Source organism: Myripristis murdjan, chromosome 9, assembly GCF_902150065.1.
Source record: "Myripristis murdjan chromosome 9, fMyrMur1.1, whole genome shotgun sequence".
Classification (NCBI taxonomy): domain Eukaryota; kingdom Metazoa; phylum Chordata; class Actinopteri; order Holocentriformes; family Holocentridae; genus Myripristis; species Myripristis murdjan.
Window position 1 is genome coordinate 3,111,859 of NC_043988.1, and position 263,358 is coordinate 3,375,216.

General features: G+C 40.6%; 10 protein-coding genes and 1 long non-coding RNA gene across 15 annotated transcripts; 3 read left to right on the top strand and 8 right to left on the bottom strand.

Moving 5' to 3' along the window:
* Positions 1-33,058: 33,058 nt before the first annotated feature.
* LOC115365710 (C-X-C motif chemokine 6-like) lies at positions 33,059-34,324 on the bottom strand. Its single transcript, XM_030060836.1, has 4 exons — positions 34,224-34,324; positions 33,629-33,752; positions 33,438-33,518; positions 33,059-33,297 (listed from the first exon to the last, which is right to left on the bottom strand). Exons 1-4 carry the CDS (start codon positions 34,276-34,278, stop codon positions 33,210-33,212), a joined length of 348 nt encoding a protein of 115 aa, XP_029916696.1. The 5' UTR covers positions 34,279-34,324; the 3' UTR covers positions 33,059-33,209.
* Positions 34,325-54,302: 19,978 nt separating this feature from the next.
* Positions 54,303-55,786, bottom strand: LOC115365754 (C-X-C motif chemokine 6-like). The gene is made up of 4 exons (XM_030060900.1): positions 55,677-55,786; positions 54,989-55,112; positions 54,798-54,878; positions 54,303-54,657 (listed from the first exon to the last, which is right to left on the bottom strand). The coding sequence occupies exons 1-4, from the start codon at positions 55,729-55,731 to the stop codon at positions 54,570-54,572; spliced, it is 348 nt and encodes a 115-aa protein (XP_029916760.1). The 5' UTR covers positions 55,732-55,786; the 3' UTR covers positions 54,303-54,569.
* A 4,783-nt stretch (positions 55,787-60,569) lies between these two features.
* On the bottom strand, positions 60,570-61,816 carry LOC115365844 (C-X-C motif chemokine 6-like). The gene is made up of 4 exons (XM_030061036.1): positions 61,713-61,816; positions 61,027-61,150; positions 60,836-60,916; positions 60,570-60,695 (listed from the first exon to the last, which is right to left on the bottom strand). The coding sequence occupies exons 1-4, from the start codon at positions 61,765-61,767 to the stop codon at positions 60,608-60,610; spliced, it is 348 nt and encodes a 115-aa protein (XP_029916896.1). The 5' UTR covers positions 61,768-61,816; the 3' UTR covers positions 60,570-60,607.
* Positions 61,817-66,734: 4,918 nt separating this feature from the next.
* On the bottom strand, positions 66,735-67,948 carry LOC115365913 (C-X-C motif chemokine 6-like). The gene is made up of 4 exons (XM_030061125.1): positions 67,839-67,948; positions 67,154-67,277; positions 66,963-67,043; positions 66,735-66,822 (listed from the first exon to the last, which is right to left on the bottom strand). The coding sequence occupies exons 1-4, from the start codon at positions 67,891-67,893 to the stop codon at positions 66,735-66,737; spliced, it is 348 nt and encodes a 115-aa protein (XP_029916985.1). The 5' UTR covers positions 67,894-67,948.
* Positions 67,949-71,578: 3,630 nt separating this feature from the next.
* Positions 71,579-80,684, bottom strand: LOC115365579 (uncharacterized). Of its 2 annotated transcripts, XM_030060663.1 has the most exons (5): positions 80,583-80,684; positions 74,370-74,611; positions 72,546-72,655; positions 72,236-72,460; positions 71,579-71,856 (listed from the first exon to the last, which is right to left on the bottom strand). In XM_030060663.1, the coding sequence occupies exons 2-5, from the start codon at positions 74,570-74,572 to the stop codon at positions 71,720-71,722; spliced, it is 675 nt and encodes a 224-aa protein (XP_029916523.1). In that variant the 5' UTR covers positions 74,573-74,611; positions 80,583-80,684; the 3' UTR covers positions 71,579-71,719. The 2 variants fall into 2 exon arrangements, with proteins under 2 accessions (XP_029916523.1, XP_029916522.1); XM_030060662.1 differs by lacking the exon at positions 80,583-80,684 and having other exon boundaries at positions 74,370-74,911.
* Positions 80,685-93,675: 12,991 nt separating this feature from the next.
* On the bottom strand, positions 93,676-96,419 carry LOC115365920 (homeodomain-interacting protein kinase 2-like). The gene is made up of 7 exons (XM_030061139.1): positions 96,216-96,419; positions 95,892-96,083; positions 95,615-95,796; positions 94,879-95,002; positions 94,666-94,785; positions 94,095-94,178; positions 93,676-93,810 (listed from the first exon to the last, which is right to left on the bottom strand). Exons 1-7 carry the CDS (start codon positions 96,417-96,419, stop codon positions 93,676-93,678), a joined length of 1,041 nt encoding a protein of 346 aa, XP_029916999.1.
* A 19,644-nt stretch (positions 96,420-116,063) lies between these two features.
* Positions 116,064-146,192, top strand: mamdc2a (MAM domain containing 2a). Of its 2 annotated transcripts, none has more exons than XM_030060427.1 (14): positions 116,064-116,192; positions 116,409-116,534; positions 130,599-130,849; positions 133,419-133,503; positions 134,054-134,191; positions 134,825-135,081; positions 136,282-136,375; positions 137,388-137,534; positions 139,425-139,690; positions 139,792-139,888; positions 140,716-140,871; positions 142,233-142,492; positions 143,585-143,669; positions 145,523-146,192. In XM_030060427.1, the coding sequence occupies exons 1-14, from the start codon at positions 116,165-116,167 to the stop codon at positions 145,579-145,581; spliced, it is 2,049 nt and encodes a 682-aa protein (XP_029916287.1). In that variant the 5' UTR covers positions 116,064-116,164; the 3' UTR covers positions 145,582-146,192. The 2 variants fall into 2 exon arrangements, with proteins under 2 accessions (XP_029916287.1, XP_029916289.1); XM_030060429.1 differs by lacking the exons at positions 116,064-116,192; positions 116,409-116,534 and adding an exon at positions 119,807-119,875 and having other exon boundaries at positions 130,599-130,695; positions 130,772-130,849.
* Positions 146,193-148,972: 2,780 nt separating this feature from the next.
* On the bottom strand, positions 148,973-149,549 carry LOC115365921 (uncharacterized). Its single transcript, XR_003928794.1, has 3 exons — positions 149,338-149,549; positions 149,105-149,184; positions 148,973-149,006 (listed from the first exon to the last, which is right to left on the bottom strand). It is a non-coding gene; the product is annotated as an uncharacterized LOC115365921 (long non-coding RNA).
* A 4,701-nt stretch (positions 149,550-154,250) lies between these two features.
* Positions 154,251-173,516, top strand: mtmr12 (myotubularin related protein 12). Of its 2 annotated transcripts, none has more exons than XM_030060524.1 (16): positions 154,251-154,527; positions 157,127-157,184; positions 157,799-157,938; positions 161,144-161,216; positions 161,306-161,442; positions 161,658-161,748; positions 162,357-162,480; positions 162,711-162,786; positions 162,991-163,088; positions 163,384-163,508; positions 163,969-164,047; positions 164,157-164,227; positions 165,381-165,550; positions 166,537-166,713; positions 167,442-167,603; positions 169,598-173,516. In XM_030060524.1, the coding sequence occupies exons 1-16, from the start codon at positions 154,459-154,461 to the stop codon at positions 170,198-170,200; spliced, it is 2,253 nt and encodes a 750-aa protein (XP_029916384.1). In that variant the 5' UTR covers positions 154,251-154,458; the 3' UTR covers positions 170,201-173,516. The 2 variants fall into 2 exon arrangements, with proteins under 2 accessions (XP_029916384.1, XP_029916385.1); XM_030060525.1 differs by having other exon boundaries at positions 167,445-167,603.
* Positions 173,517-175,911: 2,395 nt separating this feature from the next.
* golph3a (golgi phosphoprotein 3a) lies at positions 175,912-191,590 on the bottom strand. The gene is made up of 4 exons (XM_030059768.1): positions 190,853-191,590; positions 185,047-185,178; positions 184,214-184,328; positions 175,912-178,376 (listed from the first exon to the last, which is right to left on the bottom strand). The coding sequence occupies exons 1-4, from the start codon at positions 191,060-191,062 to the stop codon at positions 177,952-177,954; spliced, it is 882 nt and encodes a 293-aa protein (XP_029915628.1). The 5' UTR covers positions 191,063-191,590; the 3' UTR covers positions 175,912-177,951.
* A 9,055-nt stretch (positions 191,591-200,645) lies between these two features.
* On the top strand, positions 200,646-212,182 carry sub1b (SUB1 regulator of transcription b). Of its 2 annotated transcripts, none has more exons than XM_030059769.1 (5): positions 200,646-200,781; positions 206,164-206,233; positions 209,334-209,453; positions 210,363-210,471; positions 210,767-212,182. In XM_030059769.1, exons 2-5 carry the CDS (start codon positions 206,165-206,167, stop codon positions 210,844-210,846), a joined length of 378 nt encoding a protein of 125 aa, XP_029915629.1. In that variant the 5' UTR covers positions 200,646-200,781; position 206,164; the 3' UTR covers positions 210,847-212,182. The 2 variants fall into 2 exon arrangements, with proteins under 2 accessions (XP_029915629.1, XP_029915631.1); XM_030059771.1 differs by having other exon boundaries at positions 200,696-200,781; positions 206,161-206,233.
* The last annotated feature ends 51,176 nt before the right edge of the window (positions 212,183-263,358 follow it).

Sequence of the window (263,358 nt, forward strand, 5' to 3'; positions counted from 1 at the left end):
TAGCCTACTTCCTTCTCCAGTTTTTTGATTTCCATATCCCGACGGTGTCGCGCCGGTCAACAATTCTGCTTCCGGCGCCCCCCTGGCCACTAGCGGCGCCCCTCCAGCAGATGGCGCCCTAGGCAGTTGCCTATACCACCTATGCCAAAATCCGGCCCTGTTTGTGATGATTTCTCTATATTCTTCATACAGTCCCATCAGCAGTGTCTGCTCCGCCGCTGAAAATGTCGAGGCTCTCCTTTTCCCCTCCTTTTGAGACAGTTGTACGTTCGTTTCGACAATCGACTGTTCTGGGCTGCTTATGTGCCCCGTGAACGCGCGCACTTGAGGCTTGTTCAAACGTGGCTAGAATTAGCGCTGACTTGACGCGGCTGAATCGCGTTAGTGGAACGGGTGGAGGCTTTAGAGAAAGTTGACGCTAATTCAAGCCAGGCTATATCACGTAAGCGCAGCTTTCTTTAGCTACTTTCATGGAATAGGCCCCTGGTCTGTAGCCGACTGCCTGCACCAGAGGAGTAGAGACGGACGAGAGGATACCAGATAGCGCACTTGGCGACCAGGTAAAGCCCTGCTGCACCTCTGGCGACGTGGGAGGAGAGACTTTCTACATCAGCGCGGAGGCCCTGCTGTACGGAGCTGCCATTTCGGGACAGAGGTCTGCAGTGAGCGGGACTTTTAGGACGTGGCGGAACTTCTGGTAGGTCTACTTCTTACTGTTTCTCCATTAGTGATGGGTCGTTCGACGTTCAACGAACCGGTGTTCTGCCAAATCGTCCTACTTCCGCGAAACGTCCTACCGTAGGTTGAACTGACAGACTTATCTGCCGATGTGTGCTACCCTCTCAGAAAATCCTACCCTGCACTTCCAGTTTCATTTTTGATATAGCTGTTTTATAAATAAAAGCTATTTTTTTTAGGATGATCAAACACTGAGTGACCTCGTCAAAAATAAAATGTAGATGCAGGACGTTTTGACAATTGAAATTACCTTGTCAGAATATACTTCTACATTGAAATATGCGGGTAGGACGGTCTGACAATTGAAATTACCTTGTCAGAATATGCTTCTACATTGATCTCTACAAGTAGGATGTTTTGACAATTGAAATTACCGTCACAATATGCTTCCACATGGAAATATGCAGGTAGAACATTCTGACAATTCAAATGACCTTGTCAGAATATGCTTCCACATTAATATATGCAGGTAGGATGTTCTGACAGTTGTAATGACCCTGTCAGAATATGCTTCCACATTAATATATGCAGGTAGGATGTTCTGACAATTCAAATTACCTTGCCAGAATATGCTTCTACATTGATCTCTACAAGTAGGATGTTTTGAAAATTGGAATTACCCTGTCACAATATGCGTCCACATAGAAATATGTAGGTAGGACATTCTAACAATTCAAATTACCTTGCCAGAATATGCTTCTACATTGATCTCTACAAGTAGGATGTTTTGACAATTGAAATTGCCTCGTCAGAATATGCTTCTACATTGATATATACAGGTAGGACGTTTTGAAAATTGAAATGACCATGTCAGAATAAACTTCTCTGATAACTATTATCTAAGCATTTTTATGTAATTATTTATGTAAGCATGTTCTATAGGCTATGCAAACGGACTTCATTAGAGTAAATGTTTACACAGATGTACTTGGTTGTTCTAAACTATCCCTATATGGATTACTTTCAAATAATGTGTAAGAATATTTCAAATTTAACTGAAGACATAACATGGAAAACATTAGTATTTTAATTTAACAATTAAATAACAAATAAATAACAAGTAAATAACACTAACTATTTACATTATCAGAAGTCACAAAACTAAATTTCTCAAAAACTAAAATTCAACTATTTACACACATTCCAAGTCAAAAGATGCATTTTAAACAAAATTACACAATAAACATCCCAGCTACAAACATTTACTGCAAGAATATTCTGCGTGCACATCAGTATAGTGCACACATTCAAAATGGGCCCACCACAGACATGTCCCACACTGCATCTAGAGAGACAAAAATATAATAAAAACAATACAATTTGAAAACGTGAACATCACTACACCTATGCAACTAAGAATTTCCACTTAAAGAACAGAAACATTTATTTAGCACTCGCAACTACTTACTACTTATGCTTTTACAATAATTTTTACATGATCACTTTACCATTTTAATCATGCTGCGTTCAGCATCGCTCTCTAGCATTGAGCACACCACGCAATAATCTTTTGCGTTCCCTAGGAAAAAAAACAATTAAGACCACTTCATTTTTATGTATCTATCGACAGGATTGTAGACATCATTGGCTAATTCCTTTATTAACAGCTGCTGTTTATACACTTCTACATTTTGGAGCATGTGCCACTACAGATATACATCATTCAAAAATCATATTTCATGGTACCCATGACCACATGCTAAAGGCTTTGGGAAGACAGGTCTTTCACCAACTTTATGTATTTGGTATTGTAGTTACAAAATTGTGGCTACCGACTATGCAAGCATCTTCATACTTACCCCGATTTTCTAGCAGGTTACAGGCTATCTGGCTTCTGTACTGCTTCACTGCCTCAGTGGTGGTCAGGACCTCCCTTGCTTCACCCGTCAGAATGAAGCTCTCTGCAAACTGGAATACATCATTTTTGTACACATTTAAAAAGGCAGTCACAAGTTTCAAAAAAGACAACGGAAGGTAAAGACAAACTGGAGGAGGAATTCAACCAACTCCAACTTAATGTTGACAAAACAAAAGAACTGATCATTCAAGCATCAAAATCACCCCCTAGATTTACTCACATCACCATCCATGGTCAACAAGTCGAACAGGTCAGCACTTTCAAATATCTTGGTCTCACCATGCCCTGACTAACCTTCAATGAACATGCCACCATCACACAGAAATGTGCACAACAGAGACTGTACGTCATACGCAAACTAAAATCACTGTCTGTTGCCTCCCATCTCCTTCTGCCACTATACAAAAGCATCATCCAACCCCTTCTACTCTACTGCTTCCCCTGTTTCTTCAACATACTACCTGTCACCAGCAAGAACAACCTCATTAAAATGTCACACTTAGTATCCAAGATAATACACCTTCCCACCCCCAGCCTCACAGACGCAAATGACACAGCCACCAAACGCTTAGCCCGTACTACAGCAAGCAGCCCTGACCATCCCCTGAACCAGTTTTTCACCCTACTTCCATCTAGCCACAGATACAGAGCCCTGGACTGGAAAAAAAGCACACTTCAAGAAAAGTTGTGTCCCCTTAGCCATCACTCCACTAAACAAACTCTTATGACAATCATCCATTCCTCCATATCCCTTGTCTACATTCATGTTAATATGGTGGTGTGTACAGCAGAGACATGGGGGGTTAATCCGTTTTATTTTTTCAGCTTTTCAAACCAATGACCAAATTAGAATTATTTATTTTAATACCTTCAGCACCAAAACTCCGCAGCTACTGGAATCTTGCTGTTTGTGATGCTGCAGAGTCTGCACCTGCCACGACTCTTCAGACCTCCTCATCAATCTTAGAAAGTTCCTGGTTAAGACAGAATCAGAACCAGTTACCATCTAGCCAGACATGATCATCTTGCATATCATTACTTTAGAATCATAAATACCTCCAGTTGCGGAGAACTTTTCTTTCATAATAACCCTCATTGCCCATTGGATTTATTAGGACCAGGGTCCTTGTGGGGATGTTAACAATCTTAAAAAATACAAAATACAGTCACTTAAACAAAACAGTCCTTAAAAAAAAAAAAAACAGTATTGACAAACAAAATGTAGGGTGAGCACATACCACAAGAATCCAGTGCGCAGAAAAATACAAATGGGAACAACCACATGTCCTCAACTGGAAATTTCATCTGTATGAAGTTTTATTGCAAGTTAAATACGAACAATCTTAGTGAACATTCACTAACTTTAGAATACATTCATTACCTTACTGAGGCTACGGAACCTTCCCGAAAATAGTGCTGTTGAAACAACGGCATCCATGTGGTACACAGGTTTCTGTTAAAAGCAAATACATGAAAACAAACACACACACACACAATATATAGATACAGTATATATAATAGGACCATGTATGATAACCTGGAATATGTAATTCTTACTTACCTTGTGTTCCCCAGTGCAGCATTGCAAGTATGCATCAATTACCTAAAATGTGGGCAAAGGAATGTTCATGCATAATGAGATATAATTACTATCTGCTTGTAGCAGTGTTTCTAACAAAAATAGCTCTTACCTCATCCCACAGCCATTCTGTGCCATGCAGTGTCCTAAATGATGTATCAAACAGCTTATAAGGTCCAACCACTGCCTCCACACGCCCATTGTCTTTTGCCATCCAAAGCCTGTTTACTAAAAGAACATTATGATTTATGTTAGTTATGTCAGTCTACAGTGTTTCCTGTAGAAATGGCTCAAGGCCAACGGGCCAAAAATGAATAGGTCATTAACCTTTAAGGGTGAAAGGTTTCCGACATTCCATAAAAAAAGAATGTGTTCTATTATAATGTAAGATTACACATTATATTTTATGGAGTCAAACATCCTTTAGAACATATATCCTTCTAACATTCAGCCTTAAAGGTTAAACATGGACCAACTGTTACAGGCTAACCCCAGTCATGCATCCATTAACCTGGTATGATGGCCAAACTGGCAACAGATGACCAAATGGTCAAGAACAAATATTTTTTTAAAAAGCCACCTTCATCTTGTGTACTGAGTCTCTGCGCGGACGGAGTCTCAGGTGGGAACTTAACAGGGGTTGACTCTGTTATCACGGTGATGTGAGCTTCAGTTTTTTTTTGGCAAAAACTATTACTGATGATCTTGTGGCTGTTTGTGGCTCATTCACCTGGCGTTCTGCTGCCACAAAATCTTTTGTCTCAGGCCTCCGGTACGGCTTGATGTGATCAACATTGTATTGGGTATTTGCCATCAGAATTTTGTAATGTGACACGTTTTCCACAGATGTCTTGAATAATATAAGGACCTGAAAAGTCTGGCTGAAGCCTTCCACCTTTCCTCCCACGCTTTCTCATATTGAGCAGGAGGACTTCATCCCCTGCTTTGTAATTTACCTCTTTATATTTTTTATTAATTCTTTTGGCATGTGCTGCCGCCTGCTTCTCTTGCCCTTTTTGCACATTGTCTTCCACAGACTTCTTCACTTCTTCCTGAGCCTGCTTTTTTGTGGCACTGAACTCTGTGTGGGTAGGGATGCAAACAGCGCGCCGAAAAGCGCAACTCGCTTTTTTCGTGGCCATTTGGGTGACTTGTGTGAATCGTGCAGATCCGATGAGTTTTTTTTTAAGGGGGTGGGGTCAACTTATCGATCACAGAATTGCGGACGGAATCGCGGAATTTGCCAAATAAAACAATCTAATTTTTACGCGGAATTTGACATAATAACAACTGCACCGGCACAGCACTAGCCAAAAAGCAAAGAAACTTTCCAGCTACAGCAGTGCACTGACAAAGATTGTCTAACAAAGTGAAGACTCGCTACTCCGCGCTATTTTCACTGGCTAACAGCTGCACACTGGCTTAGCTTGTCTATTCAGAGAAGAGGTATCACTTCGGCTTATTTTTCATATTCAGTTTAACAATTACAACATGGAAAATCTGATGCATTGCATGAAAATTTAATTTACTTTGTAATATTAGAAGCAATTTATGCAAATTAAAGTTAGGCAAGTTACAACAACAACAACAACAAATACTTAAGATTGCATGTGAGCCGCAATTTGAAAGAACACAAACTACAACCAATTATTTTCACTGGGTTGTCCAACAGCAACCTTGGCATATTTTGAGTAATGTTTGTATACAACAACATCAAATGTTGAGGCAGTTGATACAGAAAATAGGCCTACTGCAAAACTATTTGTACTGTAGCGAAGTACAAATAGTATAGATAATAGTGCCAATATCATCAACTAACAATAGGCAACTTTATACATTAGACACACACACACACACACCATTGCATTTGATTACATCTCAGTGATTGTATAGAGAAAACTCCAAACACTCACCGGCAACTCAGCAGGAACCTCTGATGGGAAGCATGCTTCCCTTCCATACATGAATTGAAACGGGGTATGTTTGGTTGTGGTGTGAACTTTAGACCTCAGGGAAAACAGCGTGGCATCCAAAAAAATGCCCCAGTTATTTTGCTGGTCATTTACTAAGGCCGCATTCAGACTGCCAGCCCAAATCCGATTTTTTGCCCATCCAGATTGAAACTGGATGGCTCTTTTGTAGTCTGAACAGTCACAAATCACATGAAATCCGATTTTTGCAAATCTGATCGAAACCACATTCAGGAGGTAGTTTCAGATCGCATGCGTCTGAGTCTGAACAGCTCCAAACACTCAGATCGGTTTTGACTGTCCGTGACGTCACTCTACGCGACGCAACAGTGCGCCAGACCACAGAGCGACAGTCAAGGTGCGCGGAGCAACTGAATGAAATGGAGCAGACAGAAGAGGTACAGGTGGAAAACACCAGCCCCTGGACCGAAGATGAAACACACTGCCTCATCAGCCTCTGGGGAGACAGCGCCGTTCAAGCTAAGCTGCAAAGAATAGCGGCAATACAGGTGAGTAACGTTAATTTAAATTAGTCAGGTAAACTGCCGTGTACAGGCTAATGTAATGGTCTAGTAACGTTGGTAAAACAAGTTACAGTTAACGACGCTGAAACACGTTTCTTTCCTGCTATACAGCGTACATTACCGACCTGTCAGTGTTATGTTACAACCAACTAATTAGCTTGCTTTAACTCAAACTTGTTATCTTTCCATGCTTTCCTAGATGACACATATTCTGAGTCTGCTAATACAAGCATCAGAAGTCCAAGTCCAGCTTCCTCTGGGAGTGGAACTCCTGGACACTACTCGACCCACTCTGGTACTCCCTCCGTCACATCTGGAAGTGAAAACTCCTCGGGAAGTACTTCAGAACGTGGCAAGTCATATTCATAAACATGATGCATCAGACAAATTACTACATGTAATTATCAAGTGACAGTGTGTGATAGTGTAGTCGTTGAAAATCTTAATTCTGAGTGAGAAATGAAATAACTGCTGAAACAGCATGTCATTAATACTGGGGTTGAGGGTTATGATTACCGTCATGCACTCAACTTATTTAATTAATTTAATGTACAAACAGCTTAGTAGTACTAGTAGTAGCTTAGTAGTTTAAGTACTGTAGGTTCAGAAACCATGGTAGACAGACAGATCAAGAGACACACGTGGTGAATATATTGTAGACACAGTAGAGGGTGCAAAAAAAGCAGCAAAATTAGTCTAACATCTGTATCCCCTTCAGGCACCACAACAAGCCGTAAGCGCAAAAACAAAATGGAGGCAGCTTTGGATGTGTTTGCCAAAAAAATGAGTGAGGTGCTGGAAGAAGACAATCGTGTTCTACTGGAGATGCAGGCCGCACAGCACAAACATGAGATGACCATGATGAAATATCTTGTTGAGCTCATAAAGGATGGGAAATCCCAGCGTTGTCCCCCAGTTCCTCCCAGCCACCACCCTTCTTTTCCCCCAGGAGCATCACACCAACAACCATATCTGCCAAGGATGCCTCCGCCGCTGCATAACCTGCCTCAAACATCATATCTGCAAGACCTCATGGATGACCATTTTCCTCATGATGGCCAAAGTTACTATTCAAACAACTAGGCAGTTTCATATTTGTTAATTTGTTCAATAATACAAGACATGTATTCAAGTGTTGATTTAAGTTTTATTACATTCATGTACATGTACAGGAAAGTTTGTTTACATAAAAACAGTTTTGTAGTTTTGTACTACCACTGAAGAACAGCAAATTGAACTGTTTCATGCATTTAAGTTGCACTTTAATAACATTACAGTAAAAAAAAAAAAAAACTAAACTAAAAAAGTCTCTTTTCTTCCAAAGTGAGTATCTGTAAATGTGAAAATAATGCAGGAAAATATTTAGATAACTGAAGGCAAGAACCACGCTGCATTGGCAGGATACAAGGTCCGCCTCTCCTCTCTCTCTCTCTCTCTCTGTCTCTCAGCTATTTTAGCCTGTTTGCATGCCGGGATAACCACTGTCCTCTAACCTGACACTTCACGGAAATAGCGTGTAAGCACCTCCCTCACTCTCTGTGGCCCAATGAGGTGTTCAGTGTTGTCATTGGACTCCGCCATTGGTAGTGCTTCTTGTGCATCCTCCTGGTTGTCCTGAAAGGCATCCTGGTCTTCACAAACATCCCCTTGGACCTCACAGATGTTGTGTAAAACACAGCAAGCTGTAAAGGTAAAATGACATTATTATTGCAGTTGTGGAGGTTGTTAGTTCACTTTTTTCCCCACAAATTTTGACATGCTCTCCTTGTGAGATGCACTTTGTTTTTTTTTTTGACACAACCATATGACCTGCACCTTCAGATTTTGCTTGATGTGTATGTCTGACTTGCTGCCTTGCTCTGAATATATTCACTTTGTATTAATTTACGTAGAGACAGGGGTGCCTCAATATTTTCTCCCTTAGTTGTCTGTATATATTCACAGGTTTTTGTGTCATGAGGTTTCACAATTGTTTGTCACATGTATGTCAAGAGGCACTGTGCACTTAACAGTTATTGCTGGCTCCTACATGCAAAGAATAACGAAGACCAAAGAAAGGAATGACTCAGTAAGTTATCATACACAGTAAGTTATCAGTAGGTACCTGTGATGACATAAGGCACATTCATGATGTCCACATCCAGCTGTTTGCTCAAGCACCGCCACCTGCTCTTGAGTCTTCCAAAGGCACACTCAATGGTCATCCTGGCTCTGCTTAGACTGTGGTTGAAGCGGTGTTGGTCCTCTGACAGCCCACCCTGAGGGTATCCCTTCATGATCCAGCTCCGCAGGGGATAGGCTGGATCACCGAGTAGCATGATGGGCACTGCTGTGCCACAGATAACTTCCGTGTCCTGGAGTGATTGAACAGTACTGAAAGTGAGGTCTACTGTGACTGCTCCACATAAATGATGTTTACCAAGAAACAGCCTTAACACTTACTTGTGGAAAGAGAGTTCCTCCCTCGCCTCTTCTGCAGAGGTCAGAGTTGCGCAACACTCTACAGTCATGCACACTCCCAGGATAGCCCACATTGATGTTTGTGAACCTGTGACAATAATAACATACCATGAACAGAGGAAGATGTAATACTGTAACAAGAGTAATAACTTTATATGTTATGCTGGCTGCATACTACAGATGCATATTAATGACAGCAATAGCCCACAGTGATGAGCAGGGAAAGTGGCTATAAACATGGCAGTGTTTCTGATTAGCATCCTATTGCTCAGTAGTAGTAAAAACAAAAACTTTTACCTGGATTGATGATCACACACCACTTGCAGGATCACAGAATGCCACCCTTTCCTGTTGTAGTACTCGGTGTGGTTTTGTTGGGGTGCTATCACTGGGATGTGTGTCCCATCAATGCATCCCCCACAGCGAGGGTAGCCCCATCGCGTTAGGAAGCCCCGGACGATGCACTGCAGGTGATCTCCCACAGGAAGCCTTATGTATTCTTTCTGCAGGGAGGTCAACGCGGTGCACACCTCACTTACAACAACGCACACCGTTGCCTTCCCTATGCCGAACAGATGCGCAACTGTGCGGTACCCGGAACCTGTGGCTAACCACCACAATGCAACAGCAACACGCTTCTCAACCGGTATTGCCAGCCTGAGGTGCGTGTCCTGGCGTGACAGCCTTGGCCGTAGGCAATCTGTCAGTAGGGGTGCTCCATCGCGGGGACCTCACGATTCGATGCGATTTCGATTATGGGAGCTTCGATTTTTCGATTATAGCGATTACAGTGTTGATTCGATGCGATTATTGGTGCCACGATTCTTCGATTATTGCGATTTTTACAGCTATTTTCCATGCAAGACTGATTTTGTGTTAATCTGTGGCTAGCTTTGGAAATAAATAGCCCATAAATTAACTCATGTCACTCTCAAAATAAAGATTTTTTGAACATTTGACTAGGAATTATTTTTCAAAGACACTAAATATTTTGACTATGTAATCTGGGAGTGAAAGAATTGCATGAGCCAGTTCCATCATAACAAAGTAATTAAAAAATTTGGTACACAGGCACTACAGTACACCATTGACTTTTATGTATGTATGTATGTATGTATTATAGTTTATAATTTATCGTGTTGCTAAAGTACTTGACGGTGGCGTTCGTTTCGTGGGTGGAGATAAAAGGCCGGCGGATCAGGAGGGGGCTTGTCTGTAAAGTCTGGTTTGACGTGCAGCTTCATGGGACGCAGGGCGAACGAAGGCAACCGCAAATTAAAGCCCGACTCCTTCAGCATTCGCCACAACGAAAATGGCCTAAAATATGTCACCGTGTCTTTCAACGAATGCACAAAAAAATCACAAAGATGCTGCCGAAAAAAAACATAGAAAGCCTGCGGGGATTCATATTTGAGCAGCCGGTTAAACCACTGTGTCCGGTGGCCTCCCTGGAGAAATAGCCTACCTCTCCCTGCTGCCTCCTGATCCACCTGCCTTTTATCTCCACCCAAAGCGGACACAGTGTGACAGCGCCGATGTATGGTAAATTATCAGTATACTTTTATTATTATTGTTACAACCAACGTTAGGCATAGCCTACGTCTGCGCAAAAACACACCTGTCGCGAAACGCACGCCACCATCCCTGCAAAGAGGAGTCCAAACATAATTGAACACTATTTTAACAAATGCACTATTAATGGAAATATCCAGTTCAACATTAACGAGCCCAAATAGCCTTTTGTGACATGATGATGGCGCTAGATGAAAAAGCAATCTTACCGTCTGCGCTCTGTTCATTCTGTCCACTCTATCTTGCTTGGTGGAAGAATGAATAGTTCTCGATTTTATTGTTGCATTTATACCAATAAATTATTGATTTTTTTCTTGTGTGTTTATTTTATGGGCTATATGTAGGGTAACCGTTTTATAAAAGCAATTCCCTTGAAGCCGTGAGTTACATTTATTTTACAACGGCTTTCCGTTCGCTATGGTCCCACCTGCTAAACTGTCCGGGTGGCGCGCGCGTTACCTACTTGGTGGAAAAGAATCGACGTGAAAAAATCGATGCAAATCGATGCAAGAAAACATCGCGATGCATTGCAATTTCGATGAATCTAACCCACCACTATCTGTCAGCATGTTAAACGTTGCCCGGCACATGCGAAAATTAGCCAGCCACTGATCGTCATCGAAACTGGCAAGGACCACATTTTCCCACCAGTCGCAGCTTTTTGGGTGGCACCACACTTCTCGCTGCACAGACACGCCTGCAGTGAGTGCTGCCCGAAGCATCACTGCATATAAATGTAATCTCCTCCAGCGTTGGACATGTCTGATGCGTCTGATGCTCTACACCTCTACTGGACAGTGACAAGGCCAGAATACTTAAGTGACCAACTTCCATGTTTGTTGTTGTTGTTGCCGCTGTCACAATTATATGACGTCACGCACTACGCGCGCTGAATGACGCCTCCGCGCCAACGTCGTTGCTACAGCAACCTTTCAGATCGGTCAGTGATGTGGCCCAGTCTGAACAGAGTCAGATCAGATTTGGACACTTGCTAAAAACAGTGTGGACAGTCAGCCCTAAAAATCGGATTTGAGAAGGAATCTGATTTGAATCAGATTCGCCTGCAGTCTGAACGCGGCCTAATTTCCTGAGGGCTCTAAATGCAGGCACAGTAAAACACACAAGAAATGATTAAGTTCTTTTGAAAGCCATATAATAGTGACAGAAAATGATAATGCATACCTTTTTATGTTATCATTGGTCTTCTCGTCTAGACCATTGGTCTGCGGATGGTAGGCTGCTGTGACTGTTCTGTCTATTTTCAGCATTTCACAGAGCCTTGTGTTGAGCTTCAAAAGACAAACAACACTAATTAGTAGGTTAGTCCTCATAGACATATCACTACCTTAGAATAATAAGGTTCTATTCAATTTTGACAAAAATGTCAAAATTGAGTTATTGACTGGAGGGGAAGTGATGATTCCTTAAGAGGCCGAATCAAGTCGGTTAGTTCCTGAATCCCAGTACCGGGCGTCAGGTTTCTGCCACTTGGTTCTTGGTTTTGTGGTTTCATACTAACTCTCCTTATCTATACAATCATGTATATACTTCAGTTCCATCTGTATATTGTCATATTCATTACCATCTGTATATTTCACATCTCATATCTCTTTTTCTAAGGTTAGCCCTTATTGTATATTTTAGTTTTTAGTCTTTATAGTCTTTATTGTATTAGCCTTTATTCTTTTTTTATTTAACTTTATTGTATGTTCTACTGTTGCTGCTGGAACACCAGAATTTCCCTGGTTGGGATCAATAAAGTATATCTATCTATCTATCTATATCTATCTATCTATCTATCTATTTACATATTCTTACTGTGGTATAACTAGTGATCATTATTTGAGGTGTTTTTTATAAACATAATTAATTTTGGATGTTTTATTCACAAAACAAAAAGGTTCTATCCTTAGAGTTACAATGCAATGCTAAAACTTTAAACCTCCATATCTCAAAACTGATCTGAACGCAGATAGAACCTTATCATTCTAAGGTAGCGATATATGATTGGCAGACTATTTGTTGTCATTTCAAAGTCATTTCAAAAGATGACCACTTTAATTAGTAGGCTTACTTCATTGACAAACTCTCTGCCTTGGTCTGAGAGGATTCTGGCAGGGCAGCCATGGCGGTATACAATTTTGTAGAGCTGCTCTGCAACCTCTGCAGCCGCCTTTGTTTTCAAAGGGTAGGCCTCTACCCATTTTGAAAAGTAGTCAGTAGCCGTAAGTATATATTGGCACCCACTTGTTGTTTTCGGGAGGGGACCAGTGAGGTCAGTGCCCACAAGCTCCCATACAGCAGACACCTGATATGGAAGTAAAATAACCTCTGTGTATAGTCACTGTAGATTGTATATTTTTAAACAATATAACCATAGCACCATCTTTAACAAACATGTTTTAAAAAAATGTATTTATAAGGTTGTTGTAAAGAAAATAAGAATAGGCTATTAAAACGTAATCTTTAAATCTTTTAGTGTCATTGTCTGCCGGTCTCTGTTTCCTACATGGATATGTTGTATTCTTACTGTAAATGTTATGTCTCCTGTGTCCTTGTTTTTATGTATTATGACCCTTGTGTCCCGTTTTTGTATATTTTAATGGTTCTTTAACATCATGCCGGAGGACTGCGGTTGTAAACTAGCCTCTGGCTAACACTGGCGCATTTACAGTAATGTCAATCAATGTGCATTGTCCTCTCTAAATAAATAAATCAAATGTTGTTGCATTTCGGTAGTGACAGATTTTGGGACAGAGAAACTGTGTAAAATCATGGTAGGAAACTAAAGTTTCTCATCAGTAGAATAGTGTTCCTTTGATGTTGTACCATGTTCATGACTGCAAAGTTTCCAAGGAAAAAACACTTTTTTTCCCGTGGAAGTTTTGAAGTGTGAATTTGCACCAATTCGGTAGAATGGCCAATATACATTGCCACTTAATTACCTTAATGCACTGTAAGGGTTGTACCGCTGTAAGGGGCTTGCTAACTTTTTGACACTCGTCACATTCCTGGATCTTAAACACATGCAGTATAATTAGTGCTCACAGAATAAGCATCATTGCTGTGCCCACTGTCCTAATTACTGCATGCCATCATGAAACTCTTGAGGGTGAATCTGCACCAACTGATCAAAGGTTTTTGGGCTCACATCTCAGATTTGCTTCTTATGATTTGAGCATCATCTATGACATACTGTATAAATGAACAATTTATAGAGTATGTTTTCAAGAGTTTCACAGTCAAATACCATGTGCTTTATGAAATATACAGCCTTAATTATGAGTAGCCCCCTGGTGGAAATGAACAAAAAATGGGGAAAAAAAAATCCGAAAAGAAAATTTATAACGAATAGAATGTTACAGAAAATTATTATTTTAGAGTTTGAATATTTTAATAAATATAATAAGCTAATTTTAGAATAATCAGTGATTTTGTAAGTGACTAACTTTTCCAGACAGATGGCTTTGTGTGTCAAAAATGTCATCTTTACTTTAAAAATATAAAATGGCATAAGGGCCACTTCCAAAAATTTTGATATTTTTTTTGTATGGTGTCAACATACCATGGAATGACATATAAAAAATCTGAGTAGGTAAAAAATTTTGTTTTGGAGAAATTTAGGTTCACATTGGCAATGTATTCCAATGTAGCTAAATAGGGAGGTATGAGGAACTGCAGTTCCAAATGGTCCCTCTGAGGGGACAGAGACTAGAAGAGATTGACAGTTTCATGCTACCTTCAAATATTTTTATAAAAAAAAAACAAAAAATATTATCATCGCAATTTTTTTATATTGCGAATTAAAATAGTTGATGAGTATTCAGAGTAAAAATTAAGTCTCTTAGAATGAATTGAATGAATTGAATTTTTACTTAAGTGTCGTGCACTCAAGGTGCCCAACCCGCATGGGCTTATAAGACACTAAACATGACAAACAGCATTGCATAGAAGTGGCCCTTATGGTGTTTTGCATGTTTACAGTAGAAAAACTGTACAATCCTGTATATAGTACAGAATAAAAAAAACATACATTTTTCTATGTGTACAGACATCGTCCTTGCCCTTTAAAACGCTGTAGCAGCATAATTAGCCATTCTAGGCCCAAATCAGTGGTTTTATAGTACAGAATCACATTTGAGGATAGCAAAATTTAAAGGAGGGGCACCCTTTAAAGTGCCCTGTATAATCAGAAAGATTGTTCCCTGAGCTCTAAAACTTTGCATAACATCAGAGAAGATGTTGAAGTTTAACATATAAAAAAATGAGCAAAATCTAAAATTTGAAATTTTGCCATTGGTTCAGTTGGTGCGAAATCACCCGTGAGATATGTTATTCATATTGCAATACACTCGTGTTTATGGTTGTTCAAATTAATTTCAGTAACCAACAGGAATACATACCCATCTGTCAATGTCTACGGACATTCTATACCAATAGAACCTGGAACAGAGTGCACTTCTGGTTTTATGTATTCCAGTATGCCCTCCCATTGGCGAGGAATGTAATTCGTCAAAAAGTCTCCTCGTCTCTTCCTTTGTTTTGACTGCTCGCCTTGTGCCAAAAAACAGCTCTCCATCTACAGTAAAATAAGTATGATAATAATAAGAATTATAATTACAAGGGTTACACTTAATTACTAATGCATTGCACTACATATATTTATTACAATTTTAAGTAAACTACTGACCTCTCAACATGAATTTGGAAGCATATCTCCTCAGGTTTTGCCTCTTTGCCTTATCATACTCTCTGGGGTATGAACCCACAGAGAGTACAGCATGAACCTCATCGTATTACTCTTCCATACCTACAGAGACAGTTGTACATCAATTCTGTTCTGGTACAGTCAGGAAAAAAACAGGTGTGTTTGGAGTGATTCAGGGTGTGAGTGTGTAGGATGGTGTAGGATTTCCTGATTTGTTAAAAGTAAAACAGATCTGAGGCACTCGCATTAAAAAAGACGCTGCTTGTTTGTCGAATTTTGGACAAATTCATGAAGAGGGAGTGATATTTCCCCCCCACCCCACATGCCACACAATCTTGATACAGTTTAATCGAGACAGTCCATTTTCTCATTTTCAAGTAAAATTTGTCACCCAAACCCAACAGAAACAATCCTGGATACTCGAAAAAAAAAAAAAAGGTCATTGGGATTAAATGGGTTAATGAACATAACCGCATGCTCTGCACGTGTCAGTGCTAGCTTGAACACGCCGACGTAGGCGAATTGTTTCTTCTAAGTGGCTAAATTCGCTCCTTTTCCCAGAATAAGTTAGTGGTTTGGTGAAGTAAACATCAGAGATGCTTGCCACAAGCTACAACTAGGACCTACGCTAACTGATGCAGATCTTCCGAGATAGAACTCCCTGACCCTCCACTTTGTTGGAACCCTTCCGCATCATCAGCAGGTATCTCGGGGTCACAGGTGTTTCGCCCCTTAACCTGAACACCTCTCCTGAGTGGGGCAGCAAAGGCTGGCTAGCCTTCACCAGCAGAAGGGTTCCAACTGTGCGCTCTTTTCAGCCACAGCCATCTTGAGCTGGACTCAGCTGCTGAAGCAATGTCCCTGGTGGCTTTCTTCAGCTTATTAGGTTCCAGCCCAACCCTCTGAAGGAAGTAGTTCACCGATTTTGCTGGGAAACCGCGGCAGCCGACTTCAATGGGGTAGCAGATTGCATGCCACCCCTTTAACGCAGCTTCATCGACCAGGTCCTGGTATTTGGCTTTTTTCAGTTGGTGGGATGCGGCCAGCCTCTCTTCCCAGTGTACCGTGAGTTCAGCGACAATGATGGTTTTTGCGCTCCTAGATATCAATACCATGTCTGGTCGGAGGGAAGTCACTGCCACATCTTGTGGGAAGACAAGTTTCCTTTTCAGGTCCACGCTCAACTCCCAGTCTGAGGCGACTTGCAAGGCGCTAGGTCGAGTCTTGGTCGCTGTACCGGTCTTGTGGGTTTCAAATAACTAAAAGACTGAAATGGACGAGTGTTCCAAATAGAACTTTTACTGGCTTTCCTGGCAATATCAAACGAAGGCTATACATGACAGACCAAGTCCGTAAAATAACACCATGTTTAAAGAGTTTATACAGATTGTTTTATAATTCAAAACAAGCCAATACGAATTAGTTGAGTCGGTCAAAGACTTGTACAAGATTCACATAAAGGCTAGAAATCAGCATTGAGTTAGATTAAGCAGAAAACGTTGAACACTCACCCTTTTCCTCTCACCACAGCTGATGGTAGGACAAAAATCTGATGAAGCGTCAAGAAATCAGGTGTTGTGTTGTGCGCATGCGCAGTGTGGCTTGGTAGGATATCTTTACGGGTAGGACGGATTTCCAGAACACCGGCTCCTGACTGGGAGCCGTTTTTTTTTTTTCAAGAGCCAATTGTTTTTTCTGCGAAAGCTGCACGTGATTGGTCAAGATGTGGGGTGCCGTCTGTCTGTGCTGAGCGCTTCACCCCGGACTAGAGTTCTCATATTCTGCCCGAACCCGACCCGACCCGACATCGGTCTTTTAACTGTTCCCAACGTTAGAACACAAACCCATGGTGAATCTTCATTTTATTATTATGGCCCACGTCTGTGGAACAGCCTGCCGGAGAACCTCAGGGCTGCTCAGACTGTTGATGTTTTTAAACGCAGGCTCAAGACCCACCTTTTTAATCTGGCTTTTATCTGATTCTATTTCCACTCTTTTCTGCTGCTTCTATTGTTTTTACTGCTTTTAGTTGCTGATTAATAATTTCTTTTTTTTAACTTTTTAATACATATTTATGTTGCCTGCATTGTTTTATTGTTTTAATTTTATTGTTTTTAATTTATTATCATTTATTACACTTCATTTTTTATATGTTTATATATATATATATATATATTATTTATTTACTTATTTCTTCTCTATTCCGTTTAGTATTGATTGTATTTTACTCTGTTATCTTTTAGTTTTTAGCTCCAGTGTTTTCCTCATGGGGGCCCTCCACACCGGGAACTGTGTCTGGCCTGCCTGCGGGGGGTGCCGTCCTGGGGCCTGTCCTGGCCTGGATGGTTGGGGGCCCTGCTCCAGGGCCTTATGGCCGTGGTGTGGGCTCCTATCTGTCTGGGTCGGGGTGGTCTCTGTGGTGGTGCCCCCTGTAGTCGTGGGCTGGGACGCCTCCCGGTGTGGATGGCTCCCAAAGAATGAATGGTGTTTCCTCATCTGGTCCCTCAGTGCTCAGCCATATTTTATTCTATCTTTGGGTTGGGTTGGGGTGGGCTGGGGCGTGGTGGGGTGTATGCCTGGAGTGTATGCATGTGTGAAATATGTTGTACTTGTGTGTGTGTGCGTGTGTGGGTGAGTATGAGGGGGTGGGGGATTAGGGTTGTATGTATTTTAATGTAAAGCACTTTGTGTTGCATTTGTTTTATGTATGAAAGGTGCTATATAAATAAAATTTGATTTGATTTGATTTTCGGGTCGGGTCGGGTCTAAAATTTCCGTGAATTGGGCGGGTCGGGCTTAGGGTTCTGTGGGGAATTTTTTTTTTTTTTTTTAAATAAAAAATAGAATTATGTGTTCTGTTATTGATTATGACCTTTCATTTTTATGTGACTGGTGGAGAGAGTGAGAGACTGGATTGGATTTGGAGGCTAAACTTTCAGTGACAGACAGACAACCAGCTGTGCGAGCGCAGCGCAAACAAGTGAGAGAGAGTTGCAGCAGTATCCCGCTGTGCTGGCAGACTCGGCAGCAGGGACGGTTTCTGCTATGGGCAGTGCAACTGGGGGCGTATGGAAAAAAAAAAAATCTCCAGTTTTCTAGACTACTGTACTGACCCGCCAACAAGTCCTCCAACCCATACGACCGTACAGGTCGTTTGTCCATACCCTTGAATACGACCCACAAGAGCGTTTCCTAAGATAGCGCCCCTACCGGCGGCAGAAATGACACAGGAGGAGGTTCGCGGTACATTGTGGGTTGGATGACATCATTTTGACAGCACAGTCTGGCAGGTACCGGTGCAAGAGCTAATAAAGGTAAGTATTAAACAGTGATTAAAATATATATGTATATGAACAGTAATAATAGGTAAGTTACTGGGTGTTTTGTGTTTTCGCCGTTTAGTTTAACCTAGTAATTGTTAGGTTAACTCAGATTACCATTGTTATTTACTATTCCTTTTGGCAGTACAACTCAAACTCCGGAGAAGTTAGCTAACGTTAGCGTGGGTTGTTAGCACGTATTTGACATAAAACTGTGCTTTATTAATAGGATTTTCAAGACAGCTAACTATCAAATAGCTTTAAGTCGCAAAATCGCATGGAGGTAGCTCTGAGCTCAGCATAGGTAACGTAACGGTGTCACTGTGTGCTTTGAAACCTTCCTGATTATCACGAAATTGTCTGCCAAAACGTTAACGTTAACGTCTATGAGAAGATTAACTTATGTTCAGTGGTGTCAAATGCTTTGTAAAACTCTAAAAATGGAATATCTATCAGGACGTTATTAATTTAATATATCATAACGTCAAGGAACGTTACACCAGAGGTGCAAAGCCAGGGGTAGGAAAGACAAAATGAAGTGAGACTAAACATGTTGTGTGACCTATCGTTAAGGTGATGTCTGTTTTCGGTCACTGCAAGCTTTATTATCATACGGTAACCTTATCTATGGTTTTGCAGTGGGAGTGAGTCCTTTACAGACAGTTATTAAAAAAAAAAAAAAAAAAAAAAAAAGTGACTGTGACCGTCTATATACAGTGCGAATATCAATATGTAAAACCTATGTAGAAATAGTGCTTGGTAACAGCTGTCAAATTTTAGTATGCAATATTGCCAGAATTTGATGGGTCAGATGATGGGACAGAATCACATATCACAATATATGTGACCTAATACTTTGATATCAATAGACAATATTGCCATATCACCATAAATCAAATACCATATCCACTATCTTATACCAGATTTACTCTATGTTAATATAATAACTATAGACCTATAATACCCAGCTCTACTATAGTAGTTCTCTTTGAAGCCAACACATTATGTAGATAGATAGATGGATAGATGGATAGATGGATAGATACGTTATTGATCCCGAGGGAAATTCAGGCATCCAGTAGCTTATGCAGTAAAGTACAGTGAACCCACCACCAAAACAGCAGGATCAAAGTCAGTAAAAGAACACAATTCACATCAGCATTCAAGTAAAAATTCAAGTGGGGTTAAAGTGACATATGTCGAGTTAAGTCTGCATAATAATAATAATATTTGGTTAATATTTGCATACTTTCTTCATATAAACCACATAAATGTAGTGTAATCAATGCTTCGGCTATAATAAATAATCAATATATTCTTTACATACGTAATTTTGAAAGCGTTACTACAACCCCAGTTTGCAAACAAAAAGAACTACAACTATGGCTGCTAATTTGTCGCTGGTATATGGCACAGCTCTAGGGAATTGTAGTTTTTAAGAAATATGGGTCTTTTTCCTGTAATCCCAGGTTACAAATTCTGAATTGACAGTATAGTGGGGGGCTTTAAGGGATGGGAATCACATTTTTGTGATCAGATTTTAAATATTTAATTGTTTAATGGGTTAAAATTATATTTTACCATATTTGATAGCGCCCCCACTTGGTGATTTTACCCACATGGATATAGTCACATAGCAGAGGTCAAGAGCTCTTTATAACTGTTGGTCTCATGTCTGTAGCCCCTTCTGTTACTGAATAATAAGCTCTCAAACATGCACTGACTTCAAGGTTCAAAGGTCAATATATCAAAGCAGGAGCCATTTACAGTCTTCAGACTGACATATGTTACCCTCCAGGTTGAGACCTTTCCGATGATGCATTTGGTGTAGTTCCATGACAAATTTTAAATTTTGACATTTCATTGCCAAGCCTTAGCTGAGGGTTAGTTTCACTGACGATTTGATGTTTCAATGCATGAAATGAAAGGTCTTCTCTTTTTTTCTTTTTTTGGGGGGGTAAATATTGAAAGAAATACTATAATTGAATAATTTTGGACTAATTTACAACAAAACTAGTAAGTTTGGCACATTTTAAACATTCTTTTTCTGATAAATTTAAAGATCTTTCCTCTCAGACCTAACCCTAACCACTAAACTTCATACATGTAGTGATAACCTGTATGATCAGCAGGCTTGCAGTTATATAATATGAAAGTTTATTCATTTAGTCAATATGTCCACAAGCAAAACAAACAAACAAAGAGAAAATATCTTTTATTTAATGTATTGGGCCACCAAAGAGCCCTCTGAAACATAGCCATCGGCTGAGATACAGTATGACCATGAAATGCAAAATGATATGTGTATATAATGTAATGTGTGTATATATATATATATATATATATATATATATATATATAATATGATGATATAAAAAAAAAACTAAATTACTCTGCATTTAGGTTGGTGGAAAAAATAAACATAGGCCACACCCATATTGACTGATTTGCTAAAATATTCTAGCCTACATAATTATCTAAGATATTTTAGCTATTAATATAGGAAAGCATGTGTGCGTGTGTGCACGCGTGTGCTGATACATGTACTTTTGAAAATGTCTCACAAAAAGGAACTTCACCTTATCTATTGCAGTGCTTAGAAATGTTAATATTTACAGATAGCAGTGGCATATGCCCTGTGTCAGTCAGATTTCCAAAAACAGACACCTTTTTTTTTTAATGTTGTTCTAAAATATCTTATATTGCATACACATACACAGAAGCAGTTTGTTTTAGATTGACATTTTTATTTTTTGTATTTTTTTTTCAAAAGACAAATTTTTGATGTCTGCACTTACACATTAACATTTCAACACAGAAAAGCTTTTGCAGATGGCCACCAGACAATGTATGTTAAAAACAAACAAACAAACAAACAAACAAAAAACAATTTCAAATGTGTCAAATATTTGTTTTCCACACAAAAAGTCCAATTACCTTAGCATTATGTACTAGTTGTGTTGACCTTGCATGTTAGCTTGCAACCAGTACAAATACAATAAAAATGTGGCCATTTCCTGCACTTATCTAGGACAGCACACCACCAGCCTGCCATAACATGGACAGAGTAAATAAGCAGTGTAGTTAACTATGGAAGAGAAGAGGAAACATTTAAAGCAAAAAAAAAAACAAAAAAAAACAACACAAGAAATAGAAACATATTGTCCGGACTTTAGCCTACATAACATGTGTTGCAGCTGCCAAAAGCTGCAATGAAAACTGGCAAAAAAAATCACACTGTATCAATGCCTAAAGAGTGCATTACATAAAATAAATATGTTCTTATGCATAAACAGCATGACAGTTTTAGCCTTACTTCAGCTGAAACCCTGGTGGAGTAAAAAGGAGTTGGGAGCAAATAGACAATACTTCGAAGAGAATCAGGGTACCTGCACATTTTCTGTTTAAAGATTCAAGACTTTTTCAAGATTTCTCTGTACAGCCTTGGCAAAATGTCTACAAATCTTCCTCTAACAGTTCTGAACTACTGCTTTGATGTTCACTTTCCTCTTCACAGTCCTCTATGTCTCCCTGTAACATGATAAAGGATGAACCTGTGTCAACACAGGCATAGGTGCTTGCGACCTCTCTCAGTTTTTGCTGCAGAATGTGCCGCTTGTGGAGAAGACAGCAGCGCAGTCCTTTGTATCCTTCTGCCGTCAGCTCTCTGGGAGAAGCTAGAGAAAAAAAGAGAGAGAGAGAAAGAGAGAGAGAGAGAATTGAAAATTAGGCAGCTTTTAATGAACATTGAATTTTAAGGTGGTGTGGATAATTAAAAAACACTATAACACCCTAATGCTCAGTGGCATCAGTATATTTTTTCTATATACTAGATAACTGGGTTACACAAATTTTAGTCAATGGGAACCCCCCCACCCCACCCTATTTTCAAGTAAATATTTGTAGATCATACTATGGTTCTTGATGTCCTCCTCGGTCTGATGAAGGAGGATGTCCAGTTTGTCCAGCGCCTTTCTCAGATATTGGCAATGATGGGTCATCTCCTTCACAATGATTATCTTCTCCTCTTCCATACGGTTCACCAGCATTACCTGATCAAACAGCCGCCTCTTCACACGCAGACTCCCCACTATTTTGCAAAACAGAACAGACAAAATCAAAACAATAAAACATTTTGCCACAAATAATTTCAGTGAGACGATATTGTTTAAATGGTTACTTTGTCGCTGCTCTAGGAACAGTATTTAGTTATATGTAATATCCAAATCAACAAACCCCGTCTTGAAATTACTCTTTTTAAAAGAAGTCCAATAAGGGGTATTGATGAAAGTAGCATTAATAAATCCTAATGATGACACCATTCCTAACTGTCTCAACCTGGTTTCCCTGAAAGAGGTCCTTGGGGTCCCCCAGGAAATGGAGAATATTTTAATTTGACTATTATCTGACTATTATTTAATTGACTTCACTGTTAATCTGCCAATCTACAGTATAGACAGTGATGGAATAACTAAATCTGATCAGATGGGGATCCCTGAGATTACTGTTTAAATATTGGCCACGGCCGGATGGGGATATGATGTGAAAATCAAGGAAATGTGTGCTTCTGCTTTTTCCTTTACTAAGATGGGCTAGTTTTTAATTAAAATTGTACTGGGTGCGTGACATATTGTATGTTCTGAGAAGACACTGGTATAAGCAGTGCAGCTCCCATTACAAAATAGCAGAAAACACAACACTATTAGTGTACACTAATAGTGCACTATCACAGTATCAGTAAGAGTTAATACTAGGTGGGCAAACATACTTATTTAAATCATCCAGCAAGTATTCAAGTACTCTTTTCTTTGTTGTTTTGCTTTTTTAACACATCTACAGAACACGCAGGGCAGCACAACTGTAATATTATTTTGGTTAATAAAATATTTAGAATTTGAAATGCTTGGAAATCAAAAATTTTGCAAGTGAAAATGGAGTTCTTACCCGTCCTGAGCGAAGGGATCGGTGTTCAAGCATCTTCAGGAATGCTTGTTGTGATAACGATGGGCTAGCAAGTTTGATGTGTTCAAATGATGTGAATACATCAAATTTGAAGAGCATCTGGCAGCTGGTGGTTGCTGGCCAGTACCTGCATTCAATCAAGTCACTGACCCCTGGGTCCATTTGCCTGAACACAGTGGACAGCACACAGCTGTCCACAGCACACAGGTACAGGTTGTATGGACCTGAAAACAAAAATATATTTACAATTTGGCAAATTTGTATCACACAGGACAGAAGGATAAATGTTCCAGGGTTCGCTCTCTTATTGAGAAATCATTTTCCAGGACATTTCCCACAAGTTTCTCTTGATAATAAAGGACAGCACTTGCTCACAAACGTTCATATCGTTTATCAATAGGCTTGGTTTTGACACATTTAACATCAGTTTCATTCCTCCTTTTGTGTGTCTTGAGTGTCTGAGGTTCATGGCTACACCCAGCACTGCGAACTGTACAATAAGGATGTCTCCACTGCATGCCAGGAGAGGTCATACCTGCAATACCGCACCACCTATCCTACCAACAGTCGTGCCTCATAAATACACACCGATACATGAATATAATACATGTAAATTTTTCCAGGACAACATAAATTTATATTTATGTTTTTGGGATATCTGGGTCATTTTGGTTATTTGCCAGGAATTTACGTGACTTGAAAACTACTTTCTAAATTTCCAGGTTTTGCAGGACGTGTGGGAAGCTTGTGTAAGACATTATTATGCTTGACCACACATCACCTTCTACTGGGATATAAAAAAAAAGGAAGTTAGAACATACCATTGATAGTCACCAAGACAGTCTGCTTGCCTGGAGTGACAGTTAAGACCTGGTTTGGGCCACAGGAGCAGATCTGAGTTGGTTTAGGTATCGGAAGCAGACACACTGCAGAAAAAACAATGTCAGAAATTCATTCATTCATTTTACAGGCCACTGGGGTGCTGGAGCTTATCCCAACATTCACTGGCACAACAATTTCAGTAATGTCTGAAAAATTAGGACATACTGTCAAATTAAAAAGGCCACTTTAAACAGTTACAGCAAACTTCAGATATGTGCATGCAGTGCACATTAGGAAAACAATATGGGGATATATACTATATTGTTTGAACACACCTTGTTCACCAAGTTGATGCTGGTCACTTTGGTTGACCACCACAAAGGACGTAGGTGGAATTGGTTTGAGAAAACCTTCAAACATGGCTTCTCTGTCGTGGAAGACTTGTGCTTTGTGGGTGGCTGTGTCACATGCTGGACAAAGAAACTGATGTCCGAAAGGAATACAGTCCAGGCACCGGACAACAGCATCAGCAACCCGGCATTGCTGACAGTAATGCTGTGTTACACTCTCTGCAGCCAGGTTGGAATTCAACAGCTCTGGCAGTGCAGCTCTGAATTTTTTGTCACAGTTTACTTGTCTTCGGGTCCACTCAGACATGCTGGGTGTCTCCACTTCTGCTGATGCAGGGACACTGTCTGAAGATGCTGATCTAAAAAAGTAAAATGTAAGAAATCATGTAAAAGACAGTTAAACTAATGCATTCTAATAAAAACAAAAGTTATTTCCTACATGGCTTTGTTACTCAGTATTCATCATGACTATGGTCACTACATGCCATAAACAGCTGCCTATATATAAATATTTTTTGACTGAAAGATAAAGGTTAACTGTCTGAATTCAATATGCATACCAATACTTGGGACCTCTTGAGGACTGTCATTTGCTTGCAGCTCCTCAACCTCTGGAAGCTCCTGACTGACAGCAGGTTTAACTCCAAACACAAAACATAATGATGTATGAAACACTACTGCTGACCAACAGCATTAAAAATTGTGAATAACATCACAACTGTATTATATTTGCTTACCAGGTCGATACTTCCTGGGACGTTGCGCTACAATGTACCCATCCAAGCTCCTCTTTCTCCAGGAAACATTGGAGCCTGGAGTCCTCTTTTGATTTCTTTTCTGTGAAGGAAAAAGTAAAAACTAGGATGACATATTTGCCTTTATTGTGTTAAAAAAGCAAAACAACAAAGAAAAGAGTACTTGAATACTTGCTGGATGATTTAAATATTTATTCACATTCTTTTCAGATGTGTGAATAAGTGTTAAAAGTTAAGGTAAATGCCATAATAGAGAAATAATGTATGTAATGTAGAGAGTAAGCTGAGTGAATATAATTGCTCTGGCAGTGCACTAATCAAAACAACAAGGACTCTGTATTAACAGGTTAGGAGTAGTCACTGAATGGTCCCTCATCACTTGTGCCTGTTACTATGAAAACACCAATGGGATTGCGTGTTCTGTGTGGCTATAGCCTACCGTAATGTTAAGTCAACAACAGGGAACCAGAACCTGATTCTCTTAAGCGATTGCACATCTGGCTAACGTTAATTTTACACCCTCAATGCCTTTCATCGTTTTATGGCATTCTACAATTCTATCCCCTCCAGAAGTGATGGCTTCACAGAATTTCAGTTCAAAAATCAGGTTGAATGTGAAGTTCACGTTACGCTGGGATAGGAGCACTATCTTTCGTATGGTATGTGTCACATCCATGGTCACCCGTTACTAGGGTGGCCATACGTCCGGATTTAGGCCGGACAGTCCGGAATTTAAATGCCTTGTCCGGCGTCCGGCGCAGCCTCAAGCCGGACGCTTATTTGTCCTCCTTTTTGGAGTTGCACTTGAACGCAACGCTGGCCCGGACTGCACATCGATATCAGTCATATTTTTCATCATAGACTTTTAAATTACAATCCAGAAAGTGCATTAATTGGATGCGCGTTAGTTTTTCTCCTCCTGCTCTGCTGTGTGCTCATGCCGGAGTGCGTGTGTGTGGCGCTGTCTGAAGTCTGAAGTCACTGGCTAACAGCAGCACACTGGCTTAGCTTGTCTATTCAGAGAAGAGGTATCACTTCGGCTTATTTTTCAATCTATGTTATCACATGCATACTACTGCTCATTCATTGGTAGCTGAATTGTTAGGTCTGTTTGATAAGTAATTTACATTTTTAAAATAATAATTTAAAATATTGTTAAATTAAAAAAAAAAAAAAAAGCCAACATGATGCACGTCAAAGACTAAAAGAATATTGACTAAAACTATTGACTAAAACTAGACTAAAATACTTTGGATTTTCTTCGACTAAACCTAGACTAAAATTCCAAGACTTTTCGTCGACTAAAATGTGACTAAACAAAAAAGAATTCAAGTTGACTAAATATGACTAAAAGTAAAAAGGGCATTTGACACTAGACTAAGACTAAAACTAAATTGAAAATAGCTGATGAAATTAACACTGGTGGACCTGACTCAGTAACCCCCCCGCCCCCGCATCACCACCCCCCAAAGTGTCCTCCTTTTTGGTGTTGTGGAAATGGCCACCCTACCCGTTACTATGGACGCGACTGCATACGTCAGCTGTTGTGCTCTCTCTGACTGGTTGAAAATAGGCGAGGCTCATGGGTATTGTAGTAGTTGTCATGGAAACGAGTGGATACTATGACATAAGACGCATTTTAGTCAGATATTAAGCTAAACTATTTACCTTTATTGTTAGTAGGAGCAAAAGAGAATGAAATAATGAAATAATCTATACCTCCGTCAAATATCATGAACGTACACCATATGTGTGGGCCCTAACTACTGATAGTGAGCGCGTTCCCCGGCAAATGGCGACCGCATTTTAACATGCAATTTAACTTCGCATTCCCTAAACCAATAACACTACAGTTGCCCATTGAGACTAGGCCACAAATCGGACAGCTACAAAAAGTTGTAAGCCTAACTTAAGTGTAAATAGGCGACATTCTGCTTACATTTTTTAGAGTAAAGGTTGAAATTCAGTAGGATAGCATGGCTCCTTGTGGCAAAAAAATTCGTACTCAGGTCATAGAATCTCAGCGGTTGAAGAATTTCTAACGTTAGCGGTCCCAGCCTTGTTTTACCTGTTAACCGCCCTCAGTTATTAAGCATACATTAATTTTAGATGTCGAATGCAAAGGTGATGCACTATGCATTAGCATGAAATAATTAGCTGGAAAGTCTGTATGTAAACTAACGTTACCTTAAATTCGCCGATAAAATCACGACTGTTGCAACTGATTTTGTACGTAAACGACAAAGTAAACCAGCTTTGTTGCATAACTGCATAAATCGTTGCGATTATTAAACATAAACAAATAAAATTAAAGACAAAACTTGCCGGACTTACCAGGGCTCCGACGCTCAGTCAAATCCGCGGGTCACTGACGAGACCCACAATGCACCAGACTGTCGTTATTTACACGACCGCTAGAGGTCGCTTAATCTTGACACGTACCCATGGGTCGTAATATGCTGCTTGTGCAAATGACCTTCTGTGTCGTTTTTAGGGGGAGGACAGGCTCTGACCCGCACATGCCGCAGCACCATCAGTCGCCATCAGGCGGGCCTGCCGCGGCACCATCAGTCGGCATCAGGCTGGCCGGCCTCGGCACCGTCCGGCACCGCGCCCACCCGGTCAGGTTTGCCAGATATGACAGGTGAGTTGCCTGATGCTGGCCAGTGCGGCGGCCGGCTTGCCTGATACCGACTGATGGTGCCCCGGTGCCGCGGCCGACCGGCTCTGCTAAATAATGGCGAATTTGGCGATTTTTTTTTTTTTTTTTTCGGGCTTTATCGGGCTGTCGGGCCTAAAGTTCGGCTAATTAGTCGGGTCGGGTCGGGCCTCGGGCTGGCCCAGTCGGGCCCGGGTCGGGTCGGGTCTTAATTTTCAGGCCCGATGAGAACTCTACCCCGGACCAGTGTTCTATCGATTTTTGCTACTTTGTCGAAATTTGCTACCGCCGCATAAACCGACAGGTTAATCTATCGATTCAAGCTACCGTATCAAAAAATGCTACTTTATGGGTTTCTACCTTTATATTAAATAAAGGCATTAAGTGGGCAAAGTTATCTTCTCTTGTGTGTCTAGGTACAAAAAGTGTGATGAAATTTAGACAGACCATTTTAATATTTAAAATCAATATTTAAGGGGTAGCATATTTCGGTAGTCCAGTAACAGCCTATCAAATAATGCTACCGCTACTCTATGCATTCATATAAGACTACTGATCACCTCACGGGCGCTGTAGGATGAATGGCAGAATGTTTAGACAGAGCATTTTAATATTTAAAATCAATATTTCAGGGGTAGCATATTTTGATAGTACAGTAACAGCCTATCAAATAATGCTACCGCTACTCTATGCATTCATATAAGACTACTGATCACCTCACGGGCGCTGCAGGATGAATTGGGAATAAAAAACACAAGCAATCGAACCTGATATTAATGAAAGTGCCAGTGTGTTTACTGTAGCTGTTGCTGCTGCAGTGTCTAGATAGATAGATAGATAGATAGATAGATAGATAGATAGATAGGTATGCTTTATTGATCCAAAACTGGGAAATTCCCACGTTACAGCAGCATCATCAATAAAAAAAAATTAAATTAAATTAAAATTAAGAAGTATACACAATAGAGACCCAATATACTAAATATATACACTAAAGACAATAAGGGCTAAGTAATAAACCAAACTGAGAATATGAGATGTTGAAATATATCAATTCAGTTCAACTGTAAATAGTTAAAAGTTTGTTTTTGTATTTTATAATATATTTTTTTGTAGCAATATGTAGAGTAAATAAATTATAAATTAAACATAACACTTTTTTTTTTTTTACATTAGTAATTCATTTTACGCATAATTTTACATTATTTTTGGTAATAAATTAATTTGAGCAACAAAAAAATCTGAAGAGCTGAAAGAGCCGGCTCTTTTAAGTGAGCTGAGCCAAAAGAGCTGGTTCTCTAAAAAGAGACAGAATTCCCATCACTATAATCTCCATCTTGGAGCCTCCCGACTCAAATCCACTTGACGGCCGCACCACACTCGAGCAACACTCCTGTAACGTTTGTTATTTTGTGTGTGTGTGGGCCCACTGAAAGTTATGAATAAGTGTGTTATTTGATGTGAATTTATTATAGGTTTATAATGATAAGCAGAGAGAAAGAGGGATTTTAACATAAATCTGAGAATCTCTTCACATAAATCTGAGAACATATATAGGTTTTTGAGTAAGAGTTTGGGTACTTATAAATACTTATACTTAAAAATAATATACAGTACAGGCCAAAAGTTTGGACACACCTTCTCATTCAATGCATTTTCTTTATTTTCATGACTATTTACATTGTAGACTCTAACTGAAGGAATCAAAACCATGAATGAACACGTGGAGTTATGTACTTAACAAAAAAAGGTGAAATAACTGAAAACATGTTTTATATTCTAGTTTCTTCAAAATAGCCACCCTTTGCTCTGATTACTGCTTTGCACACTCTTGGCATTCTCTCGATGAGCTTCAAGAGGTACTCACCTGAAATGGTTTTCCAACAGTCTTGAAGGAGTTCCCAGAGGTGTTTAGCGCTTGTTGGCCCCTTTGCCTTCACTCTGCAGTCCAGCTCACCCCAAACCATCTCGATTGGGTTTAGGTCCGGTGACTGTGAAGGCCAGGTCATCTGCCGCAGCACTCCATCACTCTCCTTCTTGGTCAGATAGCCCTTACACAGCCTGGAGGTGTGCTTAGGGTCACTGTCCTGTTGAAAAATAAATCATTGTCAAACTAAACGCAAACCGGATGGGATGGCATGTCGCTGCAGGATGCTGTGGTAGCCATGCTGGTTCAGTGTGCCTTCAATTTTGAATGAATCCCCAACAGTGTCACCAGCAAAACACCCCCACACCATCACACCTCCTCCTCCATGCTTCACAGTGGGAACCAGGCATGTGGAATCCATCCGTTCACCTTATCTGCGTCTCACAAAGACACGGCGGTTGGAACCAAAGATCTCAAATTTGGACTCATCAGACCAAAGCACAGATTTCCACTGGTCTAATGTCCATTCCTTGTGTTTCTTGGCCCAAACAAATCTCTTCTGCTTGTTGCCTGTCCTTAGCAGTGGTTTCCTAGCAGCTATTTGACCATGAAGGCCTGATTGGCGCAGTCTCCTCTTAACAGTTGTTCTAGAGATGGGTCTGCTGCTAGAACTCTGTGTGGCATTTATCTGGTCTCTGATCTGAGCTGCTGTTAACTTGCGATTTCTGAGGCTGGTGACTCGGATGAACTTGTCCTCAGAAGCAGAGGTGACTCTTGCTCTTCCTTTCCTGGGTCGGTCCTCATGTGTGCCAGTTTCGTTGTAGCGCTTGATGGTTTTTGCGACTCCACTTGGGGACACATTTAAAGTTTTTGCAATTTTCCGGACTGACTGACCCTCATTTCTTAAAGTAATGATGGCCACTCGTTTTTCTTTAGTTAGCTGATTGGTTCTTGCATAATATGAATTTTAACAGTTGTCCAATAGGGCTGTCGGCTGTGTAGTAACCTGACTTCTGCACAACACAACTGATGGTCCCAACCCCATTGATAAAGCAAGAAATTCCACTAATTAACCCTGATAAGGCACACCTGTGAAGTGAAAACCATTTCAGGTGACTACCTCTTGAAGCTCATCGAGAGAATGCCAAGAGTGTGCAAAGCAGTAATCAGAGCAAAGGGGGACTATTTTGAAGAAACTAGAATATAAAACATGTTTTCAGTTATTTCACCTTTTTTGTTAAGTACATAACTCCACGTGTTCATTCATAGTTTTGATTCCTTCAGTGAGAATCTACAATGTAAATAGTCATGAAAATAAAGAAAACGCATTGAATGATTGCATTGAATTGTCCAAACTTTTGGCCTGTACTGTATATATATAATTTGTACATTTTTCTGGGGAAAGAAACTGATAAATTTGCTCATTTTTGCAGTATTTTCGTTTATTTTTGAGAGTCTATCATTTGTATATTTTAAAGGGTCTAAGTAATATTTTTTTTATTTCATTTTCAAGTGAGAGTATATTTTATTTATGTTATTAGAAAAACAAACAAAGAGTAAACTGTTGTTCCCTTTCATTTAAAAACATCTGCGGTCAGTTATTTAAAACAGTGGTTAAAGTACATATCTACTGTTAAGTGTTATTTTTTCTAGTAATTAGAGTGCAGTCAGAGTACTTTTACCTCACTCAACATAGATAAACCTTTGTGGTTTCTACCTGACAATGAACCCAAACACCCCATCATTCTTGGTAAAGGTGAGTTAAAGTAACTGATAAAAAGCATAGGGGGGTGCTATACTCTCATTGGAGCAAATCACCTGCAGATACAAAACTGAATCTTACTGTTATGCAGATGACATGGGGCTTCTGATTTCCCCTCTGTTATGTCATGCCTGTCTGATATTAAGTGATGATGTAATTAAAAATTCTTCCGCTGAATGAATCCAAGTCAGAAATCAGTGTGACTTCCCCTCCTGGTCTCTGCAGTACCACTGAGCTAAGACAAATTACCAAGATCAAATCATCTCTTTTATTTACAGATTTTGAGAAAGTCAGCTATGCTTTTATCTATTCTATATCTAGACTATTGTAATGCACTTTATTCTTAAGCTAATTCAGAACGCTGTTGCCAGCTTACTTCCACATTCAAAGGGAAGTGAGCGTATACATGTCTCCTCGCTTCCCTTCATTTGTAGCCTGTCAACTGCAGGCCTTTTAATTACTTGTAGTCATCAAACAATTCAAAATGGAAATGACGATGTAAGGTCACTTGGAGAACAAATTGACAGTGAATGAAGCTACCATGTTGACATGACATGATCACTGGGTGTCAAACTCAAGGTTGATGAATCTTGCCCAAGTTTCAAGTTTCCCACTTGGAATTCAGACTTGAAGGATCCTGTTTGCATGTTGTCAAATAGGAAGGAGGCCAATATTTGAACTGTGACATCTCTGAAATGCAGCATAAATGTGTGTGTTGTTTTTTTGAAGTATCCTGTGGTGGAAGTGGTGAAGAGGTTCAGCTATTGTTGTTCACTGCAGTTTTCTGTGTATTCAGCACTTGCTTATTTATGTTTAAAGACACTTGTATTCCATTCTGAATTTTGGATTGGCCCCTTCGTGCATGAATATTTCCCACCAGTGTCAGAACAGACACCAATTTTGGACAAACAGGAACATTCTACAACATCTTTGTTGGTGAGGATGGAGCGAACGGTGCATCTCTGTCTTTGTATGAATGGATCAGACAGCCAGGAAAAAACCATGCACCCAAAGGTACAAACAAGTATGTTTTATTGTTTAGAAAATAGGAAACTCGTCAGATAAAAAAAAGTCAGACCAACACTTCACAGATTATATAAATATACAAATATACAAATTATTTACTAGATATGTACATGGAATTTTTCAGTGAAGAGAACCAAACTGGCCATGGAAAATGTTGTGGACAGTGTAATCCACTTGCTACAAGACTTTGGAAATGTTGCTTCTCCTGATGAAAAGTCCTTCAGTGGCGTAATCCCGTCTTCAGTGCAAAGGCTGAGGTGATTGTTCTCCCACAGAGCTACAGCTTAGATGTTGTGGGGGCGGCTGATGAGGTCACGGTCACTGCTGCTGGCTGGCTGGGAGTGTTGGGGCTCACACCATTGACCCTGAAACAAGAGATGCAAATGCACTGTTACCTCAAAGCAATGGAGATGCAATAAAACACATGTTGTCTTAGAGACTGTCAGCTTTCAGGTCAATGTGTCATCTGTCATCTGCAGTGGCAGCACAGCCAGGCTCCTCTTACCTGTCCTTACATCTCTGAAAGATCCGCTTGCCAAATGGGGACTCTGGATTCACACATTTCTTGGTATCCTTTGTCACAACACTGGAGAAGCAGAGAAGAACAGTGTTAGAGCCAGAGGACAGAGCGCAGCCCGAGAAAAGAATGACAATGACATGTCAACAGTTTTCACTGAGTTTGGCTAATTTACTCACATAAGCTCCGCCTTTGGACAGAAAGGACTTGAGTCGTATCCCTGACAATCCGTGATGAGTTTTGGGTTGATATGATTGATGGCACCATCCAGACATTTGCATTTAGTTTTAGGTTGCCTTTGCCCTGTGTGGAATAAGGACAGATGATTGTTAGGGAAAGTTATGAAGTCAGAACGGAGCATTTGACAGGAGAATTCACTGTTTTAGTTCTACAGAGCTGCTCTGGAGGAAGATCTAAAACTGCAGTCTGCACAGAACACAAAGCACACACACACTAAGTCAGCTTGTTAGTCATCTGTACAGTCACAGCATTGGAAGGTATTTCACAACACAGCACCCTCAGGGCAACTTGGACCAGATACATGGCAGGAAAGACGAGTGAGTTTGATGTGACACACAGAATTGAACTTTGGCAGCGTGTTGGGTTGTCTAGTTCCCTGGACACTCATTTATGCACTAAAGGTGTAATTTAGGGAGCTGTTCTGCTATGGAAGTGAATGGAGAGATAAAACTGAGGAGCACAAAGGACAAAACACAAGTGTTTTAGCAGCATGTGGACTGATATCACACCCAGGTATCACACACGCCTCCTTACCTTGTACACAGAGGACAAGCAGGCAGGCCAGGAGGGCGATGAGTGCTGACTTCATTGTGCCGGCTGTGGACTGATGCTGCCTGGGACTCTGCTGTGTCTTCAGTGTTCAGTCTGAGCCGCTGGGGTAGCAATGCTCTGCACTGAGTTTGTTCTCTCTTTTATACACTGACAAACGCCCCCACACACACATGCTGGCTGCTGTCCAAACAGAGTGCTTTCACTCTCCTCCTTCCTCTTTACACCAGAAGGCTCAACTGGATTTCCCGGAATGACTCTGTCTTAGGCTGAAACAAGCTGTAGGTAACTGAAGTCAAAACGTGAGCTAACTGAATGAACCTGAGTGCTTCCCTTCTGCTGCAGGAGAAGAGCCCAACCAAGTACTGCCTGTGGTTTGACAAACACAAAAGGTAGACAGACAAAGACCGAGCAGAAACACAAGTGAAGGTGACACTCAAGGAAAAAACCTCACCGTTCAAAGAATGTTCTGTAATTCCTAAAAAATTACACTGATGAGAACCAAATCTATAGACTAAATAAAAATGTATTACAAAGGGAGAGCGAGAAACTGCATGGCTCTAGTGGCTCATATGACAGGTGCTCTTTAGTGGGGCAGTGAGAGTCCATTTAGAAACGAAATCCTGAAAGTCTTGCTTGATATTAATCTTAAAGTGATGCAGACAACCACTGAAAACACTAAGGCACTTTGTTCTTGAATGAAGCAAAATAATTATTTTTTCCATGAACAAGGCAAGTAAGCAGACCTACAAGTATATACCAGCCTCGGGTGCCATTTCACCCATGGCAGGTAGATAATTCCAGTTAATTATGTGTTTGTCAGACCCTGAAGAAGACTGAGAGTTGATTTGCTTTTGTCTGCTTAGCTTCCTCAAATGACTAATATTCAGTTGTCTTAGGTGAGCAAGATTTACACATTGATGTGAGCATCCTGTTTTGCTTTATGGAAACTATAGGGAAATTATAGGGATTTAGGCCTTCAAAACTCAGAAATCCTGTAAGGTGACAACAGAAAACTGCACACAAAACTCTCATGTTCACCAACCTAGTTGCTCTGTGATGCCTGTACCAAATGAAACCACAGAGACCAGGGACAAATAAGATCTTGGGCCCTATCTTACACCCGACACACAACAATGCCAAACGCAACCCAAGTGTCTTTGCTGGTTTGCAACCAGTGCAGTTGTCATTTTCCTGTTCAGCGGCAGTTAAAAGTGACTGAGCAACAAACAGCAGCTCTGACGACAGTGCTGCAGTTTCCTCTGTGATTTGAAGCTCATTATCAAGACAGGAATGATTTGTAAAGGTCAATGCATATCAGCCTTGGCCAGTTAACTTGAAAAAATAGTTAAAATGATGTGGCTTAATGAAATATCAAGAAGTAGGGTGAAGCTTCCAGTGAAAAAAGAATTATTTTGGAAAAAGGGAAGCAAACCCTGCTTAACATGGGGAACTTCCTCACAGTCACACAAAGCTCTTTAGGACGGCCTACTTCAGAATATTGCTTTTAGCAAAAATTGTGTTCCTGTTCTTGTTGGAATAAGACCTTAGAACTATCTTGTCTGTCTGTGAACTATTTAAAAAAAAATTAGCCTAGCAAGCTAGCCTTAGGTAGCTATTTCATTGAAGATAATGAGCGATCTCAGACAATCTGCTTCTGTCTCTTGGCCCTTTTCCATTAGTATCTACTCGGCTCGACTCAGCTCGACTCGGCTCGACTCTACTCGCCTCGACGCGGTTTAGGTGGTTTTCCATTACAGTTGAGTAGCACCTCGCCGTGGGTGGAGTCGTCATAGCAAGGCGGCGCACCGTCCAGCTCCCTCTGGATTCTTTGGGCCGCCACAAAGCTCAGAAAAGTCTCCACGTCTTTATTTGACCGCGGTCGCGGTTTGCTTGCCACTTTCCGACTTTGGCAACTTCACTGACGATCAATGCGCACGGCCGCTGTTGCCGTTTTTTTTTTTTTTTTTTTTTTTTTTTTAATGTTTTGTTTTCGTGCAGGAGTCGCTCTCGTCACTCCCTGTCCAATCAGTGGCCTGCACGGCGTTAACGTCACATTTTCAGCTCGACTCAGCTCGCTTGGAACCCCGGCTGAGTAGGTGCTAAAATGGGACCTGCTAGCAGGTACTACGACCTAATGGAAAAGCTCTCAAACCGAGTAGAGTCGAGCTGAGTCGAGCTGAGTCAAGCTGAGTAGGTACTAGTGGAAAAGGGGCATCTGTGGCTGCTACTGCTTTTTATTTATTTATTTATTTATTTTTTGGCACAGAATGATAGAGTTGATGCAGACATTACTGGATCTGTCTTAATGCTGATAACAGGACAAACACAGTTATGAAAAGTAATTTGTGCAAAACTCCTGTCAATGTGCACACAGTAGTGTTATGTGCATTTTCGTTTTTGAAAGCAATATTAATATTAATATTGATATATTATTATTGGGGGTTGTGGGGGAAATAATACACTATATTACCAAAAGTATTCGCTCACCCATTCAAATGATCAGAATCAGGTGTCCTAATCACTTGGCCTGGCCACAGGTGTATAAAATCAAGCACTCAGGCATGCAGACTGTGAAACAAGACATTTGTGAAAGAATGGGCCGCTCTCAGGAGCTCAGTGAATTCCAGCGTGGAACTGTCATAGGATGCCACCTGTGCAACAAATCCAGTCGTGAAATTTCCTCGCTCCTAAATATTCCACAGTCAACTGTCAGCTCTATTATAACAAAATGGAAGCGTTTGGGAACAACAGCAACTCAGCCACGAAGTGGTAGGCCACGTAAAGTGACGGAGAGGGGTCAGGGGATGCTGAAGCGCATAGTGCAAAGAGGTCGCCGACTTTCTGCACAGTCAATTGCTACAGAGCTACAAACTTCATGTGACCTTCAGATTAGCCCAAGTACAGTACGCAGAGAGCTTCATGGAATGGGTTTCCATGGCCGAGCAGCTGCAGCCAAGCCACACATCACCAAGTGCAATGCAAAGCGTCGGATGCAATGGTGTAAAGCACGCCGCCACTGGCCTCTAGAGCAGTGGAGACGCGTTCTCTGGAGTGATGAATCACGCTTTTCCATCTGGCAATCTGATGGACGAGTCTGGGTTTGGAGGTTGCCAGGAGAACGGTACATTTCAGACTGCATTGTGCTGACTGTGAAATTTGGTGGAGGAGGAATTATGGTGTGGGGTTGTTTTTCAGGAGCTGGGCTTGGCCCCTTAGTTCCAGTGAAAGGAACTTTGAATGCTTCAGGATACCAAAACATTTTGGACAATTCCATGCTCCCAACCTTGTGGGAACAGTTTGGAGCGGGCCCCTTCCTCTTCCAACATGACTGTGCACCAGTGCACAAAGCAAGGTCCATAAAGACATGGATGACAGAGTCTGGTGTGGATGAACTTGACTGGCCTGCACAGAGTCCTGACCTGAACCCGATAGAACACCTTTGGGATGAATTAGAGCGGAGACTGAGAGCCAGGCCTTCTCGACCAACATCAGTGTGTGACCTCACCAATGCGCTTTTGGAAGAATGGTCAAAAATTCCTATAAACACTCTCCTCAACCTTGTGGACAGTCTTCCCAGAAGAGTTGAAGCTGTAATAGCTGCAAAAGGTGGACCGACATCATATTGAACTCTATGGGTTAGGAATGGGATGGCACTTCAGTTCATAGTATGAGTAAAGGCAGGTGAGCGAATACTTTTGGTAATATAGTGTATAACATTTTTCAAAATGGGTGAACTATCCCTTTAGTCTGCTACAAACACAACAATGTTTCATTTTCAGAACAACTGTGTATAAAGTGAGGGATGATTCATAGATACCTTTGCCCAGGGTGATAACAGATATTGATTAAGGAAAAACAAACACGTTGCATGCTAGTGATTGGATATTGTACTGTTTCTGTTTCTGAGTTGATACTTTTTCCCTGCACCTGCATCAGATTCATGTAGCTTTTCATGTATTTTTTATTAGACTTTATAACTAAAGTAATTATGATTGGAATTATTTTTATGAAGCAAGAAACTGCTCAATATTAAACAGAAAAGTCATATAGTTTAGTTTTTCATCAAAGTTTCACTTTCATATATAACTGTCTGTGTCCTTTCAGAACTACCTCTCAAGGAAATGCAACTGATTTAAAGTAGGATCCTCTGCAAGAACAGTCCAAAAATATGGACAGAGACACCAGCTCCTCTGCAACAGCACCTTGTGTGGTGGGGAAGTGGTTCGACAGTAAAGCCACAGTAAGACTCTTGGGAGAAGTGCAGCAGATTTCACCATTATGGTTTGTAGAAGCCTGATCTGATTCATGTGCTGACTCAGCTCACATCTTCCTTCTGCCTCTACATTCCCCATGGCAGGGAGGATTTCATGGAAATGGGATGTGAAACTGAAAGGAGCTACAGGATGGAAAATAGAAAGGGAAAGTCCAACACTTGGGTAACTGACTAAGTGTGTTAAAGGTGCAAGGCCAGAGAGAAGATGAGGCAACCTCAGACATGTCATGATGCAAGGCATTATCTTGTATATTCTTGGCAGAACTTTCTATTTAGTGGGAATTTCCACTTCCACTTCCACTTCCAGTTTGCATATATGGGCATGTGTTTATTTGGGTGGAAGAGCCATACTTTTTAATCAGTAAGAAAAAATGCCAGATGTCACAGGTCACAAAGTTGAGACGAGGTCCCTTCACTAGATCTTAATGGAATTTTCATTTTTTCACCTGTCATGTGAAAGAACTGTTCCTTTATTGCCTTTATTAACCCCTTTTGTGTCGTGTTTAAAATGAGTTTGATTTTAAATTCCTTGTTTTGGTTTATGACCATCCCCTTCCCTTCTCCTGCAGGCCTGCACACTTTTTAACTGTAATAATCTGCTTTGCTCACACTAGTTTAGATGCTAAAAGTCTTATTTTGGGAGGTGAATGGAGAGATGGAAATCCAGTACTGTGGATAAACAGCCCAGGGGAGCACAGGGCAGCTAATGAGGAGATTTCACCACCATGTGGACTCGAGCTGTATAACACCCAAGTAACTTCACAGTTCCGTCACTCTATTTAGGTTCAAGCTCTAAGATAGATCTTAAACTACATAAGGAATTTTAGAAAGTTCTTTAGAAGGCTCACACATGTCATTTCTTTAATGTTTTCTAAGTAACAGTGTCATTTCTTATAAATTTCTTCAGTTTTCCTTTTCAAAATAGAGCCTTAATTCAAGTACAGGCTTATCACCATTGGGGTTAAGGGACCAAATATATGATTTTATTTATTAAATGAAGCATGTTTGTTAATATTATTGCTGTCTAATGTAAATACTGTCTTATACATTATGTTGCGTGACTAATTCCACTAGGGCTGAACGATTAATTGCATTTGCGATAATATCGTGATATGATACAATGCGATTTCCTAACTGCAACTTGCGCAATTATAAGTTGGTCACGAGACGCAAGCTACAGCGAGTGGAGCTCTCAGCCGCACCAACTTTTCATCCTGCCCACCTGTTGTGCAACGGCCTCTGGCTCAGTGGAGCAGTCAGAAACTGATGCTGCGTTCCAGGACACCTGTAACTGGTGATTTACCGGTTAAAAGTGGGCGGGGCTATAGCCAAACCTGTGAATTCACGCCTGTGAACTCAATTGTGCTCAACAGACTCCAACTTCCTCGTTCGACGTCACGCAGTTTATGTTTTGTACACAAGAATGGCGGCCCAACTGGAGACGGTTGTTCTTATCGGTTATGCCTGGAACGGTTTGAAGTCGTGACTCGTGACTTTGAAGTCGTGATTTACATGTACAATTCCCCGCTGGAACGCAGCATGACACAAGTGAGACTTTAGTCTCAAAGAGGAACAGCACGTCGGTGGTGTGGAATTATTTTAGTTTCAAAAAAGATGTTGCGCAGCGGCAGGTGTTGTGCTGCAGAACATGCCGTGCTACCGTTGCTACTTCACGGGGTAACACTTTCAAACATTTCGGTCAGTGATCCCTGTCTTGAGGTATTTGGCTTGCCAGGCGCACTGGTGCTCGGCATTTTGGCCAGACAACTGTCATATATGGTTTTTGTGGTATTTTTTAAGTGCTGGAACAAGTTCGTAGTGTTATCCTGTAAATACATGGAATCAAACAAAACACAAATAACTTCATAAAATCATTTATTATTATTTGTCACCTAAAATGACTTCCTTGAAGCAAACAGCAAAAACCAAAACGGAGGAAAAGTCAGAAAAAATAAACAATAATAGAATAATGGAGAGCTTAAAAAATGTACCGTATTTCACCAATTAATCGCTCGGCCGCAAATAGCTGCCTGGTTCTTTTAAACGCCTGGGATCTGCACCCATTTTGCGTATTAAACGCCCACCCGAATAACCGCCGGGGTGATTATTTGCATTATATTGAGGTAAACCCAAAATAAGGCTATTCACCTTATTTTTGCAGAAGTAAACAATTAGCCGCACAATAACTGTGCGGCACTTCCGTTTTCTGTCAAAATAAGAGCGCTAGCTAACGTTAGAAAAAAAGGGTGTACCGTAATCTTACATCGACCGACTGTAAATATGTTGGACAGTAGCTGTCATCACAATAATGGCCTGGTGCAGGTCTGTGCAAAAATAAATAAAGGCCTGCAGCGAATAGCCACCTGGTTCTTTTAAACGCCTGGGGTCCAAGTTGATTTTGCGTATTAAGCGCCCGGCCGATTAATTGGGGACTTACGGTATGTGTTTCTGTGATCATTTTGACATCAAGTTGGAGATCAGAGCTCTAAATACTTCCTGACAGTGTTACACACCAAACCTTCACTCTAAATAAAACAAACCTTCAATAAACAAACCTTTACTCTAAATAAACAAACCTTCACTCTAAATAATATTTTTTTAAAAAATATTACCTGACAGCCAGGCTACAACATTTAACTATGTTACATTACACGTCTGTCTGTCTGTAGAATATCTCAGTCATTTCTTTCTCTTTTTTTCTTTTTTTTTTTTTTTTTTTTACAAATTGTTGCATTTGCAAAATATGAGGTTGGAAAGTGTCTTGTCCATGAGCCGTGCATGATGTGGCCTCATAATTACACCACCATGGCTAAAGACTTGACGCTGGAACTGAAAGTGCTCTCACTGCAACAGGAAAAAGTGCAGGAAGGATGTTCCTGTTTGCATCCCAAAACGACAGACAAGCCTGCCCACAACAAAGGCTGAGATAGTTGTTAAACTGCATTTCTGGACTACTTGCTGTGTCCTGTTTGCGACGCTTTCTGTTCTCTGAGAACAGTCCAGTGCTCTCTTGTGGCTCTTTTTCCTCATCTTGGTATTCTGGACTCTGGACTGTTGTGACAGGTGGCACCTCACTTGGAATCAGATCTGATAAGACAAAGACAAAAAACAAGAGTGAATTTAATTTAAAGGGTGAAAATATGTGTGAACAGGTGTGAAAATAAGCCCATAATTGTTAGAAAGTGAACTTCCCCCCATTACTATATACCTTAGTTCAGTTTGACATGGTTGTATAAAAAGCTCTACACGTTTTATGTTGTGACAACAGCTTTGTGAATCAAAAGCTTTCGATGTCCATATTAGACATAATTTGATCATGATGATGCAAAGACATTCCTAAATACAGTCACTGACCTTTCACCATGTCAGCGACGTCATTCTTCATGTCATCACTGACAAGTACATCATGGTGAAGCCACATCTTAGAGAATGCTGGGTCCAAGACAGCTGCTCTGACATAGAGTGGGTCTGCAAATGGCAGTTCTTCTCCTGATGACATTTTGACGTTCACAAAGATCCCACGGAATCTCTTCTTGAGAGAGCTCTGGAGGCTATGCACCATGCTTCCCATGAAGCGCACCTGCCGTTTCAGTTTCTCCAAATGGTGATTTAGTGATAACACACGGGAGAACAGAGCTGACAGTCACAACCTTCTCACCCTGTGTTAGATTGGTGGCCTCGGCAAATGGCTGTAGGACATCACAAAGCTCTTTCATCAGATTCCACTCCCTAACTGAAAAGACCAGCTCATTGTGGCCTGTGCCCTGAAAAACACTGCACAGTTCCTGGTGGCTGAATGAGAGCCCTGCTTTGACTTGACGGAGAGTTGAATTCCGCCGGGTGTTCACTGTGTTCACTGCAGCAGGGACCCCACGCTGCCCAAACTTCTCTTCAAAAGCATCTTTAAAGGTGCTGGATGTATGCAGCAGAGAGCTCAGTTTGGAGCATTTTGCAATGGTGCTGTTCATGATCCTTGCATCTTTGAGGCCGTTACCAACAGTTAACTGCCGCATATGGGCAAAGCATTGCTGACGTTTATAGCTTCCTCTGGTAAGCACCTGGTCCACAGTTTCCCATTCATCTCTGGATAGGTCTTCCCACAACTCTGCATCATCCAGATTGTCATCATCAGTTCCTTCATGGCTGTATTCCTCTGGAAAGCACACCGTAAATGCTTGCTTCATATTTGCAGCAAAGTCAAGTTTTTGTCTGATGTTATATTGGTCACATATGGAATCAAAGGCTTCTGCTATCCGTTCTCCTGTGTGAGTTCCTTTGAATCTGTTGCAGACCAGCAAGTATGAATTCAGCTGAACTCCCTCAGATGTTGCCAATACATGGCCAGTGAGTCCCAGAAAGCCACTCATTCTCCTGTCTGACCAAATATCAACTGTAACTGATAAATGGTCTGCACCAGCAAGATGCACTTTTATTTTCTCTTGAATCTCTGCAACAAGGGATTCTATGTTCAAAGTCATTGTCCTGCGACAAACAGGCAGGTACTTGGAGTCAGCCACAGACAGGAAGTGTCGGAAATGCTCATTCTCTGTGATTTAAAGAGGCATGCTACATCCTATGACGAGGTCTGTTAGAATGGCATTTGTTTATAGCCTTCTGTCTTGGATGGTTCGCAAAATATGCTTCCAGAGGACGAGCCTGGATGAACTGTGAAATTGCAGGCTGTGTAGAATCAGTGTAGACCCTTCTCGTCTTTTCATACTCTGCAAATCTTTGAAACAGAAGCAAAAACAAGAATGGGATGAAAAAAAATGTGTTCTTTGTGGCTTAAATGTGTTTTTATCTATTAACTTACTCCTTATTAAACCACATTTACTTAATTTGTTTTATAACCATATTTATTGTTTTAAAACTATATTTACCTCATACTTACTCAGTTCTTAACCCATATACCCAGTTCTTAACTTCATATACTGTTTTAGCTAAAATTTACTTCTTTTTAAAACCATATTTAAATACTTTATTTGCTGTTTTCAACTTAAACCCCTATTTATTTCAAGTACTGTTTTCACACATTTAATCCATTTTAAATTATATTTACTTAATTGTCATTTATTAGTTAATTTCATATTTATATGTTCACTTCATATGTCTTGTTCTTTTGTCCACGCAATATTTACTTCATTTACTACTGTTTTTAGCTTGTAAATACTCCATTTTAAAACCATAACTTAATTTAATGAATTGTTAACTGCAGGGTTTCCGCTACATGTAAGTGATTGTGGCGCACCGCCACGGCAAAATAAAAGCCGCCACACCTTCGGAATGATGAGTTTTTTTTTTTCCAGATGTTAAAACAATTTAAAATATATTGTATGAATGGATATATATACACACATATACACTCGGGATCAAAATCCTAAGACCAGTTGAGAAATTGCAAGAATTTACATTTTGCACTGTTGGATCTTAAAAAGGTTCTAAGTAGAGCTTCAAAATGCGAAAAGAAGAAATGGGAGTGAGACAAAAAAAAATTTGAGTAAGCGATTTATTGCAAACAACCATTAAACTGAAATAGGCTGTTCATCAGCTGATCAAAAGTTTAAGGCCGCTGCCTTTAAAAGCCCAAATCTTGGCAAAAATGTGGATTCAGTGTCATTTTCTGTCAGGCATCCATACTGTCCTCCTTCAGAAAGGTCCAACCTGGGCTGGAACGGCACCTGTCAGATCCGGCAGACCAGACCTGACCGGGTGGCCAGGCTCACCGTGTGGTGCTGGCCGGCACCAGGTCTGCTGGATCTGACAAGTGTGCAGCGTACACAGACTGCTGTACTTTCATTATAAACCGACTTTTGTTTATACGGTTGCAGCAGCACACTAGTCATTCACACTAGTCAAATAATCTGGATTTTAGGGGGAAAAGGTGCTTGGGCGCGGAACAAACTTGGTAATGTGAGCAGCTCCTAAGAGACTATAAATCACACACAAATAGGGTTGCCAACCATCCCTTTAAATAGAGAATCGTCCCTTTTTGGCAACCAGAACACATGTCCAGTGCTGAACCAATAATGGATGCACTTGGTCCCTTATTTTTGAGAGATTATTTTTGTACAGCAGTAAACATTGAGAACAAAATAGCAAAACAAGGCAATCCTGTATAATATCGTACCTTCTCTGCATTATCTTTGAAAAACTCCTCATCCATCTTCAACTTGTTTAACTCAGACCGAAGCTCCATATTTTCCTGCAGAAGACGGGTTATTTCGGCACTGCTTTGTTCACAGAACTGGCATTGTGCTCTTAGTCTCTTAGTAGCTGGTTCATCTGTTTCTGTCTTTTCTCTCTTTTCCTCCTCTTCTGCAGCTCCTGCCTCTGCTTCATCCCCATATCGCTCTTCTTCTGCAGCTTCTCTGACTCCATTTCTCTCATCTCCAGTCACATCGTTTTGTTCATTTTGGCCTCCTCCCTTGGATTCTCTCCTGTGATGTCTCTATTGTCTGTGGGCATGTCGGTCTAACGCTGTGGCTGTGACCTCAGAGTGACCCAAGTGGAGGGTTGGAGCCCAGTCTGGATGAGCCTTGTACATCTCATACGCTGGTTTACCTTTTGGGGAGACAAAAGTATCCATGTTGAAAAAAGTATTGCAGTCGACAGCGGGCAGTAGGTGCTTCAGATCCAACTGAACTTCAGCCGATGTGGTGAACAGTACTCTTACAGGTGTTATAAGGAGAATTTCTCGTGTTTCACTCACAGTGATTAAAAATAGCTCTATACTTCCGACTGAGTTACACTTTGGAATATCTTAGTGGCTGAGCAGAGTATTTTGTTTTGATTACATCTATTCAGCTCACTGTGTTTGAGCTAGCCTTCCTAAGCTAGCCCACTTTGCCGCAATGCCGACAGAATAGTGCTCAGTTACAAAATGCAGAGGAACTTATGACTACTCCACTCAGGAACAGAACAAAATGAGAACAAATAACCATTTGCTAAGTGATGTTTATACACTCACCCGAATGAAAATGCCTGGAACACACTTTCAGAGATCTTGGGCTGTGTGCAAAGTGTATGTCCGTGCGTCTCACGGCGGAGATCCAGGCCATCCGTCTTCGCTTGGTTACTTCGGACACAAGTCTCCTTTGATTCTGTCTCCAGGCCAGAAAAGAATAAAAGGAGAGTTAGTCGTCTACTTTTTGGCCCCGTCGATCGTGTGAACGGACATTACATCCGATCACGCAACAGGTTCTTCCCATGACTGTTTTGTTTTGGGGTGCGGTCTTCTCGGCGGTCTTCTTTGCGCGCAACAACAAACAAGTGGCTGCACAATATATCATCAGCCCCTGCGGCGCTCTGGCCGTGACATCACGCCCCCATCCCCTATTGCTAGTACTGAATAGTGATGGGAATTCCATCTCTTTTTAGAGAACCGGCTCTTTTGGCTCAGCTCACTTAAAAGAGCCGTCTCTTTCGGCTCCCAAGTGGCTCTTCAGATTTTTTTGTTGCTTAAATTAATTTATTACCAACAATAATGTTAAATTATTTGCAAAATGAATAAAAAAAAAAGCGTTTTTTTGTTTGTGTTTTTTATTCCCAGTGCCCTGATGGGTGCACAGTTCTCATGTGTCTGTGCAGGTTGTTTGTGGAGCCGGCTCCATAAGAGATTTTTTTCTTGCAGACTCTACACTCTGCCTTTCTATTGTCAATAAAATTGAAATGGGTCCATATTTTACTCCTTTTCCTGCTGTCACTCATTTTCTTAACTATACCTTTCCAGTGCATTCATGTTGTCTCTCCTTGTGGCCCCTTGCTCTCTTTCTCTCTCGTCTCCCTCCCTCCTGTTCTCCTGTTTGTGTGTGCTGTGTGTGTAACTGCACCCCCTCGCCCCTCTGCTTAGCGCAGACACATAAGACACAGAGACGACACCACATACAACACCACATATATTGATTAATCACATGAGAGAGAGAAGGGGGAAAAAAAGGCTCCCAATCAGGAGCCGGCTCCTGTCGTCCACTTCATTTGCAACCGACACATCACTAGGGCTGTGTCCGAAATCACTCCCTAATCGCTATATAGTGCACTATATAGTGATTACGCCATTTTGTAGGGGTGTCCGAATGTTTAGTGATTATTAATGTTCACTATATAGTGCACTGGATGTATCCCACAATCCACTGCGAAATGTAGTGGACATCCGATGGTCACTAACCAGGCAATATATCCCGTCATGCTTTGCGGACAAGCAGTCGCGAAGGAAAAATTGCGGAGGGATGAGAGACGAGAGTCAAGCTTTCATACAAATGTAAGCATTTTTACTTAATGCTGTTGATATGCTGAAGTTTGTTAGCAGACTCTGAGCCGCGCAATAATGTAAGTATTTGTTGATGTTTTACGGTTTAATTACGGTACATTACGGTACAAATTATGGCTAGTGAGCCCGGTGGCTTTCTTCTGTAACACAAATGAGCAAAGTTAAGATACCTTAAAGCTAACGTCGGATATGCTAGTTTTTATCCAGTAAACTCAGATTTTAGTTTCACAACACCTGTAGAGAAAGTATTGTTTCGATTATTAATTGTAATCTTCTCAGGGACCGACGACAATGTGGCCAAGCTGATTCGCCTGAGAAGAGAGAAGGAAAATCTCTTCTCAGGCAAGAGGTTTGCCTCCGCTGCTGAATGGGAGTGAGTTACTTGAACTTTTAGCTTTGGTATCATCTTTTATTATGTGTAATGTGTTGACTTTCCCTGTGTTGTATGTCTTGTATCTTGTACCTGAGTCTGATTACACAGGCACGCACACACACATGTAATGGAGGTCCGCGGGTATAACCCGATAACATCGGTCACTGTGGTGAAGACAGGGCCTGCCTTCCGCACTTAACCTTTTCAAATGCCTACATTTTCCTTAGTTACACATTGTATTCATTTATTTCTGATTAACATATAAATTTATACATGTTTTCAACCATATTCACCCTTTTTTCTTCTGTCGCAGTATATTCACCTTTAATTTCTCAACCATGTGGTCCAAACAACCTGTTTGCTACTGTATGCTACGTAGTATCCAGGGAGTTTACATCTTTACAACTTAACCAGTAAAACTTTCTGCACATATAAATCATATTACAAAACGACATAACAAAGGTTTGGTAGTGATGGGCAAATGATCCCGAGGCTTTGGAGCTTGTGTCACTCCTCCTGAAGCAGAGTGATTCGAGTAGCTGTGTCGGAGCTTGTATCAAAACACCAGTGGCACGTGACCAATGACTTTTGAAGCTTCGAACGTCATCGCTGCATCACTTCGCACTTCGTTGCTTCAAAATGTTTCAAAGCTTTTCATTGGCTCATAGTCTTTCAGTGCGTTTCATTGGCTCATAGTGTTTCAATGCATTCTGAGCCAATCACAGCTTGACAGGTTTGACAGATTTGAGTGGTTTGGCGCCATACCAGCTATATAAGATGGATCATTATTCTTCAAAATGGGGTTATGAGGAGATAGAAATTTGGAGAGTGAAGTTGGTGTATTTTGGCAGTTTTCATGGCAAGTACAAGCAGTAAGCAACGTTCAAAAGTTTGGGATCATTTTGATCTCATACCACCAAATAAGGTATAATTCAGTTTATGGCCTGCATTTTATGTTTCCATTATTGAATTGTATTTTTCATTTTTAAATGGGTTTCAAAATTACAATTACTTGTAGGTGCGGTGTTTGCTCTGTACACAAGAGTCGTCTTACAGCCACAACACGTCATCTATGCTGAGACACTTGTGTGCCAGGCATGATGACAATCATGCCCAGAAACCAGTGACCCTGTCAACACTAGAAATCCTGACAGTAAGCTAATTATATACGTATATATACTGTATATATGTATGTGTGTGTCTATTTACTGTAGATGTTGTGTATCATGTTCATATAGCAACCTTTCTCCCACACAGTGTCCAGAAAACAGAAGCTGGATGAGGCCTTGGTGGACATGATAGTTAAAGATAGTCATCCTTTTTCTATTGTTGAGGATGAAGGATTCACTGGAATAAAACAGTTAACAAAAAAAAAAAAAAAACAATGTTTCTGAGTTCAAACACCATGATCATTTGCAAAGTAGGCAGGATCTCTGATCCTGTTATGGACTTTTAGTACAGTTTTCAAATAAAGCTTAAAGCTTCAAATGAATCCTTAACCAACATTTAACATTTAGATTTATTCTTTTGGTTAATCTGGAATGTGTTTTACAATATGGGTGGGAGCATCTGCATATTTTTTTTCCTTTTAATAAAGATGTTAGTTGTACTTATGTGTAATGACGATGTAATCATTATGTGGTATGAATGAACAAAACACTTGAATGACCACGCAGTTTTTTCTGAACTTTTATTGCTGACATGGGATTCAAACAGTGTCAGTGCTTCAGTCGTGTTCTTGAGAGCTTGCTATGGCTTCAGTTGTCCACCAGATGTCACCGTCACTGAAGCCTTGAAGCTTTGAATCTTTCTCGGCACAATTGTTAGGAAAGCCTCAGTGCTTCATGAGGCTTCACCTGCCCACCACTCAGGTTTGGTTCAAACATACTGTACATTTATTCATCCAAAAAAGGTTCAAACACATTATTGCAATCTATCCACAAACACACCTACTTACCATATCCTGTTACTTGGGCTGACAAGCAGAAGAGTGACATAGGTGTGTAGAGCTCCATTTATAGGGATGGTGACGTCATTAGGACTTATCACTAGCCAGGGGAGCTTGCATTAATCTGAAAAATGTTGTTTTCATAATACAAATTGATGTTTGGTTATTAAGATCAAGTATGCTTACCTTGTTGAGGTAGATTATTTCTGTATGTTTTGGAAAAGTTTTCCTTGTTTTGCTTGAACTGTAGGTGAAATTTGTACATTTACCCTGTGCTTCAGAACAGATGGTTTGGTCCAGTAAGGGAGGCCAGGTTCAGATGATATAAGATCAGTCTGCCTTGAGTGAGGGGAGAGTGAAGATGCTGTGGGGCACAATGCTCTTGCGAGCTTTGCCCTAAATTATAGTCTGAAAGACAGCAGTTCTGTTTGCTTCAGATTAAGCATGTCATGTATGTTTGTTGATTTTCCTTTTTCTATTTTTTGAGCTTTATCTTGCAAGAAGAAAATAAAAGGGTTTTTTTTTTTGCAATTGAAATTCTTGTCATCTCTGTACACCTAGCCCTCATCGAGAATGAACTCTTTTACAGTCACACACACACACACACACACACACACAAACACACACACACATATTATACCGTGCACTAATAACTTTTGCACATTTTGTAGAGCTGTCCTGAAGGACATGGGCCTGTCCGGGCTGGTGAGCCTCCCTGCCTCATTGCCTCAGCCTGGTCAGAGAACACTTCTGTTTCAGTCTCCCCTGATTCAGTGCCATCTGAGTCAGAGATAGGCTTGGAGGAGCCAGGGCTAGGGCCATCAAAGAGGCAGCGTCATCATGACCGCATTTTAGATTTTCTTGAGAGGGAGGAGAAGAGAGCAGAGAAAGGGGAAAGGAGAAGAGATATTGATAAGTTTACTTGAAAAAGCTATTGAAAAAATGTGAAGGAAATCAGTGAAAATAAACAAAATAAAAACCTTCTGAAAAATGAATGTATATATGTATGTATGTATGTATGTATGTAAATTTGAATGTGTTTATAATTAACTATTTACATCAACTATTTACAAATTGAAAATTCTAACAATTTCACATTATGCTATTACTAACAATGGATTGGGTAATTTAGATGCATAGAACAGATACTAAGGCCACATTTATAATAAACTAACTATTTACATTAACTGGGATTGAGTTGATTAACTTTAATTTTTAATGTGTCCTTAATTGTAGTCGTGCTCCTGAAGAGCTAGAGGAGTGTTGCGTGGTGCTGATGGAGCAGCAGCCATGTGACTGCGTAGTCGCTCCCCACACTGCAGCTCTGGATGAAGCTCTCCACCTCCATCATCTGGCTCAGGTTGTTCCTCCACTGGCTCAACAATATCCCCATCCCTGCGACACAGGTTGTGCAAGATTGCACAGCAGGCAATGACCTTGACGGCAAAAGTTGGGTGCACCTCGAGAGCCTTAAAAAAAATGGCTCGCCACCTAGTCTAAATGATGCCAAAGGCTCTTTCAGTGACTGACCGGGCCTTGGCATGGTGTCTGTTGAACCTGGCTTCTACTGCATTCCTCACTGGCTCCCTGTAAGGGGTGATGAGCGTGATGGGGTAATGAGCAGGGGTATCCACCATCCCCCCAGAATGCAGTAGCCTTCAGGTGGGTACAAACTGTTCACAAAGAGGGAGCTACCGTATTTCCCCTATTAATAACCCGGGCGTTTAATACGCAAAATCAACTTGGACCCCAGGCGTTTAAAAGAACCAGGTGGCTATTCGCTGCAGGCCTTTATTTATTTTTACACAGACCTGCACCAGCCCATTACTGTGATGAGAATTACTGTCCAACATATTTTTTAGTACAAAAGTACTGTAAGGCATAAGGTAAACATATCTGTACATACAAACATAGTGCAAAGTACTTGCGCTGCGAGTCGTTCCCTCTGACACTTCCGTTTTCTGTCAAAATAAGAGTTAGTTGGTTGATTTAAGATTACGGTACACCCTTTTTTCTAACGTTAGCTAGCTCTCTTATTTTGACAGAAAACGGGAGTGCCGCACAGTTATTGTGCGGCTAACTGTTTACTTCTGCAAAAATAAGGTGAATAGCCTTATTTTGGGTTTACTTCAATATAATACAAATAATCGCCCCTGCGGTTATTTGGGTGGGCGTTTAATGCGCAAAATGGGTGCAGACCCCAGGCGTTTAAAAGAACCAGGCAGCTATTTGCAGCCCGGCGATTAATTGGTGAAACACAGCAGTTTTAACAACACAAGCATCATCGACTGAACCAGGGTAACCCACAAATACAGTGGTGGAAAAAAGTTTTCGGACACCCTTAAAATTTTACACAATCTCAAATATTATCATGACACCAGCAGCACTCATGCATCCCCAAACCATGATACTGCCTCCACCATGCTTGACAGTAGGTACTGTACATGCTGGAGATAAGGCTTCGCCTGGCCTTCTGCGTACCCTAACATTAGTAGGAGGAAGATAAAGCTGGAAACTGGAATCATCTGACCACAGAATCTTCTTCCAATTCCTGGCTGTCCAGTTCTTGTGTGCCTGGGCCCAACGACACCGGGCTAGCCTCTGTCTCTCATTGATCAGGGGCTTCTTGATAGCCTTGTAGGACCTTAAGCCATGATCTAAAAGTCGGCCACATACAGTGCGGGAGGCGTGTTTCCTGCATTAGGTGCCTTGTTTTAGCCATTTTTGTGTCTGAAGAACTTTCAAATGTGCTGGCTTTATATAGACACAAAGCTTGGCAACAAAAATTGTATCTTTTAATAAAAAGAACAACCTTCATCACTGGTACCAAAATGACCCAATACTGAAAATTTCTTATGTATTTTTATGGAACCAATCCATTTTAAGTTTTTAATGGCTTTTTTAGGATTTGTTTAGTATTTTGGCTGTGACTGTACTAAAAGAAATTGCACTTGAAGACCTAAGAGTGATTCTTAATGCAATATTTCACAAATGCATGGGGTGTCCGAAAACTTTTTTCCACCACTGTATATCCAAAAACTGACACTGGTGGTCACACACTGTCTGCATTTGAATTGAATAAAAAAGCTTCCTGTTAAAATAGCACTCGGCATCTGCACTTTTGGGCTTGATTCTGATGTGGCAGCCATCGATGCTACCTGCAACCCTGTCTAATGCAGAAGATCCTGCCAGATGCTCAAAGCCAGCACTGATGTTGTGAAGCTCATCATGTGGAGGAAAGGAGATGACCTGGTTTTTGAGCTTGATAACTTTATCAGAAACTCTGTGGATGATGTTGTTAACTGTGGAGCGTGGTATGCCAAATGCCCTGGAAACAACTCGGTAAGAGGTTGCACTTGCCAACCAGAACACAAACACAAGAACCTCTAGGTCATGACCCCAGCCGTGGTCAAACGGGGAGCGGAGGATGTGGATCAGGTTGGTCAGTGTGGGTCTGGAGAGGCCAAAGTCTGGCTGCAGGTCACTTTGACCGTCAAAGTAGAGGGTCAACACTGGAACATGGTGGTTCACTACACAGTACTGTGATCTTTGACCATGCTGTAAATAAAGATGAGAACAATGTGTATATAATAAATAGTAATAAAAATGGTAAGTGTAATGAAATGTGTGGGTGGTGGTTATTTGACAGCCATGTAGAACAGCTATGTGATGTGGAAACAAAATTATGTAATGTCTAAGTTACTCCAGGAGGGGGTGTAGTCGGATCTTAGAAATCTGACTAATAAATGGATCATTGACGGATCTGTGCCAGAATCTATGTAGAATGTGCAGGTCTAGCATTTTAATCTTTCTACGTACAATTGGATGATGTCTTCTGAGCCAAGCGAGAGCGGAACGCCTCAGTCTTCTCTGCCTGGCAATTCTGGCAAGTCTGGTCCTCCTCCTTATCAACAGTAGTTGAATTACTGTGATGATGAACTGTGAAATTCATGTTGGGAGGCATTTCTTCAGCTTTAAACACTCACATAAAAGCTTGTCTGTTTGTTTTGTGTGCGCGAGACTAATTCATGAGTTGCGGTGGGGAAAAGTTATTAATAAAAACAGTACAACGCAGAGACCCATTTATTATACAGCATACATCAACAAGACAGATCAAAGTACTTGTAATGTAAAGATGGAAGCTTTGGTGACAAGACACAAAATACAAGGCAGATTTATTAGTTAAAAGGGACTGACAAACATAACTCCACTCCATGGTGTGTGTGTTTACATCATGTTTTATTTATGCGACAGCAGTGACGTAATTAACGGCGCCAAACAACAAGCGAAGTAGTGTCCAAAGCATTCCGCTATTGAGTTCACTATATAGCCCACTACATTGAATTCCCTATATAGTGAGTAGGGAGTAGTGAGTGAGTGAGTGATTTCGGACACAGCCTAAGTGTGTTATTTGATGTGAGTTTATTATAGGTGTATAGTGATAAGCAGAGAGAAAGAGGCATTTGACATATATCTGAGAACATATATAGGTTTTTGAGTAACATTTTGGTTACTTATAAGCCAATTAATTGCATTTTTCTGGGGAAAGAAATTGATCGATTTGCTCATTTTTGCAGTATTTTTGTTTATTTTTGAGAACAAACTGACAGTGAATGAAGCTATTTCTCATGCTGGTTGCACAAAGCTGGCTAAGGTTCATATATTACATCCATTAGTACTGCACAGTGTTTCTACTGTACGCTGCCATGAAGACATGACATGATCAATGGGTGTCAAACTCAAGGTTGATGAATCTTGCCCAAGTTTCAAGTTTCCCACTTGGAATTCAGACTTGAAGGATCCTGTTTGCATGTTGTCAAATAGGAAGGAGGCCAATATTTGAACTGTGACATCTCTGAAATGCAGCATAAATGCATGTGTTGTTTTTTTGAAATATCCTGTGGTGGAAGTGGTGAAGAGGTTCAGCTATTGTTGTTCACTGCAGTTTTCTGTGTATTCAGCACTCGCTTATTTATGTTTAAAGACACTTTTGTATTCCATTCTGAATTTTGGATTGGCCCCTTCGTGCATGAATATTTCCCACCAGTGTCAGATCAGACACCAATTTTGGACAAACAGGAACATTCTACAACATTTTTGTTGGTGAGGATGGAGCGAACGGTGCATCTCTGTCTTTGTATGAATGGATCAGACAACCAGGAAAAAACCATGCACCCAAAGGTACAAAAAGTATGGTTTATTGTTTAGAAAATAGGAAAGTAGTCAGATAAAAAAAGTCAGACCAACACTTCACAGATTATATAAATATACAAATATACAAATTATTTACTAGATATGTACATGGAATTTTTCAGTGAAGAGAACCAAACTGGCCATGGAAAATGTTGTGGACAGTGTAATCCACTTGCTACAAGACTTTGGAAATGTTGCTTCTCCTGATGAAAAGTCCTTCAGTGGCGTAATCCCGTCTTCAGTGCAAAGGCTGAGGTGATTGTTCTCCCACAGAGCTACAGCTTAGATGTTGTGGGGGTGGCTGATGAGGTCACGGTCACTGCTGCTGGCTGGCTGGGAGTGTTGGGGCTCACACCATTGACCCTGAATCAAGAGATGCAAATGCACTGTTACCTCAAAGCAATGGAGATGCAATAAAACACATGTTGTCTTAGAGACTGTCAGCTTTCAGGTCAATCTGTCATCTGTCATCTGCAGTGGCAGCACAGCCAGGCTCCTCTTACCTGTCCTTACATCTCTGAAAGATCCGCTTGCCAAATGGGGACTCTGGATTCACACATTTCTTGGTATCCTTTGTCACAACACTGGAGAAGAGGAGAAGAACAGTGTTAGAGCCAGAGGACAGAGCGCAGCCCGAGAAAAGAATGACAATGACATGTTGACAGTTTTCACTGAGTTTGGCTAATTTACTCACATAAGCTCTGCCTTTGGACAGAAAGGACTTGAGTCGTATCCCTGACAATCCGTGATGAGTTTTGGGTTGATATGATCGATGGCACCATCCAGACATTTGCATTTAGTTTTAGGTTGCCTTTGCCCTGTGTGGAATAAGGACAGATGATTGTTAGGGAAAGTTATGAAGTCAGAACAGAGCATTTGACAGGAGAATTCACTGTTTTAGTTCTACAGAGCCGCTCTGGAGGAAGATCTAAAACTGCAGTCTGCACAGAACACACAAAGCACACACACACTAAGTCAGCTTGTTAGTCATCTGTACAGTCACAGCATTGGAAGGTATTTCACAACACAGCACCCTCAGGGCAACTTGGACCAGATACATGGCAGGAAGTGACGAGTGAGTTTGATGTGACACACAGAATTGAACTTTGGCAGCGTGTTGGGTTGTCTAGTTCCCTGGACACTCATTTATGCACTAAAGGAGTAATTTAGGGAGCTGTTCTGCTATGGAAGTGAATGGAGAGATAAAACAGTGTTGTGGATGAGCAGCCCAGAGGAGCACAAAGGACAAAACACAAGTGTTTTAGCAGCATGTGGACTGATATCACACCCAGGTAACAATATGAGCCAACGCTCCCCTAAAGTTGATGTGAAGTGGAAAGCTGCGCTGCTGCTCTGTATGAATGAAGTAAACGCCTCCTTACCTTGTGCACAGAGGACAAGCAGGCAGGCCAGGAGGGCGATGAGCGCTGACTTCATTGTGCCGGCTGTGGACTGATGCTGCCTGGGACTCTGCTGTGTCTTCAGTGTTCAGTCTGAGCCGCTGGGGTAGCAATGCTCTGCACTGAGTTTGTTCTCTCTTTTATACACTGAAAAACGCCCACACACACATGCTGGCTGCTGTCCAAACAACAGAGTGCTTTCACTCTCCTCCTTCCTCTTTACACCAGAAGGCTCAACTGGATTTCCCGGAATGACTCTGTCTTAGGCTGAAACAAGCTGTAGGTAACTGAAGTCAAAACGTGAGCAAACTGAATGAATGAATGAATACTGCCTGTGGTTTGACAAACACAAAAGGTAGACAGACAGAGACCGAGCAGAAACACAAGTGAAGGTGACACTAAAGGAAAAAACCTCACCGTTCAAAGAATGTTCTGTAATTCCTAAAACATTAATCTGAGCCAAATCTACAAAGTAAATCCTCTTAGTGTTGAGTAAGTAGAATTATTCTTTTGAAATATTTGTCATGGCTGAGTGGGGCCAGTTGTTACAGTTTCACTTTCAGATGGTCTTTTCCTCTGACGGGAAATTCCCTCCTGCCTGGCCATGTGTCACACCACTGGGGATTGGCTGCGTGCCAGAGAACTGCATGTGCTCATTCCTCCATACCTACACACACACCTTTTCTGATGGGATTTCTTTGGAATTTGAGGTGTTTAGCTGACACTCTCACTGTAAGCAGTAGGCCGGTTCTGAAGTGAGAGGCAGCTAATTAGACGTACTCCTCCAGGACTTGCAGACCACAGATGATTCAGTCCCAGGTGTCTTAGCTGAGTAAGAGTGGAGTCAGTGTGTGTTGGGACACATTCCACCTTCAACATGTGTTTCCACCTCCAGGGGCCACACAGAGCACTAAAACTGGGATAAACAGAGTCAAATGAACAGCATCAATGGGACTTTTCTGGAAAACCACGGTTTGGTTTTGATCCGTCACTTCCTGCAGACGGAGAAGGGTCCATCCCTGAATGTGCAGAGTCTGAGATGTGAGGGATGAGATACTCCTCTCTGCTGTAGCCTCACTTTCTGATGCCAGCTGTTCAGATGTCTGGATATTGTCCTCCGAAAAAGGCTGATTGTGTTCAGACCAATGCTGAAGATAAAGAAGGTGCCAGAATCCAGAAGTGTGTGAGGTCCAGCAGACAGTGACACACTGTGGTTGGAGGGCTGTGGACAGGAAGCAGCATGAAGGTGCTCAACCCAAAGCTGCAACATCCATACACAAAAACTACCACACATTTAAAATAACACACACAAATAACAACAAAAAACTTCATAAAATGACCAGAAAAGTATTTTTAAAAATGTAAAGAAAAGAACAACAAAAATCCCTAAAAACAAAACATTTGTCCAGTAAATATATCAAAACTAAATATATAATTATTAGAATTAGATATTTAAAATGAATGAAAATCACCTTGAAAAAGATAAGACAATTACTGAATCAAATTAAATAACTAAATGGACATTAATATCTTCAGAAAAGTTGTACCTAGAGTTCAAATCAGTCTTGACCACTTGACTTGAAAAACAAAATATTTCTTTTTTTTTTTTTGTGTGTGTGTGTGAATGAAATATGATGAGGTCAGCTGAATACAGCTTCCAGTGAAACAGGCTTCTTTTGGAGAAGGGGAAGCAGAGCCAAGTGATTCATGGGGAAGTGTGTTGTTAACCTCGACTCGGTCTTTCAGTCAGAAAATCCTCTATAAGACGGCCTTCTTCAGAATATGAGGGGCAGATGATTTTTTTTTCTTTCTTTCTTTCTTTCTTCCGAGGAAGTCCTCCTTCCCATGGGTGAAAAATCACCAAATGTTGCACAAAGGTCCAGTCCCATGCCAGATTTCCTCAGATGCAAACTCAAGCCAATAGTCCTGATGGTGGCGCTATAGCAAGCCTCTAAATTTCAAAATTTTGAAAATTCGTAACAAATCAACATTATGTACTACAGCTTTGCAACTTTCCCCAAAATGTAGCCCCAATACTGAAGAAACTTTTGTACACTTAAACCTATTGCAAATGATGAAATCCATCACTCTATTTTTTTTCAAAAACTGTAAAACTTCTTAAACCTATTGCCTCCCACAATCTTTGCTCAATTGACACCAAACTTGCTACAGAGCATCTTCAGACTGTCCTACACAAACGATCCACACAGATTTTTGATTTATCAGAAATTGAACCTATAGTGCATCAGAATGTTTGACTGTAAACGGTACAATAAACATACACTTGCAAATTCTTGGTAAATAAATCTTCAATGTTCATGAAAAAAAATCCACCAAATTTTGGAGTCACGGTAGATGATGTGTGGCAAATTTCAGAATTTTATCTCGAAAATTCAATTTTTTACAGAATTTTGAATTTAGCTCTCATGTGAACAATTGGAGTCAATGCAAAAATGGCATTTTTAAACATCAGTTTTTCACTTATGGAGCAAATCAATCATTGTTAAAAACAAATGATCAACATCTCCATGCTGTCTAGATGCAATATGTGTATTTTCAGATTTCTGTCTTAATAACTGAATTTTTGACAGCTGTTTAAAATCTGCCTTTCCACGCATGGATGCCTGCTGTCCTGCACGTCAGTGATTGGTTTAGTCCATTTGTGAAGCTACAGGTGAAATTTTAGTTCAGTGAGATAGAAGCCAGTCCTCTGAGTCGAAGATTGTGAGTTCAAGCCTCAGCTTGTGCAACATTCCCATGTGCGAAAACTCACCAAACTTTGCACAAAAGTCCAGTCCCGTGCCAGATTTCCTCAGCTGCCAACACAAGCCAATAGTCCTGATGGTGGCACTACAGCGAGCCTCTAAATTTCAAAACTTTGAAAATTTATAATGAATCAACCATATGTGCTACAGCTTTGCAACTTTCATCAAAATGTAGCCCCAATACCGAAGAAACCTTTGTACACTTTACACTTAAACATCAGTTTTTCACTTATGGAGCAAATCAATCATTGTTAAAAACAAATTACCAACATCTCCATGCTGTCTAGATGCAATATGTGTATTTTCAGATTTTTGTCTTGACTGATTTTTGTACAGTGGTTTGAAATGCATAGGCGGCTGCTATCATGTGACTGGCTTAGTCAATTTGTGAAGCCCCACATGAAGTGACACTTGCCAATTAGCTCAGTGAGATAAAGCCTTGTCCTTCATGCCAGAAATTGTGAATTCAAGCCTCAACTGATGCAAAATGCAAAATTCCTGTGGGATGAATAAAGTATCTATCTATCTATCTCTCATAAGAACGCCACCTTTCTTTTCATCTTCCTATTCTCTACTTGTTGCTCATAATTGCCTAAATTTGCCTAAAATTGCCAGGCCCCGACCATTGCTGCACAGCAGCTATAATTCAGTTTGAATTCCTCTTGGTCTTGATCTTTTGACACAGTGGACCACAATATCTTTACCTTCTTAAAACTGTTGTTGGCATCAGTGACGTGGCACTGGAATGGCTCATGTCCTATTTGACAAACCGGTCCTTCTCTGTTCAGATCGGTGGAACCTCTTCTTGTGCCTCACTCGCATGTGGGGGCCCCCAAGGTTGTGTCTGAGGTCCCCTACTATTCTGTATTTCATGCTCTCATTGGAGCAAATCACCTGCAGACACAAAACTGAATCTCACTGTTATGCAGATGACATGCGGCTTCTGATTTCTCTTCTATTATTTCTTTCCTGTCTGATATTAAGTGATGATGTAATAAAAAATTCTACTGCTGAATGAATCCAAGTCAGAAATCAGTGTGACTTCCCCTCCTGGTCTCTGCAGTACCACTGAGCTAAGGCAAATTACCAAGATCAAATCATCTCTTTTATTTACAGACTTTGAGAAAGTCAGCTATGCTTTTATCTATTCAAAGCGTGACTATTGTAATGCACTTTATTCTTCAGCGAATTCAGAACGCTGCTGCCAGCTTACTTCCACATTCAAAGGGAAGTGAGCGTATACATGTCTCCTCGCTTCCCTTCACTTGTAGCCTGTCAACTGCAGAAATGACAGGCCTTTTAATTACTTGTAGTCATCAAATAATTCAAAATGGAAATGACAATGTAAGCTCACTTGGAGAACAAACTGACAGTGAATGAAGCTACCATGTTGACATGACATGATCACTGGGTGTCAAACTCAAGGTTGATGAATCTTGCCCAAGTTTCAAGTTTCCCACTTGGAATTCAGACTTGAAGGATCCTGTTTGCATGTTGTCAAATAGGAAGGAGGCCAATATTTGAACTGTGACATCTCTGAAATGCAGCATAAATGTGTGTGTTGTTTTTTTGAAGTATCCTGTGGTGGAAGTGGTGAAGAGGTTCAGCTATTGTTGTTCACTGCAGTTTTCTGTGTATTCAGCACTCGCTTATTTATGTTTAAAGACACTTGAATTCCATTCTGAATTTTGGATTGGCCCCTTCCTGTATGAATATTTCCCACCAGTGTCGGAACAGACACCAATTTTGGACAAACAGGAACATTCTACAACATCTTTGTTGGTGAGGATGGAGCGAACGGTGCATCTCTGTCTTTGTATGAATGGATCAGACAGCCAGGAAAAAACCATGCACCCAAAGGTACAAACAAGTATGTTTTATTGTTTAGAAAATAGGAAACTAGTCAGATAAAAAAAGTCAGACCAACACTTCACAGATTATATAAATATACAAATATACAAATTATTTACTAGATATGTACATGGAATTTTTCAGTGAAGAGAACCAAACTGGCCATGGAAAATGTTGTGGACAGTGTAATCCACTTGCTACAAGACTTTGGAAATGTTGCTTCTCCTGATGAAAAGTCCTTCAGTGGCGTAATCCAGTCTTCAGTGCAAAGGCTGAGGTGATTGTTCTCCCACAGAGCTACAGCTTAGATGTTGTGGGGGCGGCTGATGAGGTCACGGTCACTGCTGCTGGCTGGCTGGGAATGTTGGGGCTCACACCATTGACCCTGAATCAAGAGATGCAAATGCACTGTTACCTCAAAGCAATGGAGATGCAATAAAACACATGTTGTCTTAGAGACTGTCAGCTTTCAGGTGAATGTGTCATCTGTCATCTGCAGTGGCAGCACAGCCAGGCTCCTCTTACCTGTCCTTACATCTCTGAAAGATCCGCTTGCCAAATGGGGACTCTGGATTCACACATTTCCTGGTATGCTTTGTCACAACACTGGAGAAGAGGAGAAGAACAGTGTTAGAGCCAGAGGACAGAGCGCAGCCCAAGAAAAGAATGACAATGACATGTCAACAGTTTTCACTGAGTTTGGCTAATTTACTCACATAAGCTCCGCCTTTGGACAGAAAGGACTTGAGTCGTATCCCTGACAATCCGTGATGAGTTTTGGGTTGATATGATCGATGGCACCATCCAGACATTTGCATTTAGTTTTAGGTTGCCTTTGCCCTGTGTGGAATAAGGACAGATGATTGTTAGGGAAAGTTATGAAGTCAGAACGGAGCATTTGACAGGAGAATTCACTGTTTTAGTTCTACAGAGCTGCTCTGGAGGAAGATCTAAAACTGCAGTCTGCACAGAACACACAAAGCACACACACACTAAGTCAGCTTGTTCGTCATCTGTACAGTCACAGCATTGGAAGGTATTTCACAACACAGCACCCTCAGGGCAACTTGGACCAGATACATGGCAGGAAGTGACGAGTGAGTTTGATGTGACACACAGAATTGAACTTTGGCAGCGTGTTGGGTTGTCTAGTTCCCTGGACACTCATTTATGCACTAAAGGTGTAATTTAGGGAGCTGTTCTGCTATGGAAGTGAATGGAGAGATAAAACAATGTTGTGGATGAGCAGCAGAGGAGCACAAAGGACAAAACACAAGTGTTTTAGCAGCATGTGGACTGATATCACACCCAGGTAACAATATGAGCCAACGCTCTCCTAAAGTTGATGTGAAGTGGAAAGCTGCGCTGCTGCTCTGTATGAATGAAGTAAACGCCTCCTTACCTTGTGCACAGAGGACAAGCAGGCAGGCCAGGAGGGCGATGAGTGCTGACTTCATTGTGCCGGCTGTGGACTGATGCTGCCTGGGACTCTGCTGTGTCTTCAGTGTTCAGTCTGAGCCGCTGGGGTAGCAATGCTCTGCACCGAGTTTGTTCTCTCTTTTATACACTGAAAAACGCCCCCACACACACATGCTGGCTGCTGTCCAAACAACAGAGTGCTTTCACTCTCCTCCTTCCTCTTTACACCAGAAGGCTCAACTGGATTTCCCGGAATGACTCTGTCTTAGGCTGAAACAAGCTGTAGGTAACTGAAGTCAAAACGTGAGCAAACTGAATGAACCTGAGTGCTTCCCTTCTGCTGCAGGAGAAGAGCCCAACCAAGTACTGCCTGTGGTTTGACAAACACAAAAGGTAGACAGACAGAGACCGAGCAGAAACACAAGTGAAGGTGACACTCAAGGAAAAAACCTCACCTATCAAAGAATGTTCTGTAATTCCTAAAACATTAATCTGAGCCAAATCTACAAAGTAAATTGTCTTAGTGTTGTGTAAGTAGAATTATTCTTTTGAAATATTTGTCATGGCTGAGTGGGACCAGTTGTTAGTTTCACTTTCAGATGGTCTTTTCCTCTGACGGGAAATTCCCTCCTGCCTGGCCATGTGTCACACCACTGGGAATTGGCTGCATGCCAGAGAACTGCATGTGCTCATTCCTCCATACCTACACACACACCTTTTCTGATGGGATTTCTTTGGAATTTGAGGTGTTTAGCTGACACTCTCACTGTAAGCAGTAGGCCGGTTCTGAAGTGAGAGGCAGCTAATTAGACGTACTCCTCCAGGACTTGCAGACCACAGATGATTCAGTCCCAGGTGTCTTAGCTGAGTAAGAGAGGAGTCAGTGTGTGTTGGGACACATTCCACCTTCAACACGTGTTTCCACCTCCAGGGGCCACACAGAGCACTAAAACTGGGCTAAACAGAGTCAAATGAACAGCATCAACGGGACTTTTCTGGAAAACCACGGTTTGGTTTTGATCCGTCACTTCCTGCAGACGGAGAAGGGTCCATCCCTGAATGTGCAGAGTCTGAGATGTGAGGGATGAGATACTCCTCTCTGCTGTAGCCTCACTTTCTGATGCCAGCTGTTCAGATGGCTGGATATTGTCCTCCGAAAAAGGCTGATTGTGTTCAGACCAATGCTGAAGATAAAGAAGGTGCCAGAATCCAGAAGTGTGTGAGGTCCAGCAGACAGTGACACACTGTGGTTGGAGGGCTGTGGACAGGAAGCAGCATGAAGATGCTCAACCCAAAGCTGCAACATCCATACACAAAAACTACCACACATTTAAAATAACACACACAAATAACAACAAAAAACTTCATAAAATGACCAGAAAAGTATTTTTAAAAATGTAAAGAAAAGAACCACAAAAATCCCTAAAAACAAAACATTTGTCAAGTAAATATATCAAAACTTAATATATAATTATTAGAATTAGATATTTGAAATGAATGAAAATCACCTTGAAAAAGATAAGACAAATACTGAATCAAATTAAATAACTAAATGGACATTAATATCTTCAGAAAAGTTGTACCTAGAGTTCAAATCAGTCTTGACCACTTGACTTGAAAAACAAAATAGTTCTTCTTTTTTTTTTTTGTGTGTGAATGAACTATGATGAGGTCAGCTGAATACAGCTTCCAGTGAAAACACGCTTCTTTTGGAGAAGGGGAAGCAGAGCCAAGTGATTCATGGGGAAGTGTGTTGTTAACCTCGACTCGGCCTTTCAGTCAGAAAATCCTCTATAAGACGGCCTTCTTCAGAATATGAGGGGCTGATGATTTTCTGCAAATTCAGATGGTCCAAATACTTTATTCGTTGTCAGCTGTTCTCTGGCCACTGGCCAGGCAGCCGAAGCTGCCAGGTCCCTCTTGTATTCCTGTGTGTTCTTTTTTTCTTTCTTTCTTTCTTTCTTCCGAGGAAGTCCTCCTTCCCATTGGCGAAAAATCACAAATGTTGCACAAAGGTCCAGTCCCATGCCAGATGACCTCAGCTGCAAACACAAGCCAACAGTCCTGATGGTGGCGCTATAGCAAGCCTCTAAATTTCAAAATTTTGAAAATTCGTAACAAATCAACCTTATGTACTACAGCTTTACAACTTTCACCAAAATGTAGCCCCAGTACTGAAGAAACTTTTGTACACTTAAACCTATTACAAATGATGAAATCCATCAGTCTATTTTTTTTTTTTTTTTTTAAAAACTGTCCTACACTGTCCTACACAAACGATCCACACAGATTTTTGATTTATCAGAAATTGAACCTATAGTGCATCAGAATGTTTGACTGTAAACAGTACTGTAAACATACACTTGCAAATTCTTGGTAAATAAATCTTCAATGTTCATGAAAAAAAAAAATCCACAAAATTTTGGAGTCATGGTAGATGATGTGTGGCAAATTTCAGAATTTTATCTTGAAAATTCAATTTTTTACAGAATTTAGAATTTAGCTCTCATGTGAACAATTGGAGTCAATGCAAAAATGGCATTTTTAAACATCAGTTTTTCACTTATGGAGCAAATCAATCATTGTTAAAAACAAATGATCAACATCTCCATGCTGTCTGGATGCAATATGTGTATTTTCAGATTTTTGTCTTAATAACTGAATTTTTGATAGCTGTTTAAAATCTGCCTTTCCATGCATGGATGCCTGCTGTCCTGCATGTCAGTGATTGGTTTAGTCCATTTGTGAAGCTACATGTGAAATTTTAGTTCAGTGAGATAGAGGCCAGTCCTCTGAGTCGAAGATTGTGAATTCAAGCCTCAGCTTGTGCAACATTCCCATGTGCAAAAACTCACCAAACTTTGCACAAAAGTCCAGTCCCGTGCCAGATTTCCTCAGCTGCCAACACAAGCCAATAGTCCTGATGGTGGCACTACAGCGAGCCTCTAAATTTCAAAACTTTGAAAATTTATAATGAATCAACCATATGTGCTACAGCTTTGCAACTTTCATCAAAATGTAGCCCCAATACCGAATAAACCTTTGTACACTTTACACTTAAACATCAGTTTTTCACTTATGGAGCAAATCAATCATTGTTAAAAACAAATTACCAACATCTCCATGCTATCTAGATGCAATATGTGTATTTTCAGATTTTTGTCTTGACTGATTTTTGTACAGTGGTTTGAACTAACCCTAACCCATAGGCGGCTGCTATCATGTGACTGGCTTAGTCAATTTGTGAAGCCCCACATGAAGTGACACTTGCCAATTATCTCAGTGAGATAAAGCCTTGTCCTTCATGCCAGAAATTGTGAATTCAAGCCTCAACTGATGCAAAATGCAAAATTCCTGTGGGATGAATAAAGTATCTATCTATCTATCTCTCATAAGAACGCCACCTTTCTTTTCATCTTCCTATTCTCTAATTGTTGCTCAGAATTGCCTAAATTTGCCTAAAATTGCCAGGCCCCGACCATTGCTGCACAGCAGCTATAATTCAGTTTGAATTCCTCTTGGTCTTGATCTTTTGACACAGTGGACCACAATATCTTTACCTTCTTAAAACTGTTGTTGGCATCAGTGACGTGGCACTGGAATGGCTCATGTCCTATTTGACAAACCGGTCCTTCTCTGTTCAGATCGGTGGAACCTCTTCTTGTGCCTCACTCGCATGTGGGGGCCCCCAAGGTTGTGTCTGAGGTCCCCTACTATTCTGTATTTCATGCTCTTATTGGAGCAAATCACCTGCAGACACAAAACTGAATCTCACTGTTATGCAGATGACATGCGGCTTCTGATTTCTCTTCTATTATGTCTTGCCTGTCTGATATTAAGTGATGATGTAATAAAAAATTCTACCGCTGAATGAATCCAAGTCAGAAATCAGTGTGACTTCCCCTCCTGGTCTCTGCAGTACTACTGAGCTAAGACAAATTACCAAGATCAAATCATCTCTTTTATTTACAGACTTTGAGAAAGTCAGCTATGCTTTTATCTATTCAAAGCGTGACTATTGTAATGCACTTTATTCTTCAGCTAATTCAGAACGCTGCTGCCAGCTTACTTCCACATTCAAAGGGAAGTGAGCGTATACATGTCTCCTCGCTTCCCTTCACTTGTAGCCTGTCAACTGCAGAAATGACAGGCCTTTTAATTACTTGTAGTCATCAAACAATTCAAAATGGAAATGACAATGTAAGCTCACTTGGAGAACAAACTGACAGTGAATGAAGCTACCATGTTGACATGACATGATCACTGGGTGTCAAACTCAAGGTTGATGAATCTTGCCCAAGTTTCAAGTTTCCCACTTGGAATTCAGACTTGAAGGATCCTGTTTGCATGTTGTCAAATAGGAAGGAGGCCAATATTTGAACTGTGACATCTCTGAAATGCAGCATAAATGTGTGTGTTGTTTTTTTGAAGTATCCTGTGGTGGAAGTGGTGAAGAGGTTCAGCTATTGTTGTTCACTGCAGTTTTCTGTGTATTCAGCACTCGCTTATTTATGTTTAAAGACACTTGAATTCCATTCTGAATTTTGGATTGGCCCCTTCCTGTATGAATATTTCCCACCAGTGTCGGAACAGACACCAATTTTGGACAAACAGGAACATTCTACAACATCTTTGTTGGTGAGGATGGAGCGAACGGTGCATCTCTGTCTTTGTATGAATGGATCAGACAGCCAGGAAAAAACCATGCACCCAAAGGTACAAACAAGTATGTTTTATTGTTTAGAAAATAGGAAACTCGTCAGATAAAAAAAAGTCAGACCAACACTTCACAGATTATATAAATATACAAATATACAAATTATTTACTAGATATGTACATGGAATTTTTCAGTGAAGAGAACCAAACTGGCCATGGAAAATGTTGTGGACAGTGTAATCCACTTGCTACAAGACTTTGGAAATGTTGCTTCTCCTGATGAAAAGTCCTTCAGTGGCGTAATCCCGTCTTCAGTGCAAAGGCTGAGGTGATTGTTCTCCCACAGAGCTACAGTTTAGATGTTGTGGGGGCGGCTGATGAGGTCACGGTCACTGCTGCTGGCTGGCTGGGAGTGTTGGGGCTCACACCATTGACCCTGAATCAAGAGATGCAAATGCACTGTTACCTCAAAGCAATGGAGATGCAATAAAACACATGTTGTCTTAGAGACTGTCAGCTTTCAGGTGAATGTGTCATCTGTCATCTGCAGTGGCAGCACAGCCAGGCTCCTCTTACCTGTCCTTACATCTCTGAAAGATCCGCTTGCCAAATGGGGACTCTGGATTCACACATTTCCTGGTATGCTTTGTCACAACACTGGAGAAGAGGAGAAGAACAGTGTTAGAGCCAGAGGACAGAGCGCAGCCCAAGAAAAGAATGACAATGACATGTTGACAGTTTTCACTGAGTTTGGCTAATTTACTCACATAAGCTCCGCCTTTGGACAGAAAGGACTTGAGTCGTATCCCTGACAATCCGTGATGAGTTTTGGGTTGATATGATCGATGGCACCATCCAGACATCTGCATTTAGTTTTAGGTTGCCTTTGCCCTGTGTGGAATAAGGACAGATGATTGTTAGGGAAAGTTATGAAGTCAGAACGGAGCATTTGACAGGAGAATTCACTGTTTTAGTTCTACAGAGCCGCTCTGGAGGAAGATCTAAAACTGCAGTCTGCACAGAACACACAAAGCACACACACACTAAGTCAGCTTGTTCGTCATCTGTACAGTCACAGCATTGGAAGGTATTTCACAACACAGCACCCTCAGGGCAACTTGGACCAGATACATGGCAGGAAAGACGAGTGAGTTTGATGTGACACACAGAATTGAACTTTGGCAGCGTGTTGGGTTGTCTAGTTCCCTGGACACTCATTTATGCACTAAAGGAGTAATTTAGGGAGCTGTTCTGCTATGGAAGTGAATGGAGAGATAAAACAGTGTTGTGGATGAGCAGCAGAGGAGCACAAAGGACAAAACACAAGTGTTTTAGCAGCATGTGGACTGATATCACACCCAGGTAACAATATGAGCCAACGCTCTCCTAAAGTTGATGTGAAGTGGAAAGCTGCGCTGCTGCTCTGTATGAATGAAGTAAACGCCTCCTTACCTTGTGCACAGAGGACAAGCAGGCAGGCCAGGAGGGCGATGAGCGCTGACTTCATTGTGCCGGCTGTGGACTGATGCTGCCTGGGACTCTGCTGTGTCTTCAGTGTTCAGTCTGAGCCGCTGGGGTAGCAATGCTCTGCACTGAGTTTGTTCTCTCTTTTATACACTGAAAAACGCCCCCCCACACACATGCTGGCTGCTGTCCAAACAACAGAGTGCTTTCACTCTCCTCCTTCCTCTTTACACCAGAAGGCTCAACTGGATTTCCCGGAATGACTCTGTCTTAGGCTGAAACAAGCTGTAGGTAACTGAAGTCAAAACGTGAGCTAACTGAATGAACCTGAGTGCTTCCCTTCTGCTGCAGGAGAAGAGCCCAACCAAGTACTGCCTGTGGTTTGACAAACACAAAAGGTAGACAGACAGAGACCGAGCAGAAACACAAGTCCATTTAGAGACAAAATCCTGAAAGTCTTGCTTGATATTAATCTTCAGGTGATGCAGACAACAACAACAAACAACAACAACAACAACAAAATAATTATTTTTTCTATGAACAAGGCAAGTAAGCAGACCTACAAGTATATACCAGCCTCGGGTGCCATTTCACCCATGGCAGGTAGATAATTCCAGTTAATTATGTGTTTGTCAGACCCTGAAGAAGACTGAGAGTTGATTTGCTTTTGTCTGCTTAGCTTCCTCAAATGACTAATATTCAGTTGTCTTAGGTGAGCAAGATTTACACATTGATGTGAGCATCCTGTTTTGCTTTATGGAAACTATAGGGAAATTATAGGGATTTAGGCCTTCAATACTCAGAAATCCTGTAAGGTGACAACAGAAAACTGCACACAAAACTCTCATGTTCACCAACCTAGTTGCTCTGTGATGCCTGTACCAAATGAAACCACAGAGACCAGGGACAAATAAGATCTTGGGCCCTATCTTACACCCGACACAAAACAATGCCAAACGCAACCCAAGTGTCTTTGCTGGTTTGCAACCAGTGCAGTTGTCATTTTCCTGTTCAGCGGCAGTTGAAAGTGACTGAGCAACAAACAGCAGCTCTGACGACAGTGCTGCAGTTTCCTCTGTGATTTGAAGCTCATTATCAAGACAGGAATGATTTGTAAAGGTCAATGCATATCAGCCTTGGCCAGTTAACTTGAAAAAATAGTTAAAATGATGTGGCTTAATGAAATATCAAGAAGTAGGGTGAAGCTTCCAGTGAAAAAAGAATTATTTTGGAAAAAGGGAAGCAAACCCTGCTTAACATGGGGAACTTCCTCACAGTCACAGAAAGCTCTTTAGGACGGCCTACTTCAGAATATTGCTTTTAGCAAAAATTGTGTTCCTGTTCTTGTTGGAATAAGACCTTAGAACTATCTTGTCTGTCTGTGAACTATTTAAAAAAAATTAGCCTAGCAAGCTAGCCTTAGGTAGCTATTTCATTGAAGAAAATGAGAGATCTCAGGCAATCTGCTTCTGTCTCTGTGGCTGCTACTGCTTTTTATTTATTTATTTTTTTTTTGGCACAGAGTGATAGAGTTGATGCAGACATTACTGGATCTGTCTTAATGCTGATAACAGGACAAACACAGTTATGAAAAGTAATTTGTGCAAAACTGTCAATGTGCACACAGTAGTGTTATGTGCATTTTCGTTTTTGAAAGCAATATTAATATTGATATATTATTATTGGGGGTCGTGGGGGAAATAATATAACATTTTTCAAAATGGGTGAACTATCCCTTTAGTCTGCTACAAACACAACAATGTTTCATTTTCAGAACAACTGTGTATAAAGTGAGGGATGATTCATAGATACCTTTGCCCAGGGTGATAACAGATATTGATTAAGGAAAAACAAACACGTTGCATGCTAGTGATTGGATATTGTACTGTTTCTGTTTCTGAGTTGATACTTTTTCCCTGCACCTGCATCAGATTCATGTAGCTTTTCATGTATTTTTCATTAGACTTTATAACTAAAGTAATTATGATTGGAATTATTTTTATGAAGCAAAAAACTGCTCAATATTAAACAGAAAAGTCATATAGTTTAGTTTTTCATCAAAGTTTCACTTTCATATATAACTGTCTGTGTCCTTTCAGAACAACCTCTCAAGGAAATGCAACTGATTTAAAGTAGGATCCTCTGCAAGAACAGTCCAAAAATATGGACAGAGACACCAGCTCCTCTGCAACAGCACCTTGTGTGGTGGGGAAGTGGTTCGACAGTAAAGCCACAGTAAGGACGACTCTTGGGAGAAGTGCAGCAGATTTCACCATTATGGTTTGTAGAAGCCTGATCTGATTCATGTGCTGACTCAGCTCACATCTTCCTTCTGCCTCTACATTCCCCATGGCAGGGAGGATTTCATGGAAATAGGATGTGAAACTGAAAGGAGCGACAGGATGGAAAATAGAAAGGGAAAGTCCAACACTTGGGTAACTGACTAAGTGTGTTAAAGGTGCAAGACCAGAGAGAAGATGAGGCAACCTCAGACATGTCATGATGCAAGGCATTATCTTGTATATTCTTGGCAGAACTTTCTATTTAGTGGGAATTTCTATTTCCACTTCCAGTTTGCATATATGGGCATGTGTTTATTTGCGTGGAAGAGCCATACTTTTTAATCAGTAAGAAAAAATGCCAGATGTCACAGGTCACAAAATTGAGACGAGGTCCCTTCACTAGATCTTAATGGAATTTTCATTTTTTCACCTGTCATGTGAAAGAACTGTTCCTTTATTGCCTTTATTAACCCCTTTTGTGTTGTGTTTAAAATGAGTTTGATTTTAAATTCCTTGTTTTGGTTTATGACCATCCCCTTCCCTTCTCCTGCAGGCCTGCACACTTTTTAACTGTAATAATCTGCTTTGCTCACACTAGTTTAGATGCTAAAAGTCTTATTTTGGGAGGTGAATGGAGAGATGGAAATCCAGCACTGTGGATAAACAGCCCAGGGGAGCACAGGGCAGCTAATGAGGAGATTTCACCACCATGTGGACTCGAGCTGTATAACACCCAAGTAACTTCACAGTTCCGTCACTCTATTTAGGTTCAAGCTCTAAGATAGATCTTAAACTACATAAGGAATTTTAGAAAGTTCTGTAGAAGGCTCACACATGTCATTTCTTCAATGTTTTCTAAGTAACAGTGTCATTTCTTATAAATTTCTTCAGTTTTCCTTTTCAAAATAGAGCCTTAATTCAAGTCCAGGCTTATCACCATTGGGGTTAAGGGACCAAATATATAATTTCATTTATTAAATGAAGCTTGTTTGTTAATATTAGTGCTGTCTAATCTAAATACTGTCTCATCCATTGTGTTGCGTGACTAATTCCACCCAATTTGTGGTTTACTAAATAGATGAAAAAGGTTTAAACATTGGTGGTGTTAACAGAATAAAACCTGTGAGGGTAACTTTAAGTGTACTTCGCTTGTTTTGAAAAGACATGAGACATCAGCCTACTGGGGTCTACGCCAAAGTGTAAGAAAACCATGAAGACTGAATTACACCCTAATTAAATTAAATTGGTTTAAATGGATGAAATTAGATGCCTACCTTTTCACTGGAAGAATTTTCCAAAACGAGTTGTCTTGAAGTTAAAAAAAAAAAAAAAAAAAAAGAACAAATATGAGAACTTTAATTTCAAGAATGTGATTTATTCCAATGTTTTATCTTAGCAAGAAACACAAGACAAAAGTTAAGAAAATACATAAGAACTGTTTTTGAGAGTGTTATTTTTTTTCTTAAGGGCTCATGAATCTGGTCCCTGGAGTTGGAACTGAACTGCACTGATTACAAAAAGCACCTTTTTCATATGCCTCACTATCCCAGGTTCATTTTTTTAAAGGTGCTGTGTGGTGCTTTTGCTTCACAGGGTGTCATCTCTGTTGCGCCTCCTTCCAGGCTTCCTCTCGCTGCAGAGGTAGCAGATCATACACCACACGCTGGGCTCTGGAGAGATCTGGATGCCACTGCTGCTCCGGTAAGGCCTAAGCGCACAGGAACCTGTCCACATATTTACCATGTCAGCTTTATATCATCACAACCACAAATGAACTGAGTGTCCCACTTGTGACAGTCTCAGCAGTTTCATTAACCCTCCTAAGTTCATGTCAGTTAACGTCAAGCCCTGAAAGTAACCTCTTCAAACGTATATATGCCAAGGTTATTCTATTTAACTAAAACTGAAAAGTAGACTCACTAAAACTCTCATTACTCTGACATGGACAGTACAAATGTACAGCATCATGAAGTACCAAGTTCATTTTCTGAGGACAAGTGTTTGGCTCAAAGAAGTTTAAGTTTAAAGTGATTTTTTTTAATGGATCAATTAGTGACACCTTACTTTGTGGGCAGTGTCTATTAACCCGATGCTAAAGTTTACCAAGGATGAAGTAGGCAGCGGCACTGAGGGAGAGGATGATGAGAAAGATGGTGCCTTGACCCAAATCTCCCATGGCACAGGCATTTGGGCAGGCACAGGGGCTCTCCACCCAGATCTGCAGGGGCTCATCAGTGCTGAGGCTCTGGGCTCGGATGAAAGACGTGGAGTGATTCGGACTGCAGTGGTAGTGCACTATCGTCAGTGGCTGGTCATTGTGAGCTGGGGCTGGGGAGGAAGACGCTCACGTGATCCAAACTACAGCAACAAGGCTACATGGGAAGTAAATCCTGGCTGTACTTTTGCAGCTTACCAAAGTATGACACGGACAGCATCTTTCTGGTGGCGTTGTAGTGGAATTCATTCCCTTCATGTCTTCCATAGCTGATGTAATGGCTGATGTATCTGTTGAGCCTGTGAAACCTGTTCAGCTCAGCAAATGTAGAACAAGAAGAAGACAAACTGTCAAATACATGAAGCCTTTATTCACATACATATGAGGGAGAATAAGCACTACTTTTTAGGTTGGACTGCCATCTACTGGTTAAAAGCATACAACTGTAATTGCAGTTCACTTATGGATGATCGTGGTTGCTACTGGCTGACCCAGAGAGTTAGGGATGAGTAGATAAATGTGTCAAAATGTACCATATTCATGGAGAGGGGGCTGTGTCAAGCTGTGTCCCAAAAGCATACTAAACACCATGAAAATTTAATTATTAGCCCAGGCTTTTATTTGCTAAAGCCATCAAAAGCAACTGGACCTGCAAAAACTAGAAAAAAAATATTAGCGGAACAGCAAGGACACAAAACCACAGATCATATTTTTTGTGCAAGAGATGGAGAGAAAATATCTCCAAAAGCCTTCCAAGTCTAGCTTTTCACTTTTCTTCACCTTGGCTGGGGTTGATTCTGTCCCAGGGAAGTGAGCGGAATATGAAGGGAAGACCCACAGCTGCTCTCCAGAGGAAGCTGCTTTTCATCGGCAGAGGAGGAGAAGCTGCCTCCCGCATCACAACTATTTACATTTTTTTTTAATTTGAATGTTTGGTGCAACCTGGCTTCTGATGGTTAGACTTATTTATCAAAAGGTGTAGCCATACCCGGCCAATAAAAGGGACTTTGTTTAATTGGAACTCAGCTTGTAACTGTTTTATCCTAATGAAGTTTTGAGTATGTTGAGTGTTCACATTCTAAAGGTATGAAAATACAGTATACTCAAGAATGTCAGCACAAACTCAATTTGCTGCCCCGTCCCACAGTGCAGTGTGCAGAAAGGGAGGAGCTACTCACAGCTTAAAAATAAAAACAGATCATCTCTCATCAACAGGAACATCTGTGCTGTCTGAGAGCAACAGTTCAGCTCAGTACCTGGAGTGGTTCAGAGGAACTTTAACATCGGTAAGTATGCGAGGACGCCACTGCTGTTCCCATTGAAGACATTTATTGCCACAGTGCACACATGTAGAGTTGATGCTGAGGCTTGACTGTGGTTAAGGTTTTTATATCAAGTCCATCACCATCAGTATCTGACACAGGTGAAGAGGATCCTCAACATGTGCTCAGTCTTGCTGCCAAAACTGAACAATGGAATGAAGGAGGATATATTGACTGACAGGCACTCACTGACAGTGAGTTCAGGTGATAATGGGCAGGTCCATATCAAGGAGGTGGAGAAGGAGAGATGACTAGTATGGCTCTTTCCAACAAACAATAAAAGGAGAAGGTCATGAAAACCAAAATAAACTGAAATATCTTTTGAGATAATGCTTTTGTCATTGGCTCTGTCAAAGCTGAAGGTGTCCAGCAGCAGCAGATGTCTTGATGTGAGTCACAGGACACTGCCAAAACAGTATGCTATGGAGATTAGTGTGCAGTATGTGGTGTTTACTATTAGTATGTCATATTCTTTTGGGTCACAGTTTCAGTTCAGACGGTGAGCTGATGCCACGCCTGACTGCAATTTGGTGCAGCAAAGAGCAACTGGAGTTCAACCAGATAAACTCATTCATTTCATACAGTGAGCTTTGTCTTACTGTACACATGCTCATATCATGAAGTCATATCATATCATATCATATCATCAAGTATCATCAAGCACCTTATTTAGTAGATCAAGTACAGCCTTTGACGTTACCTGACGACAAGACAGGCAGCAACACTGGTACAGTCGGTTCCTGCGAGGTCCTCCGGCTCTGAAAAAGGCTGGCAAGGGCTGAAGGACAGCAAGATCTGTGCATTGGCTGGCATGCTGTCTGACACCACAGGCTTCAAGCGCCCCAGGAAACCATCTGGATCTCCCATAGCTTTCAAGTTTATCACCCCCGTCCCGTCCTTCATGATGCATTGGCAGTTGTTGACTTTGAAGCAGCCTGTCTTCTGAGTGGAGATTGGTTGAAAGGAAAAAGACAAAGAAAACATGCAAACAAAACATGATAGCATGAGGCAAAGAAACCTCATGTTGACGGTGTACAGCAGTATGTAGGCTAGTGACAAGATGACTGCTGAGGTGGCTAAAGTGAACCGCAGCTGACAGCACGGTGATGGTAGAAAAGTCATTAGAATAAAGGTGACGGCCATTCCAGGCATGCCAAGGGCACAGTGTGCTCCCAGCAGTGTCTCTCCAACTGCTGCAGACATTCATGCTGTTCATCATGGGAAAGTCTTACTCAGGTGCAGGAGCGGACTGGGACAAAAAAATTGGCCCGGGCATTTTGGACCAGACCGGCCCACCACATTCGATAATGCACACCTTTCCGGTCTTTTTGCTCTCTTAAATTGTGTATACCAACTGTGCAACTCTTTAAAGCCATAATGCCATGCAATTAGTTAGCTGTCATCAGCAGTGTTGAGCACGTTACTTTGAAAAAGTAATTAATTATAGTTACTAGTTACTTCGAAGTAACTGAGTTACATCATTGTCAAAGTAATTAATTACCAGGAAAATCAACTATTACGTTACTTTTTAAAAAAAAAATTGTTCAAATATGTCAAATTACTTGGCTGCCCCAGTCATACTGGCCTATAGTACTATAGTGGAACAATAAAATACAAGATGAATTGGAACTTTTTTATTCTATTGAACAGGCCACAACTGGCCAACGCCTTTTGGGCATCTACTTCAGATCAGTAAGTGCAGGTGCCTATCAGCATGAATGGAGAATGAGCCCAGACTGCACACAGGAAGGTCATGGCGACAAACAAAGTATACCACACAAATCCTTGTTTAAATCTGAATCTGATTTGATTGGTATATATATCTACCCATAAAGTTAGAACAAGGCATTTAAAAAAGGAAAAAACAAAAAAACAAAACAAAATAAAACAAAATAAAACAAGGCAAAATAACAATAACAGTAATAATAATGATAATAATAATTTAGCACCTGGGTTACAAAACAAATTCATAAAGAGTACAGAAATGAAAATTACAGAAACCCTAAATGCCACTGTGTGTGTCATCTAGCCAATGACTTGCAGAATAATAAGAATCACATCACTGTCATGGTTAACAACAAAGTGAGGGAACAAAGTAAAAACACACTCTTGTCCGGGTGGGGAATTGAACCCCTGGCCTCCTGCATGGCAGATGGAGACACTATCTGCTCTGCCATCGGGGATTGTGGCTCCCTCAGCATCTTGTCAGCTGAAGTCAGATCCTCCATGAATTGCAGCTTTTTTTCAGAGAGAAAACTGCAGCCTTTAGCTTTCCTCCACAACAGGTCACGCGCTGATCTGCTGCTGAAGCGTATGAGGGTCGTCCGCGTCCTCTTCTCTTTATCGTTGTAGCGGCCAAGAGGATGAACAATATCAATATCCTCCAGGATCTGCCTGCGACTCTCCAACAACGGCACAGCAGATGTCGGCAACTTTCGCTTTGATGTCCTCCTGTCTGTCTTCGGGCGAGCTGTGGAGCCTAATCGGGCGCAACTCTGGGCTCTGTCTGCCGCTGAGACGGGCGCAGAGCTAGCCTGGGTGCTAGCGGTCGTAGCTGTTGCCTTAGTACCTTTGGGTGAGGCTTTCGACATAGCGTTATTCTTGGAGGGCATCTTCTCCTTTTCCTTGCGTTTTACACCTTGTTCTGGCCAGAACATAGTGGCAGCAGCTCCACTTTGTTCACCTGTTGCCCTGGCCAGTTGATGAGCTAGCTATTGCTGCTAACAGTTGGTAACTCGACGACCGCCGGCTCAATAACGGTGCCAACGATGCACTTTCCCACGAAACGTGAACAGAAGGAAGTCCCAAAAAATATTCCAGACTTAAAAGTTGTCCAAACATTCAAGTAGTTGGGTGAAAACAGCAACTTTGATTCAGTCATTAAAGTCCCGGTCTTCACTGGCTGCCATCTTGGCGCCACCCCTAACGAGGCTCACTTTCGACGGCACATGGAGCGCCTGACTGTCAACACCCAAGTCCCGCCCCCGCCCCCTTTTATCTGCTTTCGCTGGGAACTCTCTGCAAACAGTGCAGTACATAGTTGATTTTGTTGCATCATACTTGACCCAGGAATGAATTTCTTTCCACAAAGGGAGGAAAGTTCTACGCCGTTTTTCACTCTCGCAGGCTAATTTTGCTGTATGTTGTGTGTGCTCCGCCATGACAGTCAGTGCCGAATGAACGTTACGTCTGACGTCTGCACTCAGCAGAGACACTCAGCCAATGAAGGCAGCAGCACACCGTGGTTAAAAAAAAAAAGAAGAAAAAAAATGCAACTGGCTCCTCCCAATAGAGAGGAAAAACACGATAAAGAAGAGAAATATAGTCACCTGCCTGCCTGGGCAAGTTTGAACAGGTTCTACTTGCCCCCCGTCTATTTTTACTTGCCCCAGGCATTTGGACAATCGTTAATGTCGGACTCTGCCCAGTGCTGGCTTGCCCAGGCAAGGCCCAAAGCTCTGAGCTCACCACGGGCTCTCTGTAAGCAGCCCATAATAGCCCACAGAATGCCCATGTTGGCCCAGTGTGGGCCAGCCCATTTGGGTCCAGAGCAACTTTTGTACCTTTGGGCCCATGCTGGTTTTGTGCAGGCAGCCCAAAGTAATTTCCCACGCTTTGGCGGCTTTTTTAAAAATGTAATTTGAAATTCAGAGAGACTCTGCATTTATAGCCTCTGCACAGAATGCATAAAAAATCCATTAATTGAATTGGATTGTGTCTGCACATGATCACTTAAAAACTCATGAACAAATATTAGTTTTTGTTTTTAACAAGAAAAGCCTATAATTTTTAACAGATAATTGATGTTTTAAAAGGTATAGCAGGGTCCAAAAATAACAGTTTACCATTTTACAGTTGCTGGTAAAAATATGGCTGGCTCCCAACCATTGGCTCATAGATATAAAAGAAAGAAAAAAAAAAAAAAAAAACTGAATTAAAATCAAAAAGACTCAAAACTTTAAAAGAAATATATGACCCTGCATATTAGGAACAAAATTAAAGGCTTTTTTATTTTATTTTATTTATTTAAGTTAAAAATGTAAACTTTACTGACTGCGACAGAGCTCGATGTGCTTGTAACTATTTTTTTTTTGCTGAAGAGGTGCCATGTACACTATGCACTTGAGCTGCTTCACATGCCCCACCCGCACAGAACGCGACCGTTACTTCTTCTGGCTGAAGGTGGTATTTTCCAGAGGTGAGTTTTAATTGTAATGTTTCATCTTAAAGTTTAATGTTATAGCAAATATGGTTTTATTTACGGTTTTAGTTAATTCTGACCATTAGCCATTTTTTCGAACACTGATGAATGTTAGCTATCTTTGTCAGCTAGCAAACCTTGACGTTGACGTTTAGCTTAGCTTAAACTTGACTCAGCCAAAAATAAATATAAGGTTAGGCTAGTGGTCCCTATCATCCTGTTTCTCATATTCCTCATGTCTGATTACCACAGTGGCCCGCGAGAGTATTTAATTTTCTGACATTAGTTTAAGCCGGGACTCCAAACTGTGACCAGATCGTGCCATTTTGCCGTTTTTGAGACAGCACCAATATTTTCACAACTACTCGAGCAAAGCACGTGCGTCGCTGTGCGCCTAATTTGCCGATGTTTTTCTTTTACTATAATTTTAATAATCCATGTTGAAGAGGGAGCGAGTTCACCTGTCTGAGTGTGTGCGTGAGGAAGGTTGAGGGTCCGGGAATGATTTGTCAACTGCGTGGGTTACACCACCTACACTCCTCGGTGTGGGTCTGTGCCTTTTTCAGCTAACGTCACAGTCTCTCCGTATGTACTATGTTTTCGCGGACAGGAGACAGAGGGGGCATTTGTCAAACAAGGCCTTACACCTTCTACCTACTCGATTCCACTTTGTTTGCGCCGGTTTGCGTATCCTCGCGGCACTTCATGGTTTACTCCAGCCAGTCGTGGAGGGTCCACAGTGTAAAACGGAGTTCAGTACGTGAAAGAGTGAGGAGGCAAGCACAGTGGAGAAAGACAGCGAGAGAAATGTATTGTGTACCAAGTTTTAAAGGCTACTGTATGTTAAAATAGACTATTAGCAGTCAGGGCTTGACGTACACAGCTTTTTTTTCTGGCTAAAAATGAAGTGGTACTTGGAGGCAGGGGCGCCTCCAGAAATTTTTCATAGGGGTGGCCAGATGGGGACACTCAAAATCTTGGGGTGGCACACCAAAAGTAAAAGCCATAATTTCAGGATGTTATTATCTGTTGTAGTATACAGGCTAAGCCTCTGCTGCTCCCCTGTCGTCTCTCTCTCTCCTCCTGTACTAATTTTATTCTTAAAATAAGAATGGATGTCTGTGGACTTTCTCTTCATTGTCTGCAAATTGACATAACATATACAAGCGTTAGCTAGCTGCGTAACTCAGTTCGATATGTCAAAAAGCTGCTGTAACAGGTGCTGTAACAGCATCATTTGGCACTTAAAAAGCACATGTCACAACAAATACTCCCCCCTCTTCTTTTACTAAAGAAATTTATGACTTACTTACTCATTGGTAGTCTACGCATAACTGACGATAGAATCTATGTGACTGGCCAGTGGGGTGGCCAGCAAATTTATGGGTGGGGCGTGGCCACCCATGGCCACCCCCTGGTGGCGCCCCTGCTTGGAGGCCGGTGTCCGATGCGTCTAAGTGACTTGTAATGGGCAGCATGGTGGTCAGTATTAGCAGAGATAATATTACCAAGCAGCTGTTTTTATTCCAAAATTACCAGTCAGTTTTTAAATTTCTGCATTCATCAGAAATAGTATTCTTTTCATCAGTAGCTACTTTCCATGTGAACTGTTTTGGATTTGGATTATTTTTATGGACTTAAGTCAGAGAGAGTAGATGAGTCTGTTTGCTAGGAAAAAAAATCTTCTCAGGCTGACCATTGAGCGCTGATAAAAGTGATAAAAGAAAATTTTCCTGAAGCATTTAGCCTCAATAAAGTGTGATGATCAAAAGACACTATAATAAAATTCTGGGTTATTAATTAGTATTAGTATTATTAATTATTAATTAGTATTAGTATTAGTATCCTTTCCTCTATTGCTACTGAGTCTTTTTCTTTTTGTGAGTGTGTATATATGTATATACACAAATAATGTATTAATTTCCAGTGATTTCTCATCCATGACACTGTGGCCACCTTATACTGACCCCAGCAAACACAAGGCAGCTTTGTTGATGCATGAAGTTGGAGAGACATGGACAACGCATGACATAAAAATTTTGAGCACAGCAGGTAGATTTTTTTCTCCAAATTGTGAAGAATTTAAATGAAGCATCGCATGCATGGTGTTAGAGGAAATGTGAATCACTGATAGGCCTGACACACTTATTTTGTTTGTTACAGTGGAGGTATAAAGCCAAAGCTTTATACCTTCACTTTCAGCCAAAATGGCTGAAACAAATTTAATTAAGCTATAACCAGTGAACCTGAAGAACTAGATCGCAGTCAGCGGTCAAGACAGTAAGTTGTTTTGTTGTCTTTACAATCTAATTCTTTTATTCCAAGCAGGTTTAAAGTCTCCATGAAATGAAAATTGATTTTTAGTTTTTTTAATCAGATATATATTGCTCTTGACCTTGCTTATATGTCAATATACAATGCCCAACAATGACCAAAAAGTAGTTTTGCAGTTTGGTTAATTTTAAAATGCATTAAAATGCATTCTTGGATTGTTGTTCCTCATTTTTGCAGACCTACCTACATTGATCTGGAGCCGGAGCCTGAGCCTGCACCACCGAAACGGCAGAGACAGTCATACTGTCACGGCTGCAGTCGTACTTCAGCCACCAGTCCCACCACCACCCATGGATTTGCCACCTTCTGGTCATAACTCACTGACCCCAAGCCACCTTCCACCACTGAGTCAACCTCCACCAGTGAGTCAACTTTCACCTGGGAGCCACCTTCCACCTGCAAGCCATCCTTCCCCTGCAGCCTTCCCCCCTCCAGTGAGGCGCTCTCTGTCAGCAGGTATGCTTAGAGGGCTGTAAAAAGAACTGTTAAACCATGGAAGCAAAAATAATTTTTACGTTACTCATTAAGAATTTGTTCTTCTTGAGAGAAGAATCTACAGATAGTTTCCATGTCAGTTTATAGTAGGCCTGTTATTCTGCTAAAACAGTCTCTGTGCTCAATTTAAATTGTTTTCTTCCTTTTCAGGTATTGATAGATATCTGGTTAATACACTGGAGGAGATTAAGGACAGGCTGACTGTGCTGGAGAGATTAGTGGCAAATATCTCTAGATCAAGCACAGGAGAGGTCACTTTGCCTGATGATGTGACTTTACCCCTCCAAAGCTATCAGGACCTGGATATCTTGGAGCAAAAAATGGAATATCAACGATGTCGGAAAGATTTGGTATGTAAACAGTAGCCCCTCTCAAAGCTGCAAACACTGTAAACTAGTACTGACTAAGCCTCTGGCTCTAATGTATCTACAGTCCCTGCCTGGGAATTGATCCACTGTCCTGGTAAACTACTACAGCTATTCTAATGCACCTTCTTAACAAAGTGTCACAGGGATATTTTCAAAGATAGGTCAATAGTTGCTTTTGAGAAATAAAGTCATTATGGCGGTCTGAGGTAACAAAATCTAGAGACAAAGGGCACTATTTTCATGAATAAGGCGCAGTGTAAGCATAGCTATGCTAGACACCACAAGTAGGTGTGGCAAAATCTTTTGTCAGTATGGTGAACCAGGCGCAAGTTGCGCCTTTGGTGCAGCTGAGAGGAACGAGCGATGTGCATGTGTGGGTGTAATCACAGCCTACTTCAGTAATGGCCAATCAAATCAGCTGCTTTAATTTCCTTTAAGACTGCTGTGACACTGCAGCTTATTGTTAATTTCAGCTGAAGAAGGACCAGACAGGTGCCAGCCAAACATGGCTGTGTGTGTATGTGTGTTTGGTGCAAGTCTAAGACGCGGAAGGACAACAGGTGAGCTGCAAGGCCAGGCCGGGGATGGAAAGGAGCGAGAGAATGGGTGGACTCCGCAGGTGCTTTTATAGATGCGGCCCCATCCCCTTGGAGACACACACCAGAGGCCCATCATCAATTACGCCCTGTGGAAAGAGAGGGGAGAGGGCGAGCAGGACACCAAACACAACCCCACCCACTTGGGGTTGTCACACCCCCCCTCATTTTCTGCAATATACTGTAATGCCATTTGGCCTGCGTAACGCACCTGCCACTTTTCAGAGGTTGATGAATACAGTGCTATGTGGCGTTCAGAACTGTGGTGTTTATCTGGACGACATAGTGGTTTATTCTTTAACCTGGTCGGAACACATTGAGACTCTGCGTGAGATTTTTGATCGTTTGTGTGCAGCCTCCCTCACTCTTAATTTGGCTAAATGTGAGTTTGGGAAGGCAGTAGTCACCTATCTGGGTAAGCAGGTGGGGCAGGGTTGTGTTAGTCCTGTCTCCGCCAAAGTGCAGGCCATCTTAAATTTCCCAGCTCCTCAAACGCGTCGTGAGCTCCGTCGGTTTTTGGGGATGGCTGGATACTACCGTGCGTTTTGCAAGAACTTTGCAGAGGTGACAGCTCCACTGACTGAATTAGTGAGCCCCAAAAGGCCTTTTGTGTGGTCAGAGGACTGTCAGAGTGCCTTTGAAGCTGCCAAAGCTCTCCTCTGTAGTGCCCCTGTGCTTGCTGCTCCAAACTTTGATCGTCCGCTTAAGCTGGATGTTGATGCCAGCGCGCACGGAGCGGGCGCAGTGTTGCTGCAGGAGGATGACCGTGGCATTGACCATCCTGTTGGTTATTTTTCCAAAAAGTTGAAAAAACACCAATTGCACTACAGCAGAATTGAGAAAGAGGCCCTTTCGTTGTTGTTGGCTTTGCAACATTTTGCTGTATATCTTGGTTCTTGTTCGGTGCCCACTGTTGTTTTTTCTGACCATAACCCACTTGTGTTTTTGACCCAGATGCAGAACAGCAACCAGCGTCTGATGCGCTGGTCCCTATTGGTGCAGGATTTTAACATTGAAATCCGGTATAAGAAGGGTTCAGACAATATTATGGCTGATGCTCTGTCTCGCTCCTAATTAGTTAAAAAAAAAAAAAAAAAAAAAAAATCAAACATGTTCTGTAGGGGGAAAATGTTTGATTTTTCTTTGGGTGGGGAGGTGTTATGACTGGGAGTCATTTATTTGTTGTGTTTACATTTTTTTTGTGTGCTGACAGCTCTTTCTCTCCCCTCCCTCTCTGCATCAGCAATCAGCTGTCTGTGTGAATGAGCTGCAGGTGTGTGTACCTCTCCCAGCTGACCAAGGTGCTGCCTGCTGATTGGCTGATCATCCACTTCAAATACCAGCTGAACCCAGCCATCAGTCTCTCTGTTTCTCCTACGCCCAACTGACAGCAGCCGGCTAGTTAGAGTGTTTTGGTGATCTGGTGCTATATAGACATTTGGTGTGTAGATGAGTGATAACTATTTGCCTTTAGCATTGTGTGTTTTGCTGTGACTTTGTCACAGACATTTGTACATATTGTAAATAATTGTAAAAGCAGTAGCAGACCTAGTAGGAGGGAGAAGCCATTTTTGTTATAATTCTTTTCTCCTGTTTTACTTGTTAGGAGGTAGGTAAGTTTCATTGTCTTATGTTTATATTGTTTTCTTACAGGTAAGACAGGGAGTTTTGGTTAGTGATTTTGTTTATTATTTTGGCTGTGCTCCCCTCTGAAGCAATAAACTGCTACTTTGCCTTCGAATTTGTGTATGTTGGCTGTTGTACTTGGGAGTGGGAAGAGCGGGGGCAAATCTTCGTGTGTGACCCTGGTGCCCCTAGGCCAGGTCATAACACCACCAAGACCTAGGAGCGGCTGGGCCACTTACAGCTTAACATTTTACAACAATACATTAAATAACATTAACAATTCCCCTCCCAAAACTGAACCTTGACTCACCTCGCCCCCAATACCCCGCAACCTGGTACCAGGGAAGCCTATTTAAGAGACTGGGTGACAAGGGAAGAGCAGGAGAGCAGAGGTAGGGATGAAATGACATGTCACAATATACAAAAATAACCAATACACAACACTTGACCCAACACCCAAACCTAAACTCTAAGGCAGAGGCGCTCTAGACAAAGCATCTGCCAAGACATTATCCTGCCCTTTAATGTGGCGTATCTCCAAATCATAACCCTGCAAAAAGAGAGACCACCTGACCAGCCTCTGGTTTGGAGATTTGAGGGTACCCAAGAATGTCAAAGGGTTGTGGTCTGTATAAACAACAAGAGGTGCCGTCCCCCCCACGTACACCTCAAAATGTTGCAAGGCCAGAATGAGTGCCAATGCTTCCTTTTCTATAACTGAATAGTTGGCTTGATGACGGTTAAACTTGTGAGAAAAGAAGCAGACCGGTCTTAACACCCCATCGTCCCCCCCCCGGAGCAGGACGGCACCGGCCCCAACCTGGCTGGCATCCACCTGTAACACAAACTGTTTGTCAAACTGCGGGGCAGCCAACACAGGACATGAACACAGCAACAACTTCACATTTTCAAAGGCCTGTTGACACTGACTAGACCGCACAAACTTAGTTCCAGTCTTTAACAACTCAGTCAGAGGAAAGACAACAGTAGAGAAATTTCTACAGAAACTTCTATAAAATCCAACCAAACCCAAAAACTGCTGGGGTTCCTTTTTTATAGTGGGCTGTGGAAACTCAGACACACTCAGCACCTTGGCCTGCACAGGAGCAACCTTACCCTGACCCACCACACGGCCCAAGTAAGTAACAGTCGCCCTAGCAAACTCACATTTGGCCAGGTTCACTGTCAACTGTGCCTCAGCCAACCTCACAAACAATGCTCTTATTCTCTGCAAATGTGAATGCCATGTGTCACTGTACACTACCAAGTCATCTAAATACACTGAACAGCCCTCTAACCCATGCACAACCCGGTTCATAAGCCGCTGAAAAGTGGCCGGGGCGTTCTTTAACCCAAAGGGCATGACAGTATATGAATAGAGGCCTGAAGGGGTCACAAAAGCAGCGATCTCTCTTGCACGCTCTGACAAGGGCACCTGCCAGTAGCCCTTCAAGAGATCAAAGGTGGACACAAATTTGGCAGACCCCACTCTATCGATACAGTCATCCATGCGGGGCAAAGGAAATGAATCAGACTTAGTGACTGCATTAACCTTCCTCATGTCTGCGCTGATAATATGGTTTCACCAGGTTCACGTGGTACAGCTGAGACGACTTCCTTCGACCTGGAGTCACAACGCGGTAGTTCAAATCAGAGACTTTCTCAGACACCACATATGGGCCAGTGAACTTAGCCTGGAATGGCGACGTGACCAGCGGTGTCAGCGCGAGGACCTGGTCTCCAGGACTGAACTCATGGCGCACCGTACCACGGTCATACTGGGCCTTCATTTTCACCTGAGCCTGCCCCAGCTTTTCTCACGCCAGCAGACCTGCCCGAAACAACCTGTGCCGAAAGCCGTTAACAAAGTCAATCAAGTTCCGGGGCGCCTCGGTAGGAACCAACCCACCTTTCAGTGATGCCAACGGCCCGCGCACCGAGTGCCCAAAGACCAACTCATTTGGGCTGAAGCCTGTGCTCTCCTGCACGGCCTCCCGCGCCGCCAGCATCAACCACGGGAGACCATCCTCCCAGTCTCGGTCCAGCTCTGTACAGTACGTGTGCAGCAAGGACTTAAGCGTCTGATGGAAGCGCTCCAACGCCCCTTGGCTCTGCGCATGATATGGAGTGGATTGGTTGTGGTTCACCCTCAACATTTTCAACACTTGAGCAAACATATGTGAGCAGAAATTAGACCCCCAATCACTCTGTATGACCTTGGGTATCCCGAACACTGAAATGAACTGTGAAAGTGCCCTCACCACAGTTCTAGTTGTGATGGAACGAAGTGGATAAGCCGCCGGATAGCGGGTACATTGACACATCACAGTTAACAAATACTTACAACCTGACTTGGCACTTGGCAACGGCCCCACACAGTCTACAAGCAGATACTCAAATGGCTCACTCACCACCGAAATGGGCTGCAATGGTGCCGGCTTTACGTGCTGGTTTGGTTTCCCCGTCAGCTGGCACACATGACACGTCTTAATATACGCAGCCACATCTTTCTTGGCATGCGGCCAGAAAAAGTGTTTGAGCACATACAGATATGTTTTGCGCACTCCAAAGTGACCACATTCATCATGTGCAGTTCTCAAAACTTGGGAACGAAAAATCCTGCGGCACCACCACCTGAAACACAGGCGCCCCCACAACATCCCCATCACAAGGCAGCCACTTCCGCACCAAGAGCCCCTCCTGGACAAAATAGCCCTGTGCTACATCGCCAACCTGGTGACGCGGCACAGCCTGATCCCACAACGAGGACAACGACACATCAGATTTTTGCGCCTTAATCCACTCATCTCTGGACACCAGTGGAGGCAAATCAGGCAGCACAACTGGTTCCACTGAGGCCGCAGTCTCCACTGGCACAGACGCACCTTTACCCTGAGCGCGTGTCATGGCACAAACAGGAAAAATCTCCAGCCCCGAACTGTCTGACCATTCTAACGGCTCGGACACCACCACAGGAGGCGGGGGACCACTGGGCCAAACACGACCACCACAGATGTCACTGCCCAAAATCATTGACACTCCCGGCAAGGGCAACTCGGGCCGCACGCCCACAGAAAACACACCTTTAGCCAAGTCACAATCCAACAGTACATTATGGCGTGGCACTGGGACGAAGCCAAGCTCCATCCCCCTCATCACAATAAAATCACCAGACTGCGTATCAGCAGAAAAAGGAAGCGCCGACTGCACAATAAAAGAATGTCGGGCCCCCGTGTCACGTAACACTCTAATATTAACACACTCAGCACTGCCCACCAAGGACACCTGCGCGTCTATGATGAAAGGCTCAAACCCAGACCTGTCACAGTCACCAACCTCCACCGCCTTTTCCACCGGCGCACTTGCGCACAACATGGCTGGAGCTGGGGATGGCGAGCCGCTTTTACGCCTTAACAAAGGACATTGGTCCTTCCAGTGACCCTCCCCATGGCAGAAACTGCACAGGTTTGAATGGCCTCGGCGCACCGAGGCAGACACACCGCGGGCCGGACCTGATTTTGAAAAACGGACGCGCGAAAAACTGCCGTCATCACCCACTCGCTCACGCACTCCAGCAAAACCAGACCTATGCGTCAGCAAGAAATCATCCGCCAGTTCGGCCGCTCTAAGCACAGTAGCCGGCTCTCTCTCATTCAAGTAGGCGGCTATGCACTGAGGCGCAACGTTTTTAAACTGCTCCATGATAATTAACTGGCACAGCCCTTCAAATGTATTTACCTTTTCCGCTGCGCACCAGCGGTGAAAATGAGTGGTCAAATCACGCACAAACTCCACATTCGTCTGCTTATCGGACTTCACCCAGTGGCTAAACCTCTGGCGGTATGCCTCTGGGACGAGTTCATACGCCTTGAGGACGGCCAACTTCACCGTTTCATAAGTCAGACCCTCCTGTGCGCACACAGCCGAGTACACCTCCTGTGCCTTGCCAGTGAGGATGCACTGCAGAAGGAGGACCTTGTCTCCATCCGGCCACTGCCTGGCCTCTGACACACTCAAACAACGTGAAAAAAGTGTCGGGGTCTCGCTCGTTAAACTTTGGCACAAGGCGCAGACTGGCGGTCAGGTCTCTGCCCTCACGCCCAGCCACAGACCCCGACTCATTTGACGCACCCGACATCCCACTATTGCGGTCCAAAACCCGCAATTTTGTCCGCTCCAGCTCCAACTCCAGCTGCAACAACTCTCTCCGTTGCGCAAACGAGAGCACCTCAGCCTGCCCCACAGACACAGATGCCGACTCCGACCTCACCGCAGCCGCGGCCACCGGCTCAGCAGCAGGCTCCTTCTGCAACACACCTTTCTCAAACAAGGTCAACAACACAAACATTTTTAACTCATCCTTAAGCATCCCCTCTTGCAACACAATATCATAGTGCTCAGCAATCTCGACCAACTGATCCTTCTTACAGGAGTCCAAAAACACCGCACAAGGTGCTTTGTAAAAGGCTGACAAATCCATATTCACCTTGGAGCCGGATCCACACTACCAGGTGCACAACGAGCAAGCAATGCCCCCCAGAGCGCTCCCCTAACTGCCTAACCCCGGATCTGACTAAGCTCAACCCTGGTCTTCATGTGGTTCTGCAGCGGGTCAATTAAGCACGAAACCAGCGGGATCACCACCGGTGAGCCCCTGGAGTGCCCCCGAGAAGGCTGCTTGCGCAACCAACACTTACCGCTCCCCACAGCACTACGAAAAAAACAAACAGACACAATCCCAAAGGGGAGAGTGCCCTGAAGCCTAACGGGAACCTCCAGAAAATGCGCACCTGCAGCGTATCACCTACCCCGACCGGTGAGTAAAACTCTTCCTACACTACCACATAAATCCAAACAATATAACTTAACCGAGACGAGCCCCCATTTGTCAGAGCTGGCTCAGATCTCTTACCAAACAAACGCAAGAGGGAATATTACCAACCCATAATATTTATTTATAAGACGCGGACAGTAACAATAAACAGCAACAAACGAACAAAATATCTGTAATGTAGGAGGTCAGTGGTGTATGCGGGTGCATGGCTGTGTGTGTATGTGTGTTTGGTGCAAGTCTAAGACGCGGAAGGACAACAGGTGAGCTGCAAGGCCAGGCCGGGGATGGAAAGGAGCGAGAGAACGGGTGGACTCCGCCGGAGGCCCATCATCAACTACGCCCTGTGGAAAGAGAGTAGAGAGGGCGAGCAGGACACCAAACACAACCCCACCCACTTGGGGTTGTCACACATCGCTAATGAGGAGCAATGTGCTCATAATGTCACTGATGTTGTGGTGTAAAATTCAGAAACACTCCAGATCAGTTTAGGTGCTTCATCTCTGCAAACCTCACAGATAACGTTAGGCCGATTATCACACAGCAACAGTGATCATGTACATAACAGCTCGCTCAGATAAACAAAAATCCACTAACCTCACAGAGCACAAGTCCTTTCCTCATCTGTGAAAAATCTTGTTTTTAGAGCTCTTCATGGTTGAACCAAGACTACAGATTGCACATACAGTGTGTTCCGTCTGTCCCATGCTGAGTCTTTAAGTTAAAAATCATTAAAAAAAAAAAAATGAAAATCCACGCACCCTTGCTGAGTAGGAACTATAACATCCGAGCTGAACATTTCCGGTGTGATCCATGCATGTATAGTAACTTTTGTGTTTAAAAGTGAAAAAGTCAAAACTTGTTGGAAAGATATGGATCAGATAATTTACAAAATTCATAAAATATATATTTTTTTTGTTATGAAAAATTCTGCTTCAACCAATATCGTTAGTGTTTTCCCTTTTTTTTTTCCTTTCTTTTTTTTTTTTTTTTTTTTTTTTTAAAAAAGCAACATTTTCACTGTCTTAAAGCTTACTGCTCTCCGGAGTTGACTGATAGAGATCAGAGAAACAACATAAAAGTATAAGTATAAAAAGTATAAAAGTATAAAAAATGGGTGAAAAGTCAGTTTGAATGTGGAAAAAATAATCAAAATGACTGACTGAATGTAACCTTTTTAATCACAAAAAAATTCTAACTCTTGTCTCTTTAATGCAGTTCCTGTTATGTTTGCTTCTGCTTTATATCCATGGTGGCTGCTGCATCATAAGGCATACCAGCTGCCTTTGACTGACATCAGATGTAATGGACAAGAGTCTAGATTTTAAATATATATCTCTATATCTACATATAGATATAGAGATATATATGTATGTATATACACTACTCACAAAAAGTTAGGGATAATTGGCTTTTGGGTGAAATTTATGGAAAATGTAAAAAGTTCACGCTACAGTGATATTATATCATGAAAGTAGGGCATTTAAGTAGAAGCATACACTGGTGATTTCCTCATCTCAAACAATTTCTTGAAACAAAAGCCAACATCAGTGGTGGATATACCACAACAAAAAATGTCAATGTCAATAACTTGTCATGTGCCCTTGAGCATCAATTACAGCTTGACAACGACGTCTCATGCTGTTCACAAGTCGACTTATTGTCTGCTGAGGCATGGCATCCCACTCTTCTTGAAGGGCGGCCCTCAGGACATTGAGGTTCTGGGGTACAGAGCTCCGAGCCTCTACACGGCGACTCAGCTGATCCCATAGGTTTTCTATGGGATGCAGGTCTGAGAAAGTGCAGGCCACTCCATCTGAGGTACCCCAGTCTCCAGCAGCCGTTCCCTAATGATACGACCTCGATGAGCTGGAGCATCAAACACCTGTTGTGAATTTTGCCTTTAAACTCCTTGTTAGAGAACAGCAACTTGTGCAAAAAGTACTGAAACATTGAACAGTTGGACAGTTTACAGAAGGTCACATTAAGTTCACCTGTAAAGGTTATAATGCATTTTAGGTTCATCCTGAAATTTCATCCGAAAGCCAAATATCCCTAACTTGTGACTAACTTTGTGAGTAGTGTATATCTATATCTATATCTATAAATATATCTATCTATCTATATATATATATATAGAGAGAGAGAGAGAGAGAGAGAGATGTATACATATATATGTTATATATATATTTTTGTCCTGAACCTTATTTTTTATCAATGCATATCACTTTTTAATTTTTGTGCATTTCCCTTCCTGTTAGACTGCCTATCGGAACCACTGGTGGGTGTAATGTCCAAGTTGCAACCAGGAGAATACTGACAACCCTGATTGGACATTCTTTAGCCACTCAAATGAACTGGAATGGCTCAAACCAAAAGAGACATTTTCAGAATCTGAGGCTAAGGAGGGTTGTAACAGGTATGTATATAGTATTCAGTGTTTCTCACTTGGGGGGAGGGGTGGGGGTGGGGTGACTGCGGTCTAGATATAACATGATGAAAAAAATAGGCTTTGCATTTACTCGATTGGTGATCTATTGTTTTGAGTCTCCAGTATGGGTGGTAACTTTTTTTTTTTTTTTTTAAACATGTAATTAATAAAGAAAACGTGTGTGATCAGGTTGTGTTGATTCATGCACCATTTAGCTCCGTTGAGCAATGTAGGTTTCAGTTACTTGCTTGTGATTGGCCTGACCATATGTCACTCAGAAAACAGTCAGCCAGTCACTGGAGAGGGGCTGATTCTCTCTTCTGATTGGCTACACAAACCGTGCTGCCAGAGCTCCAGGACAAAGTCAAGAGAGAGGAGCTGTGAAACTATCCCTGCGTTCCAATACTCATACTACCATACTATTTAGTAGGGGAAAAAAAGATTTAGTGTGTCCCAATACATAGTATGTCAGATGCAGTATGCCAAGAGTACCAGGATGTTCTACTATATCCGGTCAGATTTCGCAGTATGGATTTCAGCATGTTGCTCTGGCCACTCTGACCCACAATCCTTTGTGCAGCGGACGTTACGTCGCACTGCGTGTACAGGCCACGCCCACATACGGACGACAACAAAACAGACATATCGCACAAAACTCGCTCAGTGACCGCAGAAGCGACAGGAAGACAGAAGATGATAAATTTGACAGACGACAGCGCAGTACGAAACAGCACCGGCATTTTGACAACAACATTCAAATTTGCCGCTACGGACGGCGGCGGAAGTGAGCGAGAGGGCCGGACTTCAGGGATGATGTATGTAGTATGTCCCAATAGTATGCATATGCATGCATATTTCATACTAAACTACATACTTTGTAAGGGCAGCTGCAGTACCTACTAAAAGTAAAAAGTATAAGTATGCGATTTGGAACGCAGGGCAAGGCTGTGTCCGAAATCACTCACTCACTCACTCCTCCCTACTCACTATATAGGGAATTCAATGTAGTGGACTATATAGTGAACTCAAAAGTGGACCTTTTCGGACACTACTTCGCCCGTTGTTCGGCGCCATTCCGCAATGCATGATGGGATATATTGCCTGGTTAGTGACCATCGGATGTCCACTACATTTTGCGGTGGATTGTGGGATACATCTAGTGGACTATATAGTGAACATAAATAATCACTAGACATTCGGACACCCCTACAAAATGGCGTAATCACTATATAGTGCACTATATAGTGGTTAGGGAGTGATTTCGGACACAGCCTATATTTAGCAGACCACAGGTACTCAAAACCACAAATAGGCTTCATCATGCTAGGAATATCAACAGTTAAAATAAAACCCTGGAAAAGTGGACAGCATGGGGCCTTTAAGTTAAATGCACAGGCTATATTTTCACTGAATTCACATGAAAAGACATGTATAACTATAAAAACAAGAGCCACTACAGCCTGGGCTAGCAGGCTAATTTGCACATTATATACAGGCGTCTGTCTCTCTCTTTATCCCATAACATTAACCGGATACGTGAATTTAATGAGCTAACATTAAACTGTCTCTTTCTGTAAAAGTGTGATTCTGTTTTGAGCCGAGGGTCCTGTCAATTATCTGTTGTGTTTTAGTTTGATGTTTCGATGGCTAAATCACAGGCTAAACTGGGACCAGCGCTGTTAGCATTGTTAGCACAGCATAGCCTCTCTGGCTAGCAGCTTGGTTAGCTGCCTAATTATCTAGCTAACGAGCTATGCCCAAGCTAAGTGGAAGAGACTACATTGACTTGCTGGGCCTGCACAGTAATCACTGCCCTTATTGGCTAGATGGCTTACAGCTTACACACTTACACACACACACACACACACACACACACACACACACACACACACTTGCATGGAAAAAACCTATCAGGTCTAATTACCCTGATGTATTATGAATGATCTTCATACTGTTTTGATGTGTCTAGGTGTTGTGTCTTTATTTTGTGTGGTGCTGGAAGCTGCAGACTGCCATGTAGAGGGCGCCTCACTCCACATGCACACGGTTGCTGACACCACGAAACACCCTCACCAGCCTGGAGAAGAAGCGCCTCACTGCACTCGTCTTCTTTTTGGGCTTTTTCTCCGGCTGTCTGAAATCTGAAAATCAGCAGAGGACAGTCAATGCCACAAGCAGCCTTGGTGGAATTAGCTGGCATGTGGAAGGAGGTGAGAGCTGAGACAGCAGTGGAGGTGAGTGAGTCCTACCAGGTGTGCTGGGAGGTGACTGTGTGTGGTCTGCAGCAGCCTGGCCCAGATCGCTGTCAGGAGCTCCAGCAGGGCTGCTCAGTGGAGCACAGGTGCTCCCAACACCAGAGTCCACATCTGCAGAAGTCGCAGCTCCAACCTGAGAGAAAGTTTTGCTCACCATCAACAATGCTCCCATTCTTTATAGGTTGATGCAATATTGCTAATAAGTAAAGCCCACTCAGCAAGCAGTGCTTCCTACCTCAGTGGTGTTGACCTCATTTATGGCATCAGCCTCCTCAGGTTTACTGTGGGCCTCCAACACAGTGACATCACTATGGCCATCATTTATGGCCTCAGTCGGTCTGAGAGCTTCCTCAGAGCTGGAGATGTTCACATCAACCTGGGGGCTACACACACACACACACACACACATGCAGAAGAAGAAGTTTTAAACAGCAGTAGTTGACCAGAGTAGAGATGATCCTCTCATCTTGGCCATTTCTTGTTCCCATCTTTTTGAAATCATTTGGTGGAAACCAATGTCTGCTGAAAGTGGCTGTGCTTGCCCCTGTGTTTGTGAGTAAAACAGCTGCACTGTTAGCAAACTATTGATCAAGTGTTTTTATGTCAACAGACTGCTTCATATTTCCCACATGAAGAGCACATACAGTATTCCCTGGTCTGCTCTCATGAAGGCCTAACTTGACTATTTCTGTCATCTGAGGGATGATGATGCATTGAGCACCTGGTTTGTTGGTCAGAGGCTCCATCAGCCAGCATGTGGTCCATCACTGGCCCAGGCTGAACCCATATGACGGCTGGCTGCGGTGTTGGGGAAGCTGTCCTAGGCCTTCTGAATGAAAACACACACACAATTACCACACACTGATCCATCAAATGTGTCTTTCAGGTACATTCAACAATTTCCTCAGAGTCAGAGGGGAGTTGACCTGCTCCTGTTCTCGGCAGTTTCTAGCTTCATCCTGCGTGGCTGAGGCCTGGTGCTGCGGCGGCGGGGTTGATCGAGCCTTGAAATGAAGGGATGCCCGAGGACTTCACCTGGGGTAATCCTGCAGTTTGGACTGATCTCAAGCAGTGCCTTTATTAAGTCGACACAGTCCCTCATGTCATCAGCCTCAGCCCTGTTCTGACCAGCCAGACGCTACGTTTGGGAGAAAAAAAGCAAAGTCGTATGGAAAATCAGTCCAGTTCTCCTCATGACTCAGAAGACGGGATTCAATGAACGGCTGAAATGGCTTCAACCAGTTGTGTGACTTCACTTTCCTGGATCAGCAGCTGCTTGACCACCTACCTCCTTCAGCTGAACCAGAGACCTGAAGTCATATCTTCTGGTTTCTCTGTCGGGCGCATCTACTCCTCTGTACTCCACTGGTGTCTAAAAGAAAGTCCTTCATAGTTACATACACAAAAAGCCATCTACTGCCTTACATTACTGTTGTTCACAGTATAGACACAGTGCACGAAAAGTCATGCCCATTGGAGGGGAAACAATCCCTAAATATCAATAAAACCAAATGGAAATACCTGCTAGCCAGTTTCAACAGGTCTTATTTTGAGAGCCAAAATCCACTTGAGAGGAAGAGGAATTTAGAAAAATACAAATCATTAATGCTGATGTTCATGAGAGCATGCTCTGATGAAGGCCACTGGGCTGAAACGTTAGCATTGTTGTTGACATTCCCAGAGTAACTTGGTGAACCTGAGTTGAGTCAACTTTGTCCTAAAGATCTGTGCCTGTGCTGCCTTTTTACGTTTGGCTATTCAACATTGGAACTGTATGATTTTAGTTTAGCACTGCTAACAAATACTGGGAAGGGACGATTATTAGCTATTAGCTCTGTGTTCCAGATACACAACATTACCATGAGTCTCCAGTGTCGCCGGAAGCTGAAGAAAGGTTTTTTGAAGAACCTCTTTGTTCTCAGCCCAGCGTTCAAGAGATGCTCCGGTGGTGGACCCAGCAGCTGGACGATGAATCTCATCTGGAGACAAAACAAAGTATCACATGATTCTATTCTAGGCTGTTTGAAATAATGTGGGAAAACATCAGGCCGTTCAAACAGTAAAGGACTCACCACATCATATTCACAGCGCCCAGGGAACAGAGGATAGCCCAGCAACATTTCAGCCATGACGCATCCTAATGACCACATGTCGATGGCCTCTGAAAACTGCAGGCCCAAAAGAATTTCTGGAGACCTGAGTGTGGAAGGAGAGCAAGGCACCGCATGAGCTCATGTCATACTTTGAGGACAAATAAATACAACATGGGACGCAGCACAAGTCCCTCACATACAAGTAAGTACAGCATCAGCACAAGAATTCATCTTGTGTGCTGACAGAATTTTTCATTTTTAAAGCTCAAGGAAATTCAAGGAAAAAAACATACAAAAAAGGCAAGAAATCTGTCTTTATAATTATTAAACTGACATATTTAAACATCAGATCAGTAATGCTGAATCAGTGTCAGATTTCTTGTGTTAAGATGTTAGTGAAAGAAAAGGTTTGTAAAAAAAAAAAAAAAAAAAAAAAAAAGTTGTAAGAAAAGTATCTGGAAATTATCAAAACATTAACATTTAACTTTTATATTATATCAAAAAACTGTATTTCCAGAAAAAATACCATAAAACTACAACAAAACAGACAAATATGAGAATCGCCAAAACATTCCCTCAAAAATCAGAAATAGCAGGAAGTGTGTGCCACTGATTGTGCACATGGTACACACACTATGCTACTTATTGACAGCAGACGTGAGGAAGTGGACACACACTCCTCTAGAGCAGTGATCCATGTTTGTCCTCGTCTCACCTCCAGTACTTTGGCTGAAGATGGGCGCCCTGCTCGGCCTCACACGTTGGGATGGCCAACCCGAAATCGATCAGCTTCACCCTGAGCGGCTTCTTCTCATGATCCACCAGCATGATATTGTCTGGTTTCACATCTGTATGGATCAGCCCCATAGTCTTCAAGGTGTCAAACGCTACGGCCAGCTGCAAGTACAAGGTCACTTCTAAAATATGAAGCATACGCCACAAGTGACTGTTGAAGGAGCTTTGGATTGTGCTTTGGAAATGACTGTCTGTACCTGTTTGATGATCCATCTGATGTCATACAGAGACAGAGGGACAAAGTCTCTCTGCCTCATGTAATCATAGAGGCTGATGTCCAAGGCCTCGAACACCAGACAAGTGTGACCGTCCTTCTGAAAGTGCTCGTGGAACTGGACAATGTGACACTTGTGGGCGCCAAAAGACCTCAGTCTTTCTAGTATGGATATCTGTGGATACATGGCCAGTTTGACACGCTTTCAAAAGATAGTCCTTGTGTTTCATAGCAAACCTTTTAAATGGCCAAGTCAACGAGCACATCCTCTGCAAGTGTAGCCATCAAAAACAAGAGAGTAGCCCACCTCCTTTTTGGCGTCAAAGCAGCTTTCGTCTTTGAGCCTTTTGACAGCCACGATTTGGCTGGTGTCCTTTTTGAGGAATCGGCTCACTGTTCCAAAAACCCCCTCACCCAGTCGGCTCAGTTCCAGCTCCTCGTAGTTGCTGGAGACCGAGAGGGGAGGGGGCTTCAGGAGGTGAGCAGGAGAATTGAACTTCTCCTTTTCCATGAAGGATGTGTTTCTGCAGAGAAACCTGAGAGAAAAACGGGAAGAAATACGAGTAAATAAGTTACTACCTTCCACAACTTGAAAGAGACTGATGATCCATTCATGGCAACATGTTCAAACCCTCAGTTAACATCTGGGCTCTTATCAAAAAGTGCATTCCTGACTGTTTCATAAACCTGGCCTGAAATGAAAGACGAAAAAAAAAGAAATGGTCACTTCCTAAAATTTCGTTTTTTTTTTTTTTTTTTGTTTTTAACTGATGAAATGACTATTTGACTCCTGACAGAAAACAATCTCCACAGAAGACTTCCTACTTCTCTTACTACCTTCCATCCATCCAGCTACCTATAAACACTACATTCAGGTAGATTTATATCTTTTCTCTGAAAATCAAAAGAAAAAAAAAAAAAAACTAACAGCAGGCAGCTGCTAGAGTCAAACAAGTCCTCTGATCTTTCATCATGTCAGTAGCAGTGAAAACTAACTTGTGTAGAAAATTGCTCACATTAGAATCATGCCTGACTGAAAATATGTAAACGACGTCCTATATTTCACCGACCTGTGGTAGGAACTTGCAGTATCAGTGAACCTCAGATACTTTGCTTGGTCGAAGAAGAAAAACAGCTGCTTCGCTCAATGTTCACGTGATAGAATGAGGGAAAAATCCACGTCTTGCTCACTTCATCAACAGTAGTTCTGGAACACCTTTATGATGCAACAGTGGACAGGAGGCTGAGACACAATCCTCACAAAAAGACTGCATATGGAATCCAGTAATGATGTCATTTGAACACAGGTGAGGAAATCCACAAAACGCTGTTGTGCCCCTCACCCTCCCCAATTAAAAATACACCCACCCATGGTGCCCCCTAAGTGTGTGCATGGATAAATAAGGGGCGGGGCTGATTTGGTGGAATCCTCATATCCTCATATGTAGCTAATGAGATGCAGGGTGAACTTGACTACAATCTCCACCTTACACTATTGAGGCACGCACGCACGCACGCACGCACGCACGCACGCACGCACGCACGCACGCACGCACGCACGCACGCACGCACGCACGCACGCACGCACGCACGCACACACACACACACACACACACACACACCACATCAGCCCCTGATTCCTCCACCAATTTGCATCCCAGCTATAGTTCACTCATGGAGAGACTTGTGCAGCAAATTGCTGCAGAACACTCAAACACACTCTTTGAGGACTGGTTACGGTTAAGGACTGGCATATTTTTGGCCATTTCAGTCTATAAAAATTCTGCTACACATCATCACACTCAGACTTTATTTAAGAGATAATATTTAACAATTTTAGTTTATTTGGGCTTAGTTTCTTAGGTTCTTAGTATAAACTAATAGCACCACTACTGTCCTACATAACAACTTGAGGTGAAGTGAAATCGTGTCCAATGTTTCAAAATGACCAACTATTCCTTTAAGTTAACAGGTAAATATTTCTATAAAACTCATAACACTATAATCATGTTCCAACAAGGTGTGAACGAACAAAATCACTTCCGTTTCAAATCTTAAATCTGATTTCATCAAGGAGTCGTGTCAGGTCATTTCCAGACGTTGCAAAATGAGCCCAAAGTGACAGGTGGTTTTGTCTTAATGTTACAATAAAGAAACAAAGTCTTCAAAATATTCATATTTCATCATGTTTTCAGCTGTTGCATGGAGAAAAAAAGAGTGAATATGTTAACACAAGTGTGATTACTTTTCTTTTCCTTCTTTCAGTACAGGTGGAGCGTTTGTATTGTATTGTTAACTCTATTTTAGGGAGGACTTTACCTTTTAAAGAGATGGTAAACCCACAGAGCCCCCCTGTACGGAGCCAACCAGTACAGAGCCCCCCTTGGGTCAGCTGAGAAAAAAGAAGAGCCATGTTTAAATCTGTCCTCTCGGTTTAGAAACTGTGAGCATGGTTTACAAACTGTGCTCTCAGATTCATCATCCCTGCCCTAAAATTGCGAATCCATGCCCACAGATTTGTAAAAATTGCCGTTGGATTATTAAGCCGTGCCTATGGATTTGCCAACTGTGCCCTCAATAAAAATATGAAAAACATTTTTTTGAATTAATTTTTTTGTTCCTTTAAGTTGTTAGAGTTTTTGAATAAGTTTTGATTGCCATTACTCTCATGTTTTTCTCATAGACTCAGATAGATAGATAGATAGATAGACAGATGGACAGATCGACAGACGGATGGGCAGACGGACAGACAGATTGAAAAAAACTGCACCAAAAAAAAAAAAATCACAAAATACAAAAAAAAAAAAAAAAAAAAAATAGAGAGAACAGATTTTTTTTTTTGACTCCCCGATGTACAAGACAAACTGAACAGAAACATGGACCCAAAAACCACAACATGAAGAGAACCATTGGTTTGTGGAACCATTACACCCCTAAAATACATATCCATATCCATATATTTTTTCTGAAGGATTAGATAACTGCAACTGCTGTACTTTTCTTGTCAGAAATGCGAAATTAGGTGTGTTTTTCCTTTATTACAATGCACTTTACTCATGCTTTGTTGTACCTGTTCTGCTTTAATGCTTGTTACTGACTCCACCACTGAAGGTGGATGGAGGTTATGTTTTGTTTGTGTATCTGTTAAATTTGGATTATCTACTGTAGTGCAAAGGTCAAGGTCACCCAAAGGAGGCCGCAGCTGATTTACAACTGGAGATAAAGTTCGGTCCATAAGTATTTGGACAGTGACACAATATTTATAATTTTGCCACCACACCACCACAGTGCATCTGGCAGAGGGGATTTAAGTGCAGACCTTCAGCTTTAATGTAAAGGGTTGAACAAACAAAAATATCGAATTAACCTTTTAGGAGATACAGCCAGTTTTATACACTGTCACCCCATTTTCAGAGGCTCAAAACTTTTGAGTCAAAAGTAATTGGACAAACTAGACAAAACACACATAACTATAAATATACTGGCATGGGATGTGCACGGCCCAGGACAGGAAGACTCTGCAACGAGTGATTAAAACTGCCCAAAACATCATTGGCACCCATCTACCAAGCGGGGAGGTGAGGTGCCTGCGCAGAGCCAAAAGGATCCTAAAAGACAACACCCACGCCAGCCACAGCCTGTTCACCCTGCTGCCGTCAGGCAAAAGATACAGAAGTATTCGCTGCCGTACCACCAGACTACAGAGCAGCTTCTTCCCTCAGGCTCTGAGACTACTGAATGCACCATCTGCACTCCTCCAGGCTTAATAATTCTATTTTCTACACAATCAATCAATTAATCAATCAAGAGGGAACCACACTTTAATTTCATTATTCAACCTGTTGTATAATGACAAATAAACTTCCCTGTATCCTTGTAAATATAAGGGTTATGTTCAATATTTGGAGGAAAATCCTTTGCAGTCTATGACTGCCTGAAGTCTGGAACCCATGGACAACATCACCAAACTCTGAGTTTCCTTCCCTGTGCCATTTTCAGACTTTAGGCAGGCTGTGTGTTTGTAGGGATCTTAAATGAAGAATGAGAACACAGTGTAACATCTCACTTGTTTATTTCACTTATTTTTGTAAACAATTAGAATTAACCTGTTAACCTGGCTTACATCTGTTCTTCTTTGAGGTTTTGACAGTGATGAGGCACTTGTGTCAAGGCAGAGCTTAGACTACTTGAATCTAAATATACACACATTTTAACTATAAATATCTGACATAATGAAATCAAGCTATCTGAACTATTTGGTAGGAAAATAGCTAACCAACCAGAGCACTGAGCTCAGTGTTGGCCTGCCAAGGCTTCAGCAGGCTCAGGATGCACTGTAGAGGCGACAGACCACCACCAGGAGGCGACGTCTCCTGCTGCTCCAGGTTGCCGCTCTGCTTTGTAGCAAAGTTCACAAACGCCTAAGAAACAGGGACAAGGAACAGGAATGATATTTTATTTATTCCGTGTTTATTTAATCTCAAAGTTTCAGTAATGATAAAAAATCTCTTTTAAAATGCAACAAGTTGAGTTTTTTTTTGTTGTTTTTCATATCTGACTGTTGTAAAGACACTTCTGTATAGAAACCTTGTGAGAAACTGATAGTGCTTTCACAAATAACAGTAATTACACTAAAAAATGGCTACTGGGTATGTTGTTTTTCTTATATTGGCATAATCTGCTTTGTTTGCATTCATTTATTTGCTAGATGTGTTATTTGGGACGTCTTTTGCTGGATTATGGAACTGAATGGAGTACTAGTCACAAAACCTGCAGGATATGTACACATAAGTGCCAGAAACATGCCTTGAAAATTTTATTTCAATCACTATTAGGCACAAAACAGTTGTGACATTCCACAAATGGGACTACAAATCAGAAGCTATTTGTCTAATCATTACAAAACTGGCAGGATATATCCACTTAAGTGCCTCAAACATACCTGTTGTTTTTAATTAAGCTGTTTGTTTTCATAGTTTAGGCACCCAGCTTTTATAATCTATACAGGAGGACAATGTGTTTACTTGTTTTTTTCTGCTTCTTATATGCTTCTTCATCTTCAGTGTCTTTTTGTTTATTGTTTACAGGAAAAACTAACAAAACTAAATTCTTGACAAATTCTTCTGACCACAGAATCTTCTTCCAATTCCTGGCTGTCCAGTTCTTGTGTGCCTGGGCCCAACGACGCCGGGCTAACCTCTGTCTCTCATTGATCAGGGGCTTCTTGATAGCCTTGTAGGACCTTAAGCCATGATCTAAAAGTCGGCCACGTACAGTGCGGGTGGAACACTGGACACCAGTTTGGTTTGACCACTGCTGCTGAAGCTCCTGTGATGTCATTCGGCGGTTTTACCTGCACATGCGGATCAGGATGCGGTCATTTCTTGCTGAAGAAACTGATCTGATGAGAGCCTCATGCACTGGGATTTTGCCAAGAGACTTAAATTGAAAACTGATCCGCTATCGCAGCCGTGCTCTTGAAGGGAGCCAGATATTTAGACACACAAGTCTGTGCAATATTTAGACGCACAAGACTGAACCTGTGGAAGTGTTTGTCGGTGATCACCATGAACTTATGAGTTTTTACTTGTTTCACGCCACCCAGCACCCAGCACTAGCTCATTCTGGGCTTTCCTTGGTTGCGGGAACATAACCCGCACATGGACTGGAATACTGGGAGAGTTGTGAACTTGACTGAAAATTGTCAAGCCAAGTGTTTTAAGTCATGTCATGATTCTAAGATGAATACTGTTGTTAATGTTGATTCTGTTCTTGTTGACACAGACTCTGAACCTCCAGATCTTATGTCTGTTCCAAGCTGTTACCATGACCTAGGAAATGTATTCAGCAAAACCAAAGCCACCTCTCTTCCACCACACAGGCCCTAGGACTGCCCCATTGACCTGATCCCAGGTGCCCCCATCCCTAACGGTAGGCTGTACTCTACCTCTGGTCCTGAAAGAGAAGCCATGACAGATTACAAAGAATCCTCATTAAAGGCAGGCCTCATTCATCCTCTTAATCTCCTGCAGGAGCGGGATACTTTTTTGTGGGGGAAAAAAGATGGATCCCTCCGACCATGCATTGATTATGGGCCTCTGAATGACATCACTGTCAAAAATCGGTACCCCTTGCCACTCATGTCATCAGCCTTTGATCAGCTTCAGCAGGCAAAGATCTTCACCAAGCTAGATCTTAGGAATGCTTACCACCTGGTTCGAATCAGGGAGGGGGATGAGTGGAAGACAGGCTTTAACATATCTAGTGGTCACTGTAAATATTTGGTCATGCCATTTGGGTTGACTAATGCACCTGCTGTTTTTCAAGCCATGATCAATGATGTGCTTAGAGACTTTTTAAACCACTTTGTCTATGTGTACCTTGATGACATCTTGATCTTTTCCCCAGACCTGGACTCATGTATGCCATGTCCGTCAAATTCTTCAGCGGCTGCTGAAGAACCAATTATGTGTGTAGCCCTTTTATCCCTCAAACCATAAGAGAAAGGCCCTGAGTTCTTCAACTCAATAAACCCACGTACCAAACCACAAATCAAATTAAATTAATCAATGACTAGTTTACTTGTCTTTTATTATTTGTGTCTCGAGTCTCAGTTTTTTAACTATTAATCAACTTCATGAACTATTATTATTACCTTTTATCCAACTTATGAAATAAAATTACCGTCTAAGTAACTAGGTTACCTCAATAAGGTAAGTGTACCTCCTTTGTAAACCGTTGCAAAATTATAACTCTTATGCCATAACACCTTTGGCAAATAAATAACCTCACACTCACACAGTAAGTCTCACACAGTGGTCTGTTTGAGAACAATGAAAAATGAACCTTTTTGTTTACTGATAGAATGTATCAAATTTACAAATATAAAACTTAGTTTCTTTTTCTTTTTCAATATCAAAACATCACAATGCAGTAGCAATATACCACCTGAATGGCTGAATAACTTCTCTGTAATTATGAATCAAAATCTTACACACAATAAAACTCAAAACAGTGGGCACACACTCACACAGTCACAAGCTGGCAAACTCAATACAGCACCTGATGCAGGCCTGATGCGCCGCTTCACTCAGAAGAGCCAGAAAATAAAATATGGTACCTTATGGAGAGTTGTGGGTCCAATCCCCAACCCAAACGGTGTCTCCGATGAAGGCAAGATGACGCAGCGAAGTCCCAAACACGGCAAGGTCCGTTGAGCGGCAGGTGAAGCCGGTCGGCGGAGCCAGGAGCGGTGGATGCCGGTCGGCAAACCCCGGAGACAGGCGACAGCGGCCGGCGGAACCAGGAGACAAGAGACGGCAGCACACGGCAACAACGCCAAATGCTTCAATTTTTCCAGATCGGGAACAATGGGAGAAAACCAGGCTCTGATGTGCGCTGGGCTAGCTGCAACATGAGTCCAGTCAGTGTGCTAGCGACTGGTGCTTCACACAGCTATATGTGCTAACACAAGCTATCTTGCAACGCAATAAATAAAGTCTCTCACTTCTGGGCTAAAAGTGTCTTTTTTAGTCCACCGAAGATGTGTAGGTAATGTTTTAGCAACAGACTGTCGGGTAGAAAGTCTTTAAAAACATACAACTACGCACTTCTGCAAAATACATTCACTTGCCGTAACTTTTTCCTCTCGCCATTTTTTTCAACCTCCTTCTTCTCCAACCTTACCACCGCCCGCTCCCGCCCCCACAGCCAATCACACAACAGAATGAACGACATGAACCACAAACATCCAAACACATGTGAGAAAACAAAACAAGAGATTCTTCTACATATCTGCCACCAATACATACTGAATAAAGATGATACAGTTTTGTTTTTTTATTCTTATGTTTAGCTTGCATTGGACATATTAACTTCAAACAGAAACATTAATTTTTACCAACACGTTTGTATTTTAAGTACTATAACCATCATATTAAAAGTAATAATTATTGAAGGCAAATTAAATTGCCTGGGGCTACATGTGAAACCAGAAAAGAGCAAGTTTCATGCCGACATGGTATCTTTCCTTGGCTTCATCATAGCTCCTGGAAAGATACAGATGGATTCTCAGTGGCCAGTGCCCTACACCTGATAGCCGCAAAGTCCAGCAATTCTTGGGATTTTCTAACTTTTACAGGCTGTATATCAGGAACTTCAGCACCATAGCTGCACCTCTCATTCTCTTACCTCTCCACAGACGCCGTTCCAGTGGTCTTCCCTCATTGGTTTGACTGGTGTAACGCCCAAACCACGACTATGCATAATGTAACGGGTAGCGCAGGTGTTTTAGGGATAACGGCGGGTGTGCAAGATAGCAACTTTTGCAGGGGAACGGCTCTTACGCAATGCTAAATCCCCAAATAACGGGTTTAGGGACTCTGACGCAAGATAGGACCCCATATCTGTATTCATGTCCACCCTGAAATATTTTCTTGTAAATGTGACATGGTCTAGGGTGTTTTTTCAGCAGCACATGTAGATGTTGCTTAATGATCATAGAACTATTAAAGAAATATTATTGGAATAGTACAGGCAGCAGTGTGTCTCTATATGATCCTCTTGCTCTTCCTGTGATTTGTCAGTTTGATCATGGAGGTGACACTACTCTGTAGAGTATATAGGCTACAATATAGTAGATAATTGTGTATTTATAGTATATAGTTCAGAGAATATTATAGATCCAAGATGAATCTGACATAGGGGTGACCAACAGAAGAAGGTGCAATTACAAAGCCATCTGTCATTTCAGCACCACAGACAGCTCCATGGATTTATCAATATACAGCACAGTTAGGCTGCGGATATTACAGAGCCATGGTCGGGCCAGAGATTCTATACTGAACAAATCTCAATCAGATAAAGGATTAATGAGTCAGGCAGACAAGACTGACCTTCCCTGCACTTCTAGGGGATGAAGCTAGGGGATGGCAGATCGGGAGAGAGAGGGAAAGCTTATGGTCATTTTGCTTCTGAGGGGGGAGGTATCCCCCCTCATCCCTCCTCAAATTGTTTACTGGGTATAGGTGACATAACAACAATGTAAGTCTAAAAAAGTTCAATAATAGATATAGGCTGAGTGCCACATCTGCCTGAAGGGGGAGTTATGGACCTATTGTAACAAGGCTTCCTGTGCCTCCCCACAAAGCAGTATATAAAACTGTTCATGCCATCATTCATTCCAAGCCATCTAGTCTTACTAAAGTAAATATCCTGCTTTGCTTCCTGTCCTAATAACAATCAGAGCCACATTCAGTTTCGCTGGTTAAGATAGCAAAATAAAGTGTAATGAATCAGTCAGTGTTTGTCACCCCAGGTATCGGTGACCCCTTTATGTAAACGTCTGATGTAATGAGAAAGCTAATTCCTCAGGAAATGCAACAGCTTGAGAATCTCTCCCTGTCTCGCCCACCTGAAACTTTTTAAATCTGTAGTTTCACTTTCAAACAAAGTTACATAACAGATGGAGAGCATCTGTGGAAAAAGTTTGTTATCCTGATGTGGCTCAAACAGAATGGGGGAGTCAGCAGTTTACATACCAGCAACCTTCAGTGCTATTGATTCAACCTGAAGCCCTCAAATGCTGTATAAAATAACAATAACTGAAAAAAACAAAACAGAAAACATAAAAAAAAATATTGCTACTTATGAAATGTGATGTAGTGGTAAATAAAAAGAAGCATAAAGCTTTTAGGGTTTTATGGTTTTATTTTATTAGCACAATAAGAAATCTCACAAAAAGGGAAATTACTTGAAACAAACTGTGGAGTTTAGATTAAAAATAGCTAAAGCTGGCAAAGCTATCTCACGCATAAGACAAGCAAAAAATGCCCAAAAAAAGGAAAAAGAAAAAAGAACACGAGGAACGAAATAAGTGGCACTAAGCAGATCACAGACCTAACATATAAAAGTGACAATAACTTTAAAAAAAAAAAAAGAAAGAAAATGGACAGATCTATGTGTGTGTGAGAGAGAGAGAGAGAGAGAAAGAGAGGGGGAGAGAGTGAGAAAGAGAGCATGGGAGTGCTTGAAAGTGTCAGCCTGCATTCATTCAAGAGCTGACACTAAAGTGTAGATAACGAATTAAAAAAAAAAAAACAGTGAGAAAAAGAGGAGTGAGAACAGGCCAACTAGTTTTGCTTATGAGACAAATTCTAAGCGTGTGTTTGAAGGAGGTAGCCTGTGCTGCAGAGAGCCCCTGGATCTAACAGAAAATTCAAACTGAGAGGCATGAAATTTTGAAATGTGCAAATAATCACGTCCTAAGTAGCGAAAAATTCTTCATTCAAATTCACGTTTGCCCTTTCCCCCTTAAATGGAGTGCCCACAGGTCCTGAAAAACTCTGAGAAGGTCCCAGGATAATTTTGTCTAAACTGATGGTCTCACATGGTTCTGAAATCTTTTGGTTGCATTGTAATGAACTTTGGCAAGCACTTTGTGCTCTGCAGAGGATGAACCCTGTCATTTTTGACCTTCTCTTTATAGCACCATCCTCAGGTCAAAATGTCAAATTTGCACACAAACTATAACTGAATGTAATCAGCATGATATGGTAAGTGGCATGATATTTGGAGGGTGGAGGATTCCAAAAATGTACACTGCATGTATACTCTAAGCTTAAAGGTACACTAAGCAATATTACATTCATTTTTTTTTTTTTTACAGTAAAATGGCCCCTTGAAATGTGGTCTCTCCTCCTTACAATTTATAGCCAACATGCTGCTATTGGCTGGTTTTAGTGATCTAAATTTCTGTGTTAGTCAAAGTGTTTCTGAAACTGTACATTCTTCAGATAAAAATATCCAAATTTTAGATTAATTGCATGAGTGGCGCTCAGCACTGTGGCCACAGAAAACCTTCATTCAAAGAAACCTATTATCTATATCTTGTAGCTGAAAGTCTGCAGCTTCACCACATTTTCAAATTGGAGGTCATAGATGAAATAACCTAAGTAATTCAACAAGAGCCATGTGAGTGTCAAATGTATCCCTCATTTCCATCCCAAAAATGCTTTTTTCACCTTAACTTTCCTTTTGGTACAAGCAATCTACCATGAACCTGGTAGCAGATCTGATTCAGTGTGTTTACAGATGGAATCTGAGCTCTCAACATCCTCTAGTGGTCAGAGATTGCAGAGATAGCTTTAATACAAAACAGGGTCAGCAGTACAATATGCATCCTGTCTGCTTTACTGATCACAATAAAGCCAAATGTCTCCTGCGAACATAATCAGAGAATGCAACATGCGTCATAGAAACATGATGAAAGTTAATGCACATTACTTTACTGCGATTACAGCATTTTGCAGCAGTTGTGTTCTGTAGCTGACCCCAAGCCAGCTTCAAGCCTGTATTGCTTTCCAGCAGGCAGGGCACTGAAGCTAGAATCTAGCAGAGTGGCCTTCCAGGATTCCAGCTGCACTGCCCAGGACTGTTCTTTTTATTTACTGTAGGACATTTCAGGTAATTAGAATTAGATTTATTATTTAGATAATTTATTTTACATGGATGGCATGTCTTCTCACTGTCGCCCAACATCATAGTTTTTATGTCGCTCCAGTGTTAAAACCCTGACAAAACCAGAATATTGGCATGGCTGTGCATCACTGTTGACTTAAAATAGTGTTAGCTCAGGTGGATATGTTGGTGTGGTGTCTGTGGTGATTGGTTACGGAAAATCGAATCCCCCTCTCCCACGGAAATCAGTTAGAGTGGAGGCAATGTCAGAGTGGAGGCGGAAACGGGAAGGAGCTGACGATTCATTCTTGATATCACACAGACTTAGGACATCAATGAAGGCTGTGCTCCCCTCAGGTCTAACAGAGCCAGGCTCCTGCTCTGTGCCTGCTGGCTCACTGGAAAGCCTCTGCTTACTTATTATCATCAGTAACACCTGGGTTTTTCATGCTATTTCCTGTCCGGATGACTGCTCTGAAAAAGCTGGTGAGTATCCATTTATCCATTGATTTCAATTGGAAAAATTAATAAAGGCGTCGGTGGTTTCAACCTATTAACTTTTATGTCTTTATTTCATACTGGTCTCACAGAAATAAGTGAAAGGACCACGTAAAGCACATAATATGATGGTGTCACAGAACGAGTTAAAATTACATGCAGGCATCACAGAAACAAGGCTAATGTAAAGTCAGTTAGGATCCTTAGTCGTGTTGGACACACGACTTACCGGTGGATGGGCCTTGACTTTCACTAAGTCAGCCTGAGATTGAATCCAGCTTGAGGTGAGACCAGTGTTCTTTATGTTCTTGTCTGACTTTGCATTGGCATTGCATTGGCATCATATTATGTCATGTCATTGGGGTACAACACCTGCACAGTAAAAGCTGCACTTGCAGAAAGGCTGAGTAGATGGCACTGATCATTGCACCTCAATGGAGCAAGCCAAAGAGCACCTGAACAGACGCCAGCCTGTTATTTCTAGCACCTTCTGCTGTAATCCATGAATATTTCGGGTGCTCCAGTTACACTGCGCATGTCTGTACCCCACAGCTGTCATGGGGTCAGATTTCTTTTGACAGCCTTATGTGCAGGCATGTCATTTAACCCATTTAACAGCCATGTAATGCGTTGTTAAGAAAGCTGTGATCATTTCATTTTATTTATGTGAGATCAGCTTGCTTTAATTTGTATACACTCCCAGATCAAAATGTGTTTCTGTGGTTCACAGACGCAAGCAGCTCTGTGACAAAATAGACCATAAAAAACGGACAGAATGGCAGCAAGTGACACAGATGCATGTCTGCGTGTCTGCTCTGACACACTCCGTGCCAGATCTGTACCATGGTCTGGTGGACTCCGGCCTTTAATTTCCTGCTGTCATTTTTTTATCCTGCCCATACTGTTTCTCAGCGCTGTGTTTAATGAGAAACAAGCTGGTTCTGATAACCGTGTAACTTAAGTTTGCCTTCAAACTGGTCTGAAGTTCAGTTACATGCAGGCAAACTCTAAATGTGACTTTATGAACCCTGCAGATAGGCTGCCCTGTGAGAAGACCTACAACTTACCCAGTTTGGTAGTATTTATTGTTGTGTACGCTGAATTTATTCCATATAGATTTATGAGGAGAGTAAAGGGGGTTTATGTGGGTTTATCCTCCACAACATCTATGGTCATATCATCAGTCGGGAAAAGCTTGGTGTTTCCAGTGTTTGTTCACGAGTAAATTGCCTGGGAAAACTCCCTTCTTCTGCTGCTGCCAGCTTTTCTGTGAGACTGTTTGGAATACCGCTGGGTTTTGTATGGGCCTGTCTTCAATTTCTGCACCACCACTGGCATTTTTCCTCCTACCTATCAGGATGTGACAACAGCAATGACTCTTTGAGTATCAGACACGTGTCAGCCCTGAGAAATTGATGACAGAGTGAAAACAGAGAGGCTCGGCTTTGTCATCACTTTTATTGGTGTCGTTCCCAGGATCTGACTTGATGGATTAAAAAAAACTCCAAAAGGTTCATAATAAACATCAGGGAGAGCTTCCTTAGTATTTGCACAAAAAGTGTGTTTTTACAGATTCTTGACCTCAGTACATATCAGTGTTTAAATGTATGCATTCCATTTGTTTTCTGAATGTTTTTTGAAGATGTACACATTTACCAAGGTATATTATAACCATGGTAATATATTAAATATAGAAATGCATGAAATAACAAAATATAAAAAGTTTGAAGTGGTCTGCTGTAATCATTTCCTCTTTGTCTTTGCATGCTTTTTAATCCATACAGTTTACTCTATCCACACACGGTCCATTCATGTGATATAGGCCCACTAAGTCTGTTGAAATTGGTGATTACATGTTTGCTGTGTTCTGGTTTCTGTTCAGTTTTTTCCACTGATGATTCCCATTGCTGTTTTGCTGCTGCTGAAACCCAGTTTCCCCATGGAGATCAATGAGTTTCATCTAATTTTATCATGACTTAATTATGTAGATTAGTCCTTATATTTTATGAACACTTGTTGCTGTATACATAATCCTGAGGTCAGATGACACAGATTAATGCTAACGCACGTTCCTTCAAACAGTAAACCATGGGACACAATTGCGTAAGAGCAGAGCTGACAGAGATCAACACAAAGATGTCTTTATTTCAGTTTCTCTGTTAGCTCACACATCATTTTGTCATTATGGAAACACACAACACTTTGCTCACTAAGCAGAAGCAGACTTGTCGTATTATGTATTTGGATGTGATGTTTTTTTCATCTTCTGTGGTTATAACTACATCCAGATGTGTAAAATGTTTCCCATCTCTGCACAACGTAGGCACCTTTGGAGCTCTGAGCTCAAGGCTTAGCCTGCAGGGCCCACATACATTTTATATTAGATGTTTTATCCCCGGGAAAAAAATCACATCTCATCTTCAGACAGGAAATAGACAATATTCCGAGATGTCGAGGAGAGTAAACCCTGTATAGACACAGTTCACTCATCTTTTTCTTCACTGAATGGAAGGACAGTTTGAAAATAGTAAAAAATAGAAAATAGTGTCAGACTGGTACAGGTTACACAAAGAATGCCTTTTTAAGGAAAAACTATGACTGTTTTTGTTGCTGTCAGTGGTTGTATTACCTTATGGTGGTCACTGACTGGAGGTTGTACCTTTTCATTCAGCATTGCATCACTGGGACGATGGATCATGCAGCAGTGAGTGGCTGTGTAAATCACTTCACTGGAATTCACTGCAGCTGCTATCCGTGGACATTTGAAGACACCTGTAACCTATTGTAAGTCTTGTCAGATACACAATAATCACCTGCTACTGAAGCTGGCAGCCCATTCAAATCACTTTGCAAAGAAACTTAAGAGCTGAAAAAAGGAAAGCAGATCAGTTCCACATGTTGTAAAAATGAGCACGCTTTTGTGAGCCAGTGATTACAGCCAGCACAATTTAATGCTTGTCTTAAGCCTGTAGGAAATTATAAAAACATAACTCTAGCCTTCTTTGACCTGAACTATATATATCCCCATCTTTTTGTATCATTCCAATCCATTCTGACCATAATAGTCCTTCTGTGTATATCCCTCCCACTCATATACATGTCTCCATGCTGAGTTTTTCCCCCTTCTTATTGTACAAAAAAAAAAAAAAAAAAAAAAATGATTTTGGATCTAATTTGCCAATAGTTTTGTTATTAAAATGGGTGAAATGATGGAAGTAGAAATGATACCACCTTTGTGATTTTTTTTTTTTTTTTTTTTTTTTTTTTTAAATGTGGTGTTTGTTGCACTCACAAAGGCATTGGAGTGTTAAATATGGCTACAGATTTTTTTTCCCCCCAAACCCATCAGAATCCACCCCAGTCAACACAGAAATGCATAATACAGGAACCCTTGGTTGAAGAATATTCAGTATTAGCTCACCCTATTTATTTTCATATTAGGGGGCGGCCAGACAGAGTTTGCCAGTGAATGGATTTTGCTTATGGGGCTGACACACTGATGGAAAATGGTTGTCTGCAATTTTTCATACAGCTGGTCCACATTTTGATGTGCAAAATAGTTGAAACCATCCAAACTTAATTATGACCACAGTACACGTAAGCAGCCGTTGAACGTGCAGGAGCCAATCTGACAAGGCTCTTTTTCAAGATGGAGGAGTGATAAGAGTATTACAGTTTGTAGTTGTAACCCAAAATTAAAGGTAGCATTTTTGCGCTATGGATTCCCTGGTCAGATTTCCAGTGCTTTTTTCCCCCATAGGGTTTTCAATTTACCATAAATAAGGTCCATCGGTGGTTAACATGAGCCAAAGAAAGTCTGATATTGTTCGATGTCATAACATCTCAACTGCAGATTTTTAGGCAGTTGTGTGCTTTTAAAAAGCTGCTGAAAAGTTGCTTTAATGAAACTACAGTGGCTGTTATAATACTGTTCATTCAAGCTTCTTCACTCTATTCACATTTCTGTGAAACATTTCCAGTATCACCCTCAGTTCCAGCAGACACAGCTTGCTAGCTGCAACAGTGGACGTGCAGACGGGTCCGGTGGTGATGTAACACTGGAAATTCCCCATTCTTCTGTGTAAGATAAAAAGAAGCTGACATTAATGACAAAGTAATGAGTAGGGATGTAATACAATCTGATCAAACAGTTCTGCATTTATAAGAGAGGTTAGGCTTGTTACTCTAGAGAACTGAAGTTATTAACAAGACTTAAAATTGCTGCTCAAAATGCAGCAGTCATTTACAAACACAAACTGAAAACTATACTAGATTTTTTGGGGGGACATTTCTGCTTTTTTTTTTTTTTTTTTTTGATAGCGATAGTAGAGCCATGCAGCAAATGACCTCGGCTCTGATTCAAACCCTTATTGCTGCTGTGAGGTCTCAGCCTTGATAAGTGGTAAGCACTCTACTAGGTGAGCTGCTGGAGCACCCCTACATTGTTAACATGTTAACAGAAAATAAACTTGCTCTAGTGCTGACTAAGCATGAGCACATTTGCACACGATTCACTCACACACACAACTCACCAAGGAGAAGTTGAAGAAGTGGTTACATGTCCCGACTGAGGGACAGATGGCAATTGTTCTGAAGCTGGTACGAGAAATGTGCAGGCTTGTGTGCCTCTGACCTGCGTGCCAATCATCTGGGAGCATGCAAAAGGGCTTTTGTACATAGTGGGAGATTGTTGTTGGTACATTTTTACCCGAGGGTGGCACTGGAGGAAAGGTGGCCCAAGAGGATGCACCCTGTAAATGGCAATCCACACTATTTCACATTTTGGTCTGGGGGTAGCATTAGAGGAAAGATTCTGAGGTCACAAAAATTAATAGGTTACGTTCCCTATGGAGCATGGATGTGCTCACCAAATGTCAAGGCAAGCCGCCCAATACATTTCACAGATACTGGAGCGAAATATTGGACAGACATATGTCATGTACAGACAGACAGATGGAGCAACACAGCCATCCGTCTGCAGGCAAAGCAATAATATGAGTCACATATCCCTGCCCTTAGACTGTGGGGCTGATTCCGGCAACTCAGATCTTTTTTCAAAGACTGCTGTGCTTCCTACAGCTGGCTTCTGATGTAACACAAACACACAAGCTCATGCACTCACAGACATTCTGCTGGTAATATCACACCACAGCATATGTTTCTGTTTGTATTTCCACTGTGGTCCCAGTTTTAACTGTAAACCAACTGTGCTGGGAGAAGGTCTTCCCTAAACAACAAAGTAATCATCTACAGCGTTTCATAAGCATAAGAATACATGTCCAATTTCTACATTTTTACTGTAAAATCACAATAGTTATTCAACATATGCCCTGCTCATAAATGCGTTTCCTTTTGCCGGTCCAGACCAGTGTGTGGCAGCTCTCTCCTGGGAGAAACCCTCAAGCATACAGGCAGTGATGTGTTTTACATGTCCAGCAGCAGAAGCAGTATTTTGGAATGTTTCAAATAAATAAAAGAAGAACTGGCTACTTGGCATGTGTAGTGCCTGCCACACTGTTTGACTGACAAGTGATCTCCAGGAAGTGCAGAGCAGGAACAGTACAGCATTGGCTGTTTCGGATCAAAAGAAATGGAAACAGGAGTTTTGCAGGTTACCACTTTAAAGCCTCAAAGGATCATAGTATGTTTGAGAGGCCGAGTGTTTGAGTGTGTCTTCAGCCCATCGGGTCCATCTCACGCAACACCTCAGTCTTACATAAAGCTGTGCTAACACAGATTCCGCCACCATGTTTACATTTTGAGTAAAAGGTATACCTTATACTTGCCAACTGGCCATTTTTCCATCATGCAAATAAAAACAAACCTCTGAAGTTCAAAGATCAACCTCTGGCTTAGTGTTACATAGCAGGCAAGAGGAATCCACTCGCCTTCTCTCATCACACACCTCACATTTCACATAGTTTATATTTATACACTGTATGTCACACTGAATAGTTAGCTGTTGTTCATCATTATACAACTCATCACAGAAGTGTTCAAATCAGTAAGGCAGGACATACGTTGCTCCTGCTGCTCCGGCTTTGGCTGTGGTGGCATTTCAAAGTTGTGTGGCTCTGGATGCTTGGACACACGGCTTTCAGACCTCGGTACATCACACAGAGCTGGAAGTGGATTGGACACGCCTTAAAAGGCCCAGGTTACCTCCAGGTTCAGCATCACTGCTTTCTGCATTGGAAAACAGTGGCTCTGCTGGGTGGTTTTCCCCGTGATTGTGTGTTGACAGTTTAATACTGCTACAAATAATATCCCAGATTTCTGTCTGTCTTTAACATTATTTGTTGCACTTTTATCCTTACCTTGCAAATGTAAGTGTTTAAATGTTGTGTTTTTACTTATTTATTTACTTGTACAGGATGATGTTTATTATATTGTGTAGAACTGAAAGGAATACACTTGCATGAAATAATAGCATAGGCACAGAAATCTACATTAGTGACTGTTGGCTGCTGCTGCCATTTTTAATACAATTTTGCATCTATTTGACAATGTCCAAGTATGACACTCATAATTTAATGAACACAAACCGGAATATGTTTTCATATCGGAGTCCCTAGGGCTAAGTCACTTCGAGTGGAGGTCCAGGGCCTCATAACTGTGAACTTGTGGGGGTCCAAAACATGGAAAAGCTGGAAAACCCCTGCTGAATCCCAGTGATATATAGGCCATTACAGACATGGAGGAAAATCAGCACTAGGCTTGAGTCTACTTTTCTATCACAAAGAATTTGTAGTTTTGAATTATAGCATGGAACATATTTTGAACAAAGATGATTCCTAGTATTGACACAAAGGCTTTGTCATTGATTATAACAGAATAGAGCTTTTTCACAGCAGCCATGTTGACATGAAAAAGCAAAGTAAAGCCAGGTGTTACTGATGACATTAATTAAAGTTCTGTCCTGTTTCAGTCTAACAAAGCCGGGGCCCTGCCAGCGTTCATGCTGGCTCTCTTGACTCTAACATACATAACCTTAATGTATGCCATTAATAACACCTGGTTTACCTGCTGTTTTCAGGTCAAATGGCTGTGAAAAGGGTCTATTGAAGAGAAGAAGAAAACTACAATAAAACCCCAAAAGGCCATTTCTATAATTAAATTACTTTAATCTAAAACATAAGAACCCTGTAGTAGTAAAGGGCTCTGACTGGAAGAGATAAATACAAAGCAGTCTGGTTTTGTTTGGTTAAGAAATAAAAAGTTGTTGCAACCTGAATCTGTCAATGTTGAAGTTTTACAACAGGTCCTAAACCATGCAGGCAGCCAGGCAGCAGCTTGAACATTTTCAGCAGTAAATAAATGAAACGGTAAATACTGAGGGTGATAAGTTGATCAAGTTGGTCTGCCTTCTTCCTCCAAAACAAAACGACATGCTTCCACCAGACCAGATGGCTCCTCTCACACAGGGGTTTGCACTAGGAGGGGGGGAAAAAAGTTATGGAGTGGGGTAGAGGGCATAATATTCTTCAAATAAAATAAAAATAAAATAGGTTCTACTATGGGATTTAGTAAGAAGGAAATCCTGGTGATTTGAGCCCAGAATCACAATCTTCTTATCAGCATCTGGACTTTGAAGAGACATTGCCGTGACTTGGGCTGATTCAGAAGAAAACAATATTGTGATTCTGGGCGAAAATCTCCAGGATTTCCTTGTTAGTAAATCCCATCGCAAAGTAGAATTTGATGGTCATCAGCTGCAGGTGGTAAGTGGCAGCACATTCGAGCCATGTGGTTCTTTGACCAAAAAGTAGGAGACTATTTCTAGTAATTTTTTTTTCTAATAAATTTGTGACTTTATAATCTCTTATTTTTGTATGTTTTTCTCATGAATTGGTGAGTAAATGTACGACAATAATATTGGAAATTCTGAGTTGTTTTTTCCTTCCCTACAATGGTACTGATGCGCCGTCCCAGTTTGCAAAAAAAAAAAAAAAAAAAAAAATCTCCAAATCAACGAGTGCCATCCTGAGGCAGTCCCGGTTACTGTCATGGCAGCAGAATGTGATGTCCCATATGGAGACGCTTGGCAGGAGGCGGGGTAGCGGCGCGCGCCGTGGTGCCTGGACCGCTGCTCGCTCCCTCCCACAGGACATCATCCATCCATCCACCCGATCATACGCTGCATCTCCAGCTGGGACTCAACCATGTGAAAGACAGCCAGTCATTGTGAGGCTCTCAGCGAGGTCTGCTACACAGAGGACTCGGCATCGTTAGCTCCTGTGGTATCTGAAGGGGAGACCTGCTAAGCGGAGCAATACTCGCCTGGCTGCAACGGTGGCTACGATGAGCAGCGTCTGCCTTACTTTTCTTGGTAAATAAACAAATTCAATGCACAATGTCCAATCGTGTTTAAATGTCCTGGCTAGCCTTGCATGTGTCACATTCCAGTTTCTTCTGGTCGCTAATTGCCATTTCTACCGTCTTTGGCAGCACAACTGAAGGAATTAGGCTTGCACCTAAACGACAGCAAACATAAGTGGGTCACAGTGCAACTTTGCTGCATGGATGCTTTTCTCTCTCCTTGTAGTGCTCTTACTGTGTGGACTCCTCAGGGCGCAGCAGCAACTACTGCCTGGATCCTGCAACTTTGACCAAGGCACCTGCGGCTACACATCAGACCTAGACTATGGCAACTGGATCCTAAATGAAGAAGGTAATGGAATAAACATGTTGTGAAGAGTTACTCCTATTTTATAATGATTGAAACAGAACATCATGCTTAAATTGTACTTCATTCACTTACATTTAGGGCTCATTGATAACTTTACCCTAAACCCACCTAACAGATTGTCTAGCCTTTTCTTAGTTAAATGTACTGTTAGTTGAAATGCATGTTGCGTGAAGTGACATAATGGCAACAGGTGGGATTGCACATCCAAATATGTAGCACACTCTCCTAACATTAACTTGAATTTGACCAGTCAAACAGTGATCCCCCACATCCAGCTGACCAGGACCTTTTTGCATGACTGACCCGTTATAATCTCTTTAGTGCTTCTTTCAGACTCCTGAATAGACACTCAGTGAGTGTGTGTGTGTGTGTGTGTGTGTGTGTGTGCATGAGGATGTGTATGTATGTGTGTGTGTGTGTGTGTGTGAGAGAGAGAGACAGAGAGTGAGAGAGAGACAGAGAGACAGTGTATGTGTGTTTGTATGTCTGGCTAGACCTATATAGAGTGCTAATGAAACATGACCAGGGTTTTTTCCTGTCGTAAAATGGGTCGTTGTAGGGTTCCGTCTGCAGATCAGTGCCTGCAGTCAGGATTTATTGTTGCCAAATCAAACATCTCGTCTTTCCCACTGGACGCTCATATTTGCCGCTCTATTTGATGTCGTAGTAACAGCCTAATTCTTGCAGCCAGCATCAACGTCTCCTCTTCATCTCAGATGATTAAGAAAATCATTAATGAATTATGTATTGGAAGACTTGAATAATAAAACCACTCATTGGTTTTGAGAGTTTCTAAAAAATCTATTCATCTGACAGTTCCCTCTATACAATTATCCCATATAATTTGTATAGTATAGTGTGTAGTGTCTAAGCAGTATTTTAGATATTTGTGTTTCAAAAATTAACACACAAAACAGGTGACAAACTAACCCAGTTAAGGTTCAACTGTGAAAGCTGACAGTAAACAGAAGAAAGAGGGCAGTATCACCACTCTTGACTGGTGATTGATGGCTTCACAGTGGGGATTAAGTTAGTCCAGTTCATCAAAGCTTTTATGTTTGCTGTTTTAAACACTCTGTGTCTTATAGAGGAAATGATGTGCTTTATGTTCACGGCAGCAGTAACAGTGGTTTGTGCAGAATCAACAGAGGGACGTAGGAGTGAGCATCATGAAAGATAGCCACCATGGCTGACCAAAAAAAAGAAAAGATTGTTATGTAGAATATTCAAAGGAAAAGAAACAGATTAATCACTCATAAGAAGTTCGCTAAAAAGAAAACTGTCAAAACCAAAGTGAACAGCAGCATCGCCTTTCAAAGATGAAATGCAAATCCAGGATGACAAGGGATGAGTTAGAGCAGCCATCTCCGAGCCAGAACTAGACTGAGCGTTTCCATTTGACTAAAAGACAAGAGAGATTTGTGGCTTTTTTTCCCTTGTTTTTACCTTCAGGCTGGTAGGTTTGTTATTAGTCATAGTTTACATTGAGTGTATTTTTGTTTTGTAACTGTGTATATTGAGTCCAAAATGACCACTTCTCAAGGGTCATCAAAACAAAGAAAAGGAACATTTAAGGGTGCTCTGTGTATTTGTTTCCGTGCAAACAAGTACAGCAATTCAAAGTGAGTCCTCTCTCCCTTTTGGTTCTATCTTTGTTCCATATTCCTGCACATCTCACAAAGTTTGAGAAGCTGGTGCTTTTTGAGGGTCCTTAGTGGTCTTAAAGGGATCCTTCAAGCATAACTTTTGTATCAAGCATTCACCATTTGCTGCCTTCAATCCCAATGATCCCAATTTTATTCATAAGCCTTCACAGTAAACTCCATTTCAAACACACCAGCCATCTCTGACCTAATGGAAAGAAACTGGGTCCCTAATTACTGGGCATATGACTGGATACCAGGGACTTGGATTGTACAGCATGACATACAGCATTTTTAAACGGAATTTTTGATAGCTCTTTGCCGTTGTAAAACCATAAAATGACCCAGATTTTTTTTTTCCACTGGGTCAGAAATGGCTAGGGTTTTTAGAATGAGTTTACTTTGAGGGCTTGTGAGTAAAACTTTCTTCATCAGACACTGAAGGCAGCAGTTGGTGAGTGCTTGGTGCTAACATTAAGCATTATGGCCTTTCGGCCCCATACAGATAAACCCCTGACATGTCAAGCCCACAGTCAGCTGTTGGCCCTCACTGGGTCTTATGTGGCTGGCGATCATCCATAGTTTGTGTGGTGTGTTGCGCACCATCAACCCTTGTCCCTTGTTCTTTGTTTGATTGATTGATTAATTCATTGTTGGACCTCATCATTGGCTGACCAGCTGACTCAGCACGTTAAATTGGTAGCAGAGGCCATCAGTGGGAGAAATCCCTCTATCATCACATCTTTAGCCTGACCTGCTGATAAATTGCAAACTTTTTCCACATCTTTTGCCAGTTTTGTCCTACAGCTCTTACTTTTAAGTTAATAATAACATTTTGTTCAACTTTACTACAAAAAATAAGTATTAAAGTGGGTGGGAAAAGTCTTATTTTATCAGTTTTTAAGATTTTGGTTGTACCTCTAGGTTTTAGAGTCCACTCATCTCAGTCCTGACTGACCGTCTGCCCCACTGAAGGCTGACCAGTGAGTGGAGACACGCTCTGTCAGAAAGTGCAAGACGCAAAAATACTTTCTTGAATTCTGACTTATGGTTGGTTATGGTGTGGTTAAAAATGATATTGGGACCTCAAAAATGTTAAATGGGTCAAACATTGTCTTTCAGCCTTTGGAGGGCAGTGCATAAGAACTTTTCTGCTAGTGTGTATACACTTTTTAATCAACCCTCATTTTCACCTTAATGTCCCAGAAAAGCCTTTGCTTCTTGTATACTGCAGAATTTGCAGAATCTGTAAGAAGTAGATTGAACTTTTAATTTTGTCAATTGCAGCCTGCAGTGTGGTTCTGCATTTTTGCCAGTGACAGACTACTCAGATTGTTCTTATGTTACATGAGACAGAGCAGGAGAACCCAAATGCAGGAGACGGCAGGCCAGCAGCCTTGAAGTAAAGATCTTTTATAAATGAAAGCAGGTAAACAGGAACACAGGAATCAACAGAACACAATGGACTGACAAAAACTAATCTGAGACCAGGACGTATATACTACAGAAACTAATGAATAAACAAGACACAGGTGAAGACTGGAGCATATGGTGGCAGCTGACTGGCTGGCAGACCAATGGGAACAGGACAGGACTAATGACACTAAAGTCAGGGTAGGTGTGGAGGAGCAAACAAGCAGGGCTACGTCTAATGAGAGATACAAGGGACATACAGAACAGGTAAAAAGCAAAATATTTGAAACACAGGCAAAAACAGAAAATATGCCAAGCCAAACCAAAGTCAAAGACAGGGATCATGACAGCCCCCGTCAAGGGATGGTCCCTGACATCCCTAAAACAGCAACCACCAAAACAAACAGGTAAATAGTTCATTCAGGGAGAAAGGCAATCTGGGGGCCTCCGGAGTATGGCTTGAGAAGTGGGTAGGGCAACAAGGGTGCAGCAGACAGCTGAAGAACAGGTAACTGTAAAGGAGACGTTTGGGTGGTCAGCCAAGGTTTGGGGAGCTAGGAAAATTGTGTTCGGGAGGGAAGCTAAGAGAGTGCCTTCCTGAGGGCGATGACTCTTGGACACTGGGCTGTTCTGGGCCAGAGGCAGCAGGAACTGGTTGAACGGGAAACAGAGGGCTGGACCTCAAGAACCACAAGATGGGGGACCACCAAAGTCTCAGCAGGTGGAGCCAAAAGAAACTCAGGAACCACTAAAGGTACTGCAGACTCAGAAGGCAGGGCCACAGAGGACGCTGCAAACTCTGGAAAATCAGGAAGCAGGATTACTTGAGTCAGAAAAGGTGGCACCATTGGAAACTGGAGGTGGGCCCACTGGAATGACAGGAAGTAGGAAACTGGAACTTACTTCCTTGGGAGAATCAGGTACATCAGAAAGCCAGAGATAGCAGCCGAACAGGAACCTAAGGGGCATATGATGCAGAGAGTGACCCCTCAGGAAATCCTGATTTTATGGCTGCAAAAGAGCTGGACTCTAGAACAGACAGACAGGGATGGGACCCCTCAGGGGGACAGAATCCAGACACTTCTGGCAAACAGGAGCAAAGTTCAAGTAGATGAGGATGGAACATCTCAGACAAGCAGGACCTCTGAACTTCAGACAGAAGGGAACGGGACCCCACAGGTAAAGAGGAGCTGGACACCTCTGACAGACGGAAACCCTGAGGCTCAGGTTCTGGTTCAGGGTCAAGTTCAAGTTCACATTCTGGGTCAGGGTCAGGTTCAGGGTTGGGCTCTGGTGTCTGGAACTGTTGCAGCATGGACAGGTGTGGAGGAGCAAATTAATAGCTGGGTCTAGTTAGAAACACAAGGGACGCACAGAGCAGGTAAATTGCACAATACTAGAAACACAGGCAAAAACAGAAACATTATAAGTGGATGATCACATGCAACATCATAAGTGTCGCATGTGATCATTCCCATGCAATGGACAGCAAACACAGTTTACAAATGTTGCTGCTGGTTTCTGTACAGATTATCCTTCTTTTCTATCAGCCAACATACTTTCAGAACTTTACATTGTACCAGGCCAAGGCCATGTGACATTCCTCAACTCCATGATTTTCTTGCCTATTTTTACTTGCCCATTCACGTTCCTTCTCTGGTATTTCTCTCAGTCTTTCCCTCAAACATCCAAATGTCCACGTTGCTGTGTGAAACGATAATTGCAAGGGACCAGCGGCCCACATAAAACACAGGTTGGAAAAGAAAAACAAAGATAAAGATTCTGTGTGAAATTATGGTTTGTAATTGGCAGGTTATGTGCCGCGCTACTGTGAACATATCTATTTGAAGCATTCTTCCTGCAGTTGCTTAGATCAGAGTTTCCCACAGGTCTGAGGTATAATTGCTTGTGTGTGTGTGTGTGTGTGTGTGTGTGTGTGTGTGAGGTTGGGGTGAAAGTGGATGAAAGTCTTCTTTGCCAGCACCTTTGCCAGCACTTTGCGTTTCTGTAAGCTCCGTTTTAGCATGGCAGTAGTACCAGTAGTACCAAGAGAGCAAAATGTCAGGGATGGGAATCCTGAACCAAAGCCTGGGCAGCTGTCAGCTCGTTAGTCTTACCCTTTGTTAATGATTTCTTGTGATTATCATTCACTTGTAAATATTTCCAAAGATTGGTTGGACGCTTCAACTATATTTCCATTAGAATCTGCACTGATTTGTCCAGAAAACAAATTTTCATATGGATGGGCTTCAGCAGAGCTGCTAGCTATGTTGTCTGAACTTGCTCTAGCCATGGTGCATGCTGGTTGCTGTAAATCCTTGGCATTGGGTGCCACAAAACTGTGCTTGAGGGTTAGGGTCAGTATGCTTGCACTTTCAGTCTTGTTAGATAATAACTTGTGACATGCCTAAAGTGCTGTTCCTTGGGAACTAGTATTATGTGGGAACAAATTGCCCTCGAGTTACCCTCAGTATTTAGTCAGAAACATTCAGTATAATTAAACTAATGAAATTCTTTGAAACCATTCTGCACCCTAAATGCATTTCTACCATGCTGAAAATGCATTCGAAACCTTCTTCCATAAATTGTACTTCTAGCTCCATTTCTCATAACAGGGGAAATACACATTGCATGTCTAGAAGAAGAAAAAGAAACTGCATTGAAATTGCAGATTGCAAAGAGATTGACTTAGTATGATCAGGAGCCCTCTGTCCCTGACAAAATACTGTAGATAATAGATAATAGTTTTTTTTTTTTTTTAATAAAAATCACAGACATGATACAATTTGTAGAGGTGTAACTGGAATGATTTGTGTATTTATTCCAAACCATCACATCGTCTTAGTGCCACGCAAGAATTTTATGGTGTTTTTAGTGCCAGGTGATGGCAGTACAACAAGTGCTGACATCACCTGCAACCAAAGAGCAGGCACCCTGCGTTTCACCATTAGGGGTCAGCCTTCAGAGATTTGGTTTGGGAGTTACTTGGGGTTCACTCTTGAAGTACCTCTGCTATTTTCTCCACCCTCAAAAATTCCCGCTCAGTTTATAAATTGAACTTTCAGAACACTGTGTGATTTCCAGTTAGTTCTGCAGTTCTGTGGTTATGCAAGAGGGACGTAAATCCTTTACCTCTTCCAGTCCTCTTATTTTTACCCAAATCCCTGTTCAGAGCACTGGATCTGTTTATCTGCTGAGGAACAATCCCAAGGCTAAATAGCTCTCTCCATGAAAGGACAGACTTACTGGAGGCCTTGCCCTGCTCAGTTGTCTTTATTACTATCGGGCAGCTAACATCCAACTTTCTGGCTCAATTTCTGTACCTCGTAGCGTAGAGAAAAGACAATATTTGCACACTAACTTCTCTTCCTGATTTATGCTGTTATCAGTTGTTCTGACCAACTAGCTGTCTTCTTTTATTTGCATAGTGCTCAGCAGTGTCTGCATACTGTCTTCTGTAGTTTTAGATATCAGTTCCACTTGACAATGGCACTGACACTGTTGATGAGCAACACTGTGTTCCTCTTAGTGCCAATCTTTATATCAGACTCTTTATTTATTTACAAAAGGTAGGGCTGTCTGCATTAGCAGCTGCTTGTGGTTGGTGATACACACACTGAAGCCACCAGGGAAATGTCTCTTTTTGTTTTTTTTCTCCAACTTAGGCATTCTCATATAAATAATGGAATGACAAGCATGCATACTCTATGCATGCTTGCATTTGCATGCAAATCAGTTTTTACTACAGGCATTTCATGGATATCTGTGGTTAACTGTAGGAGTTAAATCCATTACATCCATTTTGAGAAATGTGATATTATTTCACTTTGTAGGACAGTAGTGGTGCTATCTTCCTCTCATTGTTACTGAGTGCTGGATGCTGGCTGGATGCTCCAAAAGACAGTTGAACAGCACATAACAACATTTGAAACTTAAGTACACATACAACTGCTGAGTGCACCTGGATGATAGTTTTATGTGTCTATGTTCCCTGTTGTCAATATCTGTAAAAGATCCGGTAGCTTCTGGATTTCCTGTATTGCTCGGCACCAGAGCAGGAGTAGCCACCACCACAGATACAGACACCACAGAGACAGAGACAGAGGTAGATCACTTTAATTTTGCTAGCGTTTGTTTTCTTCGCTGAAACAGAGTTGCTACCTTAGGCTAGCTATGTTGTGGTTAGCTTCTTTATTTCCTCCGCTCCCCTGTATCGCACGTAATTCATACTTTTAGTATGAGTATGAAGCACAAGCAAACCATTAACATTATGCATAAATGGGGAATTGCATGTGTGCATATACACTGCTTACAAAGCGGATTATTTTTACTCTTTTGTGTGCACATAACCTTAGTGTGGAAGCACAGTTTTATACCAGGCCTCAGGTCCTGTAAAATTACCTCATATAACTTGGCATTTTTATGACCACAGAGACCAATCATCAGACCCAGTGACTCTCATTAGATGGCTGCCCATACTATTATAGCTACATGTTTACATGGTAACAGACAGTGTGGGTTGACGACTTCCTTTGTCCTTAATCCGAATGTAAATCTGTCATGCTGGGGGAAAAAGGCTCATGGATTCATGAGACTGCATTACTTTTTCCACTGCTCAGTGCTTCAGTAATACAAGTTTTGCTGATCTCACTTTCAGGAGGCAGACTACTTACTGTTTTATCTATCTGTCTATATAATGTTTTGTTAGGGAGGCTCCCACAGTGGGGAGGCTACTTACCTATTTTTTTTGTGTGTGTATATATACACATATAAATGGAATAATATCACATATATATGGAATAACATCACATTTTCCGATACAGATGAACTATGCCTTTACAAAGTGGAAATATTGACATACACGTTGTGGTACCTTTCTTGTTGACAGTGTCCTCTGTGTTCTATGCTTTCACTTGAATCATCAGGGACTTTCACTGTGCTAATCTCCTTCAGCCCACCAACAATACAGCGTTCAGTTCCTGTCTGGGGGTGCATCTCCTCACTCGTAATCGTGCGTGTGACTGGGCCTTTCTCTATTCCTACCACATGATTGGCTGTTTTTCTGTCATTTGTTCCAGTCATGAAATGTAATTATGTTGAAATTTATTGACATTAATTGAATGCCATTGCTGTTGAATGTCATTGTTGTTACAAGTTTGAATGTCATTGCTGGCTTCAGCGACATGGGTTACAGTAATGTCCCACAAGCAAATCCCACAAAGGAATAATTACTACCACCAACACCACACACACACATTGTCCATTGTCAGAAGCTCTGAGATGTGGGATGCTCCGAGCGAGTGACCCACATCACAGCACATTCTCAAGGCCAAAAATGCAAGGCAGTATTACTGTGCATAATGATATCATATCTCTTCCCTAGATACTATATTTCTGTTGGATCAGTGACCTGACGAGCTACTTCTGCCGTAAAAATAAGAATTTATTCTTTACCGGCTCAATTACAGGCCCCTGTAAGCTGTGCTAGAGCCCTGTCATTATTGTTGCAGGTCCTACAGAACTTTTTCACAGCAATAATTTTGGCATGAAATAGCAGAGTAAGCACAGGTGTTGCGAAGAATTTTAACTTTTGGACTTTCCAGTCTGATAAGAATCAAAATTACAGTTGTGAAATCACCCCCTCGCACCCCTCACCCCCTTGAAATTGGTGCTGTTTGTAGTAATGCCATATTAGATACAGTGGCAACAACACTGCAAAAACGCAAAATCTTACCAAGATTATTTGTCTTATTTCAAGTCAAAAATGTTTTATTTCTAGTCAAAATATCTCATTACACTTAAATAAGACATGATCACCTCGGAAGTAACTTGTTTTTAGACAATTGTCTCTTGTTTCAAGTGAAAATTCACTTGAAACAAGTGAAAATTTGCTTGTTTCATTGGCAAAATTTGCCAGTGGAAAAAGTGAAAATTCACTTGAAATAAGTGAAAATTTGCTAGAAACAAGAAACAAATTTTGCCAATGAAACAAGCAAATTTTCACTTGAAACAAGAGACAATTGTCTAAAAACTTCTGAGGTGATCATGTCTTATTTTAAGTGTAATGAGATATTTTGACTAGTAATAAGACATTTTTGACTTGAAATAAGACAAATAATCTTGGTAAGATTTTGAGTTTTTGCAGTGAAAATGAAACTGTTCACTCATTTTTCTCTATCAGTTCAAACAATAGAGGGCTACCTGCTGAACTGACAACACGCATCAGACATCAGACGCATGTCCGACTACAAAACCAATCAGTGTCAAGTACAGGGAGACACAGCCCATGTAGGTGATAACGACAGCATGTAGGTTTGTCAGGTCAGATTCTTTAGTGCGCTCACATAATTGCAATGTGAGGCCAAAACAACCCGGATCAAATGAATACAATTTAACAAAAACATGAACCTTGGTTTGCACTGTCAGGTGGGAAAAGGTCCAAAGTGCACCAAAGCCTTTCCAGTAAGCCAGCATGCTCTTGCCCTGTTAGACCTAAATAGAACACAGCCATAATTAATGCTATTAGTAACACCTGGGTTTACCCTGCTATTTGTGCTGCTGTGAAAAGGGTCTATAGGTTGCCCAGCAAAACCGATTAAAGTCCTCCATTACTTAATGTCCTTATAACTGTTCATACTTAAGCAGGCACAGTAGTAATTATGAGGGATTGTTCATCCACATGAAATGATCTGAAAATCCATTTGTGTTACGTTATGAGCTGAAAGAATTACAGGACGTTCCAGCACATTACCAGTACATGCTAACATCTCTAACATCATGTTTTAAATATACCCAATGCAACATATTACATTCAAAAGTTCAGCTCTACCATGCATAGGGATGCATGCTTTCAGTTTTTAAAAAGCTTTGACACACTGTTTCAACACACACTTCAAGAGTTTCAGCAGCTTCTATTTCAAATGGGCTTGGATTGTCAGAGCGCTGGGAGTAGCTGGAGGAAAGCTACACCTAAATGAATGAGAACAGGGTACGATGGAGAGAAGAGGAGATTTTGTAGTGTAGAAAAGAGGTTAGAATGTTGCTACTATAACTTTGCACCTGAAGTTGTCACTAAATTTAACTCAGGCTTGGCCAGGAGAACTTATAAACAAGCTAGACGAGATGTTTTGGACTTTCCCACATGGTGGTCTCTGAAACAGCAGCTCTCCAGCTCTCTCAATCCATCCTTGTCTTTGTGTTTATCCTATTTCGGCCCGACCTAATGTCTTTGTCTCTGATGTCTCTGTTTAGTGAATATAAGCACGTCGAACATCCATCCTGGCTTTAACCACAAACACCGCCTCGATTTCTTTTTTTGGTGCAGCCTCCTCAGCACAAGACCACATTGCCGTGGAAACCAAACAGAAAACACTGCCGTGGTCCCGTCTAGTTCTCTTTTTTTTAACGACCCTATTTATCGCCGCATTGGGTGTAGTCCATCTGCATCTCCAGCGTTGTGCTGGTGGCTGGAACTCCATCCATTTCAGTCTGGGTTAGTGGTTTCCTGCACACTGCACAGGTTCTCTCCTGGCGCTTCTGTTCTTAGCGCACTAGATGTAGAGCTGAGTTTCAAGTGTCATAAGGAGTTTGCAGTCAACTAGCTGCAGTTTGTATACACCGACACTCAAGACCCCTGGGTTTGGCTGAAAGAATGATGGCACACACAATTTACACTACCCACACTTATCTTAACAGCGGTAACGTAAACTTGGCAGACAGATCATCATAAACAAATGTAGCTGTTTTTGGAAGCATTGTGAACTGCTGCACAGAGTAATGTTAGACCTTGTGCAGACAGGGCAAAAAAGAAGACAAGAAGGGAGTTGGGTGGAATGTCTGGCTTGGTATGTGGAATCTGATGACACACTTCTTCAGGGCTGAGGATCAAACTTCACTACCTCTTGGGTATAAATCAAATCCCGTCAACACTACCAAGCAACAATAATGTGAAATGCTCTGTGCCAACTTTTGATACTTGATTTTTCAACTGCATTTTCCCTTTCAATTACGCGCATTATCGGAGTAATCAGTTTTGTCATTGATCTTCTCAAAGCTAATTATAGCTCCTATAATTAGGAAGGGGATATGGATTCACCCCGTAGAAGCGAGTGACTGTTAATTCAAATCCGGAGTCGCTGTGCTCATTTATGACCACTGGAGCAAGAGCCTTATTGATTTGAGAAGGGTCCAGCAACAGACTGAAGACCCTAGAAACCTCAAGGTTGACTAACCGTAACTATTTCTTAGTGCATCCTGCGGAGAATGAGTCCTTGTAGTGGCCATTGCTTGAGGTCTTAGCGTGTGCTGCTAGGCCTTGGTGATTGATTTTAGTGACCCCATGATCAGTGCAAACCTTCAATTTGTGTACAAGAGTGTTCCTGTAGTTTTATTTGAATCTTTTTGATGTGCACAGTAATGACCCCTAAAGGAAGAGCCCTCTTGCTTTTGGTAACCCATGACCTTTCAGCACTTCCCTCCTTGGATGGGTATCATTAAGATTTTATAGATACTACTTCTCTTATTGATACTGCCTATTAGTTCAGTACTTTATTGATCTTTTTGTTTTTTGCATAAAAATAAGGAGTGGCAAATGACAGAGACAATGACAGTCGGTTTAGAAATCACATGTTCGAGTTCCACGTGAAATTTCAGAGTCACATAAACAAAATCTCAACCAACCATGCTCTAAACAAATGTGCATTTTATAAACTAACTTTTCAGATTCAAACGCAAACATTCTATATCCTATATCCAAAGCTATGTGCTTTGTGTTTTTTTTCTTTGTGCCTTTCTGTGACATCGCCACCATTCTCGCAACCTTGTCCAAGCAGGCTCATTTCGATGTTTAAAATGACGGCCAACACCAACCTACTGAGTGCGCCATCAGCATATTTGTTGGTCAAAAAGCACAGCTAGGGAGAGCGCTGTCCCTCCCCTCGCAGATCAGAGAGTATAGAATGTAAACATGTAACATCAAACATAATCGCTTAATGACTGCAGCTTCTTCATCATAAGGTGTGGTTAGGAATTTGAAAAGCCACCTATGTGAATGAATTAATGTTACATAAATACCGATATAAGCACTGTTCTGCAGTTCTCGATGTCCATCCCTACCACTGTCAAGCCAAAATCATTTCAGGGATAAACCTTGCTGTCATTCACAGTGCATATTTAGTTTATGTTGCTGCATTGATTTACTCGCATTGGGAAATTAACAGCATGCATACCTTGTGCATATGGACACTGGCTTTATGTTAGACATACAGACTTGAAACTCATACCAGCAATCTTGCTTTAGTACACCTCAGAGTAAAATATATATTGTTTGACAATATATAGTTTACTCTGAAAGTACATTCTCTTCACACCCTCATCGGCATGATGTCTACCCAACATCAAACAAACCAGTGACTGATTAGATTGTATTTACCCGTGCAAAGTTTTTTTTCATTTCTCATTAGAAATGAGAAATGGAAAAAAACTGAAAAAGTAATGTCCTCCCTAAATTGTCCCAATGTAGTCTGGAGATTGTTTTAAATTCAAGCCTCCATTGTAAAACTCAAATAGAATGCCTACATCACACTGTGTAGGCAAGTTGTCTTTGCCGACATTCAGCTGATTTTTTCATCTTAGGCGTACTGCTTAAATTGGGCTGACGTGTGTGTGTACTTTCTGGGTAGTGTACTGTGCTGAAGGCATCATCCCAGTCTTTGAACATGGCTTGAACCTGAGTGGTTCAGCCAACTCAGTGCCAAACTATTGCATTGTTGTTGGCCCTTATTTCATGGGTAACTTAACTGTGGTGGAAGTGGAGGGATGCATACAAGATAACTGGACTACCTTAAACTGCAGGGTAGTGAAGCCTCTGGCCAGAAACTTTTAGGAGGCCTGTCTGAGGGACTGCTGGTTACCCACTACAGACACTGATGGTGTTAGTGATGGTGTCTTAATATTCAGTCGTTCTGTAAAACTCTTCCTGCTGCCTTTAACAACACTCTTACAGTTGATCCACTGAAAGTCAGGATAACTGTCCACTTTTAATCGAAGCTTCCCTCTCCAACTATTCCTGTTTTCATCAGCCCAGGTTAAATCATTACTTCTGAAATTCTCATTGAAATTTTCTTTGTGGTAATAAGGACGCACTCTTTCTGTTTTTCATTTACAGATCTCCCAAACTGACTTACCTCATTTGAGTTTCCTGATTTCCCGTCTCCTCTTATGACTAAGTAGTGACTTTAACATCCACAGTTTGCTGCTGTTTCCATTCCCTGGCCTCTGATTTCATGAATCTTTTGTGAGTCATTGGTATAATTCATTAAACGGGCATCTGTTTCCATGCCCAGTAACAGCTGATTGCTATGTGTCTGACCGCAAAGGGCTTGTTTTCAAAGCTCTGTTTCCTTTCCACTCTCCTAATCCCTGTACATTGGTCCACCCTTGTTTTTTTTGTTTTTTTTTAATTCCACCTCTGTGTGTAGATTCTCTGTTGCCTGAGACAGAGGAACTTTATCAGTAACTGCTGCCCATCCCTGACTTTGTTGTTAGAAGAAACACTCCTAAAGCCCAGCCACAGTTAAATGAACATATTTATTTTGTTCACAATCATCACTTAATGTAACACAGTTAATTAAATAAAAATTAATTGGCATTGCTCCCCAGAGTGCACTGTTTTTGTTTTTTTTTTTAGCTTCAATAACAGAAAGCACTACTGTTACACAGCAGTGAAACACCTTAGATACATCACCAGTCCATCCCAGGCAAAAAAAACACACACGCTCTCAAACCTATGGGCAATTTCTTTGGACTGTGGGAGGCAAATGCAGCAAATGGAGCAAACTCACTCAAACCTTTGGAAAACATATAAACACCACAAGAAGGCAGTGTCACCACTACTTTAATATGAAAAAATGACAGCAGAATATTATAGTATCTGTCAATTTTCTGTCCCTCACATACATTACAGTAATATATCTCCACTTCTTTATCCTAGGGCGTTTGATAACAGTGGACTCGGCCCTCTTAAAAGAGCAGGATCGGGCAGTTCTGGTCAGTCCAGTTCTGGAGCAGCGGGAATGGAGCTGTCTAAGGTTAGTGCACCAGATCACCGGTGGCGGTACCTTGACACTCCACTTCAGACCTGACAGTGATAACTTTGACTACCAGCTGTGGACTACCAACAAAGTGTCTGATAGCTGGCTCATCGCAAGCGTGGACCTGCCCAATACCACCAGCCCCTACCAGGTATGCAGCAAACATGAGCAAACTTGGGCAAAAGTTAGAATACACACCAAGAAATGACCTATTTATGGAAGAAAATTGTCACATTTTGTTTAGTTCATCTAAATTTAAGGAAACATTACCCTCCTTAAGTACAGAGTGGGTTTGAGGCCAAGGCCCACACAAGCTATAATAGAAGCTATGATGTAATCCACATACTCTTGCTCTATTTAACTTAATAGCTCCTTTAGCTTTTACCACAGCACTACCCTCTCAGAGTACCAGTTTTCAAGGGGAACTAGGGCATTATGTAAAATGACTGATGACACCTGAGAAAGAATAAACAGTGTACATTAGGGTATTAACTTAAAACCCCTAAATGGAGACTGTTATGTAAATTTAAGGTTGCTCCACAGGCCATGCCAGAACTCCCTCAGTGGGCATGACAGAAATGTTTGCTGGATTGCATAGTCACCTCATATTACTAAAATATGGCAGACAGACTAGTGACAGGCTGGTGTTAATGCCTCCAGAATTAGGTGCTTGGATTATTTGGTAAATTCCAAGACATTGATTGGAGAGGCCATATGTCACCAGGCAGATATTAATAAATTTAAGGTTGGTCGGCTGAGAGTTCACTGATTGGGCAAGAGGTCCATAATTTACAAAAACACAGGGGGGTTCATTTGATTTGCCAGTGATGTTTACCATAGTTGAGAAGTTTGTTTCGAGTGACAGTGAAATAAATCGATACAGTGACTTTTTCACCATGTTAGCTCCTTATTGTGATGGACCCTAAGTTAACACTGTATGGCCAGGACATTTACAAGATATTTTTCTTGTATCTTGAATAAAAATCCCAACATGTTCACTGTCTGTGGAATGGTGTAGTTTTAGTGGTCACTGCATGGTGTACCAATTATGGCTAACCAGTATATCAATATTATAATGACATCATGATATAACTAGAAATGGTCTGCGTTTTTGCATATCGTAATATGGAGACATGGCATATGTGTTGTCTTGTCCTTGTTTTAAAGGCTACATTACAGTAAAGGGACACAATTTAATGAACTTATCAAACTGTTTCAGTAGTTGTATTATTTGCCTCCATTTGCTTGGTCATCATGTCTACATTGCTAATGACTGTTGACTAACAAAAATGTCCTTGTGTAAATTTTTGGGGAAAGCGCCAATGCTCCTCCCTACAATATTGTCACAATATCAATATTGGGATATTCGGTCAAAAATACTGTGATATCTCATACTGCCCAGCCCTTGTACCCATAGACTTATACATGATGTACAAGTAACCACTTCATGCAGCCTAAACTCATTGGATGGCAATCAGACAGCTGAGGGGCCAAATATAAATGGGTCCAAGATGTATCTGGGCTAGATTTAAATTGAAGCCTCATATGTCACATAGGTATTATGTGCAGCTATGTCACTAGTGCATAGACGGAAGAGAGAGGTTTCCTCGATGGCTGCCTTCAGAATGAAGATGCATGTTTGGAGTGGAAACAAGATGCATGCTGTCCATTTCGGCCAAAAACACAATACAAGCATTATGTTTTCCCACCAGTGTTGGTGCTGCTCTCTTATCTGAATGCCTCGTCGGACTGCCCTGCCACCTCCTGCACTGTAGCAGGCACTCGAACATGTGGCACCCACTTCTGCCTTTAAAGATATGCAATTGCAAAAGATTTTGTATGTTTTCCAGAGAGAAGGTGCATGAATTAACAAGTGTAAATGGGTTTATGCATTAACGTTCCAATCAGTAATACTATAGGGCTGGGCAATATGGACAAAATCAAATACCAAAATATTTTTGACCAAATACCTCGATATGATTACTGTGACGATATTGTCAGGATGACTGTTGGTGTTTCCACAAAATATTTCCACAACAGATTTGTAATAAACAATCATTTGTAATGTGGATATTGTGACCAAGCAGGTAGGGGGCAGCAACAGAACAGCTACAACAGTCTAACAAGTCAAGATCTTTAAAATCAGGACAAAACAACACTTATATCTCATGACCATATTACAGTATCTAAAATTCCAAGAGATATCTAGTCTTATATCATGATATCAATATAATATCAATACAATGCCTAGCCCCAAGTAAAACCATCAAAGATTCTTGTCCTTTCCTCTGCCCCAGTGTGGCAACATGTTATGGTTTTGAAAAGTCTGCTTTTGGTCTGCTTGGCTGTGTTTCAGTGGCTTAAATGTATTCATTTTGTGTGTTCTAGGATCTGTGAACCTCAGAATTATGTACAAAACAGTTTATAGTGCATTGCTCCATCAACTCCACCCAGTATGCAATGGGCTTCACAGCTACTTTCCATATTTGCAGTGGTCCAACCTGCCCCATAATACACAGGCCTTCCCTGCATTTTGTCCCACCCCATAATCCTGTTTGTACTGGAAACCTCATATACAGAGCCTTGCCTCTGTAATTGCGGAGACGAGGAAATCATATCAAAATGTCTTTTCATTGTGACTGTAAAACAGAACTCTAATGCCCTTTGTTTTGTGTGATGTGATGACAAATTTGTCTTTGAGCTTATCTTTCTTTCCATAGCTTTTGTTGGACGGCCAGCCTGAACGTGGCCTGGGCAACAGTGTGGCCATCTTCGAAATTCACATAGTTCCTGGTTACTGCATAGGTCAGTTTACACACCATATCATCTGCTAGAAGAAACCTTTTACCTTTTGATGAATAGTCTAATGTGACACTCTTGTATATTTCTTGATTCAATAAATATTTGTGACAGGCATCTGAACGCAGCCTGAGGCTTTCCCAAGCATTTGAACAAAAGAAATCTGACACCAATATCTCTGATCTGGCATTTCAATATGACATGATAATAATGATAAATAGAGTTTTCTTGTAATTTTTATTTATTTATTTATTTATTTATTTTTCATATTTCAAGGCAGTTTTTGCTAATTTCTGGTCATTGTCTTTTTCCCCTAATTTTCTGGTAATTTCTTTTTTTTTTTTTTTTATTTAATATTTATCTATTATTTTTGTTGAGATTTTTTACTAATGTTCTGGTAATTTTTGCTAATGCGGTCATTGACTTTATTCCCTCATGTTTTTGAAAGAAATCAAATGAATTTGGTCAGGTTTCATAGACTCTGTGGTCTAACATGAAGATTGATGTTGGATGTAAAAGCGCTTTGTGTGCTTGTGTTTGCTGTTGCTGTTACCAGAATGCAATTTTGAGGAGCATCACCTGTGTGGCTATAGTAACAACTGGAACCCAAACGTCAACTGGTACGTCGGAGGGAGTCTGCCCATAGACCCTCAGGCTAACCAGCTTGACAATCACACCAGCAGCAGCCAGAGAGGTACATGCATGTGTGTACATGCAGCCAAACCCTTTTTGCCTACGCTATCGATACCATGCACCATGCACACACAGGTTTTTATTTCAGTATTAATATTTATAATCAAGCAGACACCACAGCAGATAATTTCACTGATGAAAGCATGATTACACTGATGAGGATATATATTGATGACATATGTGCTATTTTAAAGGAATAGTCCACCCATTTTGAAAAATTACTTGGCAGCTTTCATTTAGTACTCTGGAGAAAGTTGTCATTTTTGTCCTCCAACATGTGTACATGTGCTCAGTGAAGACAACAAACAATAGCAAACTCAAGCAATCTATTTCTGTCTCTGTGGTGGCTGCTGCTCCTCGGGTGTGGAGTGAAGCAGGAAGTGCAGAAGTTACTTGATCTTTCAGGATCTTAACAGGAAAAATACAGTTATAAACATGATGTTTGTAAAGTGATGTTAAACCTTCGTTGAGTGGATTATGTTGGTTATTTTTAAGAATGTTAGCTGGGGGGAAGTAAAAATGATAAAAACTTTTCAAATGGATGAATTGTGCCGTTTAAGCAGCAGATGCACTTTTACATTGATCTATCTATAGCTCTACAGCTGTAGCTCATCTGTCGTTTCCACTGCTCCAGGCCAGTACATGTATGTGGACTCAGTGTACGCCAGACACTTCCAGGAAGTAGCCAAGCTGACCTCACCCATGACCACAGTGCCCATGGCCGGATGCTTGTCCTTCTATTACTTGCGGGACCAGGAAAGGGGAAACATCTTCTCTGTTTTTACCAGAGATCAGCTGGGCCACTATGAGGAGATCTGGAGGCCAGACGTGTATGCCACCACCGGCTGGACACATGTCAGCGTGGACATCAAGGCCCCACACCCCCTGGAGGTCAGTGCTGGAACTGGCCGTGATGCTGCAAACAGGGCTGTATGTTGTGTGAATCACTCATTGTGGGCCTGCCTACTGCATATGCACATTATATATATTTGGGAAGCATGATCAAGTGGCCACTAATCATCAGCCATCAAGCAATTATCAGTCCCGGCCGGTTGCCAGAGCCATTTTTCAGAATTCAGGACATCGGCATTGTAATTGTGATGCACATGATGGCTGACACAAAAACAACTCAGAAGACAAGTGAGCGGGGCAGCACTTCTGATGATATGGTTACAATGTTTTTACAATGTTACAAAGTTTTTTTTTTTGTTTTTTTTTTGTAGGAATGTAATAACAGTAATTAAACATCCAGGGTTTGTGCTGGCACTTCTAATACTTTACTCTAATACTTTATTAATTTTGACACTGCAGTTTTCAAATTTATTACAAATGAATACCCTAATTATTTTACATCTGAAAAATCAGTATTTTTCAATCCCTATTCAAGGTCAGTGGTGAAACAGTGGCTAATTACTACTTCAGCTGCCTGGATATGTTATAGGGCTACATGTTATTTAGGCTTATAAGCCCTTTGAGAGAAGTTATATAGGCTATAGGCTTTTCATTTTTAAATTCAAAGAGTTAGAACCCACTTTGCACAGCAGTTTAACCGGCAGTTTTACATGAAGTCATACACAGCAACAACAGCTGCTGTCTGATGCATTGATGTCTGTAGCTGGCAAGAGCAAACACTCACTCCTTTGTAGGTTTCCACTGCACTTTCAAAATGAATACTCTCGCCTGTGACTCCACCATTTCCTTAATGGTTTCCAGCCAGTCCGCCTCCCACAGCCTGGTGCTGTCACTGTGGAAAGAGACTTACACAACATTACTAACTGGGTCAGTTCATCTATTTGTCCAACAGAGCCAAGGCTTGTAAAGAGCTTTTCCATCATCAGGCGCACCACCGACTAACCCAGATTCCTGAATTTTAAACCTAGTAGCACTGTTTGTGGACACACTATGGCCTCGGGGATCAAGTGTTCAAATGTAGAAGTCAGGATTGATTCTGCCGTACATTACCACAGTATATCTGATGCTATTAATGGTGCATGGTCTTAATATAAACTGCTCTAAATCACATATTTTTCATGACCCGTCAATGTGTGTATGCATGTACGCATGTGGGTGTGTGTCTGTATATTTTAACAGGTGGTGTATGAGGTTGCTTTTAACAGTGCCAGAGGTGGATACGTGGCCATAGATGACATCTCCTTTTCCCCTGAATTCTGCCACACTGAGACAGGTGAGGGTAGACATCTGGGGCCTTGAATTTGTTGTCGTTTGACACAATAAAATCATAAGATTGAAACCAGGCAGCTTAGACCCACGTGTGTGTGTGTGTCTGCATTTATGTGTGTCTCATAAACACTCAATTAACCATGATGCTGTGTGCTACTTTTAGTTAAAGTGGTCCTCTGAGTTCAGAAGAGGCTCCGTCTCCCGTAGGATGATGGAAGTCATTTCTGACCATGGTCATTGTTCTTGACTGCCAGTCCCGCACCATGCTGATGTTGCCATCAGCTGGACCTTCTTTCCAGGAGAAGGAGTGCCTTCCTCCCTCCTTTAGAAAACCTTCATCCAGAGGCCTGCTTTCACTTGTTAGTAAAGTCAGTATTGTAGGAGTCGGAGCTGATCCTCCATAGTGCCTCTGGATGCCAATGTTCATGTCAACAAGGGCTTTCATGTTCTCTGTCACCAGCATTTCAGCTAGGTTGTTGGTGCTAAATTTATTTGTTAGAGACTGGAGCCTAACAGTCTCTTGATTCCTGATATGATGATTCCTGTCTCTCTGGTAAGACTCATCTCCTCTCATCTGTGAAACTGTATCAGAGTCTGTAGGATTACAAGAGAGTACATTAAGAGTGAGATCATCATCTAGTGGAGATTACAAATTATTGCATATTTCAGGTTCCAGTTGTGTAGGGGCTTAGAGAGCCTTTATCCTGATGATTGATCCTGTTTATTGGGTCTTTTTTCTGTGTTTGTCTTTTGTTGCAGTGTGATGTGTGTCTGTGTGTGCTGATTTGGGTTGGACAGGCCTTCCATGTCTGACCATTTTGAATTGTGTCGGCTACCTTGTCTAGAAAGCACAGTATGTCTCTCTGTGGTTTCTCTAAGTTATAGGTCTCCTGCTTTGAACCTGTATTTACATTGTTTCATATTATGGTGATCAACTGTTTTACAGGATCAATGCAGTATATTAATATGTACAAAAAGGAGGGTTGGTACTGGAAGTATTGTGTTCTTTGTTCCAGAGCCAACCGTTGACCCCTCTATCGCCAACTGTGACTTTGAGAGTGGATTCTGTCGGTACTATGAGGAGAGAGTGGACAGCAAGGCATGGAGCAGAGTCTCAGTCAAGCCCAATGCCTACAGAATAGGAGACCATACCACAGGAACAGGTAAGTTAATACTTGTATTAGATTAACATGTTCACATATTTAAATAAATGTTTTACTCAATGTTCTTATCTGCTCTAAAATGGAAATTTCATCCCAGATCACATTGATGATTAATGTGTTTATATTACAGGAGCATTATAGTTAACTTTACAAAAATTAAAATGAAATTCCTCGATATTCCACAGCATTTCTTTGTACTTACTTGTACATGTTTGGGGTCGGTCATTATTGATCATTTTACTACTTAGTACTAAGGTGTACGTTCAGTTTGAAACTCATAATTTTAAAATGCCAGTTAAAAAAAATAAATGTATCTATGCAGCATGCAAAATTTAATAATCCAATTTGCATTTGAATTTCTATGCATTAATGTGGACATGTGAAAAGGCCACTATACATTTCATCTCAAAGAAAGCTTTGTGGTTAACAATAGTCAGCTGATTAAGTTTGATCAGACAAATCCATTGCTTCTGTTTGCAGTTTCAGTTCCTCAGTCTCACACTGTTTGCAACCAAATGAAACAATGCTTGCATGTTTTTTCATTATCATGGTCAGATTTCAGGAATGATGCAAATTTTATCTACCAAATACGATTCTTTTGACTCCACTTCAAACTTTGACATTGCAACTATTATGGGTTAGACTGCCGTGAGAAATCTCTAAGGTAGTTGAATAATAGTCAATAATTAACAATAGTCACTTTTTGTCATCAGACGCTCAGGCAGAGTAAAAACGTTTAGCTGAACACTCTGCTATCACCTATTATACTGAAGACAAGGTAATATCTTTTCCATGCCCTTTAGTGACTCATCATACTTCTTGTCACCCTCAGTGGTTTAGTGCAGAGCTTTTACATATGTATAAATGTGTGTTACATTCAGTCTAATGCCAAACAACTTCACACAATGATGACTGGTTGTTATAGTTAATCTGCCCATGTTAATGTTTTTTTATGTAAAACATGCTTGGGATGCAAGACAAATTTCAATGCTTTTGACAGTAAAGTCTAATCTAATTAAGCCATACATGATGGAAGACACAGCACATGATTTGTTTAATTTAGTTTACTATTAGCACAGTTATACAATATTAACAAAATTGTTTTTGCAGGAGATCCGGGCTCATTAAAGTCAGTTCCTCTAAAAATGATATGTTACAAGGTGTCCTTTCAGGATCATACCAGTGATTTTGCATGTTTACCGTGATATCTACAAAATGTGTGTTTCTGCTAATCATTTCCAAAAGCAAGCTGTCATATTTTAGAACTCTGATATCATTTTTCCTCCCTTTTATCCAGCTATTGGTTTCCATTCGTTCCACTATGATATGAAAATGAACTTTCTTTATACCAGTTTTCCATCACCGTAATAAAGTCGTCATTAGTTTTCCTAAAAGCAGCAGCACTGTTATGTTTTGATGACTTGAGAATGAGCAGTCATGCAGTCCCTCCGCCAGGGAAAACAGTCCCCACAGAAAAGTTTGCTTTACACAGACAATCATCAGTTCTGTGGTTTATGAATGTTGACAACTTTGTTACCCACAGAAGCAGAACATTATAAACTGAGGTGCCAACCAAAAATTCAAACTTGAAAATCAAGGAATATTGATAATGTTGTGAAATTGTTAGTACCCCACATGATTTGCAAAATGGTTTGTTGCAATTTAAATATGGGTAAACTGTAGTAAACTGTAGTGGCCAAAGATTCAAAATCTCTGGTATGGTCCTTTAACTGAGTGCAAAAAATTCAAATGTGATACGGTTCAAGAAAGCTATCTCGTCAGTAAAGGGGAGTCTTCTTTTCAAGCAGAATTTAATTTACAAATAATACATAAGTGAACAGTTCTGTACTACAGATTTAATCTGATTCTTTCTTTCTGTGTCCAACTCAGGCTGTTTCCTCCTGGCAAACACCCGCTTCACCTCAAGGCCTGGTTATATGGGTCGTCTTCATGGCCCCTTTTTACCAGGGAACCACAAATACTGCTTGAGGTTCTACTACTTGCTTCATGGCTTCAGGAAGGTAGACAACGCTCTCGTCCTTTATATTTATGATGAGAACAACGTGGCCCAGGAGAAGGTGTGGACCCTGGCTGACAATTCCAGGGGTGTGTGGACTGAGGTGGAGATCACCTACATGAAGCCCATGTCTTCCAAGGTATGAGACAGTGGATGGATAATACATGTGCAGGTTAAGGCTTAGGCACTGAAGGGTATCTGGATGAACAATAGTATTCAGTCTCTGACTCTGTCTCTTAGGTAGTATTTGTCAGCATATGTAAGAACTTCTGGGACTGCGGCCTGGTAGCCATTGATGACATTACAGTCAGCCTGGGAGACTGTCAAATCACAGCAGGTAAGAGAGTTGTTTTTGTTGTCTTTATGCCTAACAGAAGCCAGCGGCTTCCTTAAAATGCTGTAATCAATTTTCCCTCTAAGTCAGTGGTGTCCAGCCCTGTGTTATGAAGGAGTCTGCAGGTCTTCATTCCAAACACATTACACCAACTTAATCCACTGATAAGATAATGCTTATTGTCCACAGATGTGGAAATCTGTGGAAAATAAAGGTGAGTTTTTTTTCCCTGGCTGCAGGTGGATTCCTCAGTGAAACCAGTTGCTGTGGTGACTGACTTGACTGGGATGTGATAGACTGAAGACAGTCTTAAGGTTATTGAAGAAAATGTTGGACAGACACAGCCTTAGTTATATCACAAGTATATAATTTATCTTTTTATTGTTATTTAAATATGAAAAATGTTTCTTTTACCCCATCCTGTTTTTGTTGTTTTTTATCCAGTTTTTGAGTGCTGTCTGTGAAGATTCTCAGTCATCCAGGTCATGAGTATCCAAGGGCAGTTGAATCGAGTACGACTGGACTTGTTTGTGTAACCCTTTGAAATGTTTCCCTTCCCATCCAAGAGGCTTCCTCAGTTCTGGGTGATGAAGCTGAAGCTTCTTGGATGAGAAGCAAAACGTCTTCAGGGATCTACAAACAAGTCCAGCTGCCCTCGATTCAACTCTCCTTGGACTGCCGTAGTCATGTTTTTTTATGGATTTGTTGGAAGCCAGTCTGTAGTTTTTGGCAGACCACCAACTAGAAGAAGGTAATGTGAGGCTGCAAGCCTGTGAATGATGACATAGCTGTTTTTCACATTGTGAGCTGATGATGTGTGCTTGTTCCAGGGACTGCAGGCTCCCTCCCGGGTCAGTGTAACTTTGAAAGTGGAGACTGCGGCTACATCCAGGACAAGGAGGAGGACATAGCAGACTGGTTGCGAGTCCGAGGGCACACTCCCACCTCCTATACAGGCCCAAGGGGAGACCACACCACTGGGGTGGGTGAGTCATTTACTCATTCGCTGCTTCACTTGTGGGGGGTGGGGAGGGGGATCAAACTTGGAAACGTGATGCATCTTGTTACTGACTGGCCCAAGGGTGCTTACATCATCTGTGAAGGGGCAACATGTTTACTTATTCAACTTATGCACTGATGTTGCTTCTTCTGCACCACAGTATTATTCATAATTGTGCAAGTTGAGGTATTTTTGCACATTCGGTGTGAATGCTACAGTTACACATACTCGTATTCCTCCCATTTTTATGTATTATATGCATACTGATTTTGTTAAATAACATTTTTAATTCACCTTTTTCTGATGGAACTCATATTATGACTGTTATCCACATGCTGTAGCTACATGCCGCTGCATCCTGGTAATAGTGGCATGCACACTTTACACATTTCTTCTTAATATGATTGAGTTTTGGAAATGTCTGTTTGTTTATATACACTAAGTGGACAAAAGTATTGGGCCAAACCTCTTAATCATCGAATTCAGGTGTTTCATTCAGTCCAGTTGCTACAGGTGTAAAGCACGCCACCACTGGACTCTGGAGCAGTGGAAACGTGTTCTGTGGAGTGACCAATCAGGCTTCTCTATCTGGCGGTCTGATGGAGGAGTCTGGGTTTGGTTTGGAGAACGTTCCCTGCCTGACTGCATTGTGCCGACTGTAAAGTTTGCAGGAGGAGGGCTAACGCCATGGGCTTGTATTTCTGGGCTCGGCCAGAAGGGAAATCTTAATGCTTCAGCTCACCAAGACATTTTGGACAATTCTCTGCCTCCAGGTTTGTGGGAACAGTTTGAGGAAGACCCTTTTCTGTCCCAGCATGACTGAGCCCCAGTGCACAAAGCAGCTCCATAAAGGCATGGCTGGCTGAGTTTGGTGTGGAAGAACTTGACTGGCCCACACAGAGCCCTGACCTCAACCCCATCCAGCACCTTTGGGATCAACTAGAACGGAGATTGTAAGCCGGGCCCTCTGGTCCAACATCAGTGTCTGAGCTCACAAATGCTCTTCTGGATGAATGGGCAAAAATTCCCACAGACACACTCCAACATCTTGGAGAAAGCCTTTTCAGAGGCGTGGAAGCTGTTCTAGCTGCAAAGGGGGACCAACTTCATATTAATGACTATGGATTTAGAATGGGAGGTCAGAAAAGCTCCTGTAGGTGGAATGTGCAGATGGCCCAATACTTTTGTCCATATTTTTTTATTTCTGCAGCCTTAACCAAATTTATTCTCGGGGATAATAAAGTTCCATTTTATCTTTTATCTTCTATTTTTTTTCTTCAATTCACACATACTGTATCTCTGAATGGTAGCCAGTGTCAAGCCCCTCCCATTTTGTGTGTCCTCCAGGTTACTTCATGTACATTGAAGCCTCACTGATGCGGCCAGGCCACAAAGCCCGGTTACTGACCACTGACCTGCGGGGCTCCTCCTCCCCTCAGTGTCTGGTCTTCTACTACCACATGTATGGATCTGGCACTGGCATACTGAGTGTGTTCCTGCGCCAAGGCAACCTGGAGCGGGACACGTTGCTATGGAGACGGCGTGGCGAACAAGGTGTCAGCTGGATGAGGGCGATGGTGGACTACCACTGTGACATCCGACATCAGGTATGTAAATGTGTAGATGATGTGAGGGAGAAGGAAAGTGGAAATGCTAGACTAGTCTTGAACACACTGTTACATTCTGGTCTTTTTCAGACAGTTACCTCCAAACTTCAGCTATTAGTGCAAAGCTTGACTCTTCCTCCCTGGTTTTTTGCTGATACAGAGAAAGATGGACAAGGAAAGGCTGATTTTTTTAGGTCGTACATATCTGAAACATTGATTAAACTTGGAAATGTGATGCATCTTGATACATTTCGGAAATGTTTTTTTTTGGCTAATTTCTTCTTTCTTACAGATTTTTTAGGTAGCTTTTTTGTAATTCCTTCAAAATAATTTTTGGTTGTTTTCTGGTAATTTTGTTATAGTGTTTACTTTTTTGGGCTACTAATATTCTGGTAATATGTTTATGTTGCTTGTAATTTTTGCTTTTTTAAAAGTGTTTGGTCATTTTCTGTTAATTGGAATTTTTCAAGTTGTCTGTGAATTTTCACAATTTTTACAAATTATGGTAAATTATGGTAATTTACCTGAATATATGTTGTTTTTTTTAATATGTATGTATTTTTTTGCAGTAGTTTTGTGGTAGTTTTCTTGTCATATTTTGAAAGACATCAAGTGAATTCACTCAGGTTTCAAAGGGTTAAAGCAATTGATATCAGTTTTGGAGGCCGATTATGTTTAATTTTAAAGCAAAACAGAATCACAAGTTGTTATTAAAGTTAATGTAGTTATAATGAATACACTTAATTTCAATAAGTCTTTTGATCTACAGTCAGTGAGCCTGTAGAACTGTAGGACATTGCTATGCCACAAAATAATGCATGCTGTAAATTCAGTCAGAGTGGGTACGGTTGACAGAACTGATTAAATATTTGCTCATAGAGAATAAAGAGAATTGTTACAAATCTTCTCAAAAAAAAGGAAAGGATACATGAAAATTTTGCTTAATAAAGTTAACTCCTTCACATTATTTCAAATGATATTGTCAGGCATGTGCTTGCTTTCACTAATGTAAAAACCAGTGACTATTCAAGCATATACAGCCAGTGCACATAGCAAACTTGACACAGTTTATGGATTTTGTGTTTCCTGCAGATTATATTTGAAGCCATCCGAGGACCATCTTTAAGAAGCGATATGGCTATTGACGATATTGGTTTTATAAAAGGACCATGTACAGGTCAGTATTGCGCTTCTCTACAGTCATATCAGAGGAGCTCATGTCTTGCCAAGTCAAAACAGATGCAGTGATGTTGTGGCTGCCTGCGTTGTTGAAGTGATAGTTTGGGTTCTTACACATATAGGTCCAGAATCCTCAGACTCAGCCGTGGTGGTGTGGCGCCACACCAAAATCTCATGCACAGTAATCTGAGCTCATTCGTAAACTGAAGGCAGCTGGCGCTCCAGTGTCCCATTGGTGTGTCCCAGCTGAGAGCCAGTGAAAACTGACATGCTGATAAGGTGTGCCAAATCTGACAGCTGAGGTCACTACACTTGTGTGTGTGTCATGTCATGACAAGCAAGATGGCTGTGACATTAAGGCAAAAAATTAAAAAAAAAAAAAAAATCTCAATCATGGAGAAGTGCTGGCAATAAAACAACAACACAGAACAGCCAGGACCGCATGCTTGATCCCATCCCCAGCAATGTGTAATGTCGCCACCAGGAGGCTCTTATTGTATCTTATTGTTTATTTAGACACTCAGGCCTGAGCCCTAAGGCTTACAAGAATTTCAGCCTGAGCCCAACGAGAAGCCAGAGGATTTTTTTTTTTTTTTTAAATAATTAAGTAATTAATCAATTAATTAATTGTAATTATTTGTTGGAGTACACTTTAGAGTCCTGCTATATTTAAACAAATTCAAAGATATCACCACTGTACAAAACACTTCCAAAGCATTGCCAGTGTTTCATTATGTGTCATTTCAAACAAATTTTTAAAGTCAAAACGATTTTTAAGGTTAAAAATAAAAAGGTTATGCTACTAGAATGGCTACAAAACAAAACAGGTGGTCTTATGATGTGCTACTGTGTGATGAGCATGAATTTAAAAATCCAAAACTGCACCACAAGTATGGCTAAGTCTCTTTGCTTCGGAAATGTGCACAGTAGTCTATTGGTCAAGTGTATTATGGAGGGGAAAAAAATCACCGTTAACAGTTTCTGCACAGTGGCTAACATTTATAATAGCCAAATAAAAACAAAGAAAAATTAACCTCACCCCAGTAAAAATAATTTAAAACAAAGAAAACCAAGGCTGAAATCCATCTGCTGCAGAAAGTCACAAGAATTATCCATAAGGAGTGAGGGAAAGTGTGTGTGTGTGTGTGTGTGTGTGTGTGTGTGTGTGTGTGTGTGTGTGTGTGTGTGTGTGTGCATGAGAGAGAGAGAGACAGAGAGATACAGGGTGCTCTAAAACATTTTTGTTTTAGAATATTTTGATTTATTGTGTTAAATTAGTAGATGTTAATTTATATATTAATATTAAAGCATAACAGATACTACGAAGCAGGAGCAAAGTGCATTTTCATAAAGAAAAAACATACCTAATCTTGCATTTCTGACAGGAAAAGTACAGCAGTTGTATTTATATAATCCTTCAAAAACATATATATTATTCTTAGGGTTTGTCGGCTAGGCCCGATGTACTTGCATTCAATTTGGAGCAGCGCACTCCCGGCCACACAGACTTTCTTGTAACAGTGAAGGAGGCGACAGGTCAAAGGATAACGCTTGTATGGAGTAGCAAATACAGCTACATGTTTAAGAACCCTGCTGTCACTTTCATCTTTCATCAAATTAATGTATGGAGAAAATGGCACAATTCAAATGCCAGGAGCTTTGTGCTAATGTTGGAATTTGTGGAAACTTATAAGATTAAGAAATGCATTTCAGAGGCTTGATTTTGTAAATTATAATGAGCCTTTTCCCAAACAGCAGAACTGTTGCTCTTTGGGGTAACACTGCATTTTCTGTGTGTGTCTTGTGCTGAAAAAAAATTCCCTTATATCACTTTATCCTCTCCCTCTACAGATCCTGGTGACGTCATTCCATACTCAGGATTCTCAGAGTATTTCAATGAGATTGAGTAAGACCGGCTGGATGGATTTGTGTCTGATCTCAAGCTGGTTTGGGTTTGAAGTGTGTGAATGTGAGCAGTCCAAGACAATTGACTAAGGAGTAGAGCAATACTTCTATGCAAACAGGGCCTAGACAGCACTGCACTACTGACCCTTCTGTGTTTGCAGTAATAATCATTTCATACTCACTGTGTCTCTGATCGCAGACAAAGCTGTTGTAACTGTCCCCGCTGATGTTTCTAAGGTGAATGTGATGGGCACTGTTTTGGTGGTGTTTTCTGTGCATAGCCCCAGCTGGACACCTTGTGGCAACAGCATGGAACTGCACAAATGTACATGCATCTGTGAAAGATTAAGGCTCAGATTCTATCGCATTACAAGTCAGGTACCTCCATCCTTCAGCCAAGACATGAAACATTTTTGTGTTCTGATTTTTGCCGCACGGGTTTGTACTTCCAAGTTGGGGCAGTGTTGGGGAGAGTTAATAGAATTAAGTAAAAATAAATCAACCCTCTTTCACATCTGTCCAATGGGTTGCTGTATTTCGAACATCAACGGATCATACCTGTGATTTTGCATGTTAAAATACTTATAAAATGTATGCACTTCACATTTCTGCTCTTTCCCAAAGCAAGCAGTCGTATTTTAGAACTCCAATATCATTTTTCCTCCCTTTTATCCAGCCGTTGGTTTTCATTCATTCCACTAAGATATGAAAATGAACTTTGAGACTTCAAACTTTCTTCACGCCAGTATTCCATCACCATAATAAAGTCATCCACATTAGTTTTCCTAAAAGCACCAGCACTGTTGTGGTTTGATGACTTGAAATTTGGCTGAGTGAAATGGTCCCTCCACCAGAAAATAGTCCCCGGGAAAATGTTTTGTTTACACAACCAGTTATCAGTTTTGAGGTTTATGAATGTTGACGACTTTGTTAGCCACAGGATCAGAAGATTATAAGGTGGCTGTTTCAACCAAAAATTCAAATTTAAAAATGTCGATATTTTGATTGTATGTTGTGAAATCTGTAGTACCCCTACAGGATTTGCAGAATGGTTTGTTGCAATGTAAACTGTGGATAAACTGTTATAAATGGGCCAAATGTTCAAATTCTCTGGTATGGTCCATTAAGTATGTTTTAGCAGAATAATATCGGCTATAGGCCCTAAGCAAAAGCACAACAGACACCAAACAGGCCTAACAGCTGTGCCAGTTATATAGGCTGTAGACTCATCACTGCATTGTTCATCCATTAGACCTCCAATAGGCTACTCTGTGTTTATTTAATTGGATAAATTTTAATATAATGTCAGTATCAGGTCCTATAGTGTGGAAATGGCTTGAGGCCTAATAGGTTGCCTATACTGAGTGCCAGTTGTCGTCTGTGTAGTGGGCATTGATTTTAAGCCTCATCAAAGACACATTCAGGCCATTAGAGCAGCCACCTTTTCTCCAAAGCAGATTTTGAAGAAGAGAAGAACACGTGCTGCAAGAATCCCAGAGATGTCAGGGACATCTCTTTTTGGGAAACTCCAGTAAAATAAAAGCACACTTTCAGAATGTATGAACTATCCCTTTAAAGGACTTTCACATCTAATTCACCATGACAAAGGACTTGTATCCAGCTTAAGTGTAAAGTCATACTATAGGCATATTTATCAAATGTACTAAATATTAGGGATTCTTCTCTCATGAAAACCACTGAGGTGAATCCAGGTAAAAGACGCTGCATCCTCTTGGTTCCCCTTATTAAATCTTTGATAACTGCAAAGGAGGGGATGTAAAGAGAAGCAGATGAATAAGAAAATGTTTTTTAAGCTTTGAAACAACTGAGATGTGGGTTGTGCCCTAATATTTTGTACATTTGTTTTAAAGGCCCTTGGATTGATCACGAAGACTGCTCAGTATCTCCCTCTTCACATATCTCTTGGCTTTTCCTCAACAGCACTATGGTTTTGTATTATTTTAAATTCTCTGCTGGTATTTTTGACTTAAATACATATTCACTGTGTATTAAAGCACTTTTGGAGCACAATGTCCGAGGAACACATGATGAAAGTGGTGCTGCATTCAGACAGGGTAATAATGGGCTGAAGCATGTTTTCATCAGTCATCTGCCTTCCTTGTGATACTTCTGCATCATCGCTTATATGCAACGTATGGATGGGAAAAGAGAGACAGGATAAATCAAATAACTGAACTGTTTTTTTTACTGATTGATACAATACAGTTTCATCTGCAATAAAGTTGTGGGAATAAATCTGTTGTGAATTTGTGTTATTTACATTTCTGCCCAGAAAAATCATGATGAAAGTGTGAAGATTTCCTAAACAATTCTTTTTTTTTTTTTTCCAGAGAAATCATCAGTGTGCTTTTTTTCATTGCAGAACCAATGCATTTTAATGAGGGCTCTAGAAATATTCATATAGCCCCGTAGAATAGCTGAGAAAGAAGGCTTACTTTGTGATGGAAGTGTAAAAAAAAATTGCATATTTCACACCCGTGCCAGTTGAGCAAAGACCCAGGCCTTGGAGCGCCCTCTATCTGTCACTTCTGAAACAGCACTTCCCAATTACAACACTGGGGGATGGCTTGCCATGTGTTTGTTGTATGCTCACAATGTATAGCTTAAATTGTTTATCTTGACTGAGCCAATAATTTTATTCCCAAATAATGGCCTTCTTAGCCTGATAAAGTTTAATTTCCAGTAAATCAACAAATCAGTGTTAAAATTCATTGCTTCATATTTAGGAATTTTTAAAAGCACATTCCATTTGATTTGTCTGGGCAACCCTTGTTGTACTCAAATGGATATGCATTTAGTGGAAAACGTCTAAACAGAGCTTATGATGGAATGAGATACAGACATAAGGAAACAGGTAGTTTGTGCAAAAACTGAAGAGTTTTTACTTATCCAAAACATTAAACGTATGGGTTAAAAATCCAAAAAGGCAAAAATAATAATCAACAAAACAGGCAGCTTAACACAAGCAAAAAAAAAAAAAAAAAAGCAGAACTATTGAGCTAGTCTAAATAACATACTGGGGGACGGATAGGCTAGTTTAAATAAAAATGGACACAAAGAGAAGAAAAAAAGCAATTTAGATTTTAAATTCTAAAAGTTCTGTATATTTATAAAAAAAAATCTGGCAACTGTAAACTCAAAAGTCTCACCACAGAGCTACAAATATTCAGGTTTTGCTTTTCCAGAAATTACAAAAGCTTTTCGCAATTTCAGTGAAACTTAATAAAATTTAATGAAATATTTGCTTTGTTTTTTGGTGTGTGTTAGTATATACCTCATGTGGGGTCATACACTCACCAGCCAATTAAAACATTTTTAGGCTCTTGCCAGCTATGAACTAATGAGACAAGTATCTCAGAATTCTGAGAAACTTTTTCATAGCAGAAACGCTTCATGTGAAGCACCAGCACTCTGAAGACAGATGGAGAAAAATAAACATGAGCAAACCCTCAACACAGAAAGATATGAAGCACTTCATATAATCTTGGAGGCTGTGGGCAGACTGACCGAGGCAGACTGATGAAACTCTTTATCTCAGCTGCTTGACAGCCAAGACACTTCTCACAGGTCCACTCCAGCTCTGATGCCTGAGGAACAAACCACAGTGTGAGTGATCCCTGTCATGCTGAAAAAGGGATCCCTCGCAGAGATCTGGAGGGATATCACTCCAAGGAGACAGATCAACAACAACTAATGAGAACTCAGTTTAGCAGCGGCAGACGGACAGTAAATCTACATACCTGTTGTTTAATCTATCCTCTGTGACAACAGAGCCAGTGGTCCATGTGGTCACTTCCAGCCCAAGGGCCTCCGTCTCTGGAACTGCTGGAATCCCAAATAAAGTGTGTGTACATTTACCCACACAGGCACTCTGACCAAGACAATGAGGCATACATGATGTCATTTCCATTTCAAAATGTTCATACTAGGAACCACTTTCACTGCCTTCAAACCAGCTACTCACAGGATGTCTTGACTTTCTGACTTAAGTGTGTGACTTTTCTCCTCCAGCACATGGACACAAACACTGAATCAACTAATGACAAGTGACGGGTGCTGATAGGTGGAGAGCTCGCTCACTGGTCACCCATGACACCCAGAAACATGTTTAGGGTGATTTCCAGACGAGCTGCATCAGCCTCAATTAGCCTTCATCCTGTTGGGCCTGTTGATGGTTCTGGCGTCGCCGATGACGTTCTCGCTGTCTGAATCTGTGGAGGAAAAAAAAACAGGCTCTCTCTTCCTCCTCTCTTCATAGCAGGCCTGCCACGAGGAGAGGAGGAGGAGGAAGAAGAAGAGGAGAAAGAGGAGGAGGGAGAGAGGCTTTCTTCGTCTCGGTGGATGAAGTAGGTTGAGGCTGTGTGGCACTCTCAACAGGAGCCTGGAAGAGAGGACAACACAAGCTGCTTCAGCTGAGAGGCACGCTGCACAGGAAAACCACATCATCTATATGCTAACATTTTTTTAAACAAAACTCATCAACATTGTATGATGTTATTTAAAAAAACTTGTTTTGGGTTCCAAATGTATTCAAAATGATATTGAACATGCTCGTCTTAGAATAACCGGCTGGATTATTGACAGAATAAATTGATCAAATTCAGGAGCCATAGCGAAAAGTTGACTGTCCAAATACACTGGTTTATTTTTTTTTTTTTAATTAAGGCTTTCCCTATTACTTAAAGTACTTTTAACTTTATGTCAGTCCTCATGTGGGCCTCATATGAACAATGTTATATGGTGTAATACTTTTCCTAGTTATCTTGAGAAAGTGAAGATTTTATAAAAGAAAGTTATGGACTAAAAGCTGATATGACATTTAAAAATAGGTTTAAATGTAATCCATCTTCATTTTAAACTGGTTGTAAAGTTTGATGCAACAGAACTGAATGGCACATTATGATTTAATCTGGTTTAAAAATGAATCCTTGTTGGTGCGACCCAGCCTCATGGCTCTTACTCTCAGGGTGTTACTGGAAACATAACAAAGCACACTGAGTGGTCAGCAGACTCACCTGAGCACCAGCAAACATCCCCTCCTGCTGGCCTGGGAGCTACTGGGCTGCATGGTCTCCCTCCCCTGCTCCCCTACAGGAACACAGGACAAAGAGGACACTGCTTTAACTCAGAACTCACTTTGTTAGAAGGCTCAAAGAGGCCCATTCTTCTTGTAGTCACTGAAGTCAAAAGTCTTACCTGAGGACATAAAACAAGATGTATGCCGTGTTACGTCTCTCCTTCAGGACTGTGGCCTCGTCCGTCTGTGTTGTAACGGCATCACTGACCGTGAGCCATTCCCTGCTGTCGTCTTCCATGATGTCACTGATGTAGTGACCTGTTGGGCACAGAAAATGCAATGAAGGAAAGGCGTTATGTGGCGTTTTTGTTTTTTTGTATGTGTCCCAGATCCATTTTAATGTCTGATGTATGTGGCATTAATTACCGCAGTCAATGCTCCTCCTGAGGTGGGAGATGACTCCAGACAGGCGATAGGTGCTCTGACAAAGAAACATAATAAATGTTTAATAAGGTTCTTAATCTACTCTGTGTGTAATTACGCAGTACATATGCACTCCACAGGTCACTGAAAAATGTTTTCTCTCTCTTATCAATTTATTTTCTTTCTCCTGTCTCTCCCTATTTCTGTCTCACCACAGACACTCCCAGCTGTGATGTCTGTGTGTCTCCTGAACTCTCCAGCTGATCGTCTGATGCTGAGAAATACACCACAAAGCTTTGTTTAACTTTGAAATGTAGGAACAAAAGTTGGGTATTTCTAGTAACCTTAGTTATTCTGCAGCAAATTCAAAAGAGCACAATGTCTTGTACCTGTGCCGGAGAGGGGTTCCTCTTTGGAGGATGTCAGAGACAGTACAGGAGGGATGTTGACAGCATCACCAAGTTTCCTCATCTGCCACCCCTCATAGCAGAAACACTTCATGTGAAGCACCAGCACTCTGTTGAAAGATGGAGAAAACCGAACATGAGCAAACCCTCGGCACAGAAAGACAAAGAGCACTTGACAGCATCGTGGAGGCTGTGGGCAGACGGACCGGAGCAGAGTGAGGAAACTCCTCGTCACAGTGGCCTTGCAGCCAAGGCACCTCTCGCAGGTGAACTCCAGCTCTGATGCCTACAAAACAAACACAGTCACTACATTGCACAAAAAAACAGTAAAAAAAAAAAACGTTGAATGCGGGAATTTAAAAAGGGAACAGATCCTCTGTACACTGACTTCAAAGAAGAATCGGTGGCTGTCCTCCAGGAACGGGGACAGGTTCAGGGAGAGGTGGTTGTGCTCCTCCTCCCGGTAGACTTTGTCTCCACAGCTTTAAAAACACAACATTTTAACAGGCAGACTACTGAACACTTCTGTAAAAGTCAATGATAAGCAATGCACTTTGTTGTCTGATGTTTGATTCTGTGATTACCAGCATGCATACACACAGTGAATGCAGTTCGCTGTGAAGTTACCTGGTGCAGGTGTGAATACACTGAAGTCTGAAATCAACAAGCCATTAAAATATGTTAAGACACAAATACTGCACTAAAAAAATAAATCACAAATGCAAGGCTTCTTTTAGTACCTGCTGGGAGCGATCACAATATTCCTCATTATTAATGGCCGAGCTGCTCTTGACTGAATGCAGGAGCTTCCTCTTGTCGCTGGAGGCGCTCTGACCCTGCTGTGTTTCAAACAGCTCTCCAATGTTCCTTCAGAAAAGGAAATGGAAAGCATTAGTATGCATTACCTGCTATGAACATCAAAGGAACCTTCAGCAAAGGGGGGAATCAGTCCTTCAACAGGAGGCCTGGTGTATTTGGTGAAGATGTCTTAGTGTGCTGCACCTGGCTGCAGAAGTCTGGGATGCTGTACAGACACTGCAGAGTGGCGTTCATGAAGCACATGTTGTCCCCATAAAATTAGGAAAAAATCATATTAGCAAAAAACACGATAGGCATGTACAGTACAGGCCAAAAGTTTGGACACACCTTCTCATTCAATGCGTTTTCTTTATTTTCATGACTATTTACATTGTAGATTCTAACTGAAGGAATCAAAACTATGAATGAACACATGTGGAGTTATGTACTTAACAAAAAAAGGTGAAATAACTGAAAACATGTTTTATATTCTAGTTTCTTCAAAATAGCCACCCTTTGCTCTGATTACTGCTTTGCACACTCTTGGCATTCTCTCCATGAGCTTCATGAGGTCGTCACCTGAAATGGTTTTCCAACAGTCTTGAAGGAGTTCCCAGAGGTGTTTAGCACTTGTTGGCCCCTTTGCCTTCACTCTGCGGTCCAGCTCACCCCAGACCATCTGGATTGGGTTCAGGTCCGGTGACTGTGGAGGCCAGGTCATCTGCCGCAGCACTCCATCACTCTCCTTCTTGGTCAAATAGCCCTTACACAGCCTGGAGGTGTGTTTGGGGTCATTGTCCTATTGAAAAATAAATGATGGTCCAACTAAACGCAAACCGGATGGGATGGCATGTCGCTGCAGGATGCTGTGGTAGCCATGCTGGTTCAGTGTGCCTTCAATTTTGAATAAATCCCCAACAGTGTCATCAGCAAAACACCCCCACACCATCACACCTCTTCCATGCTTCACAGTGGGAACCAGGCATGTGGAATCCATCCGTTCACCTTTTCTGCGTCTCACAAAGACACGGCGGTTGGAACCAAAGATCTCAAATTTGGACTCATCAGACCAAAGCACAGATTTCCACTGGTCTAATGTCCATTCCTTGTGTTTCTTGGCCCAAACAAATCTCTTCTGCTTGTTGCCTCTCTTTAGCAGTGGTTTCCTAGCAGCTATTTGACCATGAAGGCCTGATTGGCGCAGTCTCCTCTTAACAGTTGTTCTAGAGATGGGTCTGCTGCTAGAACTCTGTGTGGCATTTATCTGGTCTCTGATCTGAGCTGCTGTTAACTTGCGATTTCTGAGGCTGGTGACTCGGATGAACTTGTCCTCAGAAGCAGAGGTGACTCTTGGTCTTCCTTTCCTGGGTCGGTCCTCATGTGTGCCAGTTTCGTTGTAGCGCTTGATGGTTTTTGCAACTCCACTTGGGGACACATTTAAAGTTTTTGCGATTTTCCGGACTGACTGACCTTCATTTCTTAAAGTAATGATGGCCACTCGTTTTTCTTTATTTAGCTGACTGGTTCTTGCCATAATATGAATTTTAACAGTTGTCCAATAGGGCTGTCGGCTGTGTAGTAACCTGACTTCTGCACAACACAACTGATGGTCCCAACCCCAAGAGTGTGCAGAGCAGTAATCAGAGCAAAGGGTGGCTATTTTGAAGAAACTAGAATATAAAACATGTTTTCAGTTATTTCACCTTTTTTTAAGTACATAACTCCACATGTGTTCATTCATAGTTTTGATTCCTTCAGTGAGAATCTACAATGTAAATAGTCATGAAAATAAAGAAAACACATTGAATAAGAAGGTTTGTTCAAACTTTTGGCCTGTACTGTATATAGAGACGTTAAAAAGTGAATGGGTCGAAGTGACCCCCAGGATAGCAGGATGATTCATAAAGTGAAAGTTTGTGGTCCACACTCCGAGGCAGTAGGAGGCGATAATGTGTCTAAAATGCTGGTTGTCCATCATGTTCAACTCATAAAAGAAGAAGAGAAACGGGAACGCGAAGAAAGGGAGGAAAGAGGGAGATAATAGCGCTGTGTCCCTATTATTGTAGGTAAATCTGACATGACGTGAACGCGGCAAAAGTGAGCAAGCTGTGGACAGGCACATCGACAGGTTGTCTGCAGAAGCCGGAGAGTGACGGGCCAGCCAGCCAGCACAGCACTGGACAGAGGGCTAGCTGAACTAGCCAGAAGTTGCAGAAATGTTGAGTCTGGGAAGCGGAGGGGGGAAATCTGCCAAACCGTCGTTTGTTTCTTATGTCACCCCAGAGGTAAGACGGAAGTGTTGACTTTCTGAACTATCCTCATCAACAGGACGTGTTAAAGTTAGTTAGCAGCAGCTCAAAATCAGAACCAACAGAGCAGACACGGGACAGGGTGGGGTCGTGTGAAGAGAGCGTCACCCAAACTCTATCAAGAAATTCCCTTGCTCGCTGGCAAAAGGCTCATTTTAATTGACTTTTGAGGCCACCAGAATCTGTCAGTATGTCTAATATACAGGGAGTAGTTACTCAAATAAAAATTCTACATTTACAAATGCTCCGCATCTTCAGCCAAAACAAAGTAAACAGTCGGGGTGGCAGCACTGGGAAGTGTTGTAAACTGTATGTAAACTTTGAAAGTTAGCTAGCTAAACATTTCATCGGTTTTGCTGCTGCGCGGTGGTGTGTTCATTTCCCAAAACAGAGGCGGGTTACACTGAGGTTTAAATTTTGGCATGGCATCGAAACAAACTATGCAACATGGTAACTCTGAAGTAAGGCTGTTTTAGGCTGGAGAATCGCTGTGTTTTTTTTTGTTTTGTTTTGTTTTTGTTTTTTAGTTTGACCTAGTTTTCCTGAACTTGCTGCAACGACTTGTAGCTAGCAGTAGCCTGTTGACCAAAATTTCATGTCCAAAGTATGAATCAAAACGCGTGTCCTTTTGCATTGGTACACTGCAAGTAGTTTACTTAGTAGACCAAAATATGCTCCGAGGTTGTCGGCGGCGTAGGACAGCTCTAATGTTTGCATGTCCAGTCAGTCGACAACGTCTACATGAATTCAAACTGTCGAGTTATTTTTTTTTCTTGGCGCTATCGGGCCCTCCTAACTTCCGGGCAATATCCTGTACGCATTACACATTAACTCTTATTAAATGGTGCACTTAAGTCAGGCCAGTAGAGGGCATGGCATCTTATTTAATTCTAGGCCTATTATTATCATCATTATTGCCTCCTATTTCATTTTGACAGTTTTAGATGTTGACTTATGAAGACATGTATAAGCCTTAAAAGTTTTTTTTTTTAATGGTTTCTACTCTGTGCAAGGTCAGATATTATTGGTCAAGCAAATTGTCTCCAAAGTAGAAAAGCGCAGTGTGAACTTGTTTTATAATATGCCTTGAGATTACAAAATGAGTTCATGTTAGTGTTAGTGTAGACCAAGCAGAAAATTGTAGCAGTGTGTCTGATCAAACACTGCAGGCCACAGAGTGCTCAGTAGCACACATAGCTGAATCTTGTGTTGTTGTGGGGCGTGTGTGATCAATTTGGGACTATTGTTTCAATGCCACAATTCACATCTTTTGACTAAGTGCCATCTCTAAGAGCAGAGGTGAAAAGGACTGGTTTTTGATGTCAGACAGTGTAACCATGGCCAGGAGTTTGTTGCCACCTGTTTCTAGCAGGTATTTCATGTTTAGCAGCTTCACTTGTATTCAGCTGAGCATCAGCACATTTCTGAATTTAAAAAAAGAAAAAAGTTTCATTTAATGAGGTTCTGTGCTTGTCCACTGCCCTCAAACAAATATTGTTCCTTTGACACAAATTCTGAGTTTCATGACATTACTGACAGATACCTGAGATACCTGAATCTGTATATTTTTGAATCAGAAATACTTTATTGATCCCCAAAGGGTAATTGGGTGGTTGTATTCTGACATGTGTTATGTTAAAAAAAAAAAGCTTGCTAATGTAAGTCTTATGAAGCTGTATATTTAGTGACTTGCTTGTCAAAAAAAAAAAATGCAAACGTGCGACTTGGCATTTATAAGTACAAATCAGAAATACGAGTATACAAATGGAACCCATTTTTACACTGTCACTAATCACACTTAATTAGTGTCATATCAATAGACTAATGTGTGTATAGAATTCAGGACATTGTTTCGCCATGCACATCTCAAAGCCAGAAGCTGGGGTGATGCAGTTTTCACAATATACAGTGTTTGCCTCCTGAGACACAGACCACTAAATTTTGTCCTCTGTAGAGGACATGATGTTTATAGCTGTATCTTCCAGACTGTTTGTGCTATTGTGACAATTTTTGCTTTGCCTTCAAAACCAAAGAGACCTTTGGTAGAGTGCTGGGTTGTATAGTTACCTGGGTGTTATAGGAGTCCACATGGTGGTGAAATATCCTCATAGGTTATTCCATGTTTCCCTGGGCAGCTAATCTTGAATACCATATTGGTGTCTCTACATTCACTTCCATAGTGCAGCAAAACGGCTCCCAAAATAACACTTCTAGCACATAGGCAAAGACGAACAAAGCAGATTATGCCAGTATGAAAAAGGCCAAGCTCTGGTACCCATTTTTTGAGGAAATTAAACAGCCCAATTCCCATTACTTTCCTATTAGAATGGGAAATTAGATCCAGCAGGTAGCATCTGCTTGGAAACTTCTGCATATTAGCCTTGTACCAGGAAGAAGTGGCTTTTCCCAAATATTGTAATTTCATGAAAGTACCCTAATAGGATAAGTGGTTTGAAAACAAATGAATAAAAATGAAGCTGATTTTTATGGGCTTTGATCTTACAGCTTGTAGATGTATGTGCACTATCTGAGAGCTTGATTGACCCAAGATGCAACATGGCTTTTTGTTTTACAGGAAATTAATTCAGAGAAGGATACCCCAAAGGAGGAGAAACATCCTGATTTATTACCAGGTAATAATGACAAGCTGTGTCACACCGAATTTTCCTGTTAACAGATGTTTATGCTGTTCTCAGACTAGACCTAGCTTCTCAGCCCCTAATGAGAATGCATACTGTACCTTGCAAAAGTGTTCAACCCCCTGCAAAGTCACTCATTTCATTGGATGACAATTAATATATATTACTATCTTTCTATATATGATGTTTTCCTTCACAACACTAAGTTTTTTAAGAAAAAGAAAAATGCATTATGCTGTTTGCAGAAGTTGCATAGTAGCCTCTGCCATCAGTGTGTGAATGGGTGAATGTGAGGCAAAACATTGTAAAGCTGTGAGTGGTCAGTACACTGGAGGTCCTACAGGGTGGAACTTAAATGCAAATTGATCAATTGAATGCTTTTCCATGCATTTTTTATTATTATTTTTTACTGTGTTATAGCATCACAGTGTCTCTACTACACATCCTCTAACATTTTTCAAACAGGTTATTAAAGTTTTCTTTAACATATTTTATTGTTTGTTTTATGTGATTTTTAATTCGAAGGTGTGCTTTTTAAATTTTTGTAAATTACCTTAGATCTCCATTCTGTTAAAGCATGTTTTGACACTTTTAACACTGTCCTACAGGCGAGGTGGTGTTCTGCAGTGCTAGTACAGTCCTCAAGCTTACCCAGGATGAGCTGTCGCAGCGTGGCACTTTTGGGACTCTGCTCTGTACCAACTTCCGTGTGTCTTTCATCAGTGATGAGGAAACAGGCGAAGAAACGGTGAGATTTCACATTTTCAGAATTGCTTACATGGTACAGTGTTGCTTAATTGCTTTTCAGGCTCTACCAGCCAATACTAATTACAGCAGAAAATGCTGTGGCAAGTTGGAGATGTTGTTTCCTCTGTTAGCTAATTATCGTTAGCACAATGTAGCTGAGAGGTTTTGCAAACTCAAGGTTGCATGCAAAACCATAAAACTGTGGACAAAAGTATCGTAGCTACAAAAATGCCTAGTCTGCTTTACTTGACTTCGTTTGAAGAATAAAACTTTTTAAGTTGAAATTTCCTCAGCATTATCTTCTAGGCATACATGTTTTGGCCGTATCAAAGAGCAAATTCTGCTAAGAAGAAGATTTCCACCAAAAAACTGCATTCATCATTTGTTAAAATACGCTTTAAGATCAAATGCGATTGTTTGTATGCTGTGGGAATGAGGCCCTGTGTCTCTTTGTTTTGCAGTTGCAACACAAAGTATATTAGTATTACAATGAGGCACTATTCAAATCTGAAATGACTAAACATAGCCAGCTTCAAAGGAATACAACTGAATATTATAAGTACAAAAATATGAATCCTATTTCATAATGTATCCTGGGGTCTGTTGTTCATGGATGGGAACAAAGGATGATAATGTGCGTTCCTAAATTCCTGTGCATGGCAAAGAGTGGTATGAAGATGCTTTTAGCATTACAACTTACTGAGTGATCACAGTCTACTCTAACATCAGGTCAGATCAAGCATTGGGAGCCCACTGGAAGGGCAAGCACCCTCTGGAAGTGAGCCTTGTAGTACACTTCACAGCCCCATATAAAAGGCAAAGTTATGGAATCAATAAAAAATTGTGATAAACCCATCTGCAGAGACCCTGCCCTCTGCCTGGATTTTCTTGTTTTACTGAGCTTGGGACTGTTCTGGGCATTGGCTTTTGGGCAGTTACTGTGTAGTTCCCAGCCAATCCCAGTGCACTGTGCCAGATCGATAGCACGATATCCAATAAAAAGCTACAAACATCGTGGATGAGCTTCATGAAAAAAAGGAAATCTAGAAAGGAGAAACACCAAGCGGACAAAGGTCGTTCCACAACGAGAGTAAATCTGGGATTGGGTTTGAGCACTGAGGGAGAGGATGGGGATGAAGAGCGATGCACACTTGGCTTGTTTTCAGTTGAACAGGTAGCTTTGAGCTTTGTGTGTACGAACCAAAACAGGCAAATCCTACTCATTCTGCCTTTAACTTCAAAGGCTACATGTCAACTCAGTTTAACAGGTGTGACAGTGAGCAGCAGGGTCCACTAAGTAGACATTTAAGTAATATTATGCAAGAGGCACTGCTGTTACACTGTATGTCAGCATGGCTGTGATTCTGTCATAGGCAGGAGCCCTCAGGCTGAGTGCTGAAGATAATCCCACTTCACACAATCCCACAATCACAACCACTCACCACTCAAGTGGCTGCAGGCCTTTTAAATGTCATTGTTTTCCTTTTAGCTCATTTCCATTGTACCTTCAGGTGCTCCAATGACAAATAATTGAAGAGTGACGCAGTCATTAGATAGAATGAGCACATTCAGAGGAGTTATTTGGAGAGTCACTGTACCGTCTGTGTCACAGTCTGCGTCATTGCTAAGGGTAACAGATTTTCATGTTAATGGGATTTAAACATGCTAACTCAAGCATCCACTCATTTCCATGTGAAATTCAGGATTAAGGCTAATAGTTCAACCTACTACTGCTCTATCAACAATTATTATAGCATATTATATTGTGTTTGGACCCATCAACTTCCACTTGCAACTATATTTTTGAGTATGGATGGCTTTATAAAATTCAACACCAAACCCATCCAGCACAGCTTCCTTGCCTCAGCTTGCTATGTAAAGTCAGCTTGTAGTTCTTCCCCAGCAGCATCAGGTTTGAACAAATCCACATTCTAACAAGTCATGTATCTCAGTCGGAGGCGGAACATTTGGACGTGTGCAGGCCATCACAGAACTCTTTAAAACTGTTATTGATGTCTTTGAGTCATTAATAAATCACTCTTGATGTCTTTAAATCTCAGCTGCCCAGCTAGTTGTTCAGGCACGTCTCTCAGTTCAAAGCTGTTTTGTTATGCCTCAAAAGAAGTTTGTGGCACTGAATATGCCACAGTACTCTGATTTATCTGTTAAAATGCATTCACACTTTTTTAAAAGGCATTTAATGACTAAATGACATAAAATGACTTTAACACAACAAAATGTACTGTGAATTTTGAATCAAAATAAACAGAAAAATATACATGCGCATCTCAAAAAATGAGAATATCATGGAAAAGTTCATTTTTTTCTGTAATTTAGTGAAACTTACATATTCTAGATACATAAAGTGAAATATTTCAAGCCTTTTTTTTTTTCATTTGTTTTAATTTTGATGATTACGGCTTATAGTTCATGAAAATCAAAAATCCAGTAGACCAATCAAAAAAAGGATCTATAATACAGGAATGTCGACCTTCTGAAAAGTATGTTCATTCATGCAGTCAATTCTTGGTTGGGGCTCCTCTTGCCTGACTGCCTCAGTGTGGCGCGGCATGGAGGCCATCAGCCTGCGGCTCTGCTGAGGTCTTATGGAAGCCCAGGCTGCTTTGACAGCCGCCTTCAGCTCATCTGGACTGTAAATGTTCAGTCTCCCTCCCTCAAGGAACTTCTAAAAGATTTAATGTTAAACTAGCAATTCAGCAGTTTATTTATTTTAGTTGAGGAATTGTTGACTATTTTCATAAAAAACAGCCCCGACATAGAGCCCTTAAATGTGTGTAGAAATCATCTGTACATAACTGAGCTGGCAGATGATTTTAGCGTCTTAGTCAAGAGTTCAGAACAGATCCCTCTGCTAATCAAGAGGATACAGAAGGTTTCTCACACTTCAGGTGCCATATATGACCATCTTCTGGTAGATTTGCATTAGATTCCAGTTAAAAAGGAAGTGAAAGGAGTGGTTTTAACACACTCTATATACAGTCCAGATGAGCTGAAAACTGCTATCAAAGGAGCCCGGGCTTCCAGAAGACCTCAGCTGAGCCACAGGCTGATCACCAGGGGGGTTGTATCTCTGTGGTTGTATCTCTTCATGGTTTTGTATCTATGATAGTAGCCATATTATTTTCATCTCATACACTCTCAAAATATATGAAGCTTGATTGCAAAACTTTTGTCTTTTCTTTTAGGCTCCCCTTTTCAAAAATAAACTCTATGGGGAAAATGACATTCCTCTCTCATGTGTGGACAACATCTATGGAGGTACACTGTTACAGTAGTTGACTCTTTTTGCAACTGATTGGTGGTCAGAGTTCTTGGCATTGTTGACTGTTTTTTATTCCTTGTTTCAGGGTATGAGGACAAAAGGAAGTTGGTGACAGGAAGCCAAGTAAAGAACAAGTATCCCTCCAAAATCATTATTCACTGCAAAGACCTGCGAGTGTTCCAGTTTGCTCTGACATTCTGTAAAGAGGAGGATGCAAAAAGGGTACTGAGATTATAAACATTACTCAGACATACTATATGTACTCGTTATCTACACAACAGTTACAACTCTGTTAGTCCTTATTCTCCCAGTCAAAAGAATGATATAAATAGTAATGGTGATATTGACTACTTGGCTAATGAAATAGCTTAACATATAATATTTGACATTTTTTTGACGTAAAGTGTGACCTTCATCTGTTTTTTTCCTCTTTGTAGATCTTCCAAGGAATTGTCCACCACTGTTTAGAGCCTAAGTCTCTGAAAAATATCTTTGCCTTTTCCTTTTGTGAAAACACTGCTTTTCCAGGTATGTTGGGGAGTAAAACTTATATTTAAGTAAACAAGAAGGACTGGAGAATTTTGAGTTTTTCATGATGTGGTTTTCATAGTCAGACGTTTGCTTCACTAAATTAGTACACAATGTCATACACAATATTTTATTAGAAAAAGGTTACTCATATGGAAATCACCATCTCTTTGTGGATTTATGTGATATGTTGCTACTCTGATGCTTCAGCCAGCGAAGTAACTGAGGCATCACTGTAAACTTTGTTTTAGAGAAATCATTTAAAGAAGTTATTAGTAGGCCTAGTTATTACAGCAAGTACTAGTAATAGTAATAGTTATTACCAGGAAAGATGATACAAAATGATTTAATGTTTTGGACAGAGCTAAAGAGTCCAGTAGTGTTGTGAAAGCGCTAAAGAACTGCAGCATTGTCAGTATTGTAAAATGCAGGAGTCAGTTTTATGGTGATGAGGAGTGAAATGGACCATGCAACAGCTGCCATCTGGTTTTAGACATTCTTACACCTGGCCAAGAGACCAGACCTTAAATGTGAAAGGGCTTTGTTACATAACCTGCAACTGGCTAGGAGTTCCAAGTTCATTTGAAAAACATAATTTTTGTTTTCAGAAATGCAGATGCAGCAGAGGACCATGATGTTTGACTCGGCTGAGGACTGGGCACAGGACCTGAAGAGAACAAAAGGGAGCTGCCGATTGGTCACTGAGAATGCAAATTTTGGGCTTTCCCCCAAGTAGGTAAATTTAAGCCCAGCCATCAATGATACAAATGGCAAACAAAGGCAGCTACCTTTCCTTAACTGGGCAATGTTCAAACATGGATAGCTTGTATTGCTGTAAATGTGTCAAAATCAAACATGCTCATATTGAATTTTCAAACTGAAGAATGCCATGGATAGGGCCTAATAATGATGGTAAACTTGGTAAACGTGATAAACTAAACTTTTTTTTTTTCTCCCAACAGCTTGCCCCAGTATTTCATTGTTCCAGAAAGTGTTTCTGAAGCAGACATGACATTGTTCCAGGGAAAGGGATTACCAGTAGGTGCCATTTAGTAAGAGGCTGATTCAGACTGGCATTAAAGGGTCCTAATGGGCCGTACCAGTGATTTTGAATATTTAGCCTGTTTACTACAATTTACCCTACTACAGTTACCCTTTGTCAAATGTGACACATTTGTCTTGAGACTATGATGAATTGTGTGCTCTTATAAAATTGGTTAAAAAAAATGTTGCCTTTTTCAGATTTGGTGTTGGTCCCACCACAGTGGATGCGCACTCTTCAAAACTTCAAATCTGCCATTGCAACAGGAGGATAATGTCCCACAATCTTATATGGAAAAGTAAGAATCAGCAAGATAATGCCTGTAGTTGATCCTGTACTGTACTAAATGGTGGTTGTGCTCCTGTATCATCTTGTCAGTTGCTATACTAAAATCTCTTATATTTCTGAACACCACATCACTAAGTTGCATTCTGTTTTGATAAAGATATCAATGAAAGACCAGCATATTGCTGTAAGAATTATGGCTAAAAGGATTGGTTCATCTGATGTTTTGTTTCTTCTGGTCCAGAAAAGTGACCTATCCTATTGAATCAGCTGCCCATTGTCACACAGTGCATTGTGATGTTTTGCAGAATGCTAACGGCTGTCGCTCATAACTACCTTTACTCAGTGAAGACAGAGGACCTTTCTGACACTCTGCCTACCGTCCAGGATATACAGCTGTCTTACAGCAAGTTTAAACAGTTCTTCTTCATTGGTCAGTTGATTTTCAAACTGCCACTTCAGGCCTTGCTAAAGCACCTAATATACATTTTTCACAGCAGCCATTTTGACATGAAAAAGCAGGGTAAACACAGGTGTTACTAATGGCATTAATTAATATTCTGTTCCTTTCCAGGGCCTTTCCAGTGAAATAGGTTGCACAATAGCAGGACCCTGGCTCTGTTGCACCTTAATTAATGCCATTAATAGGACTTTACTCTGCTGTTTCATGTCAAAATGACTGCCATGAAAAGAGTCCATTGAGTATCTGGACATTGAAAAAGCAGGCAATAATGGGATAAAGACGAGAGAGAAATCACTATTAGAAATAAAAAAGGAGTGGTACTTGAGGGGCATTTGTATTTGTCTCAAAGTAAGGAAGTTGAATGTGTCACTGATATACAGTACAAATGTTGCAGGTTATGAAGATGTTTCCTAATTTTCTGTTTTCTCAGACAGCACAACAGACTTTTGGGTGTCAGATATGAAATGGTTCTCCTCACTTGACAACTGTGGATGGTTGGACATTATCAGGTCAGTGTGTCAAACGCCAAATTCATTACATTACCTTTTTCCTTTATGCAAACATACCTGCCTTTTTCTATAGTATACATCTGTTAACACTTGAACTGATGCACTTCAGGCAGTGTCTTCAGAAAGCCATGGAGGTAGTGGAGTGCCTTGAAAAGGAAAACAACAATGTTCTGATAATGGGTATGTAATTTAAGATTTCATCTTGCTGTGCTGCAATGGATGAGATATTGTTTAAAAGTGCAGTATGATGATTATGATTATGGACAAAAAAACCCAGACCCTCCTCGGGTGGAAAAATTAGTTTATGTGCATATTTACTATTCCCCTATTCTGCTACTACTACTATCCTGTTTGGTTTAGAGTGCTGCAACATGATTTTTTTTCCCACTTGATTTGTTAAATTACTTTAAAAAATGCATGTATAGTAACAGGCTCTGTGAATGTAAACAAATATTTTTCAAAATTATCTGGTGCACCTTAAGTCCAAAAAAAGAAGACAAATGAAACATAAAGAAAACACAATGTACATGTGGAATAAACTATTTATATGTGAATTTCACGAAGTATAAATCAAAGTGGTTTTCTTTTGCCAGACCGCCGGACCAAAAATAGCCCACTGTATGTCCCTAACTGAATCCTTTAGTAATTGACTGACCCTCAAAATTTGAAATGTGAGTGTGCAAAAATCAAGGTAATGAGCTCAAACTGACTGAATTCACTTCACCACCACCGACCACGCTCCGCCACTGACATTGGACTTTTTACAGTGCACTTTTTATAGCATGCACATCTTATCCACCATTGTGGCTGTGGACCCTGTTAGCTGCTCAACAATGAGTTTGGTTTAGACACCATCAAGAACATTTCATATGATGCTAACAGAGAGTTGCTTGAATAACATCAAGACCGTGTGTCTGTGCCTCGGCAAACCAAAGCGTTGCTTACATGGTGATTGTGACCACGCAGGGGGGCAGGGATGGTGTGAAACTGGGCGGCTAATGGGAAACCATGACTGTGTGTAATTATACTTGGGCGGCTGTTAATAATACCTGGGTGGAGCGACTAAGTATAGTGTGTGGGAAACACCGATAAACACTGACAACTCTGTTCTCTCTCCTTCAAAAGTTGTATTTATTTAATTAGTCAGTAATTTTACCTCAGACAGTTTCAAGTTGGTAGTCAAAAAGATTGCAGAAGTGCCTGATACATTGTGGTTTACACTGTGAATTTCACATTTCAGAAGTGCAATTCCTGTTTGACTTTGGTGGCTAATTTTGGTTACTGTAGACAGCAGTGACAACAAGCTCATGGTGATGTGATCTGTCTGTCCCAGAGGACGGTGGCTCAGACCTTTGCTGTGTCATCTCCAGTCTGGCCCAGCTGATGCTGGATTCATACTATAGGACCTTGCAAGGGTTCCAGAGCCTGGTCCAGAAGGAATGGGTGGCAGGCGGCCACAACTTCCTGGACCGCTGCAACCAGCTGCACCTCAAGGACAAAGAGGTAGCCTTTGTTCAGTTTGCTGTCACTGTACACTGTTTGACCTGGATAGGCAATAACTGGGGCAGTATCTGCTGGTAAGGGCACAGTTTCTGACACTGGTATTGTGGCCTGGTGCTGCACCTGTACCAGGTTAAAATAGGGTAGAGTTACAGGGTAGGATTACTTTTCTGGTCACAAAATAGCATACCAGAAATAAAAATGACTACATTTTCTGCATGTTTCTCATACACTGGCCCTTCACAAAATATAGATTCATTACAGTTATTGTCATTGTAAATAACAAATTCTTCTTATTTGACCAACCTTGGTAAATGAATAAAATATCTCTTACATCAGATTTCATTAAAAATTAATTGGCAATTTCTACTGTTACTTTTAATAAAAAGGTTCCATCAGATTCAATAAAGGAGTTAGCCATGCTTGATTCTTGTCTATTATTTCATTTAATATGTCCCACTTTTTGCATTGTTCGCATTATTGATTAGCACCAGTGGCCCTAGTGGGAATGAAACCCCTAACCCCAACAGTGATGGTGCTATGCTGACTGTGCTGATTGTGCTCACTAAGTTATCACACTATGGAAATACATTTTGAAATATATTGATACAAATTAAGATAGATAAGATACAAATTTGGACATGGAGCTGCCTCAGTGTTATTTGTTAAATCTAGTCAAACACCATCACAAAATGCACTGTTCAAAGTGCATGAAAGACAAAATTGCCCTGGCATCCTCTCCACATGTCTTTAATTAGAACAGTGGACCTTATTTTATTACCAGATTCATTGAGATTAATAGTCAGAATTACAGTACTCAGCAAAATGACCAAAACTATCATTTTATCCATAATCAGTTGTGCTTTCCCATACAAATCCATAGTATGAATTACATGAATGAACACTCTTCTGAGTTGCTCAGACAGTTAGCTAATCCCACCCACAGAAAAACCTGCCTGATTTGATTGTAACCATGCCCTTCCACCTAGAATGTTTCTCCAGTCTTCCTGCTTTTCCTGGAGTGTGTATGGCAGCTCCTTCAGCAGTATGGACCAGCCTTCCAGTTCTCAGAGACCTACCTGACCGTTCTGTCAGACAGCATTCACGTCCCAGTCTTCAGCACCTTCCTCTTCAACTCCCAGCACCACAGGGCCAGCATCCTCAGGGTGAGACTCTTCACGTTCATCTGCTGATACCTATAATAAGCCTATAAAGGTATTGAAAGCTATTGAATAGTTTCAGACTTGTGTAGTTTTGCCATAGTATCTCAAATTTGCAAGTAGATAATGGATATTTTTATTGGAGAATTAATGTAAGGGTATTATTTGACAGGCTGTTTTGCATAATATAATTGCAGAAGTTTAATGAAATACTTGGAACAAAGAAAAAATACTGTTTTAATACCATAATACGCTTTTTTCAATTTTAAAACTAACAAATAACAGTTGTAACAGAGAGACATCAAGAAACATCCACCAACCCTGTTAGCATTTGTATTCAGTTAAATTAGTTAGTGTGACACACCATTATATTTTAAAAATACAGCACTGGTGAGATAAACAGAAGAGAGAATGACAGTACACCAAGGCATTGGACCTATCAGAGCAGTGAAGTGAGCCTCAGTCAGGCAGTAATACTCGCAGGTTGTAGAAATACAAAATGAATGAAAGTTTGCTTTTTCCAAAAAAAGATCACTAGATCCTCTAGGTACATTATTAATTTTTTAAAGACTCAAGAGATGCATCTTTTTTTCTGGATATATGTGAGATGAGATTTGTAATAAATAATACTTGTCATTTGATACCAGTCACTTTTTTACTGTTTACTCTCCACATACACATATATGGAGGGACACTTTAAGAGTTTTTAACTCAGCTCCATTTGCTTGTGTCAGCAGGCTGATTCGTCACACTCACAAAGAGGCACATTGAACTGCCCCACCGTGTGGGACTGGTCTGTACAGTTTGACTGCAAGGCCCAGCAACTCTTCATTAACCCTCTGTATGCCGAGAAGCCCAAGCTGGACAAGTCTATGAGGAGGCCCCACCGTCCTAAGGTGAGAGCAAAGCTGCACCTTCCTTTTCCATCTCTCACATATGTGTAAAGACTACACATTTATTTTTCTGTTCTGCAAAGTCAAATTTATGATAGCAGTGTACTTACAGTTAAAGGAATAGTTCTCCCAAAAGCGAATTTTATGTACGCAGCCATAAGTCCGTCAAAACATCACTGAAGTTTGCATGGCCACTTTATACACAGCTACATGTCACGCTTCTTCAGAACAACTGAATGGGAGCTGGTTCTTTAAAAAAGCTGAAAGTTCTAAAAGCTGAAAGAAAGTTATTATAAAATTACTCTGAAGAGGTTGTTTTTAAAGTGTTCAAGCTTGCATGTAAGCACATGCCACATGTTCAGTCTCTGCTTGACACGAACACGCCTTTCCTGATTTCTGTTAAGTTCCCCATGAGGTGACCTCACATGACTTCCAATTCCTGTAAAACAGTATCTGAAATAGTGACATCATGCTGCACTAGTGGGTGTAAATTCAAATTTCAACCTATAAAACCCTCACAAATCTTCATATCCTTTCTCATCCACCTATCCCTTCAACAAAATTGTTTCTCTTCCAAACTGATATCCTGTAGGTTTGACCTTGTGAATGATCCTACCCTGCACCATGTCCCACCCAAATATCCTATTTCAACAGGAAGTACATGAAATCAAGAACGTAAGAGACCATTTCATGGGGTCTGTAGGACTCTTCTACAGGTCTTTGTCACACAACAGAAGCAGCTCTGCCTCAAGTGTTTTATAACACAAACCTCATACTTACCTCCAAATGAATATGAAAAAAATGTCTAATGACTCCAGTAGAACAGAGGAACCAGAGTTCTTCTGGGCTGTTTCTGTTTGTGTGGCCTACACCTCTGCATTGGAGTGCAAACACTGAAATGTCTCTGTCACATTAGCCAGTGTGAGTGACAAAAACAAGTATTAGTGGAGACTACAGCTAAATACTTGTGTAAATATAGGTCATGTGGACTCCTAGTGTAGTAATTTGGCTGCAGGACACTGGCTGCTTAAGCTTAGTGAATTAATTTTATGGTCATGAACTGAAAAGAACCAGCTCCCTTTCACTTTTGTTTTATAGAAGGCTAATACATGAATAAGAGCAGTCACATACGAGTAGACTTCATGCAAGATGATTTATTAAAACCAATGCTTCGACAAACAAGTATTCATCTGGGTATATAAGGCTGACATAAACCTGTGCTGGCCGGTTCACTGGTGTTTTGACTGACAGGAAGATGAGTAAATAAACCAATCTTGTTGATTTCTAGTCACATCTGTCCTTAAAGGGCCATGCCAGTGATTTTGAATGTTTAGTATAATATCTACAAAATGTACATGAACGTGAACTTTCACAGACTTCAAACTTTCTTCACTCCAGTTTTCTATCACTGTAATAAAGTCGTCCACATTCGTTTTCCTAAAAGCAGCAGCACTGTTGTATTTTGGTGACTTGAAATTGGGCGCACTTTCTCTGACAGAAAAAAAATCCTCAGAGAAAGATTTTCTTTACACAGCCAATTCACCCACATGAGCCCACAGTCTCACACTGTCACTAACTGCACTCTCTGAAGAAATGTTATCCAGTTTTTGGTAAAACGGAGAAAGGGATTTTGAGTATAAATGTGAAATCCTTAGTACCCACACATGATTTGCAAAATGATTTGTTGCAATGTGAAATGTGGATAAACTGTAGTATAAACGGGCCAAACATTCAAAATCACTGGTGTGGCCCTTATTAGGACATCAAAGAATTATATCATTGTAGTATTTTTTGGGGGGAGGAATGAGAAGCATTGCTATCAAATGCAAACAAGAACTAAATGTTTTCATAAAAACAAGATGAAAACACCATCTGGTAATTTTAGTGCTAAGATGAGGCTTGATAGTTGACTTAATGAACCTTGCATTTAATACTTTCTAACATGACTGAAACTTTGCTACAGTTAAATTAATTTGAAACTTGCATATCATACCTAGCATCAGAGACAGCTTTCCTTGCCCAGTGCCACTTTCAAGACCCCTCCAAAGAAAGGCTTCTTTAAGGATGAGACAGACAGCCTGAAGAAGATCCTACGGGTCAAACGCATCAGCCGCTGGATGCTTTCACCGGATTCCCCACAGCCCTCCTCCACCAGCAGAGAGTTCTATGAAGCCTGGCAGCGCAAACCTTTGGATTACCATGGTCTGCTGCTGCCTTGCCTGGATGGTCCTGCAGTTCGGATCTGGATGCAGAGGTATCTCCGCTGGATCCAGGAGGTGCAGATCTTTGGTGGTGGCCTGGTCACTGTCCTCAGCAAAGTGTCTGACCTGCTTGATGAAGTTCAAGAGCTCCAGAGGCAGCTCGATCGTCACAGCAGCAGCTTGACTTCCAATCACCAAAGACCCAGGCCCAGACCTATCTCAGCTGAGACTGATAGCAGGTTATCTGTACTCCTGTCATCATCGTTTCCTTTCACCACACTGAAAAATAATTGGTCCTACAAGCCGGCCATCCCCACTGGCCTGCTTCAGAGTCTTATGAATTCAGGGAATTTAGCAGACACCGAGGATGACGACCAAGAATCTCTGGTCCGAGCGTAGCAGATGTCACAAGTGGAACCACTGGGTCATCTTAAAGATGTCATGTGATGTCAGGTGATGCTGGGTAGAATAATCTAGCAAGATACTGCCTCAAAGAACAATGTGACACCAGTGGTGTCACTGGTGGTGCACTGACGAATCCTGAGCTTAGAACATTTTCCAATAAGGGGCTATACAAGGAAGTAACTGTGATGAATGCTTTACCTTAAACACTGCATATTGATGCAATAGAGCAATATCCAAAGAGGCTAGTATGTTGTTGACTGCAGATCTTGGGGCATGACTTTGAGTAGCACCTTACCAAACATTTAATGCCTACATCAGATTGCAGGGTGAGGAACATTTGCCTAAAGTCTCTTTTAGAATTGTTTGAAATTGGAAGATTTTCAACAAATACTAGAGGTTGCTTCTTTAGAACAAAGCCATTTCTTGTATGATGCTGCTTTCAGTAATGTAGTGGTTGATGGACCAAATGTAACAAAGCTAAATAAATAAATAAGCATTAGAGCCATTAGGTTGATGGGTAGCCATTTTTTGTACAAAATGTTTTTTTTAACCCAGTTCCAGTATGTTGGATCACGGCTGTAGATCCAGGTTCTAAATCCATTCTTCAAGTGTAGGATCACCAGATTTAACTACAGCTACCTTCTATGTCATTATTTAAGTTTGTCCAAGCTGTCTTAAAAAAAACACAGCACTGTTTGTTTGTAATGTGCCTTGTTTGTTCTTGATCTAGCATGTCTTCCTCTATCTTCATTTGTGAGAAGATGATACGCTCAACAACATTCAGGTCCTTAGTTGCAACACAGTGGACTACAGGTTATTCAAGGAGAGATTATACATGCTGCAAAAAAATGTTTGCTTATTGCAGAACCATCTGCTGACCACATTAAGGACCAGGTCTCATTTGAAAGGGAAGATGGAAATCTTTACATTTTTTTTTTTTGAGAAATTGACAGTTGCTTCGTTAGAATTTTACAAGTGAGTTAATGTGGAATAAAACTATTTGTATTTCAGATGATGTTTATCAGTAACATCATATCTTCATGTGTAGCCAATGCAATTTGTAATACTTTGTCAGGAAATTTCCAACATTATGGTTTGAGTAAGGAATTTTTGTGAGGCCCTAAGTTTGCAGGAAGCTCATTCATGCTATATATGTATGCAAAAATATTACTATTTTACTATTTACAATTTTAGATAAAGAATTTAATTTTATACTCATTATCCACAGTTGTCAAGTATATGGTAAATAAGTAATAGGAACTAGTATGTGGAAGAAAAATTATGTGGGCTAGTATGTAAATCTAATGGACGTTATTTGTAATTAGCATTAATTCATTAGTGAGTATTAAAAATAACTCAACAGCATCAGTGATACCAATAAGTGATTTGAGTTTACTTAGAATGTGTCTGACATCTTTTATATGCAAAATACATTTCCCTCAAGACACATTCAGTATATTGAGTTGCTATTTAATCAGCTGTCTCTTTTTCACACTGTGGCTGTGGAAACAGGCTGTCCAAACTTCAAACTGATTCCATTTTACTACTGATAGAAGTTATTGTGGGAGCGTAAAATGAACTCATGTGTAGAATAGAATGTCTTTTTCACTTAATGAAAGCGATATCTTTTGTGTTCATAGAAAATTTGGGCACTGTTACTGTAAGCTATGAAAGGAAGATGAAGCTTGAAAGGTAGAAATACGTTGAGTTTATTTTCTTATGGACCAACAGCACTGCTGCCTAACTAATGCTTTGTATATGCCTTAAAGGATATTACCGGTATTTTTTTTTTTTTTTTTTAAATTCCCCAGCGGCCTAAGTTGCTCCTCTTATTTTCTAATTTCTCCCTGGTGGTGTCTGCTCAGTGTTGTGGATGTTGAGTTTTTCCCACCTTCAGAACAAGCCACTCACTGACATTTCATTCTTGTACAGTTAGGGGGAAAAAAAATCTGCCGACCTCAAAATTGTCCAGTTTAGATAATCCATCACATTAAACACAAAGCCTTAATTTGGTTTGGTCAGTAGACAACCAAAGGAAGAAATGGAAGTCTCCACCAGGAAACAATCCCTGGGTACAGAGGCAAAATGCATTCACTTGAGAAAACAAATCTGCCTTGTTTTTCTGAATAAATAATTATTTTAGGATTATGAGACAGTTGTCATTAATTTAGATTCTCATAATCCTGAGATGATTATTTCATTCATTTGGAAAAAATAAACAGCAGAATTTCTTCCTATGAAAACCTTTCTCATAATTCTGAGATAATTCTCATTAAAGCAGCAACCCAGATATAATTATCTGATATAATTATCTATAATTACCTGATATAAGTATCTCATTAATTTAGAAAAACAGGCCAGAATTATTTGTTTTTTCCCCAAGTGAATGCAATATGCTTCGGTACCTAACAACATGTTGCCTTATAAAATTTACTGTGGCATTTAGCTCTTAATTTCAAATTCTGTTTGGCGCCATGAAGTTAGTATTTTGAGAAGCCCAAAAAGAAGTGGATGTTAAAATGAGTGTGCAACATAATCTCCACATACATAGAAGTGAAGAAGCAAATGGAATGTAACTAGAACCTGATACTGGTATACTCTTTTAAGCTTTGGGGTACACTGAAAACAGGGAGGAACAGATATACTGTTATTTACTACTGGCATTAAAGATGAAATCATTTTCTATTTTTATAAAACTGTAAGTGTTTTCTTTGCACAACTAACAGAACGCTGAAACTGTAATACACTTAAACTGCTTTGTGGCAAGCAAATAAATCAGACGTGACAAAATGTGGAGTCTAATCGTACTTTGTAGATTTGTGGTTTGTAATAAGACAACTCTACGTGCATATTCCTGTACCGCAACCTGTCACAATCTGTTCTTCCTAAGACTCACGATGCATTACAGTGTAAAGGTTGTTTTTATTTTGTACTTGCCAGGGTGTTGCATTTAGAAACTATCGGGATGGAATAGAGGTAACCCAAGAATGTGTACTGTGTCATCTACGATGATGTAATAGTGCCATTTCATGTATGTATGTGTGTGTGTGTGGAAAAGAAAACTCAGATGGAAAAAAACTAGAGATTAAGGCCATAAACTTACATGAGAAAAAAATCAATTGTTTTTCTTTTACTTTTTGGTCAAAGAACCACATGGCTTGACTTTGCCAAGTTGGATAACCAAACTAGAGCTCGGATCAGCTGCGTACCCGATCTGAGCCTGAGATTTTGCCCGACCTCCATCACTAGGTTACATTTACTGCCTCAAACAGCCTACGTGTTGCCTTTAGTGTCCTCACGTAAACTCCAGCACTGTGCAGAAAGTTGTCCAGAACAGACAGTAGCTCCATCATTTTTATTTAACACCACAATTTAATTAAAATAACGCTGACATGACCAAAACCGACCTGAACCCAAACATAATTTCTAAATTTTTGTCCGAACGTGGGCTGAGCTGTTGTGTCCCGACAGGCTCGGGTCAGGTATCCACACTCTAAGCCACACACACTGCAGACGCTGTAAATTTACCACTTTAATCTCAGAATATTCAAGTTTTTTTCTCATAAATATACAGCTTTAATCTCAGCACTGTTTTCGTTTTCCCTACAGTGGCACTAGTAAGCCATCGTAGTCATCACGAGGTCCAGATATATGGAAAAAAAAAAACAGGACCGTCTGACAGCAGCATATATCTATATATCTATAGATATATAGATATCAGATCTAAGTATTCTATGTGATCACAAAAGCAAAGTTGTTCTGATTGGCCCTGTCAAGAGTCCCTCTTACTATCTGTTCATTCAGTCGTATCCCTCTTAACAGGTATGTTTTTTTTTTTTTTTCTTTTGTACTAGTTGTTATGGTAATTTGAATGCAATGTTTCTGGCTATCAGCTTTTGGAGAGGAAGTTGCTGCAATAAAAGTTATTAAAACACTGTTGAAATGGTGATGCATTTTTTTTTTTTACAGAGTTGACTGGTAATGCAAGGTGAGCGGCTCATAGATTTGCACATGCTGGCCCTGGCATATCAGAGCCATTGCCAGGCCCTCACATGCTGCTGTGACTGCCATGTTGATGACAGTGGCTGGCTGTGAAGTGACTCAGCAGACATGAGAGCCAGCGCCAGGCCCAAACTGAGCTTGTTAACCCACTGATGGTGCTTTGTGAGACAGGAGGCTAAAGATTTGCACTGTCCTGTAGCCAGGAAGACCGTTCTGTCATGAGACTGGCTCCCACGAGCTCTCAGAGAGGGATCAGCAAAGTAGAATGACATTTTCAGAAACATATATGCCTGACTTTAAGCACGATAAGAAAGTTGACAAGTGTAAAGATTCAGTTTGGGTGAGTGACTTGATGGTCTCATTTTCATAATTCAGTTCCACAACTTTTTCATGACTTGATACCAAATGTCTATGACTGCACCACTGTATTGTAATGCAGGGTTTACCAGATATTTACATATCAGAGACCCCCAGACAGATCTGCATTAGATCATAGACCCCATTGTACCTCAGCATTTTAGGTTTGGTCAAATGGAACCATATCTAAGAGGATTTGTGTGTTCAATATGGCTACAGAATCTTCATACGAGACCGGAGAGTGAAGTGCTAATCTCGAAAGAGTGACACTGCAGTCACCATCTAGTGTCTGAAGTCAGCAGAATTCCCTCAACACCCACTTTGAAAACCACCAATTAAACCAATTAAAAATGTAAAAAAAAAATTTTAAAAGTGCTTTGACTGGAAAGACTAATAACACTAAATGGAACGGTGTCATAATGACTGTCATTAGTAACAGCTGTTAAGCCGCTATTTCATGTCAAAACAACTGCCATGACAAAGACAAAAGATGGCTTATTTATTTAATAAATGTTAAGGTTTTTTTTTTTTTTTTTTTGCTAATCTCCCTTTGCCATGTTTTTGACAGCTGGATGTAACAAAAAAACAAAAACAAAAACAAAACAAAAAATAAAAAACAGCATTTTGTTTCCCCTCTGCAGGAGCCCATGGGCAGAGGGGCTTTTATCTTGAAAGGTTTGATACTACTTTACTTGTCTTTTGATCATTTTTGCTGATTGAGTAATTTAACAGATTTTTGGATCATTTTCTTATTTTTTTGTGTGCTAATATTTGAGTGATTTACTGGTGATTTTTTTCCCTATTTGCTAGTTTTCAGCTTATATCTTGCTAAGTTACTCCTCGCCCTTTCCCCATGTTTCTGAAAGGACTCAAATTAGGTTTCTCAGGTTTCAAGGTTCTTATTTGTTGTGGGGCCCAACAGTGAGGGAAGTGGGACTCGGATGCCTGATCTGCCTGGTGGGCCCGTCCTCCCTGGCGTGTAACCCAGCTACATCTGAACATTTTTAGGCCATGCTCACAGCAGGCACTAGGGATTTTGTAGTCAGTACACTGGCTGAGATACTGGGTGGTCTTTATGAGAAATGCTGGATGTGTTCACTTTGAGGAAAGCAAAATAATCTTCCCAGCTGGAGAATAACCTCTCACTAACACTTGAAGTCATTTCACCAATGCACAGGTATTAGAAATGGTTATGCAGGTATTAGAAATGGTTTTAAATCATTGGTGCTGTTATGTTTCCCAGACATCACAAACTTGCATCAACTAAAACAACTGAATCTTTATCTTTCAAAATATTCAATTGCTTTAACACTGTTATGCTTCAAATAAAACTAAAGAAATTAATATATGATTAGGCACTTCCAAGCTCTTAGTTTATTTTTTTATGGTAAAAGAAAATGCACAGATCAAAGGTCCCTTTATTACAAGGATGACAGGTACATAATCTAGCATAATCGTACTCCACAATGTGAGGCGACTGCCTGATGCACAGACGTCCAGGTCGCCTCTCCCCATGATCACTTGACTAATCACTCCTATGGCCCTGCTACATACATTATAGGAAGGAAACTATAAGAAAGCATTGCCTTTCACAATACCCATGGATTTGAACAATGAATCACAAAAAGCAAAAGAACAGAATGTAGTAGCAAAAGTTCAGTTAAAACAGAACACAAGCATCTGTAAAAATAAAATTCATAAAAGTGATGCAATTACGAAAAAAAAAAGTAAGAGCAAGATATGGTGATTGGTGAAAAGGCTTTGACTGTTTTGGAGCACGATGTTAAAAAAAAAAATAAAATCTTTGAAGAGACTGAACCCCGGAGAGAGGACAGAATTGGAAAAGCCATCTTAATAACGATGAATCATCCATATTCTTTGTAAGAAAATATCTCAATGCAACCAAGATTTGCATTCTGGAATCAAAACTAACCAAGACAAAGATGGGGGATGAATAAACGAAGGATCTATATACAACTAAGAACTGGAATGTGACCCCATTGTTTGATTGTTCTGACCTCGGTGAGCACACAGATAATGCATCTACTTATTCCCAAATCCAAAATTCACAGACACAAGAGGTTTGCTTCGAGAGCAAGTGAACGTCAAGCGACACTGGCCTGCAAATTAAGGAAAAGACCACTGAATGATTGAGGTGTTTTATTGTTGCTTGAACCGAGTCCAGGCAACGTACAGAAACTCAAAAGCTGACGAGCGATAAGATGATCATAATAACAGATTCATGGTTTTCTCGTATTTGCTTGTCATTTGATTTTTGCAACTGTTGTTGGCATGGCTAGCTCAGGTCAATGTGAGGCATTCAGGAAAGCAGCCCTAGTGGCTAACTAATTGTTTCTAACCAATCGCAGTAATGCTTTACTAATGTGAAGATGTACCGATGTGGGCTAATGGCATCCAGCCTACAAACCGATGACTCAAACCAGCGTTCCATACACACACACTCAGAGGAAACTACTGTTGATCCCAGGAAACAAACCTGAAACGGCCACGTGGTTAACAAGCTAATAAGAATGAAAACTGAGGCGGCTGGGTCCAGCAGACATTACTACTTGTAGACCAGAATCCCCAATATAACCGTAGAAAACCTAGACTTTCGCACATTTTGACAGTGTGTAACCATAGAGATATTAATATAGTCAGCTTTTTGGATTGACTGGCCCTGTCTCTAAGTATTTGTAGTGAAAGTCACATAAAATGCCATGAGATCAGATTTAAAAAAAAAAAAAAAAAAATCCCAGTCTTAAGAGCAGCTTTCATTAACAGGAGGGAAAATAAAAAATATATATCTTCAGTGACATTTGGCAGAGGAAATTTGTTTCAGAGACATGTCAGGAGAAATTGCTAATATTTTATTCCTATATGGTATATACGTCCTGTACATGGATTTACACATGTACACTAGGTTGTTGGCTGATATATTCTGAGGTGTGTTAGCTAGTTACTTTGAGTAGCCTAAAGCACACATACTTGATGGGGAAAAAAAGATGTCACCGATGGAAAAGAAAAGAGGACAAAAATCGACATCTTGGCTTCAGTTTCTCCCCTATCCATATCGTTGCCAACCACCTGATTCAAGTTCCGCAAAGAGTAGAGTTTGTTTTTCTTTTATCCGAAAGTTAACGCATATATGACAGATCTGGCACAGAGAGGACCACAGGGAGAAACGAGAGTTATCTACAAGGAAAAGAAATGGAAAAGAAAGAGAAAAGGGGGTATATGTGGAGCAGCCCATTCCAAAAGCCCAGGCAGGAGTAAACTCAGCGAGTCAGTCGAGTCACTTTTGTCGAGGCGAGTCTCGTTCCTCCCCCAACTTGCACTGACATTTGAACCCCACCACAACTAGCTGCCGTCCTCTTTGTGTGGCCTCATTTGGTGAAGGCGGCCACCACGGCCCACAGCAGCTCGTTAGTGTTGGCCTTCATGCTCTCCCCCTCGGGCTCCAGTTCCAGCAGTTGCCGAACTCTCTTCATGGCCAGGTCGTACTGGTCGTCTAGCAGCGGGGCGAAGGCATTTTCCAGGACATCTGAGGAATGGGCCAAGAAGATGAGCGCCAGCAGACGCTTGTCCATTCGGTGAGGGTCATTCACCCACTTGTCCAGCACCGCCTCCTGGACCTTCTTGATAAGGCGCTGCTTGATGTTGTTGTTGGTGAGCGGGTGTGTGGTCATGTCAAAAAGCAGGAAGTTCTGCTTCTCCGTGGTGAGGACGCCTTTCTCCACCAGGTTCTTGGCCAGCCGCTCACGGACGTTCCTCAGCTGGTAATGAAGCTTCAGCGGGTTCCATGTCTCTCCTGAGGACAAGCCAGAAACACAGTGAGACCGTGAGCACTAGTGCTGGGATAACAGTTAATAACAGAGTATAGCTCGATCCATGTTAATGCATCAAACGGCTCTTTAGATGGCACCTTCTTAGATTTGTCATATATATTTTTTAAAGATATATTATTAGAAAAACATCATCTAAATCAAATTCTAATTTAAAAATAGCCCTCAAGAAAGCTAAATGAACAAGGGGTAGTACCTTTTCACCTTTATTTCTGAACGTCTCTGTTCTGCAGCCAAAGTTGGGGGAACCATATTTCAAAAATTATTTCAGATACAGCCTTAACATTTTGCATGTAATGTATGCATGTAATTATTGACCATTTCAAAGTGTTCAACATGTTTTTATTGTTTAAATTTTTTTGCCCCTGATTTCCAACAGGTTAAAAGTGGGTGTAAATTTGTCTTGAGTACTTAAAAATTCACGCTGATTCTCAACTAGTAGTAGTTTTAGGATCAGAGAAACCAAGCAAAAAATACCATCACATGAAGGCCTTTTCTTATCTTATGTTTCCAAAATAAAAATGGTAGTTTTCGGTAGCATTTTTTTAATTTGATGAAATATGATGGACTGACCTATATATGACAGTCAAAATAAAATGCTGAACCGACAGCCATATAACGTGCATTGTATATATATCGTGCAATGTATATTGGATTACTCAGAGATCCATACTGTAAAAATAACACTTTAAGAATTCTTTGCTCGGCATGTGCACACATCTTTCCATTTCAACTTTTCCATCTCAGCCTGCTTAAAATTAACTATTTAAATATCAGATTGGTGTACTGGATCTACATCAGCTTTCTTATTTAAATTAAATGCTTGTAAAAGGCATCTGAAAGCAGCCTTTGAAAACTGAGCGAATTCACTTGATTTCTGTCAAAAATATGCGGGGAAACTACCAAATTACCAAGAAATGACACAAGAATTTGTAAGAAATTAGTAAAAACATTACAAGAAAATAACTAGAAAAGACAATATTTTGAGACCACTGTTCCAAGTGATGTAAAAAAAAAAAAAAAAAAATTATAAATACAATATTATTTTAAGTTTCTAAAGGGGCAGTAGAATGCATGCTGCAGAGATTTTCATTTTCATCCAAAGCAAGACCATGCAGACCAAAAATGACCACCACATATGAAGACTTGTATATCAAGCTAACATCTTTACAAGACAGAGCAGCATCTGAATTCAAGATATAAAAGACAGCTGGACAAAGAATTACCTGCTCCAGTTAGTAACAGTATAGTCAAAAGAAGAGGGGTAAACTGCTACCTTAATGGGAGAGCAGCAGTGTCCAAACCATGTCCTTGACTACAAAATTAAATATTTAGAATTCACCAAACAATACTAAACTTTAAATGGTGATGACTGCAAGAAACTGTGTTTGACATAAGTCGAAGTTTAGACTGTATGATTGCAATAAGAGTGCTTGTATGAGGAGATGGCCACAGGGATGTTGATGCAGCACATCAAACTTACAGATAAATTATTCAGGTGTGGAGCAGTTTTGGCTGTTGGCAATTTGCACTGAATCAACTACACAGTGAACAAAGAGACATGTCACTGTATTCTGCAGAGGCATGGCATCCCCTCTGACCTGAAGTTGTGTGGAAGAGTATTCATTTTCCTGTGCAACAATGACCTTGAACGTGCGCTGAAGCTATGCCAGACCCTCTCACAAGGATGAGCAGGGAGTGCCTAGCTTAGCTTTCTCTCCACAACACCACTGGACATCTTTGGGAACACATGAAAGAGCCCATTACATCAAAAGACACTCTTTAACATGCTCTAAAAGAGTGCTAGAATAATGAAGCTTCACAAATACTGCAAAATAAATAAATAACTAAATAAAAATAAAGAATTGGGGAAACAGTGGCAGAATACAAGCTGTGGCAACCACATGGATATGCAAAATATTGAGAAATTGAAGTTGTATTCATTTTCTGATAATGAGTTGCTGGTGGAGTTGTCTTGGCCTTTTGGACCTAACTGTAGTAAAAAAAAAAAAAAAAGAAAGAAAAAAAAAGCAAAAAAAAAAAAAAAAAAAAGCAGTGAAACACTTAAAGTTTATTTGGGAACCATAATTCATTGGGTTCAGTGGGGATAATCAAATGAACATGGAAGGACACTCATTTTCACACCAGTTCGCCCAGAGACGGAGCCTTTCGTCTTACGTGACACTGAGTGGCATGTGATGATCCATGAATACTGCGCACACTCAAACATACTCCAAGACTTTTTCCTGTTGTCTGCAAACCATCACGTTTCAAAGTTATTTAAGTATCAATGCATTTTAAGCTTTATTTTCTACAATTAACAGAGTGATCTGATGAAAGCAGAGAGGAAAAAAAAGCCATGACTGTAATCCATGCCCATCACAATCCAGAGAGCAGAAAGGGGGGAAAAAAGTAGCAGAACCAGCCATGTTTAAAGTTAATACAGACACCGCTTTTGTGCCCAGCAGGCTTTGACTTTGTTAGCAGGTTAACAGCTATCAGGCCAACAAGAGCTGAACTGCAGAGATCTGTTACTGTCGTAATGCTTATTGTTCTACCCATCCTCAGTATGTGTTCTGCTCATCCTTGGTATATCACATGAGCTACATCAAACTCAAAGTAGGTTAATGACCACTAATAACCACAAATTAAAAATCGTCCATGGCTGTCATGAATAACGTTAATCATGAATAAGTGTAATTATGTACATCATGGGTGTAATGGTATATGCATATGATGGAGCAGGACAGAGCAGCAGGACCAAAGGTAAATTACAAACCGAGAGAAATAGGCCTAAGTAGTCATTATGCAAGCACTGTGTAACTTGCAACAAGAGAGCCAGTTTATAAAGTCCTAAGTTTTTGTCAATCCATTTCAACATGTTTATCTTCTATGCTTGATCCACAAGCAGCCAGTCATGTGTCAGGAATAGACAGCAGGCACACAACCGGTGCACAAACAGCCAATCAAGTGAGAGGGAAAGATGAAGGTCCGGTTGCACACCCACTTGACAAGCAAAGACACACCACACCCAAGAACCTGCGCACTGTCTTGTTTTGAAGCCAAAAGTAGCCTTTATATGTGACATACATATTATTTGATAGACACGAGTAATTTTTGATACACTGATATGATGACTTTTGTTATTATTTTATTATGATAACATTTTGGGCAATATTGCCCAACTGGCACCTCGTGCTAACACAAGATTTCATGTGCGCACAAGTTTGATGTGAGCAGTTTGGTTGCAAGAGGCAAGTCTGTGTGTGATTCCAATTTTTCAGTCCTCAAAATAAAATCTACAAAATTAAGTTGGTTAGTGTAAGATGCCCAGTATTCTCATAATCTGTTGGTATTCTAAAAATTATGTATATCACAAGATATCACGAAATGCAATTAGTGGACTACTGCAATATTTTGTTAGTGAATCCATGCTCCCATAAATAAGGTTCCTCTTGATTGTAGTGGCTCTATCACCTTTCGCACAACCCTCAGGCCTACCACTTGATTTGTACACAACATATCTGTAAATGTAATGGATGGACTGCCCCGTAACTTGCTGAGAGTACTCATGCTTCCCAGGGAGTGAAACCTACTAATCATCTTTCCTATAGCACCACCCTTAGGCCAACATAGATTTTGATATGTCTGAGCATACTCATGTTTCCCATGGTTGTGCCAGTGGAACGGTCAGCATCTCACCAAAATCAACAGGGTTGAGGGTCTTGAGCATGACTGTGCTCACCAAATCTCATGGTAGTTTGTGCAAAAGATGTTGAAATATTATGCAGGCTTACAATAAACGTTTTTGCCCCATGGTGGTGCAACAGGAAAGGTCATGAGGTCATGGAAATCGACAGTGTTTATCTGCTGTGGAAACATGAAGATACTTCCCAAATTTCAGGGTAATTTGCTCAGTAGTTTTTGAGATATGTTGCTTTGGATTGTTGTACAGACAGATGGACAGGCCAACATGGACATTCTCAAATAATGTCTGAAATCTAAAAAATTGTGTTTAATAGCCCAAATTTGTATACTCAAGCTTATGTCAAAACAATATCTTATTTAAGCTAAGTTTAGCTGAAAAGTTAGAAATCAAAGGAAATGAGCAGAGGTTTTAAGATTGAAGGTTATAACTTAGGGTGTGTTCAGACCTGTCTTGTTTCGAGCAGATGTTCCGAAACAGGGAGCGTTTCCCCCCAAAGATTGTTTCGTTTGGACATATGTGAACACAGCAATCGCGCTCGGATGCGGGATAAAACAAGCGGCCTGAGATCGCGTAGAAAGGGTGGTCTCGACTCGCTTCCTTTTGAGCCCTGGAGCGGTTCGTCTGCAGTGAGAACAGAACCGACACAGCAACCGACACAACTGACTCATAACTGTGGTTCACCCTCCAATAGAGGGGGGCAGTAATGCACCCAGTTGCCAACCATCAACCAAAAAAAAAAAAAAAAAAAAAAAAAAAGAAAAAGAACAAACAGCAGAAGAAGGGGTTTTTCCTTCTGGGATTTCTGACCAATGACACACTTGATCCGCACATGGCATTTGTTTGATACAGACTGTTGCTTTGTGAACACAAACGACCAAAAAGAAAAATGCAACAATTGTATTGATTTAGCCCCTGAATCGGAACAAAGCAAACGAGCCACAGGTCTGAATCCACCCTTAAATAAGCACTTCAAAGCTGTTGTTTAGAGTCATCAAGTTGCTTCAACATCATGTAAATGCAGCATAAGGGGGAGAGAGAGATGCAACAGAATTTAAAACTAGCAAAATTTAAATGTCCCCCCACCCCATCCCTGCTTTCACTTGGTTCTGGATTTTTTCTACAGTGATATTTATCGACAACAACAGCATGGTGGGCATTTGTTTTCAATAACTTAAGCAGGCACCAAACTCTGTCACAGCTATTTTCACACATCTTTTTACTGACATACCATCAGCTCAATAGCCTGATGACAATGATGAATAGTGGTGGGAGATCAATAAATGTGGGTGTTGTACCCTTGGGAAATACAGTTTGGAGTTAGACTCTGAGTTTACTGTAAACAACAAAATGGAAAACTAAAATAACAGAAATCCAGAGGAAGGATTGGAAAGACCCAATCAAATCTGATGGTTGTCCAATGTTGAAATGGATTTAAATGATCGTTGACATGGCATTGAACAGTTTAAACAGACAAGGAGGCAATCTGATGAAAAGACTGTTCCAGTGATGGAAGCAAAATGGCCAACTGATGCCACAAAATGAAGATTATCGAAAATGAAAATGAAAGCTGTGTTTTTCTAAGACTAACATGGTGACATATCCATTTGTCCAGGGAAGAAGCAAATGTCTGGCATGTCAACGCAAAATATAGAAAGACAGCAAAGTGTGAAATGACAGTGTTTTACACCTCTGGGTTGTGATGGTCAAGCACTGGTGTTAAACTTGCCCTTGAAAGATCAGTTGGCAGAGTACTTGAATCATCCAACCAAAACTACCTAACCTATCCTTGACCAGCTCACGTCTTCTCCACCAGCATTCAGGGCCCTAAAAATCGCCATTTGGATTGGTGCACTGCACTCCACGGTACACTGGTCTGTGTTCACTACAGTGTTCCATTATAGTTGATAACAATAAATAAATAAATACATACATACATACAATTTTAGAAAAACTTTCAACTACCATGCTAAAAAAAACATGTTTGTGATAGTGTGCTTTCTGGAGACAACATCACGCTAGTTAATGCAGATGCAGCCTGAAAAATATAAAGACAGCCCTCATCCTGTAGTGGACCAGTAAAGAAGCTGTACTCACCGCTGAGGAGCTCGATCCAACTCTGCACCGTCTCTGGTGGTTGTGTGTCTTTGATGTGTTTCAGGGCTTCATCTAGTAGCACATCTCCTGTTGGAGCATCTGACTTACAGATCACCTGGATATTAGAATATAGTGACAGACAAAATTACAAGTTAATCAACAGGAAGCTGTCTACATTTGGGACAGCGTATTAATAATTGGTTAATACAACATTCTGATTGGCTGGCAGAGGAGGATGCATGGGCTTGAATTGTGTTAAGTCCAACAACTGTCATAACCCTCCAGAAAAGTATAATAGGTATAATAATAAATTGTACTACAAAAAATAGTAAATATTTTATTACATTTTTCACAGTGGTATTCATAGCAGCACAGCAATTGCTCTTGAGTGTCTATCAGAAAACCTTTACCACTATTTGCGGTCACTTACAACTAAAATAAAGTCACTGCCCATGTGAGCATATGGCGTCACCACTTGTCACCTGGGGACGAGAGCGTTCTGCTGGGAGTTCCTCGACACCAGCTACTGCGGCCTGCTCTGCTTCCAAACACTCAGTTCCTTTGTTTGAACTAGAATGTTCACTCACCCATGACTGTGTAGTATAGCTATATCCCTCTGAGAAGTTTAGGAGCTTTCGCCAAAGTAGTTTTTACTGTGTTGCGGTGTAACCGGCCCAAGTCCATTCCAAATATTGAAAGGTAGCTGACAGGTAGCCCAGGAGGATTTCTGTTTGTTTCCAACATAAATCTGATTGACATCAGGGTGTTGTTAGTCTAAAGCCCTTTGTACTTTGTCAAGATTTTTTCTGGCTCTAATTAAACGCCAGCCCTACCTTCCTGGCCAGCAGGCCTTTCCTCCGCATGCCACAGGCTTCCAACTGTAGGCGTCCTCGCAGGGCCAGTTCAATCAGCATGCAGCCACGCAGCCCTGATGAAATGCAGTCATTCCAGAAAGAGGTGTAGCCCTAAAACATGGAAAACACACATCAGATGGCTTCTAAAAAGTAAGTATATTATACCAGCCCACTAAAAAAGACAAAGAAGTGAGCTAGTATTTCATAGGTTGAGGTCTGGGGAATTTAGGAATGGAGTTTGTGAAACTATGCGGACCAAGGGCTTGCATCCACCTAGTGTGTTTTTTCTGGCAGAAAAGCCCTGGCAAGGTGCTGCTAAGTGCTGGGATGAGCCTTGAGAAAAAAAAAAAAAAAAAAAAAAACACTGCACATCACAGGTTTTTTATCTAAGTCAACAATATTGAAATATCAACATCATCATTCTAAGGTCCAAGCAATCCTCTGCTACAAATAGCCTTTTCTTTCTCTGTTTCTCTGAGAAACCATATACAAATCTGTCCTCCATTTTGTTGGTTGCTACAAAGTTAACACTGTCACCTATGTAATTAGTCGGCCCCAGGGTGACAATATGATTGGTTGCCTGAAAAGAAGCGACAGTGAGTACGTTTACATGCACACCATATTCCTGTTTTAACCAGAATATTCGCAATATTCCGTTTGCGCACATGTCATGTAAACACGCACCGAACCCGATTAAGGTCATATTCCAGTTTGAGTGAATTCCGAATCAGACCCCTAGCATATGCCTGTTTCAACAGGAATATTGAGGCATGTAAACACCTTAATCGGAAAATGCCCCGAACCGGAATATTCAGTCGCGTCTGCGCATGCTCGACTCACAATGAATCCTGGGGCGTTGTTGTTGCTATGGTTACTGCAAGCGGGGAGAACGACCTGGCGAACAGCATGGCGAAAAACAGCAAGAGTCAGCATTTTTGGAGTGAGGAGGAGACTGCAGTCTGCCTTCAGCTAATGAAAGATTTTAATATCATGGAGTATATCGATGGGAGAAAACATTGAAATAGTGAGAGCTTCTTCTTCTACTTCTTCTTCATCTTCTGTATTTCCGGCAGACCAGACGCGTATACGTGTGCTGCTGTCCCCCACGGCTGAGTGTCGCATTACGTAAGAGAGTGGAATACGCCGAAACATGGGAACATGCCGAGCAACATGTAAACGGAATATTGCAGTTGCCACAGCGCAGTTACCTTAACCAGAATATTCACACGAACCGGAATATGGTGTGCATGTAAACGTAGTCAGTGATAACACCAGCACCTTTCTGAAAAGTTGAGAGATTTTCAACCAGCAGTGTTCAGAGTGGCTCTCAAAAAAAAGACGCTGGGTACAGAGGTTTTTCTCTGGATGGCCACATGCTGCCACATACACTCTCTTCTTATTGGGAACAATTGGAAAAAAAGACACCGGTGATCAAAAAAATAATAATAATAGATAAAAGAATGAACAAATTCACTAGCTTTATTTTTCACAGACCAAAGTCTGAGTTAAACTGGGCTTTTTGCTTGCTTATCTCCTGTCCGCAAAGGATACTTTGAAATCAACTGACCCATCATGAGATGGGTTGCCAACAGCTGACCAGAATGTTTACTTAGTGTGAAATGGTTACCACAAGCTGGCACGAGTTTCAATGTTGATAGGACATATTAATAATAACCAAAAAAATCACAATACAACATGCTCAAATGCAACAGCATCATGTAAAAGTTTTGAGCATTTAAAATAACAAATTTATTTTAAAAATGGCATAAAGATTTTAACTGCTAGTTTGGCAGTGGTAAGACAGAATGAGACAGCATACAGGTATTTCTGGCAAAATGAAAATCTTGTAAGTTATTTCATTATTTTTAGACACTAGGAAATTTCTCTGCTTCACATTTCAGATACTCTGTGAAAGGGGCTGGAGGTTTGTTAAGAAAAACTTGTTAGATCTAATCCAAAAAGAATGGACACACTTGTTAATGGAAGAACAGAGTGGTGCACTCGTTTTAGAAGACCACCCAAAGATTGTTGAATGAAAGTAGGAACCATTTGTCCAGGCTATAGAGCTAAGGCTGCAATAAGTGAAACAACCCTGGATAGAAGGTCTGATCAGCTATCTAGATCAATCAATGGAAATGGCCTCTCAAACACCCCAAAAAATATCTTCAGTGAAGACGAGACAGGTTTCTTCATAGATCCAAGTGACAAGATCATATCACAGGTAGAGAGCAGATCACAGTCTGCATAACTGGAAACACAGAGAGTCAGGTTCTTCCACCATTCATTGTCTACACAGGCCAGCAACTCTACAATGCATGGTGTCAGGGTGGCCCTGACTCCGGAGAAAGTTGGACATGCATGTGTCATGTCTGAATGAACATGCAAAATTTGGTGTCTTATTGCTACAGCACCAATAAGTGGCCCTATGGCACCATCAAAACTTTAAAAGAGTCATGAATAATTGGCCATCCGAAACTCTTGCAATTTGCACACATCATCCTTGCACAAAAACAAAACAAAACTACAAAGCCCGATAGAATGTCACCATATTCCCCAACACATGGTCACCATCAGCCAATCAGCTTTCAGCATCAATTAGACAAATTACTATTTTTAGATTAATTAACTGGACAGTAGCCTACCTGGTAGCCTTGTCCACCTAAATGAATTATAAATAAACATAAACAACAAGTATTTGCAGTATATTAAATCCCTTTTGACCTAATTATTTTGCACTGAATGACCACACTTGTATGATTCTCCCGATTTTTAACCCTATCTCCCGCAATGCTCCCGGTCAGTAATTTCTCCCGCTAATCTCCCTTTTTTACAGTGAAGGAAACAAGTCAGATTGTGGGGGCTATTTGTCGCAGTATCTGAATCTTCAAAGCGATATTTGATACAGTTTTTCTACCATTGGCTACACAGTAACAGGACACTTTTAAGTTACTGGAGAAACTGAACCCTGCCCAACAGACAGTTAACATAAATGCAATGCAAAGACAGGCAAATTTGTTTTCTATTGCTTGTGACATTTCTAACACTAGCTTTAAATCCTCTTTACATCTGAATGGAAGCATGACTTTAGTGCCCAAGAATTAGGGTAGGGTTCTCGGGGTGACAAGCCTGTAACCACACTCCATATCAACTGGTGGCCCAGAGTTGGGCCACCAATTCATTGTTTGCTAACCACCATTAAACATTAACAGTAACAGGAAAGCTAACCAACCAGAGGTCACATGCAGCGCTGGTGGAATCAGACTGCTTAGTGTTGTACTCTAAAGGTCCTCAGTAGCAGAACTACAAAAAAGTAGCACAAACTGTGTAAATCTGTGCACGATAAAGCTCCACATCAAATGAACACTGGAGAGGGAGAGACTTGAAATCCTCTGATCAATTCAAGAGTGACAAGGAGGTGGCATTCTTTCTGTTGAACTAGCAAATCAAATCAAAGCATGTAGTCCTGGTTAGAGGGTGACAAGGAAGTGAAACTGTCTTCCCAATCCCAAGTCATTTCTTCCTGTACCTTCCCTGTCCTGCAACTGTTGCCAAAGCCAATCCTGTCCCATTTACCCCCAAACCCAAGACAATCCCAATTATTTCATGTTTATGATTACAGAACATCTACAAGAAACCAAGGAAAAGTGAGTAAAGAGAGAGAGACCACAGCCTGACTACAACACATGCAAAACTTAGTGCATTGCTACACCAGTATTTTTATATTAGACTTGCCTTGGCTTTTCTTACCCTGTTATATTGGGAGTTTATGTAGCACAGCTTACTGTAATTTACCAAGAGGTAGACACTGCAGTAACACTGACTGTAGCTTGATGCTGGCAGTCAAGTAGTTCACTCACATTCTGCATCTCCTGTGGCCTCCTGAGGCTTTACTTTCCCATCCAAATCCCAACATCACAAAGGAATAGCCCTCCAATTTACAACCATGCAGATGTAGCTACAAACAAACTTTCACTTGTGTTGTTGCAATACTCTGCACAATTGCAAATGTGCAGAGTATTCTAGATTCTAGATGAGAGTTCTTAACTTTGACTTTGGTGAGCCTTAAATCAGTTGTGTCTCCTGTTTTGATTAAAACTGAATAATGTCATGTAAAGATCTGGTATCATCAGAGGTTGTGTGTGTGTATAATTTTCTTTACTTCTTTTGGCTGCATTTCTGACTGCATTTCATGTATAGAAAGGCCTTGGAAAATAGCATGTGTTAAGGCTTTTAAAGCAAATACACACACAAAAAATATGTTGGTGCTCCTTAAAAGCTGGTGGGTGCTCCTAACTTCTTGAGTTTGAAAGCAACAAGCAACACCACTACTAAGTCAAGGTTACTACACCGGGTCTAGCCAAAGTCTAACCTGCTGCAGCCAGGATTTTAACCAAACTAAGAAATATGATCATATCACACCCTTACTGATCAGCCTACATTGACTTCCACTGCAGCCAACAGCAGACTATAATATCATTATATTAACCTATAAAACTCTTAATGGTCTGAAACCGTTTTATCTTGAATAACATTACACCTCTTTACACCTTATAAACCTTCTTACCTTCTTCATCCATAGCACACGGGTTATCTTTCAGCCCCATCAGCTGGGAGTGGGGCCTTTTGATAAGAAAGACCAGCTCTATTTCTGTTTTCAAGTGTATACGCAAACCGCATTTATTCTCAAAATCTTTAGCTGCCACCCAAATAGTCTATGCAGTCCAAAATGATGTAAACACCCATTCTTTAAGCACTGTTTTATGTCTGCTGTACTAATTAATACCATACTTTGTGCTATAGGCTACTATTAGATATTCCAGCATATTATCTCAGTAATGAGCTGCTTTTTTGTTCTTTTACTTTTATTTCTCTTTTGTACAATTTGTGGGGATCTGTGATGATGAAATTTTAACAAAGCAAACATTTACTAAAAGAAATAGCTACTAAAAAATAATTCATGATATTGTGACCATATGTTTGGCATTGTGAAATGTTTTCATATTATTATTATTATCATCATTGTTATTGTTGTTGTTGTTGTATTATTGCTGTTTTAGAGCAAAGACCACAATTCAAACAAGTCTTTGACTTTGTTTGATCCTTGACAAACAATAATCTTGTCAAATAAACACTAAAATAAACCAAATCATCTGTTAATAGGGATGGAACATTTGAGATGAACATGCACATGAACCCACAGATGAAGACAACTACACACCACATTAGGCTAACAGTGTGGAGAACCCGTTTGGCCGCATAGGTACATGTCTGCTGTCTTGACAGCGACACGGTAATGTTAACAGGAAGAACTGATTTACCACTAGATCAGCGATGAATGGTGCGACTGTACTCGGCTTGCCTTGAGACATGTCAAAAAATCTACATCAGATTGAATAACCTTACTGTTATAGCGCTGCCGCTATCATCATTTGCTCCCTTTCTAAGCAACTTTCTCGCTCATTTGTTGACAGTCCGACATCACAACAAAACTGTGCAAAGCCAGCGTTACACTTAACAAAGCCTGTATGTTAGCCGGACAAGACTTAAACTTATTTACCAAAAGAAGCCACGTTAACAAGCTCGCTGAAGAAGAAGCCCCCTGCTAACGTTAGCTAACTTTCGACTCTCCCTCATATCAGACCGGCACTTCAAGCGGGATGCTAACTTAGCCTATGCTATCTACGTTAGCTAATATAACCTGGGTAACTTCACAACATTTAATGGTGCTTTTTTTTTTTAATGGGGTTGAAAGGGTTATCTTAGAGATCAGTATTCGTCTGCTAACCTCTCGGTCCTTCAGTCCTAGGAGTAGGACTTCTTCCATCAGCGTCAGTCGTGTTTCTTTGGAGTCTCCCGTGTCGTCGTCGTCCTGCTCGTCTCCCCGCCGGAGCTCATGGTCCTCCTGGCTGGACGGACGCTCCTTGTCAGCGGCGCTGCGCGAGGCCTCTGTCCGCCTCTGCACGAGGCCTGAGCTCCGCTGAGTCAACGAAGTCATGGCTACCGGCTGGCTAGCTGAACAACGACGAAAAACAAAGCGCCTCGGACTCCTCTGCCCGAGATGTTGGACTCAATCAATTATGCTGACACATATAGCAGTTCTGTCGATGGTAGTACGCGTGTTGACAACTACGGCTTCACTGTTGTTGCCCGCCGAGTTACTGTTTACCTCCTCCACTCCGTCCGCTGCTAGATCAAATATGGCGACGAGCAGGGGATGTGGCACAAAGCTTAGCCATCAAGTACACTAAGTGGCCCTAACTAACAGATTTAAACTCCAACCAGGTGAACATTAACCCAGAAAAATCTTGGACTCAAAAATAGAACTGGCTCAAAGAGGGTCCAAGTAAATGTCATGTGAACTACTTAAACGCACAAATCCGTGGGTGTTAGACAGTCCCACTTGTTCTGTTGCATCCTTGTTACTTATTAGGCATCCAAACACTAAGTGCTGTAACCCTGTTGTTTTTATTCAGATTACTTTTATTAGTTACCTTTATTGGTGTGTGTGTGTGTGTGTGTGTGTGTGTGTGTGTGTGTGTGTGTGTGTCCCAATTTTTTTCTCGGTTTATCAGGGGTCCAGGCACCAAAGTCCTTGGGGCCATATTGGCACTGGTTTGGGGCCCAAGCAGGAAATGCTGGGGAAAAAAAAAAAAAAAAACATTTCATTTTGTTTGTATGTATGTATTTGTTTGTTTGTTTGTAGTTATTAAGGGTTCAATCCCAAAATGCCCTGTTGTTATTATCTGGGTTGTCAGATTATAGCTTGATGATGATGATGTTGATGATGATAATAATAATAATATGTTTGTGCACCAAAGGTATCTGGATTTCAGTAACTGTAAGAGGTAGAAACACCAACATTTCAAATTTCTTCCTCTTCTTTGTTGGTTTCTAGAGACAGTCGGCATCCAAAACATTTCATTACTGACGACTACTGGACTGAAAATAAGACTCAGTTCTTCTATCTAATGTAAATTATTTTACAAGATGTTCTTCCCCACCCCTCATCCCATTCTCTGATATAACTTTTCAGTCTAGGCTCTGAGAGGATCTGAAAGCCTCTCAACAGCTTCTGGCCTTCCGCTCCTGGAATTTCCCTGATATCCAAAAACTTTCTAGCTGCATCAGTAACTATCTTTTTTCTCTCAGGTTTCCTTCCTGGCTCAGTGGCACAGTTTATCACCATGGCCAGAAATGCTAAGAACTTAATATTGTCCTTATGAAAACAGTATTGATCATACTTCCTGCCTGATTTGTTGTCCCTCGCTTCTTGAATCATTTCTGTCCTGGCAGCTTCCTCATGAATAAACTTCTCACACCTGATGCTCATGACTTTCCTCATGACAGCCTGCTTGCCATGCTCTTCACATCTCACTGCTCAGGCCCCCAAAATATAAATAAGTACACCAGTTGGCCAGATGGTGGTGCTACAGTAACACTTTGCAGTTTGGTCAAAATTTTCTGAACTACAGGTTGTGGGTATAATCCTACTGCAAGTTTTTAGCAACACTTACCAAGTTGTGCATACCACCAAGTTGTGGTCCCACTTTGTTTTTTGATATCCATCACCATTTTGTGACAGCTGCTCACAATTGCTGCCATAACCTCTGAATACCTGGGACCAGGGGCGAAAATCCCATTTCATTCATTCATACACCAAATTTCTTTGCTCATTGTTCTATTTCCACTACAGTCTATCAAAGTAGCTTTACAAGAACTAGAAACTCAAAATAAGTTCTAAAACTACAGGAAAAACCTTGAATAATCCAACTATATCAAACTATTCTTCAAAAAACATATTTATTGTAGTGTCAACAAAAAACAAAGCAAGATATGGCATCAAATAGTGACATACAGTATATGTTTGAGCTGTACACTGTCCCTTTTAGATCAAATAAGAAAATGAAATGAAACTATGCCACAATATAATGCAACTTAAAATGCACAGCCTTTATACGTTTAAATTATAAAGTGTAATTGTGGGCCTATACAACATCAAACTCAAAGTACAAATAGCCTACTTTAAATAATAATAAAAAAAAGTAACACTTAAAAACACACTGTTTTACATTTATAATTAGCACCGCTTGCATTGTACTTTCATTGAATATTACTATATTATTCAAAATTATTTATTAGTGTTAACAATGATTTTTTGGGGTTGGTGGGTCCCCTTGGGATTTCTGCCTATGCCTGGGACTATTGCACCCAAAATCGTTGGGCATGCGCAGGTATCACGTGTGAGAGGACGTGTCAAATCTGGTGGCATATGGCCAACAGGTGGCGCTATAGCAGTATCAAAAATTTAACTGCCCGTTACTTAGTGGTTGTGAGTCCAATTCTATTGAAATTTTGCACACTAAAAAGACATAAAAGGATAAAATATTGTTGCAAGCAATTATTTGGCTGCTGGTATACCTTCTCCCAAAACATGGCAAAATAGATGACAGTTGAAACAGCTGCAGATGCTTATAATGTCTCTTTTAGAGGAGCAAAGGTTCTGTAAAATACAGAAAATATAAATATGCAATTTGTCTGTTGTAAGAACTAAAAGAAATAAATTAAAAAGGAATCTTAACAACACCCTGTTTAGTCTATATTTTATGTGAGGCTGCTGGAAGATCAGAGTGAGTGAGAGAAGAGCACCCAGTCAGCCCACATGTTGCTTTTTACAGGTACTTAACATAAGATTTACATATATAATTCATAGATTTTATAGAAGCTATGTGGGATAAAGCTGGCAGAAATCCCAGCATTCTGAGCACTTGCATTTGTGTTTATGGCATTTGTACACTTGGATTACTGATTTGTAGTCAGAAATGGCAAGAAGGATTTTTTTTTTCCCCTCAAGCACAGGCACAAAACCACCAATCTCAAACGCAACCACAAACTTTAATGCATAGATTCATGGGATTGAATATGACCACAAAGATAATCAAGTGATTAGGCAGCGTTTAGTTACAACATGAAAATAAATACACTTGTGCTTTGTATTTATTTCTTTGTTCAACTTGACAGCTCTTGTCATATGACTTGATGCTGCCTAAATTATTCTGTTGGGTTCGTGTTGGCTTGTATAGTCCCTTGGGTGAGTCCCCATGGTGGTGACATATCCTCATCAGCTGCTCTGTGTTCTCCTGGGCTGCTAATCCACAATACAGGATTTCTGTCTTTCTATTCACTTCTAAAGCAAAACAGCTTCTAAAAGAACACTTTTAACACATAAACAAGCATAAACAAAAGGGCTTATGCCTATATAAAATAACAAGGCCTAATTTTTGTGTATTACGCAAATATCTGTGAAAATACTATCAGGTCATGTCTTCCTGGCGCAAGGTTACAATGTGGAAGTTTCCTGCAGATGTAACCTGCTGGATCTACTATGCAATTCAAATAGATTAACAAGAAAAGAGTCATTTAATTTCCCCAAAAATGCATAGTGGGACGACATTGGTGTCAGATGTTCAGTGTTCCAAGAAAAGCTGACACACACTTTGTCCATGTTGATCTGTTGAAGAAAAAAAATGAAACAAAAGTGCAATGGCATTTTTTTAAAGTTTGCATTTTTCCATATTGTATGACAAACCTATATGCTGGTTGCAGCGCTTCAGTAGAGCTATATCACAAATATACTGAGTGAAATATTCAATGCCAAGATGCCATTGTTTTAGAACGGCAGCATTACATCGAATAGAAAATATCTATATATCTTGTAAATTATTTTATACACATGCTCCTGTAATTAGGCAGGACATGTTTGGGATCTTTAGAAACATTGGGATCTCCACTAATGTACAGCTCTGTGGCAATGACAAACCTCCTAAAATGATAAGTCATTTCAGAGTTATAGTAAAAGATAATGGGGCAAAGTCATAACAGGTCAGTAGACTGGTTAGCAACACATAACAGTGCACTTATTCCAGTGTGTTAAAATGTGTATTCATTTTGGAAAAGTATTGGAATTACACAACTGTATAAGCACATATTAAAGTCACTAAGTGCCGTGTATGATTTAATTAGTATGACTAGCCCCACTGATCAATCTTACAGCCTTACAGTAAAAGGTCCAGGCACTTACACATCAGCATTTTTACAGCTACTAATGGGTAGTAGTGAGAGTAGTTTTCCAACAGAAAATCCAATAGAACAAGTATATAATACCCTATATCTTGTCAACATATTTATCAAGAATGAGTCAATAATAGAAGATTGCCTTCAACATTGATTAACAACTTAAAATGAGCTCTATAAAAATAAAGTATCTATAAAAACGTTGTTCATGTAACTCATCTTAAATCTATTAGACAAACATTGCATCAACTCATGAATGTCATAATGAAGTCAGATCTCTTCAAAAAATGTTGCTTATATTTATTGTATTTAGTAGAAAAAAAAAAAAAAGAGTCAGCCTAGCAATTTAAACCTCCTATCATCTTCGGGGTCAATTTGATCTCATTCAATGCTTGACGTCTCTAAATACATGATTAATATTTTTGTTTGCAAAGAAACAAAGTACATGACATATAACTTTAGGTAAAAATTCTGATAATAATCATTTCCTGCAGGATTTAATTGCTAGGGTCAAATTGACCCTAGCAGTTCATATTCAGGGGAGTTGGATAATGGTAAAGCCAAAGATGAAAAACAATGTGATGAGCAATGACACCAGATTAGGATTTGCTGTCACTTCAGATACTGAAGAATTATGCCAGTTTATCCACAGTACCACCCATTAGCAGAAATTACAGCCATATAGTACAAGTAAAAAGTCACATCTGTTAAAGACACCTACACCCATCCAAAGAGGCTATGCTTTTCTGTCTCTGATTATTTTTACAAGATTACAGCAAGACATTTTCTGTAGATAAGAATATGATTTAATATACATGTAGCATTTGAACCAGAAAGACATGATCCCATGTCAACTACTTCATCCTTTCAATTTGGCTCCACACCTGCAGTTCACGATGATGTCACTAGGTTAAAATAAAGGCCCTACAGCGACATCTTGTGGACACTTTGTATAATTGCATTTTGTGCCAAAACGGAGGGGGAAATATAACCCAAAAATCAAATAAAATAAAATAAAATAAAACGATTATTTATACACACACACACACACACACACACACACACACACACACACACACACACACACACACACACACACACACACACACACACACACACACATATGACATATATACTGACTCTCTTCCTTTGTTCAAATCTAGACTCAAAACTCATCTGTTCAAAACTGCATACTCTCTGTAATTGCAGTTTCCCTTTTATTTTATATTGTTTTTTACCTGTGATCTTACTGTTTGTTTCATCTTTTGTAAAGTGTCCTTGAGTGTTTTTGAAAGGTGCTTATAAATATAATGTATTAGTATTGTTGTTGTTGTTGTTATTATTATTATTACATAGTGCATATATAGGTTATTACGGGTCTATGAAAATACTTAGGAAATAAAAAAGGAAATACTATAAGGCAATATACAGTGGTGGAAAAAAGTTTTCGGACACCCCATGCATTTGTGAACTATTGCATTAAGAATCACTCTTAGGTCTTCAAGTGCAATTTCTTTTAGTACAGTCACAGCCAAAATACTAAACAAATCCTAAAAAAAGCCATTAAAAACTTCAAATTGATTGGTTCCATAAAAATACATAAGAAATTTTGAGTATTGGGTCATTTTGGTACCAGTGATGAAGGTCATTTTTTTTTTTTATTAAAAGACACAATTTTTGTTGCCAAGCTTCGTGTCTATATAAAGCCAGCACATTTGAAAGTTCTTCAGACACAAAAATGGCTAAAACAAGGAACCTAACGCAGGAAACACGCAGGAAGATAAAGATTCTCAGGCAGGAAGTGCAGATGCAGTCCTTCAGCAGTTGGATACACTCTGCAGAAATACAGGAGAACCAACAGCTTGGAAGACAAACCAAGATCTGGGCGTCCAAGGGTTTCTTCAGCAAGAAATGACCGCATCCTGATCCGCATGTGCAGGCAAAACCGCCGAATGACATCACAGGAGCTTCAGCAGCAGTGGTCAAAGCAAACTGGTGTCCAGTGTTCCACCCGCACTGTACGTGGCCGACTTTTAGATCATGGCTTAAGGTCCTACAAGACTATTAAGAAGCCCCTGATCAATGAGAGACAGAGGCTAGCCCGGCATCGTTGGGCCCAGGCACACAAGAACTGGACAGCCAGGAATTGGAAGAAGATTCTGTGGTCAGAAGAATTTGTCAAGAATTTAGTTTTGTTAGTTCTTCTTGTAAACAATAAACAAAAAAATATAATTTGTATTTGTTTGTATCTGTCTAATGCAGCCACACCTTTTGAAACACAAAAAGATTTTTCCACAAATATTTCATGATAATATTTGAGATTGTGTAAAATTTTAAGGGTGTCCAAAAACTTTTTTCCACCACTGTAGGCCTATTTCTCTAACACATCTTGAACTGAAAATAAAAGATGATGTGAAAGTAAAGGATTCATGTCTGTGCTTATTTTCTTAAGAGGGTTGTTCCTTCCAAGAAGACGTGGGAAGGAAGATCATTCTGGACAAGGACAACATCGACTCGCTATTCTTGGATGTGATAATCTAACCCAAGTTTTTTTTCAAACTTTTTCATTTTCTGGACCCCCAAGCTGGCTTTCAATAAGTCGCTGATCCCCATTTGAAGTGTTTTTGCCTTACAGAGGTCCTTATATCAAGAGATATTTTGTTTTGTGTGCAGTTTGAGGCTGCGTTAAGACACTTTTCACAAGCATTCAAACAGAAAAAATCTAACATCAATCCAGTATCTCTGCTGTTTAAATGTCATTTTTTTGATCATACACAGTGGTGGAAAAATACTACAAATTGCTTCTAAAGTAGAAGTACTGTTACTTTGCTGATGTTTTACTGTAGTAGAAGTTCTGCTGTAAAAATCTACCGCCGTAAAAGTGTCTTATTTAAAATGTACTGAGTTCCTTTTTCCAAACAGCAACTGTGTTAGCTGTGATCTCTTCCATGTGGTTAGAAAAGGGGGAGAGAGCACAATTCAAACTACATTATTTTAAAGGGCCATTACACTAAACTGAAGTGAGGACCCTGTAGACTCAACTGACACATGTGGAATAAGTACATAATGTGACGGTTGAGTTGACATAGTTCTCATCTTCAGGCCAACTCACTGATATTTTTCTCCTTTTTTCCTCCCTCAACAAAGTAGAAGCAGACTCTTCTCTTCATCTTTGCTGACTGAGCTTTTATTGTGAAAGATTCCACAATCTGTCATTGATCATTTGTTCTCTGTAATTGATCTGATTTAAAAAGTAGTGAAGTGCAATATTCAGGCAAAATTGTATGTAAGGAAAAGTCAAATTTCTGACTTTTCTGTCTCAAAAGCTACTCAATCATGGTAACATGAGTAAATGTAATTAGTTACTTCCACCTCTGATTATACATATGGTTTTCTCGTATTTTCTTTCTAATTTTCAAGGTTTTATACACCACAAGCAAAGATCTATTCAGGACAGAACAACAACATCAGGTGCCATAAAGCTCTGGTTGTGGTCCAAAGGACAGAGGAGCTACAAGGCAGTGCATGGAGGTAAGGTATAGAGTGCATGAAGTGCATAGAGGAAGGAAGAAAGCATAGAGGCAGAATATTTTATTGGTATATGGGGGATTACACGGTCCATTTATTATATGGGGGATTACACAGTCCATTAGGTGGGAAGGTGTTCCTTAAAGAGCTGGATTATTAGGGACTGACAGGGACTCAAGGAACCACAGAGGTTGCTACTTTGTAGGGGAGTGTCAAGGACTTGAATTTTATGCAAGCAGCAACTCAGAGCCAGTGGAAGGATATAAACAGCAGAGTGATGTGTGCAGTTTTGGGCGGGTTGTATACCAGACGCACCACCGTGTTCTGGATCATCTGCAGAGGCTTGAGTGTGCCTGTTTGGAGCCCTGCCTGTAAGGAGTTACAATTGTCAAGGTGTGAAATCACAAGCACCTGAGCGAGCCATAGAGGCCACATGTTCCCTAAAGATCAGTTGGTTGTCAATTATGACGCCCAAGTTTCTGGCAGATTTTGTGGGAATGAGCTGTATAGAATCTGGTTGGATACTGATGTGTTGTTGTACAGGGATTGTCCAGGAAGATGAGGAGTTCAGTCTTTGACAGATTGAGCTGGAGGTGGTGTTCCTTCATCCATACTGAGATATCTGTGAGGCATGCCAATATTCATGCATAGATTGGGGGGTTGTCTAGCTGGAACGATAGGAGGAGCTGGGTATCATCAGCATAAAAGTGGTATGACAAGCCATGTGGGCAAATGACTGCATTGAGAGAGGAGATGTATATTACAAAGAGAAGAGGACCAAGCACTGAGCCTTGAGGAACCCCTGTGGACAAACAGCAGGATTTAGACACTTCTCCTCTCCATGACACTCTGAAGGATCTCCCTGAAAGGTAGGAATCAAACATCCTGAGAAGCCAAGCTCAGTGAGTGCAGAGAGGAGAGTCTGCTGGTTAACTGTGTCAAAGGCAGCTGATAGGTTAAGCAGCTATAGCTGATCACAGCGTTTCCACTACTGACAGGAATGCAGCTTGGTACAGTGTCCACCTTTGAAGATGGACTGGTTCAGATCATGTAGGTTATTCTCAGCGAGAAATTCAGAGACTTGGTTAAAGACTGTGCACTCAAGTGTTTTGGACAGAAAGGACAGGACTGAGACTGCCCTGTAATTTTCAACCAGAGATGGGTTGAGTGTAGGTTTCTTTAGCAGCAGGGTAACTTGGGCCAGCTTAAAAGCTTTGGGTAACACACCACATGTAAGTGAGGAGTTGATGATGTGCAGGGGTAAGTGTGGCTGAAATGTCCCGCAGGAGGTTGGAGGGTATAGGGTCAAGCAGTAATAGGACAAGAACTGAATATAAGTTTGGAGACTTGTACCTTAGTGACATCAGGAAATGTGAGGAATGAGAGGCCGTTAGCTGGTGGCGACATATTGAGTTGGTCAGGCTCAGAAAACTGATCACTGATGGCAGAAACCTTTTCAGTGAAGAAGGTGGTCTGCAGTGAGTAGAGCTGATGGTGGTGGCAGTGCAGGGTTGAGGAATGAGTTAAAAGCTGAAAATAATTCCCAAGTGTCCTTGGTGTTGCTGATTTTCTCTTGATAATAAGTGGTTTTGGCACTTTTTAGCTGGGGGGAAAATGCTGACAGTAGTCTGATAATTACTCTGATGATTTTCTCTCTCTCTCTCTCTCTCTCTCTCTCTCTCTCTCTTGCTAATGTTCAGACAATTTTTGTTTTTTTTCCTAATCACCATTGACCCCATGTTATTGAAGGAAATTAAGTGAATCTGTGCAGGCTTGAGGGGGTTAAATTGTTTTGTAGATAGATATAAATTTAAGATTGGGGTGAGATTAAAACAGGAGGAAGGAAATGTTAAACTGATCCCTCGTACATTTTTTGCATTCTAACAATTTTTGGAGAATTAGAATGGAATTAACGTAATCCTAATTTCTGCCGAGGACCCCCGGGAGTCTCATGGACCCCTCTGCCCGGGTCACCGCCGCCAGCTGCTACCTTCATGTAGCGCGGCTGTGGAGACTCCAATTCCCACAGTTCCTCACAGCAGAGCAGCGAGTTCTTCCGACCGGAAGTGAAACTGCTTCCCGCTTTTCGCCAACATCCCCGCAACTTCGTATCATGTAAGTATAAACAATTCGAGCAGCACTAACTAAAGCCTCTCTGAGCTAAGGCATCTAGCTAAGAAGCCAGTGTGTTACTGCAGTGGAGTTGAATGGCGAACCTTAACTGATGTTATCTGGTGATGCGGGTTAGCAGCGAGCTAAGCTACCACAGCTGAGCTAGCCAGGTAGCTCCTAGCTTGCTGACTAACGTGCATATCTAAACAGTGCGAGCTCAAGTGCAGCAGCCACTGGCGTTGTCTTCATGTAGGCCTGACTGACGGCCAGTGATGCTGCAGTATCATGTCTGACAGCACATTGGACGATGTGAGGTGTTTTTCTTGAAACGGTTTAAGCAGAAGAATGCTAGTTTGTCCTGAGGAAGCCAGCTTGTCCTGACACATGTTATTTCTGAATTCAAGGAAGTGATTCCACAGTTAAGGGCACATCACAAACCCGTCGGTAGTCAAGCGTGTCAGTACGCACACTTCCTTTCCTGGTTAATTTCAGCTGCGTTGCATTTACATAACTTTGAAATAGGAGGCCATTAAAATGTCGGTAGTTTTCAGCAGTGGCGTGTCCAGACTTCTTGGACTGGGGTTGCCCAAGTGGAGCACAGAGTCAACTGAGGTTGGCACCAAGCAACACGCTGCTGCCCCACACCCCTCCTCTTATACTGACTCAGTGCACGGACTTTGCTTGAATAGCCTAAAGTTGCACGGTAACCTAAATTAGCATCATTTCATAATTTCCTTCAGCACATCTTAAAATGGACAAATAATGAGAATCAGGTCCGATCTTGCATTATGTATCATGCCAGTTAGAGCTGGGCGACATGGACAGAATCATATTGCGATGTCCTTTACCAAATACCTCTGCTGATATTGTGACAGTATTGTATGGATGACCTTTTGCCGCTTTCATAAGATATTTACGCACAAGATTTTTGTTAAACAGACATTGGTAATTTGCATATGATGACCAAGCAGAGACAGATAACAAGACAGCTAGAATAGTCTATTAAATTCAGGAAACGCTATAATGTAATGCTATAATACTGCCTTTAAAACCAGGAAAACACACCACTTCTGCTACAGTATTACAATAACTGATATCCCAGACAATATCTAATTTCATGTTACAATAATGATAAGATATCAGTACATTGCCCAGTCCTAATGTCAGTCATAACCATATGAAGCAGCAATGGGTTTGTTCACTGAGCAATTCTTCCAAAAAAAAAAAAAAAAAAAAAAATCCCAAAAATCAGAAATAGCTCTGAAGTGTGAAGCTGCCCACACATGATCAGTGGTAAAACTGTTCTGTGCTGTAAAGTGTGAAGTGCGCTCTGAGTGCATACAGTCGCATTCAAGATACCAACAGCCAAAACTGAACGTCTTGTGTTATATGCTGTTAATTAAAAAAATAAATCTCGCAACCTTGGACAGAAACAAGACGTTGCATTGAGATGGACAGCAGGCAGACAATGCTTCCAGGTTTATTTTCTTACACTGCTAATAGCCAAGATAGTGACGGTTGATGCTGACTCTGTGCCCAACCTAGCAGGCAGCATAGCTCAGGATGCTTATCATGTGGAAACACTTGAGCCTCTCTACCCTCATTGCGACTCCCACATCCAGCATTATTCACATTTTGCATGAAAAAAAAAATGATGGAAACGGCAAAATTTGAAAGTGACAGCATCTCTCCCAGCCCCGAGCACAGTGTAGGCCGATCTTCTGCCCCTGTTAACGTCGCCACGACTCGTCCCAAACACACCTGTTCCAGACAAGTCACCACTGTCAGTCTGGCTTTGATTCATTATGGCTATCAGACTGTAGATACTCTGCATGGCTATACAAGACCCAACTCGCTGAGGAAATGAATTAATGAATTATGACGTCATGAACCATTCCTCTGACTTAGGCAATTAATTTGCATACTGTGACACAGGCAATTAATGAATTTGCCTACTGTGACGTAGGCAATTACTCACACACACGGAATGGGTGGGGGGGTTGGTGGGGGCATCACACTGCCCTGTGAACTGCTGTTAACGGATGTGGTGCTGTGCATTACCTGACAGAGAATACCTCCCTTCTATCAGTCACTAGCCTATTAATTTACCACATAACTATCAGTGAGCCACAGTAATTGCTAAATTGAAATATGCCACAATAATGAACAGAAGGCTAATGCAGTCGTTGATGGCATGTATTCAGTTTCACCTTCATATGTTCAAGCTGTCCTTGCATAGAACTCTTTACATGGTTTGCAGCAATATAAATGTATTCTAAAATTTGCATGAAGTCTATGGTAATTTAACATCAAGTAGTTTGTTAGTGATTTTTTTTCCCTAGAAGTAGCAACATTCTCTTAAATGTCTCTGCTATTGTCATGTGTGTGCTTATTTGTGTGTATATAGATATAGATATAGATAGATGTAGATATAGATATTCCCTTTGCGGATGAATAAAGTTTTATCTATCTATCTATCTATCTATCTATACACGATAGGTAGCATTCACTACAGACAGATGTGGTGTTGTGCATCACCTGACAGATCAGGGGAGAAAATGGAAACAACATTAACGTTAAATAAATGTTCATTTAAGTTCAGCAATTTTGTGTCTCATTTGTTAAAAAATTATTGGTTCAGATAATCAGATGCACAAAACAAAGCAAAACATATCAGCATTATTATTATTATTTTTTTTTTTTAAAAAGCCATGCACTCCGTGGTGATGTCTGCAGGAGGACAGGACAGTTTCTGAAGCCTTGACACTGACAGAGACACAGCTCTACTGTTTAAACATACTAAAATTCATTAACTCATCTATTTTTAATAGCTGTTATAGTCTATAGGCTTTTTTGCTGTTCAACAAACTATAGAATTTTCTATCTATATCTATAAAATTGCTCCAAAATATAAAATAATTTAAATGTGGTTATGCATTGATCTTCATTTAATGCATTTCTTATGTTCTTTGACTTTAGAATGTATGAGTCCATGTGCTGAACAGTCAATTTGTGGACTATGACAATGAGAAAGCTTTTGTTTATGTTGGTAGGAGTGTCCTCAGCCATTTGTAAAAATTTCTCTGACCTAAGAGAAAAGAAAAAATAAGAAAACATTAGTGAGTCCCAGAAATCAGTGGGTACCAACAAAATGAGAACAAACGATGGATAAGAACAACTCCTGTGTGTACTAGGTGCTAAAACAATTGTGTTCCTACTCTAACAGACTTGCCTCTCTTAGCTGCAGTTTGTTCGCAAAAATTGTATTGATTTTGGGGTAATATATAAATAAAATCTAGGTCTATCTAACAACTTAGCTTTCATTGTCCTCTTTACATTTATGCAAATGCAAGAGGTGATGTTACTGGCTGTCATTTTGTTATCAGCCACAACAAACAGATAATTCTTGGTTGTCATTATCGGCACTGAAATTCCATATCAGTGCATCACTAAATATGAGTTTTGTAGTTTCATCGACCAGAAAAATGTAATGAGGAGCTATAATCAAAAAGCTAGTTAACTATTTCATTATGTAAAACCATGTGTCATGGAGGGACAAGAGAATGCAAGTCTTAATTCCAGCCAGTTGCTACACCACATGGTTTCACTGACCCTTCCTTTAGACAGAGCAGGAACTAATCACTGAAATCAAATGATATAGATATCCATGACACATGGTTTGAGAGCCCTGCTCCACATGGAAAAGGGAGCATCTGCAATTAGAAGCAATATATTTTTTAAACTGTGGTTGCCTCTGTAATCTAGTAAAATCTTTGAAATCCATATTTTTGGCTTACATATTTAAATTTGCTTTTACTTGGCACTGCCACAGTACCTAAAGCTCTGTTAAAAATAAATAGAGCAGCTATTACTTCTTTGTTTTTAACCTTGTGTTAATGATGGAGTGTGGATACCTGACCCGAGCTCTTCGGCTTGGGCCAGGTTTGCACAAAAATTTAGAAATGATGTTTGAGTTTGGTATGGGTTGGGTCAGGTCAGTGTTATTTTAGTGAAACTCTAGTGTAGGGCTGTGTGATATGACCTACATCTCATATCCCAGTATAGGTCATTTTACATCCCGATAATAATATATAGCACGATATAGCACATTTTCAGTAAATTCCATGAATAAATGGTTTATATAAAATGTTCCCTTGAAGAGGCCTATTTCTTATTACATTTTGAATTATACACTTGACAAATAAAAGGTAATTAATCATATTATTATTTTCCTCCTATTATCTGGAACATTTGTGCAAATTTTGTTATGCTGCCAGCTCATCCCTAAAGTCTACAGAGTGCAAGGAGTCACTAAATTCACTGTGAGAAATAAATCACGTTGCTTTGGAGTGAATGTTTTGTCTCAGTGGCTGCAGCCATGACTTCTGCTGTTTTTCTCTGAGCTTCATTAGTGCAGAGTTAATAAAATGACACTGCTGTCAGTGTTTTAGTGATCGGTGAAGTGTGACACTCACACCGTGTCCACCACAGCGTAGCTGCTGCTATACTGCATACAAATTAAATTATGCTGTTATTATGTGTTATACTAATTTATTTAATAAATAATTTATTTTGCATATGCTCATGTGTGCTCAATGCTCAGCAGTCCAAACTGCAGAAAATAAACTCCCATGTTAAATCACAGAAGAATTTGTTTGTAACACAATGAAAAAAATGACAAACAAAACATGCAACGATAGTTTTTCTACCATCACGTGATATATGTAGTCATATTGCACAGCCCTCCTCTAGTGTAAACAATAAAAATGATGGACCTACTGTCTGTTGTGGGCAATCTCCTGGATAGTGCTGGAGTTTATGTGATGACGCTTAAGGACACACGTAGGCTATTTCAGGTGGTAAATGTAACCTAGTGATGGAGGCTTGGGTCGGGTACAGACACACAAAAAGAATTGGGTTTAGGTTGAGCTTAGTTACTATGATCTCGAGCTCATACCAGGTTCAGACATAAATATGTGGACCTGGTCTGCACTGTAGTTCACGAATCAAGACTGAACTGTAATGAGAAGTTTATAGCACTCTGGTTTGAGATGGATTTCCATTTGAATATTCTTACTGGCCTTCATTACTCTTTCAGGGCCACAGTTGAAGGATAGTTTTCAAGGAGATGTGTGTTACACAATTTATGTCTAACAAAATCTCTAACAGCATCCCAAGAGACGGTTTGGAACAGAGCCACACCTCCTGTACGTTCATGTTACTTGCGACTGACTTGCGACACAGGGAATAGAGGCTTCTTTAAACCAGGCGTACACCCTGTAGGAAAGAGCTGCTAGCCATATTTTGTTTGTGTTCCCTCGAATGAACACTTGGTGGCAGTGTTGCACCACACAAAAAAATCTTTCTTGATCTCTCTTTGAACAGAATGCCCAAATCAAAGGAAGTGTTGTCGTCCACATCTGGAAGTGACTCTGACAGCGACGTGGAGACCAAGGTATGCTCTTCACTCTGCCTTCTGATAACCCATTTGCTTTTCTTTTTGTTGCAGTTTGTGTATAACTTTACATTCAAAAAGAAAGCAGATCATATTCCGAGTTATAAAGAGGCATCCACTCAAACCTGTGTCGCGTAACCCACAAAAACACAATCCAACCCCATCATTTTGAGTTCAAAGACATCAGTTTTACCTGGGATGATAGGGCTGTCTCCTTTTTTTTATCAAAGTTATATCAAATAAATACAAAGTAAGATGGAATTTGCTCAGTCTAATCCAGGGAGCCAATGAAGCGATGCAAAAATAGAGGTAATATGCTCTCTGGGTAACAGCCTGGCAGCCACATTTTGGACTAATTGAAGGTGAGGCAAAATAGCTTGATTAAGGCAGGTGAAGTGGGAATTACTGTAGTCTTGGCTGGAGAAAATGAATGTAGTAGTTGACAGTTACAAATGTTTTTAATATTTAAGTGGGGAAAGATATGACTGAACAAGCTTATTAACATGTTGGTCCGATTGACACCATGGCTCTTGGCGACTCTTGGCACTAGTTTTGATACTAATACACCGATCAGGCTTTCTGACAAAATAATCAGGGCAGAAGAGTTTTTTTGTTTTGTCTGGGTTAAGGTGGAAAGAATCAAATCCAAATTCTTGCTTACTTATCTCAAGCACCAAGTACAGAGCCTCAGAGGGCTGGATTACACATCAGGCCATTAAGGCAGGCTGTTAAGTTGTTCACTTAAAGCAAATTGAACTTTGGTAGTGTTGGGTTGTATTATATTCAGTCCACATGATGGTGATACATCTTCAGTAGTTGCTCTGTGCTCCCCAGGGTGCTACCCACAATATCATATTTGCATTTCTCCACTCACTTCCATAGCAAAATATCTCACAATATAACACTTTTTGCGCAAAGCTGGTTACCGTATTTCCCCAATTAATCGCCCGGGCGTTTAATACGCAAAATCAACTTGGACCCCGGGCGTTTAAAAGAACCAGGCAGCTTTTCGCTGCAGGCCTTTATTTATTTTTGCACAGACCTGCACCAGGCCATTATTGTGATGATAGTTACTGTCCAACATATTGTTAGCACAAAAGTACTGTAAGGTATAAGGTAAACATATCTGTACATACAAACATAGTGCAAACCGTCAAATTGGCGCGTTGCAAGTTGTTCCCTCTGACACCGCTGTCAAAATAAGACTTAGTCGGTCGATTTAAGATTACGGTACACCCTTTTTTTCTAACGTTAGCTAGCTCTCTTATTTTGACAGAAAACGGAAGTACCGCACAGTTATTGTGCGGCTAACTGTTTACTTCTGCAAAAATAAGGTCAATAGCCTTATTTTGGGTTTACCTCAATATAATGCAAATAGTCGCCCCGGCGGTTATTCGGGTGGGCGTTTAATACGCAAAATGGGTGCAGACCCTAGGCGTTTAAAAGAACCAGGCGGCTATTTGCGGCCCGGCGATTAATTGGTGAAATACGGTATGCCAATACAAAACAATAACAAGTCCCGGTACCCATTTTTTGAGGTAATTATATGTCTCTTGTTCTGTCATTTAACTCTTTGAAGTGGAAAGTAGATCCAGCAGGTAGCATCTACAGTAGCATGCACAGTAACCATGCGCTAGGAAGAAACAACCTGATTGTAAAATCCGCTGCCAGACCTTGTTTTTTTTTTTTAATTTTATTTTTATTGTACTGGCATAATACACTTTGTTCACATTTGTTTATATGCTAAAAATGTTAAGTTTGGAACTATAGGGCCTAACTACAAATAAACAAAAGTCAAAGACAGTAAACCCTAATACAGTGGTGGTAAATACTGCTGCTGAATGAGCAATTGTGTCATCTGTAACTGAAGATATCCTTGCTCATCCGTACATACAGGCAAGCATGCACCCCAAACAAGAAACCACGTGAACTTACAACTTATGTGTCCAGAGTTAACTAGTCAAATTGCCTCAAGCTCTATCTGGATTTTTGCACGTTTGTGTCTCACCAGTGGCTGTCAGTCACTGATAAACAGACCCAGGGACATTCAGTACTCTTGGTTGGCCCTGCTCCTAGCAAAAAGTAGAAAAACGTTACTATTCAGACATTCGTTTCAGAGGTAGAAGCCTTAAAAGACACATCTTTTCATACAAAATCTCTTCTGGAGTAGTAACAGCTATGAATATGACATTGTCACACCTGCTTGGATAGGCAGGTTTTTTCTCATTAATGTATTGTAATCTCTACTGCCACAGTTACATCCAGCTGAAGAAAGAAAAAAAATTATATCACCATTACAGTGCTTTTATAAACATCTGTGGCGCACCACTTCAAAAGCAGTGCAGCCACTGCAAAATAAGAGGCTGTTTAATGTGTAGATGGATAGAAGTAATTTAAATACATCTATACTGCTGTGCCAGCCACACATCACTTTACCAGCGAGTCGACAGCAGGCCTTTATATATTGCAAATAAGCTGCCCCTCCACCCTCTTGCCAATATTAATTTGTCAGGCTGTGAGAAACACTGAATAGGCTGGTTATCCAGTTGAATATTCCTCGATGCAAAAGGTTGACATTTGTGGGAGCAGCTGATCAATACAGGCAAAAGGACAAAAACATGATTAAGATATTTTAATATGGAAATTTGAGTATACACTCTGTTGTTAGGACAGCAAGAACCAGACATTTCAACAATTTAGTCATTTGTTTATTATGGTTTTGTTGATGATAATGTCTTTTTAGCTATTAGCAATTACACATGTTTAAAGTAGTACTAAGGCCAAATCACTTTTCAATTTCCTAAATGATCTGAGGCATAAGAACATATTGGAACATAATAAGAACATACTGATCAGTCTAATTTTTTGGCAGTTTAGCACAGATTTGTGTGTTCATACTGTTTGTGAATGATGCACTTTCTATTGGTAATATTTTCTAGTCTGACCACACACATGCTCCAGGCACAGGTATTTACAGGCTGTGAGAGATGTATTTACACTTTTGTCAGGTTTGGATATTTTTAATTTTGAAAGGTCAGTGTCCTCTGTCCTCAGAATGTCTGTGCCTTAAGCTGAATATGGACAACTTCATCTTTTGTAGGCTAAGAGAAAGAAGACGAGTGCACCAGAGAAACCAGCCAAGAAACCAAAGAGCGGAGAGAGCTCCAGGCCAGGCGGCTCATCCAAAGGCAGCAGTAACAGTGATGACAACATGTTCCAGGTGGGTGTCATCCTCGATACAAGTCCAGCACAGCCATCGCAGAAGGCTCTCAAAGCCTTGCAGGAAACACAGGAAATGTCAAGCCTTCTAACATTTTGAGCCATTTACCAGTAGCGGCCTTCAGTTTATTTGACTTCAGTTTTGGCAGTTTTCTGTGGAAATAAGCTGTTATTTATCTATTGCAGGAGATATGTTTTGTGCCATGAATAAACTAATAAATTAACACTAACAATATTTGCAATAATTGGGTGGAGAAATCAGAAACAGATGATTTAAATATTCATAAAGTTTATTTCTGCATCAGTTGTTCATAGAACATTCAGATGTGTATTACCCCCAAAATACTACCTAAGGCAGGGTGGACGGTGACCAAAATTTTCCACTGACTCTCTAAGCCAGTAACTTTCCAAATTCACAGGCCCTGAAATACTTACACATATTTATCTATATATCTATTTTTCTATATATCTATATCTCTCTTTCTCTCGCTCTATGTCTATTTGTCTATCTATGATAAAATCCGATGACAGGAACATGGCTTAGGAGCATGAGTTGACTGTCATGTCTTACTGCAAAACATGCCAGTTGTAACTACTTGAACTTGACCAAAGCAATACCTCAGAAGAAGCAAATAATATGAGGAAGCTATTTGATTTAAGAAAACAAGGTTTATTATGCTTATTAGTGGACACACAGAGTAGTGAAAGGAACACAGATAGGCAGTAGGTTGTATGTCTGTTCTGAATTCTTCAGGCAGGCTTCAAAACTTGAGAATGGGGATAGGGCCATATAAATAAAAGACATGATGCACCAGCACCTGTCAGTGGAAGAAAAACTTACTGTCAGACAAAAAACAGACAAAAAAAAAAAAAAAAACCCTGTTGAGCTTGTATTTATTGGTTATTGCAGATCGGTAAGATGAGGTATGTCAGCGTCAGAGACTTCAAAGGCAAAGTTCTGATTGACATCAGGGAATACTGGATGAACCAAGATGGAGAGATGAAGCCAGGAAAAAAAGGTAATCAAATCAATTTGGTAGCTACTAACTACTGTTGTCTTTGACCTCCTCCAGTATACCCTCTTTGTTATGTCTTATTACATGTATATATGTAGTATGTATGATGTATGATGGTCTATAGTTTGTACATTAGTGTTGATATAGCGTATCATATGGTACATAAGCCTTTTAGACAAGCTTGTGTTTAAAGGCTATAAAAGCTTAGTGTTGCATCATCTTAAATTTTGAAAACAATGCTAGTACTTGGATTGATTTCTGTCTGACCTTAGAAACCCATTTTGAAAATTACTTTTAGGCATTTCCCTGAATCCTGAGCAATGGAGCCAACTGAAGGACCAGATTTCTGAAATTGACGATGCCATCAAAAGAATATAGGCACCCTTTCCAATGCTGTGTTGAGTTAGTTGAAAACTGTTTGCCAGAAGGGTTTTGTAAAAAGATTTAAATTCTTTTCTAACTCACTTGTTTCATTTGCAGATGTATAGAACTAGTGTCTTCTGCATGTACTCTGTAGTTTGTTCATTGTGTACCCTGTTGTTTTTGAACAGTTGTAGTAAAAGTGTGGGTGGATGAGTAGGTGGTTGATTATTACAATTGGTGGGTAGGTTTGAATGAGAGTGAATTGTTCTTTTTATTGAAATACTTAATAAAAGCCAGTAAGGCTCAATATTGGTTGCGTAGTGTGAAATTATATTTTCTTTCCAATATTTCAATTCATATTTATGGTATGAGTATCATGTGCAGGTATAAAAACCCTAGAACTGTTTCTTTTTATTACATGACCTTTGTTATATGTAACGCTTAATAGAAGTGCTGAGTGTGAGCATTAAACCCAGATAGTTTAATTACAATGAGTTGTGTAACATTCAGTTTTCATGTTAAACCTTCACATTATTAGACTGACAGTGCAACACGGCTGAGGTATTGAAAATAAAAGACTTTGTTGAACACAGCTTGGCACATTTTGCTCTTGACAGCACTGAAACACTGCTGAGTCATGTTGGAAGTGATATCCAAGTCCAATCAGTGCCTTTGAGTCACCTGCTAATAGGGTTAGCTCACGAGAGCTAGTTCTACTACTAGTTCTCGCAGTTAATCCTAAATTTCCAATAACTGGTCATTCCCTAGAAACCTGATTTTTTTTTTTTTTTTTTTTTTAATGTTTGAGGACTAATGACGTGTTTTCAGTCACCACTATAATTTTTCCTACCCTAAAGTTACCCATATTTGTTTTCCTTAAGGCAGCAGTACTGTTGTGCTTTGATGAGTTGAAACTGGATGCAGTGAAATGCTCTCTGCTGGAATGGTCTCTAGATCTGTGGTTTATGAATGGTGATGACTTTGTTCACCTCAGAAACAGAGCCTTGTAAGGTGGGTGTTTAAACCAAAAATTCATATTTGCAAATCAAAGGATTTTGATGACATGATGTGAAATCTTTGTACCCTACACGATTTGCAATGTAAAATTTGGGAAAATTGTAGTTAATGGGTCAAACATTCAAAATCACTGGTGTGGGTGTTGAAGTGGCTGGGATCAGCTACTGCAGATTGTCACTTGGCACCACATGCAGCAGTAAATAACAAGAAGGATTAGAGTGACAACTGCGTAACAATGATATGGCCTATTAGTCCTGCAACACTTCAAAGGTCATGAGAAACCTTGTAAATGGTTGTATACATCTGAACAATAAAAGTAATGTGGGAAAGGAAAGTTTCTTGATTTATTTCTTCATATATATTTTATGGTCATATATACGGCATAGTCAAATGGAAAATGGAAACGTCTCACCAAATGTGATCTGCTTGACAGATTTTTGCTAGAGAGATGAGATTCTCAAAGTTTTGATGACTGAGGGCCAATTTAGGGACCCAACATTGGATAGAGGGCTGTCTAAAACAAAAAAAAAGAAAAAATTGAAAATATGATAATTCCAAAACAAATCTCTTAAATAACCTTTTATAGACTAAACGTTTTGAATCATGTGAGAAAAGTATTTTGTGTTTTCTGGAGAAGGAAAAAAAGTCCTCTTTGTCCCTGTTTAGATGCTTTAAAGATAAAGGCACATGTCTACAATCTATACTGGAAACGGTTTGCAGCCAGTGATGTAAAATAAACAAAATTTGTAGATAAACAGGCTAAAACAGATTTGTGGAAACTGACTGATGGGCAGTTCAGCCTCTTCGAAATTGTTCAACCTTAGTTGTGCAGCTTGTCGTACATTTTAAGATTGTTAACAAAGTTAAATTCGCTGTGTGTGGCTTTCACCTGCTTGCAGATCAGATACATCACTTTATCTGACCTGTGAGGTACAATGAAGTGCTGAGCGTCTCCATTTCTCCTGAAACTTCCTTTTCTCCTCAATAAAACTTTTTTTTTTTTTTTTTTTTTTTTTTTTTTTGCACAATGGCCCCAGCTCTTCCATGTTGCCAACAGGCTAACCCTGCAGTGATGATGTAATCTGTCTTGCGAGGTGGCTCAACAGTCAAACACAACTCGTGAAATGCCTAGTTGCCATGCAGCCATTCCTAACCTGACAGCTTAGCCCAGGGGGCAGTTTTACCATTCTTAAAAGCAAAGTACTGTGTGATGTTGGTTGGTCTAAAACTGCATTGGAACCGAGCCATGCATTTCATCATGTCACCTTAACTCATTGCAGGCCACCAAAAACATTTCTGAGAGCTGCCATTGGCCCATGGGCCGCACTTTGAGAATGCCTGATCTACATGTTATCCAGCAGCACTGCTCACATTTATTCTGTCCCCATTCCTTTGAACCCCCTTAAACTCTCCTTATCTTGTCTAATTCTCTCTAAATATCCTCCCTTCACCTCTCTCCTGTCTCCAGGGTAGGAAGGTTGGTTTCTTTATCTCAGGTCAGGTTTATTTAAAATTCAAGGAAAAGTTTTAACCCTGTTGGATGGCTCCAGGATTTCTCAGTGGGCGAGACAGATTTCCCCTCGACTTAACTTCTTTGGCTCAGTTTGCAGCACAGTATAATAAGGTTCCTTGTGTAGGTGCATTCAAGTCCCTGGGGCCAGATGCATAAACTGTATGTATGCACCAAAATATGCCTACTCTGTTTATACAACATTTTATCGTATCTCCAGCCTATTATTTCAAACCAGCGAGTTTTGAAATAAGATTTAGTTTAATCAGTGAGCACGTGTTGTCATAGTAGCCATTGATTGCATATGCACGGTCTTGTACAGGACTATTTATTATATTGTGAGTGAAAATATAAAAGCACTGTGCGATATACAGTTTACCTCACAACTGCTGATGGTTCACAAGCACATGTGATCAATTAAAAGACATGAGTGCAAAAAAAAAAAAAAAAAAAGAATCCTGCTACTGAGACTTTTCAACAAAAACCTTTTCCAGTGAAAGCACGGCCTGCTAAGGATGCTGTCTTCATTATGGCACACGGATGGCAGGAGCTTCATCAGTCACGGTCCACTGGCTCACGTTTCATTGGGAGCAGTGACTAAAGTGACATCTCCATTTAGTAAGTGAGGTCGCAAACTCTTCCCTGGTTGACTGAGAATGTGAATGCAGGACGTGATCAGACTCAGTAAGAACAGGCTGTTGACAACTTCATATTATAGTAGGGCTCCAGTGCTCAACCCCTCGTTCCCCACAGAAACACTGCAGAGTCCAGTGGTACAAAAACCACAGCTCTGCAGAGATGTGGAAAAAAGTGATGTGGTCAGATGAGTCATCTGTCACCATATCCTGGACAAGTGGGCAAATCCACTAAGAGAGCGCTACAGGCCTGAATGCTGGACCCCTGCAGTGAGGGGGTCTACTGGTTCTGTCATGCTGTGGGGGGCATTTTCCACTAGTCTGAGAACAGACACTGGAATAAATTGTCTGCTGGCACTTTGGGGGGAGGCTTCTGTATATTTCTCATGCTTCAGCGTAGGAAAAGCCGCGTCATCAGCGTACGTAGTTACTGATGCCTGTGTCGTTATCACAGTAACCCATACAGATAGGTTGGTGATGTGTGGACACACAAACCTGACAAATCAGCTAAATCATGGGGGAATGTTTGTTGAACTACTATCATAGCGCTTGCAGAAGAATAAAGATGATTTTTAAGTATGACCACTCCTGCTATGTAAGAAACAGCAAGGCCACACATGCAAATGGAATGCAGCTATAACCCGAAGCGTCCCTGACTGAGTGAGTGACCTGAACCAACCACTTTCTGACCCAGGAAAAAGACATTAAGGCTGAAAGGGGAAAGTGGAGCAAAATCCTTTCCTCCAATCAGGCGACAGCAGCAGGTGTGTCTCTATTGATTAGCTGCCTGCTTGTTGAAGGCTAATTTAGCTGCTTGGCAACCTTGCGATGTAAACATGACGGCACCACCCATCCTCAATTTTTTTATTTAACTCACACGCCTTTGCTTTTACTACATTTGTTCGTATGGAGACAACGGCAAGCTGCATCAAAAGCAGGATAATTCACGGATAATTCAAAAAATCATAACCAACGTGCAGGCGAAGATCCGTCCCAACACAAAGCAGAGTGCTGTTCCTCCTTATCGTGGAGTCTCCCCCACTTAGACACCCCATACACACGAATGGCAAAGGTAATTTTAATCTTACTAGTCTAAATGGATAATAGGCTCCCAAAATTAACATTTTGACCAGTAAACAGTTTCCCCAATCAATGTTAAAATTGTCTGCCATACTCAGAGTCAAATTCCTACTGTAGTAAGCACATCCATGACACCCAGGTGTGGGTGAACCTTTGGCTTCTCATTGTTGTTGTCACACTGCTAGAATGGTATATCCAGGTTTGTAAATGTATATAACTCATCATGCTGCATATCATCACACAGTGACCACAACAAAATAGAAAGTCCCCTGAATGATTTTCTCCAGTGCCATGTTTAACGTGCAGCACCAGTACCAGGCTGCAGGTTGATGTTGTCTCAGGTGCAACTGCCAGTTGTTTGCTTTTGCCTGCGTTCATTTTCCAGTCCCTATTTGTAGTCAGATTTCCATCCAGGGTTCTGTCTTCTGGCAAGCAAAGAATTCACATTTAACCATTTCCTTACAATGGCTGCCTCTAAATCCTTAAAAAAGTTGTGCAGGCTAAGTGACATTAGGGGAGGCTGATGTTTTATGGCTAGGCAGTGGCTGAGCTTTAGGGAAGCACGTGACACGTTGTTCAGGTAATGAAGTTGACCCAAGCTTCATTTCATCTATTGTTTCTGCTCAGAGAAACTGCTTTCTGAAAATGTGCTGCTTCCCCACGGTGACGTGTGTGATCAAAAACAGCCATCGCTGCTAACCCAATATCCACAGCACATTTCTCCACACGCTGAATATACAGTAAAACCATACAATGGCAGGCGGTGAGATAGCAACTCAAATAAACCATGATTTGGGATCGAAAAGGCAGAACTAGGAAAATCTTTGACGTACAAAAGACCCATGCCACACACACTAAGTCAACACTGTGTGTTTGTCTCTAGCTGAGCTCTAGCTCAACAGGGACCTGCACCTATTTTTGTCCATCGCAATAGGAAACAATCTGCCAGTGTTTTGACATGTCTCTGTGCATTCCTTAGCACAGGCGTAACAAACTGTGATGTTATTTGGGAGAACTTTTTTCTTTTTGTACATGCCAGTGTGGTGGATTTTCTAAAGCTGTCGTCCAAAGTGAATACTCACTGCACTCAATGCAGCTCTTCAAATAAAATATCACATGCAACAACTTACTTTTAAGTGGCAGAATAATGATAGAGGAAATAAAGACGAAAATGTGTTTACACGACTCAGAGCCCTGAACCGAGCACCGTCGTTGACTCATTTCAATATTATATTGTGTGACACGCAGTTGAGGGCTTTCAGTGTACATAGCTGCTTCTGTTTTATTACTGATGTAAGACAGACTAAACAAGAGGGGTCCATCCCAACAGTGGAACAATGGAAAAGACGACTGGGGCTGATGCAGAAATATATTCACCCCCACCACTCCGACGAGCCACATGTCCTTTTTTACAGGTCATTTTAGTGCATCCGAGCTTGCAGTGCTATCTCTCTGCATACCTACTGAAAGCCATACTTTTTAAAGGATAGTTCACACATTTTGAAAAGTATGACATTTTTTCATTTAGCGCAATTTCACGGCAATTTGTGATATTGTCACAATAATATAATCTGTAGATAGATGTCCACAGACATGAATTGTCAGTTGTTGTTTTTTCTGACAGTGTATTTTATAATATATGTAATGGTAGTATGTTTTGTGGCTGAACCACATATTGTGAGGTAGTATAAAGAGCAGCAACCTCCACATTAGGATGTAGGTGGGGTGGTGGACAATCATCACGGGTCATTCAACATGACTTTCACTCAGGCAACCTGGGCTCAAGTCCAAGGTGAGACCAGCATTCTTTTTCATAGACTGAGGCTGTGTCCAGTTTCCAGCTTTGGTGCCTAAACCAAAGTGCCTAACCTTCCCCTAACCCAGAGATAGGCAACCATGTGCTGTAGTGAGCCAAGAGGCTGCAGGTTTTCATTCCAACCAAGATCTCCACCAGGTGATTTCACTGATGACCTCACTTTCAAACAGAGAGGAGGGACTAATCAGTGAAGTCACCTGGTGGAAACCTGCAGCCTCTTGGCCCTCCATGGCACATGGCTGCCTCCCCTGCCCTAACCTTAACCAAGTGGTTTTGGTGCCTAAACCTAACCTCTCCTCACCTGGATATAGATTTTTGTTTGCTCAAGCTACTAAAATTTAGCCCCTTTTGGAAGTGGTTTTAGCCACTTCCAGTAAAGGAAAATTTGTGTTCATGGACGTGAATTAAATTCACATGAAAAAAGCTAACAATTTGTTTTCGGACATGAATCTGTAGATTAAATTTTGCAACTATTGCACAACCTCCTGTGAGACAGGGCTGGTTCACCAGCTGTTGTGTAGGACAGCAGTGGTGTTATCTTCCTCTCAGTGTTACTGAGTGCTGGATACTGGCTGGATGCTCCAAATGCAGAATTTTTAAAGCCTGAAACGGAGTAAAGAAAATCTTTCAAAGATTTCTCAATGCCAGAACTATTTTCTTGTGTGGTCCAAGCTGTCTGTGCCTGTCCTCAGTTACTACGGTGGCTGGCAGGAGCCTCACAGCTTTATCAAATGTGTGATAGAGGGGAGCGGAGGGAAAGAAGCTAGCTACAACATGACTTGCCAGCTGTCTTTTAGTACTATGGAGAAAGTTGTTATTTCTGTCCTCTGACATGCATACAACATGTGTTCAGTGAAGAAAGCAAACCACAGCAAACTCAAGTAGTCCCTTTCTGTCTCTGTGGTGGCTGCTGCTCTGACACGGAGTGATACAGGAAGTGCAGAAGTTACCAGATCTTTCCCGATAATGATAACAGGAAAAATACAGTTATAAACAGTCATTTGGGCAAAGTTATTGTCCCTGTGCACTCAGTGGTTGTATGTGCATTTTAGTTTCAGCATACAGCATGTAAAGTGATGTTAAACCTTCTTGGAGTGGATTAAGGTGGTCATTTTTCAGAATGTTAGCTGGGGGGAAGTCCACCTCAATGGCAGCAGGCTAACAGTTAGCATGTGGAGCATCCAGCCAGTATCCAGCACTCAGTAACAATGAGCACATTTACATGCACACCATATTCCTGTATTATTCGGAATATCCGCAATATTCCGGTTGCACACATGTCATGTAAACACAAACGGAACCTGATTAAGGTCATATTCCTGTTGGAGAAAATTCCGAATCAGACCTCTGGCATATGCCTGTTCCAACCGGAATACTGTGCCATGTAAACACCTTAATCGGAAAATGCCCCGTATCGGCATATTCAGTTATGTCTGCGCATGCTCAATTCACAATGAATCCTGGGGCATCTTTGTTTCTATGGTTACTGCAAGCGTGGAGAACAGCATGACGAACAGCAGCAAGAGCCAGGAGACTGCAGTCCACCTTCAGCTAATGAAAGACTTAAATATCATGGAGTATATCGATGGGAGAAAACACAGAAATAGCGAGAGCTTCTTCTTCTTCTTCTGTATTTCCAGCAGACCAGACGCCTGTAGGCATATTGCTGCCCCCCGCAGGTTGAGTGTTGCATTACATAAGAGAGTGGGATAGGCCGAATATGCCAAGTAACATGTAAACGGAATATTCCAGTTGCTGCAGCACATATAAACACCTTATTTGGAAAATTACCTTAACCAGAATATTGACCTGAATTGGAATATGGTGTGCATGTAAACGTAGTCAATGAGAGGAAGATAGCACCACTACTGTCCTACACAACATCTAGGAGGGAAGTGACATAATAGTTTTTCAAAATGGGTGTTTGTAACTTTGTATTGTGATGTTGCCTGTTACTGTTTATTTATTTAAGTCAATATGTCATGTCTAGTGTGTGTTGCTGTGAGTCACTGTAATTTTGCCTTTGGGATTAATAAATTCTTTTCCTTCCTACCTTTCCCACTTTCACCAAGTTATGGAGTGACTCCTTTGAGAGCTGGCACAGGGTGACCACCACTTCATTTAATTAAGTCACAAGCCCCATTTACAATGTTGTTCTACAGTTCACATTTACATTTCTTTTAAAACGGTCAATAAACGGAATAGTTCGGACTCAAATAAACCCCTAATGACGCTGGGAGTTTTATTGTGTTCCCCCGGGAGCACAATCTGTGTCTGCAGGACGAGGGTGAAAGGAAATTTGGAGGAATGACTGCAATGCAATTTGGAGGAACAATGTGGAACCATGTTATTACTTCGTTCCGAAAATCATTACTTTTATGACACACTGATCTCCCCCCTTTCCCCTTTAAAATATGGTCTAAGGTGAGTTTCTGCGCTGAGTGTCTGGATTCTCTTGTAAAAGGCCATGTATATATTAAGAAGCTGTGTTCTTCTGCTGACTGTGGAAGTTCTGGTGTGTATTGTGTTACAGAGAGTTAAGAAAACCTTCAATTGCAGTCTTTTGTCTGCACAGATAGGTTACCCTGTCTCTGTAGCTCCTAGAGGGCATGTTTATATACCCCCCCTCCATCCTCACACCCCCTCCCCCACCTCTATTCCTATGAGGACTCTGGGTCCTATTAACCTGTCCCCGAGAGTTTGTTTTTACATGCCTGTGTATGTGCTACCATGGCCTCTTTTTAAAAGGCCAAAGGAATGCTAGCCAAATGAATTGCACCACACTGATGGAGATGGGAGGAGAGGAAAGACACCACAGGAGGTTGTCTGCTTGTACAACAAGGCAAAACAGACAGCATCATTAGGGGGCAGGCTCCACGTATTCGCCCTTAATTGTTAGATATTTTCAAAACGTGAAACCCAACTCCCCTGTTAAACATTGCTTGCTCTGTCTCCCAAGCACCCTTCATTGGATGCTTGCATTCCACTCACAACAGGGGTATGACTCTGAAATTTGCAGCGATATACTGGGTGGGGGGTGTGTGGGGGGTGGAGGGGTGGAGGGGGATCACAGTGACACAGGGATTTTTGGCACCAGCAGGGTCTGGACAATCATATTTAAAGGCCAATATAAGCCTATGAAATGACCAACTCTGAGATGGTGCGCGCCAAGTGTTTGAGTTTTTTTTTTTTTTTTTTTTTTTTTTTTTGACGAGGAATCTGGTGCGCTGCCAAGAGAAACACACTCTTTAGTGTTGTGGACGTGGGTGACAGCATTTTATAAAAAGCTTAAAAAAAAAGAAAAAAAAAGAAAAAAAACGACAAAAACTAGTTTCACTCCAGAAGTTAAAGTCTGGAATGTTATTTATTTATTTATGAATTTATTCATTTAAAAGGAGCCTTAAAATGAGCCTCATACACCAACCTAGTTTTCTAGGTTGGTGTATGAGGACCGAGTATGAGGACCCAGAAAACAAACAAAAAATACATACTATAGATAGATATGGGTATATAGCCAGATAGATAGATAGATAGATATGAAAGGGAATAAAGTTATTTTCCAACTCAGCCCTAGTGCAATCTACCCATGCAGAGTCTCTGTGTGATTTGGCGAGGTTTCCAGACTGTCACGACCTTCCCTCTCTGCCTGCACCCCAGTACAATGGAGCTGGAAGGGCATTGTTTTGTGGAGCTCAAACTGTCAAAAATTTACATGTGAAAAACTCAACAGCAACCGCTCTTTCCAAAAACAATGACATGGATACCAGACATGATCCACACTCAGGCCTCAGCAGCACAGAGTTTACTGCTGAAGAACACTGGCAAATAGCATCCATCTGCCCCCAACGACGAATTAAAAGTGCGTAGATAAAGTTTGCTGGCGTCTCCATGAATCTCATCTTAAAAGCCACTAACCTAATGAAGAATGACCTTCTCAATAATTTCACTTTCTAAAAGCTAGGTCTGAATTTGCTAATTACAGAGGGGTCCAGGTTACACTTTAACAAAGCTTTAATTGCGGGTCGCCGTCAAGGCCCTCGGAAACTTCCCTGAGACAAGAGAAGCATTAACTATTTGCGGCATATCTGTTGCCAGGCAGCCAGAACATTTTTTAAAAAAGCTTGAGGGTCGAGAAAGCAGGTGGGTGGGTTGAGAGAAAACACTTTCCTCAAGTAATTTGTAGTTAACAGTGCCAAACTGTGACACGGATGCCAAGCTGTTGTGCTAAGGTATGGGTGATTTAATGTTTTTGGCTGCAACAGTGGGACTGATGACTTGTCTAATGTTTTCCATTTCATCACTAGAAAACATGGCAAATTCATTGCATCTATTAATGGAAAGAAATTCTGGTCGTATTGTTTTTTGGGGGGGATTCGTCATTTGGCCTTTCCAGGGTATTTCCCTGCTTTCCACATGATGCATGCTGGGATAGGCTCTGGAAAATGGATGGATGGATTTGTCAGCTTATCAAGAGCAGGAAAAAAAAAGTTGAATGGTTTGCGTTTTCTGTTAATGATGTTAGCATCATCTAGCCTTTCCCTTGTAACCCCATCCCCTGTAAATATCACAGTGTATTCAAAGTTTTGTTTTCTGTCATTTACACTCAGCTGTTCTGTACTCCCTTTTCTAGACGTTTAATGAGGGAGTTTCTTTGCTTACCACAGATTTTTTTTAAAACTTTAATTGCAACAGTGGCATCAATAGTACATTGAACTTTGGAATTAAATAATTTAGTAGTCCATTAGCAGAGGTTGAGGCAAATGCTGAAGGCATGAGAGCGGTACCAGTAGTCACACTGATAAACAGTTCTTGATTTGATGAATCTGCTGTGAGTGACAGGAGTAACAGACATCTAAAAAGGTCAAACAGAACAACTCACTACATGAGTCTTTGAGAGAACGGAAAATACCAAATTTCACTTTCGACAACAGCTCACAAACTACAGGGCCTATCAACCTAATATTTTTGTGCACAGTTATGACTGGATGATGAAGAACCTCTCATGCTTGTAGTGACCACAGCTACTCTCTCCCACTCGCTCTTTTTGAATGCCACTGGTCCTTGGAGACTAATATCCTAATATAATTTCTGATCCTATTGTGGCCGTGTTCTCCCCGATCTTGTTGAAAATATCCAGGACGTACGTTGTGTGTGTGTGTGGGTTTTTCTTTTATGGGGGTGACTTTATAAAACACAGTGCTGACAAAGGAAGTCAACAGAACACAGAGCAGACACAGACGGGGACAGAGACAGAGAGGGGTGGGTGTGCAGTGGTGTGTGTGCACTGAGAGACCGAATGGTGTGTGTGTGTGAGAGAGAGAGAGAGAGAGAGAGAGAAAGAGACTGAACGAGAGAGACCTTAGAAGTAACGTTGAATTTTGCTATTTTAATTTGTGCTCTCTTTGAAACCGGAGCCATATAACTTCTGGCAGAGCTGGAAATGGCTTGCGAGCCACAGGTTAGCGCCCACTGCTGTGATGTGTGTAATAAACTGATACAGAGTGAACAAGAAAAAGATTAACTCGAGAGTCTTTGGCAGTTTTACAGTATACTGCACTATATTTGAATCATAAAGTAATTTAATTTGTAATTTGCAAGCATTTCACAATATAATTGGCAGCTGGGTCTCTCCCAGGGTTTGCTCAGCACATAGGGTAGCCCATGGTCTGGAAATGGGTGATCTAAACTCTGAGGTGGATGCTGATGTTGTTTGTAAAAGAGCTCAACAGCACTTGTTCATTTTAAGGAAGATGGATTCCTTCAAGATTTGCAGTGTTACATATATATAATTTTTGCTTTATTGAATAGTTGCTACCTACTGCACTGTGTGCCTGGCTTTGCTGTCTCAGTCTCACCAGTAAAAATGGGCTGGCAAAGCTTAAGTTGCCAGTAAGGCCACTGGGGGTGCAGCAAGCCCAGCTTCAGGATATCTACAGCAAGCGGCTTATCAGTAAGGCTCATTCACTTCTTAACTGCCCTGATCACCCTCTTCACAAGGAGTTTGACCTCCTCTCCTCAGGCTGTTTTATAGTGCCCAAAATGAGGACGCGGCAAGCCACCGTCTCTTTTAGCCCTGCAGCCATAAAAAGGCTTAATTTATTAGCCTGATTTCAGTCGTGCAAATCCCTGCATATTCATAGCATCATTATATTTGCCCTTGTAAAGTACTTACTTGATGTGACAATTATTAGAATTCAATCAGATGTGATCAAACAGGTGTCATCCAGCAGTCTTTCATCAATGTCAGATGGCTTCAGACGTGTCAAATGCCAGCGAGGTTTTTCAAGGCCATATGTAACATTGTCAGGAAAACAACACTGCAAAAACGCAAAATCTTACCAAGATTATTTGTCTTATTTCAAGTCAAAAATGTCTTATTTCTAGTCAAAATATCTCATTACACTTAAAATAAGACATGATCGCCTCAGAATTAAGTGTTTTTAGACAATTTTCACTTGTTTCAAGTGAAAATTCACTTGATACAAGTGAAAATTTGCTTGTTTCATTGGCAAAATTTGACAGTGGAAAAGGTGAAAATTCACTTGAAATAAGTGAAAATTAGCTAGAAACAAGAAACAAATTTTGCCAATGAAACAAGCAAATTTTCACTTGAAACAAGAGACAATTGTCTAAAAACAAGTTACTTCTGAGGTGATCATTTCTTATTTTAAGTGTAATGAGATATTTTGACTAGTAATAAGACATTTTTGACTTGAAATAAGACAAATAATCTTGGTAAGATTTTGAGTTTTTGCAGTGAACTAGGCGACTGTAATCTCCACTGAAGCAGCCAGTCCACCAGGCCAGATGGGTTTTAACATATAACTCCAGATGCAGTGACAGGGTGCTTGCTTCACCTCTAAGAAAGCATTCGTGCCATCTTTTTCAGGACAAATACTCAAATACACAAATAAGTCCCATTTCACATGTCATGACAGAGTGATGTAGCACTAAAACACCTTTTCAGTCAGGGAGCGCAGCAACAAATCAACCTCAAATCAATTTCAGGCTGGTGGAGAGGTGGCAGAAAATAACATGAAAGTTGGAATTCATGTGACATCATTATTGTCACTATGTGTCCTTAAAATCCAATTTCATTGTATGTGTATGATTTTGTGCAAGGCAATTTATACATTGTTTTCATTATTTTTGAATATTTATAGGTAAGAATATATCTGTTGTTCTGCGTCACACATTAAACAGATGGATTGATTGAATGAGCAGTAACAGGTATTTATATGGAAATGAGCTGGTTAGGGGTGTGTCAACATCTATTTTTGACTGATTGTAAGAGTGTGCATGAGGCTTGTGCACGTGCCAAGAATTACACACAGATTGAGATTCATAAAACAGAAGCATGCATGGCTTTATAAATCTGACCAAAAGAATGCATGTGCATATTTCTGGCTTTGTGCGAACGCACAGTTTTAGTCATGAATCTGCACAGTTTTCTACATGCGATCCCTGGCCAGTGGCTTCTAGCAAAGCTTTTGGTGGCTTGACCGTTTCTTTTAACCATTACAGCAGTGCCTCTGTAAAGTTCACAACATCTTGAACCTTGCTGTTTGGGAAAGTGTGCTGGGAACTGTTTGAACAAGATATACTACTTACTGGTGACCTGTCCAGTAAGGACTGAGGAGAGGAGGATTTGTTGTTGACATTTCCCAGGCGCTTGCCGCTCTGTGTACACACCATCCCACATGTTTCCAGCAAGGGATGACGCCTAACAAAGCCAGGCAGCAACATGGGGTCTTCAAAGGTTACAAACAGCTGACGAAAGGTGGACAAAAGTTTTCTTCACTACTTTTGACTCAGGCCTACCTGCACTGCTCTACTCACCCACACCATTTGGTTCTTATGCAGTTGCTATAAAGTATAAAGTAAAGAGCTGAATAAAAGGATCTGAAAAAAAATGCTGTTTTTCCTCTTTTTCCCCACTGGTTTCAAGTGTCAAACCAACAAGGTAAAGCCCTTTTTCTCCACAGCCCCAAATAATATTTAATTTAAATTTTTACATAATGTTAATGTTAAATTGCTATTGCTTTTTGCTATTTATTATCTGTTTATACTGTTTATAATGTAGATTATGCTTCATATTTTGCTATCCACTTTGCTGCTGTAATGCTTGAAATTTCCCCACTGTGGGACTAATAAAAGAATATCTTATCTTATCTTATCTCTTATCTTATCTAAATGATATTAAAGAACAACCTAATAAAGAGCTGCAGGGCAGAGATTCTAAATTTATTTTATACCCCATTTGAAATATTTTTTTCAGCCAAGTTCCTGCCCTGACAACTGCAAAAAAAAAAAAAAAAAAAAAAAAACTGGTATAAAAAACGACTTTATGCAGAGGTGCAGCCCAGCTCCATCAGTGTGTGAACCACAACCTGATACTGAGGAGATCTGGTTGTTTCTGTTCTTGCCTTGCTTTTTCTTCTCTTCCTTCTTGTTCTCAGCTGTATCGCTGCTGCGTTTCAACCACTAGTCCATTTTCTGGATTTTTGTCTTGGCTTCCCAGTTATAGTGAGCAAACGTCCTCGTTCAACGACCACAGCAGCAGATTTAAACCACAAGCACACACACACTGAATATAAAATGTGGTGTATCATTTTTAGTGAACTTATTATAGCATAGGATAATTATTTTAGGAATTATGCATGATTGATACTTCTTAATTTAACATTTAAAAATGTAAAAATGTAGCCCCTGCAGTACTCCAACAGCCCTATTTGAGAACCACTGCTGTAGAGGATATGATGGAACAGGAAGGGAAGACACTTTGTTTTAGGAAGCAAAGTGGCAAGATCACATGGTGTGGAGAGCTAGGTTGAATTGCAGGATTTAGCCAGTTAAAACAACAATAACTGTACTACAAAAAATATACATTAATATGCCTGAAACTTTCAAGATGCATAATGGACACATTTTCATTTGTTATTGTTTTTCTATATGTTAGCAAAGGGCCATTTTTATTTTGTTAACTCAGGGCAGCCACACAGCTACTTTTTTTTTTTTTTTTGTCAGTGTATTAACTAGAAATCACATGAAATGGACACAAAGCTGCTCTGTAAAAGAAAGGAACCCAATTTAGCTGTTAGTTTCATTCTTGTACATATTGAGGACAGTGAAATTGGCAGGAAATGAGAAATGTTCTGAGAAATTTTATCATTAGAAAATTTCATTGTTTTCACTTTTTTCATTAAATAACTGTTAAGGAAATACATAATTTTCTATAATTTCCCCATTTGTTGCCTTGAGGCAACAAAATAAGTTGGCACACTGCAGGGTGCAAGTAAAAAAACATATACCACTGATGCATTATCACAGTGTCCCAAACAAGATTAAAAAACATGCTACGATCATTTTTTTCCATGACAAACCAAAATTAATGCAGTAGAGGGTTCAAAGAAAATAAGCTAGAACTGCAGTAATCAGCTTAAAGGACGAGTTCACTATTTAGGAACCTGGGCCCTATTCACTGATTGTCTGGCTTCATGCAGAAGCTGGGTTCAATAAACTTCAGTACTAGAAACAAAGTGAACATGTACACTTCAACTTGTGGGGCAATTATTTATTATCATACAACTTTACAAAGGCCTAAATTGCCCACAATCTCTGATCCAATGACAAAACAATTGAGGCCATAATTTTATGATTTTATAACAGCAAAACACAATCAAAAGTTACATTTCCAAAGCTCATACTTTTCATGCTGTTTAATCCAGGTCTCTGGTATCCAGTCGTATGCTCAGTACTTCACATGCACATGTATTTTTGCTCAAATCTTGCTGCAAAGATCACTGCCGCAAAATCCAAAAGTATATGTGCGTCCATCCAAGCTTGTGCACGCACACTTCATGACTCTAAACCTCCCACAGGTGTTCAGCTGGGTTTAAATGTGTTGAGTGTGAAGGCCACAGCGAAAGATTTACATCATTTTTGGCATCATCAAACCATTCAGTGAACCCTCGTGCCCTGTGGATGGGGGCGTTGAGGGGATAGAAATGTTTCATCACAAAATATCACAATTAGCAAAGGACCTTCCCACTAGGGGGACAAGTCGAGCCAAACCACTCCAGGAAAATGACCATTTATGACTGAAGTTAGAGTCATTTTTTTTCCTCCTGCCATCTTGATCAAGGTCAACTGGGCCAACTCAGCATTGCTTAATTGTTGGTCAATTGTTTCTCAATTGTTTAATTGTGCCATCTACCCTTGTTATCTCATGCCACTCATTTATTCAGGTTTTTCCAGTCTGCCCTCATCTAACCTTGAGACCACTATGATAGTGGTCGTACTGATGGATGAGAAGCAGTCTACACTAGTGAGATATTGGCCCTATCTCACTATTGTAGACTGCTTCTCCAAGTTGGCTCACATTATTCCCCTGCCGAAGCTTCTCTCCGCTAGAGAGGCTACCCAGTTTTTTATCCAACACATCTTCTGTTTGCATGGTCTCCCTCAGGACAAGAAGGCCATCTGTTTCCTGATAGGCTCACCCACCAGCCTGTCTTTGTGGTTTCCATCCCCAGACCAAATGCCAGACTCAACATGTGAACCAGGAGTTGGAAAATTTCCTTAGATGTCTTGTCTTTTCCCATTCCACCACCTGGAGTCAAAGGTTATTCTGGGTATGCACACAACACTGTCCTTTGCTCCATCACTGGTTTTCCACTGGTTTCTCCACCATCTGGATTGCCCACAGCTATACAGAATGGCCACGGCTGGAAGGAAGTTTGATCTGTCCGGCTCCAAATCTTGTCCAGGTATCAGCACCAAGCCAACAGTCACCAGGCCATGTCTCTCTGCTACCATCCCAGTATGTCCTTCCTCTTAGGACGGCGTCCTGTAAGCTGGTACCCCAGTCCACTGGTCCAGTTCCTATTAAGAAAATCATTAAGATAATCATTAACTCCCAAGTGAATCCATCCTACCTTCCATGTCTGCTACGTCCCGCCTGTTGTCCACAGCCTCTTGTTCTCGCTCCATATCCTCTGGCCCCCTTCCTCTCTCATAGATGGATCTGCCCCCTGCACTGTTAGGATGTTCCTGGAAGCCCGTCATCATGGCAGGGGTCTGAAGTACCAGGTGGACTGGGAGGGTTAGAGCCCAAGGAAGTGGCGCTGGGTTCCTGTGTGTGATATCTTTGATCCTGCCCTCATCACCTCTGTCTCGTGAGACATCAGGAGCTGTCCCATGAGAGCTTTCCTGTCACGACTGTGGCATGGTTTCTGTCTTGTTCTCCCTTCCTCTCCCCCCTTCCTTGTGTTTCCCTTGCAGGCAAGCAGATGTCGCCAGTGTTTTGCCCCATCTGCACTTGTAATCAATGCTTCCCCATGTGCACCACAGCAGTCTTCCACTATCTAATTATTCTCTAGTATATTTAGTCTCTCCAGTCTCTCCAGTGTTTGATCACTCAGTGTTCTGGCTGCTAATTCTTAGTAGTTTGGTTTATGTCTCTGGCCTGTCAGAGGAGTCAGCAGGCATTCCCCGCCTGCTACCTGTCTGCTTTAAAGCATCATGTTTGTGCCAGTAATCTCCTGCCTACGCCTGATTGTGTGATCATGGTGGACAGTAACCAAATACATTTAACTGAGTACTGCACTTGAGGACATTTTTCAAATACTTTAGTTTTTTTTTTTTTTTTTTTTTTTTTTTTTTTTGTTGGAAACATGACTTTTACTCCACTACATTTCATAGAGAAAAATTCTACCTTAGACTCCACAACATCACTATGAAGGTTTTTGTTACTCATAACTCTAAGCTTTGAAGTTACCTGTTGAATTTATTTTCTTTTCTAAAATCTGGTTGGCCACACGCTGTGTTCCTCACAGGAGAAAAAACACTCACAGCACCCACTCTCAGCTGGGTTTGATGTAAAAGCAGAAATACATCGTTCAGCTCTGTGAAACAAGCACAAACAAGACAACTAAAGCTCATCGGTTTGTTTTGTTAGCTGATGCAAACGACTAACCCGGTGGTAGCCAGTACACTTGTGTAGCAGAGTGGCTCTATAAGAAGTCAGTGCATTCATTAGGTGGTTTCAGTTACCAGGAGGGTCAAGTAATGGGGTTTTGTACTTTGTCCCCCACTGCTTGAGTCCTATCTTGCATCTGTTGCAGCACTGCCCTTTGCATCTCAGCCACATTTAGCCTAATGTAAGGTTTACCCAAGCACTTGAAGGTAAGGCAATAGTGAATCACAAAATGCAATTGCAAACTTGAAAATATATTATTTTGAGGTCACCAAACACCATTACTAGTACCAAAAAGGTATTTTTTCCTTTGCAGATTATTGTTGTATACTCTTTGGGCAACTTGTGTGCACTTGTCTTTTGTGCAATTGAAACTTTGCCACTTTCTTAGATTCTTTTACTGCACACATGTTATGGACTCTCCCATTGAAATTCCACAGTGCTGCCACCTTTGGATTTGATCTTGGTTGCGGGGGAAATCACAGAAGTCCAGTGAACTCAATCAGACAATCAGAAAACAAGCAAGCCTCTAAATTATGTTCTTCCTCAGCTGGGAGAGAAGCCCATTCCCAAGCATTTACAAGAAAAACAAATAAGCCAAACTTCTCCTGCTAATGGTCATTGTCTGGCCACCACAGCGGAAGGAGGCCAGGGAGGATGGATGAAGAGGGGAACGATGAAGACAGGGAACTGGCGTGACAAGCTGTTATCCATTTTTCCATCCCTCATTCCCCATTCTCCACGCTCGGTTCACAAGACTGCCATCAGGTTGCAGATACAGCACTGTTTTAAAAAAAAAAAACTTTGTCCCTTTTGCCATCACAAACTTAAATAACAACCCTTCCACATTCATCCCTCATAGAGCTGCCACATTATAGCCCACTTGCCCACATACATTGAAAAATGATATTAAAAGAGTTATGCTGTGCCTCTGTTGTGTCATGCAGTGTTTTTGTTATATGCTGTGGAGTTATCTCTTGTACCCATTCCTGTACGACTTACAGTAGTTTTTAATGTGAACTCCAAATGTTACTTAATGGCTCCTCGTTCCCTCACATTTAAGACAGCCTTTATAGAAGGATTTTTTTATACACATTTTTAGGTTGAATGTTACACATTTTGATGCCGATTCATTTCAGCTGAGTACATTTAAATGGCATGTAATGTCTGACAAATAATATTACATTTTATTAATTTTCTCTCATGGAATGTAAGAATGTTTTAAATTTATTTTGAAAAAACAGAACTTACTGTTGTATCTAAAGTTTCACATTCTTTCTATATCAATCTATAAATACAATTGGAGACATCTGTTTTTGCAAATTAACTGTAATATTAAAGGGTCACCCTGTGTCATCCTAATGATGGGAATAAGAGCAGTTTCACTTTTTAAAATATTAGATGGACAAACAGTATCTCCACCTGTGGGTCCTCGAATGAAAAAGTCTGGAACCTCCTGTGTTAAAATGTTCTTATAAACAGACTACACCTTTCTGATGTCATACCATGACATATTCTGACTGCTGGGAATCCTGTAGTGTTTCTCACAAGGTTCACATGATTTTATGGTGACTTTTCCTGTCAGCTCCCAGCCTGTGGCTGAGTCAGCGGCACGAAAACACCCCCCTGCTTAGACACCTTTAATCTGTCAAAGGCTTTAGTCTGTTTATTAAAACCATTCGATACTTTAAACAACTAGTTCGGATGAAATATTAATATCACTTGATGATGTTAGCCTGGTTTCCAGAGCCCAGAGATGAGTTACCTAAGTCAGTGCTTGTTCCACCTATGGCCAAGACTATTGGTCAACATTCAACCAGTCATATTTGGTTAACTGATTGCATAATCAGGCATCACTGCAGCAACAGCAGCTTTTAGACTTACTAATTGTTTGTCTTTTAATTTACGGATGGCATCTCTCAACAACACAAGAAATCACCAAATTCAGCTTTGCAGTCTGTGATGTCGCAGCTCTTCAGGGCTGCTGCTATACTTGTTTATGTCATGGTTTTGTGTTTCTTGTGTTTTGTTTGGTTTTGTATCTGTTTCCTGTGTGTCATTTGCCAAGTTCCTTTCAGTGGTTTCACCTGTGTCTTGTTTGCTCCTCCCAGTGTCACACCTGTCCTGTGTCTGTCAATTATCCCTGATTGTTCTGATCCCTCCCAGTGTTTAACCTCAGCCTGTCCTCTGTGTTCTCTGTCTTGTGCTCCAGCCCCTTCCCCAGGTGTGTCTTGTTTGATCATTAGTTCTTGTGTATTTAAGTCCTGTTTTGAATTCTTGCTTGAGTTCATGCTTCCTGTCATGTGTTCCTTGAGTTTCCTGCGATCCCTGTAAGTCTATTAAATATTTTGTTTGCCATTGAGCATTTTTGCCTGCGGCTCCTGCATTTGGGTCCTCCATCCACCTCCCTCTGAAGTAAAGGCACAATTTGTTAACCAGCCAGTCAGGCATCAAATCTACTACTGGGAAGGAGAGTAGATCCAGGTTGTGACCATGTAGCACTTTTTACAAACCTCTGAATAAATCACTGCATGGTCCCTAACTGAGCCTGTGGGACGACCATGCCCCCTGCTCAGACACCTTTCATTTGTCAGCGGCCTCAGTTGGACCACTGGAGAGCAGAAAGCAAACTACATAAATGTACTAAAGTAACAGTGCAAGCCATCATAAGTGGAGTTTTCAAGCAAAATGCTCTGAACAGTCCAGACAAACATTCTGGAGAAGATCAGTGACAGACTGTCCCCCAGCAAAAACGACCCCATAGGTTGTTTATGCAGAAACATATTACAATCTATAGTTAGGTTTTAAAGTTAAGTGACCTCTTGTAAATAACAACACTGTGGTGTAGTGTTAAGGGAGTGACAAAGTCTGCTTAAGGTGGCTGCTGGGCTGGTGGATGGATCACTCAACACGACATTCACTCAGGAGACCTCAGTTTGATTCTTGTGTCAAATGAGAATAGTGTTTGTTTTCAGCTAGCTAACATTAGCTCCCAAATATTAGTGAATATTAGCTTATGTTTCCTAACATTAACCATGACCCTTGCCTAACCTTAAACAATTAGTTTTGTTGGCCAATGAGCCAGTGAGTGTGTTAGAGATGCTCCTCTGGGTCGAAGACTCCTGTTGGTCGTGTTAATGAGGAGGAAACAAACAAATCCATCACATTTTTGCATTTTTGCAAGATATTCAACATGGAAAGGGCGGAAGCATCCGATTAAAAGTTTCACAGAAAACCAACACATACAGAACAATACTTGCTATGGTCATGTGAGCGTCCTACAGCCCACAAGCTGTCAGACCTTCAAAGTGTGTTGGACCATGCCAGCATTGTCACAGATGCAGAGGACAGACAAGAGGAGGAAAAACACATCAGAAACGCCCTCACCCGTTGTCAATATCCGGGTGAACCATAAACAAAGGAAAACAAGAAGTCCAGAACAAAAACAAGGATGAAAGAAAGAAGGAAAACATTTCCCACACACATAAAAAACACTGAAATGGTCTCTCTTGCCTGTGACTGGGGTGCCACAGAGCACATACAGATCATAGAAGTACATCCAGTGAAACCACACACTCAGCTGCAACGGGCGCTTGTGCACCATAAGGACAGAGTGGACACCAAGAAATCATGTGATTTAAGAATTCCCATGTCTTTCATGTAATACAGTCTGCATAGGAGAAGTGGGCCCATCATTTGGCATGCAAAAAAGAAAACCAGAGAATGTGACAAAAAATAAATTCTGGAGCACTCACCCATGCAATTAAAAAAAAAAAAAGGATTACCTGTAAGCAGTAATCTAGGAGTACGCAGCAGCATTTGCTGTTTAGTAAATAAACACCCATACTGATCCAGTTCTTACTTTAAACATCAAAGGCAATTTGTTTTCCATTAATTTGTGTGTTCTGACACCCCTTGAGCTCAAATCGGAGAAACTGGAACTCTGATTTGATCCCTGCGTTTCCAGCCAAGTTGGCTGAGCATTGAGTTTGTTTAATGGATGCAAAACTAGGTGAGCCAGCAGTGAATGGCTACAGCAGTGTGCTATTGTGAGCAGTGGCGGTTCTGCCCATGTTGCCGCCCTGGGCGAAATTACTGCCTTGCGCCCATTGCGCCCTTGTTACTACTACTACTACTAACCCTAACCCTAACCCTGGACAAAATCTGAAAAAAAAAAAAAAAAAAAAGCCACCGGCCGCCATCAGGCAAGCTGGCCGCGGCACCGGTCGGCATCAGGTGAGCGGCGCACACATACTGCCATTTGTGCCTTTCATTATAAATCAACTTTTGTTCATATGCGGCTGCAGCAGCACAACGGACAATGACACAGACAACATGATAGATTATTGACTGCGCAATGCGGCCATTCGCCGGTAATCGCGGCATCAGGAGAGCCTACCTAATGGTTTACATATGCAAGTACAATACATGTGGATTTGCTTAGACCCCCCGATTTTTTTTTTTTTTTTTTTTTTTTTGCGCTCGTGCCGCCCCCCATGTGACATGAAAAATGCCGCCCCTGGCGGCAGCCCGCTTCGCCCGTGCCTAAAACCGCTACTGATTGTGAGTGCTAAATAAAACGCTTAAAAAGCATAGCTTGCAAATGTTTTTTTTTTTCTGTCCCAAGAAATATTTGTCTAGAGCAGTGCCGGCTCTACCTATGGTGGTGCTCTAGGCGAAATTACTGCCTTCAATGCAGTCATGTAAAAAATAATCAAAAATAATCAAACTATGCTATAATACATTCAATAAAAATGTACATGTAATGTTTTATAAAGCACATTTTATATTTAGCATTCTTCAGTATTCAGTTTCCCAAAGGTGTCACATGTGTGTGTTTGTGGTTTAAATCTGTTGCTGTGGTCATCAAGTAAGGCTCACTATGACTGGGAAGCCAAGACTAAATTAATTAATTAATTAATTAACATTTTATAAGTTTTTTTTTTCTTCCTTTTTTGCTCGGGCAGGGGGAAGTTGGCTGATAATACATTATTGAAAAAAGTTTGAGAGCCACTGGGCCATGGTGTGAGATTACAATGTTGTTGTTGTTTGTTTTTCTTTTTTTTTCAGCAGGACATTTATTTAAGCAATATCACACTAAAGGGAGTGCTGTTAAACCTCATTATCAGCAGTCATCCAGTAACACTGATAAGGGGCATCATTATTCTGGTCAGCCAACACAAATAGATCAGTCCAATTTCAAGTGGCTAAACGGTTGCCAAGCAACACGTAATCAATTTCCCAACTGCAAGCTAACTTGCTACTTTGTGGTCTACACATTACTGCAGGCTATCCACTTTGTATCTTATAGCCTACACTTGTTTTCCAAATAGTGTTACATCCATTTGTACTTTTCTCTAATTTCTCCAGGTGTGCTGATGTACACACCTCTTGTCCAGTCAGTTTCCTCAACCTGAACTAACTATTGTTTAAAAAGGATGTTAGTTTCTCATATATGATTATAAATAATGGATATTAACATTTTAGTCCAGCGTGGGCCTGAAACATACCAAACCTGTGACCAACACTTGGGTGCATCAACTTGAATGCATTGATCAGTTCATATTCAGTTTATTAATAGTGCAATATGCCATTTGTGTATCTTACGAATAATAGCTATTGTGCTCCAGCTGCTGCACACCTCATCATCCAGCCATGCAGGCTGGCACTCTTAATGCAGACAGGTCATGGTATCAGATGTGATGTGAAATATTTATCAAGGAATAACAAATAGCTGTAATGTGGATTAAAACAGACTGCAACATACGGCAGAGGAGAATTCTGTTATATCCTAATGTTGAGCATTCAAAGGAAAATGAAAAGGGGACATCTGTTCTTGACCCTAAATGATGAGGGAAAGTGTGGTGGAAATGCCAAATGGGCAAGCATTCATCCCATCTATGGAGTGAATATGAAATTTTAAGACTAACTGCAGTGCCTTGGCCATTATGACACATGCAAACTGAAAAAAAATGACTTGACATGGAAACTATTCCCGCGTTTCATACCGAGCATGGTATTAGTTTTTCCATCAGCCAACCATGTGAGCATGGTGCACACTGTAACCAAAGGAAATCATTAGGAGTAGAGATAAGTGCAATTTTCCTCACACAAATCATTTGCACTTGCTCAACACAGTACGTGAACGTAGCTGGTGGTGGCAGAACAAGAAATGGGAACAGGGAGTCACAGCAGAAATGAATGGACGCTGCTGCTAGCCAAGACAAAGGATGAATTAAAACAGGGATGAGAACTTGACCCACAGCAGAAAAAGATGAAGATGAGCTTTGGGGGAATCCCCAATTTCCCCGTACGCCAGTCCGCCCTTGACCCCAGAGCAGAAAGAAAGAGGCCAGCTGAATTTCTTGCCAACTTGATTCCCGTTCTGCTGGGAAAGGATAGCTTCCCCAAGTGAGTTATCCTGTACAGGAGAAGGCAAAGATCATTTGACTCAGCTGCCAGACCATGAGAGATTATGGTGGACACCACATAGGTTATTCAAACTGATGTTGAGCAAATTTAATGAGGGCTTGAATGTGACTTGGACTCTGAGAAAATATTGTTTTTATCATTGCATGCTTTAATACCACTGTGGATGATGAGTTTGTTAGGCGTTTTGGTTTACACTGGGAAGGTTTTGTTTACTACTTAATGGACCTGGAGGATGATTTTGCTTCATTTGGGAAAGGTCTGTGTAGGGGAGCGGTATGACCATGTTTATGCCACAGAACCTGGAGTAGAACGAACTTTCCTATTCAAATCAACATTGCACAATGGTTGTAGTGGTGGCCATTTTTATGTGAATCGTTGCCATTGCCAAGAACTGTGACCGTTACCCCAGGCTAATTTCCGTGTTCCAGCTGGTGGTAAAAATTTATGTTTATTTATTACTTTTAGCAGGCAGCCGCAGCACAACACCTCTTCTCAGTTCCCAAGAGAGTGTGACACACTTCACTACCCTGTATGTGTGTTGTCACTGTAGCAACTAACAACAAACGCCATTTTAGTCTGAACTAGCCAAATGACCATGGCAAACCATAGCAGTTCAATGTTCGTTCTGCTCCATTCAGGTCCTGTGGTTGCGTTCTGCTACTCTATGAGCCTTTATTTCTCCTTTATTTCTTGGAATGTCCAAGGTTTAGAGCACCCTACAAATGTGACATTTTTTTTCCACATCTTAATATGAAAGGCATAATGATGGGCACAATAGGATGCCAGGTTATCCTGTATGCAGATGATTTACTTGTATGTCTGGCAGATCCCGCTGTTTTCACTCTTTTCATTCCAGATTATATTGACTCATTTGGCAAATTTTGTGGGTATACAATTAAGAGGGGGAAGAGTGAGTTAGACAAATGCCAAGAGGATGGTGAGCATATGTAAATTATTAAATCACACTCAGATGTGGACAAAAACAACTGCACAGAGACCTTGTTGAGGGGGCGGTCTCTGTCAGCACAGTTACAAGCTAACTCTGGAGCAGTTCATTTCCGATGTAAACATGAACTGCCCAAGATTCATCCCAACCACAGGAAGCATTGCGCATTTTGGGCTGAAGCAGCTACTGTAGACCAGGTTCACATTATGGACCTGTAATTAATAAAAGAAAGAAGCAAGTTGGCAGCGTTTCCAATGAGCAGTTAACAACAAAAGGAATGGAGGGTTGACATGGAACAATAAGGAAATAAATTACCTTCTTGGTATAACCAATAATGCAATAATGAAGAAATGCCAAAGCTGCTAGCTGTATCAGCCAAATGTGTTTGTACTATCAATTGAGAGAGGCAAAAAAACATCCTGGAAGTGAACACTTCATTTCTCCACCTTTTAGCCTAGCAGGATGTGTCTGATCCTGACCAATGAGCAGGCTGACAGCTCACATGTGGCTTTCGTTGATACATTTTTGTTTGTTTCAGTTTTTTGCCATGTGAAACCAAACTGAACCAAATGAAAAATGCAACAAATTACTGACTTTTCCACTGATTCAAACTGCAGCAAACAGACTACAGGTGTGAAATGTCCTAAAACACAGTCTCCAAATACAGTAATTGGAAGCAATTTTATTAAAAACAGTCTTTTGACCCTGCACAGCTGGATAGGGGGATTACATTCTGGCAGGAGAAGGGGATCAGATCTATCCAGAATCAATACTGTGTAGTAACAACTGATTTCCTTCATTTCTTTGGATAAGTACCAGTCTACACAGACGCTGTGACTCAAAAAGAAAACAAAACAAATTTTATCCATCAGTTTCTCCAATGTGAGATAAGTGTAAGTCTGATCACTGGCTCGTCTCTTCTGGTTTTATCCTAAATTGTACACTTTTTGAACAGGAATTTCTGAGTGGTTGAGTGGCTGTGGTAAAGACTGGTAAAGACATTCAGCCTAATTACAGACTAGCCATCTTCAGGTGCCTGAGTGGAACGTTGGACCTCTCATAAGATGACAACTGGAACTGATGCTGTAAATGGTTGTTGCCAAATAGCTTATTCTTAAAGGAATACTTCACCCATAATGCATTTTCATTTGTAGGTACTCAGCGTGTGCTGCCTTCAATCCCTGATGAGGAAAATTTTATTAACAAGCCTTCTTGGTAAACCTACAATCAAAAAACACTAGCCATCTCTAATTCAGTGAAAAAAAATGTGTCTGTAATTTTACAGCTTTTGATAGCGTTTTGCTGTTGTAAAAATGTAAAATTACAGTTGCCATTTTTTCCATTAGATCAGAGATGGCTTGCAATTTTTGGAATGTGAGTTTACCTTGAGGGCTTGTGAGTAAAACTTTCTTCGTCAGGGACTGAAGGCTGCACATGGGTGAGTACTTATGCAAATATGGCTGAAGTAACCCTTTAAAAGAATTATCATGATGCTTAGTAGTGACAGAGTAGGAATAGTAGTAGTATTTCTGATTATTAAGTTGTCCTTTGCTATAAAGAGAGATTAAAATAAAAATGGTAGACTCCCATCCCTGTTCCATATAACCGTATTCAGAAGAGTATCCCCTGTGGTTTTATGGGCACTAGCAGAGTTTGAAAAAAACTTGAGCATATGCTGTGGTTTGTACCAGCACATTTTAGATAGGTAAATCTAACGTAACACACTGTAACCGTGAGTTTTCGTGGGTTTCTTTGGTAGTGCTGTTTTTACATCTATTCCCAAGTGTTGTGCTTTGCACTGCAAACAGACAGAGACTAAACCAGATGACCAATAAAGCCAGCCACTGAGAAGGTAATATATCTTGCTGAAAGAGTGACTGCTAGAGAAACGACAGAATGGAGAGCAGAGAATGGGGATCATCAGACAGAAAGTGGTAAGGAGTCCTGGGACAGGGTTTGGAATTGCATAGCATTACTACCAGGTTTTAGCTAATTACACCACACCATGCTGTCATCCATGAGAGAAATAACCAGATTTTGAGATTATCCTGCATATAATTGACAAAAACCCTCCATAGGGGCAATTGGACAGTGTTAATGAGTATCCATATTGATTTATAGCAACTGTTATTGCTTTTGGTTGCTGTAGTACCAACCACCCTTATACAAGAAACGAGGTGGGCAAACAAAGTCTGACCAAACCTTTTCCTTTCAGAGCATAGCTAATTGCTATTCCTGTTGTCAAAGTAACAAGTCAAGAGGAAACTTCTTAGCTATTACGCATAATGTACTGTATCCTTGGAAACGGTGTGGAGGCAGCTGTAGGCAATTCACTATTATGGCCGCGTGACAAATTGACAAAAATACACATGGACTGTGACTGGCTGCATGAACCCAGTGCATTGTTGTTGTATGTCATAAATGTTTGGAATTTTTTGCCAGGGTTTACATGCCTGCTGGGAGAATAACATATTTGCAAACACATAAAAAAATACGGCATATCATGCACTGAGGTGTGAATTAATTGTGAATGTGAGTCTCCAGATAGGTCTTGGTGTTGGAGGCAGGCTGAGGACAGAATATGCTCCACTTCATTGTCGACACATTCAGATATCTCCATAAATTACCACCTGTCTTTGAGATGCATGACTCATTTACCTCATATTCATAACCAAAGAGGCCCTGGCTCCTGTAGGCATTGTCAACTTGTCTTATAACGTTGTTGTTAACATGCATTTGGATGAATATTGTGTACTTATGAGTCATCGACATTCACCACTAGTGGGAAAGATATTTTCATGCCAAACTATTTCATTGCAAAATTCATAATGATGAAATTCTGCGAAATCCTCATAAACTGAATGCCATAAACTACCATGACATTATGTTGGAGAGGACCACAACAGAATTAGATTATTCGTGTGAGGTTTCCAAATGGTTCTGCTGAAAAGATTGCTATTTTATTTTTATTTATTTATTTTTTATAGTTTGAAAGCCATTAGCTTTAAGGAGATGTATTTGTGTCCATCAGCGGGTAGCCATAATCCTGAGGTAAGATCAGTTAATAATGTCAAATAACAGATTCTGGCATTGCTCATTACACTGTACCACCTCTATTATTCCACTTATGGTACTTTAGTACTATTATGTGACTCTATTATTATGGAGAACTGGATAGGATCACATTGTCAAGACCAACCTGCATTATATCATTGTTTTTGTAAAAAGAATAGATTTTTACAAGAAAGCCGAAAGGAGGTACAATCAGCAGATCGATGAATGAAAGATTGCATAAAGTGGGAAGCAGTGAGGAAGCTTGGGCACCAAAGATGAGGCCCCTGCTCCTTGCTCTTAGTTATGTTTTCCCCCCTACGCTTCCTCGAGCTGATGTTGTGAAAACGGTGCAGCCACACACTCTTTCAGTGGGCTGTCAGATGCTGGCGTGTTTACCGCCTGCTTTAGTCAGGAAGCAATTGCTGATAAGGCCTCAGAGTGGTGGTAGTTTCCTTCTCTTCACTCCTATCGTTGAGATGTTAAGTGCAGGGAAATGAACAGCCTCTTGTGTTGACATTGACATTTGGAGGAGAACATGTGGGAGCGTTTTTTTCTCCTTGATGCAAGATTAACACAGTAAACATTTCAGTGATTTTGACGTATTCACAGGACCCATCTCTGACACTCATCAAAGTACAAGGAACAAGTGCTGTTTCTTTAGCCATTGTTATACAAGACCTTGTGACTTGGCCATCAAAACAACTAGCCGACACAAGGCCACTCAACACCTCGACATTTGGTTATAGAAAGATCTTTTTATCTTTTTTTTTAATCACTCAGACACATAATATTATATAAAACTAATAATGCAAACCAATTACAAATGTTCATGTAGTAGTAGATATTATTCACTAGTAGAAACACCTACTTATATAGAGGATTTCCCATCTAATTATTTTGTTGCAACATTAGTTGTAAATCTATAGCTTTCAAAAATAGTTACCAACCAAAAATTTCAATGAAAATGGGCTCATCTTTTGACAGTATTAAATGTTTGAAACTATTCATATTCAAAGACTAAAGATCTTGCTGCCATAGCCAAACAATTATATCCCTCTTCTCTGTAATGCCAGAAGAGATGGGTAGTAAATTACCACTTGTCTTTAACACAGTTTCCATCTAAGTGACTCTGTGAAAGTTTGTGGATGTTGGTCCAAATCAAAATGGAAGAAATTAATTATTTCATGTAACTGCAGAACAGAATACACTGCTGAACTAGAGCGGTAGAAAGGGTAAATTTGAGTGTGTGGATAATATGAGCAACCCTTAAATCAAAGCAGCAATACACAAAATGCATCATGTGATAACGGCTGTAAGCAGAATAATTCATTTCCCTCAATCTGATGGAGGAAGTGGTAAGTGAAAAATGTTTGAAGAGAGCAAGGTGGAAATACTTTGTTTCATCATTGTAAAGATGTCATGTATTATATGTAGATGTCATGATTCTAACAAGTAAGGAGAAATGGATTTATTTGAGGTTGTATTATACATTATTTCTGATTTTATAAGATCCAATATGAGGCCACAAACTTCGCACAACTGTGGGCAAAAGCTGCTGTGTGAAGCAGTTTCATCAAAATTGTGGTAATATAAGCGGTAAAATGTACTTTTTTAAAATACACAAATAACATCTGACAAACATTATACAACCAAGAATAACAGATTAGAGCTGTACAAAATGCAAACAACCAATATCTAGTGCTCAATGTAACAGATAAAAGTCAGCATAGTAAAATCAGAGCTTCAAAGTGCATATTTAAAGACATTTCTACTCATCACCAAAGGCTTGTTGAACGCTCTCTTTAAAACCTCAGTAAGCTGGCATGGTTTCAACCTGAAGTTTACTTTGCAGGTTGTTCCAGTCCCAGGGAACATCATGTGAAAATGCTCCTTTACCAAAATCAGTGTTCAGAGAGACAGGAGCAGCTTTAGAGGATCTTGTCTGGGGATTCTTGAGGCAGGGAACAGCATATCACCAAGATAAGATGGGAATTTACCACTAACTTCCCAGCCCACTAAAATCCCATAAATTCTTTGGCTGTATGCTGGGGAGGCAGCGTCCGAGCTGGGCAGACAAAGAAACTCAACAAACCAATAAAAAAAAAGTCAGGCTTTGTCCTTGGGTCCGCTCTAGACACTGTTGGGGTGGTGGTGGAGGAAAGGACACTGAACAAACTGTGGACATGGTGGCCAACACCACCCGTCCCCCTCGTGAGACGCTGGTCAAACAGCAGAGCTCTTCCAGTAACACACTCATCCAGCTCGGCTGTGAACAGCAACACAGCAGGAGGTCATTCCTGTCAACCGCCATCACTTTGGACAACAAACTGTCTCTGGGACATTCTTCTGCCTGACTGCTTATTTACTATAATGTGAGCTTAGCAGTTCTGTTCTACACCAGTGGCTTTCAAAGTGGGGTCTGTGGACCCACAGGGGTCCTCGGCTAAATGAGAAATTAATTTCACTGTATTTAAATACTTGTGAAAGGCAACACAAGAAATCTGACATCAGTGCAGCATTATTATTATTATTATTATCATAATTTTAATAATTACAAATACAGTTTTTTTTTTTGTTTTTTATGATTAATTTATTTGGTTAGTTATTTACATATACATTTTTTTTTTTTCATTTTTTGAGCTAATGATTTACTTACATTATTTTTTACTTACATTCCAGCATTTTTTTTTTTTTTTTTTTTTTTTTTTTTTTTTGCTAATTTTACATGAATATTCCAGTCCCTTTTTGGTTATTTTGTCATCACCTTTCCCCCCAATGTTTTTGTAGGAAATCCAGTGATCAACAATATGTATAAATGATTATTTTATTTTATTTTATTTATTTATTTTTTTTAAGTATGTATTTATGACACCTGGACACTTCCATAATAAACACAACTAAAATATCTTTTCATATCAGAGTCCCATGGGCAAAATCATGTCATGTGGGGGTCTGGGGCTTGATGACAGTCATTGTGCAAACAAAAGTTTGCACATATGCTCATTTGCACATCTATTATATTTACTTACATTCATGTGTTTTTGAATTATTACTGGGAATGTAACCTGCTCTTGCTGCTCTTACTTATTATACTTTCATATTGGAAAAAAGTGCTATGTTATATTGTTCTATGCTGTATTGTACTATACTTTGTACTATACATGCTATACTATATATTCAGCCTAATCTATATACTATAACCTATGTTAGTGCTATCACTCTCACATGTTGTGTTGGTATGACAAGTACAATCTGTTCATTTTCAGAGTTCCATTCAGTCAAGATAACTAAATTTACAGCGATGAATGTGTAAAGATGCATGATAGAGGGGATCAAACTCATGTAAAAAAAGAGCTTGATGCATTGCATACATAAAATATTTGCATAGTCTGAGACAGAGAAATGTAGATTGCACAATACAAAGTATTTTCTTTCGCTGTAGGAGGAAAGAGTTTCAGATTTTCCCCTTGGAAAAGTGGCCAATGGCTCAGTTAACACCAACAACACTACTTTCACATTTTATTAAACAGGTATGCTGCATGTGGCATATTGGTATTATCTAATGTTACAGAGCAGATATCATCATGCCATTAGAAATGCTGAACCAACAGTTTCTTACAGCAAGAGTTCTCACTCCTGGTTCTGTGTTGTCAACACTGCTGATAGCTGTGTTGACCGATGTTAAGCATTGCTTTTCTTTTGAAAATGAGACAAGTTATCACTGTTACATTCAAGTTAACACCCCCCTCCCCCCACCCAGTTTTTCAGTGTTGCTGCTGCTGTTTCCCCCTTGCCCCCTGTTTCCGCCTTCCCCCTTCCCCGTTGTTGCTGCCGCTCACTGTTGGCCAGGGAGGATAAAGGCTACCACATGCCCCATACTAGGCCCTTGCAAAGACCTAGTATGGGGCCTTGCAAGGACATAGTATGCCTTAGCAACCATGTAGTACACCTTAGCAACCACATAGTACACCCCCGATACAGCCCTAGCAACTACTTACAAACCAGCCATCATCTAGAAACATTCTTGCCACCACCTAGTGCACCTTGACACCCCCTGTGACACACCACAGCGCCACCCAGTGCACCTTAGCAACCATTTTAAAAACACCCTAGCAACCACCTAGCAACCATTTAGCAATAGTACACCCTAGCACCCACACTGATATACCCTCACAACCACGTAGAGAAACCCTAGCAACTACCACCCCGACCCAATACATGTACTGTTTCCAAAGCTGTTGGGCCCACTGCACAGATACAGAGCTTAAGCGGCTAGGCTGCAGATCAGGACGCATATTTTTGTCTGAATCCACCTCAAGATGGGAGCATACTAACCAAGCCCAACCTTAACCCAACAGCCATTCTTTTTTGTGTCCAAACGCGACCTGAGTCCCAGATTTTGCTTGTCCTCTAACACTAGGTTACATTTACCGCCAGAAATAGCCTACGTGTTGCCTTCAGGGTCCTCACATAAACTCCAGCATTATTTTTTATCTATTTTACACTAGAGTTTCATTAAAATAACACTGACGTGAACAAACACATTTTCTAAATTTTTGTCCGAACCCGGCCTCAAGCTCAATTAAGGAAAAAAGTCTCTATATGACTATCAAATAACTAGTGTAATTATTTAAGGAAGGTCATCCTTGCTTAATAAGTTACTTAATTAACTGATTTAAGGCTGGGCAATGTCAATTCTGCAACATCATTTTAACATGGACAGCAAAATATGGAAAAGACTCCATCCAGTAGGTGCAGAGAAACATCAGGAAATAAGGAAAAAGAAGAAGAGGTGGAATGGATCAAAGGTAGTATATTATATTTTAAGATTTGTTTTGAGTATCCAGGTTTGCTGTTGTGCAGAGCTGAGAGCACACCTCGCACGCACCAGCACACATGCCCTGAAGCAGCTCCAGCGAGGCAGAGAGGTCAACCTGTTGCTGGCACGTTGCACATGTGTTACAGCAAGTTGCAGGCAACAATGAGATACACATTTAGACTCAATAGCCTGTGTCATAATGCATATGCTGCTCTTTTTTAGATGATATTGTTTTCAGCTTTGTTTGCCTGAGCTAGAGAGGCTATGAGCAGTAACCAACAACACTACTAGAATTTCAAAACTGGAAATAACGAGGTATTATTTTAAACTGTCACACAGTTTTACTGTGATGTCTTCTGTATAAAAAAGGGTAGGATGGTGAAGCTTCTCAGACCAAGTCAACCTGTTAACTAGTTCATTATATATGCATTTCACTGTAAAAGATGTACAAGACAGTGAACAATGCTAAATTTATTTTAGACAACACTGGGAATGCCTATATGAAAAAGAAATCCATTTATGTAATTAATTCTATGGATATTACACTACATCATTATGCTTGCATAAATTCTCTCTTGCATTGAAAGGACTTGCAGTATGACTTAATTGTCCATGTAGTGAAAATAATAATGCCAATTATTTTATTTATAAAGCACGTTTTGTGTTTTGTGAATTTACTCTTGATGCATTCCTCCACGGTGAATTAAAGGAGGTGACATTCAGGTTGGATTCCCTCTAGCCCTGAACACTGAAAGTCCGGGCCTGTTTCCAGATCACTGTGTTTTGATACCGACATTTTAGCATTTAGACATGTCTAACATGTAATTAAGACACAAACAACGAGCAATGACTGCATCGCTGGCTGTGTCATTTACGTGGATTGTTTTTTGTGTGTCTGTGACAATTACATCTCATTTAAATGTGCCATTAGCAGGCATCTATAACCTAGTGCTGCTGAACATTCTCCAGGCAAAAACGCGGTCAAAGATGCAGTCCTTGTTTAGGAAGGAAAGAAAGTATAAGTAAGAACTTAATAAGTAGCCTGATCCATTTTTTAAAATAAATTCATAAATTCATTATATAAACAAGAAGACATCATTGCATGGACCATTATTAACATATGCAAAAATAGCCACAGGACACCCAAGTGATTGAATTCCAGCAGCAGCAGCCGGACGCTGGAGCAGCTGGACAGGCAGGTGCTCTGGTGGTTTCAACTGGTTTTACGTTCATGTGTAATATGTAATATAAATAATAGTGGAATGTTAATAATGTTTGAGGAACTGCTGTGGCTCCATCATGAATGCTTTATTATCTGAAGGAAACTCTTGAGTCAAGTAAAAAAATAACAGACTGAAAAAGATGACAACAAAGCTGCAGAGTCTCAGGTGGTGTTTTACAATTGGTTTAATAGCTAACTGGAAGTTCATGTGTTGCTATACAACAATACAAGTGTATGACAGTGGTTATATTTGTTGGTTTGATATAGTTACATTCTTATTCATAGCCACTACCTTTAGATTTTGTAAAATTATGGATTTCAGATTAATAGATTTGTATGTTTTCTGACTCAAATAAAATAATTTTTGATTGTCAGTATACATTTAATGTATTTAAATATTAAATTTATATATTTAAATATGCTTTAAACATGTTTATTGTTAATATTTTTTAATATTTACAAGAACGTAAACGACTCTACCACAGTACAAAATGTGCCTATGTGGTGCTGTGACTGTGTTGATATTAACATTTAACATACAGAGTCATTTTCAAAGTGCTGTAATATCTGCTACATAGTGTTGAAAAATAAGGTTGTTAAAAGTCGAGTATGCATTTTGTTAAGTCTGTTGAGGCTGTAATTCTACATTCTACGTTTTTTTCCATTGGAGTAGAATGGTAGCAGCCAGATTTACTTCCAACCTGTTTGCTTTCATTTAGTGTACTTTGCCAGAAACAAATGTTCCAATGTAAACCCACTGTTTTACAGATTGTTTTATTAAAACAGATGTTTACTCCGGGAGGCCTCATCAGTAAAAATGACTGTGAAGACCTTAGTTTATATGCTGACCCCGTCTTGTTCCTCCGGTGAATGCTGTGTTATAGATGCATTCAAAATGATGATAAAATTGGATGCTGTGCAAGAGTAAAGTAAAACAATCATCAGGCATGAACGGGTCTAATGAGAAGGGAAGTATAAAGTTAAGAAGGAAGGAAGCCATTTCTTTCAGAGCTGAGAGAGAACGCATTCCATGGATCGCAAATTGCCAACTTGGCCATGTAGAGGGTGAGAATCCTATCTGATAAAGATTTCTGACGTCATCCAAGTGAGCAAATGATGGCCAGATGGATAATGCCCAAACCTTAGCGTGGCCTCTCTGAAAGAGTATAAGGGAAATGGCCAAAATGACCCATCTTTGTTGAGGCTAACGCTGATTGGCTCCTTCTGCGATGTTTGGAACACTGATGCCAATCAAACCACAGGCTTCACTTGAAACATCCCGCCTGAATGGCAGTGTTTATCCAACATCACATGCAATTGCATAATATCAACAAAGAATTCCTCCATGGTTTTCTTCTCTTTAAAAAAAAATAAAATGAAAGCATGTACAAACTGCTTAATCACCAAATGAATGACTGAAATGCCACAGACAGATGAAGGTTAGGTTTATTTTTAACATATCCATCCAGCCTGACCAGGGTTAGTGCTTGCACTATGGTCATTACCTGCACTCTTAGTTCTTGGTAGGTCCAGTAATCTCACATTTCTGAAGCATGAGGGCAATCTACAAAGGCTAATCACTGATAACCATCAGCCATCAGTGAGATTTTCAGTTTACCAGGAAAGTGCTGGGGCATTCTTTTGAACACTGGCCAAGCGACATATTGAAAATGCGAGAGGCTATTGAACTCTTTGAACAACTATGCTCTGAGCCTGCAATGGAAAAAAAAATACGGAGAACCTAATCATGGAATGAGAGCCAGATAAGGAAGATCTAACAATGGACATAAAAATAAGGAACTGGACAACTGCTGGTTAAACAAGTAACAGCTGGATGTAAATTCCTGACATTGCTCAAAACAAAGAAACAGCTGGGACGGACACATGATGGCCAAAGCCACAAATGAGTTGGGCACATTACTGTAGGGGTAAACTGCAGCTGGAAACTTCTAATACCTTTAAACCAATGATAACTCCATTATTAGTGATGATGATCTCTCACATCAGACATCAAAACTGATTACACCGACAAACTTTGTAGCAGTAACCAACAACAACACTGATCTTTTAAACTGTTATCCTCTGCACATAATCCAGTCACATCACTCCAACATTAATGTGATGAATTTGGCAGATTCTCAGATTCTCCACATTTTTTGTCTGAAAAAGGCAGACAAACATAATTATTAATAATTATCCACGCTGATGCTATTGCTTCCTGACTGGTTTCAGGTTTTGGGTGGGCCAATCCTAGAAAACTGTCAAAGGCAGCGTGTGCCTTTGCCGCTGGGTAGTTGATTAATTTTGCAGAACATCCATGAGGTCAAATGAGAAAATCCATACCATCCTCTAGTTTGCCACAAGTGCCATCCACTGCAGCTTACAAGGCCCAAATAAACTGAAGAGAGAGGAAATCTTTCCTGTTTATGAGCATGAATCCAGCTGAGGATTTGATGATATGCTGTAACTGTAAGGTCATCATGACCGCCAACATAAGCTTTGTGTTCATCAACCTCATTTCCTCACATGTTTCTTTTTGCCTGGCTTGCGAACCAGTATATTCCCATTCTGATTCTAGCCATGACTTGGAATTGTAACATTAGCAAACTGTTATTACTTGTCATCCACAGATTTATTGAGATGAAAAAGATATAAGCTGATACATAACAAAGATAAAAGCATCTTTGTTCATGTTGCCAGTGGCACATACAACAGTGTTCTGCAAAATGTATTCAAAGACAGGGGAGGGGAATAGAAGCCACTGAGAGTCAGCCAGAAAGAATACCTCCATTGACTGTCAGTGTGTGATTAGTCTATTCTGTCTCCTTAGAGATGTCATACTCCACTGTCAAAATATGAAACTATATTTCCTCACATACCAAATGGTGGTATGTTATTCAGTGTTTTAATAAAACCAAACTATTGAAGAGGTCCTGGAATTTGGACATGTGGCTTGAGGAAGTTAGACTGCGCTGGAATACAGTCATAATAAATGGACAAAGGAATGCACTGTTTCTACTGTTCCCTCAATAGAACTACGTAAGTTATGCGCCCGATAGAACGCAACAAGCTGGTATGATTGGAAACACGTGTATGATATTGAGCATGTTGTGTGTGAGTTATTCCAATATAAGGGAAGGGGTTAATACAAAGTAAATGAGAGCACTTAACACCAAAGAACTTTAATTTGTAAGTGCTAAAGCAAGAGTCCATTGAGAAATATGTGACATATTATGTTGCTTTAATAACAATTTTGGTTCAACAATACCAGTACGGACACACCATCAAACACAGACCTATTTAAGTCTACTACAATGTATATTAATGTCTACCCCTGTGAAAAGCCTCACTATGCAACCTGAGCTGCAGGAAGTATTAACAGTGCAGGTCAATATCTGCCCAGCTTGTTGTTATCCTGCTTAGCTTGGCTGCTCGGAGGCTGAATACGGCTAAGATGTTGAGCCCTTTGATTAAAAAGAATCTGTGGAATTTTTCCACTGGGGTTACCACTGCCAGATGTGAAAAAAGTAACTCTGGATCAACTGTGTTTTTTATACAATTTGGAAATTCCACCAAGCTGTTTTTAAAGTCGGATTACAAAAGTGTACTTAAGCCTTTTTACAGTGTGTTGTCAGATATGAGTGTGGAAGACACACTGCACCAAGTTACCTGTAGAAAGGCCAAGCCACCATCGGTTTGCAAGCTCTTAGCTTTCAAAATGCTCCATGACTTTTCCCAGACCTGCAGTAGTTTCTGCACTAACTAGTGCTGCTAGATTTTCTACGTCACACAAAGACATAGCAGTTATTACTGCAGGATTTTTCTTATTGATCCCCAAACCCTCTGAGATCACAAAACACTGTCAGTACATACATTTTTATCTTCAGATGAGTTCAGTCAGGGACATTCCAATCATAAACTTAACCAGAGCTGTAAGAATGATTATACAGTAGTATTTGGCAGTATGAGCTCTGATCCGGTGCTGCCTGTATGAATCTGAGCAGCCAAGCCAAATATTCAGCGGGGGAGTGCAATCAACCCCCATCCTGAATTATACAGAACAGAGTCTAAGAGACATATGTCATTTAGATTTGGAATATATGCAGATAACAGTTAGTTCTGTTTGAGTGATTTGATTGGACAAGAAACATTCAATGAGAACTGATATACAGTAAAACAGCACCCTGACATTAAACTACTATCATATGCATCACTCTGCTTTACGGTCATGGAGTCATGAGTTCTAGCTCTTACTTCTCTAGTGTTCCTTGTATATTAGTCTGTGTTCATTTTGACCCTGTTGTTCCTCCATAGTCTTGTCAGCTGCTTCTTCCTCACACCTGCCCTGCATTTCTCATTAGTCTTGCCCTTTCCTACCTGTTCTTGGTGTGTTTCAGCCAGTCCTCTGTTTCCTCCAGTCCTGCATCCCCCCACTTGCATCAGTTCAGTTTTTATTTAAGTCTTATTTTCAGCTCAGTTCCTTGTTGGTTCATTGTGTGTGTGTTCCTCGCCATATGTGGTCCTTGTGCTCCCTAGTTTCTTGCTTTGGTGATTGTATACCTGTTCTCTTGAATGCCACCTGCCCTGGCTCCTGCGTTTGGCTCCTTTTACCTACCTTCACATGACATGGCTAGTGTTTATTACGAGACATTAATTGCAATTATGGCTGTGATCTACATCAAAACAAAATTTGCAACTCAGCTGCATAAAGATGGACATGTTGCTAAAAATAACATCAGAGTTAATAGTGATCAGAGGAGGATCAGAGGGGAGCCTGTATAGGGCCGCTCTGTGTTTTTTTTTTTTTTTTTTTTTTTTTTTGCCCCAGCTGTTGACTGTAAGGCAGCGCTGCCTCCCAGGCCATGGTTATGGTTTGTTTGGATCAGATGGTAATCAGCTCATAAAGCACCCGTGAAGCTTGAAGCTTCACTTCATTCTAATCTCTGGTTAATCACTCTCAGTTTACTCAACCCACTTGAGGTTCCGTGCCTCTCATTGGCAATTAGAAAATTAATCTTGACATTTCACTGATCCCTCTATATGCCAGTGTCGACACACGTGAGATAAAGTTGCAAGAGTTATTCTACGGTACAGTGAAAGTTCTTGGTACATTTGCTTGATAGAGTGGGTCCAGTGGCATTATGAAACCAAAAACCCTTACTACATCCTTTTTTCCCTTACATCTCCCCTGAACACACACCACACACCACACTCCTTAACAAGGTCTTTGTTTCAAGATTGGACCACTTAATTACAAAAAATTAGGATTAAGCCGATGCACCTGAAAATTCTTTAATTAAATGTCCACAAGTCCACGTTCATTTTTCACCAATTTCAGCTTGATTTCAAAACTCAAATTAAGATGTATTTTTAACCACAAACCCAGGTATTGATTTTAAAAAGTAAGTAGGAAATCCTGGTCAGCACCTCAAAATTCAGAGTCCAGTTAAATTAAGGGATCTATATTCAGAATCCATTTAATTAAGGGATCCTGTTTCCTAATGGCAGCAAAGCCCTTGGCCAAAAATAAAAGTCTTATTTTTAATGTACACAGAGAGAATTGATATAAATTTTTTTTTTAAATAAAATAGACCCCACAAGAACAGAGGGGAAGAATGAGTTGCTTAGAAGGAGCACCTCTCTAGCAGCCGGGCCCTGCGCACATATGTTGATTGGCTTGTTCATTTGTTTGTTCATGTGCAATGCTTTTTGCACTGTGTAGCACTTAGAGGAATGATGTTGGGTCTTTAGGCCAAGCAGAGGCCCAAGAGCCCCGCATAAGGGAAATGTAGTGTGTGCTCATATAGCAGGCAGTATGATAGAAGTCACAAGCATGGACATGAAGGTACAGGATTTTCTATTTGTCACCTTAATATTTTTTTAAGAGAAAGTTCAAACACATATTTTACAACTGTTTCACAATTTGTGATGAATGAATACTCACTCACTCACTCACACACACACACACACACACACACACACACACACACACACACATATATATAAATAAAGTTGGATTTTAGCTTATATCTATCTATCTATCTATCTATCTATATAGATAGATAGATAGATAGATAGATAGATAGATAGATATAGATATAGATATAGATATAGACTCATTGCTTGCATTCACTAGCACACAGTCTTTTTTTGCCACATGCCCTGAACTCATTTCCTAATATCATCTTTACCCATGGGATATTAACATTCTCTGACAGTGTTCTTGCAATACAAACACTATCCACATTTGGGACTAGAGAAACAAAATAAATAACGGCATGAATTCTAGACACAGATTATCCTTCAATCCAAGATATAGCAATTGTGATGCATGATGACCCAATATAAGGTCAAGCAATGCTCCCTTGTCCTTTTGCCTTGAGCCAAAGCAGTCATGTATCTATGGGCTGTGTGTTCTGAAGTCTCAACATGTAGGTTGTTTTTTTATTGAAATTTTCTATTAAATTCCTTCAGTGAGTAAGATCCAGTGTTATTTCTTGCTTCGCTTTGGCAAAGAGTATGTTATAGTTATATCTTTTGTCTGCTCTCTAAACATTTCTGGAATTGCCCCTAGAACTGCCAACAGTGGGTGTCTGGACAGCTGGATGTCAAAAAGCTTTTGCATCGTATCATATACCTCATTCCAAGAACAAACTCAGCATATCCAAAATATGTGTGTGGCCTCTCGTGCCTATATCCACATTCCATCGAGCATGCACTTGTCTGCTTGGGATCCATTCTGGCAGCAACTTTTGAGGTAAAAAAAAAAGACTTCTTTCCATTGAAATGCTCTCCATATGTTTGCATTAGTGACCCTATGAGCTCCTGTATAGAGGATGGTTTCCCAGCCTTTATTACTCACGTCTGTCTTAAGCTGCTTCTCCAACCAAGCTTTAATGTGGATGGTGGCGCGGTAAAAAAATATTCTTAATTCATTTTTTATTGTGCATTTTGGAGTGATAACAAGCATTAAGGTTAAAGTGGGAGTATGAATGAACAAGTGAAGTCCAATGGTCCACAATAATAATAACAATACCAATAACTGGAGGAAGCACATAGTTAGTCCAGTTGTTGCACTTCTGTAATGCAAGGGTGATACAACATTTATAGTATATCTTTATCCACACACACACACACACACACACACACACACACACGCACACACACTCTTTATTAAGAAATGTAAACATCAATTTCTGATTTTGTTTTTATTTGTATCTGTAGCTTGATGTGATGTCATTACAGGTAAACAGCAAAAATTAACCTTGTTTTACTTATTAAAGAAAAGAAATCAACTTAAACATATTTTCCAACTGAGGAAAAAATGAGGACATCCTATGTCCTAATTGCTAGTGTTTCCCACTTTGTCTGAAATAACTTCAGTGAGACGTTTCTTGTAGCCCTCTCTTCGTCTCTGACATCGGCTGGAAGAAAGTTTCCCCCACTCCTCAATGCAGAATTCTTTCAACTCTGTGATGTTTGAGGGGTTTCTTATATGCAAGGCCCATTTCAAGTCAACCCACAGCATCGCAATAGGATTAAGATCTGGGCTTTGACTCGGCCAGAACAGAACAGTCCATTCCTTACTTTTCAGCCAGTCTGGGGTCATTGTCATGCTGCAGGGTCCACTTCTGTTTCAGCTTCAGTTTTTTTGGCAGATGGTCTCACATGTTCCTCAAGCACCCTCTGCTATACTGAAGAATTCATGGCGGACTCTGTGATGGAGAGTCGACCGGGTCCTGCTGCAGCAAAGTATTCCCAAACCATGGGACTTCCACCTCCATGCTGCACAGTTGGTATGAGGTTCCTCTGCTCCACCAATCTCCTCAGTATTTCACTACCACTCTATATGTGCAGAGATGGACAGCCCTGGCCAAGCATCTCTTGCTGTCATTTATTTATTTACCTTTTTGCATTTTTCTGGAGGTCTGTGAAACTGACCTACCTCTGCTTTAGACTTTTAATAAGTTGGGCATTTTTTTTTTTTTTTGCTCTTTTTGGATGGCAACTCTCAAATAAGCCCTTGCTTTTGTTTCAAATTTGCCAGGATCACAGCTTACGGTCATACTTTGATGGACATTGCATTGTATTGTGCTGGCCATGTTTTACTGTAAGAGACAGTGGCAAAAAAGTAAGGGGCAAGGATTTAGTAAGCAGAAGCATCAGGAGTGGTAGTTTGTTTTTCCTTGTGTCCTTCCTGAGCAACTCTAAATATCCGTTTGTTTTTCAAGCGATATCACAAAATCTGGTAATCTGACAAGCTTCCCTTAATGAGTGCCTTGGGAGGTTTTCAGATAAGTCAAATTTCTGTGATATAAATCGTGTGAAAGACCACAGTAGTGACAGTACTCTGAGAGTAATCAGGCTATTTTTTCACCATTATTTACCTCTCAAGCGCCGTAAGATTCCACCAACACAATTCCAAGCACGTGAGGTTAGATTTATCAGTGTAAAGCTGTGTTTGCTTAAGAAAATACACATCTACAATAATGGTAGTTTCTGTCTTGCTTGAATTCACTTTTATACCTATACATTCATAATTCAAAAAAAAAATGAAATGAAATAAGCCATAGTGAGAGAAAACAAGCATTCTTTTCATGATTCGCTTTCAATCATGCCATCACAGGCATCAAGGCTCGACGGGGAGAGACACCATATTTATATTTTACTCCTGGCCCCATTAGCCACTCACCACAATGAGTACATCATGTGGAATAGATCACACACCTAGCATTGACTACTGACAGATTTGTGTTGTTTTTGGTTGTATAGTTGTTTGGGAATTATATCAGTCCATAAAGAAAACAAAACAGCTCCCCAAAATAATATTCTTAGCACATAAACAAACAAAGAGGATTATGTCCATATAAAAAAAAATTGCAAAAAAAAAAAAAAAACATATACCACGCAGGTAACTATATAACCCAACACTCTACCAAAGTTCAATTTAGCTTTAAAGTGAACCATGACAGGGTTGCATTCATAACCTACCCTGATATTACTCATATGCTCACTGATTCTGCTGCCAAACTGCAAAATATGCCAAACTGCATAGGGCAACAAATGATATAAATGATGAGTGCCACTGCAACTTAGTGGCCCCCTTACAGCCATATTGTGTCCTTAGGGAAGAGACAAAAGTCTCTTTTATAAGGGAGGCTTGACCAAAATGTCAGAGGTAGTTTTACAGTAAAACCAAGACACGTAAACTAGAAGTACACACAAAACAACATTAGGAAACACAGTGACAAACACAGAATGGCATCAAACAGAAAATCAACACTGCAGAGAATGAGTTACTAAACAGTCAATAGCAATGCCAATGATGCAATATATTCCCTTAATTTCCCAAGAAGAACTTTTTAGGTGAAAATGTCCTAGTGCTTCATTCTACACATTTAAAGGAAAGACCAACCAACTAAGCTGTACTGAGAACAATGATGAGATCTGTAGGCTGGATTTGTAAAATATTTTAATGATAAACTTACTTTATTGTAATACAATGGATCAAGATTAGCTAAAGCAGATTTACAGGCAAATTGATACACAAAATCACAACAGTCAAAATGAGCCAAGAAAAGACTCAACAACAGTTGATGATGAAAAACATGATTTTCATGTACACAAAAAGCTCAGCATAAATAGAAATTTCTGGGCCAAAGCCTTAGTATCAGACTTAAAGTTAAGAATGCCAAACGCCATGTTTATAGGTGGTGCCAAAATGATTGCCCTGGGCTTTTTAGGATTTAAAGGCAGTTTGTGATCGAACAGTGCATACTGTTAAGAGTTAAAACCAGACTGCAAATGTGCTATTGCAGCACCCGGGCAAGCATTACATGTAGAAATAAGTGTATCATTTGCATATAAATGGTGCATTGATCACACAAAATAAAAAGCAGAGGACATATAATCGACCCTTGTGGGACTCCTATACAGAGAAAATTTGGGTCAGATGTCACATTTCCAGATGTAACAAGTTGTATGCGATCAATTAAATAAGTCAGATAATTGCTTTGTTTCCAAAATCTGCCCTGAGTAGAGCTTTGTTGAGTGTATATCATCCAATACCACCAGTGACTGAAACTGTACTATAGCAGCCCATTCTTATTTCCTGGGCATCAACTACTGTAGCTGTTCACGCCAGTCCATGTCTGATACTGATGTCTAAGGCATCCTTCAGCGCCTGACACTGACCCAAAAGGCACTTATCAGAGGCCAAAGGCACCCTTTGGTGTCAGAATGAGACTGAGACACAGAATAAAGAGAGAAAGTCTGTGAAGGGTGGTGATCGGGGTGGATGGTGGGTATCTAAGCCACAGAACCTTTCAATTCCTGTTCAATTCGTGTTTCCAACGAGACCTTTCATGCATGACCAAGACTATGTTTAGTTTCTGTGTCCATGTCTTGGTTCCATTTCTGTGATCTTTACCTTTTTCTAACCATAACCAAGTGTTTGCATGCCTAACCTCATCTTTCCCAAACCTTTTTCGCCTAAACCTAACCATGTGACGTGTGATGAAAGTGAGAAGACCTGATGAGTCTCATACTGACATTGAAGGATGCCTTTGGTGTTGGTACCAGATGGAAAGGGGTATGACCAAGCTGGGATATTTGATGACCTGGGCATGAGAATGTGTTTGCTATGGCAGGATTTGGATCCAGACTGCAAGCAATTTAAAATCTCCAAAAAGTTTCAGCTGTTCTGACACAAGATACTCCATAACTTTAGCTAAAACAGGGAGGTTTGAGATTATTCTACAGTTGTTTGAATCTGAAGGATCACCTGACTTCAGTAATGGATCAACATGAGTTTGCTTCTATGAAGGTGGCACAGTGTCAGTAAAGACAGAGATAAAGCATATATATAATTGGCATAGTGAAAATCTGGTCACTGTGGTATTAGAATCAATATTTGCACAGTGTGCACAATTTAAGACACAGAGAGTGGGATGAAAAAAAGAAAAATTAAGTAGTTGTGACTGGATTTGGAAGGTTAAAAAGTATATTATGTCATCCACATATGGAGCCAGGCTAGTTGACTTTGGCCAAATGGCCCCGCTCAAAGAAGTCTCCAAAACAGCACTGTTAGACCCTTTCATTAAGGGATCTTGGTACTTGTGACATTTCACATTGTAAGTGCCTCATAAAGACACAGAAGTGATTGGGTAACACTTTACAATAAGAGTACAACATTAACATTATTTAATGCCGTAATAAACATTAAGTAACAGGTAATAAACATTAAGTAACAGTTAACTAACCGTTAACTAATGTGTCTAAGAATCATGTACTAATGCTGTTCATGCTAAGGTATTAATTTATATGTTATTTAAGGGTTATTGTAGATATTATTAACATTAGCAAATGCAATAATAATCATTAACTAACAGTTAATTAACCATTATGGCATCAACTAACGTTAACTAACATTAATTGTTGTTCTCTTATTGTAAAGTGTTACCAGTGACTGTTGTAGTTCAGGTACTCACTCATGGAACAAATGTGAGTTTTTTGGCTACAGAAGCTGCACAGAATGGGCAACATAAATGGGTGACATCTTGCTCTTGCTCTTAACCTATAATTGTGAGATTATCTCAAACCTGGATTATTTAGCATTTTATGATGCATAATTTTACTCAGGAACGTGACTGAGTGTGATATTAGGGACACATTTTTGTAACTATTAAAACTTAACTAAAAAAACGTAATGCAAACCTTTTTTAGCAGGGGTTTTTATTTATTTATTTATTTATTTTTTATCCAACATAAGATTTAACAATAGCTGGGTGCTTTTTATTTTAAATAAAATTCTTAAATAAAAATCTTATTTGTATTATTTAATGCTATTTATATTACACATATTTTCTATGACAAGTTTCCCAGTCAAGCCTTTTCAGTCAGTGACTGAGAAGCTGCATAAATAAATATTTGGGAACTTAATTTTCACTGTGTGGATATTTTTCCTTCTTGTGGTTATCTTTATTTATCCTGCATCTGAACCCAACCAGGGCTGGATGTGCATGCCATTTCCTTTCTTCTGGAGATAGAATCAAAACCGTGACAGTGTATGAATTACAACTAGACTGAAGCAATATCTGCGATTTTTTGCACACAAAATCCTTCCTTCCTTCCCACTTTTTAAATGTGGCATTTAAAGAATACATACACACACACACACACACACACACACACACACACACATATCTTTATATACAGTACAGGCCAAAAGTTTGGACACACCTTCTCATTCAATGTGTTTTCTTTATTTTCATGACTATTTACATTGTAGATTCTCACTGAAGGCATCAAAACTATGAATGAACACATTTGGAGTTATGTACTTAACAAAAAAAGGGGAAATAACTGAAAACATGTTTTATATTCTAGTTTCTTCAAAATAGCCACCCTTTGCTCTGATTACTGCTTTGCACACTCTTGGCATTCTCTCGATGAGCTTCAAGAGGTAGTCACCTGAAATGGTTTTGACTTCACAGGTGTGCCTTATCAGGGTTAATTAGTGGAATTTCTTGCTTTATCAATGGGGTTGGGACCATCAGTTGTGTTGTGCAGAAGTCAGGTGACTACACAGCCGACAGCCCTATTGGACAACTGTTAAAATTCATATTATGGCAAGAACCAATCAGCTAACTAAAGAAAAACGAGTGGCCATCATTACTTTAAGAAATGAAGGTCAGTCAGTCCGGAAAATTGCAAAAACTTTAAATGTGTCCCCAAGTGGAGTCGCAAAAACCATCAAGCGCTACAACGAAACTGGCACACATGAGGACCGACCCAGGAAAGGAAGACCAAGAGTCACCTCTGCTGCTGAGGACAAGTTCATCCGAGTCACCAGCCTCAGAAATCGCAAGTTAACAGCAGCTCAGATCAGAGAGCAGATAAATGCCACACAGAGTTCTAGCAGCAGACCCATCTCTAGAACAACTGTTAAGAGGAGACTGCGCCAATCAGGCCTTCATGGTCAAATAGCTGCTAGGAAACCACTGCTAAGGAGAGGCAACAAGCAGAAGAGATTTGTTTGGGCCAAGAAACACAAGGAATGGACATTAGACCAGTGGAAATCTGTGCTTTGGTCTGATGAGTCCAAATTTGAGATCTTTGGTTCCAACCGCCGTGTCTTTGTGAGACGCAGAAAAGGTGAACGGATGGATTCCACATGCCTGGTTCCCACTGTGAAGCATGGAGGAGCAGGTGTGATGGTGTGGGAGTGTCTTGCTGGTGACACTGTTGGGGATTCATTCAAAATTGAAGGCACACTGAACCAGCATGGCTACCACAGCATCCTGCAGCGACATGCCATCCCATCCGGTTTGCGTTTAGTTGGACGATCATTTATTTTTCAACAGGACAATGACCCCAAACACACCTCCAGGCTGTGTAAGGGCTATTTGACCAAGAAGGAGAGTGATGGAGTGCTGCGGCAGATGACCTGGCCTTCACAGTCACCGGACCTGAACCCAATCCAGATGGTTTGGGGTGAGCTGGACCGCAGAGTGAAGGCAAAGGGGCCAACAAGTGCTAAACACCTCTGGGAACTCCTTCAAGACTGTTGGAAAACCATTTCAGGTGACTGCCTCTTGAAGCTCATCGAGAGAATGCCAAGAGTGTGCAAAGCAGTAATCAGAGCAAAGGGTGGCTATTTTGAAGAAACTAGAATATAAAACATGTTTTCAGTTATTTCACCTTTTTTTGTTAAGTACATAACTCCACATGTGTTCATTCATAGTTTTGATTCCTTCAGTTAGAATCTACAATGTAAATAGTCATGAAAATAAAGAAAACGCATTGAATGAGAAGGTGTGTCCAAACTTTTGGCCTGTACTGTATATATAGATATAGATATGGATATATATAGATTATGGTATTTACTCAGTATGAATGTGATATGGATGCTTTTGAATATATTTAGTTCAGTGACCTCTTTGTGAAATTGAAGATGGGAATAAACAAATGAAATTTACCTTATATAGAAAGGACTTACTAGGAAATAGTTTGGAGACTTGGACTGAAAGCACTGAAAAAAATACCTGGCAGGTTTTTATAAACTTTGAAATAAATGGTAATAAAATATTCTCACTGACAAAGCAGTCCTGCGACATACAAAGTAAGTCTGAAGTTATTATTGAAAATGTACTGAAAAACAACATAGTAAAATCCCATTATTAGGAAAGCACACATAGGAACCAGTAAACTTAGCTATTGTAGTTATAAGGGAGGTATCCTAGTTATCTGAATGGTATATATTAGATGTTTTCCTAGTAAGAACATGAAAAACAAACATGAAAAAGTCCTTTTCTGAGACATATTTCTTGCTTTCTGTGCAATAAATATGTATTAGAACTAAAAAAAAAAAAAAAAAAAAAGAAGAAAGCCCCACAAATGTCCTCATAAATGCCAAAATGCCCAGTGCTCAAAGTCTAGTCCTGTACTTTTTGTTACAATTTATCATTAATGAAGTAACAGTAAGTTGTTTCCAGCCTATTCCTTGTACATACATGGCAATTAATAAAAACTATTCTATTACCATTTACTTTTAAAGTATATTCCCAAATACTTGAATTATCAAGGAATTTATTTAGCACTTACAATCCAGTTTCCAGATAATTTCCCAGTGAGTACTTTTTGTTACCAATTTACGTTCTAGTGAAATTAATGGACTACGAAATAAAGTGTTACTTAAGTATCAAACCCAAATATTTCAATTGTTCAGTTCAATTGTTTGATATTTCAGTTCATTCACAATTTCCAGTAACTGTAGACGAGGTAGATGACAGTCAAACAAATATCAAAATATCAAGAGGACTCATGACAACCTGTTTAGGCCTTTATCCTTGATTTCAGTCTCAGACCCCCCCACCCCCCTCGCCTCTCTGTTTCTGTCCCATTATTTATGGTCACTTTCTTTTTATAGCTCTAGCTTTCATCTATCTGAGTCACTGTTAATGTTTAAGGTTGTTTTTTATTATAAAAAAAATATTCATACACTGTCCTTCTCCTTTATAAAGTGCTTTGGCATGGCTTTAAATTTATTATGGTTACACAAATAAGGCCCCACTCAGCAGAATGGAGGGGAGGAACAGACGGATTATCATATTGAGCATGAGTCAGCAAAGTCATTCTCAGCTCTGCTCAACTTTTTTGTTTAAGAGGCAATAAAAATAGAAAGTTTTAAATTTAAAAAATGAAATTGTCTCGCAAAGTTGATGCAGTGTCGAGCTAGTCTTTCTAATGGTGACGCTATAGCAACCAACCAAAGTTCAAAAACAATTTCAATCAGTACAAAAAATAGTCACAAGTGGCACTTAGTGGCAATCCAATTAGAGAAAAAGAAAGGAGCTCCCTTTACAGCTGATTGTCTTCAGAGGTCATAAACTATGCCATGCCACATTTTTTTTTTTTTTTTCAGTAAAAGTGAGGCTTCCCAAAAATGCCTTGATTTGGAAATCATCCTCTGTCCAGTCTAATGCAGTAGAGTGAAACAGCTCTGCCATAAATTCTACCTTTTAACAAAGTTTATAATGTTCAGTTTTTGTTGACATTATGGAGAATGTGTAAATTTAATTCTGTGTCTATTATTGAGGTTGTAGTTTGTAGAGATCTTGTACTGGACGGCATTATATTGAGAGGTGTTTCTAATTTTTTGTCCTCCCTATTTATGTACAATGAGGGGGACAGAATAGTGGAAACAGATCTCAGTAAAAAGCATTCCAGTCCAACAGCAGCACTAACTATGAGCTCAATGCCAAACATAGAAGTGAATGAACACCTCTGTTAGTGTGACAACAAGAAAAGCTGAGCATTATAGTCAGCAGGAAAAGAAACTTCATGGCACAACAGCTGAATTGGGTTGGATTACATTGTACAGGTGGAGCTAATAAAGTGGCCACTGAGCGTAAGTCAGACATGTATGTCAAAGTATTTCAGAGCATTTGAATGTGTATCTAATGCATATGTGTAAAGTAAAATGTGCAACAAGTCAACCAAGCCACATGACCACTTAAGTCTAGCCACTAAAAATCCTTGGTTAAGGTTAGGGAAAGTTTTGTCATAATGGTTAAGGTTACGAACCATTCCCTAATACTTAGTAACTAACGTGAACTAATGCTACCTAAAAACAAGTCTCCTTACGTGGATTCTGGTGCTCCCTTAATACTATACCACAGTGTTGCTCTTTAAAGGATCGCTAGAGGGCGCTTAACTTAAAAACACAATAATAGGTTGTAATATGCTGCTGTACAAACAATCTATGTGTCTCAAAATGTGTGTATGCAAGGTGAGGTGGGTATGCAAGGTGAAGTGTGACTTATGTTTTACACAGAACCCCAGATCTCTGAACCACCACGTAATCCAGGAAAAGGTGTCAGGGTTGTGTTTTTCAGTTACTGTCTGAATATTTCTGACATTCCACATGAGGACGTAAGAGCTAGCTGATAATGTAGGTCACATCTGAAAATGTTTCCCCCGCTATAAATGTCACCTCCACTTCTCCCATTACCTAATGTCTATGGATTTAAAACAGGCTTAATCTAAAGCTTCATAAAACACCTCTGTGTACAGTAGCTTTATTCTTATTTTTACCAATAAAATATCAAACATATGAATATTTCATAACCAAATACATTATGAATAATAAATTAAAAGGATACAAGCATTGAAATGATGGTGTACAATACTAACAAGGTTGAAAAATACTGGCTCAATATCTCTAGAAGGATTATTAGTTATGTGCTCCTGTTCCTATGCAAAAACCAAAGTGAAACAAGGAACATTAACATATTCTTTAGCAATAAATTTCCACCTAATGCTGCTAACATTCGTAGTGTTTTTAATTAAATATATACAAAACAAGTGACTCATCTTGTGTTCCCATTACTGAACTAAAATACATAAATATAACTATTTTACACATAAGTTATTTAGTATGTTCTATACTATCAATCATATATTATGGAGCACAGCACATCTGGAACACCTCTTTTAACTGATAATGCATATGAAAAAATAATCTGGGCAATACTCAAGAGGGAAGCTTTACATAATGCATACTATTTTGACCAACAAATTTTATTAAAGTAGTGGGTTACTTGACTCATAAAACACACCAATAAAAATCAATAAAATGAAGGGGCTTAGGCTCTCCTACAGTATTGGTGCCACTTTTAATGGCAACTGAAGATGTTTCACTGTTAAGCAAGTTCATATACCAAGGTCTAACCTTTGGCAAATGATCTTACCCTAGTTATGCTCATCAGCCCATGAAAAATGTTAATGTGAGTTCATGTGAAATTTGGTAATGGGTGAAACTTTATTTGAGAGGTTGTTTACAAGGCTGACATAACGCTGTCATTACCATGTCATGAACATTACTGAATATTTATGACTGTTGTCATCGAGTGTCATTTGGTCAATTATGTCACTTTCTCTGCAAGTTGACATTGCCTGAGATGTCTCTGTCATGACAACTTGACATTAGACAAGGATACGACTATTGTTGTAAGTGGTCTCTTTTGTCAATTTCAGTGAGAAGCGGATGTTTGGCAGGTCATGGTTATGACAACTGAAGATTAGCCAAGGCACTACAACCTGTCATAAACATGACGCAGCAGGCTTAGTTACAGATATTTGGAAGTGTTGTAGTGCCTGACTGCTGCTCCTGGAATACCAGACTGGAGCACTGAAACTCAGCATGAAAGCCCACTTGGATGTAGAGGGGACTCAGACACTGGTTACAGGGTCTTCAGTGGAAGTGAACACAAAGGGACTGAAGTTCAACTCGGACGTAAGACCTAATGACTCCAAAACAACACCAGTTTGGTGTTGTACTAACAGTACACTGACAGCAACTCCTGTATATGGCTGATTTTGACATTACCTGCTATACATCCAATGTAAATGCATAAAGAATACTGCCCCAGCCCCCAGCTGGTACAATTTAATGATACAATTTGGACTCTTCATAAAGGTGTCATTAAATATTAAAGGTGTCATTAAATATCATTAG

What these genes read in the sequence shown, in the direction of transcription:
- golph3a (XM_030059768.1), bottom strand. Translation starts at nt 191,062, where the DNA reads ATGACTTCGTTGACTCAGCGGAGCTCAGGCCTCGTGCAGAGGCGGACA. An exon ending in AAGGCCTGCTGGCCAGGAAG is followed by an intron (nt 184,329 to 185,046) that starts GTAGGGCTGGCG and finishes TCTAATATCCAG; the next exon opens with GTGATCTGTAAGTCAGATGC. An exon ending in TTGGATCGAGCTCCTCAGCG is followed by an intron (nt 178,377 to 184,213) that starts GTGAGTACAGCT and finishes GCTTGTCCTCAG; the next exon opens with GAGAGACATGGAACCCGCTG.
- LOC115365754 (XM_030060900.1), bottom strand. Translation starts at nt 55,731, where the DNA reads ATGAAGTCAGCGCTCATCGCCCTCCTGGCCTGCCTGCTTGTCCTCTGT. An exon ending in GCTTGTCCTCTGTGCACAAG is followed by an intron (nt 55,113 to 55,676) that starts GTAAGGAGGCGT and finishes TATTCCACACAG; the next exon opens with GGCAAAGGCAACCTAAAACT. An exon ending in TGTCCAAAGGCAGAGCTTAT is followed by an intron (nt 54,879 to 54,988) that starts GTGAGTAAATTA and finishes CCTCTTCTCCAG; the next exon opens with TGTTGTGACAAAGGATACCA.
- LOC115365710 (XM_030060836.1), bottom strand. Translation starts at nt 34,278, where the DNA reads ATGAAGTCAGCACTCATCGCCCTCCTGGCCTGCCTGCTTGTCCTCTGT. An exon ending in GCTTGTCCTCTGTGTACAAG is followed by an intron (nt 33,753 to 34,223) that starts GTAAGGAGGCGT and finishes TATTCCACACAG; the next exon opens with GGCAAAGGCAACCTAAAACT. An exon ending in TGTCCAAAGGCGGAGCTTAT is followed by an intron (nt 33,519 to 33,628) that starts GTGAGTAAATTA and finishes CTGCTTCTCCAG; the next exon opens with TGTTGTGACAAAGGATACCA.
- mamdc2a (XM_030060427.1), top strand. Translation starts at nt 116,165, where the DNA reads ATGAGCAGCGTCTGCCTTACTTTTCTTG. An exon ending in CACCAGCAGCAGCCAGAGAG is followed by an intron (nt 134,192 to 134,824) that starts GTACATGCATGT and finishes CCACTGCTCCAG; the next exon opens with GCCAGTACATGTATGTGGAC. An exon ending in TGAAGCCCATGTCTTCCAAG is followed by an intron (nt 139,691 to 139,791) that starts GTATGAGACAGT and finishes TCTGTCTCTTAG; the next exon opens with GTAGTATTTGTCAGCATATG.
- LOC115365920 (XM_030061139.1), bottom strand. Translation starts at nt 96,419, where the DNA reads ATGGAAAAGGAGAAGTTCAATTCTCCTGCTCACCTCCTGAAGCCCCCT. An exon ending in GGCGCTGTGAATATGATGTG is followed by an intron (nt 94,786 to 94,878) that starts GTGAGTCCTTTA and finishes TTTTGTCTCCAG; the next exon opens with ATGAGATTCATCGTCCAGCT. An exon ending in GGCGACACTGGAGACTCATG is followed by an intron (nt 94,179 to 94,665) that starts GTAATGTTGTGT and finishes ACTTTCTTTTAG; the next exon opens with ACACCAGTGGAGTACAGAGG.
- mtmr12 (XM_030060524.1), top strand. Translation starts at nt 154,459, where the DNA reads ATGTTGAGTCTGGGAAGCGGAGGGGGGAAATCTGCCAAACCGTCGTTT. An exon ending in ACAGGGCCAGCATCCTCAGG is followed by an intron (nt 166,714 to 167,441) that starts GTGAGACTCTTC and finishes TGCTTGTGTCAG; the next exon opens with CAGGCTGATTCGTCACACTC. An exon ending in GGAGGCCCCACCGTCCTAAG is followed by an intron (nt 167,604 to 169,597) that starts GTGAGAGCAAAG and finishes TATCATACCTAG; the next exon opens with CATCAGAGACAGCTTTCCTT.
- sub1b (XM_030059769.1), top strand. Translation starts at nt 206,165, where the DNA reads ATGCCCAAATCAAAGGAAGTGTTGTCGTCCACATCTGGAAGTGACTCT. An exon ending in ACAGCGACGTGGAGACCAAG is followed by an intron (nt 206,234 to 209,333) that starts GTATGCTCTTCA and finishes CATCTTTTGTAG; the next exon opens with GCTAAGAGAAAGAAGACGAG. An exon ending in GATGAAGCCAGGAAAAAAAG is followed by an intron (nt 210,472 to 210,766) that starts GTAATCAAATCA and finishes AATTACTTTTAG; the next exon opens with GCATTTCCCTGAATCCTGAG.
- LOC115365913 (XM_030061125.1), bottom strand. Translation starts at nt 67,893, where the DNA reads ATGAAGTCAGCGCTCATCGCCCTCCTGGCCTGCCTGCTTGTCCTCTGT. An exon ending in TGTCCAAAGGCGGAGCTTAT is followed by an intron (nt 67,044 to 67,153) that starts GTGAGTAAATTA and finishes CCTCTTCTCCAG; the next exon opens with TGTTGTGACAAAGCATACCA. An exon ending in TTTCAGAGATGTAAGGACAG is followed by an intron (nt 66,823 to 66,962) that starts GTAAGAGGAGCC and finishes CTCTTGATTCAG; the next exon opens with GGTCAATGGTGTGAGCCCCA.
- LOC115365579 (XM_030060662.1), bottom strand. Translation starts at nt 74,872, where the DNA reads ATGTCTGCAGCAGTTGGAGAGACACTGCTGGGAGCACACTGTGCCCTT. An exon ending in GCTGCCTGTCTTGTCGTCAG is followed by an intron (nt 72,656 to 74,369) that starts GTAACGTCAAAG and finishes TGAGCTGAACAG; the next exon opens with GTTTCACAGGCTCAACAGAT. An exon ending in CGCTGCCTACTTCATCCTTG is followed by an intron (nt 71,857 to 72,235) that starts GTAAACTTTAGC and finishes ATATGTGGACAG; the next exon opens with GTTCCTGTGCGCTTAGGCCT.
- LOC115365844 (XM_030061036.1), bottom strand. Translation starts at nt 61,767, where the DNA reads ATGAAGTCAGCACTCATCGCCCTCCTGGCCTGCCTGCTTGTCCTCTGT. An exon ending in TGTCCAAAGGCGGAGCTTAT is followed by an intron (nt 60,917 to 61,026) that starts GTGAGTAAATTA and finishes CCTCTTCTCCAG; the next exon opens with TGTTGTGACAAAGCATACCA. An exon ending in TTTCAGAGATGTAAGGACAG is followed by an intron (nt 60,696 to 60,835) that starts GTAAGAGGAGCC and finishes CTCTTGATTCAG; the next exon opens with GGTCAATGGTGTGAGCCCCA.